Source organism: Uranotaenia lowii, chromosome 2 (assembly GCF_029784155.1).
Source record: "Uranotaenia lowii strain MFRU-FL chromosome 2, ASM2978415v1, whole genome shotgun sequence".
Lineage (NCBI taxonomy): Eukaryota > Metazoa > Arthropoda > Insecta > Diptera > Culicidae > Uranotaenia > Uranotaenia lowii.
Genome location: NC_073692.1, coordinates 410,745,379 through 411,033,736, shown reverse-complemented (window position 1 = coordinate 411,033,736; position 288,358 = coordinate 410,745,379). Strand labels below are relative to the sequence as shown.

The 288,358-nt window shown below is 34.3% G+C and overlaps 9 protein-coding genes and 2 long non-coding RNA genes across 24 annotated transcripts in view; 6 read left to right on the top strand and 5 right to left on the bottom strand.

The window, feature by feature from the left end:
• Window positions 1-430: 430 nt before the first annotated feature.
• On the top strand, window positions 431-5,857 carry LOC129747134 (uncharacterized). Its single transcript, XM_055741168.1, has one exon. The coding sequence runs from the start codon at window positions 1,208-1,210 to the stop codon at window positions 2,879-2,881; it is 1,674 nt and encodes a 557-aa protein (XP_055597143.1). The 5' UTR covers window positions 431-1,207; the 3' UTR covers window positions 2,882-5,857.
• A 57,870-nt stretch (window positions 5,858-63,727) lies between these two features.
• LOC129745552 (mediator of RNA polymerase II transcription subunit 18) lies at window positions 63,728-74,969 on the bottom strand. The gene is made up of 4 exons (XM_055738682.1): window positions 74,727-74,969; window positions 74,578-74,668; window positions 64,201-64,402; window positions 63,728-64,142 (listed from the first exon to the last, which is right to left on the bottom strand). The coding sequence occupies exons 1-4, from the start codon at window positions 74,858-74,860 to the stop codon at window positions 63,922-63,924; spliced, it is 648 nt and encodes a 215-aa protein (XP_055594657.1). The 5' UTR covers window positions 74,861-74,969; the 3' UTR covers window positions 63,728-63,921.
• A 1,616-nt stretch (window positions 74,970-76,585) lies between these two features.
• On the top strand, window positions 76,586-93,694 carry LOC129747898 (uncharacterized). Of its 9 annotated transcripts, none has more exons than XR_008737597.1 (6): window positions 76,586-77,052; window positions 84,271-84,586; window positions 91,522-91,885; window positions 92,014-92,057; window positions 92,184-92,285; window positions 92,370-93,694. XR_008737597.1 is itself a non-coding variant. In XM_055742293.1 (5 exons), exons 2-5 carry the CDS (start codon window positions 84,446-84,448, stop codon window positions 92,385-92,387), a joined length of 567 nt encoding a protein of 188 aa, XP_055598268.1. In that variant the 5' UTR covers window positions 76,587-77,052; window positions 84,271-84,445; the 3' UTR covers window positions 92,388-93,694. The 9 variants fall into 9 exon arrangements, 5 of the variants coding, with proteins under 5 accessions (XP_055598268.1, XP_055598267.1, XP_055598269.1 ...); XR_008737596.1 differs by having other exon boundaries at window positions 76,587-77,052; window positions 92,184-92,280; XR_008737598.1 differs by lacking the exon at window positions 92,014-92,057 and having other exon boundaries at window positions 76,587-77,052; window positions 92,184-92,280.
• Window positions 93,695-94,407: 713 nt separating this feature from the next.
• Window positions 94,408-113,754, top strand: LOC129743811 (delta-aminolevulinic acid dehydratase). The gene is made up of 5 exons (XM_055736012.1): window positions 94,408-94,750; window positions 94,870-95,017; window positions 111,957-112,409; window positions 113,092-113,208; window positions 113,289-113,754. Exons 1-5 carry the CDS (start codon window positions 94,641-94,643, stop codon window positions 113,445-113,447), a joined length of 987 nt encoding a protein of 328 aa, XP_055591987.1. The 5' UTR covers window positions 94,408-94,640; the 3' UTR covers window positions 113,448-113,754.
• Window positions 97,004-112,981, bottom strand: LOC129743813 (uncharacterized). Its single transcript, XR_008736686.1, has 3 exons — window positions 111,917-112,981; window positions 111,474-111,816; window positions 97,004-97,244 (listed from the first exon to the last, which is right to left on the bottom strand). It is a non-coding gene; the product is annotated as an uncharacterized LOC129743813 (long non-coding RNA).
• LOC129743812 (elongation factor 1-gamma-like) lies at window positions 100,104-100,757 on the bottom strand. Its single transcript, XM_055736013.1, has 2 exons — window positions 100,724-100,757; window positions 100,104-100,665 (listed from the first exon to the last, which is right to left on the bottom strand). Exon 2 carries the CDS (start codon window positions 100,589-100,591, stop codon window positions 100,307-100,309), a length of 285 nt encoding a protein of 94 aa, XP_055591988.1. The 5' UTR covers window positions 100,592-100,665; window positions 100,724-100,757; the 3' UTR covers window positions 100,104-100,306.
• Window positions 113,755-121,940: 8,186 nt separating the features above from the next.
• LOC129743387 (uncharacterized) lies at window positions 121,941-122,588 on the top strand. Its single transcript, XM_055735383.1, has one exon. It carries the CDS (start codon window positions 121,941-121,943, stop codon window positions 122,586-122,588), a length of 648 nt encoding a protein of 215 aa, XP_055591358.1.
• An 11,893-nt stretch (window positions 122,589-134,481) lies between these two features.
• LOC129743810 (choline transporter-like 2) lies at window positions 134,482-214,130 on the top strand. Of its 6 annotated transcripts, none has more exons than XM_055736007.1 (10): window positions 134,482-135,055; window positions 155,173-155,267; window positions 190,640-190,762; window positions 190,831-191,190; window positions 198,313-198,644; window positions 203,198-203,363; window positions 203,434-203,665; window positions 203,733-204,051; window positions 204,141-204,795; window positions 209,836-214,130. In XM_055736007.1, the coding sequence occupies exons 2-10, from the start codon at window positions 155,237-155,239 to the stop codon at window positions 209,940-209,942; spliced, it is 2,325 nt and encodes a 774-aa protein (XP_055591982.1). In that variant the 5' UTR covers window positions 134,482-135,055; window positions 155,173-155,236; the 3' UTR covers window positions 209,943-214,130. The 6 variants fall into 6 exon arrangements, with proteins under 6 accessions (XP_055591982.1, XP_055591983.1, XP_055591984.1 ...); XM_055736008.1 differs by lacking the exon at window positions 134,482-135,055 and adding an exon at window positions 154,853-154,972; XM_055736009.1 differs by lacking the exon at window positions 134,482-135,055 and adding an exon at window positions 154,874-154,976.
• A 20,487-nt stretch (window positions 214,131-234,617) lies between these two features.
• LOC129748072 (sulfate anion transporter 1-like) lies at window positions 234,618-248,278 on the bottom strand. The gene is made up of 6 exons (XM_055742542.1): window positions 247,480-248,278; window positions 236,365-236,529; window positions 236,196-236,300; window positions 235,983-236,124; window positions 235,303-235,907; window positions 234,618-235,246 (listed from the first exon to the last, which is right to left on the bottom strand). The coding sequence occupies exons 1-6, from the start codon at window positions 248,170-248,172 to the stop codon at window positions 234,797-234,799; spliced, it is 2,160 nt and encodes a 719-aa protein (XP_055598517.1). The 5' UTR covers window positions 248,173-248,278; the 3' UTR covers window positions 234,618-234,796.
• A 6,933-nt stretch (window positions 248,279-255,211) lies between these two features.
• LOC129748689 (uncharacterized) lies at window positions 255,212-257,281 on the top strand. Its single transcript, XR_008737789.1, has 3 exons — window positions 255,212-255,377; window positions 255,502-256,110; window positions 256,179-257,281. It is a non-coding gene; the product is annotated as an uncharacterized LOC129748689 (long non-coding RNA).
• The window catches only part of LOC129748687 (solute carrier family 26 member 10-like), a 52,376-nt gene continuing 19,277 nt past the window's right edge, over window positions 255,260-288,358 (bottom strand). The window contains exons 2-7 of the mRNA XM_055743368.1: window positions 285,417-286,484; window positions 273,596-273,760; window positions 273,150-273,254; window positions 272,650-272,791; window positions 256,155-256,759; window positions 255,260-256,092 (exon numbers count right to left, since the gene is read on the bottom strand). Coding sequence (XP_055599343.1) covers window positions 255,652-256,092; window positions 256,155-256,759; window positions 272,650-272,791; window positions 273,150-273,254; window positions 273,596-273,760; window positions 285,417-286,169 — 2,211 coding nt within the window. The 5' untranslated portion in view covers window positions 286,170-286,484 and the 3' untranslated portion in view covers window positions 255,260-255,651. The remainder of the gene's footprint in view (window positions 256,093-256,154; window positions 256,760-272,649; window positions 272,792-273,149; window positions 273,255-273,595; window positions 273,761-285,416; window positions 286,485-288,358) is intronic.

The following is a 288,358-nucleotide window of genomic DNA, read 5'->3' as shown; positions in this document are numbered from 1 at the left end:
CAAGAATGTGTACCGTCTCACAACCTGTCCGGCTACCACCACCTCTCTCTCCGGCCGCCACCTGTAGCAGCAGACCCTCTCGTCATGTGACTTGTCCTGCAGCGGCCGCCGCCGCCTTTGCTACAGGACAGCCAGTGAGACGACGAGTCATCACCGCGCCCTTTCTCTCTCAGTCCCTCGCACACCTGCACTCCGCTTACCCGTAGCCGCAGCAACAAAAACCCGGTTTCAACCGAGTAAAAAAAAACAGCCTGCTTGGATGTATGCGTAGCCTAGCAGGTCAGCGCCGCACCGACTACTTTTATTCGTTCTCTTTCATTCCATTCCATCGTCAGGTCTCTCGCTCAGTAAATTGACTCGCACTCGGTTCTATTCGACCAGAGGCAGCCAGCAGAGATATTTTCCGAACAGCCAACCAGCAATACCTTCACACTCGACCGTCTGTAGCGGCAGCGTTTAGTCATATCATTCATCCTCTCTCAGTTCGGTTCGGTTCGATTGGGTCGAGCCAGCCAAAGCAGAGTCAGACCAAAAGTAGAGTCGGTGGAGGGCGCGCGCGTTCAGTTTTTTTTGTCCCGCTGTGTGTCTTCAGTTCTGTTCAATTTTAAAAGTTTGTAAGTTAGTTTGATCAACTTTAAGCGTAGCAGCCGCCGCCAAGCAACAACACAGCAAAAAAGAAAAGTAAAAAAACGTTCTGCTTGTTGTTAGTGTGCTTTTCCCGTCTGATCGCAACAAGCGGACCTACGAAAAAGACTAGAATATTTTTCGGTGTTTAAATGGAAAACATTCGAAGCGCCACAACAGCACGATTCTGATTGGAGTTTTTGGTGGAAACGCGAGTTTATAGTGTTTGATTTGCCCCCGCAAGTGAATAAGAAATTGCGAAACAGAGAGATTGATTTCGGCCCATTTTTGCCAATATATTTTCGACGATACCTCAGAGTTTGGATGTGTGTATTTGTTGGAAGAAAAAATTGCGACGACGGCGAGAGACAACACCTGAGATTTTGCAGGTCGCAGTGTGCCGTGAACAATAATCATCGTCATTTATCATAGCAAGCAACGACAGACGATTGACGCAAGACGGGGAACAAGTGTGTCCGGGGACAGACTGAAAAAAATTCATAAAACAGAAGCAAATAAAAAGTGACAGTAGTGTGACAGAAGAGAAGAAAAGGGAGCGAGTGTATTCATGAATTCAGATTGAATGTGTAGAAATCACGAAAATACTTTAACTACTATAATGGCGCACGGACTACATGCGATGATCAAAAGTGAAATTGGATGCGGTGGAGCATCAGCAGCAATGGTTAAGCCACGGATGACAAACGGAGGTGCAGGCGCTGGCAAGATGGGTTCCCGGAGGATTTTCACGCCCCAGTTCAAGCTGCAGGTGCTCGATTCGTACCGGAACGACAACGACTGCAAGGGCAACCAGAGGGCTACCGCACGCAAGTACGGCATCCACCGGAGACAGATTCAAAAGTGGCTGCAGGTGGAGAACAATTTGCGGTCGGCAGCGGCCAACAGTGCCTCCGGTTCGGCAACAGGAGCCAGCGCGATGAAAATCAATCTTCTAAGTGCCACCAACAGTAGTGCCAATCACCACCATCATCATCAGCAGCAGCACCAGTCACCATTTCAACTCCATCCGCCACACCATCACCATCACAGCAGTGGCAGCATTCACCATCAGAATCTAAATTCCATCGAACTAAAAGTGCCTCTGGACTCCGCCAGACACCGCGTCGCTGGCGCTAACAGCAGCAACATCATCATCAGCAGCAACGGCAAAGAGAGCAACGGCAGTGGCGCTTGTATAATATCGCCCGTTCCCACCCATACAATGGCACGTTCGCCGCTGTTCTCACATCCACATGAAACGCCATCGTCGTCAGCAAGTCTATCGGCAGTACTTAAAACTCACGGCGGCCGCGAATCGAATGCGGCGGCTGTTTCTTCCTCAATCGTAGCACCGCGTCCGAGCTTTTCTCCAGTCGCCGGAAGCCCGGACTTCCCTGACGGCTACGATCGGCTTCATCTGCTAGATCCTTACTACCCCCACCACTATCTTCCATATCATGCCAAATTTGCCGTCGATTGCCCGATCGATTTGTCCCTGCCCCAGCCATACCGCCACAGTAATAAAGTGATGGACCAACAAGCTCTCTCGCCCTGCTCAACCACCTCATCGGCGTACTCATCACGGCCAAGATCTTCCACGCCAACTTCCTCGCTAACCGGCGCGGAAATCAAGTGCGAACCCGTTACACCCCGAGAAGAGAACTCCGGAGAAGCCGTCGACTTATCCTGCCGCAAACGGAAATCAAACAGTCCGGACGGCGCCAGCCCTCCAAAGTCCGTGAAACTGTTCAAGCCATATCTCCTGGATGAAGACGACTCGGCCGAAGACAAAGACGCTGACAAGGACTCCTCAATCGAATCACCTGGGATCGCCGAGTCCCCCCGGGACCCGGACCAGCCCGGGAGGCCCGATTATCCGATCATTTGGAACTTTCATGCCCACCAGCAGCAGCAACAGCGATCGTACTACGAGAACCTGTACGAATATGGTTACCCGTTAACAGCCCAGGGACCGCCTTGGATCCCACCGCAAGCTTCCCCGGTTTCCGGCTACGACAGCTCCACCTCGATCTCATCGGTTCACAGCAACGGAGGCGGAGGGGACGGCGATCTGCGCCAACAGGCCATCGAAAGTTTCTACCACGATGTGAGCTGCCGCGGGGACTTTCACGCCGTCGCCTCCAAGTACAATATCCAGCGGAAGTTTGTGGAGAGGTGGTTGGCTCAGGATGAGGTTGCTGGAGTGACTCCGCCCACTTTGGTGGGCGGTGGAGCTCAACCGCTGGTCGTCGGGTAAGAAGTGCCATCTAGCAGTGTATACTAATTCAGTAGGGATTTCGTTAGTGTGATAAGGCAAAGGAAAACAACATACGCAAGTATACTGTACGATTTAGTCCTGTGATTTCCGGAGATAGAGTTTTGCGGTTTAGGAGAAGGAGGATCATCTAATGATCGCTCCAGTCCAGTCCAATATAGTTAGGCCATTCGCGGGACAGGGACTCGTTTGTTGAACATAACTGAAATGTGATATTTATAACCTATATATCTATATCTATTTTTGTAATAGCGTGTAGGGACACACACAGAGAGCTAGAGAAAGTTTGTCAGGATGAGGGTGGGACTCTGGTAGGAAGATAGTTCCAAACGGATTCCTCGTTGATGGTTGTGTTGATCACTGTCGTTGTCGTTCGGAGCAGGTCTCCGAAATTTACCGGGTGTTGAAATCACTTGCGAAGGTAAATATGCTAATTTTCTCTTCTTCGGGTCTACACCCGGTGAAAATTTCAAATCCGTAATTAGCATAACAATTGGCTTTTATTAGTGTTGCCTAGATCTTTCAGTTCGGTGGTCCTTCGAACCGCTTCCTTCCACAGGTGTTGTCTGGGGGTTGTACCTTTCTCGGGAACGGGGCAATAAAATTTACGGTCAGGATCGCAGGTAGATCCTGGCCACTGTCCCTGTACCTTTCTTTAATGCAGGTGCCATATACGCACACACAAACTAATTTGTGTGTACGAGCAAAGTGCGAAACTGGGGACTGACCTGATCAGACACCAGCAAGCAAGGGGGTAGTAAAAAGCAGTAACACCTTTCACCTTGTTGATCCTCAACGCGCCACACACCGGCTGCAGTAAAATCGTTAAGGCCCTCGGGGCGAGAGAAGTACATACCTAATACAGTAAGCCGTCGGATTTTCCCATAATTCCCTCGGATCTTGGTGTTTATGGCTGGACGAACTAACACGATGCGGAGTCTTTTCGCCCGAAAAATTCTCCGCCTCGAAAAAATTCTTCCGATCTCAGCAAGCTTTTGCTGGCTGCCGCTTCGTCGATATTCTAGTGCACTACGATGTAGTGTGCTCCGAACAAAACCAACAAAACAAGATGGCCGCCAGGAGCAGGGCGCATGCTGCGTCACTTGCACCTTTTTACTTCTTTTTATCGGCGTTACATCAGTGATGATCCTCCACGATTCGCGCGTGCGAAAAATTGCACCACTTTCAAACTAAATAATATTAGGGGTGCCGACTGAACTAAACTAATGATCGCGGCAGCAATGATCATGATGATTGAACAATCGGCTCACTCACTCACTAGTTTGGCGTTTTTTTTCTGCCGCATTTTTTGTTGATCCGGTGTAACCGAGGGGGTGCAATCACAAATAAAGGTGCCACTAATTGCCCACACACAGCGACAGACAGACAGCAAGTCTCGTCGTCAACTCTTACGTGTTTCCCTAACTTTGGCACAGTCATTTTTTTTTTTCCTAGAAAATTCTTCTTGCTTTTCGAAGCGAACTAGCTGTTTTAAAAATTGCTACCTTAGCCTACTGCCACTAGAAACAAAATTAAAAAAAAAAAAACAACAGAGTCACATTACGCCAATTGCAAGTGATTTCAGCGATATTTTTGTACCACCGACAAACAACCGACATCAACGACGAATCCCTGCGGTTCACTTTTTCTTTTGATCAGGTCCGCCTCTTTCGCGGTTAAAATGAAAAACAGTTGATTAAAAGTAATAAAAAAAAACAAATCAAAAACAATTATATCATCATCGTGAGAACCAAGCGACGAAATCCTGTCAAATACTTTAAAATGATGAACGATTTTGTGAATATCAAGTGCCTAATAAGAGTAAACATAATTAGAAACCACAACAAAGGAGTAGTAAAAACTGAAAGCTAGAAGATTCGTCAGGTTAGATAAGAAAAACCATCATAATTCAAGTGCCAATACAAAACAGAAAGCAAACCGCTTTTAAGATTAATAATAACGAATAAAAAAAAGGAAACACAATATCAGCAGGCAAATTGTAAACAATAATCAAAACAAAACTCATCTCTTTACATAATTCTAAATATTAAAATTGAAAAACAAAACTCAAGGTAGACTTACGAAAAGCCTCCAAATCAGTCAAGTTTCGGATCATTTTGTAAATACCTAGTAGTTTAAAGTAGGCGTTTCGGTTTTCAAAAAAACTGAAATGAACCAAGCAAGCCATGAGTTTCAGATTTCCATTCATCGACCTTTGATTTTCCCTTCCCGCCTTCCCTTTTCCCTGTCAAGATTTCCATGTGAAATTTGTTAACGATTATCAAGAAAACAAACAAAACAAAACATCAACTGATTGTCATAATTTATCTAGTTGACTAGTGCTTAGGAATACTAGCTGTTAAGGTTAAAATATGATGAAAAAAAATCTAAAACAAAAATAAACAACAACAAGTATACCGCTTAGTTTTGCGTTTTCCGTTTCCGTAAGGCTATTTGTACTAATTAATATTATTATTATTATAAAATATTATTACTCTATATTTGATTATCGGAAAACAAATTAAAAAAAAAAAACCTTTATCGAATCAGTTTTGTGTAGCTTAGTCCCTCCCCCCGATTCTGTTGTGTAATTGTAAATATCGTATTAAGAAAAACTAAAATCACACCCCATAGGTAACTGACGCCATATTTGTTTGAGCTAAGCTTGCAGCGAAAGGATATGTATTGAATAAGTGAGATCAGGAGAATCAAAAACCCTAATTGTATTTTATAGTTATGCCTAAAAATTATATTGTATACAAACCTTTGTATAGAAGCAAGCTAACAAGCAACAGGACTGATGAGCCGCCATAACTAAAACAAAAATTAAGAACTGGTGGTTTCTTTTGTTAATCGATCAGAGAAGAACATTGGAATATTATTAATAACAATAATAAAGATGCAAAATATATCTACCTTATGATAGTTGGAAGTAAATTATCATAATAAAATCATAAATCAACCGTGTTCTTTGGAAACATAATTCAACTAAAACAACCGAACAATTCCTTTCCCTGGAAAAAAATATTTTGTCTTATCATTCGGTCACTTTCTCGGAGTTTAGACTTCAATTCGGTTCGAGTGTCTTTTTATGTTGGCTAAAATTGTTCACCTTGTTTTTAAAATTAGTTGGAATTTTATCGAAGCAAATTTTTTTTCTATATTTTCGTCTCGGAATGTGCAGTATAGTTCCGAAAAAAATCCGCAAGGAAAATAAATGGTTCCTTTTTTTTAACAGAAAATGACAGAGAAGGAGACAAAATGAAAGATACGCATCCTAAATTATTTTAAAGAGTTAAAAGTTGACGTTATTTAGAAGAAAAGAGTAGGCTGAGCTTAAAGAAGTCAGACGTAAATTTTCCGGCAGCAAATTTTTTGAAAGTGAAACAGTGGAAAAAATATTTCATATTCATTGTTCTTTAGCAATTGGAATCACAATTGCATAGCCATCCTCAGGAAACAGAACGAACCCAACTGTTTAACAAAATCGCTACATCAATATTTTGTATGGGAAGCTGAATTGTGAGGAACAAGATTGCTACCGTTGGTTCCAAATTTTTTGTGTTGGAAGATGTTATTTCTCGGTTGAGTTGGATCATTTGTGCTGTTTTATCATTGATTGGATCCAGATTAGGGGGAGGGAGCTGGGTTTCAAGAAAGTTTGAACATAAGGGTCATTCTAATGTGCATCTCGTTTACAGCGTTTTCAGAAAAACTGGAAAATATTGATTTACATTTCTTAGTTACCGAAAACATCGGACATGACCCTGTGATCTTCGGAATTTTTGCTGTTAAATTTGTTTGTCGTCCTTATTTGACTGCCGTCTCCACAACACTGCTTTTTATTTGGAAACATTGATACAAATAGGTATTTATGCAACAAATCGCAAAACGTGGATTTTTTCAGTACGAGTCGAAAGTTTTGCAACAAGTCGTTACCACACACGGTGTCTTTTTAGAACAATTTCAAGAAAAAAAATCGGCATCTCTGAAAATTTTAGAGATTTCTCGCAGTTATAAAAGCTCTAATTAAACAAATTTTAAAAAAAATTGCGACTTATTAGTAATTCAGCGATGAATTTTTTTTAGGGGGGGAGGACTGTTCCTTTGCAAGGAAATTTATTGATTGGATTGAAAGTTATCATATAATTATTTCATAGATTAGAACAAACATTTTTTTTTCGAAATTCTAGACACTTTACCACGTTTGTGGACAAAAGTCAAGATATTGACCTTACAACATCTAAAATAAAATTGGTGTTAGTCGGACCGAAATACCGAAATGCCACAACCGATTCTCATGAAAATTGTCGAATTCTGCTGAAGAATATTCTGTAGACATGAGTAGGTATAGGTTTTTATCAATTAAAAAAACACAAAGTTGATATTCACAGGCCATGGAAGCGCTGCTGAATTTGGGTTAAAGTTTTCCATTAGTGCAAATAGGATGCAGATAAAATTTAAACCCAACTTTTAACAGATCTTATGGCCTATGGGTTTTTCTTAATGAAAGAAATAATAACTCTTAGCTTCCATCGCCCATTGTCCGTAGATTAAATTTAAACTTTTTTTTTTGCCAAAATCTGAAATTGAAAAGGCATCCATTTTTCGAGTTTTTTTTCCTTTGGGGGGTTTGTTTTTTTGTCTCCTTTGGCTAGGTGTCGCGAGGAAACATCGCCGCAAGAGAATAAACAGTACCCAAAGCCTACTGTTCATTGATCGCTGGAGAAATTTTAACATTTGGGCGTCTATTTCTCACCCAAGTTACTTGTATTTTTAATGTACGTGGTGGCGATATTTTTTAAAAACGAACACACACATATAGGATCTCAGTGAAGCTTCATGTTTCTTTGAAGAGATCTAAATTCTACTTAAGACTAAAGCGTACAGCTTTCAAGGGTTTAATGGCTAGCATCGTACACTGAGGTTTTTTTTACGCAGTATTTCGTCCCGCGTAAAAAAAAACCTCGTTAATTCGAAAATCCGCGTAAAAAAACCCCGAAATTCGAAAATCCACGTAAAAAAACCATTTTAATTAAAAAATTCGCGCAATAAAGCACGTTACTAAAAAAACGCGTAAGAACCATGATTATTTAAAAATTTGCGTACAATGATAGTATATTTTTATGATAAAAAACAAAATCAATTAGATTAATAGAATAGTACACTCAGCCGAAAAAGGAACGTTAAATTTACATGGATTTTCACGTAGCCACTCGTTACGTGAATTTTGGCTTGGATTTAAAGGAGTTAATAAAACATCATTTGATCCTTACGTGAAATTCATCTAGTTGAATGCTGTCAAAATAAAGACACATTCGATTTACATGAGAATCCAGTGATCCGTCAAGTACAGAGGGATTTTGTGCATTCTATGTGATGTTCACGTAAGCCTGAATGGCTCATTCACGTAAAACCTGTGTGAAGGAATACAGTTCTCAATATGGCGCGGATCCGACAGTTGGTGCATGAAGACAAAAAAATCTGATTGATGGAAAAGCTGATATTTATTGCGTAAGTAATGATATTTTGTTGTGTGGTAGCTATTTCTATGATATTTTTTTTACAGGATTAAAAATTGAGGCAGCTGACAGGGCTAAGCACTCGTCAAAGCGGCGAAACAAATGCCAAATTTTGTGTTTAATAATTTGAATAAAGTGAATAGTGAAAAGTGACTGAAAATGGAAAATGCATATGTTACGCAAGGACAAGCGCAATTTTGCCGAACAATAAAGATGACTATCAAAATCAAAACATATTAGTTAAAATATCCGAAAAACCTCCCTACGTTAATATGACAATGAAATCCACGTGAGTTACATGTAGCAGAACGAATCGCTTACCACATTCGATCTACGTTGATTTCATATACAACTCATATGAAAATTACGTGAAATCTGCTTGCTGCGCGAGCTCTGTTTTCTACCTGAAATTCACGTAAGTTTCACGTGATTTTCATGGTGGCAAAAATCCATGTACATTTTCACGTAGCGTTCATGTGAAAAGTTTTTTCGGTGTAGAATATAGTGAGGCTTATTTGACGGTGTGGAATTCAGATCGTCTCATGTCTCATGTTCCATGTCTCAGGTCCCATGTCTCATGTCTCATGTCTCATGTCTCATGTCTCATGTCTCATGTCTTATGCCTCAGGTCTCATGTCTCATGTCTTAGGTCTCATGTCTCATGTCTCAGGTGTCATGTCTCATGTCTCATGTCTTATGTCTCATGTCTCATGTCTCATGTCTCATGTCTCATGTCTCATGTCTCATGTCTCATGTCTCATGTCTCATGTCTCATGTCTCATGTCTCATGTCTCATGTCTCATGTCTCATGTCTCATGTCTCATGTCTCATGTCTCATGTCACGTGTCTCAGATCTCGAGTCTCATATTTCAGGTCTCAAATCTCAGGTCTCATGTCTCAGGTCTCAGATCTCAGGTCTCAGATCTCAGGTCTCAAGTCTCAGGTCTCAGATCTCATGTATCACGTTCTTAGTCTCAGAGCTAAGATTTTCCTAACTACAAAAAGATTCTAAGTGTTTTCCTTTAAAAAAGTTTAAGAATATTTTCTCTCAAAAACCGCGTTAATTCGAAAATCCGCGTAAAAAAAACCTCAGTGTACTGATGCTAACACCACCAGTCCACAGAAAGAGTACTTTGTGTGCCGTGACGCTAGACTCGATCTCATGACCTCTTGCTTAGAAGACTTGAACGCTATCCTCTAGGCCACGGTCGGTGACTAATAACCTAGATGTGATTTTTTTTTATTCCTCGTTGTATGGAAGCCCCCCTTTCTTCTGCCGATCTGCAACTGCTGGAAAAAGGTAGAGATCTAATTTTTTTCGCAATCAAAAACCCTATCATATCACATTTGGTTCCATTGGTTGAATGATAAGTACTTAGGCAATATAACCCACTCCGTCCCACCCCCTTTTTACTCTGAACATTCAAAGAAACATATTTCGTATTTAAACACATTCCCATGTCAAATTTTATTCTATTTGCTTAATTACTTCTCCAGGTATACCAAAAAAATTATATTGCAGCCCCTTCTCTACTTCCTGTGTACTCCCTGAAAGAAGAGTGGTGTTTGAAATAATCATAGAACCAACTATCGTCCCAAATAATTTCCCATGTCATATTTCGTTCCATTTCTTGGTTTATGCAAAACAATCGTATTCGTACTTTATCCCCAATTGAAGAAGAAAAGATTCCCTAATAAGATCTAAAATTATGTCAAAAATTGTAAAGGAGCCCCTCTTTCCAGTTCCTATCACCCCACTGGCAGGATGTATTAGTCCTAAATATTCATAGAAAAAAATTTTATGGGAGTATCCTCTCCTCTTAAAATTTTCCCCATGGAAGAACAGAGGGTTCTCAAAATATCTTAGAAACGTCTCTCGTTTTCAAATTCTTTCCCATACCCAATTTCCATTTGCTTGATAAGTTTTCCCCTTTTGCTGAAAAAATTTAAAGCAGACCCCTTCTCCTAATCTATCTCCACACTGGAAGAAGGAAGGGATCTGACACATAATCAAAGAATCATTTCTCGTATTCAAATTTCCTCCCATGTCAAATTTGGCTCCATTAGCTTCATTAGTTCTCGAGCTCTGTAGAGAAAAAATGTAAGCTATCCCCCTCCCCTCTTCCTATCACCCCACTGGAAGGAGCGAGGGCTACAAAATATTCATAGAAACATTCTTCGTATCCTCCCATGCCAAAATTGGTTTAATTTGCTTGATCAGTTCTCGAGCTTTGCAAACATTTGTCTTTTTTTTTAGGTTCAGTAGTTCCGAGGCAACAGACTGACAGACCGAAATCCAAAATTTTCTATGTATATAGATTTTTCAAGCCATTTCGCCTAAAAGTAGAAGTTTTGATTCATATTGAAAACATAAGTATGAATAAGATGTTTTCTACAAAGGTCGAAAACATTAAGTTAAACATGTACAAATGTACTTGACTGAAGATTTATTAAGCCCCATTTAATTTATAAGAAGAACAAAGCTGCCGATTAAAATGAACAGACACATGAACTGATCAAGAGCTTTTCATTTAAAACAGATGAGATAGGACTGGCGTATGCACAAGTGAAAGGTTTCAGTGGAATAAACTGCTTTTTAATTACAAAAAGTGAAGATATTCATTTTCCGAAAAATTTTAATTTGAGGTACCCTAGAGCATGTGCAAACGCTTAACTTTTCTCTGTAACAAAAAATTGAAAAATTATTTCTTCTTCTAGAAATTGTTGTTTGAGTCTTAATACACAACTGAAATGGACTTGGAAATTAACATGGAAACTTTTTATATTAAATAATTTCGAAAAAAAACTCTGTACTAGTTTTTCACTTCCTAGAACGTACTGAACAGAAAAGTGTGTTTTTTGTTTTACATATTTTGGCAGCATAAAAAAGACTTTTGATTCGCTTAATTTTTTAAATGTAAGTTTTGAAAATTGATATTCAACTGGAAGCAAAATTTGTTTGAGAAATTTTCATTATACACTTAAAGTGTTAAAAATAATTTTCTTTCCCGTCAACTCACCCAGTGGGGCAAGTGCAAACTTCGGCCTTTTAAGAATTTCATCTTTCAAGTAATTTATTATGTTGGAAAGGTCATAAGGGATTTCCCAAGTGTTGAAGCTGAAGCAAATATTCAATATTCTTAAAAGACTTTGTAAATGAAGGTCTTTTGCACTAAACAGCATTTTGTAAAAGTGGAGGACCGAACATAATTTTATGCTGCAGGAAAACTCAAATATATCAAAGAAACTTAATAAAACAAAAAAACAAGATTAAATATCAAAATCATTTTACAGCCTTTACACTGACGCATCTGAAAAGAAGCTATGTTCTTCCATTTTCCCCAATAAACGGAGTAGGTATTGGTTTGAACATTTTTGAATATTTTACTTCAAAAGAGAGTACTTAAAAACTTTGAGAAACTTTTTTAGAAAATATTTTTATTGATCCAAGGCACATGATAATTGGTTAATAAAAAAATTTAGATTGACATTGAAAGTAGAAAATAAAATCTTCATTCAAGGTTTTGAGTGATTTTTTTATAATTCGTTTATTTGGAACGGCTCATACCGAAGGTTTTTTTGCATTTACATTTAATTGTTCAGAACTAGAATAGTATACACTCAAAAAAAAACATAGTAAAATTACTAAATCCGTGGTTTAAATCAACAACACGCAACCATATTTTTGAGTCAATAATGTTTTGTTCTTGAAAATACTTCGCTCATGGTAATTTTACTATGTGTTGAATTCGACTGTGCATAGTAAATCCGACTACGTTCATAGTAAAATTGCCTATGAATTCATGAGTTATTTTCTATCGTGCATAGTAAAATTAATATGTTTAATTATAAAATTTGTATGTTGTATGATAAAAACAAATATATATAGCATGGCATGATTTGAATAGTGAGAATACCATGCAGCATTGTATAAATATCCCGTATCATAATAGATTTTAACAATTATTGTGATGTTTCGAAACCTTTGAATAAAAATGCTTCTTTCTTTCTTTCTCATTACTCATTTATTTAATCATTCTTGGAAAATTACACTACACTTCACTATTCACAAAATTTTAATTCATATTTTGTAGAAAAACCGATTACTTTTCACCGTTATACGTTAGAAAATGTCCCGATCCGATGGGAACATATTCCGGTGCTTTTCCGTCGAACAAATGCATTCGTCATGTCGCTCGCAGCCAAGCGTCCCGTACGTTGTTCTTGTCCAAACAGGCAACGTGCTGATTTACATGGAACAGCTAGATGTACACTAAATGTTGAAGGTCTGCAAAATGAGAATTGAAATGATTAAATAATTTTAAAATTGAAATTCGAAATAAAAAAAAACTTACTGATGTTTTTTTTTGTCCAGGACCGGGGCCACCTGACAGACTTGTAGTGAATCATGGTCGTCTTGCACCGGAAGTTTGTCGTCATGATGACCTTCGGGAATCTGCCAACAAGGACGATAATTGGATTCAACGGTGCAAATTTTCAGCACCAATGTGAATCGCTTGGAGCGTTAGCTCTCCAGCGGACAAACTCGCTGCCCAGGTCTAATTAAAAAATCACTTATTGATCGATGATCGAAACACTAAACGTTCCACCTGCACAGGACGATTTTAATTCGGGCACCTCATCGTAGCCAGAAAAAAATCCGAGTTCCAAAATCGCGACCGGCAGACTCGAAAACAGAACCAAACACACTCAATCGCAGCGCATAGTGAAATTACTGTGAATCCGAGAGTAAATTGCTAGTTTACAGAGAAGCATTGATGAAATTACCATGCGCATAGTATTTTCGACAGTACAAATTATGGTGCTTCAACATAACCATGCGCATAGTAATTTCAAAAACACGAATCGTGCAAAATCTCAATATCATGCGCATGGTAATTTAGACACGAGGAAATTACTATGAGCTGTCAAAGTAGACATAGTAAAAATACTATGTCGTAGTACTTCAGCCCAGATTTCTGGTAGCAAATACTAAATCGTGGTTGAAAATACTAGATCGTGGACATAGTAAAATGATCATGACCCTGTATTTGAAAAGCCCAAGCAATTTTTTTCCGTGTAGGTTTGTTTTTAGACGGAGGTTGATAGCTTTCATGAAAAGGTAGATTTCGAACATGTAATCAAAATCTATCGCAGCTAATACATCATCTTAAATCATAAATCTTTTTTTTTTTAACATCATAAATCCTGGTTTTGAGTGATGTTTACATGTAAATTTCCCAAAACTAAAATTTATGCATAAAACCATCCTAGCCTGAACATATTATTTCTTTCCGATCTATTCAATTTTTGAAAATCTGCTTTTCAATCAAATGTTATCTAACTGATGAAGTCGTTAAGTTTAAATTTTGAAATATATCACTTAATCATGAATTAACACGCAGACCACCACCCACAAAGTTCCGAATTTGTTTAAAATCAGAACATCCAAATGCTTCAATTAGCATCTTTTTTTTTAATGGGTTTAAAATGGACATATGGAAACGAACCAGCCAAAGGCTGAAAGTCTCTCTAATAAAGACAAAAAAAATAGAGACATATACCCATATTGTGGGAGTTTCATGCGATTTTCAGTGATTAACAGCATTTTAAAATTCAGTGGAAGCAATCATATTGGATTTCAAGATGGCGTCCGATAGCGAAATTAATAAAAGCTTTGATGACCAAAATTAAAGCATAATCATTCGTCTCGTATCGCTCATAGTGAACAGTCGCGTTTCGAGATTTCGTCCAATATATCCGGGTGTTTCGTTCCGTTCGGGCGTTTAATACGGTGTTTTGTACCGCGTTATACGTTTTTCTGCCAAAGGCAGACCCCAGCTCGCCAAAGTGGTGCTATTATAGTGTTGGTCGACAAAAAAAAAAGGTTTTTTTCTGGCTAGCTGACTGCCCTCAACTGGTCACCACGAGGGCCGCCGCCATTGTTTGACTCATCATCATCATCAATCTGGTCGTTCTTGCTCGAGCCGAGACTTGACGTGGCAGCCATCTTCGAAGAAGGACCACGTGGTTGGGATCACCACTGAAGGAGCCAATCAAAACAAAAATCAAGTTTGTTATACTTTTCTTACTTTTCTCTATTTCTAATTCTATTTTTTCTCTATTATATATTTCGATCAAATTGAGCTTCGCTTTTATTTTCATGAAATATGAGCGAAGGCGGGGGGTCGGACCCGCCAGAGGTGGATGGTGAGCAAATCATCTATGAGGATGAGGAGCATCTGGAGGATTCAGCTGTAGCTGGTTCTTCAAATGCTCATCCTTCTCCGCCAGTTGATATTGCTACTCCATCTGCAGCTGCGGGAAAAACAACCCGACTCCGAGTTTATCCTGATAATTCATCCTCTTCTGGGCCGGGGGTGGTTTTCATCCGGCCCAAAACTAACGGAAAACCATTAAATTTAGTGCAGATCACGAAAGATCTGGCTAGGTGGCCCTCCGTTACCAGTGTTTCCAAAGTACGTCCGAACAAATTGCGCGTTGTTGTGGCCGACCGGAAGGCCGCAAACGGAATTCTTGCCAGTAATTTTTTTAATTTAGAGTATCAGCTCTATATTCCATCTCGAGACGTAGAGATCGAGGGTGTGATCACCGAATCGAGTTTGGAGGCTGAATACGTTAAGTCTCACGGCGTAGGTAAGTTCAAGAGCCTTGATTCGACTTCGGTCGGAATCTTGGATTGTCGCCGACTCATGACTGCCTCCGTCGTTGATGGCGTTACCAAGTATTCGCCTTCAGCCTCGATTCGGGTAACATTTGCAGGAACAGCCCTCCCTCATTACGTCTTGATTGACGGAATTTTAAGGCTTCCAGTACGCCTTTATGTGCCTCGCCCAATGCAATGCAAGAATTGCATCAAGTTGGGGCATACTGCTTCGCATTGCTGCAACAAGAAGCGATGCTTGCATTGTGGGGAGAATCATGGGGAAGGAGCATGATCAGCAGTTGAGCAAAAATGCGTCTATTGCGGGGGCTCACCCCATGATGATATCTCCTCCTGCGAGGCATTTCAGGCAAGCTGGGATAAACAGAGGCGCTCTTTAAAAGAACGCTCCAAGCGTTCTTATGCCGCCATATTAAAGAGCGCCTCTCCACCGATCCAACCTCAGACCTGTAACATTTTTTCTGTGCTGTCAGTTGACAATGAAGACACAGATACGGCTGATGAAGTTCAGCCAGTCTTCGTTGCAGGAGGCTCTCGGAAGCGAACAAAGGCGCCTTCTCCGAAAATACCAGCTAAAATAGCTACGGTTGTCTCTTCAAATAGAAACGAGAAAAAGTCGACTGCTGCTGAAAAGGAAAAACAAGTTCCTCCAGGTTTCCGCGGAAATGCACCACTGCAGAATAAACCAACAGCTGCGGGAGCTTCGCAAACCCAAACCCCAAACGTGATGCCAGAATCAACGACTCAGTCTGGGCTCTTTAAGTTGACTGACATTTTGAACGGATTTTTTTCGTGTTTTAATGTATCAGAACCCGTGAAAGACATTGTATTTGCAATGCTTCCTGTATTAAAGACATTTTTAAAGCAATTGATGCAAACTTGGCCCCTCCTTTCAGTGTTTGTATCTCTCGATGGCTAATTCACGCCGAGAGGTCGGAGATATCACTGTACTACAGTGGAATTGTCGTAGTCTTATTCCAAAATTGGATTCATTGAATTATTTACTTCATAAAACAAACTGTGATATCTTTGCATTGTCCGAAACTTGGCTATCTTCTCAATCTAACATCTCATTCCACAATTTTAATATTATCCGTCTGGATCGTGACGATTCTTATGGAGGGGTGCTTTTGGGGATCAATAAGTGCCACTCTTTTTATAGAATTCACCTTCCTTTATCAGGCGGAATTGAAGCTGTTGCATGTCATACAACAATAAGAGGTAAGGACTTATGTGTTGTCAGTTTGTACTGGCCTCAGAGAGTTGCAGTGGATCGAAATCACCTAGAGGACCTGTGCTCAGTGCTCCCTGAGCCAAGGTTGATCCTGGGTGACTTCAATTCACATGGAACTGTCTGGGGAGAACAAATTGACGATAGTCGTTCTACTCTTATCTATGACATTTGCGACAGTTTCAATTTAACAGTATTGAACACGGGTGAAAAAACACGGGTACCTAAACCTCCTGCAAGACAAAGTGCAATTGACCTCTCACTCTGCTCAAATTCACTATCATTTGATTGCCAGTGGAAGGTAGTCCATGATCCGAATGGTAGTGATCACTTACCTATCGAAATTACTATCACCAATGGGGTCAGCTCTTCGAACACAATAAATATGACATATGACCTTACAAGACACATCGACTGGAAAAAGTACTCGGACACAATTAAAACCGCCATCGACTCTATGCACGTTTTACCTCCTTTGGAGGAGTACCACTTTCTTTCTTGTCTGATACACGATAGTGCAGTTGACGCTCAAACAAAACCCATCCCAGAATCATCTATTCATCGAAGGCCTCCTAATCCATGGTGGGACCCTCAGTGTTCTAAGCTTTATAAGGACAAATCAACAGCATTTAAAGAATTTCGAAAACATGGAACTCTTGTCCATTTTGAAGCTTACGTTTCCCTTGAAAATCAGTTTAAAAAGTTAACCAAGGGGAAGAAAAAGGCGTATTGGAGGAATTTTGTTAGTGGGTTATCGCGTGAAACATCCTTAAGTACTTTGTGGAAAGTGGCACGAAGCATGCGTAATCGATCATCTACAAATGAAAGTGAGGAATATTCACATAGGTGGATATTTAAATTCGCACGGAAAGTCTGTCCAGATTCTACACCTGTGCAAAAAATAATCCGGAATGTGCCTCCTGATAGGTCTGATAGTGGTCTAGACTCAAGCTTTTCGATGGTCGAATTCTCACTTGCCCTCCTCTCTTGCAACAATTCAGCTCCGGGAATTGATGAAATCAAATTTAACTTGTTGAAAAACCTTCCGGATGCTGCAAAATTTCGCTTGTTAAATTTATTTAACCAATTCTTGGAGCATAACATTGTTCCCCAAGATTGGAGACAAGTGAGAGTCATTGCTATCCAAAAGCCCGGAAAACCAGCGTCTGATCCCAACTCTTACCGTCCAATAGCGATGTTGTCTTGTATACGCAAATTGATGGAGAAAATGATATTGTTTCGTTTGGACAAATGGGTAGAAACAAATGGTCTCCTTTCAGATACTCAATTTGGGTTTCGAAGGGGCAAAGGGACAAACGATTGCCTTGCTTTGCTGTCTTCAGAGATACAAATGGCGTACGCAAAACGTGAGCAAATGGCTTCAGTGTTTCTAGACATAAAGGGAGCTTTTGATGCAGTCTCAATAGAGGTTTTGTCAGACAAGTTGCACTCCCGGGGTCTGCCTCCTCTATTGAACAACATCTTATACAGCTTACTTTGTGAGAAACATTTGAACTTTGCTCACGGAGATTTTGCAGTTAGAAGAACATCTTACATGGGCCTCCCACAGGGTTCATGTTTGAGTCCACTTTTGTACAACTTTTATGTGAGTGACATCGACAGCTGCCTCTCTGAAGGCTGCACTCTAAGACAACTTGCAGATGACGGAGTAGTGTCTGTCACAGGATCTACTGAGTCTCATCTGCACAGGCCTTTACAAGATACTTTAGACAGATTGTCTTCCTGGGCTTTGGGGCTTGGGATTGAGTTTTCCCCTCAGAAAACGGAAATGGTTGTTTTCTCTAAGAAACGTAGACCTGCTCAACCTAAGCTTCAACTTCTAGGCAGAACGATCACTCAATCGAGGAGTTTCAAGTATCTTGGGGTTTGGTTTGATTCCAAGTGTACCTGGAGAGCCCACATTGAGTATCTGAAAGGAAAATGCCAACAAAGAATCAATTTTCTCCGATCAATTACTGGCACCTGGTGGGGAGCCCATCCAGAAGATCTTATCAAATTGTATCGAACAACTATTCTATCCGTTATGGAATATGGTAGCTTCTGTTTCCAGTCAGCTGCCAAAACTCACCTCATCAAACTAGAGCGTATCCAATACCGTTGTCTCCGTATCGCTTTGGGCTGTATGCCCTCAACACACAACATGAGTCTTGAAGTTTTGGCAGGAATACTCCCTTTGAAAGATCGATTCAATTTACTATCACTTCGGTTCCTCATCAGGTGTGAGGTCATGAACCCATTGGTGATTGTAAATTTCGAAAGGTTACTTGAGCAAAATGTTCAAACCAGATTTATGTCTATATACCATATCCTCATGTCAATGCAGGTAAACCCTTCTTCGTATTCTCCAACTCGTGTTTGTAGCCCAGACTACGATCATTCTTCTGTCCAGTTTGATTTGTCTATGCAGCAGGAAATTCGTGGAATCCCGGATCCGCATCGTCCTCTTCTGATTCCAAGAATTTTCGAAGCCAAATATAGACACGTCGATGCTGATAAAATGTACTTTACCGATGGATCACTTATAGAGGAAACAACAGGATTTGGAGTGTTCAACGAAATATCCAGCGCATCTCACAGTCTCCAGTCACCATGCTCTGTATATGTTGCAGAGTTAGCAGCTATTCACTGGGCTTTGAATAGTATCGCCACACGTCCTATTGAACACTACTATATTATAACTGATAGTCTCAGCTCTGTTGAAGCAATCCGCTCTATAAAACCAGGAAAATTCACGCCGTACTTCCTCGAAATGATACGAGATATATTGACCACTTTATCAAGACGTTGCTTTTCTATCACCTTTATCTGGGTCCCCTCACATTGCTCAATAGCAGGCAATGAGAGGGCAGATTCCCTTGCAAAAGTGGGTGCGATGGAAGGCAACATTTACCAGCGTGAAATCGTATTCAACGAATTTTACTTCTTGGCTCGAAGAAACTCTCTTGTCAACTGGCAGCGTAGATGGGACGAGGATGAGTTGGGTCGGTGGTTCCACTCGATTATCCCAAAGGTAAGCCTTAAACCCTGGTTTAATAGATTGAACCTGACTCGGGATTTTATTCGTATATTTTCCCGTCTCATGTCCAATCATTATTCCATGAATGCGGTACTCTATCGTTTAAATATTGCTGGCAGCAATTTATGCGGATGTGGTCTAGGTTACCATGACATCGAGCATATTGTTTGGTCGTGTGAGGACCACCTATTCGCCAGAGCGAACTTTATAGATTCCCTTCGGGCCCGAGGAAAACCACCCGACGTTCCAGTGAGGGATGTATTAGGTATGATGGACTTGGACTATATGTTCGAGATATACCTTTTCCTAAAAGCTATCGATCTTCGACTATAATTCTCTTTATTTTCATATTTCCCTTTCTATCTTCTTTTTCTTCAAAAAAAAAAAAGTGAACTAGATCTAAGTACACAATTGTAATCAAACAAAACGAGTTTGGCTCCTTAAAGCCTAAAGGTATGAGCCGTTTCAAATAAATAATTTACAAAAAAAAAAAAAAAAATTAAAGCATAATGATTATATGGAGATTTAAAAAAAATGTCTTGATGACGTTTCTAGGATAGGGCCAAATAGCCATATTATAGCTTTTTATGAAGATGAATACTATAGTCCTAACGAAGTTCTGCTGACCATAATAAAGCTAAAATTGTTACTTGGGATATGTCGTTTACGACAAAACAGAGAAAATTTCTGTGATTTGGTCAAATAACAAGGAAATCTAAAAAAACCCAATCGTGCCTGATTCATTGAGTTGAAGCTTATTTGAGTTTTATTCGCGCAAAGTAATTTGCTCTGTATAAAATCGTCAGTTTTCATACCGAGACAACTGCTATTTGGAAGCACTATAAATTGTAATGTCTCATGTCTACAAGTTTGGCATATGGTGGAACATTTTTTTAACATGATTGTGAATATTTATTCAAACGGCTTCGAAGGACGAGGATGGTAAAAAGCTGTTAGAAAATGGTTATTCTGATTTAATTTCTTTAGCTTATTTTTTCAGCAGTGCAACTAATGTAATTGGCCATTGCTATCTGAAGTTTTAAAAGAATGATCATATCTAAGCACTTCAAGTTCAATGATTTAAGGTGGATATGAGTCGTCAACATAAGCTAAGCTAGATAAGTGCAACTAATGTTATTGGCCAGGAGGGGTTGTAGGTGGATCCGGAAAGATGATCCGCACTTCAGATCCTTAAGATCTTGAAACCCGTAGCGGAGCTTTACAAGCCGTTTATAAAGAAGTGACAGGAAAAAATGTGCATCGGTGTAATATCCTTACACCGTTTTACGTAACCGCTAATAATATTATTGTTATTTGTGAATTCATCCCAGCCAAACTGGGTCCATCCCAAGACCAAGTTGCGCACACAGAACAACGAACACTGTCGGAACATCGTCAAAAGATCAAAAACCCGCCCGCGGAAACATTCCTGAGGGATAGCTGCTTTGAATAACGAGCTTTTCGAGCAAATAGCTGAGCGCAAATTCTTGGCCTAGCAAATTCGATAAAAACAAGTGCATAAAACAGGAGCAAAAACACACTTTCGCAATTGTCGTTTGGGTCTTATTTTTTGCTTTCTTGTTATTCCGCGAGACCACATGAGATTGACCGAAGATGAAGATGATGATGATGATGATGTTACCGGCAAGAAATGTTGTTGACCTGTTGCTGTTTTGCTGAACTTTCGGTGTTTTTTTTTATTATTTGGCTTCATATTATTGAGATCGTTTGAAAATTCATTTGACGCTGTAATTAATCACAGAGAAATGTTACTTTCCGATCGTTTGTTGTTGTTTTATTTTAATTTTACAATTTTAAATTTTTACAGTCGGTCGATACCAGGGAAGGACAATGTCAAATGGTATCAACATCACAATGACGCTTATAATATGTATGAATCAAGTCGACGCCTCCTGCGACTTCACTTTACCAATATTTCAAAGAAGACTCATATAGGACTGTTCCTATATCTGGTTGATTTCGAACCTTATACAGAAGAATATGGTTTTTAATTCTCGTGTCTTAAAAATCGAAACTACTTAGAAGCTCACTCGCTTTTATACAATCACTCACGTAACTGATTTATTTCAAATATTTCACGGACATAACCCCTGACAATGACCTAATTCTTGAGCTAGCTTGAACGATGGCCATATCGCCGCGAAGACTACACCGAGTTAGAAATGAATCCATCCAATTGACCTCTCCCGTATCATCAAAATATGTCTAAATGGTCAGCAGCATGCCCGCTGTTCTGGTTGGTGTCTGATAAAAGATTGATCGATGGGGTGGATGAATGGATATTGGAATTGATTGCCACACTCCCACCTTCTTCAACCTTTAGTGTTTTTATTTTATTCTTGTGAGTCTTCAAATCCCTCCCTCAAACAACAACTGGTCATCAGACTAAGACTCGAGTTCGTTTGACGGACTACATCTTGGGTATGCAAATTCGCATCGTGTCATCGAACGACGACGAACTACGCGTCGTGGGACAAATTGAGAGACGCGCAAAACAGCTCTCAGCAGAAATCAGAAGTCCTAGTGGATGGATGGAATTCGTAGACAGACTGACGCGCTCAGCTCGGCGATGTAGCGCAACTTTGAGCAAGGTTCCATTTTGCATGGCGACCGCCACACAAAAAAATTTGAGCGGTGATGGATCAAGCAGGCCGTTACCATTATAGATCACTAACGCAATAAATCATAGTAGGCACAGTACTTTGGAATTTGATTTTCAAATTCAAATTTTTGTTTCTTTCAAGCAGGCTTTGTAGTTCACCAAAAAGTTATGTAAGGGTGACTTCGAACAGTTCTATTGGCTCAGCTTTGAGAATGTATTGAATACTTTTTCGATGATTTTTAATAATTGTTCCGGTACAAGTCGCGTGGCGGGCCCCGTTGATAACGATGCCAATTACGTCTTGTCAAATGGATTTTTTTCCCGTGTCGTCCCGCAAACTGATGCCACACCGCTCAATCGTCGTCGTTCGTGTTAATCTTGATGAGTGCGTGCCAGCTTGCTTGAAGCTTACTTGCGTTGTGATTTCATGCGAAGCATATTTGTAGGAGTTGTCAAAACACACCTGAATAACTTACGTTTCCTCGCCTTTCCTCCTGCAGAATCTTATCTTATCTGGTCCGATTTGATGTTTTCTGCATTGCATTTTTTTCACTTACATCAACAATAGTCGCTCGCGCCAGTTAATCACTCATCGTTCCTTAATTTCCAAGTTGTGAAGTTTGTACTTTGAAATGAATGGGTAGCAAAATTGATTAAGGCTGTAAAGGTGTTTTGTTTTTTTAAAATATTTTTACAAAAAAAACATATAGCATCTCTAAGAATTCTCCATTTTATCGGGGAGACTTTCCCATAGACGCCGAACTATGTAAGAAAAACTCTAAAGGATGGTTTTTGACATTTTTCTAATTTTTGTCAGTTTTGCCATTTTTGTCATTTTTGTCATTTTTGTTATTTTTGTGATTTTTGTAGATTTCCTCATTTTTGTCATTTTTGTCATTTTTGTCATTTTTGTCATTTTTGTCATTTTTGTCATTTTTGTCATTTTTGTCATTTTTGTCATTTTTGTCATTTATGTCATTTATGTCATTTTGTCATTTATGTCATTTATGTCATTTTTGTCATTTTTGTCATTTTTGTCATTTTTGCCATTTATGTCATTTTTATCATTTTTGTCATTTTTGTCATTTTTGTCATTTTTGTCATTTTTGTCATTTTTGTCATTTTTGTCATTTTTGTCATTTTTGTCATTTTTGTCATTTTTGTCATTTTTGTCATTTTTGTCATTTTTGTCATTTTTGTCATTTTTGTCATTTTTGTCATTTTTGTCATTTTTGTCATTTTTGTCATTTTTGTCATTTTTGTCATTTTTGTCATTTTTGTCATTTTTGTCATTTTTGTCATTTTTGTCATTTTTGTCATTTTTGTCATTTTTGTCATTTTTGTCATTTTTGTCATTTTTGTCATTTTTGTCATTTTTGTCATTTTTGTCATTTTTGTCATTTTTGTCATTTTTGTCATTTTTGTCATTTTTGTCATTTTTGTCATTTTTGTCATTTTTGTCATTTTTGTCATTTTTGTCATTTTTGTCATTTTTGTCATTTTTGTCATTTTTGTCATTTTTGTCATTTATGTCATTTTTGTCATTTTTGTCATTTTTGTCATTTTTGTCATTTTTGTCATTTTTGTCATTTTTGTCAATTTTGTCAATTTTGTCATTTTTGTCATTTTTGTCATTTTTGACAATTTTGTCATTTTTGACAATTTTGTCATTTTTGTCATTTTTGTAATTTTTGTAATTTTTGTCATTTTTGTCATTTTTGTCATTCTTGTCATTTTTGTCATTTTTGTCATTTTTGTCATTTTTGTCATTTTTGTCATTTTTGTCATTTTTGTCATTTTTGTCATTTTTGTCATTTTTGTCATTTTTGTCATTTTTGTCATTTTTGTCATTTTTGTCATTTTTGTCATTTTTGTCATTTTTGTCATTTTTGTCATTTTTGTCATTTTTGTCATTTTTGTCATTTTTGTCATTTTTGTCATTTTTGTCATTTTTGTCATTTTTGTCATTTTTGTCATTTTTGTCATTTTTGTCATTTTTGTCAATTTTGTCGTTTTTGTCATTTTTGGCATTTTTGGCATTTTTGTCACTTTTGTCATTTTTGTCATTTTTGTCATTTTTGTCATTTTTGTCATTTTTGTCAATTTTTGTCATTTTTGTCATTTTTGTCATTTTTGTCATTTTTGTCATTTTTGTCATTTTTGTCATTTTTGTCATTTTTGTCATTTTTGTAATTTTTGTCATTTTTGTCATTTTTGTCATTTTTGTCATTTTTGTCATTTTTGTCATTTTTGTCATTTTTGTCATTTTTGTCATTTTTGTCATTTTTGTCATTTTTGTCATTTTTGTCATTTTGGTCATTTTGGTCATTTTTGTCATTTTGGTCATTTTTGTCATTTTTGTCATTTTTGTCATTTTTGTCATTTTTGTCATTTTTGTCATTTTTGTCATTTTTGTCATTTTTGTCATTTTTGTCATTTTTGTCATTTTTGTCATTTTTGTCATTTTTGTCATTTTTGTCATTTTTGTCATTTTTGTCATTTTTGACAATTTTGTCATTTTTGTCATTTTTGTCATTTTTGTCATTTTTGTCATTTTTGTCATTTTTGTAATTTTTGTCATTTTTGTCATTTTTGTCATTCTTGTCATTTTTGTCATTTTTGTCATTTTTGTCATTTTTGTCATTTTTGTTATTTTTGTCATTTTTGTCATTTTTGTCATTTTTGTCATTTTTGTCATTTTTGTCATTTTTGTCATTTTTGTCATTTTTGTCATTTTTGTCATTTTTGTCATTTTTGTCATTTTTGTCATTTTTGTCATTTTTGTCATTTTTGTCATTTTTGTCATTTTTGTCATTTTTGTCATTTTTGTCATTTTTGTCATTTTTGTCATTTTTGTCATTTTTGTCATTTTTGTCATTTTTGTCATTTTTGTCATTTTTGTCATTTTTGTCATTTTTGTCATTTTTGTCATTTTTGTCATTTTTGTCATTTTTGTCATTTTTGTCATTTTTGTCATTTTTGTCATTTTTGTCATTTTTGTCATTTTTGTCATTTTTGTCATTTTTGTCATTTTTGTCATTTTTGTCATTTTTGTCATTTTTGTCATTTTTGTCATTTTTGTCATTTTTGTCATTTTTGTCATTTTTGTCATTTTTGTCATTTTTGTCATTTTTGTCATTTTTGTCATTTTTGTCATTTTTGTCATTTTTGTCATTTTTGTCATTTTTGTCATTTTTGTCATTTTTGTCATTTTTGTCATTTTTGTCATTTTTGTCATTTTTGTCATTTTTGTCATTTTTGTCATTTTTGTCATTTTTGTCATTTTTGTCATTTTTGTCATTTTTGTCAATTTTGTCGTTTTTGTCATTTTTGGCATTTTTGGCATTTTTGTCACTTTTGTCATTTTTGTCATTTTTGTCATTTTTGTCATTTTTGTCATTTTTGTCAATTTTGTCGTTTTTGTCATTTTTGGCATTTTTGTCACTTTTGTCATTTTTGTCATTTTTGTCATTTTTGTCATTTTTGTCATTTTTGTCAATTTTTGTCATTTTTGTCATTTTTGTCATTTTTGTCATTTTTGTCATTTTTGTCATTTTTGTCATTTTTGTCATTTTTGTCATTTTTGTCATTTTTGTCATTTTTGTCATTTTTGTCATTTTTGTCATTTTTGTCATTTTTGTCATTTTTGTCATTTTTGTCATTTTTGTCATTTTTGTCATTTTTGTCATTTTTGTCATTTTTGTCATTTTTGTCATTTTTGTCATTTTTGTCATTTTTGTCATTTTTGTCATTTTTGTCATTTTTGTCATTTTTGTCATTTTTGTCATTTTTGTCATTTTTGTCATTTTTGTCATTTTTGTCATTTTTGTCATTTTTGTCATTTTTGTCATTTTTGTCATTTTTGTCATTTTTGTCATTTTTGTCATTTTTGTCATTTTTGTCATTTTTGTCATTTTTGTCATTTTTGTCATTTTTGTCATTTTTGTCATTTTTGTCATTTTTGTCATTTTTGTCATTTTTGTCATTTTTGTCATTTTTGTCATTTTTGTCATTTTTGTCATTTTTGTCATTTTTGTCATTTTTGTCATTTTTGTCATTTTTGTCATTTTTGTCATTTTTGTCATTTTTGTCATTTTTGTCATTTTTGTCATTTTTGTCATTTTTGTCATTTTTGTCATTTTTGTCATTTTTGTCATTTTTGTCATTTTTGTCATTTTTGTCATTTTTGTCATTTTTGTCATTTTTGTCATTTTTGTCATTTTTGTCATTTTTGTCATTTTTGTCATTTTTGTCATTTTTGTCATTTTTGTCATTTTTGTCATTTTTGTCATTTTTGTCATTTTTGTCATTTTTGTCATTTTTGTCATTTTTGTCATTTTTGTCATTTTTGTCATTTTTGTCATTTTTGTCATTTTTGTCATTTTTGTCATTTTTGTCATTTTTGTCATTTTTGTCATTTTTGTCATTTTTGTCATTTTTGTCATTTTTGTCATTTTTGTCATTTTTGTCATTTTTGTCATTTTTGTCATTTTTGTCATTTTTGTCATTTTTGTCATTTTTGTCATTTTTGTCATTTTTGTCATTTTTGTCATTTTTGTCATTTTTGTCATTTTTGTCATTTTTGTCATTTTTGTCATTTTTGTCAATTTTGTCATATTTGTCATTTTTGACAATTTTGTCATTTTTGTCATTTTTGTCATTTTTGTAATTTTTGTCAGTTTTGTAATTTTTTTCATTTTTGTCATTTTTGTCATTTTTGTCATTTTTGTCATTTTTGTCATTTTTGTCATTTTTGTCATTTTTGTCATTTTTGTCATTTTTGTCATTTTTGTCATTTTTGTCATTTTTGTCATTTTTGTCATTTTTGTCATTTTTGTCATTTTTGTCATTTTTGTCATTTTTGTCATTTTTGTCATTTTTGTCATTTTTGTCATTTTTGTCATTTTTGTCATTTTTGTCATTTTTGTCATTTTTGTCATTTTTGTCATTTTTGTCATTTTTGTCATTTTTGTCATTTTTGTCATTTTTGTCATTTTTGTCATTTTTGTCATTTTTGTCATTTTTGTCATTTTTGTCATTTTTGTCATTTTTGTCATTTTTGTCATTTTTGTCATTTTTGTCATTTTTGTCATTTTTGTCATTTTTGTCATTTTTATCATTTTTGTCATTTTTGTCATTTTTGTCATTTTTGTCATTTTTGTCATTTTTGTCATTTTTGTCATTTTTGTCATTTTTGTCATTTTTGTCATTTTTGTCATTTTTGTCATTTTTGTCATTTTTGTCATTTTTGTCATTTTTGTCATTTTTGTCATTTTTGTCATTTTTGTCATTTTTGTCATTTTTGTCATTTTTGTCATTTTTGTCATTTTTGTCATTTTTGTCATTTTTGTCATTTTTGTCATTTTTGTCATTTTTATAATTTTTGTCATTTTTGTCATTTTTGTCATTTTTGTCATTTTTGTCATTTTTGTCATTTTTGTCATTTTTGTCATTTTTGTCATTTTTGTCATTTTTGTCATTTTTGTCATTTTTGTCATTTTTGTCATTTTTGTCATTTTTGTCATTTTTTTGTTTGTTGTGTTTGTTATGTTTGTTATTTTTGTTATTATTGTCAGTTTTGTCATTTTTGTCATTTTTGTCACTTTTGTAATTTTTGTAATTTTTGTCATTTTTGTCATTTTTGTCATTTTTGTCATTTTTGTCATTTTTGTCATTTTTGTCATTTTTGTCATTTTTGTCATTTTTGTCATTTTTGTCATTTTTGTCATTTTTGTCATTTTTATCATTTTTGTCATTTTTGTCATTTTTGTCATTTTTGTTATTTTTGTCATTTTTGTCATTTTTGTCATTTTTGTCATTTTTGTCATTTTTGTCATTTTTTGTCATTTTTGTCATTTTTGTCATTTTTGTCATTTTTGTCATTTTTGTCATTTTTGTCATTTTTGTCATTTTTGTAATTTTATCATTTTTGTCATTTTTGTCATTTTTGTCATTTTTGTCATTTTTGTCATTTTTGTCATTTTTGTCATTTTTGTCATTTTTGTTATTCTTGTCATTTTTGTCATTTTTGTCATTTTTGTCATTTTTGTCATTTTTGTCATTTTTGTCATTTTTGTCATTTTTGTCATTTTTGTCATTTTTGTCATTTTTGTCATTTTTGTCATTTTTGTCATTTTTGTCATTTTTGTCATTTTTGTCATTTTTGTCATTTTTGTCATTTTTGTCATTTTTGTCATTTTTGTCATTTTTGTCATTTTTGTCATTTTTGTCATTTTTGTCATTTTTGTCATTTTTGCCATTTATGTCATTTTTATCATTTTTGTCATTTTTGTCATTTTGGTCATTTTTGTCATTTTTGTCATTTTTGTCATTTTTGTCATTCTTGTCATTTTTGTCATTTTTGTCATTTTTGTCATTTTTGTCATTTTTGTCATTTTTGTCATTTTTGACATTTTTGTCATTTTTGTCATTTTTGTCATTTTTGTCATTTTTGTCATTTTTGTCATTTTTGTCATTTTTGTCATTTTTGTCATTTTTGTCATTTTTGTCATTTTTGTCATTTTTGTCATTTTTGTCATTTTTGTCATTTTTGTCATTTTTGTCATTTTTGTCATTTTTGTCATTTTTGTCATTTTTGTCATTTTTGTCATTTTTGTCATTTTTGTCATTTTTGTCATTTTTGTCATTTTTGTCATTTTTGTCAATTTTGTCATTTTTGTCATTTTTGACATTTTTGTCATTTTTGTCATTTTTGTCAATTTTGTCATTTTTGTCATTTTTGACATTTTTGTCATTTTTGTCATTTTTGTCATTTTTGTCATTTTTGTCATTTTTGTCATTTTTGTCATTTTTGTCATTTTTGTCATTTTTGTCATTTTTGTCATTTTTGTCATTTTTGTCATTTTTGTCATTTTTGTCATTTTTGTCATTTTTGTCATTTTTGTCATTTTTGTCATTTTTGTCATTTTTGTCATTTTTGTCATTTTTGTCATTTTTGTCATTTTTGTCATTTTTGTCATTTTTGTCATTTTTGTCATTTTTGTCATTTTTGTCATTTTTGTCATTTTTGTCATTTTTGTCATTTTTGTCATTTTTGTCATTTTTGTCATTTTTGTCATTTTTGTCATTTTTGTCATTTTTGTCATTTTTGTCATTTTTATCATTTTTGTCATTTTTGTCATTTTTGTCATTTTTGTCATTTTTGTCATTTTTGTCATTTTTGTCATTTTTGCCATTTTTGTCATTTGTGCCATTTTTGTCTTTTTTGTCATTTTTGTCATTTTTGTCATTTTTGTCATTTTTGTCATTTTTGTCATTTTTGTCATTTTTGTCATTTTTGTCATTTTTGTCATTTTTGTCATTTTTGTCATTTTTGTCATTTTTGTCATTTTTGTCATTTTTGCCATTTTTGTCATTTGTGCCATTTTTGTCATTTTTGTCATTTTTGCCATTTTTGTCATTTGTGCCATTTTTGTCATTTTTGTCATTTTTGTCATTTTTGTCATTTTTGTCATTTTTGTCATTTTTGTCATTTTTGTCATTTTTGTCATTTTTGTCATTTTTGTCATTTTTGTCATTTTTGTCATTTTTGTCATTTTTGTCATTTTTGTCATTTTTGTCATTTTTGTCATTTTTGTCATTTTTGTCATTTTTGTCATTTTTGTCATTTTTGTCATTTTTGTCATTTTTGTCATTTTTGTCATTTTTGTCATTTTTGTCATTTTTGTCATTTTTGTCATTTTTGTCATTTTTGTCATTTTTATCATTTTTGTCATTTTTGTCATTTTTGTCATTTTTGTCATTTTTGTCATTTTTGTCATTTTTGTCATTTTTGTCATTTTTGTCATTTTTGTCATTTTTGTCATTTTTGTCATTTTTGTCATTTTTGTCATTTTTGTCATTTTTGTCATTTTTGTCATTTTTGTCATTTTTGTCATTTTTGTCATTTTTGTCATTTTTGTCATTTTTGTCATTTTTGTCATTTTTGTCATTTTTGTCATTTTTGTCATTTTTGTCATTTTTGTCATTTTTGTCATTTTTGTCATTTTTGTCATTTTTGTCATTTTTGTCATTTTTGTCATTTTTGTCATTTTTGTCATTTTTGTCATTTTTGTCATTTTTGTCATTTTTGTCAATTTTGTCATTTTTGTCATTTTTGACAATTTTGTCATTTTTGTCATTTTTGTCATTTTTGTCATTTTTGTCATTTTTGTCATTTTTGTCATTTTTGTCATTTTTGTCATTTTTGTCATTTTTGTCATTTTTGTCATTTTTGTCATTTTTGTCATTTTTGTCATTTTTGTCATTTTTGTCATTTTTGTCATTTTTGTCATTTTTGTCATTTTTGTCATTTTTGTCATTTTTGTCATTTTTGTCATTTTTGTCATTTTTGTCATTTTTGTCATTTTTGTCATTTTTGTCATTTTTGTCATTTTTGCCATTTTTGTCATTTGTGCCATTTTTGTCATTTTTGTCATTTTTGTCATTTTTGTCAATTTTGTCATTTTTGTCATTTTTGTCATTTTTGTCATTTTTGTCATTTTTGTCATTTTTGTCATTTTTGTCATTTTTGTCATTTTTGTCATTTTTGTCATTTTTGTCATTTTTGTCATTTTTGTCATTTTTGCCATTTTTGTCATTTGTGCCATTTTTGTCTTTTTTGTCATTTTTGTCATTTTTGTCATTTTTGTCATTTTTGTCATTTTTGTCATTTTTGTCATTTTTGTCATTTTTGTCATTTTTGTCATTTTTGTCATTTTTGTCATTTTTGTCATTTTTGTCATTTTTGTCATTTTTGTCATTTTTGTCATTTTTGTCATTTTTGTCATTTTTGTCATTTTTGTCATTTGTGCCATTTTTGTCATTTTTGTCATTTTTGTCATTTTTGTCATTTTTGTCATTTTTGTCATTTTTGTCATTTTTGTCATTTTTGTCATTTTTGTCATTTTTGTCATTTTTGTCATTTTTGTCATTTTTGTCATTTTTGTCATTTTTGTCATTTTTGTCATTTTTGTCATTTTTGTCATTTTTGTCATTTTTGTCATTTTTGTCATTTTTGTCATTTTTGTCATTTTTGTCATTTTTGTCATTTTTGTCATTTTTGTCATTTTTGTCATTTTTGTCATTTTTGTCATTTTTGTCATTTTTATCATTTTTGTCATTTTTGTCATTTTTGTCATTTTTGTCATTTTTGTCATTTTTGTCATTTTTGTCATTTTTGTCATTTTTGTCATTTTTGTCATTTTTGTCATTTTTGTCATTTTTGTCATTTTTGTCATTTTTGTCATTTTTGTCATTTTTGTCATTTTTGTCATTTTTGTCATTTTTGTCATTTTTGTCATTTTTGTCATTTTTGTCATTTTTGTCATTTTTGTCATTTTTGTCATTTTTGTCATTTTTGTCATTTTTGTCATTTTTGTCATTTTTGTCATTTTTGTCATTTTTGTCATTTTTGTCATTTTTGTCATTTTTGTCATTTTTGTCATTTTTGTCATTTTTGTCATTTTTGTCATTTTTGTCATTTTTGTCATTTTTGTCATTTTTGTCATTTTTGTCATTTTTGTCATTTTTGTCATTTTTGTCATTTTTGTCATTTTTGTCATTTTTGTCATTTTTGTCATTTTTGTCATTTTTGTCATTTTTGTCATTTTTGTCATTTTTGTCATTTTTGTCATTTTTGTCATTTTTGTCATTTTTGTCATTTTTGTCATTTTTGTCATTTTTGTCATTTTTGTCATTTTTGTCATTTTTGTCATTTTTGTCATTTTTGTCATTTTTGTCATTTTTGTCATTTTTGTCATTTTTGTCATTTTTGTCATTTTTGTCATTTTTGTCATTTTTGTCATTTTTGTCATTTTGTCATTTTTGTCATTTTTGTCATTTTTGTCATTTTTGTCATTTTTGTCATTTTTGTCATTTTTGTCATTTTTGTCATTTTTGTCATTTTTGTCATTTTTGTCATTTTTGTCATTTTTGTCATTTTTGTCATTTTTGTCATTTTTGTCATTTTTGTCATTTTTGTCATTTTTGTCATTTTTGTCATTTTTGTCATTTTTGTCATTTTTGTCATTTTTGTCATTTTTGTCATTTTTGTCATTTTTGTCATTTTTGTCATTTTTGTCATTTTTGTCATTTTTGTCATTTTTGTCATTTTTGTCATTTTTGTCATTTTTGTCATTTTTGTCATTTTTGTCATTTTTGTCATTTTTGTCATTTTTGTCATTTTTGTCATTTTTGTCATTTTTGTCATTTTTGTCATTTTTGTCATTTTTGTCATTTTTGTCATTTTTGTCATTTTTGTCATTTTTGTCATTTTTGTCATTTTTGTCATTTTTGTCATTTTTGTCATTTTTGTCATTTTTGTCATTTTTGTCATTTTTGTCATTTTTGTCATTTTTGTCATTTTTGTCATTTTTGTCATTTTTGTCATTTTTGTCATTTTTGTCATTTTTGTCATTTTTGTCATTTTTGTCATTTTTGTCATTTTTGTCATTTTTGTCATTTTTGTCATTTTTGTCATTTTTGTCATTTTTGTCATTTTTGTCATTTTTGTCATTTTTGTCATTTTTGTCATTTTTGTCATTTTTGTCATTTTTGTCATTTTTGTCATTTTTGTCATTTTTGTCATTTTTGTCATTTTTGTCATTTTTGTCATTTTTGTCATTTTTGTCATTTTTGTCATTTTTGTCATTTTTGTCATTTTTGTCATTTTTGTCATTTTTATCATTTTTGTCATTTTTGTCATTTTTGTCACTTTTGTAATTTTTGTAATTTTTGTCATTTTTGTCATTTTTGTCATTTTTGTCATTTTTGTCATTTTTGTCATTTTTGTCATTTTTGTCATTTTTGTCATTTTTGTCATTTTTGTCATTTTTGTCATTTTTGTCATTTTTGTCATTTTTGTCATTTTTGTCATTTTTGTCATTTTTGTCATTTTTGTCATTTTTGTCATTTTTGTCATTTTTGTCATTTTTGTCATTTTTGTCATTTTTGTCATTTTTGTCATTTTTGTCATTTTTGTCATTTTTGTCATTTTTGTCATTTTTGTCATTTTTGTCATTTTTGTCATTTTTGTCATTTTTGTCATTTTTGTCATTTTTGTCATTTTTGTCATTTTTGTCATTTTTGTCATTTTTATCATTTTTATCATTTTTATCATTTTTGTCATTTTTGTCATTTTTGTCATTTTTGTCATTTTTGTCATTTTTGTCATTTTTGTCATTTTTGTCATTTTTGTCACTTTTGTAATTTTTGTAATTTTTGTCATTTTTGTCATTTTTGTCATTTTTGTCATTTTTGTCATTTTTGTCATTTTTGTCATTTTTGTCATTTTTGTCATTTTTGTCATTTTTGTCATTTTTGTCATTTTTGTCATTTTTGTCATTTTTGTCATTTTTGTCATTTTTGTCATTTTTGTCATTTTTGTCATTTTTGTCATTTTTGTCATTTTTGTCATTTTTGTCATTTTTGTCATTTTTGTCATTTTTGTCATTTTTGTCATTTTTGTCATTTTTGTCATTTTTGTCATTTTTGTCATTTTTGTCATTTTTGTCATTTTTGTCATTTTTGTCATTTTTGTCATTTTTGTCATTTTTGTCATTTTTGTCATTTTTGTCATTTTTGTCATTTTTGTCATTTTTGTCATTTTTGTCATTTCTGTCATTTTTGTCATTTTTGTCATTTTTGTCATTTTTGTCATTTTTATCATTTTTATCATTTTTGTCATTTTTGTCATTTTTGTCATTTTTGTCATTTTTGTCATTTTTGTCATTTTTGTCATTTTTGTCATTTTTGTCATTTTTGTCATTTTTGTCATTTTTGTCATTCTTGTCATTTTTGTCATTTTTGTCATTTTTGTCATTTTTGTCATTTTTGTCATTTTTGTCATTTTTGACATTTTTGTCATTTTTGTCATTTTTGTCATTTTTGTCATTTTTGTCATTTATGTCATTTTTGTCTGTTTTGTCATTTTTGTCATTTTTGTCATTTTTGTCATTTTTGTCATTTTTGTCATTTTTGTCATTTTTGTCATTTTTGTCATTTTTGTCATTTTTGTCATTTTTGTCATTTTTGTCATTTTTGTCATTTTTGTCATTTTTGTCATTTTTGTCATTTTTGTCATTTTTGTCATTTTTGTCAATTTTGTCATTTTTGTAATTTTTGTCATTTTTGTCATTTTTGTCATTTTTGTCATTTTTGTCATTTTTGTCATTTTTGTCATTTTTGTCATTTTTGTCATTTTTGTCATTTTTGTCATTTTTGTCATTTTTGTCATTTTTGTCATTTTTGTCATTTTTGTCATTTTTGTCATTTTTGCCATTTTTGTCATTTGTGCCATTTTTGTCTTTTTTGTCATTTTTGTCATTTTTGTCATTTTTGTCATTTTTGTCATTTTTGTAATTTTTGTCATTTTTGTCATTTTTGTCATTTTTGTCATTTTTGTCATTTTTGTCATTTTTGTCATTTTTGCCATTTGTGCCATTTTTGTCATTTTTGTCATTTTTGTCATTTTTGTCATTTTTGTCATTTTTGTCATTTTTGTCATTTTTGTCATTTTTGTCATTTTTGTCATTTTTGTCATTTTTGTCATTTTTGTCATTTTTGTCATTTTTGCCATTTTTGTCATTTGTGCCATTTTTGTCATTTTTGTCATTTTTGCCATTTTTGTCATTTGTGCCATTTTTGTCATTTTTGTCATTTTTGTCATTTTTGTCATTTTTGTCATTTTTGTCATTTTTGTCATTTTTGTCATTTTTGTCATTTTTGTCATTTTTGTCATTTTTGTCATTTTTGTCATTTTTGTCATTTTTGTCATTTTTGTCATTTTTGTCATTTTTGTCATTTTTGTCATTTTTGTCATTTTTGTCATTTTTGTCATTTTTGTCATTTTTGTCATTTTTGTCATTTTTGTCATTTTTGTCATTTTTGTCATTTTTGTCATTTTTGTCATTTTTGTCATTTTTGTCATTTTTGTCATTTTTGTCATTTTTGTCATTTTTGTCATTTTTGTCATTTTTGTCATTTTTGTCATTTTTGTCATTTTTGTCATTTTTGTCATTTTTGTCATTTTTGTCATTTTTGTCATTTTTGTCATTTTTGTCATTTTTGTCATTTTTGTCATTTTTGTCATTTTTGTCATTTTTGTCATTTTTGTCATTTTTGTCATTTTTGTCATTTTTGTCATTTTTGTCATTTTTGTCATTTTTGTCATTTTTGTCATTTTTATCATTTTTATCATTTTTATCATTTTTGTCATTTTTGTCATTTTTGTCATTTTTGTCATTTTTGTCATTTTTGTCATTTTTGTCATTTTTGTCATTTTTGTCACTTTTGTAATTTTTGTAATTTTTGTCATTTTTGTCATTTTTGTCATTTTTGTCATTTTTGTCATTTTTGTCATTTTTGTCATTTTTGTCATTTTTGTCATTTTTGTCATTTTTGTCATTTTTGTCATTTTTGTCATTTTTGTCATTTTTGTCATTTTTGTCATTTTTGTCATTTTTGTCATTTTTGTCATTTTTGTCATTTTTGTCATTTTTGTCATTTTTGTCATTTTTGTCATTTTTGTCATTTTTGTCATTTTTGTCATTTTTGTCATTTTTGTCATTTTTGTCATTTTTGTCATTTTTGTCATTTTTGTCATTTTTGTCATTTTTGTCATTTTTGTCATTTTTGTCATTTTTGTCATTTCTGTCATTTTTGTCATTTTTGTCATTTTTGTCATTTTTGTCATTTTTATCATTTTTATCATTTTTGTCATTTTTGTCATTTTTGTCATTTTTGTCATTTTTGTCATTTTTGTCATTTTTGTCATTTTTGTCATTTTTGTCATTTTTGTCATTTTTGTCATTTTTGTCATTTTTGTCATTTTTGTCATTTTTGTCATTTTTGTCATTTTTGTCATTTTTGTCATTTTTGTCATTTTTGTCATTTTTGTCATTTTTGTCATTTTTGTCATTTTTGTCATTTTTGTCATTTTTGTCATTTTTGTCATTTTTGTCATTTTTATAATTTTTGTCATTTTTGTCATTTTTGTCATTTTTGTCATTTTTGTCATTTTTGTCATTTTTGTCATTTTTGTCATTTTTGTCATTTTTGTCATTTTTGTCATTTTTGTCATTTTTGTCATTTTTGTCATTTTTGTCATTTTTGTCATTTTTGTCATTTTTGTCATTTTTGTCATTTTTGTCATTTTTGTCATTTTTGTCATTTTTGTCATTTTTGTCATTTTTGTCATTTTTGTCATTTTTGTCATTTTTGTCATTTTTGTCATTTTTGCCATTTATGTCATTTTTATCATTTTTGTCATTTTTGTCATTTTTGTCATTTTTGTCATTTTTGTCATTTTTGTCATTTTTGTCATTTTTGTCATTTTTGTCATTCTTGTCATTTTTGTCATTTTTGTCATTTTTGTCATTTTTGTCATTTTTGTCATTTTTGTCATTTTTGACATTTTTGTCATTTTTGTCATTTTTGTCATTTTTGTCATTTTTGTCATTTATGTCATTTTTGTCTGTTTTGTCATTTTTGTCATTTTTGTCATTTTTGTCATTTTTGTCATTTTTGTCATTTTTGTCATTTTTGTCATTTTTGTCATTTTTGTCATTTTTGTCATTTTTGTCATTTTTGTCATTTTTGTCATTTTTGTCAATTTTGTCATTTTTGTAATTTTTGTCATTTTTGTCATTTTTGTCATTTTTGTCATTTTTGTCATTTTTGTCATTTTTGTCATTTTTGTCATTTTTGTCATTTTTGTCATTTTTGTCATTTTTGTCATTTTTGTCATTTTTGTCATTTTTGTCATTTTTGTCATTTTTGTCATTTTTGTCATTTTTGTCATTTTTGTCATTTTTGTCATTTTTGTCATTTTTGCCATTTTTGTCATTTGTGCCATTTTTGTCTTTTTTGTCATTTTTGTCATTTTTGTCATTTTTGTCATTTTTGTCATTTTTGTAATTTTTGTCATTTTTGTCATTTTTGTCATTTTTGTCATTTTTGTCATTTTTGTCATTTTTGTCATTTTTGCCATTTGTGCCATTTTTGTCATTTTTGTCATTTTTGTCATTTTTGTCATTTTTGTCATTTTTGTCATTTTTGTCATTTTTGTCATTTTTGTCATTTTTGTCATTTTTGTCATTTTTGTCATTTTTGTCATTTTTGTCATTTTTGTCATTTTTGCCATTTTTGTCATTTGTGCCATTTTTGTCATTTTTGTCATTTTTGCCATTTTTGTCATTTGTGCCATTTTTGTCATTTTTGTCATTTTTGTCATTTTTGTCATTTTTGTCATTTTTGTCATTTTTGTCATTTTTGTCATTTTTGTCATTTTTGTCATTTTTGTCATTTTTGTCATTTTTGTCATTTTTGTCATTTTTGTCATTTTTGTCATTTTTGTCATTTTTGTCATTTTTGTCATTTTTGTCATTTTTGTCATTTTTGTCATTTTTGTCATTTTTGTCATTTTTGTCATTTTTGTCATTTTTGTCATTTTTGTCATTTTTGTCATTTTTGTCATTTTTGTCATTTTTGTCATTTTTGTCATTTTTGTCATTTTTGTCATTTTTGTCATTTTTGTCATTTTTGTCATTTTTGTCATTTTTGTCATTTTTGTCATTTTTGTCATTTTTGTCATTTTTGTCATTTTTGTCATTTTTGTCATTTTTGTCATTTTTGTCATTTTTGTCATTTTTGTCATTTTTGTCATTTTTGTCATTTTTGTCATTTTTGTCATTTTTGTCATTTTTGTCATTTTTGTCATTTTTGTCATTTTTGTCATTTTTGTCATTTTTGTCATTTTTGTCATTTTTGTCATTTTTGTCATTTTTGTCATTTTTGTCATTTTTGTCATTTTTGTCATTTTTGTCATTTTTGTCATTTTTGTCATTTTTGTCATTTTTGTCATTTTTGTCATTTTTGTCATTTTTGTCATTTTTGTCATTTTTGTCATTTTTGTCATTTTTGTCATTTTTGTCATTTTTGTCATTTTTGTCATTTTTGTCATTTTTGTCATTTTTGTCATTTTTGTCATTTTTGTCATTTTTGTCATTTTTGTCATTTTTGTCATTTTTGTCATTTTTGTCATTTTTGTCATTTTTGTCATTTTTGTCATTTTTGTCATTTTTGTCATTTTTGTCATTTTTGTCATTTTTGTCATTTTTGTCATTTTTGTCATTTTTGTCATTTTTGTCATTTTTGTCATTTTTGTCATTTTTGTCATTTTTGTCATTTTTGTCATTTTTGTCATTTTTGTCATTTTTGTCATTTTTGTCATTTTTGTCATTTTTGTCATTTTTGTCATTTTTGTCATTTTTGTCATTTTTGTCATTTTTGTCATTTTTGTCATTTTTGTCATTTTTGTCATTTTTGTCATTTTTGTTGTTTTTGTCATTTTTGTCATTTTTGTCATTTTTGTCATTTTTGTCATTTTTGTCATTTTTGTCATTTTTGTCATTTTTGTCATTTTTGTCATTTTTGTCATTTTTGTCATTTTTGTCATTTTTGTCATTTTTGTCATTTTTGTCATTTTTGTCATTTTTGTAATTTTTGTAATTTTTGTAATTTTTTTCATTTTTTGTCATTTTTGTCATTTTTGTCATTTTTGTCATTTTTGTCATTTTTGTCATTTTTGTCATTTTTGTCATTTTTGTCATTTTTGTCATTTTTGTCATTTTTGTCATTTTTGTCATTTTTGTCATTTTTGTAATTTTTGTAATTTTTGTCATTTTTTGTCATTTTTGTCATTTTTGTCATTTTTGTCATTTTTGTCATTTTTGTCATTTTTGTCATTTTTGTCATTTTTGTCATTTTTGTCATTTTTGTCATTTTTGTCATTTTTGTCATTTTTGTCATTTTTGTCATTTTTGTCATTTTTGTCATTTTTGTCATTTTTGTCATTTTTGTCATTTTTGTCATTTTTGTCATTTTTGTCATTTTTGTCATTTTTGTCATTTTTGTCATTTTTGTCATTTTTGTCATTTTTGTCATTTTTGTCATTTTTGTCATTTTTGTCATTTTTGTCATTTTTGTCATTTTTGTCATTTTTGTCATTTTTGTCATTTTTGTCATTTTTGTCATTTTTGTCATTTTTGTCATTTTTGTCATTTTTGTCATTTTTGTCATTTTTGTCATTTTTGTCATTTTTGTCATTTTTGTCATTTTTGTCATTTTTGTCATTTTTGTCATTTTTGTCATTTTTGTCATTTTTGTCATTTTTGTCATTTTTGTCATTTTTGTCATTTTTGTCATTTTTGTCATTTTTGTCATTTTTGTCATTTTTGTCATTTTTGTCATTTTTGTCATTTTTGTCATTTTTGTCATTTTTGTCATTTTTGTCATTTTTGTCATTTTTGTCATTTTTGTCATTTTTGTCATTTTTGTCATTTTTGTCATTTTTGTCATTTTTGTCATTTTTGTCATTTTTGTCATTTTTGTCATTTTTGTCATTTTTGTCATTTTTGTCATTTTTGTCATTTTTGTCATTTTTGTCATTTTTGTCATTTTTGTCATTTTTGTCATTTTTGTCATTTTTGTCATTTTTGTCATTTTTGTCATTTTTGTCATTTTTGTCATTTTTGTCATTTTTGTCATTTTTGTAATTTTTGTAATTTTTGTCATTTTTGTCATTTTTGTCATTTTTGTCATTTTTGTCATTTTTGTCATTTTTGTCATTTTTGTCATTTTTGTCATTTTTGTCATTTTTGTCATTTTTGTCATTTTTATCATTTTTGTCATTTTTGTCATTTTTGTCATTTTTGTCATTTTTGTCATTATTGTCATTTTTGTCATTTTTGTCATTTTTGTCATTTTTGTCATTTTTGTCATTTTTGTCATTTTTGTCATTTTTGTCATTTTTGTCATTTATGTCATTTTTGTCATTTTTGTCATTTTTGTCATTTTTGTCATTTTTGTCATTTTTGTCATTTTTGTCATTTTTGTCATTTTTGTCATTTTTGTCATTTTTGTCATTTTTGTCATTTTTGTCATTTTTGTCATTTTTGTCATTTTTGTCATTTTTGTCATTTTTGTCATTTTTGTCATTTTTGTCATTTTTGTCATTTTTGTCATTTTTGTCATTTTTGTCATTTTTGTCATTTTTGTCATTTTTATCATTTTTATCATTTTTGTCATTTTTGTCAGTTTTTCCACTTCTTCTGATTCTTCTGTGACTCTTCAAGTTTATTTTTTGTTTTGATTTCTTTAAAATTCTTCCTGGCCTTTTCCAGATTAGTTCATTAAAATTTTCTTGAATACTTGTCTACTTCAGAATTAGTTCCCTGAAAGAATGAATTCGGAAGTATGGATGGTACATTACTAAGTTTATTTTTATACAAAGTTTTTCTTAACCCCCGTTGGATCTTTTCATTAATACTGCTTTGAATAGTGAAAAACTCTTACTGTAACGTGGCAAAATTTCAGAAATGCCGATATATATTTGTTTTGAAATCCGTCTAAAAAAGAAACCGTGAAGTTATTCTTTAAGTTTAAAGTATATTCTCAAAAGTAAAAAATAAACAAGGAAATTGCTCCAATCCTCAATAATTTAATTTGCAACAATTCAAAAACGAGTTAAAAATTTCGGCAATGTCGCCGGCCGCCGGGAGCCGTCCGAAAAAACTTCCGGCAGGCACCTTCAGGTGAAATTTGACTCCTTCCTTGCATAATAACCAACAACGGACGAGTAAAGCTTCTTTCCGCGTGACGTTTTAAATTTTTAAGCCTGACTGACTGACTGGAGGTCATTTTTTTTTTTTGCTAACAGCATTTTGGGAATGGTTGGTTTTTTACGTTTTAATTTGTTTCCAGAATTCGACCAAACGAAGGCGACGACGCCACAAAAGTTCGAACGAGTGTGTAATTCTAGTAGGCTGTGCCATTCTGAGGTGCACTGCGATGCGAGTGGCTTCAACAGGCAGGCCTTTGCCAATGTCAAGAGTAATTATGCCAAAGCCAACTTTGCCAAGGCTGCCAGGAGTTGTTTTTTTTTTTTGTTTGGTATTTTTCCTTGGGACCAACACTTGACTCAACGTCCTACGGTTTTTGGGGTTGGTGTGGTTTTCCCCTTTTCACCATACAGTCTTTTTTTCAGGAATCGGTCAAACCAACCTGGGAAGTTTTGCGCTGACATGGTGGAATGTGAGTCATTAATTGAATTATGCGGTCGGGATGGCTCCATGGAGTTTTTTTGTTTCCTTCAATGTTTTGGTTCAGGTGCAAGGGATGAAAGTTGGAAATTTTTCAGGATAACGTCGGTGCTTCTAATTGACTTTGTGGTGTCGGATAGTCAGATGGGATAGGGAGGAAACCGCATACGCAGACATTATAGTGAAACCTGTTGTTGGACCGAAGTTCGTTAGGCCACCGAGTGTTGTATTGTTTAACGTGGGTTTGCTGAAGCGACGCACTTTCGCGTATCACCTTACACACCGTAGCTTTACAGCTAACCGAGTTACAGTGAACCCATTATTAACTGACCTTTGGAACTCACCTAAATTTCTTACGATTATTTGCTCTAAGAAAAATGCTTATTCAAATCACACTTTTATACTGATTCTACAGGGGAATGTAATGATTATGTTTAATAAGGCTAACCTCAGGCTATCGGGTGCATTCTAAAACTCCACAAAAAATACGTTTGGCGTTGGGCCTTAACATTTGCGTGGAAAAATGTTTCTTAAAACGATCAACCATAACAAATCTCGGAGAGTTTGTATCGAGAATTTCGATATAGATAATGCAAGGGATTGCAAGTCAACGCTATTTATACTGATATGTCAAAAGCAATGTTCCGAAAATCAATCATTTTCACTGAGCCATGCTTGACTACATTCAGAGCCAAAAAATCAAAGCAGTCAAATTTTCCTTCTTCAACCAAATCATACAAACAATCATGCATGACAACGACGTTTCTGCATTTGAAAAACTTTTGCGATACATGATGTGGTAAAGAAGGGCGCCGACTATCAGCTATCGAACGTCTCTATGCTAATTTCCTCCCTTAACGACTTTCAACCTTTAGGATCATAACTGATATTTATCAGTTCTGAGCGATCTATGAGATGATGATTTTTTATTTTTCGCTTTGCGTAGAAGGACAAAATCATGACTAGGTAACCGCAATGAACAGTCCAGGATGTGCTACGGCTTTTTTGAACATGTGGTCCTGGTATTTCTTCAGATTTTTTCCTTCTGAAACATTCATGATCGTCTATCAATAACGAAAATTATCAACAATGATGCGAGGATAGACGTTCGGGAGTGATTGAGGGGGCGACGTTCAAAATGTATCACCAAGTATGTCGATCACCGTCAATGTCAATGGGTACTTTTACCACGTGCGTATCACAGCACTCGGAGATATCATCATTCTAGCTAGAAATCGATCCTGATTGCTTTTCTTGAGCGATTTTCCGAACATTGGTCAAAAGCATTTGATGTGATCGAAATCAACGCACTGCTATCCGTGCTCAGCAAAAATGGAACAGCCAATACTTGCCTTAAATGGATACATTCATACTTGATGGAAAGAATTCAATATGTAAAGCAGGGGAATGTCAGATCCGGTGCATTCTCGGTCAACAGTGGTGTGCCACAAGGGAATCACTTGGGACCCCTTCTGTTCATCACTGTTCCCCGAGGTACTGCAGGAAGTTTTTGTGCTAATATACGCAAATGATCTGAAAATGTTTCTCCCTGTCCGACACCCGAAGGATAGCTCGATTCTGCAAAACACACTGCTTGAGCTTGAGCTTGCTATCAGCTACGATCCACCTGCGGCCCCTCCTGGCCAATGGCATAATGGTTGCACTCCGTGATTGGTTCGAGATAATCTATGCTGTACAATGAACCAAATGAAAGGTGCTGGGAACAAGCATCACAATCTCACTGTACACTTTTGAGAATCTCCTACTTTGAAATGAATCAATAACGACGCCGGCCAAGTCCATGTAGTCGATAGGAGGAAAGGAAGTGCAGCACATGTGGAGATATGTTTAATGGAGACCGGCTGTACGCCATCCCTCCACAAACCTCAACGCTGAATATTTTGGGAAAGGTAGTGCGGCATGGAAAATCATCTTGGTAGACGAATAAGCCACTCGAGACCTAAGATCCTAATATCCTAAAACCCCTACGTTTCCTATTGAAACTCCTGATTGAACCTAGAGGCCTTAAACAGGTATAAGTTTACAAATTGGGAACTGTACTTAGGCCACGGTGTGTTTATAGAAGATGTTTAAAAGAAAAAATACAGTAACTCTAATTTTTCAGAAATGAAAAATTTAGCCTTTTCTGAATCATTTTCAGGCCAAATTAAAATATTTGGTCGGTGAGTCCCCATACGTTTTGGTTTTTTGAAGATTTGTAGTCCATATTTAGACATTTTTATTTGTGAAATTATTCCAGTGCAATGAAATAGTAACTCTTTTCATTGAAAATTTATTTATTTATATTAATTCAAGTTTTTGAAACTCTGAAACAATAGAAAATGTCAACGCCTGGAAAGAAGGAGTACACATTTTTGGATTTGGATTTTCTGAAAAACTTATTTTTCTATGACATTTTATTTAAAATTTTATTATTTGGAATATCCTTGTTATAATTGGTGTTATCCAAATGTAACATGAATTTATATTCATTTGTGTTTATCTTGGAGAACTAATTCTGGTTGAAAAAAAAATTTATGATAGATACATGAATAAGAACAGTCTAACACCATTTGTTTTGTTTCCAACAAAAGAAAAAAAGACTTTTAGTCTTTTCTTTTTTTTCCAAAATGGTTCATTGAAATATTTCCACAATATTTGCAGGCTCTGATGCATATGGATATGCACTTTAGAAAACATAAATCAAATCAAATCAATCAATTTAATGATACTACTCATTTATGCATTTTTGAATTTTGTTTACCTCAGGATAAAATTAAAAATATCTAAGTAAACCAGTTTTCAATAAAATTTAAAATATAAAATTAAGTTAAAAGTTAAAGTACATACTTGCACTGAAATCCGTTTATCTTCTGCTACCTAACTTTAATTTGAAATTTCTTTTCCTCATATTGAGGGTGAATAAATTTTCTGTCAATAATTTGAACTTTATTTTTGTTTAACAATTGAGGTTCTGTTGATATTTTCGAATTCATGATCAACAAATCGATGAAAAACGATTTTTTAAGAAAATTTCAATTTCATCGACAGTTTTAGACCAGATCATTGCATTTTATTTTATTTTTGTATTTATGGATGACTCTGGTTTATTCAAACCAATGATTTCTATAGTTTTTACCATAATTGGTATAAAATTGTAGAAATTATGATTGTTTTACTGTAATATTAATGCTTCATTGAGGTTCTATTTATTTATAAAGAAGTACCTAAGTGTACAGTAGAATTACTAAAATAAGTAATAAATGAACAAAATATGATAAATTATATGCGCTGCAGACTAGCATGCTATCGATCATTGGCAATTTTGCCAACAGTAGGTACTGTTAATTTTTGTAAATTTAAGAGCGACAAAAAGATTTTTATGCATTTTGTTTTGGAAAAAATTCAAATTTATAACAGTTTTGAACAAGATTCATCCATTTAATAAAATTATTGCCAAAAACTATAAAATTCAATTTAAACAAAGAATTCAAGAGATAGTTTTAACAATAAAGTGGGTTGGAACCCGTAGAAGCTAAGATTATTTAACCTTAACAGTAATGCTAGCTCTTTGAATAAAATGGAAAAAACACAGAGAACAGCAGGATTACAAAAAATCGGCTAGAAAATAATAAAAATAAAAAAGTTAAAGGAAACTACAGGCTTATAATGATCATTGTATCAAAAGACAGTAACAAGCTAAATTTAAGCTAGATTGAACTGCTGCTTCGATTTGCATTTAGTTTGAAGTGCGAATGGAATTTTGAGACATTTAACTAAGGAGCAGTTTAAATACTAATTTCTCTTCTTAGATTGTTTAGAACGTATCGATTACTTTTAAATATTCATTATCATAATATTTTTTTCTAAACTTAAATTAAGGCAAACGTTCCAACTCCAGATCGTATCACGATAAGCCTTATCATGAAAAAGTTATAGCGGTTCCTACTGTTTACGGATTATCTTAATCATTGAGCTTTTTTTTTTAAATAAAATTCCTTCCAGTGTTGCCACAATCAGAAAATCTAAAGATAATGGATTCAAATGGATTCATATTATTTCAGATAATCCTAATAATTTCAGATAATTAACCCTCTCAGACTGCTGACAGGATTTGCCAGCTAATTTTTAAATTTTAAGATTAGAATATACTTTTTAAGCATTTTCAGGTTTAAACAGCTCTGTAACTACCTAGTTCAATAAAAGTTTGAAAATTTAAAAAAAAAATTTGATGACTTTGTTGAGTTACTAGTTCAATTTTAAAGTATTGAAAGTTTAAACTAAGAAAATTAGCACCTCTGAAATTTCAAAACGCCTAAAATATATTTATTTTTTGAAGAATTTCAAAAGAAAATTTTCAAAAAAAAAAAAATTTATATGGGGGGTCACCGACAAAATATTTTAATTTTTAGTGAAAATGAACCAGAAAAAGCTCTGCTTTCTGCCCATGCAAAAATTAGCGTTACTGTATTTTTTTTTCTTTAAGTCCTTCTACGAAACACACCGTGAGGCAGTCCTGTACTAATGTGTCCCTAGCTGAACTGGGCCTCATTTAATTCAGTGTTCAGATTTGGTGTTGTTACCAAATCTATCTCTATGAAATTCATTCAAAATGGTTTTGTGATAACACCGGAGCACATTTTTCAAAATATCTACAAAAATCGTTTGTCTGTACTAAGTATTTACATTTAAAACAAAAAAAAATTAGTGTTATGCTATATAAGAGTGATTAAAATGAAATGTTATAAGTTTTTAGCTACAAATTTACAAGGAATTTAGATGTTCGGAATTTGATTAAACTAATTAACGGAAATAAAATAGATTTAAAGTAAAATGACTGTACAGCGTACCATGTTTACGGATTTCCTGTAACCTTGATATCAAACCTGAAAACTAAACTACTGAAAATATAGAAAACTAGGGTAACGGACCAATTTTGGACCGCTTTGGGAAGTGGCTATGCTATTTTTTGAAATAAAAAAGTACATGTTACAATTTTTGACTACTTTATCCGTTCATTACGAAGATCAAGGCTTTTTCTATCGAAACATATTGTCGTTTGTTGTAATATAACAAGATATAAGCCTAAAAACTCGTTTCTTGGAACATTGCTCTGGTCGGTATTTTGGACCATCAAGTTTCTATTTTGGACCACCCTTTAGACCTATTTTGGACCACCCTTAAACTAAATAAGTTTTTTTTCTAAATTTTGCTATATTTACGACAGCGATTGATGCGCAATTATGCCAATAATTCAGTTTATCTTTTCCTTTCTTATTCTTGTAGTCAAGTTTTGTTTGTTCATGTTAATTCATCCCTGAACTAGCTTTCTTCAATTTCTCCCCAGCCTCTATTTGAGTACACTTGTATGTTGAATATTTCCTACTAAAACCATCTGTTTTTTCTACAACTAATTATGCTTTAAAACAGTAATTTTCGATAAGAATTGAGTAAAACAGAAAAAGTTCTCAGTTATATAGTGTATTGAAATGTTTTGAAAATTCCGTCAGCACACTGCAATCTCGACGAAATTTGTTCTGCAGTGTTAAATACTGGCCAGTTGGCTTATTTTTAGGATCAATTTTTTAAACGCAAATCTTCTTCAGACGACCCAATGATAAGTTAATCTGACAACATCAAATTGACGCATTTTGACTTCCAAAACCTTAGTGGATTTGGTTTCGATTCAGTTCTGTAGAATTCGTAGATTCCAAAAAGATTCAAATGCGCGAGAACTATGCGATTTTTGTAACTATCTAGAAGCCAGTTTTCTTTTCGCTAAAAAATTCGCAAAAGTTCAGTTTTATCTTTGAAACAACTTTTGTGCTACGAAATAAATTATCGTTGGAGTAAATTAATCAACAGTTTTCTTTTTCAATAATTGCATAACCACAGGGGCAGAAAAACTTGAGTTTTAGTACTTTTTCGCTTGTAATTTTTACACATTTCAACAATTATTTTTCCTAAGTTTTCAACCACGTTAAGACTATCTCATAGCTATAGTTAATATATTATATAAATTAGTCTACTATTAACTGAGATATTTCAACTGTTACAAATTTCAAACTCAGTTACATATTTTTTGACGGTTCCCAACCCTTCTCTTAAACGGGGTTTATATTTCGTCTTTCTACCTAATCAACTATATTCTCGAAAATCAAGCCTGTATGTTTGTAAGTTTTAGACCAAATTGTTAAAAAAATTTCATGAAACATAACAAATAATGACTTAATAAAAAATTGGTGCATGTCCAGTTTTTCATGTTTTTGTTTAAGCTGTAGTTTTGACAACTGCTTATCAAACAGTTGCCATTAATGTAGATTGTAAGATTAACTTGGTTTAAAGCATAATGCACAAAAAGTAAGTTAAAACACTGATGAATTAAAACAATAAATGGCTTGATTATATGCCAATTGAAATGAACCCGGTCTGAGGGCGATTTTGGGCTTTAGCGAGTTGTTTCAATAAAATAAATAATACGAAAATTCCATTTTTTTTATAAAAAGCGATTGAAATAGTGTGCATAATAATTTTCATATCACCGTACAACGTTTTATTGCCTTAATGAACATTTAACAGCAAGTTTAATACGCAGGTTATGTTGGGTGGTCCAAAATAAGTCCCTAAGGAAATAAGTAGGACCTATTTTCGACATGGCTCGAATTGCGATTAAAACAAGTTTTTTTGATTCTGCGAGCTTGCAAACTAGTTTTCAAGTGTTTTCTCATAGCTGTGAACATGTTTGTAGTTGTTAAATTTATCACACCTAGGCAGAAAACTTCTTGAAAGTTGAGTCCAATAATGGCACTTCCTCCTGAAATTGGCTTGGTTTGGCCCAACTGTGAAAAATCAAAACTTTATTTTCAATTGTCTATCTCTTATCAGCTTATTTAAATGGAATATTGGATATGATTAGAATCATAAGAAGTAGCTTTAACTATATTTGTTCAAAATTTTCATGATTTACATGATATATGAGAGAAAGATTCGAAAAAAGCTGCAAGGTGGTCCAAAATATATACCCGGTCCAAAATAAGTCCGTTACCCTATATCATTTACTGTACTTTTACAATTCCAAATGCTTCTGAATGCTTGTAGTATCTCGAATACTTGGTGAAAAAAAACCGAAAAATTTTGCCTTGTTAACATATTGCTTAACAAAATATATGCTTATATGTAAGTATTTTTCGAATATTAATAATGCAAATTTATAAAATTTTAGCTTCCTGTTTTACTAGTGAACCTGCATATAAAAGAAGCGACATCTGATCCTTCTCAAATTAAAATATCTGGTCACATCTATCTCAGCGCTATTTTGTGACTCAATGTTCAAGCTCCTAATCACAAATTTATATAAGTTTTTAAAATTATTTTCTTGCAGTACAACAGCAACCACAATATTCTCCTTAGTTGAGTTTCTATTAGAAAGGTAAAAACTTCACGACAAAAGCTTGGATCGATTGGAATCGATTTTGACAGTTCTTTTGTATCGGTTGGAATTTTGTTTTTCAGACGTCGCTTCTCTTACATGTGGGTTCACTACATGTAATAGTAAAAACGCAAGGAATTATCAACGATCACAGCAGTCCATGCGCACGCAGCCGCACCAAAGGAATAAACATTGAGAATAATTCAAGGATTTTTTAAACGGCTTTTGAACTGTTGGTGAACAAAAAATCTCAGCTGATGGAACAAGCGTGAAAAAAAAATTCCGGAATCTTAGGGTTTCTGAAGATATCACTTTGAGCGCTGCATCCAAACAATCGTTATCATCAGTACTTTTTAGTACTTAGTATATATTAGGGAGAATGAGAAAGAGTTACGATATCGACCATTGCATTGGCAATGTTGTTCCACAGGAAATGGAGATAATCTACATAAGCGCAAAAAATGTAAAAAAAGCAACCCGAGCAGACTTTGATGCCTGAATCGATAGCAAACAGTAACCAAAATGAGCTATCAATGCCAAAATGATAGCATAATTTAGTATCGCATTTTTTCCGATGTCAAAATAAGGTTTCATTGAAGCATCCATATGTCGAAATATGATGCCAAATCAATACCTAAACAAGGTTTTGAGACCAAAATGAGATCACTATTTGGTTTTGTTTTTTCCATGATAACAAAACGTGGTATAACTAAGGTTTCACTTATTACGATAAAGCAGAAAAGTAAGATTATGATACCATGATTTGGTATTCAATTTTCTGTGATGAAAAATCAGATTTATTTAGGTGTTCAAAATTTTCTTTTTTTTCATGCGGCAGCTTTATGAGAAATCACACGGCCCTTTTGAGGCCAAAATTTTTCACCGCGGGGGAAAGCTAGGTAAATGAAATGGGAAGGATTGGGAGGAGACCGCAATACACCGGGCGGATTAAGAATGTGTCTCATTTAAACTCCGGTTGCTCTCTGACAAGTCAAACCCTGGCGAACCAGGGCTGGGCTTGCCAATGAGCTGTATTGCGAGCGAGGATATTTTATATCGGTTGAATAATGTGTAACACTGTGTCATGTGAAGTGAGCAACAAATAGTAGCTTTAGAGGGCTGAGGTTTGTCGTGATAGTATTATTGTGTCGCGTGAAGTGAGCCTTTGTAAGGCCGAGTTTTGTTTTCACAGTGAGTAGTATTGTGTCATGTGAAGTGAGCAACAAATAGTAGCCTTTGTAGGGCTGAGGTTTGTTGTCACAATGAATAGTATTGTATTATGTGAACAACAAATAGTAGCCTTTGTAGGGCTGAGGTTTGTTATCACAGTGAGTAGTATTGTGTTGTGTGGAGTGAGCAACAAATAGTAGCCACTGTAGGGCTGAGGTTTGTTGTCACAGTGAATAGTATTATGTTGGACCCTACCTGTCACCTAACCTTACTCGATTCAAGAACTTTGAGCCTATGATTGTTTTCGCTTGAGATTAGCATAGATTGGCTAATAAAAGATATTTCCAAATATGTAATTATATTAACAACTTGGATACCATAAAACCGAATCTCCATTAAAAGGTGTTTATCACTAGCAGCACAAAATTCTACGTTACACAAAGAATAAAAAAAAGGTTTAAAAACCGAACAGGACCATACTACTAATGACAATGCTGTTCTTCTAAAGCCTCATCGCTAACTCTGAACAACTTCTCAGAGCAACTTTCCTCAATCTGTTTCAGTTGAAATAAATTAGATTCCTATTTTTGATTCCCGATTGTTTTTCCAAATCGTACCATCTTTCTTCGACTTCCTTAATTGAATTTCAAACCTAACCGAACAATAGGCAAATCTAGCAAAAAGCGTTGAAATGAGAAAGAATTATTGTTAACAGGAAACTGTCCAAAAAGCATTCTGATCCAATGAGCCTCTAGTTCTTGTAAAATGCTTGATTTAAGAATAAGCCTTCGAAATTCATAAACCGCAAATGCACACTTACTAGAGCATTGGGGACGCGAATACTACTACCTTTACCTTGCCTAGTAACACATTGAGTTATTAATCCGTGACTCCTTGAAGCCTAGGATACGGGGACACATCTGGACTTCTTAAAAAAGTACCTGAAATATAAAACTTTATTAAACAAATTGTATGAATAATTATATCAGGTCAAACAATCAATACTGATCGGACCATATTGAACACTGGTAAGACGTTAGTTCAAAGCCGTGGGGCCAACACGTAGGTTCCGTTTCACTGGTGTTCATCAGTGATCCGTTCGTGCTCGCAAGATCTGGTGTGATATTTTCACTATTCGATATTTTAAGATCTTGCGCGACAAGGCATACCCATTTATATCAGAGTGATATAAATGAGCCTCTTACCATGCCCACGGGATTTATTTAGGTGTTCAAAATTAAACCCAAAACATTAAAATTTCACAGTGATTGCAAAAATAGGTATCATTAAGGTATCATTACAAAAAACTTGTAAAACTAAAGGAATTTTTACTTAACTACTTTTAAATAAAAAAAAAATAAGTTCTATAGCATGCAGTTGTTACTAGTATAGCGTTCGTTGTTGATTTTCCAGTCTTAGCTTATCTAGACATCATCACGTTTGTTTTGTCTTATTTTGTTCGTTTTGGGAATGCCGAAGTTAACAGTAAAAATTAATCAAACATGAAAAATTTATAATATATAAATCATTGTGATCAAATTCTATAGACTGCCGAAATGGGACTATTTTTTTTTTAAACACCAAAAAGCTCATATGAGCCTACTTGTAATGAAAGCTATCTGTTCACATGATGTCTGGCAAAAAACAAGAAAGAAAACAAAACGGTGACGAAAATTTAATCACGTTGAAAACCTTTACAATGATATATTCAACTAAATTTGAGGGAATGATACTGAACAAGTACCCTAAACTAAACTTATCCATATTTTAAATATACTCGAAACTTTTTACAATTTGCTAAAATCTTATAAATGGATACAGTTTGCAGTTTTAGAAAAGCCGTTAAATCAAAACTCCAAAGCTTCGATCATTTTTTTTTAACTCATTGCAAGGATCGAAAGTTGTATAGATGATTAGTTTTTTTTTTACTTTATCAGTTAATTGAATTTTACATTTTATAATATCTACATAACACAGTCCGTTTGATTTTATCTAAGTTCGCTCAGCTTAAAAAAAAATGCTCAAAAGAAAATAGTGAACTATATGTGATTATTTTTTTTATCTTGGATGATAAGTTTTAGTTTAGGTGAGAAATGCGTTCTAGAAAGATTGAACCGCCTTATTATTTATGTATTTTATTTAAACCTTCTATAAATTTAAATTGGCGTACAGAACCAATACGTAGAGTTTATTTAAATTTTTATCTTATTTCAGTTTTTTGTTTGTTTTGTTTTGAGTAATACAGGATTTTGATAATTTATTTAAACTAAATTTTAGCATAAAACCAAAACAAATTACTTCAACAATATTTCTCAAATCAATTATAATATTTGAAGTTATTAAGAGAAGGGTATTTAAAAGTAAAATCTATCATTTTTAATTTGGAAATCAAAAATTGATTCATAAACTAACAATTATGTCCATAAAAATTTGTTTGATTGCTATGCAGTTGAAACAAAAAAAAAAAAAAAGATTTCATTTATTCATGCGAACAACTCATATAGGGGAGAATGAGGATACTTGATCCCTGGGGATACTTGATTCCTTAGCTATATCTCGAAACTGGAATGTCTTACAAAGATCAAATGTTCTAGAAAAATCTGCCAAAATGAGCAAATTAACAATTCTTGCAGATTAAAATTTTTTAACAAAATAATTGTTTGAGTAATTGAACTTTGTTTGAAAAATTTCACAAAATGTAACTTGAAGATCTTTTTCGTCACTTTAAAATGTTCCTTACATGGGAAAATTATGAAAAAAATATTTGATCCAATGTATCAATCGTTCGAGCGTAAAATGAACTGCATAATGCCATATTTTCAAAGCAATGGAAAACTCTCAACTTTTTTCAGAAAAAGTTTTCTAAAATGTTGATTATGGGTACAATTGATCCCCTAGAATTGGGTACAATTGATCCCCCTTCCAAACGGCATATTCTTCTTCTGAATTGATCGTTATGATTGCTGATTACGAAATTACTAATATTTATCCAAAAACTAATATTTATCAAACAATTGTCTGAAGAAAAGAGCAAAAATAATTATTTTTTTCTAAATTATGAAAAATAGCGCCTTTAAGTATGCAATGTTGTTAGCGTTGAGACAAGGTTATAGAATTTTCTTTTTATGTCTGCTATAAATTGTGGAATGAGAACAAACATGACCGAAATAGTCAATTAACATTCTATCTTGGGGTTTTGTTTGATTTTTATACAAGGATTAGGGCTTCCTGAATAAAAGATCAAGTCGCCTTCAATAGGGGATCAAGTCTCCCCTAACTTCAGAAAAATCGCATTTTTTTTTACTCCCACGAAAATGCTTCTAGTTCATCAACGGGTTCAAGTATCGTTCTAATTTTTGGAGCATAGAAACTTGAAGTTACAAGCTGTCAGAAAATGTCAAAGACGGCGAGTTGCTAAATTTTTCCAAAAAGATATGGTGAAAATAAGAAAAGGGGATCAAGTATCCCCACTCTCCCCTACATATATCTGCAGTCACTGATCCAACCGACTCAATCATAACAAATAATAAAGTCAAGTCCAAAGGGGCTCGGTTGTTGTCGCGAAAGTTTCCGATTTCACTCGTTTTATTCAGTGGCCGGGAGTGATCCTGATAATTGGAGACCAAGGCGAAGATTCGGAGACCGCAAGCAACGGAACAATCACATGAACGGATCCAGGTTCACGTCACCATCATGGGTAAGAAAACATCACTAACCATCGGAAAATTCGACAGATTTAATAGGAAAGGATAAATTTTCAGTGACAACAATTTTCTTTTTTCTAACCTTTTTTTCAAGGATCTGTTACGTGTCCGCGTAAGGCAATACCACCAGATGATCAAATTCCACCGAGCTTCGAGGCCAACACGCTCGGACAAGGCTACAAGTCCAAGCAGGGCTTCTCAAGGATTCTCGGGTGCGACATGGTGACCGCAAAAGTCCGATTCACAAGGGTTGCACTTACGCCAAACCGAAGAGCTACGGTGTCAACCAACTGAGCCGTACCGCTGCCGGCAGTCAGTCGATGAGGAACGCGTGAGTCGCCGGCTCGGCACCGGAAACTGCCCGGTCTTATCTAGGCCAACAAGAGGAGCTGGATCTGAGCAAGTGCTACCAGTATACATCAACCGTCGGAGGACGCGACAGGTCTGCTTAATAGCCATTACCTTCAAGTGGTCAGCGACTCGGAATCCGTGGATCAGACAACACAGTATGCTTATTACTAGGTTTATTGTTTTACTTAGTGTGTGGTGCGCCACTGTCCAAATAATAACAGCTCCGATGAGCCGTCACACAGACTACCAGACTAGCCGCATGATTCCTGCGCAAGCGTCGATGCGTCCTCTCGTGTAGCAACGTTCGATCGGACAAGACGTGTTTACCGGTATTGTACTGCCCTCGTGTTAAGGGTGATTTCCCTCTGGTAATTCAAGCCTGCACATTGGCAACCGTGACAGTTTTGTCGTAATCGGCAAAGGAGAAGAAAAACAATGAAGGAAATCACCCTTTCACGAGGGTTTAATCGTTAATTATATTGAAAATCAGTGAATTGTGTTGTGAAAGTGTTTGTTTTTTTTTCTGAAGGCAATAAGAACAGCGAGACGAGAGTCCGCTTAAGCTAGAGAGCCGAGAGAGGCTGTTGTGCTTTTGAATATATAGCGTGCTGGGAGTCCGCTGGTTTATTTGAAAGAGGAAAAGTGATGGAAATACAAGCGCGTTGAGAGTCCGCTTGTCCATCAGTAAACAAAGCGTGTTGGGAGTCCGCTAGTAGAATTTTGAGAGAGCAGGCGCGTTGAGAGTCCGCTTGCCTCTCGTTAAAAAGCAGCGTGATGGGAGTCCGCTGGTAAACCTAATTAAAGAGCAAGCGCGCTGAGAGTCCGTTTGTTTTCGAATAAGCCTAGCATGCTGAGGCTCCACTGCTGGTTAATTTGAAAGAAAAAAAAAGCGATGGGAATACAAGCGCGTTGAGAGTCCGCTTGGCTATCAGTAATCAAAACGTGCTGGAAGTCCGTTAGTAGAATTTTGGGAAGAAGAGAAAAGGCGTGGTTCGCTTGCCTTCCTTGGAAAACAAGCATGCTGGAAGTCCGCTTGTCAGTTCGAAAAAAGCAAGAAGGGAGAACAAGCGTGTTGGGAAACTGCTTGCCTTCCAGTTAGTGAAGTGTGTTTGGATGTCGCTTTACTTATGTATGAAAGTTAACTGAGAAAGTGGGAAGATGATAAAGGACACTGAGAGTGTGCTAAGAACTTAGTGAAAGAAATGCTAGCTACAAGTCAACTTCAAAATACGTCAAAAAAAAAGGATGCTAAAATAAATTTAGTCAAATCGACAAATATTGTATGTTGAAAGAAAAAGAATAAGCATGATGGCAGAATGATGAGTTAATAATTTCAGAAAAAGGCTACAGAAACTGATACTGATACTGAGCTCATGGGAAAAAAACTATTTGAAACATTTAAACGTATTCACTTAAGGAATGAGGAGTTTTAAAATTGGACGAATCGGAAAGGAACGAATAATGCATATGTTATTAAAATGAAATATGAACCTAAAATATAGAAAACTAAATAATTATTGAGAAAAACAACATTAATCTCGAAAACGTATAAAAGTCTAGTTTAAAATCTTTTATTTAAATATCGATAAATTCTTGGGCACTTGTTCTTGTGAATGAAGGAAACAGACAGGCGCAAAATAGTTAAAACAAGAAAGGCAATATGATATGCATATCAGCCTTTGACAGAACAAACTTGAAAGGAGTCAGTGGAAAAGAGATATTCAGCAGCTCGTTTGTAAAAGATCTTAATGGGTACATGGTTTTAGGTGTTTGTGATAACTTGACGCTTCACCTTTCTCCATTGAAAAATGTGATAGAATTTTACATTTGAATGCAATTTGAACGCAAACAATTTGGATTGTGCAAATGAAGAAATTCTACAATATTAGATATAATATGAAACTGTTAATTCAAATACAATTTGAAGAAATGTGAAACATTGGAAATTGAACGGAGATGAAGTAAGTCTTGAAGGTTACCTTGGATTTATTTTCCGATTGTGATAAGCTACGTTTGATGTGGTGTGATTATTGAACAGTTATTCTTTCTACTTCCTAGGCCAGTGCAACAGTTGAATGGGACCGTACAGAAAAGCGAACGGTATTTCGTTCACTTTCAGTATTTCAGCTCTAATCGATTTCAGTGGCGAAGAGAATAAATTGAATAGTTTAGATGATTACAACCGCAGTTAAATTCGTATTCGTTTTGGTATGTCATCAGGTTTTCATTGAAAACTACGGAGAAGAAGGGCTATAATAATCGGAGTTTTATGAAAGTAATGTTGATGATCAAAGAATAGTCATAAATTGAAAAAGATTATTTTAATTTTTTTTTTAGTTTTGTTAGAAATCATTTGTTTGAAAACAATGAAGGTCAATGCTAGAATAAAAAGAGTGCCATCACATTTCCATTATCCTTGAGATTACGGCGTGGGCCAAATACGAAGTAGCGAAAAGGCTGGCGTTCCTGAACGTGACCATGCCATGCCAGACCTGATTTTATGACTAATAGCTATTTATGAAATTTATGTTTAAATTGAATTCCGAATCTTAAATTCGTATCTTACATCACTTTCGAAGTCTTCATCTAAAAAGTCAGAGAGCGGAAAACAGAATACAGGACTAAAGAGACATAAGAAAGGTGATAAGGAGACAGAACACTGGATGCAAGGGTAAGAAATAAATAAATAAATGAAGGGAGAAGTAGCCGATTGAAAGCGAACTAGCAGACTGAAGATCGAAATAAATGATTAGCAGAAAACATGATACTAGGGACACATGAGTAGAGGAAGTTGATCAAATAAGAAAAAGTGAACGAAAGATAGAGAAGGGGATAAATGAGAGAAGAGGCCATTTAGAATCTAAAGGTTAGACAGCAGCAAAGAAACTCTATTTATTCGTCTCTAATTCTGAATTGAAAATGTAGAAGTAGAAGTTCAAGTCATCTAAGCTGAGATTGAATCCCGGTCATAGTGTACATGTTCACTTTCTATGGTCTGGTGGTTTTAGCATTTTAAGATGCTAGCCTAGGGTTACCATATTCCGCAACACCAAAAAGAGTACATTGAAATCATTTAACCAAAGAGTCAGGAGAAACGATATACAGTAGAAGCCCGCTTATCCGAATTCCGGTTTCTGAGCTCCCGCATTATCCCAGCCATCATAACTTAGAAAGATGTACGCTTAAATAGAGTTAAAAAAAGATTATTTCTTCAAAGAAACATAAAGTAGTGCATGTCAAGCTTCTCTTATAAAAAAATAAATAGAGGACACGAATGAAATATTGAAAGTTAGTGCATTTGCAATAAAACCGGAAAATTATTCGTATGTTCCGGTGACTGAAAGGGGTTGATATAGATGGCTCTGAAGTTTATCGCGTTTAGAAATCATTCTGTTTGAGTTTGAGCATAATATAAGAAACTAGGAGGCATTAATCGCGCGAAGTTTTCAGACAGTTCCGAACTAGTATTCAAATTCTTAAACGAAATGCATAATTGAAAGCATTTTAACAAGTAATTAGTTTTAGTCCCGGCAGAATTAGATACCTAAGACACATTACCAAAATCAGTGCGTAGCTAAATGTCTGTTTTTTGCTCAACTTATTTCAAAATACCTCAGCCAAATGAGGAATGTCGTAAAGTTAAAATTTAAAAGTCTAAAATTGTGGATCTAAAGATATTATTCGCTTTATTTTTAGCTAAACTGTTAAAGAAATGTCTAGACCTCAAGTTTCACGAGCAGCATGCATAATACATGCACATCGTAACGCCTGATTTTATACCCGATTCATAGGACTACTATGAAAATTGATATAAATGTTTTCGAACAACATGAAAGACCTGCGACATATGTATTATAGCAAAGAATCCAACACACTCGTCGCTTTGTGGCTAGGATTAAATATCAAATTAAAAATAAAAACAATGTTACAAATATTAAAATTTTATATGCAATATTACGTTCAGATCAAAGAGGATTCAACTAATTTGATAATGCTCCAGTTCTGTTAGAATTATTCATAATAGTCATATGAATTGTATATGTTCAGGCGTAACAATGCACATGTATGTACATATGCTTATGTACTATGAATATTGCATAATAAAGACGATACTATGAACATTACAATGTACAGCGAACATGGCACTTATAGTTACATAAGTGATAGATATATTCTTGATACATTTAAGGGATAAAAAACCATACATGTTGGATATAGAATATAACATATAATTTGAATTTAATATGCAAATTAATTCAATCTGAAACTGCGTAATATACATTTACAGAATTACATACAAGTCATTTGGAAGCAATTATTTGCCGTTTTTTTAATTCATGCATACTGAAGTACATAATTTATGTTGCGTTATGTTTATCCAAAATGTTGAAAATATAGAATTTAAACCTAGCGAGTTTAAAGAAAGTCATAGAACTCCGAAACATTCAAATTTAATATGTTCTTGAATGCCTATTAAAGTAGATAAAAAGCCATGGTAAATAAAAATTTGAATTGTAACTCAAAACCTCTTACATAATTGGGAAATGTAGAGCTGAAAATTGAACATTATTAAAATAAGGCTCCAGTCTATCTTTTACATCTGTAACACATATATTCGGAAATTTAAGATCAATTTGGCTAATATTTATGTTCCATGATTTCCAATCAATTTATTTAGAGATTCGAAAAGAATAACAGATATCGTCAACACAGACATTTGATGGATACATCCAATCTACACGTATGGATTTTCGACAGTCATCTAGTTAGAAAATTTAATATTTCAATACAGATACAGAAATTTAGCCGGATGAAAATGTTCTGAAGGAAAAGTTTGAATTTCAATTGAAAATTATACTGAAAAAAACGTACTCGAACCTTATTTATAACCTTAAGAGTAAATTTTGTAAGCTGCTGAATTTGACGTTTTGAAAGGCGTTGCTTAAATTATTCACAAATGCAAAATTCAATTTTGTTTTCCTCCCTCATTTTTGGCATGTTTTGGTGTATAAATCTAGGCGTTTATTTTTTCCAATGCGGGAAGATGATGAACTTTTAAATAAATGATAATTTTTTGAACGAACACGCATATCAGAAAAATATATTTAAGCAAATTTTGCTATCGTGCCCTGTTAGAAAAATTTGGTACAGGTTTGCTCAAATGCAGTGCATATAATGCCATAAATTTGGTCCGTTTTTGCACATGAATATAGCACAATTTGGCAAAAATTAAAATAAAAGCTTGTTGATTTCTCGTTTAGGCGGCTATTTTATGCCCAGAATGTCAAATTAACCCTTCGTTTCTTTTTTTTTTTTATTTTTGTTTAAAAATCGTTTTTAACAGTTGGAAATGATGAGTACATCAAGAAACAAAATTAAAATGAAATACGATTTTTCACTTTTTTCATACATTAATTGTTGCAAATTTGTTACTTTGTGAAACGAAAGATTATAAGCTTCATTTTTTTTCGAAAAGAAAGGTGTTAAAATTTGAGTATCGTTTTCAACTGGAAGATAGCCCGATGATGACAAATTTTGCTTTAATTAAAACTGTTTAATACCTCGTTTAGGCATCCTTTCGATAAAATTTTTGAAACCACAACGATGCCAAATTTCGGCAATAAATTATACCTCAAAGTGGCATCATTGTGCCCTCAAATCTCGTTAAGAAACGTTGGCTAAACAAGGCATCATTCAGGTTTCAGTGAAACCTACACTTGGCATAATCGAAGTATCCATATATGAAAAGTGAGACCCAAATTTTGGCATTGTACCACCTTTATTCGGGCAAAATGATACCTAAATTTACTTGAAAGGCATGATAGCAAAATTAGGTATTATTTTGCCATAAAAGTCTGCTCGGGAAAGCATCAAAAGCCGTTTGCTAAAAGTCAAAGGGTCCGAAGTAAAGCAAAAAAAAAAACGACGTCGACGTCCTTGCCGACTGCCATCCTCCGTTTTATGGCATCTATGTTTGCTCGGACGTCTAACTATTCCTGCCACAAATCACTCGAATACATTCTAATTTCATTCCGCACATTAGTTCTCATGACACGACGAAAGAAATTAGAGTTTTCTTGCAAATTCCACTACAATTTATTCCAAAACCACCGAAAGTTGTACTGTTAAGGAGAAAAAAATAACCAGCAACGAAGGGACAGAAAAACGCGTGCGCACCCGGGCAAAGCCTACTTGGAACTCGGTGATAATAACTAAAACACATTAGAAGTCAATCAATCAAGTTGATTTCCATTTCAATCGGAGTTGCTCGAAATAGAAACCAAAAACACCTTTCCTACCTCAACAAAATCGTGAATCATTTTTTATGTAAAAGTCTTAAAACTGTTCGAGTTGTGCCCAAACCTATTTTGTAGGGGGCCTCCCTTCCATGAAAAATGAGATTATTGTCATAATTGTCATATTTATTTCCTTTTGTCATTTTTGTAAATTCAATCAATTGTCAATTTTACCAATCTTGTATATTTTTTATTTTTTTCAATTTCGTCAATTTTGTTCTTTTTGTCAATTTTGTCAGTCACATAAAATTTGTCAATATTTTTTTTTTTTCATTTTGTTAATATTGTCCTTTAAGTCATTTGTGTCATTTTAGTTATTTTTGTCATTTGTGCCATTTTAATGATTTTTGTCATTTTGTCATTTTGTAATTTTTGTATTTATTGTCATTTTCGGCATTTTTGTATTTTTGGAAAATCTCGTAATTTTTGTATTTTTTTTCTTTTTTACATTTCTGTGATTATTGCTATTTTTATCAATTTTGTAATATGTATCATATTTGTTATTTTTGTCAATTTGGTCCTTTTAATCATATTTGTCTTTTTTCATTTTTGTCTTTTTTTATTTTTGTCATTTTTTCATTTTTGTAGTATTTGTCATTTTTGTTATTTTTGTCATTTTTGACATTTTCGTCTTTTTTGTCATTTTTGTCATGTTTGTAATTTTGGAATATCTCGTTATTTTTGTCATTTTTGTCATGTGTGATTTTTGTTATATTCATCATTTTTGTAATTTGTTTCATTGTTGTAAATTTTATTATTTTTGTAATTTTTGTCAATTTTTTCAGTTTTGTCCTTTTTATCATTTTTGTCTTTTTTTTCATTTTTGTAATGTTTGTATTTTTTTTTGTAATTTTTGCCATTTTAGTCATTTTTGTTATTTTTGACGTTTTTTGTCAATTTTGTCAATTTTGTCATTTTTGTCATTTTTGTCATTTTTGTCATTTTTGTCATTTTTGTCATTTTTGTCATTTTTGTCAATTTTGTCATTTTTGACATTTCTGTCATTTTTGTCATTTTTGTCATTTTTGTCATTTTTGTCATTTTTGTCATTTTTGTCATTTTTGTCATTTTTGTCATTTTTGTCATTTTTGTTATTTTTGTTATTTTTGACGTTTTTTGTCATTTTTGTCATTTTTGTCATTTTTGTCATTTTTGTCATTTTTGTCATTTTTGTCATTTTTGTCATTTTTGTCATTTTTGTCATTTTTGTCATTTTTGTCATTTTTGTCATTTTTGTCATTTTTGTCATTTTTGTCATTTTTGTCATTTTTGTCATTTTTGTCATTTTTGTCATTTTTGTCATTTTTGTCATTTTTGTCATTTTTGTCATTTTTGTCATTTTTGTCATTTTTGTCATTTTTGTCATTTTTGTCATTTTTGTCATTTTTGTCATTTTTGTCATTTTTATCATTTTTGTCATTTTCGTCATTTTTGTCATTTTTGTCATTTTTGTCATTTTTGTCATTTTTGTCAATTTTGTCATTTTTGTCATTTCTGTCATTTTTGTCATTTTTGTCATTTTTGTCATTTTTGTCATTTTTGTCATTTTTGTCATTTTTGTCATTTTTGTCATTTTTGTCATTTTTGTCATTTTTGTCATTTTTGTCATTTTTGTTATTTTTGTCATTTTTGTCATTTTTGTCATTTTTGTCATTTTTGTTATTTTTGTTATTTTTGACGTTTTTTGTCATTTTTGTCATTTCTGTCATTTTTGTCATTTTTGTCATTTTTGTCATTTTTGTCATTTTTGTCATTTTGTCATTTTGTCATTTTTGTCATTTTTGTCATTTTTGTAATTTTTGTCATTTTTGTCATTTTTGTCATTTTTGTCATTTTTGTCATTTTTGTCATTTTTGTCATTTTTGTCATTTTTGTCATTTTTGTCATTTTTGTCATTTTTGTCATTTTTGTCATTTTTGTCATTTTTGTCATTTTTGTCATTTTTGTCATTTTTGTCATTTTTGTCATTTTTGTCATTTTTGTCATTTTTGTCATTTTTGTCATTTTTGTCATTTTTGTCATTTTTGTCTTTTTTTCATTTCTGCGATTTTTGTTATTTTCATCATTTTTGTAATTTGTTCCATGTTTGTAATTTTTGTCATTCTTGTCATTCTTATCATTCTTGTCATCTTTGTCAGTTTTGTTCTTTTTATCATTTTTGTCTTTTTTTCATTTTCGTCTTTTTTAATTTTTGTAATTTTTGTCAGTTTTGTATTTTTGTAGTTTTTGTGATTTTTGTAATTTTTGTCAGTTTTGTATTTTTGTAATTTTTGTGATTTATGTAATTTTTGTAATTTTTGTAATTTTTGTCATTTTTGTCATCTTGGTCATTTTTGTCATTTTGGTCATATTTCTCTTTTTTGAAACTTTTGTAATTTTGTCAGTTTTGTCATTTTTTTCGTTTTTTTTTTTCATTTTTTTCACGTTAGTCATTTTTGTCATTTTTTTCATTTTTTTCAATCTTGTTGATTTTGTCAATTTTTATCATTGGTGCCATTTCTATGATGTTTGTCATTTTGTCATTTTTGTAATTTTTGTCATTTTTGTCAATTTTGTCAATTTAGGTCAGTTTTTTTTTAAATTTGGTAAACTTTGTGAATTAAGCCAAAACGGCAAATTTGAACAATTTTGTCAGTTTCATCAATATTGTCAATATTTTTTGTCAATTTTGTCAATATGTTTTATCATTTTTGTATTTATTTTTCATTTAGCTATTTTTGTCATTTTTTTATTCATTTCGTCAATTAGGTCAATTTGGTCAATTTAGTGAATTTAGTGAATTTTGCCAATTTTGTCAGTTTTGTATTTTTTTTTTCGTCATTTTTTTTCATTTTTTGTTCTTATTTTTCATTTTTTTTTCAATTTTGTCATTTCACTCATTTTCGTTATTTTTGTATATTTTGGCAATGTTTTCAATTTAGTTAATTTTGTCAATGTTGTTATTTTGTTCATTTTTGACATTTTTGTCATTTCTGTCATTTTATTTTCAGTAAGTGAGACATTTATCATCGGAGAATGATCGAATGATTGAAAAAATTACAGTCCAGAAACATCCAGTTGCCATCGTCAGGGAGTTATACATAGTCTCTTATGATTTATTGGTTCTCAATTTCGGATAATTTCCTTTTCCAAGAATCTACATATATTTTCAACCCGTTTTTATATTTTACTAAATAGTGAGAGACAGTTTTCTTTATTGCCCGCGCACTAATTGAATCTGAGAGGGGAAATACATTAAGCTATCATCCTTCTACTTCTAGCCGGGTGGGTACCAAAGCAAAAACATCAAAAGCATTCTCAGCATAGCTGAGCGTGTGAGGAAATTGTTTTCCCGCTGAAAACATAAAAACATCCGAAACGGACACGCTCTGTGTGGTGGTGGTCCGGTCCATGTCTCTTGTCCGTCCTGCCGGGTTTGATGCAAGTGATGCGATCTTTTTTTTTCTCGAGAAAACAACCTAAAATTTGCCAACATTCCTCATGCAGTGATTCATTCCCGTAACTACACACGCACAGTACAGCAGTGTTTTATGAGCCTAAATGTGATTTTTATTCACGCCAAGTGTCACACCCTCGCCTCATTATGTCCGGCAAATCTAAACGGTCGAGTGAAGGAAAAAGACGGAGAAACGCAAAATCGAGAACGGAATGTTTTTCTTTCATCTGGGCCATAAAATCGGTTCCGATTAGTGTACAATTATATTTTGTTTGCGTTCTTAGAATCGAGAGATGTATTTTTTTTTATTATCTAACTGAGCTTATTTTAAGTCGGTTATCATCATTTAGCTCGAGTGAGGTGGTTAATAAAAAAAACGGCGAGCAAAAATAACCACCGAAACGAGAAAAGAAAGAAAGGAAAAAAACAACTCACTAACTAGGGCATCTGTGCGAACCGTTTATAGTCGATCTTGTCTAGCTGAACCAGCGGCTTGAGCTGCTCGGCAAAGATCCTCATGTCTTCGGCGATGGCGTCCTGGCCAGTGGGAGCTAGCACCGATAGCTCGACCAGGTAGCTCTGCGAGATCGGTTCCGAGCTGTTGACTTTGAAGATTTTCGACACCGTCACTTTCATGCGACCCTTGCGGAACATGTATCCTGAACAGGGAGTAAAACAATTAAAAATCAAAAAGGATTTGAAATTTTCAAAAACCACCTTTTGTGACATATTCAAAATCCACTCGGAAGCCCATCTCCGTGAGGAATTCAACCACGTGGGGAGTGCAGGCGATATCGAGGCTGCTCCGGACCAGAGTGGGTCGTGTTCGGTCTCCCAGCTCCGGTTGGCCGATGTAGCGCAGCTGAAATGGGGCATCGACATCCTGGGCTTTGCGCACTCGCAAAGTTATCACTGGGGTCTGAAAAGATGTGTAAAATAATATAGGATGAAGAAGCTGCTGGAAAATTTTGTGAAATTCGTTTTTTATAATATTAAGAGTGAATATCCGTCAAACAAGTTCTCGGAAATTGCGATAGGAAATTTTGTTGTAACAGCACTTTGAGCAACGGAAAAGAGAGACTAATTCTGTGCTTGATGGTAGAACTTGGAATACTTTATTTTATTCCACCTAACTGTCTTTCATACTAAAGAAACTATAGTAAACAAAGAGGTGCAATCTGATCCCTTTTGAAATAATGAGCATGCACCCCTGCTGTAGATCTGCCTTCAAGACTGCTTGGTTTTGCTCGATTGGAATGACACTGACAGAAAATAAAAAATTCCAATCGTGACATTTCGTCTCTTTGTTTACTATAGGCTCGTTATTTCATACAAAAACCATCTCCATGGTTACTCTACTAATAGGCGATGGAAGCGGTGCCAAATTTGGGTCATGGTTTTCAACTAGTGCAAGAGAGATGTAGCTAAAATTTCACCCAACTTTTTACAGATCTTACAGGCTTTCCTTAAGGAGTGAAAGAATAACTTTTCGCTTCCATCGCCTATTATGTGTATGTTGTTATTGTCCCATCGATTGCTCCGATGAGACAAATCTCAACACTCCTCTTCAACATAAACATTCGCAGTCTTTACTGCCTTCGGCGGCTCCTTCTAAGGATGGGGGTGCTTCTCTTCAACGCACGCACCGCACCTCATTCGTAGCCTTCACAGTATGAAGCTCTCGCTCGCCCCTGTTGCAGCTCGACTACCTTTCTTCTGGCTTCGTGCTCGACGGTCTACCCGTGGTTGCAGTACGTCGAATTTCAATGATTTCTTGCTCGAAGACCTCCAACTGATCTAGTCCGACGACCTGCCATGTTCCCTGATCCGACGACCTTCAAGCTGACTTCTGGTCTCGACTCCATTGCTGCGGCTCGAAGATTTCCCTGCACCTCTTTCCTGAGGTCCAACGACCTTGTTTGGTTCCGGCTCGACGCTCTTCTTTTGGCACGACGAATTTCCTCTGACTCCCGGCTCACCGACTTTTCTATGGATTCCGAGAGGTCTCGTAACTGGTGGTAGAGCTTGGAATACTTTAATTCACTTCATCTAACTGTCTTTTATACAAAAACCATCTCCATGGTTACTTTAGTAATTGTTTACTTTTTTTTATTTGAAACGGCTCATACCTTCAGGCTTTAAGGAGCCAAACTCGTTATGTTTTTTTACAATAGTTAGCTTACTTCTAGTTCATTTTTTTTAAAAAGAAAAGAAAATAGATAGATAGGGAAATATGAAAATAAAAAGAAATATCAATAGCTTTAAGGAAAAAATATATTTCGTGCCATCTACCAAAGCTGCGGCAACACACACGAGCTTGGAACAGCTTTTATAGTGATGGGAAAAAGCAAAAGCGCGTGATCGGGTGGTGGCCGATCAACTCACGAATGTGCCGGTTGAGAATCAAGGGCCGGTTCTTCAACATCAGCATCATCAACGTGCACAGCCCTCACCTCGGAAGTACCGGTGACGACAAAGACGAATTCTACGCGCAGCTGGAGCGTGAATACGACCGTTGCCCAAAACATGATATCAAGATCGTCATCGGGAATTTCAATGCTCAGGTCGGCCAGGAGGAGGAATTCAAACCGACAATTGGAAGGTTCAGTGCGCACCAGCTGACCAACGAAAACAGCCTCAGATTTATCGATTTCGCCGCCTCCAAACGAATGGCCGTACGTAGTACCTTTTTCCAGCACCGCCTCCCACACAAGTACACCTGGAGATCACCGTACCAAACTCAATCACAGATCGACCACGTTTTGATCGACAGCCGGCACTTCTCGGACATCATCGACGTCAGATCCTGTCGGGGCGCCAACATCGAGTAGGACCATTATCTGGTGATGGTGAAGATGCGCCCAAAACTCTCCGTAGTAAACAACACGCGAAACCGGCGCCCGCCTTGGTTAAATATCGCGCGACTGAAGCAACCTGAGGTCGCGGCAGACTACGCGCAATCAGTCGAAGCAGCGCTGCCGGCAGAGGGCGAGCTTGACGAAGCCCCTCTCGAGGACTGTTGGGATACCATCAAAACAGCCATCAACAGTGCTGCGGAGAACGTCATCGGTTATGTGGAGCGATCTCGACGGAACGACTGGTTCGACGAGGAGTGTAGGAGGGTGATGGACGAAGAGAATGCCGCGCGGGCGGCAGTAGTGCAAAGAGGCACCCGTCGAAATGTGGAAAATCACCGACAGCGGAAGAGGCAGCGAGTCCGACTTTTCCAGGAGAAAAAGCGCCGCCTGGAGGAGGAGGAGCTCGAGGAGCTGGAGCAGCTGCATCGTTCCCAAGAAACACGAAAGTTCTATCAGAAACTCAACGCATCCCGCAAAGGCTTCGTGCCGCAAGCCGAAATGTGCCGGGATAAGGACGGAGGCATCCTGACGGACAATCGTGAGGTGATCAAAAGGTGGAAGCAGCACTTCGATGAACACCTGAACGGCGCACATGCAGGAGATCAAGACGGTGCGGGAAGGTACATCGCCGGCGTAGCCAACGACGAAGAGGACCCACTCCCAACGATGAGTGAAGTTAAGGAAGCCATTCGCCAGCTGAATAGAAACAAGTCGGCTGGGAAGGATGGCATCGCAGCTGAACTCATCAAAATGGGCCCGGACAAGTTGACCGATTACCTACACCGGTTGATAGTCCGGATCTGGGACATAGAACAGAAGGAGGGGGTAATATGCCCTATCTACAAGAAGGGCGACAAATTGGACTGTGAGAACTACCGAGCGATCACTGTCCTCAATGCCGCCTACAAAGTGCTGTCCCGAATCCTACTCCGCCACCTAACGCCACAAGCAAACAGATTCGTGGGAAGTCATCAGGCCGGCTTAATGGAGGGACGGTCAACGACGGACCAGATATTCACATTACGGCAAATCCTCCAAAAATGCCGGGAACACCAAGTCCCTACGCACCATCTATTCATCGACTTCAAAGCCGCATACGACACGATCGACCGTAACGAGCTATGGAAAATCATGGACGAGAACGGCTTTTCCGGGAAGCTGATCAGACTGATCAAGGCGATGATGGGTGGAACGCAGTGCTGTGTGCGGATTTCGGGTGAATTGTCGAGTTCATTCGAATCTCGCAGGGGGCTTCGACAAGGTGATGGTCTATCCTGCATGATGTTCAACGTGGCGCTAGAAGGTGTTATTCGACGAGCGGTGGGCGAAATGCGGGGCACGATTTTCAACAGATCCAGTCATCTTATCTGCTTTGCCGATGACATTGATATAGTCGGCCGATCATCTGCGGCGGTGGAAGACACCTACCGCAAACTGAAACGCGAAGCAGGAAGGATTGGGTTGATGATTAATACGTCCAAGACGAAGTACATGCTGTCCTGCTCCGAGACCGACCGAACCCGCTTGTCCAGTAATAACAAGGTCACGATCGACGGCGACGAGCTGGAGATAGTCGAAGACTTTGTCTATCTCGGCTCACTGGTGACCGCAGACAATGACACCAGCCGTGAGATCCGGAGGCGAATTATTAGCGGAAGTCGTGCCTACTATGGACTCCACAAGCAACTGCGGTCGAGAAGACTTAGCCCTCGCACGAAGTGTAACATATATATGACGCTCATTAGACCGGTTGTTCTCTACGGGCACGAGACATGGATATTGCTCGAGGAGGATGTGCGTACACTCGGAGTATTCGAGCGACGAGTGTTAAGAACCATCTTTGGCGGCGTACAGGAGAACGGAGTGTGGAGGCGAAGGATGAACCACGAGCTCGCGCGACTCTACGGCGAACCCAGTATCCAGAAGGTGTTGAAGGCTGGCCGGATACGCTGGGCGGGACATGTTGCGAGAATGCCGGACGACTGTTCCGTAAAACAGGTGTTCGCTACAAATCCGGTAAGAACGAGACGAGCAGGGGCGTAACGAGTGAGGTGGTTAGACCAAGTGGAGCGTGATCTGGCGAACGTGGGGTGACCGAGGAATTGTGTTCGTGAAGTTATGTCTTGAGACGGAATACTATGTAAATAAATAAATATTAACTGTGTGTACTCAAACAAAGCCGACGTTGTTGGAATAATAAACCGAATGACCTCCTTCTGGTTTTCGGTTTTCACGTTCCTGCAATGACTATATACCCGAAACGACGGTCGAGGGCTGGTGTATGTATATCGTCATCGACGTTGACGACCTGCTCATTGTTGACGATCATCTGCAGCTGATAAAGCTATCCCTTTCTGAAAACCTTCAGATGACGGACCTTAGGGAAGTGAACCACTTTCTCGGAATCAAGATCTGATATGATCGTACTGCTAGTTCGATGTCTCTGAGTCAAAAAGTCGCTGGGACCGTGTGTTGGAGAAATTCGGCATGAAAGATTGCAACACTATTGGAGAAGGCCTGTTTTCTCCCACCAAATGAAGGAAATCCGGTCTGTCAGTCGTATCGTGAGCTACTTGGCAGTCTCATGTACACAATGCTGTGTGTCCGTTCCGATATTTCCTTTGCGGTTGCGGCAAGAATTCTGGTGACTAGTCGCCCCTATGGAAACGGAAGTTCTCTTCTATAAACAACCGTGAAATTTTTCTTAGTCTACATTGAGCTTTTCACCAAGCTGCTAAAAAATCTTTTCCACTGTAAATCTTGTTTAAGTTATTTTTTAACCAATTATCAAGAATTTTCAGCCAAGCGACACTTGGGACCGGTGCTTGGTGATGGTTGTATCTCGGGCTTCGGTTTGTGACCATGCTTTCTCCCAGCCAAAGCAACACCAGACGACAACACTCTCGTTTCTTGCAGCAATTTGGTCGTGATGATATCCGCAATTATCGCTGCTCCCGAATTTTCAAGCGCCACAATCATGGGACGATCCACGTTCTAGAAACTTCCATTAGGGTTCTAACCCGCCTTGACCGCTTCTCACAGATCTTCCAGCTCCAAGAATGTCTGCTCAGCGAACTTCCAGGTTGACCAGTTGTCTCGCCCCATCAGAAGTTCAATCGACGGCAGCTCGTGACCGGCGCCCGGTACGTTACCTCCGATCGGGTTGGTTTGACATCACGAACAACCAGTTTCCGGATCGCCAACGAAAAGGAACCAGAAATTTTGGCGTTTTCCATATTTTACAACTTATTCGAATGTAGACACCTGTTTGAATACTCCAGAGCCAAGCCAGTTGTTTAAGAAACGTTAAAATACACAAAACAAACAAATTCGAGGGGCCTCGCGATGGAAACTTTTCGGAATTATATTGATTTTTGAGTTGGACACTTAATTTTGCCCATTTTTAGTTTTTTTTTGATACTAACAGTTTTTTTTCTATCAGAAAAACTATCTTTTTCACCAGCGCAACATTAACAAAAATTGAAAAGAACATAATAAACAATATTTAAAAAATGACTACTATGTGATCAGAATTTATCAGAATTAATCAAAGAAATGTTAAAAAATAATTTGGACACTTTATTTTACCCCTTCTGTAACATGCTCTAACTAACATAACATGCTTGCTATAATCTTGACGTTATTGATCACCACTTGTTTACATAAAAATCCAATATCAAAACGCACGGTAGTTGAGCGAACAGCAACTACAACACACTCGCTCCCTTGAACAGGTGTATTCATTTTTCAGGATTTGTTCCTTTTTTGGATCCTGATTTTTTAAAAACTCTTGTCTGATTATTAAAAAATGGTACCTATTTTAAAATGTCCTGATTTTCAACAGAGCTTATCAATCATAATCGATTTTGTTATTCAATAATGAGAACATCGAACAAATCTGTCATTTAGTTTAATCCTAATCTCATTTAAGTACACTAAGGTTTTTTTTACGCGGTATCAATTCCGTCGTTAACGTGTAGGACTTGGAATATTTTCGCTCAGAAAACGTGTTGATTCGCGAAAGCCGTGTAGAAGAATCGTATCCATGGCAAAAAACCGCGTAAAAAGAAGCCGTGTTAGTAAAACTGAGCATAATCAGACCGCGTAAAAACGACCTTAGGGTATAGGATAGTAATCCAGTTCAGATAATTTTTAAATGATGTTTTTCGATGTAAACTGCAGGCCAGCCAAGAAGATGTTCCCATCTGTTGCATAAATTAGGGCGTTTTTTTTTTGCAATCTAAGCAGAACTGCACTGCCGCTGCAGTTCTGCTTAGATTTTTGCGGCAAGTCTGTCCCATATGCAAAAACAACGAACCGAGAAAAACGGCTTTTAAGATTTTTATAAACTTTCGTGGATTTCTCGGTTGAAACTTTACCTTTTCTATTTCTTTCTTCGCAGATATTAAGATAATCGTTGTAGAATTTCGTCCAATGTTGTTTTGCTTTGGAATTTGTTGATGCAGAGGAGAAAATAATGATGGGACAGCCTTGCGAGTATATTTTGCATGCGTATTAAATGTACCCGCAAAGCTGTCCCATATTTGGCTTTTCTTTTGAGAGTTGATCATTTGATTCTCTCTATCTGTGCTGTATTATTCACTTTACTGGTTATTTACTGATGAAAATATGTTTAAAATGATGTTTATAACATATTTAGATAAAGATAACGTAAGTTTATCGTAAGAATTGAGTAGGTCTAAAATAAAATCAATAACAACGTTCCATGAATAAAACAACCTGTACCTTCATCTTTTGGAAAGTTTTTCGGTTGATTATTTTCTTAGAAAGACTATAAATATCAACTAATTAAATTAATGCTGAATCAGAAATAGCAAAGCATCTTGGCTGCAAATATTTAATGAGAAAAATCAATTCAATATGACTTACGCGTGTGCCACCAGGTACGCGTATTTTGGTTCATAGATTTTATGGAAGTCCAAGCAGCAAGTAACAGCATGACAAAAACCTAAAAAAATATGACTTTGTAGCTGACTATTTTCCATGTTTTACAACGAAGAATTCAATGAACCTCATGCGAGATAAAAAAAACAGTTTTGTGGAATTTACCCATTGGGGTAATCATTTTTTTTTTTTTTTTTTTTTTTTATGGCGTTTAAATAGCTCGGGGAGCTGACGCTGGAAATGAAAATTAGAATAGTTTGGAGAAGAAAATTTAAAGTGTAGAGAAGGCAGCGTAGAATAGTAAGCGATCTTGAGACGTTGGTTAAACCATCAAGCACTTCATTATATCCATGGAATATGGATAAAATGCAGTTCAAGATAATAAACCAACCCCTCCCGATACCAGTTGGAGGAAGGACATGGGCGGGTTCGAGACTGGCCTCTACATACTCCCCACGCATCTAACTACATTTAATTTTTGTGTTATTAAAGGAATCATTTTAACTTATCTTATATGTTTTTCCTTCCTTCGTCGTCGTCTGTTGAACGTCTGCTTCGTGTCTCCGCCCCAATTCCACTGGTATGTGTGATGGGTTTCGTGATAGTTGTCTCGGGGTCCAGCCAGTCATCATATGACTCCGAATCGTATGCGCAGGGGTATATGAAAATAAAAGAAAGAGAAAAGGAGAGGAAAGAGAAATATAAAGGAAGGAATTAGTTCTTGCATGAAGTAATTGAAGTGTTATTTGCTGTTTTTCCCTAATTTTTTGCCTTTCATTTTCTGAATTTTGAAATTTTTGTTTTTCTTTTTAGAGTTTTTCCATTTCATTGCTAATCATACTATTTTACCAAAATATGGATGTGAGAGTTTGTTTTGCTTTTTGGAGCAAGCCTATTTCAAACTAATAAAAATTCTAGCTCAAATTAATAGTAGAAGTAAGCTACCTTATTCCTATCACAACATCACAAAATCATGAAAATTTACCAGAATATGGATATAAGAGCACATCTTACCGTACCCTACCTACCTCACATAGTTGAATGTTAAAATCCATCATAATTTACAAAAAATCTACATAGGGGTTCTATTAAAATATACCGCATGCCTATTGTAAAATGCCCGAAATCAGTAATTAGGACTACCTATTCATTGTTATTCTTCAAAACCGTACATTCTAATATATACTTCCATAGATGAATTTCAAACTAAACCGAAAAACGTAAAGATTTGCTAAAAATGAATAATTAAATAAAAAGCAAAAAAACGTCTTACCAAATGAAATATAACATTTTCCAACAACAGCATTCCCATCCAATGAGCCTCTAGTTCTTGTAAAATGCTTGATTTAAGAATAAGCCAACGAAATTCATAAACCGCAAATACACACTTACTAGAGCATTGGGGAGGCGAATACCATAACCTTTACCTAACATCGTAATACTTTTCACACGTTTTCTCTATTTTTAATTCTACAAGACTAAACCATCTAACTACCTAACCAAACGAATTATGCCCTATTGAAAGTATCAACTTTTATTATGGTAAATTGTGATACTTTCACTACCAAATGTTGCGATTGTTCTGCGGAAGGGAGGGCAAGTGTTTCAACTCCCATTCATCTTATCAACATGGATCATGAAAAAAAAAAATAGACATCTTTGAACCTACTGCTGAATTTAAACTAAATAAAGATGTCCAGCTCCTCTTCTAATTTAGGCCATATTATGACACCATGTTTAACGAGATTGTGTGTAACGACACTGTCAGGAAAATGATGGGTTGATCCATCATTTTCACAAACATACACACCGCAGCCGTTAACCCATTGCAACTTAGGGTACGGAATTTACCCATTGGGGTAATCATAGCTTGTAAAAATTATGGAAATTGTTATTTTTGACTTAACTGTACTGTTCTATCTAGTCTAACTATCGTAATTTCAATGAATGCTTATTTTGTCGCACACATTGTATGAATATTTGTAAAATTAACGTAAATTAGAGGAGCAATTTTAAAGCATTCTGTAAAAAAAGACATATGGGACAGCTTTACGGGTATATTTCATATGGGACAGACATGACTTGGTATTTTTTTCATATATGTTGAGAACAAAGTTATGAAAGTTTTTAGTCTAAATTGAAGAACTAACTGAATTCGAACGATTTTTGAGATAAACTGAAAAATGACGAAAATGCATATGGGACAGTGCGAATAGCGGCAGTGCGTATCATATCCATAAAGCTAGTGGTGCCCTGAAAAACCTTGATTTTTTCTTCAAGGTGTACTGATTTTAGAAAAAAATTTCCGCTTCATGCTGTTTTCGTATGAAATGAATTAAATTACGTCTACATTAGGAAATCCAAATTTTTAGAGCAATCGATGCATGTGCACAAAAGTCAGAACCAAAAAGGCTAATTGTGCAGTTACGCTAGACTAAACGTTGTCAAATTTCCATGCAAATTTGAGCGTCGTTGAGAAACCCCTTAAAATTAACGAAATGAGCTGAAATTTGGCATGGGGCCTTTTGGCATACCAAGAAACGGTTCCAGCCCTTAAGGTTTTAATTCCACAACATAACTCTATTTTTGGACCACCGTAATGTACCCAAGCCAAAATAAGTCCTTTACCGTAAATTTTCCTTTTTCCAAGTAATTCTTTTCAACTTCTGCTAGTGAATGCTAGTTGGCGCTGCATGTCAATTACTTTTTCGTCTACCGAGGCGCTGCCTACCCATAGGCGTTTAAAAATCGTAAGTACATCGAGGAAATCCACGATTGTAATTGTAATTGTGCTTTATTGATTTAACGTCAGCCCATCGATATAAAATCATAGTTAGGGTCAAGGAAATAACTTATAACATTAATTCGAGCGATTTCTTGACACTCTGATAAGAGGTATTTATACTTCACACCAACATGGTTTTATGGCTAGATTCTGAGTTCGAATCCGAAAGTTGTATTTAATTTATTTATTTTTAACTTTACAATGCAACAATAGAAGTTTGTGCCATGTGGAATCCATATGTGCGTTGTTATATTGAATGACCTTCGATTAATTTTCAAGAATGGAAAAATGGTTAATATGTTCTAGTAATGATCAACTACTTTTGGATACTGTTTGAATGTATACGCAGAGCAGGGACTATTTGGCTTTAATTATTACTGTAAATAGTTTATGATTATATCGTTTATAACAGATAGCTTGAATTGCTTTAAATAGAATTGTACAAGAATTATCAAAAAATTTACATAAAATGTTATTCTATTCCGAAGAATCTCTCAAATACAAATCGGAATAACAATAACCTGAGCAAATACTGAATCAGCTTACCTTTTCATTGGGCATTTTCAAGCTCAGACACATCTCATAATCGGAGAACGTTTCCGGTCCCGTATCAACGTTATCGCATAGACCTCGTAACCTAAAATAATGTGGAATATTTAAGTAAAATTATTCTATCAACATATCCAATTTCTTACCGGTGCAACAAATGCTCGGCAGCGGAATCAAGAATCGAACCCTGCAACAAGAACTCCTGATTGGGAATGATGTTGGATTGGAGCGCCTGCTGGAGCAGGTCCACCGCATTCACCGGTGCTGACGAAGCCGACATGGTTAATTGGGTTGGCTAAATCAAAGGTTTTCACTTACTTTTCTAGTGAAAAGCTTTTGTAAATTTGAATCCAAACTAAAAATCACTCGATTTGATCACAAACGAAAACAAAAACAAAACCTTCTTGACAGATGCTCGCTAAAGCCGGTAGTGTGAACGGGCCTGAATTATAGACCTTTACCGGCCACTCACACTACTTTGAAGATTCGATTGAATGAAACCATTCAATTTCAAGGTTTTTTTTGTTATTATCATGTTTAAAGACCATTAGGATTCTTTAAAATAACCATACTGTGAAAGTTTGCAGTAAAATCAACATTCGTTCAAATTTCACGTAACATTTTAGAGTTTTTTTTAGGTATAAATGTGAATTTAGCTTCCAGATTGCGTTCGTGCACAACAGAAATATTTCAGGTAAGCTCCGTTGAAACATTTCGTTCATGTTTATTCAGATTTTACGGATGCTCGACAGATTACGAAACGAACTTTTGAAGTTCAAACAAGACGACTTGTTTTAAGTTGAACTTTCTTTTGCGAAATAAGCGTCCAAATGAAAATTAAAAATAAACACAAAATATCAAACAGACTTTCTTTCTATGACTAGTAAAAGTGATCAAATATAAATCAAATTATAAAGCTCATAAAATACAATAAAAATGAGACGTAGTTTCTGGTCCCCGCAAGCCAAGACTAGGTTTGATTAAATGTCCTATCAGCAAGACTCTGAATTTCGGAGAGAGCTCTTTTTTTTTAATTCTCAAGAATCACATGCAATGAACCAAGTGCATACATTTTGATTTGATGATTTGGCAATTTTTAAATTTAAAATTTGGCTTAAAATTTTAGATAACAGATTGAGTCTTTTTTTTTTTTTGTAATTCGTTTATTTGAAACGGCTCATACCTTTAGGCTTTAAGGAGCCAAACTCGTTTTGTTTTTTACAATTGTTTGCTTAAGTCTAGATCACTTTTTTAACACTTTTTGAAGAGAATAGGAAATAGATAGGGAAATATGAAAATTAAAGGAATTATAGACGGAGATCAATAGCTTTTAGGAAAAGGTATATTTCGAACATGTAGTCCAAGTCCATCACAGCTAACACATCCCTCGCTGGAACGTCAGGTGGTTTTCCTCGGGCCCGAAGGGAGTCTATTAAATTCGTTCTAGCGACAAGATGGTCCTCACACGACCAAACAATATGCTCTATGTCATGGTAACCTAGGCCACAACCGCATAAATTGCTGCCAGCAATATTTATACGATAGAGTACCGCATTCAAGGAAGAATGATTGGACATGAGACGGGAAAATATACGAATAAAATCCCGACTCAGGTTCAATAGATTGAGTTTATAAAATCAGAATTACATTGTTAGAATTTATATTTTTAGATTTTTCAGAATACAGATTCAGATTTGAGATTCTAATTTAGATTTCAGATTCAAGATTCAGATTTCAGATTTACGAATTTATATAGTATCAGAATCTGATCCCAGATTCAGATTGTTGCTTATGATTTTAGTATTATTCTCCAATCCTACCAAATAAAAACAAACTGGTACGAAACCTGTCAATTTTCAAGGTGAACCAGTTTTCATTCAACAACATATACATCACAGATACTCAAGCGCAGACAAACAAACACCAGCAAACAAGTCCAGAACTTCGTCCAACGAACACAGACCACACATTCGCGCGAGTCTTCCACATTTGTGAAAGAAACCCCCTTTTCGAATACAACGACATCATGCCAGAACGACATCAGTCAGTCAGTCGTCTTTTTTCACTCATCAGCGACGATCTATCTGTTGTCGCGCGAATAGCGAGAGCAGCCTAACCAGCTTTTCCTCATTAATTCTATACATCTCTGTAGGAATCTAGACAGACCACTTGTGCATAACAATTCGACAAAAGTTTTGTGCTATCACTTGAGAAGATTATCAGCGTCATCCACCGCCACCGACGACAATCGGAATGCACTTGTGGCAATAAAATGAGACACAATTGCTGTTGGTGAATCGTGTTCCATAAGGTAATCATGTTAGTCCCCTCGAGAAGACAATAATAAGTGATTTACATCGATAATGATGATGACAACACCGTAAGTGGACTTGTTAAAAGTCGAATAAGACTAGCTCTCGCCAATACAAAAAAAAAAGCTGCAAGGTCGTTGCCAATTTCTATATTGTTAAGGTAAGAATTTCACCCAGTTTTTTTTCTTTTCTTATACATTTGGTTATTGCTGTTGATGGATCGATTTTTAGCATTTTGTGGTTTTGTGGTGGGCGGTCTTTGTTTTGCTCATTTTTTTTTTTGCTTAGAAGGCAAAAGACAACTTTCAATCGATTTTGTGAAAGGTTCACCACAATATACAGAGCTCGTGCCGTGGACAAGAATTTCCAGATTGTATTTTGTTGGCTTGTCATCGTGGTGTACAAGAATAAAACCATTCATTGCATCACACGTTGTAGGTAGTGGAGCAAATGAGCGCCTCAAACCTGTTGGCGTTCCAAATCTCCACACTCCATATGGAATAATTTTCCGTAGCAAAAAGGTTTACCTCCAAACCGTACTTGACCAGCTGGTGCTGGAACTTGATTTCTTAAATTGGTTATTTTATTTCATTCCTTCATCGGTTGATTTATTTTTTGTTTTTCTTCTGTTTTGCTCTCCGCCTTTCTGACTATCAACTTCTGCTGGTGGGGTGGAGTTGATATAGAAACGAGGTTTGGTTTGTTTACTTCTTACAGCGGGGAAAACTGTGCCAATGTACTTCATTAATCGATGCGGGGCGTTAGGCAACTATGCACCGATTTAAAGATTTAATTTTGAAAGGTTTTCAACTAAAAATATGAAATAACCCATGCAACCAAAAGTCGCTTACTAACTTAAACACGGGATTCCGAAGTTTACAATTGTCTGCAAATAGGTTACACGGGATTGTCAGATACCCATGATACGAAAAAGTTACTTCGAAACTTCCATCGCCTTCTGAAGGGCCAAAGCATTAAAAATGGAACTTCTATGCACTTTCTATGCGACATCTTCTAAAAGGTAATCATGTGTCAGCGAAGCTCTTTCTAATGAACTTTTAAGATCACATCCGGAACTTTAAGGAAAATTTCATGCGATATGTCAAATATTTCTTACCTTTTCGGATTATTTACATCGCAGAATGTTTAACTCAAACCGATAGTTTGAAGATTTAATTGCTGCAAAATTTTCAGCACCCGGAGGACAAAAAATTACTTTAAAGCCCTTATTTACTGTATCGAAAAATCTGAAAAATAAAAATAATGCATTGACTTTCCTTTTTTCAAATAATTCGCTCACTCATGACTTTGAACATTTCATAGTGAAGTTTAAATACTTAAAGGGTGTACACGATGAAATTGCTCCAACTTTTAAACCGTTGGGTAGAATTTAATGAAAATGTAGGTGGATTTAGTTCATACTGTTTAGAGGGATCGCAGCAAGCCGTGCTCGAGAACGGAAGTGTTTTTTTTTTCGCCGTCGCGTTTTTCTCGTTTGTTTTCTCACGAATTGAAAAATACTGTTAATTTTTTCTACTTCGGGACTTCTTTAGCGATCGATACATTTGAAAATTAATTGAAATGCATCCAAATTACTTGCATAGAAATGCAATTGGTGTTTTGTTGTGTTGGACGGATCTCGCGAGATTTCGAAATTGCAGCGCACACGTTTTTCCCCCGTCTGTACAAATCGTGTTTGTTAAATTGTTTGAAATAGTGAAATATGTGAAATAGTGAAAAATTTCAACAGAAGCTAATAAAAAGATGACTCGTGGATGGGTCGTCTTAGTTTTGGTTGGAAGTGATTCAATAGCGCATTCAAAAGTGTTTGTTAAACCGCAAGACGATACCGTGGAAAAATGAATAGCTGGTGGGATTTTCGTTTGCAGTTGAGGTTCCCAAGCAACCAAAAGTCGCGTTTTTACTTAAAGATGGAACTCCGAAGTTCACATTTGGCTGAAAAAATGTTTTACGGGAACTTCAGGTGACTCTTGTCGCGTAAAAGTTACTCAGGAACTTCCATCGCCCTTTGAAAGGTTAAACTATCGATAACGGAACTTCTAGGCGCTTTTAATGGAACTTCTTTCAAGAAGGTCGATAACGTTCGCGTAACATTCCAAAACGCACCATTATGATACTTGAAGGTGTTTTAAAGAACCTATATGGGAAATCTAAGCGACATGTCAAAAATGTTTTTCAAGAAGGCCGATAACGTTCGCGTAACATTCTAAAGCGCACCATTAAGATACTTGAAGGTGTTTTAAAGAACCTATATCGGAATTCTAAGCGACATGTCAAAAATGTTTTTCAAGAAGGTCGTTAACGTTCGCGTAACATTCTAAGGTGCACCATTAAGATACTTGAAGTTGTTTTAAAGAACCTATATGGGAATTCTAAGCGACATGTCAAAAATGTCTGTCAATTTTTTGTCATGGTATTTGTTTTGTTTATATCTGTACTGATATTTACAAATGGAATTCAAGATTTTTTCGAATTTTTCTTATAAATGTTAAATAAGATATTCGAATAAATTTTGATGATGCGAATTTTTGTTTTGATTCATATTGTGTACTGAAAGTCCTTTGAACGAAATAAGGTACCTTCTATTTACCAACCCACTCAATCATCTCAAATGACATTAAGTTTAAATACTAATCATTACAGTGGCAATTAGCTATTGCTGGATTGGTCGAGAGGCTGGTGAGTTTCATTGCAACCTAGAGAACAGCGGTTCAATTCTCTAGGCGTGTAAGCAGCTTTTGTAATCAAAACAATATAATCAAAATCAATGAGATAGACTATGATAGACCGGCAACCTAGCAATCTGACATGTGGTTGTCAGAGCAATCTGTCACTCGGATTTTTTTTTCGGCGCGTAGAAGTTTCTTGACATTCTCTTAGAAGCTGAATAGCGTTCTCTACAGCCACCTAAACGAACTTGAAAGTAACTTTAAGAACTTAAATTTTGGGCTGATTAGCATTCTCTTCAGACACAAACGAGAGCTGATTAAGCTTCTATGGAAACTTTTTAAGGGAATTCTGGTTGCTTGGGAAGTAGGCCCACAACACAGTAAAAATGTAGAGTGATGACCAAAAAAAAAAAAAAGGTCATCACGTTTAGAGGAATTTCCGTTACTTATGTAGCCTGATTTTGCCTGATTTTTATTGCACCGGTTCCCTGATTATTGAAAATATATGTTGGCAACCCTGGACACAAAGCAAAACTTGATCCTAGAATGACAAAACAGCTTAACCTCAATCAACGGGTTCGGCGAATAGTTACTTTTTTTTTTAGAAGAATTGTACCGTTTTGTTTAGCTCAATCCAGGTCAATTACACCTCGCTACGAGGTAAGTTTTACCTTATTTGGATTTACCTTTTTTTCTAGGTGAATTATACTTTTTTATCGAGCTCAATTCAGGTAAACTTCACGTCGCTACGAGGTAAGATTTACCTTTTTTGGATTCACCTTTTTTCTCGGTGAATTGTACCTTTTTTCCAACCTCGATTCAGGTAAATTTTACCTCACTGTGAGGTGATTTTCACCTCGAAGAGGTAGAAGTTACCTTTTTGGCTTTCACGAGCGTTCACCTTTGCTAACTCGGTAAATTTTACCTGTTTATTATTTTCCGTGTATGTTTCTCAGACGTTATTTACTTACAACACTTCAGCTTTCCGTTATTCGTAGTCTAAAAAAAAATAATCCAAAAACACATGCTTCGAAAAAAAGACTGTGAATCAGCTACGGAATGCTAAAAAAAATTTCACCTAGTTTCCCAGTACTTTAGCTTACTTGAACATAATGATATATTTTTTTTTATTTTTTGACCACAAAAAATGTAAAAAAGTGGTATAAAAACCATACTTTTCAATCAAGACCCTTCAAACCTCGAAATAAACTCATGACATCTATGGCTCCGCAATTTCCAGTGACTCTGTTTGTGGAACTATATCAGGTTCGCGTTAGATCTTTGAAAAAAAAAGCCCTATTTGAATCAAATTTCTAGCCACCGGTGCCCTAAATTTACATTAATTTAGCACCAATCAATGCTAATGTGCTTTGGCCTAATGCCACTGTAGTGCATAAAGAGTGCTTAAAAGCATTAAAGCAAGCTTTTATGTTATCAATTTAATGCTTAGAAAATATAGCATTGGTTATTCTGATTTAGAGCTATATTGTATTTCAAAAGCATTGTGCAAAGCTGATAAAATGCTAGTTGCATTTTAAAAGAGTGGTATAATTCTAATATGATGCCGCATAGTACTCGAAGGGCTGTTATAATGCAGAATTGCACTTGATGTGCTGGTAAAGTGTAATTTCGCACTTGAATGCTGGTTTAAAGCTATAAAGATGCAAAGCTTTAGTGCTTATGGTTACTTGGGAGCTGTTTGTTAGATCGATACGACTTGATTCCTTCCCAGAATCAAATTATCTTCAAGCACAGAGAACAGACGTACAAGCTCGAACAAAAAATCGTCAAAAAAGTGTGTAACATTTCAAATGCTATCACCCAAAAAATACGTTAGAAATTGACTACAAACAGTGCCATCTATTGTGCCGTACAAAAGTTACAAATTAACTTAAAAGTGCCCAGTTTTCCAAAAGGCGTAATCGTATTTGGGCTCACAAAAAATGAATCCAATGTCTCAGTGAAATGGACGGCTTTAATGTATTGCTAAATAAATGAAATCAGAGTATTCTTTATTTTTGCACTACTATGAATGTTAAGATAACTAACAGCTTCGGTTTAAGTTTTCGCACTTCTTGAACAGTAATTTATGTAAGAAAATACATCACCTATGTCCAGTCAAATACAAGAACATTCTTGACGATCAGTTTTACCCAGCAGTATTGATTCTAGGCATCTCAAAGCGGGATATTTTCACATATCACTTGAGCATCCAGCTGTTTAAAACTATGTATTTCAAACAAATGTGAAGGAAAAAAAATAAGATCTAACTTTTATGATTATTTTTTTCATGCAACATGATGAACGTTCGTTCATCAAGTTTCGAACGAAGCTTCAACAGCGATTTTCATGAAGTATGCTAAGCAGCACATACGACCTTTAGAAAACTGACTAAAACTTAGTCAGCTTTGTTTTGACAGTTCTCTTTGGTGTGTTTGGAGTCATCTGGTGGCCCAGCCAAAAGACAAAAATTGGTTCTAAAAGGGTGTTTGAATTTTTACACAACTTTCGTGGGCTAGCTTGTATGTCTGTTCTCTGTGCTTCAAGGTCCGACAGATTGGGATTCCTCTCAATCGTTTTCAAAATCTTACCACGCCGTTTCCGGTCGGCAGTTTCACTCCGACGATTGGCTTGAGGCTTCCGAATCGTTGTCAATGTTTCCTTATACCGTTTGATAACGCGCCAAACGGTATTTATGGGCAATTTCAGCTGTTTAGCTAGCCTAGATGCAGATCACAATGGATTTTCCAAATAGGATTGTGCACATTTTTCCCTTCTTTCGGCTTCCATGTTGATTGTTTACAAAATACAGTCGATTTGCGGAAAGTCAAAAGTACATAGATAAAGCTGACAAAATTCTCGACACGTGGGCGCCAATAATTTCCAAATTCTCCTGCAAGGAGCGCCACAATATGAGCCAAAGTTTGTTCCAATTCTAAATCAAGCCAGCTTTATGTACATACATTTAATGGGTTTTCCGGTTATCGATTGCCAAATAAAAAAAAACTTGCACAAACTTTTCGACATCCCCTTTCCCCATAATTCCACAACAGCAAACGTATTATACAGAGCTCAAAGATCAAGTTTTAGTTCAGATTTGTATATCGACAACCCAAAGTTTGAGGCTCAGCCTGACAAACTGATGAGCCATTGGGTTTTACTGATTTTTGAAAACCTGAAGCCTGATTTTGCCTGGGTTTTGCGAATGCAATGGAAAATGGGTAAGGAACTGCATTAGATATCATTGCTGTATGAAAATGTGGAGCCACGACCAAAAAAATGTCATTACTTTTAGACTTTTAGCGAAATTTCCGTTATTTGACGTATCCTGATTTTTATTTCACCAGTCCCTGATCAAAAAAAAAATTTCGAAACCCTGACAACAACCGATAAGGCATGCTGAGGGGTAATCGCAATACATTTTATGCATAACTCGATTTTTCCGAGTAAGCATAAGATTGGCTCTCTTGTGTTCCCCTGTTTTATAGAAGACTTATTAGAGTTGAATCGCAAAGCTGCATTTTTAAATAATTTTGGAGGCTCTCTGAATATTCATCCAAATTTTCCATAATACGCTTCTTCCTGCAAAACCTACCTTCTAGCTTCACTTCAATATAAGAAAACCGTGCCGCTTAGAAAGCACTAATATTTTTTAACTATAAACTTATTTTTTTGACACCTTATTACCTTTTTTGAATTTTAATAGTTTAATGTAATAACTAAAATAATAATATTTTCAAATCTTGTTTAATTTCTAATCTTAAAAAGTTGGTTTTAATTTGTTTTTTTTTTAGTTTTTACCAGTGGCATTATTTTTTTTTAGTTTTTAAAGTAGATAAAATCTAGAAATTGTCAATTTGATTTGATTAACTTTTGATAACTTCGATTGTTTCACAGTACCAGAACGGCAGTTTGTAAAAACTATCACAATTATTCTGAGTAAAGAGCTACAGTCTATTGGAAAGGTTCTTGTCATTAAGTGGGTACGTAGACGTTATTCGTGGCATGCCACTCGATAGTTTTTTCAGCGTAGATAATGTTCACAAGGAGCCAATTTTGTCAGTTACAGATCGGTGAACCTTTCCAAAATTCACAAAGTATGAGCTTTAAAGTATGAAAGCTGAATTCGAATTCAGATGCTAGAACCCTGAAACCGAAATCATACTTTTCACTGAACAGCTTAGGTCATAAATTTACACATTACTATCATTACTGACATAACTAACAGTACTAGCTATTTCCTCCTCACTCGTTTTTCTGAACTCTCTTCGATTGATAACGTGAGTCGGTGCCTTCTCAGCTTATCAGTAGGTAGGAGTGAACCGCAAACGGGAATAGCACTATCGGAGATTTCGGATAAGTATGTGGGTTGCTTTCGCTTCAACGCATACGCATCGAGAAGACAAATATTTAATCAAATCGAGGAAACGTTAGTTAGGTGCAGGTCCCTTTTGTGTGTGCGCTTCTACTTATTTTGTGCTCTTCTCAGTCTCAGTCATTGTAACCCAGCTTCAAAGCGACAATTCGTTCAAGTACCCACCGGTATTTGAGTAAATAATGCAGCGGTAAAACAGCTGTTTATTGTTGATTTTTTTTTCGTTCCGCAACTACCGCAAGTTACCGGAATGGCATACTGGAAATGTGACACCTTCAGCAGATTTTAACCATATCATTTTATTTCATTTCAGCTCGACTCTGCAACTGCCATCAAATAGGGGCCTCTAGATTTTTTGCTGAAGTTGTGTCAACCACCTGACTATTTAGTAGGAACATCGGAAACTGAAAAACAAAGCCCTAGAAAAAAAATCTAACTTGTGGATCGTCAGCTGTTAAGGTGATAAGAAGGGCGCTGTTCCTAATACGATGCACATGCACATGTCATTCTGGTGGGGTTCGGATGTGGGCGATGTGTTCTTTCCGGGACTGACGGTTAACTCGACTGGGGCAATGGTGGCCCTATGTTTATCGCTGACGGCGCTCTCAATTCTCTACGAAGGATTGAAGGTGAGTAAATCAAAATTGCTGTTAGTAATCGGTTAGAATTTGTCGAATCGTTTTTGATTGGCTGTAAAACCTAGACAAACAATCGATATCGCGGAATTCAGGTCAATAACCTTATCTGATTCTTCTTATTTTGCGTGATTTTTTTACCACTGCCGGGATGCTTCTGTCGCCTTGTTCGGTTCATTCATAGGTTCAAATTTGAGATTGGTTCTCAATCAAGTAAATTAAATTTTTTTTTCAAAATTTACAAAATTGCCGAAATTGACAAAATGTTCAATTTTGGCAGAATTGACTAAATGGACAAAATTGATAAAATTTAACAAATTGTTAGAATAAACAAAATTTCCAAAATTGACAAAACGGAAAAAAATTGACTAAAATAAAAAAAATTGCGAATTGAAAAAAAATTAACAAATTAAAAAAAAGGACAAAAATTTACATAGACGACAAAAATGACAATATGAAACAAATTCACGCCACCGACCGTGGCATAGAGCCTTCAAGTCTTCTAAGCCAATGGGATCGAGTCCCTGTCACGGCATACATATAGTACACTTTCTGTGGGTTAGTGGTGTTAGCAATTGTTAGATGCTAGACATCATACCCTCGAAAGATGTACGACTTAGTGATAATTTAATGGATGAAACATCAAGTTTCATTAAAATCCAGTAATGTGTGTGTGTGTGTTCTTTTTTTTATTGATGATATTTTATTTTAAATTAACAGCAATGACAAAATTTACTAAGTTGACGATATCAATACCAACGGCAAAACAGAAAATTAAACAGTATTGATAAAATTGACAAAAAATAGCAAACAAGACGAAAAGGCTAAATAAGAAAAAAAATATTAAAACTTCAAAAATTTTCAAAAGTAACAAAAAACAAAATACAAGAATGACAAAATATCAAACATGAAAAAAAAAGTCAAAAATAACAAAACTTGCTAAATTTGCATAAAAAACAATTGCACAAAGGTTACAAGTTTGACGAAATTTCAATTTAGTCGATTGTTGAAATTCTATAAAATTCATTTGTAATTTGAATCATTTTTATTTATCGTAATTGAGATTCTGCTCTTCAATACTGAATTTCCTTCTTCTTCTTCTTCTTTTACCAACATGGCCAAAACATGTAAGCATCCTGGAAAATGAAAGAACTTGCATCCTTCATTTTTCTTTTCAACGTAATCTCTGTTACATGTAAACATGCATTGCAGAGATTACTACGGCCAGGCCAACCATGTGGTAAACACCGCGAAAGTTACTGGAGCAAGGGAGGAATGAAGCGTGGAAATCCCTGCCAAACGCTTCATATGCAATGTTTAATTGATTACATATTAAATATTATAAAGATCATTTAGCTATAATTATAAATCACTTTTTTTTTAAATCGGACACGAATACTAAAAGGTTGGTTAAAATGTCCCAAATAAAATAAATAATAATATTAATTACTTTTTTTAAATTATGATTTGTCACACGTCCGTGATAATGATGATACTCTTAAAATTGACCTAAATTGATGAGTAAGAAAAAGTTGTAGAATGTGCGAGCTGGATCTAAATATTGGGAAAGTGAGATGCAATATACGTTTATACTGGAATAATAGAGCTACATTTACTACAATAAAATTTATTAAAAGTGATAAATTCGATAGATATTCGAAGCTGAAAATTAGATGACAAAATAAAAGATAAATGAAACCTTTTGGTTCGTTTTGTCGCTGAAATACAGCTTCTCAAATTTCCAACTTTCCGAAGCAAATTATGAATCCAAAAACATTTGTTTTATATCAATATATCGCACCTTTAATTAAAAACGTTTTTGTAAATCAACTTCAAAATAACTTTTAACTTTATAGCTATAAATTTCAAGCAAAAAGTTATTAAACTATGGTTATCGGGTATCATGAAAAAAATAATTTCTTGAAATATTTTCTTGAAATAATGTGACGTGTAACTGTTGAAAAAAAAAATTGCGCATGCTGTTCAGACTTCATAAATTGATATTGATATTCACGTCAAGAGTAAAAATACCACCTAGAAAATAAAAATTGTTCATATCAAATCATTATGAAATATTTACCTACAGAAAACCCTTCCTTAGAAACATACTTCAAGGAGCTTTACACTGAACCTCGAAAATACCCAAACTTGAGAACTTTCCCCGCCAACCCAAATGAAACTCCCTCCCTACAGGTTTGGCTATTGGAGGCATAGCCCAAAGTTAAGCTCTTAAAGGAGAACTCATCCCCCAAAATCTGATACCGCAATAAAATGGAAATCAAAATAAAAAATAACTGCAGGTACGGGAATCACACCCATACCTGCAATGGCTTTGCGATTACCATCTCAGGATGCTAACCGCTCGACCACCGGAGAGTTGTTGAGAGAGGCAGCTACATCATCGTATATGCGAGACTTTCTGCGAATGAAGCGGGAATAAAAGACATCCCTCAAAAAAAACAGTTCTTCGCTTTGAACTTACCCCCCAAACCTAAATCTGCCACGATGGAGGTAACAGAATCAGATGCGCTTACAACAAAAACCCCCCAAAAAAACAGTTCTCCGCTTGAAGGACAAGTTTGGCTTATTGGCAAGCTGTGATTTTTTCACAAACTTAAGTTGCCAATCTTGAACTTAGGTTTGGCGGGTGGCAGTTCTCAAGTTTGGGTATTTTCGATTTTCAGTGTATGCAGAAACGCCAAAATATATGCTGCTAAAATTTAATCTGCACACAAGTTTTTCATCCCTTGTGAAATATTTCGCAGCTCGTATAGAAAAATCTAACTGTCATTCTTCTAAGATTTTGGATGTAACATAACAAAAGAAATTTGTCGAAGATATGTGAAGCATATTAAATGAATATTAAACAATGAAGAACACTTATCTGAATATAAATCTGCAGTACTCTTGAAGCTCAACGCTCCTCTTGGATTCAAACTCCCGTTGAACTGTCCAAAGGGCGTAGCACCAGCCCTTTTGACTGAATGCATCAAATAAAAAAAACTCCACTGTTGCATCTTTGCACAACTTTTGCCTAAAGCCACACTATATTTTGCGAAAGCCACTTTAATTATTATCTCTGGAATTCACTTATGCACAATTTCACGTATATTTCAGCATTTAAACTATTATTTACAAAAAAAAATCTCGGGCCACGAAATAAATTCGTGCGATGTCAAAAACACATGGCCTACTTCTGCTCTTCAATACTGAATTTCCTTAAAAAAAAACACTGATATCAATTTATGGAATTATTTTAGGTTTGAAATTTTAATCAGAGCTTATTTTTTATTCGTTTTCTGAATTTAAACTAAGAGTTTCTCTCTGTTGTGTTGCGACTCGTGAGCCTTCTTGGTTAAATGATTCAACTGAATCAAGTCAATCAAAAGATTCCTTTTAATTCAACCACGGTAAATGAAAAGTTCAGATACCGGTATTTCGAATGCAACTTACTATCTTCTTCAGAGAGCGTTTTCAATTGATATCAATTGATCATTTGAATTAAAAGGAATCTTTCGATTGATTTGATTCAGTTGAGATTCTCTAATTTAAACAGCAGCAGCACACTAAACCAAATCGGGCAATAAAATTTATTGGATGGTTTTAATAGCTTTTATTTTAGGAAGGATGGATATCAAGTACTGAAAAATCCATTAAATTTTATTATAAAAGCCAATAGATTGTACAATTATTTTTTGGCGCTGATGTATCTAGAGAAAACTATTCAAAAATCCAATAAATTTTATACGTTCGCTCTGCAATACTACACCAAATAAAATATATCTCAAAATCTTATAAATTTCATAAATATGATTAGGTATAGTTTTTAGTAGATGTGGTTTACATTCAGAAACAATAATGTTCGGATCAGGCTGTAAATTTTCGAAGAACGGCTGCCCGTTCCAATTGTTCCATATTTGTACTGAAACCGGACTATCATTTAGTGAAGGACAGAAAAAGCACGGGAAATAATGATTATTGGATTGTGAAGCAGGTACGTAAGTAAAATGTTTCATTTTTTCCAACTATTCAAATCCTTCGTATCGCTTTCTCCACAGCAAGACTATATTTCGGTTGTGTAATAGAAGCGCACCAACCAGATCAATCGAGGAGATTCTTCCGGAGAAAGAACTTCACCTGAACTGGATATTCAAATTATGATCAAGATTTTCGTCGAGCATCAGGTAAGAATAAATCATATCTAACATTTTTGTTCAGTAGAAATATGTCTTTCATTTTTATTCAAGGTAATCAATTTTGGCCCCCGGAACGCCAACCCAATATCTCGGCACGCGCGATCGACTTCCGGAACGATGCTCGTGTGTATCAAGCGGCAATTTTTATCACTTACGGTGGATTAGGAGCAGGTTCCAGCATTTGAAAAAGGAACGTCGACCACTTTCAGCTGAACATGTTTGTTTAAACCATGCACACGTCCGCCATGCCTAAATAATTTGTCAATAAAAAAAATCAAAACTCAAATCGCGATAAATCATTTAAACGAAATCCGAAAAAAAACTAAAACATTTATTTCATCGCATTGAACTGTAATTTAAATCAAATCGACAAACTATAACATTCATTGGAATTTCCAATAAAGAAAATCGGTACGAAAATCTATGCATTTCATTTTGTGTATACAGTTGTAAAAAGTATTAGATTTTCTTTTAGTGCAAAATCACTAAAAAATCTGATAAAGCTTATAGCCAGATTTCGGTCAGTGCAGCAACAGATAGATGCCCAGTTAGAGCATAGATACGGCCCTAGCATGCGGAAAAATTGCTATTTTTTATGAGGATGGTCGAATAACAGTAAACTGAAACGCAAAACCAGCGATTTATTTTAAATCATCACCAAACAAAATCAACAAAAGGAACCTCGAAAAAAAATCTTTGAATTTTTAATGCTGAAGCCACTTGCTTTTTCAAATTTTTATTCTGCACAATAATTTTAGACTTTAACTCTGAATTGTATGTTTGTGGATCACAAGTATATTTTTAAAAGAGAATTTTGATTCCAATTTTGACTTCGACATTTTCAACTGAAGCTTTAATGTGATGATGAATATTTAATCAGGTTTGATCTCCCGAGCTTGAATAAACGATTTGCGGTTATATTTTGTATTTTATAAGGCAAAAATATCGCTTGGTTTTAGGATAAATAAACGAGATATTTTTTGTTTACAGACTGCTACACCTTAAATTAAAATGGAACAAAAATTTTTTTCTAGGGGCCCCTAGCAAAAAAATGCCTTGGGTTCCCCGACGGTTTATTCCGGTTCTGCAAATGACAAAACTGACAAAATTGACAAAAATTACATAGTTGGCCAAATTTGCAAATTTACCAAATGGACAAATTTGACATTATTGACTCAAAATTGGCCGAATTTACAAAATTGGTAAAATGGACAAATTTGACAAAAATGACACAATGGACAAAATTTATAAAAAAGAAAAATTGCAAATTTATAGAAATGACAATTTTGACAAAATTGACCGAATTGACGAAATTGAAAACAGCGACAAATTTTACATTAATTTCAAAGTTGACGAAATTGAAAATGTTTGAAAAAAATTGACAAATCAGTCAAATTAACGAAAAATTAACAAGATTGAAGAGATTGACAAGATTTGAAATGTCAATTTGTCCTTCTCAACTTTGACTGTCTTCTCGCTCTTCCGAAGTTCCCGCTTCGTTATTGCCCAGTATTGCTCCACCGGGCGCAGCTCCGAACACTTTGGCGGGTTCATGTTCTTTGGAACGAAACGGATAAAATTGGCCTTAACTACTCCACAACTCTTTCAGAATAGTTGCATGATGTCAAATCTGGACAAAATAGCGGAGCTTCACCGTGCTGCTGCAAGAACGGCAAAAGGCCCTTCTCGAGGCATTCAGATTTGTAGATCTCGCCATTTACTGTGCCCTTTGTCACGAAAGAGCAAGAGCAGATGGCCTGCCAAACGAGATATTTGGAAGCGAACTACGACATTTTGTTCTTCTTAAATTTGTCGTCCACATCAAACTTGCTCTTGCCGATGAAAAACTCCAACCCCTGAATTCGCTTAAAATCGGCTTTTATATACGTTTCGTCATCCATTACACAGCAGCCACATCTTGTCAACATCTTCTCGTAACGATTCCGTGCTCGAGTTTTAGCCGTCGATTGTTGCCGCTCATCGCGGTTTGGAAAGTTCTGTACCTTGTATGTATTTAGTCCAGCTATCTTCTTTGCATTTTCAACGTAGCACTGCGACATGCCGATCTTTTTAGCCAAATCATGGCTTGAGACGTTGGGATTTGCTTTAATCGTCCGCTTCACCTTTCCCTCCGTCTTTTTGTTCTACGTTTCCGGTTTTCTTCCAGCTCTTTTGCCGTGATCCAACGTCAACTGCTTCTGGAACCGCTTCAACACTCTGGAGATGGTTGAATGATGAATGTTCAACATTTTTCCTAACTGCCGATGCGACAGGTCATGAAATTCCAGGTGTTTGGAAAGAATTTGTTCTCCTTTTTCGTTGTATCGAAAAACACGACTTCGAGTTTGACAGCATGTAAACAATACACATCAATGAAAAAGTGTGCAAAATTTGGTTGATTTTTACCCAATGGTAAAAAAGTTATGCCCTGTTGAATTTTTCGCAATAATTTCGGGTTCGCCCTTACTGCTTCATGGAACCACTCTCATAGGTCTGACCTATAAGAAAACCAAATTCGCTATATACTGTAAAGAGAGTTTGTTGAATATGACTTTATTCTTCAAATGGTGATAACAGAATGAATGTGAAATCTTTTCAGTCGAATACCTAACAATCAGTGATTGCTATGATTTGACCCAATTCAAATATTGGTTTACCTGCTATGATTCAACGTGGTGACACTATTTTAAACTATATCCGATTGAACTAAAATTTTGCTTTCTCATTCCTCAGGTCCATGGTGCCAAGGTGCGCGCCAAGGCAGCCCGCGAACGGCAACGGTCCGGCTCCTGCCCGCCGAGTGAAAGTGCCACCCTGCTGTCGCTGGAATCGACGGCTTCGTCCGGAATCATCCGACCCCTCGGGCGGCGCCTATTTGCCTTCCTGGGCGAGGCGACCGTATTCCTATTCCACAACATGCTCGGCTACGCCCTGATGCTGATGGTGATGTTCTACAATGGCTATCTGTTCGTGGCCGTGGTCGGCGGAATGGCCCTGGGGTATTTCCTGTTTGGCCATTTGTCTATGAAGGTGAACATGGAAAATGTACAGGCTCGAAGGACCAACGTCATCTGTACGGCTCGATGCATGCAAACAGGTATGCGAGATGTTTCGATTGTGTTTGTGCGCGTGATTGTTTTATTTTTCTTTCGATAGATTAACATAACATTTCACCTTAGTGATAGTTACTAACATTGTTTGTCAATTTTCTCGCTCCATTTTTAGCCGAATCCTGTGCCATGAGCCACACTGCTCCTTGTCCCTCCTCTGTATGTGATGATCGTTTTTAGGTTTCATATAGTATTAATTTTATTTCCATCTGTTTTTGTCTAACAAGCACACTGTTTTATTTTCCGTTCTTTTCTTGTTTTTCAAATGTTTTTCCTCGTTGACAGCGACCGTCCCAACCGGTTCGCAACGGTTATGAAGTCCTGTGAGACCCCACGTTTCCCCACTGTCTAGCAACACATCCCAAACGCATGATTTGTATAGGTTATGTTTGTGTTTTTTTTCTTTCTGTAATTTACAATTTTTGGTGCTTCCTCCTCGAAACAACAACACACTTACTTCCTCGTTCACAGACCCGGAATCCAATCTGACGGCGAACGCTCAGCCGGAAGAACTAAACTACGATGGAAGTGCCCCGTCCACCTCATCCGTTGCGCCCCTGTGCCATTGAGCGATCCCGAGCCCAAGAGACGGAGAGGGAATCCCGCAATATTACGTAATCTCATGGAAAACCTGTGCTCTAGCATACGTATACATTTATACTGTTTCTAAAAGTTTCCGGCCTTCATCTACAAAAAAATAAAAGACAACCAGCAGCGGAACCAGGATTAACCTCAATACGCTGTTGACATTTCACCCGATTGTTTCTGAAAAATTATACTGAAACTGTTTTTTTTTGTGATTTTTCTACAAAAAAAATTACCAAGTTTAGTCAAAAAAAATTTAGTTTGTTACCAGAAATGTTTAGATTAAAAACCAAGAAGTACGTATTTCATTCGACTCAAACATTACAGCAATGTGAGAAGCAATTGAGGTTAAACAATGGGGAAGCGAAAGCGATTATCTAAGTACGAGTTTTAGTTATATTAGCAAGGTAATTTTCAAGCCCACTTTGGCAAACTTTGGGATAACTTTAACTTCAGCCGTCAAACGCCTCCAATCAGCTAGAAGGTTTCCAACTGTATTTAGTTAGATTAGCAACACACAACAAAATATGAAACAAAAAATAAGCTCAACTATGCTCTTCGTGTCGTGTCAATCAAGTAGGCGTAGAACTAAACATTAGGTATTGGAAAGGTTCACCAGAATCCAAGCATGCGCTGCTGTTTGTAGATAAAGATAGGGAAGAAAAAAACAACGGAGGGATATCCAAATAAAACCTTGAATTTGTGATCTGTGATCTAAGAAAACCTATAATGTATAAAAAAGGAAGTGCTACAAAAAAACTAAAATCATCTATTTAAATTGCAAACAAACATCAGGTTTTAATTTCAGTTTTGTACATTTTTTAAGTAAGAAAAAAAGGTGCAGGTTTGTGTGAATGTAAAGTTAGTCTAGTTTTGCCCTAAGTATGTTTATCTAGAAAGTGAACTCTTCCAATAATATGTATATTGTAATTAAAGTTGTTTTAAGTTTGAAGAAATCGATTCATTGCTGTGAGTGATAATAATTCTGAGTATGTAAAGTATAGGTGATAATTTGCAGTAATTTTGCGTTTAAGTGTAGAGAGGGAAAAAACTAGGTTAAAGATTGCCAATCACTTGGTTCTATTCGTGTAAAAGTAAAGCAGAAGGCTTTACTAGGCGAAAAACTTTAAAAAACTTTTTATTGTTATCAATTGTAAAAGAGAAAAATTCGTTTTGCAGTATCAATAAATAAAGCATGGTAAACTACAAAATGTGTTTATGTGTTAATTATTCACTCGGAATAAGTCATCAACATCGAAAAGTTTGTGGCTTTTCAATATTTATTTTTATTACATTTTCCATGTTTGAAATTTTTCTCATTTTTTGTAATTTTTATCATTTCTTGTCATTTTTGTATTAACTTAGCAAGGAGCAAACTCATGTATATTGAGTTGCCCATATTAAGTTCTGGAAATTAAGGGGCTAAAAACGATACCTCTTCGACTTGATTAAATGGAACAGTGAAATGAAATTGAAATGAAATTATTTAATATTACCCTTCGAAAAAAAATTTATGGCAAATAATGCGTTAAAAGCATTGCAGGTAGTTTTTGGGTGCTTTTCTGTTCGGAACAACAACTTGCACCCAACTGTTACTTGCGTGCAAGTTTACTGAGTGAAATATTTCAGCTGTCATGGATCCGGTAGAAATATTTCCTTCACATACATTTTCAAAGATGTTAGCAATCATGTTTCCCAAATCTATCTGAAATCAAGAAACTATTTGTTGATCAAACCAAATGCAACTGATACCCAACACTTTGTTCTACAATATTTATTTCATAAGACCCACATTTGAGCTTCGATTTGCACAAAAATCTGACTTGCAAATTCGTTGTTTATCCGGCTACTCACAAACACCATCGAAAATTGCTTCCACCCAATCCAACACTGCTTTGGCCACGCGGACTCGAATCAAAACAAGTTCAACCCCTCATGAATGCCTACATTCCACCGGGCGGCTGGCGACGACAGGCAGGCAAAAATTACACAATCATTGCACGTCGATCGGTGAAAGTGTATTGAAGTACATATTATTTTGTCGCCGCAAAAAAGAGGTGTAGCTTATCAAGCCCCCGATAGTGATAACAGTGATAATTTGAAGTGAATTTGTTGTACATTGTGTCCATTCCGGAGAGAAGCCCGTCGATTGTCAACATGGCCCAGACCAAACTCCACAGCAGCATTTTCCACCCGACCTTGCGCAAGCTCCAGTGCCAAGATGTGGATATCGCTGTGCATAATTTGATGTACCCGATCTTTTTGGTGTGAGTATGAGTTGTTTTCCGATTCTACCGTTGTTTTTGTTTCAGTTTAGCTGAAAACGTGCTGTGTGATACCTGTTGAATGGTGGATTCAAACAGTTGCAATGATGTTATGATTTTAGGGAAGACGATGAGGCCATCCAGGAGATACCCAGCATGCCCGGGGTGGCTCGGTACGGAATCAATCAACTGAGGAAGCATCTAGCTCCGCTGGTTGAGAAAGGACTTGCCTCGATTTTGGTCTTTGGTGTTGTCGATAAGTTACCTAAGGTAGGAATTAGCAGTAGGCAAAAAATTAGTGAAAAATAAGCCCATAAAACCCATAAATGTAGGGTAAAAAAAGTTACTTAAAGACTTGAAAGTGACTGAATTCAACTGTATAAAAATCATTGGGGGTTTTCAAAGCTCACATGCAAAACTTTAGCAATATCGGACGACAGGAAGAGATCAGGCAATAAACTTGGAATCTTTATAGGATTTTTAGACGAATTGTTTGGTAGAACCGCTGACCACCAATTTTCCATCATTTTTTTCCAATATCGGCTGATTTTCATTAAATATGCGCTTGAATGGCAATAAAAATTATTCCCGGAGAACATATACAGTCAATATGTTATTAGGTAGGAAAGTTAAAGTTGAGGGCTTTAACGTCTTAAAAGGTAAAAGTATGAACGAGTTTGAAGTCCTTGCGGACAAAAAAAAAGATTGTGTTACAATAGTTCAAGATGACTCATTTCATTTTCACAACAGATTTTCGTAGTTTATTGTTTTCTATTGGGTATAACAGAGAACAAAATAATTTTCAATAATTTTGATCAAATTTTGGCGCTCCACGTTACAAGAATTCATTTGAAAAAATAACATACTTGGGCTTGAGCCTGCTAAAAAGAATAAAGCTTGCTTTTTACTCTTACACAGATTTCCATAACAATGACAGCTAATCGAGTAAAGACTATTGCTTTCCCTGCTTAACTCAAGAGAAATCGTATACCAGGATTGCGAGAGCGTCCATCGCCTATTTGTTAATCCTTGGCGCATTTCTTCACAAATAGGTCTAAAGCAGAAGTAGAAGAAATGCAAGAAAAATTTACATTATCCTAAATTTGTGGTGTGAATTCACCATTACGAATAATAAGACTCTGGTAGTCTTGCAAATTAATTTAGTAACTAAGCAATCAATGTGAATGAAGACTAGTTAACTGTCAACCCATCAGTCCGTTCAAGCCCGGATTTAATCCAAAGATTTTTAAATTACAACATTGGCCACTCGAGTCTAACCCACCTGGCTAATTAAAGAGTTGTAAATTTAAATAGATGAGATGCAAGTTAAGTGTGAATATTGAAGGGTTCAAAATATGAACATGTAGACTTAAACGTGGTAACTAAAAATCTCATATCGGGACAGTTACAAAAAAGTCTCAAAGGAGACGGAAAAATGTCTCAAAGGAGACGGAATACGAGTCTCAAAGAAATGTTATAAAGTCTTAAAGGAGACGTTAAAAAAGTCTCAGAGGAGACGGAAAAAAGTATCAAAGGAGACGGAAAAATAAATCTCGAAGAAGGCCGGAAAAAGTCTCAAAGGAGACGTAAAAAAGCCTCAAAGTAGACGTAATAAAAGTCTCAAAGCAGACGTTAAAAAAGGTCTCAAAGGAGACGAAAAAGCGGTCTCAAAACAGACGAAACAGCAGTACCAAAAGCCTCAAAGGAGATCTATGAGAAAGTTAAAGGAGGTTCGAGTAGAAATCTTCTTTGAAAAGAGCAAATTAAAAAAAGTAATTATTATTATTTTCAATCAACAAGTTCTGCATCTATGGCACCTATTTATTCCATGACAGCTCGTAACCAACCTTAGCAATACGTTCTAGTGTTCGTTACTTCAATGGAATCTACTTTGGATAAGCGAAAATCTAAAAAAAATTTCTATTCTGGTTTAGGATAATGCATCTATTTAGCAAACTACGAACGTTAAAATGGATCAAGTAAAAAACCGGTCGTCAACGTAAACGATTTTAATCTACAGAAAAATATAGTGAAAAATACTGATTTGGCGGCAATCGTCTCAGACGATGCAAGGATTGGCTTCTTAATGGATTTAGCCACTTTCCTGAAGGCAAATAATTGGTAACATGTAGTCGTGTCGTAGACAATTTTTTTTTTTATTATTATTTTTTATTTCTGCTTTTTTCTTAAGGGAAAAGCCAGTTGAAGTTAAGTTATATTAAAACCTATTCTTCAATTGGCATAAAAACCCTTCAAATCAGTTTTACAATCATTTTACAATAGTTTTTCAGTTAGGCAGATACAATCCCAGTGAGATGTACTCTTTTAAGGGATTGCTTTTGGCGGTTTGTAACTGAGCTATCAGTTATCACTTTACATTGAACAAAATTTGTATAAGGAAATATGTTTCTCTTCATATGCTGCGTGATTCTGGTGCATGTTGATTTGAAGGGTGGGCGGTTGGCGGTGGAGGGTGGCTGGCGAGGTGTGGCGGTGGCTAGGGGAGGCGGAAGAGAAGAGCAAAGAAAATTTTATGTAAGACTAGCTGATCCCGTACGAACTTCGTTTCGCTTTAAATCATTGGTACGTCAAAATGAGTTAAGAAAATGAATTCGAAACATTCTTTCGACAATTTTGGGGAAAAAATTCAACAGTGTTTAAAGTCGCTACTGTTACTATTACTTGAAATTCAAATTAAACGGTTGATTGACTTTTTATTAAAATTTATGTGAGAGTGTTTTCTTCTCGATCGGTTGCAAAATCTAGACATTATGGCAGAAACATGTACTATTTGTTTATGTGCACGACTCTTTTGCTTGACCTTCACACTTAAATTGGTATCAATTAACTGCCTCCAACAAAATTATTGCACAAAACACTGAACTTTCAATGAAACCCTCCTTTTCTGTCCCATGGCCCGAAATTCGATAATTGAAACCAATTTTACGTTCCTCAAAACTCCCTTGTGCCATTTTTTCTTTTCAAATTATATGTAAAATAACGTCAGGAACTTGAAAACAGTGATCAGTGAATATAGACGCCCCTTTCGCCGACCCTTGGCACCGAACATGCTACCTGGAGTCAATTGCTCATAGTTTATAATCCTCATCTGAACATTGTCATCTCAACCCGATGCATGATCACGACAATATCACGAAAACAGTGAGCAACTAACGTGGACGGCCTTTTTTTGACCACGATTCAAAACTTGACACCTGAAATCAATTATCTTTCCTGTTAACCTCCCATGTGTCAATTTTCATTACAATTCTATGCTCAATCAAGAGAATATCGTAAAATCAGTGAACAGATAATAACCCCTTTAGCCGACCTCTGAGTCAAGATTTGAAACCTGAAAGCAAAAGAACGTCAAAACTCCTATGCGGAAATTTTCATCTCAATCCAATGTAGAATAACGTCAAAATCGCAAAACATTAAAGTTGGGTATGGACGACTCCTTCAGCCAACTTCTGATCCGCAATTCGAAACTTGAAATCGATTGCTGGACCCTCAAAACACTCATGTGCTAATTTTCATCACAATACGATCTATAATAACGCCAATATCGCAAAAACATTAATCAGTGGATATGGACGACCCCTTTGGCCGACCCCTGACCCTAAATTTGATAACTGTAACTGATTGTTCGTCTCTTAAAACACTCATGTGCAAATTTTCATCACAATCCGATCTATAATAACGCCAATATCGCAAAAACATTAATCAGTGGATATGGACGACCCCTTTGGCCGACCCCTGACCCTAAATTTGATAACTGTAACTGATTGTTCGTCTCTCAAAACACTCATGTGCAAATTTTCATCACAATCCAATGTAAAATAAAGCTAATATCGCAAAAACATTTATCAGTGGATATGGACGACCCCTTTGGCCGACCCCTGACTCTAAATTTGATAACTGTAATCGATTGCTCATCCCTCAAAACACTCATGTGCAAATGTTCATCACAATCCGATGTAAAATAAAGCTAATATCGCAAAAACATTAATCAGTGGATATGGACGACCCCTTTGGCCGACCCCTGACTCTAAATTTGATAACTGTAATCGATTGCTCGTCTCTCAAAACACTCATGTGCAAATTTTCATCACAATCCGACGGAAAACAACGTCAATAACGTGAAAACAATATTTGTCTTGTATGGACGACCCCCTTCAGAAGGGGTCGTCCAAAAATCTAAAAACATTTTTCATCATTCCTGGTCCTAATGAGCATCCATGCCAAATTTCAGATCTCTAGCTCTTAAGACGGCTGAGTCTATAGAGGACAAACAAACAAACAAACAAACAAACAAACATACAGATAATTGCTTTTTATATATATAGATATGAGTTTATCTTTCTTTTGAAGTTCAGCTTCAGGTGTTTTTTGAAATTCTCGATGGTGTGACAGTTGAGAAGCGGTGTGGGCAGGTGGTTGTACAGTTTTGCACCGATGAACGATAATTTGCGGCGTCCGAATTCGTTGCTTGTTCGCGATAGAATGAAGGTAACGGCTCTTCTTGATGATCTTGCGTTCAATGAAGTTTGTAGGGTCGAGCTCCGGTACTGACTAGGATAAGTCACAATTTTCCGAACGTGTAGTAAGATCTGGAGCTCATACAGCGCACTTATTGGAAGAAAGGAATCTGTTTCGTTTGCATAGAGGAGGCGCGTTGGATACAAGTATGGTTTGCGTAATACGGCTTTAATACAGCGATTCTGAATGACTTGAAGTTCTCGTAGAATTGATTTACTGGGGCTTATTCTGCGAGGCGAGTGACGTGAAGTGACTTAGATTTTTAGAGTCACCGTATTCTAGCAGGCGAATGCCGTGACTTGAATGAACTTTAGGTGACTCGAATGAACTTTTTTTACTGTCACCGTATTCCCAGAGGCGAATGGCGTGACTCAAGTCGGTGCCAAGTGACTTTTGAAGTCGTATCCTATTCCGCAGGTGACTTGGAAGAAATAAAAACGAAAAATTCTTAATATTTCAAAATTGTAATGATTTTATTGACAGAAACTTTAAAGTAAATGTTTTTAGATAAAAAAAAACAATTCTTAGTTTCAATCTTTAGAAGCAACTTGTTCTTTTTAATAAATCAAATTTTTGAGGCAAATATTTTATGGATGCTTAAAATATGTTGTTTAAAAAAAGAATTCTTTTTAGATAATTTTGATTAAAAAAAAACCTTTGAGAATTCCTTTTAACACAATTCATTAAAAAAAAACAGCCTGTAGTGTTTCCGAGCTACTTTTGATACGAATTTCACCTATATGCTATTTTAAAGCTGAGCTGACGAATGTTGAAAAATCTTTGCCGCTCAAAGCAAATTTTAGGAAATCCATGGCATAGTGTGAATTTTGTGAATTTAATTGTATAACAGTTTCTGTTTTAAAATAGTTTATTTTATTCTAAGAGTAAACCGTTCATTTGCTAATTTACTTGACGATTTTGCCCTGGTTGAATTTGCGACCGGCTTTATCGGCACCAGTCCAAGAGAAGTACTGCTTGACCAATTTTTTTTGTGTTCTTTGAATTGGGCACGAGTTTCTTTCAGTCGTACATCTCGTAATTGACCAGCCAGTCGGGGAGGGTGAAGGCCAGCACCTGTCCGTGCCTGACCCATATGCCGGAGATTGTGCTGTTGTTGTCCTCACCGGACAGACACATGGAAGCGAAGATCTGCTTACGTATCTTTTCCTGACGCTGAAGAAAGTAGTAAGGAATGGACTTGGCTTCATCTTCGTTGGGATAACACCGTTTGAAGTCGTCGAAATTGAAAGTTTCCTTCGGATCCTTGGAATTGGGATTTGCTAAAGATAATTTGGCGACATCCATTTCTTCGGCGGGTTCCTGTTCCTTCTTGGTCGAGGTCGGTTTCTTTTCCTTGTGTTCAGGGTAGCAGCCACATTCTGGAATAAAATCAATCAATATCAATAACACAAATTTAATTTAATTAAAAATAATTACCATCTCGAGGCCTCCCATGTTGTTTTCAGTAACGTTTTTTTTGACAGCTGGAATGAATTATTTCGTATTTACAAATGAACTCAGTGGTTAATCCAAATAAAACACAATAGAAGGTGATGCTTATTTTTATGTATAAATTTTGTGGCAACCAAAACAGACAAAAGATACATTTTTTAATGTCGGCACAAACTTTTTCCACAACTTGAAACACAAAAAAATAATCAGCAAACAAATCAAAACACGAAAGTATTTGAAATGTTTAATTTAATATACATAATTTTGCATGCAATCGATCAGATTTGCATCACCTGAGTATGTACGCATATTAGGCAAAATTCATCTCTGATGTCGTCAATCACTGTCAATCCAATAAGGTAGCCTGATTTCTAAGGTACGAGATTCTAGCGCTTGAACATGTGTTAGTTATAATTTCTAAATTGAGCTTGTGAGTAAATTTTTATAGTAATATAATTATCCAAATCTTTCGTTAACAGGTTTTATTAATTTCAATAATTGTATTAATTTAATAATTTCATATTTTCGAAAAAAAAACTAAAATTTAATGAAAACTTGCTTTGAGATATGTGAAAGATGCGTCGGGAACTGGAACGGGATCCATCACCCACATGAAACTTCATATTCTGCTGTCTTGCGAAAGCACCCGTAAACGAGAGACTTGTGGTTGCACAACTTTGAAGGCCATCGTTAACTGGGACAGGAAGAGGAAGTTGTTCAAACACCGTATTTTGACCTTCCGGCAGCGACCTGCTGTTTTTGAGCCCAACACTTTGGCCAAATATTTAGGTCGTAAACTATTTTCGGGTAAGTTAGTGTGTAATTGTTATGTAAGGAGATAAGATTGCGCTTTTGATGAATAAATGTTTGTCATTCAAATATTTTTTCAATCAACGAAGAACGAAGAAATTTGTAATATCAGAGCATGAAATAAATAAACAGAACATCACATGTCTCGAAATTTTGGATGCAAGTTGAATATTACATGTCTGGAAAATTCAACACGTCTGTCAAATTTACAGACGTGATATATTTAACTCGCACTGAAAATTCCGTCATATGTGGTGCTTCTTTTCATCATATATGATGTAGTTTTAAAGATTTGTTTGGTATATTAAGGCAGAGCTAAAACTATAGTTATTATTGTTATTAAAGTTTATAAAATTTCACTTAATGAAAATATATCGATTTTAATATTAAACACTTTTTATACACTATCCTTTTTTCAAGTTTTTCAAACTGAAATTAGATTATGTAAATCCGTCAAAAACGACACACGAGTACGAATCTACGTCTTTTTCGGAGGCATAAAAAATGGATGGCAAAAATATCAAACAATGAACATGAACGACCCCTTTTTCTATCATCTGATTTTAAATTTTTAATCAGTCCTGTAAAACCACAGGTAAAACTCCCATGTAAGAATTTTAATCTCGATCCGACACATAGTACCGCAATCGTTGCAAAAAAAAAAGATGACACCTTTTCTATCGTCAAATACAAATAAGATATATTCCATTTATAAGACAAACGTAAATATACATTAAAATTTTGGATTTGAAGTTTCAATCCGCATTTTAAATTCTCTAGCTATTTTAATTTTCGATTCAAAATGGGGAATCCGAATAGAGAAAAAAAAAACATTTCGACTTGATTTCGAATCTCATTAAAAAAATTAAAATAAATACTTTTCAGTATGCATTTTATCTAAATCTGAAATTTTGTCACGTACAAAAATACAAATCAAACTCTTATTGAAGTCCTACATTGGGTTTGGTTACATAATTGAAAACATTATTTTGAAATTCTTTATGTATGTGACGTCATCCAAGAAATTGAATATCACACTACCTGCTTTGAATGTTCCTTACATCTTTGACAGTTCGCATGGTGAACCCGATGAAACTGGTTCATTGCCTCTGGAACGTCAAAATGAACATCAAGCCACCGAGGCAATGAACTAGTCACCGTGAGTGAGTCGCCTCTCGGAATACCCCGACTAGAGTCACGTGACTACGACTAATGTGACTCCGAGTCACTTCATTCGCGTCGCAGAATAAGGCCCACTAGCAGCTCCCCAACAGGAAACAAGGTAGATCAGCCGTGAGTGTACCATGGCAAAGTATATTTTCTTCAGACAAACTACAGGAACGAAAGCCGAAATTTTCCTGAGCAGTCCACAAAACGCACTTAGTTTTCCTTTCAACGATGTGATATGGGCAGACCATGACATGGTGGACTCTAAAACCAATCCGAGAAACGGATATTCCTTGACCTCTTCAATAATGCGGTCTCCGACTTGTACGGGATCGTGGGGTGGCAATGCACACCTTGGAGATCGAATGAACATGTGTTTCGTTTTGGAAAGATTCAGGGATAGAAGATTGGATTCAAAATATTGTTTCAGCTGCAAAATGTCGTACTCCATTTTTAAACTTATTTCATTGCAGTTTGCACCACGGTAAAATACTGAGGTGTCGTCAGCAAATAAACGAAGTTTCCCGTAAAGGTGCAATTTTGCCAGGTCGTTGATGAATAATATGAAAAGTATTGGACCTAGGTTACTACCTTGAGGTACTCCGGTGGAAATGTGCCCATGGGAACTCCTCTTGTCGTCGATCGTGGTATATTGCAGTCGTTCGGATAAGTAGCTTGATATTGAGTCGTTTGCGACTCCTCTTATACCCAATAAATCTAATTTTTGTACTAGAATACCATGATCAATAGAATCGAACGCTTTTTTCAAGTCGATGAAGAGTGCACCTACAAGCTCCTTTTTGTCTAGAGAGTCGTATATGTCCTGGATCAACTCAGAAGTTGCCGTTTGTGTGCTGGAACCTTGGCGAAATCCGTATTGACAGGAATAGATAAGATCATATGTTTTTGTAAAAGCTTCCAACCGTTGAACTACCAATTTTTCAATCAATTTATCAAGGACAGATAAACATGAAATCGGTCGGTAATTGTTTACATCAGTAGAACTGCCTGATTTGAACACAGGAACCACACGAGCAGTCTTTAAACAGGATGGGTAAACTCCGGTGCGTATTATCTCATTGAAAATATCACAAATTAATGGGGCGAAAATTTGGTGCTCTTGTTTGATAAAAGCTGCTGGAATGTTGTCAGGACCTGTTGCTTTTTTGCTACTCAGATCTTTGATCAGCAAAATTATTTCGGAATTGGTGGCTGGCTGGAGGAAGATTCTACGATAATTTGGAGTGATTGTACCGAATTTACGAAAATCTCTATCGCTATCTAAACTAGCCGTTAGATTGGGACCCACGTTACAGAAGTGGTCGTTGAATATTTCACAAATTTGATTAGTATCGGTGAAAGTGGTTCCGTCCACTATAAGTTTCGTTGGATTTCCGTTGCGTTGGTTACGTCCTAAAACTTTGTTTATGTTCACCCATGTTTTGCGTGGAGAACAATTTAGGAGCAGTTTTTCGTAATAATCGCGTTTACACTCTGCATTCTTTTTTTGTAGATGTTTTGAAACGTGAGTAAGAAGCTCGGATATCGTTTGATCATTAGGGAACCTTTTTAGCCTCTTGAGAGTTTTTTCCTTTAGTCGCACCCACCACCATAGATCAAATGTCATCCAAGGACACGAGTCTTTAAGTTTGGCATTAACTTTTTTATGTTTGGTACATTGGGCTATCAATGAATTATAGGTGTTAATAACGTGAAGGAGTTTTGCATTTGCATCTAAATTGGTGGGAATTGTACTCATCGAATTACGGAACAGGTTGCTTAGTTTATTGTGATCTGTTATCTATTTAACAAGCGTTGTAGAACTTCGTTTGCAATGCAGCTCTAGTACGGAAGAAATCATACAATGATCACTCAGATCGGTGTCTATCGTTTCATTTTGAACAGTGTTTGCGATTCGTAAAGAGCAGATAACATGATCTAAATTGTTCTCGCTAGCAGGTCGTGTTGTATAAGTGTTTGTTACCACAGCATTGTATGAAGAAAGCAGTCTCAGACAACATTGTTCGAGGGCATGTTTACAGGAATATTCATATCACCAAATATTGCGAAATCCTTTTCACCTTTCAATCCAGATAAGATAGTTTCAAGTTCGGACAAAAATCTTCTAGCTTCAAACGATGGGGGTCTGTAAATCGCATGCAAGTGTAATGGTCTCGCGTGCGTATGCAGCTGCCAATGGATGTGATGAAAACCGTCCAGAACTCGATTTTGAATAATAAGTGCATCAAGATCAGTGTGAATGAAAACAGCAAGACCACCATGAGATTCATTTCGACAGGAAAAGTAACTCCGATAACCATCTAGACTGTACAGACAAGTTCTCTCAAGTTTAATCCACGTTTCAGACAGGATTACAATATCTATTCTTCTCGCATACCTTTTAAGAATATCTTTTACGCAGTCGAATTTGGGAAGATCATTCAAGCCTCGAATGTTTAATTGAAGAATTTGTAGACCCATTTTGTTATCAATATTGATTTTATTATTTATCCAATTTTGTATACAGTGATGTTGAAAATTTTGTATAGTAGTGTTAGACATAAGGGAAAAAGATTAAAATATTCGAAAAAAAATATCGATGTTGCGAAGAATCATCATTTATTAACGCTTTGCTGCCGGATAGCCATGAGGAGTTGATGGTGATCCGGATGAGCCACTAGAAATGTCCAGTTGCCGCTTGTTAGTAGAACGTTCCAATTTTGAGAGATCATTCTGGCATCGCACGACCTCAATTTTGGATCCATCGGATTTCTTAGCAAGGATGACTCCGTTTCGACCAGGCCAAATGTATTTGAAATCAACTTCAGCTTGTTTTTCACGAGCTGTCTTGAGCAGGTTGATTCCATAGGATGTTAGGTCGTCCCGCAAGATGATTTTCCTGGCAATTGTGGATTCGTAACCTATTGCCGACAACAATAATTACCCGTGAGCCTTTTTCTTCTCAAACAGTTCTTCCTTCAATTTCTCACTTGCAAAAACAACGCGGATCGGGATGGTTTTGTTTTTTCCGTTGTCTGTATTTTCCTTTGAAATCAAACGCTTACAGTCCGTAATAGCATTGGGTAAGATCGTAACCAACAGCGCTAGCAATCAGTCCAACTAATTGAATAAGATTTTCGTTTGCTTTAAAAGGAACACCCAAAATTACTGCGTTCGTCGATAATGCCAAACGATTAATCCGATCGACTTCCAGCTCCAGGTTAGACACAGTTTCTTCAATTTTTCGCTGGTCACTTTGCAGAGTAAAGACATCCTTTTTCATTTTATTTTGATTCACTTTCAGCTCCTGTATTTCAGACAGAATACCATCCAGTTTGGTAGAGACGAAATCCTGCGACTTTTCTATCTCTTTGACCGTATTTCGCACTTCGGTAAGTTCGGATTTTGTTTCGCGAATCTCAGTCAGCACAGTACGTAGCTCTTTAAGCACACGGGACTCCTCGTCGTTGCTTTTCGATGTAGCTGCATGTAAGTTCCGGCATTCCAGCGAGCAGTAAAACGGTTGTTTGCGAAGCTTACGGATGGCTTCGCCTGACAAGTTCCGACACTTGAAATGCTCAGACTTGTAGCAGTACAAACATTCGATCACTTTGCTGGGATCCTTCTCCGGTTTCGAGCAAATCGCGCACAAAACAGATTCCACTTCGGACATACTCAACTTTTGGTAGGTAGAAAACAAAACAATCAACACACATATGAGCTTGCTGCACTTCTTCGATGCTGATTCGACCGCAGCTTCTATACAGGTTATTGACAGTATAGCGCGAACGTGGAAAGAATAAGAGAAACGATAGCACCGACCTGCAATTTTTCGGCTTAGTACAACCTGATAAGGTGTTCCGTGGGTATGTAGTGGGTAAGAAAACACCCGCTCCGAGGCTTCGTGTTCCGGTATTTCCTGCAGACACCTTCAAATCTAGTATTTTAATGCTTTTCCTTATTTTTTCGATGAAATTATTAACACCAATTTTAGAACTTGTTGATAGCTAAAAGTGTTGCCAATATTTTCCCATATTTAATTGTCATAACGAAATTAGTATATTTTAACGAAAACCTCTTCCAAAGAGACCTTTTTAAAATTTTAGCTGTAAATGTTTCGATAGGAATAACGGTAACAGCATGCGCCGCATGTTATACCAACCGCGATTTTTACCCACAGAAAAGACATCGTCATCGGTGTCTGCGACCCTTGTAGATTAACTGGATCTTATTCTGTTGAAAAAGGATGTCTTCTCGTAGACCTAATAATTCGAAGCAATTCCTCAAGGTTCAACCCTTTTTTCAATCCTTTCAATCAAGGATGGCTGAAGATCTACTCTTGGAGTTGAAAAATCTGGGAAATATGCTGCGCAACAATCAGTACACCGGCAAAAAGGCAGTCGAATTCATTTTCAACATGAGCGACTTGTAGGAAGGTTTTATCGATCACTTCGGACAGGGTGATAATGAGCCATAAGCAGTGAGGAAGCCTACACAAGGACAATGATTCTATTTGGACGACACAGTGCAGGGAACAAGCTAAAATTCTGTATCAAAGAAAATTGGCGGTCTCGCTGCTGTAGATGAACTAATCGTTTTAAGGAGCAGCCACACAAGACTGTTAAATATGCTTTTATTTCAATTTTAAAATAAGTGGACGAATGGACTAATTGGTCCGTTGACTATGACGGCTGCATACTGTTGACGTCGTTGCGCTGTCGTTGCTTCGAAGGCGGATTTTCGGGGAAAAACTTCATACACCTACTTCATACTAATTACACTAGTTTACAGCATTTTTGAACTCAGTAAACTGAAGGTCATTTCCAATGTAAAATCGGGCGCTAAATCCGAAAATGAAATTCAAAAAAATCTCAGTAGAACCGTTTTTGAGTTATGCTCCAAATATGAAATTTCGAAAAAATTAAAAAAGTTCTTGTACTTAGATTAAAATATCTCGGACGGCATAACAGTAATTTGAAATCCCTCTTTTGCATATTCAAGGTGAATAAGTTATCTATCGATCATCTGAACACTATTTTTGCGTTTGACCAACAGTATTGTTGATATTAAAGACTTTATGAGAAAAAAAATTATAAAAAACGCATTTTTTTAGAGAAAATTTTGTTTCAACGAAAGCTTAAGACTCGATGGTAGCATTTAAAAAATCTGATTTTCTTTTGCGCTTGAATGTCAATTCAAAACAAGTGGTTCAAGTGGTTATTTATCAAAATCGGTTGAAAATTGAAGAAGTTATGGCTACTTTACCATAACTGAAATTTTTGGAGTTTTTAATAATTTAACGAACCGCAGTACACTTATCATAGTATAGGAAGAATGGAACATGATCAATCTCACTCGCTCTAAGTCAAAATTATTTATTAGCTTACCAGAAGGTCACATGCCAAGTTTCAGAAAGATCTGACCATAGGGAGGGGTTGCTTAAGTTTCAAACGTAAATCAAATTTTGAGGTATTTTGCCCGGGAGGAACGAAAAATACTGGTTTTTCATCAATAACTTTTTTCATCACAAGCTGATTGTTTTTTATGGTTGATTTTCTTAAAGCCTAAGTTGAGACAAATATTTCACCCGAAGACTGTAACTCGATTGGATTTGAAACAGAAAAGTTATTGCGGTTCAAAGATCGTATTTTGGTCGAAAACTGTCGTATAAAACGCAATGCGTAAAAAGTACTCATTGCGTATTTGTAACCATGTGAAAGTTACTGTTCAAGATTACTAAGATTCGTCGCGGTAACGTTAAATGTCGAGGAAGTGCTAGTGATTCAGTGGAGAGTGAAACGGACCAGCCTTTAGACCTCAGATATCCCGGACGCAGCCCAGCAGCATAAAACTGACAGGCAGGGGCTAGCATGCAACAGAGGGCAGCATGAGCGTGCTATAATGGAGCAGGGCCGCAGTAAGGATGAAAGGATCACGGAGCAAGAGGCAAGAGAAAGGGTCAGCAACGAAGGGAGGGGCGGTCATCGGTCGGGTATGAGCGGCATTGTGCTGGTCCAAAATGGCCATTTCATGGTGCAACGCTGAGAACGAAAGGTTGAAGGCTAGTCGTTTTATCTTAGCTAATATTACCATCGCTGACGCTGTTCCGAAAAGCATAGTTAAGGCGCAGTAAGCCAAACAGCAGTTCGCACCGTGAAAACCTATTTCAAGTGTGCGTGAAAAACCGGCCAGGTAACCTTATAGCCCCGTGAATACCTATATACCCGACCTGACGCCATTTTGCTTCCCTCTACTGTTCACCAGGACCCCGAGGTTTTAGTTCGAGACTTCTACCGCTCGTGTTTCTCCAAAATTCTTCAAAGGCCTACCAGAAGTGCCTCCGAGGAACCCTAGCGGCCCGCCGTAGCCACTTAGTAAGCTCCACCCGCCGTGCCGAAGTCCGGCGCCACGAACCCACCTAAGCCACGAGTGTGCCTCCTCCAACAGCTACGAGGAGACACGGGACAACCGACGGTGTGAGAAGGGGTGAACCAAAGACGAAGGGCCCGAAGCAGAAGAGTAAGGTAGGAGAGTAATTGCTCAGTCACTGGGGGATAGTTGGAAGATTGTCGACAAGTCGGAATAAAGGTTGGCGAGCGAAGCTCGAAATTGAATTTACTAGCGTTTCCTTGTAGTTTTTGATTGACGAAAAGCCGACCCTGAGGCAACAGAAGGGGAGTCTTAGTAGTGCTGGGCAGTAGCTCACCCTTGGTTACATATTGGACAAAATTTGCGGCCTTTGAACCGCAATAACTTTTCTGTTTCTAATCCAATCGAGTTACAGTCTTCGGGTGAAATATTTGTCTCAACTTAGGCTTTAAGAAAATCAACCATAAAAAACAATCAGCTAGTGATGAAAAAAGTTATTGATGAAAAACCAGTATTTTTCGTTGCTTCCGGGCAAAATACCTCAAAATTTTATTCACGTTTGAGACTTAAGCAACCCCTCTCTATGGTCAGATCTTCCTGAAATTTGGCATGTGACCTTCTGGTAAGCTAATAAATAATTTTGTATTAGAACGAGTTAGATTTATCATGTTCCATTCTTCCTATACTATGATAAGTGTACTGCGGTTCGTTAAATTATTAAAAACTCCAAAAATTTCAGTTATGGTAAAGTAGCCATAACTTCTTCAATTTTCAACCGATTTTGATAAATAACCACTTGAACCACTTGTTTTAAATTGACATTTAAGCGCAAAAGAAAATCAGATTTTTTAAATGCTATCATCGAGTCTAAAACTTTCGTTGAAACAAAATTTTCTCTAAAAAAATGCGTTTTTTATAATTTTTTTTCTCATAAAGTCACTAATATCAACAATACTGTTGGTCAAACGCAAAAATAGTGTTCAGATGATCGATAGATAACTTATTCACCTTGAATATGCAAAAGAGGGATTTCAAATTACTGTTATGCCGTCCGAGATATTTTAATCTAAGTACAAGAACTTTTTTAATTTTTTCGAAATTTCATATTTGGAGCATAACTCAAAAACGGTTCTACTGAGATTTTTTTGAATTTCATTTTCGGATTCAGCGCCCGATTTTACATTTAAAATGTTGGTCAGTTAATCAAGTTCACGATTTTTTTTAAAATTTTGTAAACTAGTGTTATCATTCCAAAAAGTGTAAGCGTCAGACACTTCCATCGAGGTGCTAGAGATTGATCGCGGTTTAACGTAGCTTTTTAAAAAATAAGTAGAATATCGCAGTAAGTGACTAGTGTGTGTGAAGTTTTTCCCCAAAAATCCGCCTTCGAAGCAACAACTGCCCAACAACGTCAACAGCATGCAGTCAGAATGCTTTGTCATCTCACAACCAGAGGGTCAACTAGGATAGTCGATGCTTCCGGGTACTCACACGTTTGGCAGCGACGCCCCGACGATACGACGAACGAACAGCGATCGTGAAGCGAGAGCAACGACCGAAACTCGCGTTTCAAGGCCGGTCAAATGCGGCTTCCTGGTGCTGGCTCACTTTGGTAAAAACTACCGCAGTGTACACATAAGCAACTACAAACTTTGGAAGTGCAAATAACAGCCAGACACCAGGACCCCTTCGTTTGGGATAAAAGACCGTCGTTGGAATAACCTTTTCCCTCCAACTACGACGGAAATAGCCGCCACCGAACATCAGTTAAACCACGATCAAGGGCCTCGGTCGATCGTCCATCCTGAACCCTACGAATCGACCGGCATAGTGGACCATACACCAGTTGAAGGCCTCTGCCAACACCAATCGGGATCGAACAGGTATCTGAGGTGCCGCCATCGATTGTCAAACGCGGAAGCTGATTCAGTTACAACGTCAGCCTTGCCGACTAGGAGTTGGCAGTATCCACAAGAGCATAGCCCTCCAGGCATCGTGCCTTTTGTAATAGACCTGTGCAGTGCAAACGTTAAATAAAAATACTATTGTCGAGAAGTGCAATTTTGGGGTTTTTTTCTGAGTACATTCTGGAAGCTCCCTGCGATTTTGTTTGTTAAGCGTGCCGCCCTGAGGTCTAGAAAGGAACTCTCTTTCACGCCGGTTGGAATGGTAGGTTTCATACTGTAACTCTCCTTCCGTTACGCCCGCTCAGTCACAAGAGATTCCCCAAGATTCCCGGGGTCAGCTCAAGCTTGCCGTTATTAGGATAGTGATAAGAGGAGGTAGAAATCACGCTTACTTAGCTACCGAATTTTATGATTTTATTCGGCATTTCAAAAACCTAACATTCCCTAACGTCCCTAGCTAAGTTTTACCATCGAGAACTTACTTTTTATGTTTGTGGTGTTAGTGTCTGGGCCCGCTGCTGCCGATGACCATCTGCATGCGAGATCCGATACACCGATCGGAAGGGTTGAGTCTGCTTGAGTTCGCCCAGATCCGGGACAAGTTCCTTCGGTTTGGAAACGAAACCACGGGGCCGTCGGGAAATCGGTTTTGCCTTCGGAGGTTTTAGATTTTATTGGTTCGGCCACCAATGGGGGATCCCACACCAGCTTTCAGTGCGTCTGACCACAGGGCTGTCGGAGCGTAGGTAGTTGTAATGCCCTTTTTGGAACTTCCGACCACAAGGTATGTTGGTTGGATCGGAGGCAGAATCAAAAATTTGTTTACTGAAATATAGAAAAAGGTATCCATATCATTTAATTGAATCATTATCGAACCTCATCTTTTTCTGTGAACCCACATATTTTGTTTAAAAAAACCACCTACTAAAATCAATTATGCTCGAAAATTTCCAAATCTTCTATAGGACTCCACGGGTTCGGCTGCCGACAGCCCAAACAATCCAGTGATCAAAGCGCTCCCACAGCTTCGCCAATGGTTTCCGGATCTGCTTATTGCTTGTGATGTTTGCCCGTGCCCCTACACCAGTCACGGCCATTGTGGCATCCTAACCGAAGACGGCACCATCGACAATGAACCGAGCATCCGGAGGATAGCAGAAATTTCTCTGGCCTATGCCAGGGCTGGTGCTCACATTGTGGCACCCTCGGACATGATGGACAATCGGATCGGTGCCATCAAACGGATTCTGCGGGACAATAAACTGGAAAATCGTGTTTCGGTTTTGTCGTATTCGGTGAAATTCGCATCTGGGTTTTACGGCCCATTCCGTGACGCGGCCAAATCTGCACCGGCTTTCGGCGATCGCAAATGCTACCAGTTGCCACCGGGCTCGAAAGGAATTGCTAAACGAGCAGCGGTAAGTTTTTAGAATGAAATATCACATTTTACTCTCTGGAGCCACAGTCAATCAATCATTGCGCAAACTCCCACCCGCTAACCATATGTTTTGGTTTAATTTTGTTTTGACCTCTGCGTTCTTTGTTTTGCCCAAAAGTTCGTACCTTTGCTTTATGTTCCACACCGGTTAAATCAAAGAGACGGAGATGGAAAAGTTTTGTTTTATGTACTTTTCGCTCTCTGGAGCCACACCACCACGTGTTTGACTATTTAAACCCGCACAAAGGCGCGGAGTCAAATGCCAATGGCTTCCCCCGCTCCATCGTTATGTATTCGGTTTCTTATATGGGAAGGTTTTTCTTTCTTTCCGGTTTTATAATTTTTGGTTGGGTGGCTTGGTGGGAGAAATGCATCCTCATTTAATGCATCCGGGTGGGTGGTTTCTCTTTGTTTGCGTTCCGCAGAACGGAAGCTGGGGATGCTTGTAATGGAATTATTTAGAATGCATTCTCGGTAGACGAGAATTTTGTTTCTTTTCCTTTTATGTTTTGTCATTGAATCCAAATTCCGTCTACGTTGGGAGGATGGAAACTTTTTAGAGGATATTGATTTGTTCTTTATGAGAGTCTTCACGAGAGTCTTTATGTGGTTTTTGTGCTACTATTTTCTCCTGTGTTTTTTTCTTTGTCGTTTTTGTTCAGAAACGAGACGTCGAGGAAGGCGCTGATATGTTGATGGTCAAACCGGGCATGGCTTACTTGGACATCGTGAAACAAGTCAAGGATGACTACCCGGAACTGCCACTCTTCATTTATCAGGTACAGATTTGCATCACTTTAAAATTTAATTCCAGGCAAATGTCTAAACATCAATTTTGTTTTCGCTCCTGTTCCTGCAGGTATCGGGCGAGTATTCGATGCTGTTGAATGCCGGTAAAATCGGTGCATTCGATCTGCGGACGGTCCTGTGGGAAGTGCTGATTGGGATGCGGCGAGCTGGAGCAGACTGCATTATTACCTATTTCACACCCACTTTGCTAGATTGGTTGCGGGAATGAATGAAGGAATCGGAAACGATCACTAACAGTTTATTGTAGTTTTATATGAAAAAGTTTTTTTTTCATTCTGGTTTTCGGATGCTTTTAGGAAAGCAATTACTAATCGTGGTGTATTTATAGTCACTCACTTAGAATCTTTCTCAAATATATGAAAAGACAGTGTCAGTATCTTAAAAAATTAAGTTTAAGAAAGAAATTCTTCAAAAACAATATATTTTTGAATCGAAAACTGTATTTTGAAAAGAAATCTTGTTTTTGGGCAAAAGTTTCTCTGTAAAATAGGGTAACGGGTCTCTTTTAGACCGCTTGGGAAAGCGGCGATGTTAAGCAGAATATTTATAATTTCTTCGGCCAAGAAAAGCTTTTGAAATAACAAAGTAAAGGGAAATAAATTTTCTGAAAATTATCAAGCTTTTATATGACATTGGCCAGTTTTTTCAAATCCTTTCCAAAATCCAGAAGTATAAGGTAAAATTCAACTAAAACTTTTGTTGCCGAAAATTTTAATCCTCAAAATTTATGCTCCTAACAAATGGTATAATTTTCAAAATTCATGACATCAAACGAACGTGTCTTCAGCGCATCTGTAAAATTCAAAAATCTCATTTTATGTCACATTGGATTCATCAGTATTGTGCCTCAAATTGAATGAACAATGAAATTCATTATGTTGTACCTATATTATTCATCAATGCTTGCTAAAGCTTAGGAAAAAAAATCTGTGGTTCGATCAGTATAAAACTGTTATAATGTGATTTGAACTGGCAAAATCCGTTCAAGGATGCTTTTAAAATTTTAATAGGGAAGATAAGGGCATAACGAGAACCCAGGCATCTTTTCTACAAAAGTACGCAATTTCTTAAATAAATTTTCATAAGGATTTGTTTCGTACTTCCTATAGCATTCATTTTTCACAAAAAACAGGAATCTCCTTATCATCTTTACAGAGATATTTTAAAAAAAGCAGCTTGGTTCTCGAGCAACGAAAATATTATAATTTTTGAGCATCACGAAATAAGCTCTTATGATCTTAAAATCACCTTGATCTATAATGTACGCACTGCAACATGATCTACACATTGTTTCTCAATTTTTACCATCAAAAAATTTTTGATTTTTCACTTTTATCAATTTTAAAACACGTTTATATTTAAATTTGTTGACTCGGGGCATATAGAGCACCATTGATCAAGGCACGATGAGCATTTTCTGCCGTAGAATCTATTTATTGATTGATTTATAGAGCCACAACTTGACTAGTTTACATCCGATGATTTAGCCTATTGGTAAGGTGTCGGAGAGGTAATCAAAAGACTAGAGTTCGATTTCTGTTCGAGGTGATTTTTTTCCATTTACAATTAATGATCGATTTTTCGATTGTTACATTATACGGCTAGTAGCATAATCCGCCAAACAACGCACCAGAAACATTATGTATGAGCGTGTGTTAATTAGTTGAATTCTACAAACAGACCTAGATTATTTTATTATTGCTACGACTCTACGACTCACCTGACTTCATCGAGTTGAATTCGCTGCTAGATTTCCCGGCAGAAAACGCCCATCGTGCCCTGATTAATGGGTGCTTATACTGCCCCAGGGGGGGTTCTCATTATGCCCCTACAGTGGCTGGTTTTCAGCTTTCGGCAAAAAATTTTAAAATGCTTTTTTCAACGTTTTCATCTAGTTTTTCAAGTTTCAGCCCGTTAGGAAATAGGCTTTTCAAGTGTCTGAACACGAAACAATAATGTAATCTCCATATTATAGCTACACACCAAAAAATTTATAAAATTAAACGTGACAGGAACGCTTAAAGACCTAAATTTTTCATGCTCTAATTTTAAATAGATCTAATATTACATCAATTTTAATTTAAACGACACATACACCACCAGTTCAAAAAATTTAACGGATCATAAAGTTCAAAAGACCTATTTTTGTAATGACTCAACCGAGAATCATCTAAATTTACACTAAATTGAATCTAATCGATTCCCTCTTTTAGATTCAGAATGTAATTTTAGATCACTTTGCATCTATTTAGAAAATTTAAGTGTGTCTGGCATCCCGGTGAGATCGAAAAGAGATACGTCAAAAGCGGCAACGATTTTGTGTTTTTATTTCTCTTTGTTTTGATTGTATGTTCTATAGAGTTGTTTTTGACATTTCTCACGCACATTAACTGGTATCCCACTGGCGTGTACGGACGAGAACGGGACAATTAACCTCCAAAAATTTCAGTGCAAAAATCGAGCAGTCGGCCGACAAACACGTTCGTTTTTTAGGTTAATGTTCCCAAAATGAAAAAGTTTCAGTGCAAAGCCCTGAACTATGACACGAATACTATTAGCGGCAAATAGGACTATAGTAGTGAAAACCCTGTGAACGTCGTCCTGATTTCGAGAATACGTCCCGCAGTCCACCCGCAGTGCCGGACATTCTGTCAACTCGCATCCAACCCTTGATCGGCGGTTATTGCCATGCCTGTAGCACGTCTCAACGGCAATTAAACGATCGATTTCGACCCCCGCACCAATTGCGCTGTCAGGGGTAAGTACTTCAAAATAAGACTTAATTTTTTTCAAGCCTCTATTCTATTTCTTACGTTCGTCGTTCTATCATAAAAAGCAGCAACAGTCAAATACGTCCTGATCAGTGATGCGCACCACAGAGACGGAACGTCCACAATTAGTATACTTCTCCTGTGCCGGGGTCCCGTGCGACATTGACTCCGTTCGGGAAAATCACGTAGTATAACCAAACACCACTGGAGAGCTCCTGCAAACTGCCAGCCAAAAAGTGGGCACCTCCGGCGCGAAAGCAACATGAACAAAGTTCGGTGAAGAAAAAATGGAACGATTCCGAATCCATCGAAGAAAGTCCCCCAGACGAACCTCACAAGGAAACGTTCGAATCGATGGGATGAATAAACGCAAGAGGCTTAAAATCCCAAATAAAACATCAACAACAACAACAACAACAACAACGTTCGAATCGATAATGAAAGGTAAACATTAGAAGTTAGTTTATAATGTTGATCAGTTTATATTTATACCAATCACCCGTATTTAGTATGTCCCAGCTTGAATAGCTCTCTAATTATTTCTAAAAAACTTCTTTCCACTTTCAGACTGCAGCAACAATGAATTAAAACGAAGGTGCAGTGCAGAAACAAATCGAAATAACGATCCAATTTGGCAGAGCACGATAGTCTGAATTTATCCGAACATGAGGAAACATTTTCATTCCTTGGATTACACATCCGGTAAGAAAATGATAAATTCAACGGTCAAATTTTGAAGGAAAAAAGTTTGTTATGTCCTGGGATAGAACACATCGAAAACAAATCACTACATTTACACACCTAGACGATTTAAGAACACGTTTCACATTGAAGATTTTATAAGCAACTAAAATCACTACGTTAGATATACTCAGTAGAGAGGTCTGGCTTATCGCTTTACTAATGAACTAAAATTTAATTCGGTGCTGAAATTTTGATATTTTTAGTTTATTTGAATCCTGTTTGAATTCTGTTATACAAACACATCACTTAAACGCCTGAAGTTATATTCAAAATGCGATTTCGAACCGAGTCGTGAATTTAAGCACCTTTGTACAAGCAACGCTATGAAACTTATACGATCTCTACACAAAGGCGTTAAAACATTGTTTGTAAACTTGCAAAAGTGCAAAAAGACTTCATAAATGATAATATCATTCATTTCACTTTTTTCATGTCATAAATTGACTCAAAAAAAAGTTATGGAAAGCCAATGATTTTGAAATAGCAATGATAAAAATAGTTTTTTTCATTTGAAACTTTCGCTTTCAGTACCTACACCTTTACAACCGGGAGCAATAGCGAAACAGTAGTATTATCAAACAGTAGCATGGACATTGTCTGATACAATCTTCAAAATTCAGTGATTTTTTTTGTATATGTACATTGAAAACATTGAAAAAAAACCATTTGTTGGTGTATTAACTTCAAAATAATCACGAAGTAGCACTTTAAGCACAGACTAGTCTGTGCTTTAAGTTTTAATATTATTTTTTTTGGTTACGTTACACTGCGACTTATGTTACAATTGTGCTATAAATTTAATTAAGAACTATCTGAGGCAAACCAATAATTCATAATTACGTAAAATAAATTATTTTGTATAATTAATTTTTAATTTACTCTCGCCGAAAACAGTTTTTTGCCACTTAAAATTGTGTATCCGAAAGCCCATAACACCCTTTTGTTTTATAACGCAATGTTATTGCTGAAAAGATCTAAATTTATGTTGGAATACATGTTTCCCTTTTATGCATCCTATTTGACAGAAATTTACATCATCGATGATGTAATATTATGTAAAATACGTCACTTAATTAATGTCTGAAAATTTATGGCTTCAAGCGTTTCTGTCTTTCGTAGTGTAATTTTATGTCAAAAGTGATGCTTCAATTTTGTGCATCCAATTTGACATAAATTTACACCAAAAAATTAATAGTGTGTATTTTCCATGGTGAAATAAGCGTTTTCCTTAAGGTGGCCATTATGCCCTTATCTCCTCTACGAAAATTAATAAAAATTAAATCGACGGTGATTAACTCTTAATCGAAATTGAAAAAAATATGCTCGTTACGGTTTTTTCAATATCCAAAAATTATTAAATGACCATAAAAATAACACTACTAAACTAAATCTAAACAAAGAAAAAAGTTGAACTTTCACATAAAACAATCCATTTGCTCCTAAATGCTTAAATTTGATCAGGAGAGATGTTTGTTTGTGAGCCTTCGAAAAACCAGATATTTTAAGATTTTAAAATTACATTTTCAGTGATATCAAAAATCTTCTAATAAAAACCAAATTTAGTTGATTTGTAGCTCAATTTATAGTCTTTTAAACAATTTTCAGATATTTTAACTTTTTACTTAGTTAATGATGATTATCTGCAAAAATTTCATGTTGATCGAAGTTACCGATGATCGAAGTTCCCCCAGTTTACGGTATCTATTCATTTTAAACCTGTTATTTATTGAGTAGGCATTCCAGATTTTATCTACACGTATCCAGGCCGGGCAAATCCTGACATTGGGTTCCTAAATTTTAAACTCAAAACCGGGAAATATCCGGGCAAATCTAGCCATAATCTACGTATTTTCCCTAAAAAGGCAAGAGAAAAGCTGAAAGATAAACACACGAAAAATGATTTGTTCCAAGGCACATCAGCGGCATTCAAATCTTATCTCACAATTTCAAAAAAAAAAGGCATGCGAATTTGTCCGCTAAAACAAGTTGAAATTTTGGAATTTCGTAAAAATTGTGTAAAATCCTGAAAAAAACTGGGCCTTTTTCCTCGATACCCGGGCAACCAGACCGGACCAGGCATTCCCAGTTTTTTCTTTGAAAATCCAGGCAAGTCCGATTAAAATCGGGCAGTCTGGAATGCTAATGAGGTATCTATAAAGGGTGATACGGTCAAAATTTGGTCAATATCAACTTGACGTATTTCTTTCAATTTTGCATTTAAAAACCTGAACAACCCTCATTTTGAAAGTGTGTGTGTGTAGAATGTTGCTCCTATTTTGATTTTGGAATTCACTCTTCAGTTGTCAAAATGCCGTCCAAGGAAGAAGATCAGCGTATCAAAGTTTTGCTCGAGCGTCGCGAAAATCCGAGCTACTCGCACGCGAAGCTAGCAAAATCGCTAAAAGTTGCCAATTCAACCGTTACAAATGTAATTAAAGTGTTTGGGGAACGTTTGTCGGCAGCCAGGAAGTCTGGATCGGGGGGAAATCGAAAACCGGAAGCCGCTGAGACGACAAAGAGAGTTGCCGGTAGTTTCAAGCGAAACCCTATCCTCTCTCTCCGAGATGCCACAAATAAGCTGGGTGTATCGTCTACAACCGTGCATCGAGCCAAAAAACGAGCCGGACTATCGACTTACAAAAAGGTAGTGACTCCAAATCGCGATGATAAACAAAAAAAATGGCCAAAGCGCGATCCCGGAGGCTGTACACGACGATGCTGACGAAGTTTGACTGCGTGGTAATGGACGACGAAACCTACGTCAAAGCCGACTACAAGCAGCTTCCGGGACAGGAGTTTTATACGGCAAAAGGAAGGGGAAAGGTAGCAGATATTTTTAACCACATGAAACTGTCAAAGTTCGCGAAGAAATATCTGGTTTGGCAAGCCATCTTTACCTTTTCATAGCCACACCCAAGGACAAGAACCCTCCCAACACGCCAGAGCTCTGCCCAATTGAGAAATACTGGGCAATTGTCAAGCGGAACCTAAAGAATACCAAAAAAAAAACTGCTAAGGACGAGCAGCAGTTCAAGGCAAACTGGCTTTCGGCGGCGAAGAAGGTGGACAAGGTGGCTGTACAAAATCTGATGGCAGGGGTTAAGCGTAAGGCCCGGCAATTCGGATTTGGAAAAGCGGAAGCCTTACTGAATATTTTTCCTGAATTTTATACTAATTAAACTTGAAAAAGAAATTTAATTTGATTTTTTAAATAAACGATTTCACCGATTTACACGCGTTTTCCCTTGACCAAATTTTGACCGTATCACCCTTTAAAAACACTAACTGACTAAGTTTTAATTTTTTGTGATATTTTTATCACATTAAGAACTGCAAAAACGTCAACGAGAGTTATCAGAAATTCGCTGAGACGTATTTCCACATAAAATGGATGTAATGTGCTGATTTTAAGTCATGATTTCATTGAAGTGTCGTATTTGATTTTGTTTTGGATTATATAACTTTTAGCTGAGCCACCCTACCGATATCAACGGGAAGTAAATTCTCTCCTAAGAACTCATTCTCCATGGCACGATCGACTATCGATCGTGTTAACAGAAACAGCTGATAAGATAGGAGTAATACACAGCAAAAAAAGTGTTGTGATATTACATCAAATACCTGCACATAACTTGAGTCGCAAATGTTACTTAATATTACATCGTCTTGATGTATCCGGATGTTTGAAATCATTTATCAATTTTTGTACCGCTCAGGCAAGTAGCCCGAAATTCCTAAAAATGAAAAATAATGTAATTATAATGAAAGCTATAGCTTTGCTTACATTTTTATTGAATTTTGGTTGTACTCACAAGCCAAACAAATACAGCTGAGGTCCGTAATCTGTTTTTTAGTTTTTGAAATGAATAAAATTTGAGCGTCAATTGAAGAAAACATTGACTACTTGATGCGATATCACATAGAAGGTTGTGATATTACACTACACGACGTATTCGCATTGTGTACATCGTTTAGATGTATCATTGCAACAGAAATCCCTAAAACTACATCATTTCCAGAAATTACATCGTTCATCCTTACATTATTTTTTGCTGTGTAAATCATTCCAATGCAAATTCCAACCGAGCAACATCGCCTCCTTATTTTAACCCCGTCGGTCGATCGATTAAGGGAATAAAAGTTAAGTTTCCCCCGGAACCATTCGAGTGTTATTAGAAGAAGAAATACCCCGTTCTAGTGAGACTATCACCGGGATCAATCCTCCAGAAAAGTGATAGTGTTGTGGCGGCCGTAATCGCCCCCTTTTTCCCCCCCAGTGTGTGGACAATTAAGTGTTCTGTTCCGATCGTCAGTGTTTAATACAGTCCACTGAACTTAGCTTGAGACGATCCGGAACATTTGGTCCATTCGAGCCAGATAGAGCTAAGACTGTTTTGTGACCGACGGGTGATCCGTGTTGTTTTTGGAGAAAAAATCATCCACATTCTTCGGACTACCCGCTAAGCCAAGGAAGCTTTCATCTTTGTAGTTTGTGGGCATCAAGCCGTTTGCAGCATCACTGGGTCGCCATCGCGCAATCCTGCGCCATTTCGCTACACCTAAGAGACCTTCTCCAAAAGGTTGGACGCAGGATTTAAGTCGGATTACAGGGAAGTAGAAGTGTGCATGGTTTACTTGAATTGAATAAAAATCGAATTGAAGTAATTGGATTTTCTGGTGGTATTTGGGGTGATTTAAATGTGCACTCCCTGTTGAATTAAGGTCCTTCTTCGCTGTTATTTTGGTTCACCTTGGCAGTCAATTTTCCGTTTGATTCCCCCAGTCAATCGAGCGCGCTAGTTTTGTGGAACGTTGAGTTGAGTAATTCAATTATGCGTATTGAATAAGGGCAACTAATAAGTGAGTACAGTGAACATAATTGCATTTCCATTCATTTTTGAGTCAGGGAATTCGTCAGATTTTGTCAGTGATCTGGGTGGTCAGTGTCAGATTTATTTTACCTATAGCTGCGAAAGCTAGTGCGTGTCGAATGAGTAAATTAATTGTCTTCAAGTAATTCACGAAGTGTTTTGAGGAAAGGTGTTTGGTGTTGGCAGCTGATGCATCACGATCAATTACACCGTGTCGATGTGAGCTTATATTGAAAATATTATTAGCAAACTTGTCCATTATTTTGAGTCAGTTTATTGTGTCAGATTTTAGTCAGTTTTTTTTGGTAAAACGTGATGGGCGGTGAAGATATTGACTACAGCGAGTTGAAGGAGCAGGACCGCCAATTGAGAAGGACCATCAAATCAATTGCCGAATTTGTGAAAGATTTCCAAAGAGGGCTACATGAAGTCGAGATTGAAGTTCGCTTGGATACCTTGGATAGTACTATGCGTAAATTCTACGAGGTGCAGAGGAAGATGAAGGTGATTCTCGATGACGAAGATTTGGAAAGAAGGCCGGATACGGAAGAGTCGGAAGCGCAACGAAAACGACGAGTTAAAACGCAAGCTGCTCATCGTGAAGCTGAGTTTGATGAAGTAGCCTCCGAAGTTGAGAAGCTGTACTACCTCTCAAAGGCTGCGTTGATCAACCTTCGGCCTAAGATTAGAGAACCAATTGAAATAGAGGGTGACCCTGGGAGCGAAAACTCGGCTATGTCTCGAGTTAAGCTTCCCGATATTCAACTACCCAGATTTGGAGGAAAGATCCGAGAGTGGGTTACCTTTCGTGATATGTTTACCAGTCTAATCAACAACCACAGCCAACTTTCTCAAATTGATAAGTTTTCCTACTTGCGATCGTCTGTTACCGATGAAGCAGATCATTCATGTTTAGATGATTCATTTAATGCTAAGCGCTGGAGCCTAGAATGTGGTTTATAAGTGAAACCAATAGGTTAGCCTGTCGCTGCAATTTGTGATTTATTTTATTACATAACTCTGAAACGCTCCATGTAAAGCCTCTGGTATTCCTAAAAAAACTGCTAAGGCTATGATCATTTAGTATCTGGGAACTTCATCTCGGTAATAGCTAGGTTATTAGAGCTCGGATATGCAAAGCTTTAGCAGCGTTGTGTTGGTTATGAAAAGGACTATCTTGCCTATTTTTTTCACATTTTTATGTTAACGTGTGTTTGAGATATTTATTTAAGAAAAGAGGGAGGAGTTGATGAGAAATATAAAACTTAACTTTATTAGCGATTTTGTTTTACGAACGCGGGATGCGTGCGCATCGGTCGAGAGTAGTGATTAGAACCAATTTTTTCTTCGGTTTCACCGAGGGGTACGCCAATCGTCCCACATTTACGGTGCAAAAAGCCATAGTAAAAATAATTTTGCACAAATTTTCTCCTTTTACGCACTTTGCGTCTCGGAAATTCATTTTTTTTTGACTTGAAAACTCATGAACTGTTTATTTTTTTTTAATTTTTTTTGGTCCAGATGGTTGAGAAGTATATGGAGCCACTCTAGGATGCTTACGAAATTCAAACCAAGCATCGGAGTGGAACTCTTGATCTCAACTATAGGAACAAATTTATGGTTATTGGGAACAACAGACCTCTTAACTATGCAGTAAATCCGTTTCCGACAGGCAAAAAGTGTTGCCTGTCAAGTGGACACCCGGGAATTAACTAAAAATTAGCAGTTCCATGGCTCGCAATCTGTGTAACCGGATTTTATGCAATGTGACAGATGTGTTGTGATGGACCAAGAAATTTATATTAAACCCGAATTTAAGAGATCATATTCTTCGAGATGCCTACTCATTAAAAGTTTCCAACCAGATTCCAATTGATTTTTACAGATGAATTTGTGTAAAATATCATGATTTTGAAAAGGTTTAGCTTCTGTGGTAAAAATAATAGATCAATACATGGCTGAAAAAAGTGTGCAAAGATAAAAGTTATATTTTTTCAAAAGTAAGAGTATTTCTTGTCATCAACGATAAATTATTTTTTTAATATTTTTACATCAAATATCATAATAACATCTTCATTTCCTCCATAGAAAGTTTTTCGATCAAATCAATAGTTTTTAAAGTACAGAGGTTTGAAACTGCCCGGATACTAAATGATCATAGCCTCATGTTCCACAAAGTCGATTTTTGGCCTAAGATTTATGTCTCATGAATTCAAGAAAACATCAGATCTCGTCGTTTTCTGCATTTTTAAGTTATTTGGCATCCACATTAAAATTTTTATTTCCCTTGCCTTCGTTAAAGTTTCAATGATTGTTAGGTATTAAATTTAAACGTAAGCAAGGGAAATCCAGGAAATCAAAAGACCCGGCCCAAATTTCCTCAACTTAAAAATATTTAAAAACTTTCACAATTTCGAAAATTAGATCAAAATATTAAATGTGAGATAAGTCTTTTTATCAAACTTTGAAACAAAATAACTTTCCCATCCAAATAAAATTTTCGTAGCGCGGTGGCTCGCCGTGCATTGGAATACAATCCGTAAAAAGGATTTACCACCTGAGTGATTAACTAATTAAAAAAACACCTCAGGTGAAAATGAAATTGAAAAATCTTATTTTGTCAATAACACAAAAAAGCTACATATATCGGCTTTGTAATATGGTAGAATCGATGGGGAAAAGCTGAATTTTGAACCGGTCTCAATGTTTAAAACTTCTGAAAAATGTTTTCATTTCGATTTCTCCAACACGATAAAATTCCCGCGCCGCCGCCGGATTAAGCCATCGGGAGGCCCGGGGCAATTTTTTTGGGGGGGCCCCAATAATTCATTTTTTTTTTCAAATGCTATCCTAGAAAATACAAAACCTTTTAAACGTGTAAAAAACTGAAGATGAGTTCAGTATAAAAACTATCTTCAAAAAACCAGTTTGTCTGCGTAGAAAATAGTTTCAGGTATCTTCAAATATAAATTGTTAAATAATCATTTGTAAACATTGCGAAAGAGTTTAGAAATTTCTTTGAAATAAAAACTATGATTTAAGCTGCAAAATGCAAAATTTAATTCTCTTTTATTTTAAGACCCTTTTCACCAACCTAAATTCTTAAATTTGAAAAATGACCGGATACATATTTTAAACGATGTTCATATCATCATTGATCGTCTGGTTTGTGCTTATTCGAGAAATATTTACCTAGTGACAATTAAGAAGTATCATGAAGATTTGAAACATAGAAAACAAAATTTAAAAAAAATCAACAAAATAATAAAATTCACATTCCATAGAGATACAGATATAAGAGCTTAAGAATTCAAAACTTTAAATCATGTTATATTTAGAACAAAAATTCAGTGGCTCAAATCTAAATCATCATTTCAAATCAAGTTATGAGAAACAAAATATGAATTAAATTAAAAAAAGAGACACAAAGTTAAAATCAGAGCAAAAACAGAAATGGCACCAAATGTTAATTTCAATTGTATGTCTTTGAAATACAAAAAATATCTTTTCATGAAAGGTTTTTGAATATGATTCACATCAGATAATTTTTTTTATCAAATTGTTATTCTAAATGTGACGAAAGTTTTTTTCGATGCCCTGAAAGCCAAAGGGGTATTAGTGCAAAAATGATCGGTTGAAAAAAAATTGAGAATAAAGATTAAATTTTTAAAACACAGATTCAGTTATCATTGAAAAAAAAAAACAGATAAGGAATCCAAATGAGTTTTGTACTTTAAACACAGATCCTGAATTTTAAAAATTCAGAAAAATTATGAAACTGAACTTCAGTAAATGAAGAAACAACACAAGACTTGAAAATCCCAATGAATTGAATCTGGAAAAAGATAAGATTAAGATCATAGAAATATTCATATTAAGAAAATCAATCAAAGATACTAGTAACTCAACTATCAGATCGTTTTTATGATAATTTGAGAATGATCATTTGGAAAATGGTATGCTGAATTCAGGAAATTCACTTCAGTAGATGATAAAATTTTGATTAAATCAGTTGAAAATGTTCCAATACAAATTTCAAGTCTGAGACAGAAATTGGGATGGAAATTCAATAAAGAAACCCCGTACTGTCGATTGGTCCAATTTAGGCAACTACAGTTTTTTTAAAGATTTTTTTTTCAAAAATTGGTAGGGAAAAGGGTTTAGAATTTATAAACCAATGAAAATTTCAATCATAAGGATTGAAAGGCGAAAAGTTATTATAATACGCGGTATTAAGCCGGTTACTGCCTGGGTAAAATTCTGAAATGTTTATCATAAAACGAAAGCTGCTATTTTAGTGCAGTAAACCATAATTTGGAATCTTAGCCTATCAACAAACATTATTGTTGTGAAAGACGATTGAATGTAATGAAAATGAGGAGATGTTTTTTTCTTTATTTTACTTGTTCTGTACAGAATATCGAAACTGTTATATTTCGATAAAAAATGAAAATTTGAGGTGTTTTGCCTCATATTCTTTTCTATTCGAATTCGGTTTTGTCGAGAAGGTTTTGATGTTCTCAGCTCGCAAAATGTGGGAGAACTTTTTAAGACAAAAACTAACCTTTAGTTTTTTTATTTCAAGTTTTCATTCCGATTTTCTAGTTTTGGTTTCTTTTCATGGATTTGCAGTGGTATGATCAAAGCAATGTTAAAACTTTTTTTATTCTCTCGGGGCCCCCCCTTTGATCCGGCCTTGTCTATATATAAAACAAACATTTTAAAGTTGTTTTGATGACTTTTGTAGCAATTTTCAGTGAATTCTTTAGATGTTTATACAACGTTTGTTTGAAGCCACCAGACATAATGGTTGACAATGCAATATAATAAAAAAATATAATAAATCAACTCCAGTTTTTTGTTTGGTTTTGCAAGTAATGTGAATAAATCTGGTGGAAACTGGGCTTTCTTCAAAGATTTTTAGCTTACTGGGCCGGACCGCAACTTTCCTAAATTTCAAAACTGAATTTTTGATCATGCCCGTATAAAACCGGATAAATGGAAATGAACTCGTTTTCAGTTTCTTCATATCTTTAAAATATTATGTTTTCTCTGAGATGACATATAAAAGAATATTCATTGGGGCCCCCCGAAAAAAAAATGCCCCGGGCCCCCCGAAAAAAAATGCCCCGGGCCCCCCGAAGGCTTAATCCGGCCCTGTCCCGCGGTAAAAATCGAGGAGACCAGTTCAAAGTTCATCTTTTAACTATTTCCCATCGATTTAACCATGTTACAAAACTAAGTTATGTAGTTTCTTAAGATTTTTTAAAATATTTTTTTCATGTTTATTTTCACCTGTGCTGTACCGCGACCTTAACCTTCATCCGTCCCTGAAATTTTTACCCGTTACAGTCCCTGAAGTGTCAATATGACACTCCATACTCAAACCAATATATGTAGATATCTTTTGTTTCTCAACCGAGTTTTACTAAATGTATAGCTTTTTGAACCTCGTATTGTATTTTGAATGTGTTTCTCGGACAATATTCAGCTACAACGCTTCAGTTCTCCGTTATTCAAAGTCTAAGAAAAAAAAAACCGAAATAGATCAGCTACGGAATGCTGAAATAAAATTTTCAATTAGTGTCCAAGAAAGCTGAAGTAAGGATTTATTTTTTTGAAGCTTTTTAAGACCATGAGCACTAATAATGTAAGATGTGTTTTTTGTTTTTCTGGGATTTTAACACTTTCGTGTTATTCATCCCCTTAAACTAATAAGGTAAGAAAGTGGTGTAAAAACCGTACTTTTCAATAAATGGAACGTCCAAATTGTATAAATCACACCAGATACATTGTGGAAAAGATTCAAAAGTTGACGTAATTTGCCACCTTTTTGCATTTTTAGATTGTCAAAATACGGAAAACAAAATTTTTGACGAATTTTCAAAGGTAGCTATTTTTTAACCTTTTGCCAATTTGCAATTTCTCAGATTTACTAAGAAATAAATTCAACTATGCACTGGATTAACAAAATTGACAAAATTGACGAAATTGTCAAAATTGACTAAATTGACAAAGTTGACAAAATTGACACAATTGACAAAATTGATAAAATTGACAAAATTGACAAAATTGACAAAATTGACAAAATTGACAAAACTGACAAAACTGACAAAATTGACAAAATTGACAAAATTGACAAAACTGACAAAATTGACAAAAAATGACAAAAAATGACAAAATTGACAAAATTGACAAAATTGACAAAATTGACAAAATTGACAAAATTGACAAAATTGACAAAATTGACAAAATTGACAAAATTGACAAAATTGACAAAATTGACAAAATTGACAAAATTGACAAAATTGACAAAATTGACAAAATTGACAAAATTGACAAAATTGACAAAATTGACAAAATTGACAAAATTGACAAAATTGACAAAATTGACAAAATTGACAACATTTACAATATTGACAAAATTGCCAAAATTGCCAAAATTGACAAAATTGATTAAATTGACAAAATTGACAAAATTGACAAAATTGACAAAATTGACAAAATTGACAAAATTGACAAAATTGACAAAATTGACAAAATTGACAAAATTGACAAAATTGACAAAATTGACAAAATTGACAAAATTGACAAAATTGACTAAATTGACAACATTTACAATATTGACAAAATTGCCAAAATTGCCAAAATTGACAAAATTGATTAAATTGACAAAATTGACAAAATTGACAAAATTGACAAAATTGACAAAATTGACAAAATTGACAAAATTGACAAAATTGACAAAATTGACAAAATTGACAAAATTGACAAAATTGACAAAATTGACAAAATTGACAAAATTGACAAAATTGACAAAATTGACAAAATTGACAAAATTGACAAAATTGACAAAATTGACAAAATTGACAAAATTGACAAAATTGACAAAATTGACAAAATTGACAAAATTGACAAAATTGACAAAATTGACAAAATTGACAAAATTGACAAAATTGACAAAATTGACAAAATTGACAAAATTGACAAAATTGACAAAATTGACAAAATTGACAAAATTGACAAAATTGACAAAATTGACAAAATTGACAAAATTGACAAAATTGACAAAATTGACAAAATTGACAAAATTGACAAAATTGACAAAATTGACAAAATTGACAAAATTGACAAAATTGACAAAATTGACAAAATTGACAAAATTGACAAAATTGACAAAATTGACAAAATTGACAAAATTGACAAAATTGACAAAATTGACAAAATTGACAAAATTGACAAAATTGACAAAATTGACAAAATTGGCAAAAGATGACAAAATTGACAAAATTGACAAAATTGACAAAATTGACAAAATTGACAAAATTGACAAAATTGACAAAATTGACAAAATTGACAAAATTGACGAAATTGTCAAAATTGACTAAATTGACAAAGTTGACAAAATTGACACAATTGACAAAATTGATAAAATTGACAAAATTGACAAAATTGACAAAATTGACAAAATTGACAAAATTGACAAAATTGACAAAATTGACAAAATTGACAAAATTGACAAAATTGACAAAATTGACAAAATTGACAAAATTGACAAAATTGACAAAATTGACAAAATTGACAAAATTGACAAAATTGACAAAATTGACAAAATTGACAAAATTGACAACATTGACAAAATTGACAAAATTGCCAAAATTGCCAAAATTGACAAAATTGATTAAATTGACAAAATTGACAAAATTGACAAAATTGACAAAATTGACAAAATTGACAAAATTGACAAAATTGACAAAATTGACAAAATTGACAAAATTGACAAAATTGACAAAATTGACAAAATTGACAAAATTGACAAAATTGACAAAATTGACAAAATTGACAAAATTGACAAAATTGACAAAATTGACAAAATTGACAAAATTGACAAAATTGACAAAATTGACAAAATTGACAAAATTGACAAAATTGACAAAATTGACAAAATTGACAAAATTGACAAAATTGACAAAATTGACAAAATTGACAAAATTGACAAAATTGACAAAATTGACAAAATTGACAAAATTGACAAAATTGACAAAATTGACAAAATTGACAAAATTGACAAAATTGACAAAATTGACAAAATTGACAAAATTGACAAAATTGACAAAATTGACAAAATTGACAAAATTGACAAAATTGACAAAATTGACAAAATTGACAAAATTGACAAAATTGACAAAATTGACAAAATTGACAAAATTGACACAAGTGACAAAATTGACAAAATTGACAAAATTGACAAAATTGACAAAATTGACAAAATTCACAAAACTGACAAAATTGACAAAACTGACAAAATAGACAAAATTGACAAAATTGACAAAATTGACAAAATTGACAAAATTGACAAAATTGATAAAATTGATAAAATTGACAAAATTGACAAAATTGACAAAATTGACAAAATTGACAAAATTGACAAAATTGACAAAATTGACAACATTTACAATATTGACAAAATTGACAAAATTGACAAAATTGACAAAATTGACAAAATTGACAAAATTGACAAAACTGACAAAATTGACAAAAAATGACAAAAAATGACAAAATTGACAAAATTGACAAAATTGACAAAATTGACAAAATTGACAAAATTGACAAAATTGACAAAATTGACAAAATTGACAAAATTGACAAAATTGACAAAATTGACAAAATTGACAAAATTGACAAAATTGACAAAATTGACAAAATTGACAAAATTGACAAAATTGACAAAATTGACAACATTTACAATATTGACAAAATTGACAAAATTGACAAAATTGACAAAATTGACAAAATTGACAAAATTGACAAAATTGACAAAATTGACAAAATTGACAAAATTGACAAAATTGACAAAATTGACTAAATTGACAACATTTACAATATTGACAAAATTGCCAAAATTGCCAAAATTGACAAAATTGATTAAATTGACAAAATTGACAAAATTGACAAAATTGACAAAATTGACAAAATTGACAAAATTGACAAAATTGACAAAATTGACAAAATTGACAAAATTGACAAAATTGACAAAATTGACAAAATTGACAAAATTGACAAAATTGACAAAATTGACAAAATTGACAAAATTGACAAAATTGACAAAATTGACAAAATTGACAAAATTGACAAAATTGACAAAATTGACAAAATTGACAAAATTGACAAAATTGACAAAATTGACAAAATTGACAAAATTGACAAAATTGACAAAATTGACAAAATTGACAAAATTGACAAAATTGACAAAATTGACAAAATTGACAAAATTGACAAAATTGACAAAATTGACAAAATTGACAAAATTGACAAAATTGACAAAATTGACAAAATTGACAAAATTGACAAAATTGACAAAATTGACAAAATTGACAAAATTGACAAAATTGACAAAATTGACAAAATTGACAAAATTGACAAAATTGACAAAATTGACAAAATTGACAAAATTGACAAAATTGACAAAATTGACAAAATTGACAAAATTGACAAAATTGACAAAATTGACAAAATTGACAAAATTGACAAAATTGACAAAATTGACAAAATTGGCAAAAGATGACAAAATTGACAAAATTGACAAAATTGACAAAATTGACAAAATTGACAAAATTGACAAAATTGACAAAATTGACAAAATTGACGAAATTGTCAAAATTGACTAAATTGACAAAGTTGACAAAATTGACACAATTGACAAAATTGATAAAATTGACAAAATTGACAAAATTGACAAAATTGACAAAATTGACAAAATTGACAAAATTGACAAAATTGACAAAATTGACAAAATTGACAAAATTGACAAAATTGACAAAATTGACAAAATTGACAAAATTGACAAAATTGACAAAATTGACAAAATTGACAAAATTGACAAAATTGACAAAATTGACAACATTGACAAAATTGACAAAATTGCCAAAATTGCCAAAATTGACAAAATTGATTAAATTGACAAAATTGACAAAATTGACAAAATTGACAAAATTGACAAAATTGACAAAATTGACAAAATTGACAAAATTGACAAAATTGACAAAATTGACAAAATTGACAAAATTGACAAAATTGACAAAATTGACAAAATTGACAAAATTGACAAAATTGACAAAATTGACAAAATTGACAAAATTGACAAAATTGACAAAATTGACAAAATTGACAAAATTGACAAAATTGACAAAATTGACAAAATTGACAAAATTGACAAAATTGACAAAATTGACAAAATTGACAAAATTGACAAAATTGACAAAATTGACAAAATTGACAAAATTGACAAAATTGACAAAATTGACAAAATTGACAAAATTGACAAAATTGACAAAATTGACAAAATTGACAAAATTGACAAAATTGACAAAATTGACAAAATTGACAAAATTGACAAAATTGACAAAATTGACAAAATTGACAAAATTGACAAAATTGACAAAATTGACAAAATTGACACAAGTGACAAAATTCACAAAATTGACAAAATTGACAAAATTGACAAAATTGACAAAATTGACAAAATTGACAAAATTGACAAAATTCACAAAACTGACAAAATTGACAAAACTGACAAAATAGACAAAATTGACAAAATTGACAAAATTGACAAAATTGACAAAATTGACAAAATTGATAAAATTGATAAAATTGACAAAATTGACAAAATTGACAAAATTGACAAAATTGACAAAATTGACAAAATTGACAAAATTGACAAAATTGACAAAATTAACAAAATTGACAAAATTGACAAAATTGAAAAAATTAACAAAATTGACAAAATTGACAAAAATGACAAAATTGACAAAATTGACAAAATTACAAGTATGACAAAAATGAGACAAATGCCGAAAACGACAAAAATTACTTTAAAGACAAAAATTACACAAAATGACAAAATATATTGTCAAAATTTACATAATATATTGACAAAATCGATGTAACAATTGATAATTTGGATGTAACTGACCAAAATTGTCCAATACGACCATTTTGGCCAAATAGACAAAATTTACAAAATTGGAAAAGAAAATCAGAAAATCAAAAACCAAATTAACTATATGTCAAATAACTAATTTGACAAAATTGCGAAATTGACCAAATTGAGTCAATTGACAAAATTGGCATAATTTTTAAAATAAACAAAATTGACAAAATTGATAAAATTGATAAAAATTCACAAAATTTACAAAATTGACAAAATGGTGAAAATTGACAAAATTGATAAAATTCTCAAAAATGGCAAAATGATAAAATTGAAATTATTGACATTTCAAAGTTGTCAAAATGTTTTATATCTATAGTTATTCGATCAATAATTGTAACCTACATGGAAGCATCGTATTTTACTCTAGCAGTTGTAATTTTACTCAATTGTTTTTTCAATATATTCGCTTCCTTCAAATGAGAGGTTGATTTATTTTTTTTAAATTGAATTCTTAATTTTAAAATCTCTTCTATTTTATAGATGTTAAATTAAATGTCATAGAACCGGGAACATACAAGATATTCCAGAATTCAGTCATTCAAAAGTTTCCAATAAGTTTTAAATTATGTTTTTCATATGAAATATAATTTTTAAATCTATCATTTGTTAATCATTTTGTGTCATGTGTATCCAAATATAATTTACAGGCTGTAAGAAAGGCTACAATCCACTGTCAAGTGTATTAAATCGTGTTTTTATCTATACATACAGCTGAGATATTTAGAGTGGTCCAAGTTTCCCCATGGCCCACGTTACCTCACTCTCCCCTATATATGTATTTCAGTGTTAGACAGAGTCTCAATCTCCAAAACCAACAAAGAAATAAATGACCAAAAACAACTTTTTTTTTAAATGATCTTCATTGAATACACAGCAAATATTGATTTTTTTGTCTTATCTTATTGATAGTTCAGTGAAAAAAATCCCTTCCAAGACCTGAGTAAGTGTGTAGGTACTATATAATTCCTTTTACAAACAGTTTAAAATTTTGAATTGCTGTCATTTTGTTCAATTAATGTTTTACTGTCTCATATTTATTGCCGACCTAAAACGGCTGCTGCCGGATGTAATCCGTAACCACCTTACCATTTTTTTCTGTCATACGTCCTACCGGTGACGAGCGGCTTCTTTCGATTGATATTTTATTGATGTTGCATAGCGATTTCGATTGTGATGATTCTCGGAATCGGATTTGAAATCGAACCAACTATAGTATCTATACTATTTTTTTTTCGACAAACGGAGGAAGAACTCACGAGTGCCATTCAAATTATCGACTCTCGGTAGCATAATACGTATGCATAGTACCTAGCAGCAGCAGCTTTTCGTTTACAGTTTCCACACCAACCATCGCCTCGGCGAATTCGAGCTTCTCAATCATTCGCCTGCATCCATTCGGGTCGGTTGGATGTGTTTCAACGATAGTTTCCCGTCAAACGTGTCGGCGCGCGTCGGGCTCTGTGATTCAAGTAGACATTGAGGTCGGCTAGGCGGTTTGTTCGATACTTTCTTCTGGGGGCTTGAGTGAGGTCGAGGTCGGGAACTAACTGTTGTTTGTTTTGCTTTTTTGGTTTTGGCAACTTGATAGCCAAAAAACCAGAATAGACAACAAAGGCGGCGGCGTGGGAAGTTTGGGAAAGTTCCACCCCCGACGATCAAAGCAGGCGTCGGGTAGCGAAGTTCAGCATCCGTGAATCGTCTTAAACAACCTACTTCGATTGGGTTCCTAAGCAAGAAGCCTGCGGATTACAAAATTCAATTGTCAATTTCCCGAAGTGCGGAAAGTGATTTGGTTGTTTTTCAGTGAATAGAGTGGCCTTGAGGAATCAACCTGCCTATTCTCAGGTTGGTGCTAAGTGTTAATTTACCTTCGTACGAAAGCATAGGTACATCCATTGTAAGAATAAGCATTGTCTACCAAACCAAAACCACGCGTCTTGGGTTCCGTAAAAAGGTTTAATATTGTTTACTTGCGTACTCCAACCGTGAACAAAGAGAGGTCGGAGAACTGGGCAGAAGTTCCGAAATAGCCACACAGAGAAGAAACTGTTCCTTGCTTCAAGTCAGGGGGCCATACCGGGGAAAGTGAGAAGTAGCGTTGTGGGTGGGTGGGAAATTGCATCGCAGCATCTCTCTCATCTGGTGGAGGTGCATCTAAGAGAATGTGAGAAAAATACGTCATCCGGTAAAGCGGAGATGCAGTTGATTTGAGCGGTCGGTGGAATCAAGTGAGCAAAACACAGAATCCGTAAGGTGGTCTCTGGCAAGACAAACATACCTTAGTGCGACCGTCGTTGCAGCAGCCAAGCCAAAGTCAGCTGTTTCTAATCGTCCGGTTTCTCTCGTACAAACTGGAAGACTTGGAGTAGCAGCGGAGTAAAAACAACATCAACCCACTTCATACTTCATACCGTCGACGACTTGCAAGGGCGAACGTGCGGTAAGGTTTACGGCCAATTACATTCCTTCCAAGATTGCTTTTTATTGCGCTCCATCCAACCAACGACGGCAACTGTCGCAATTAAACTTTGAAGTAGCTATGTAGGTAAATACGAAGTGTCTTTCAAGCATTCTAAACAAAAATTTCTGAACGTCGATTTTGTATGATTTGAAAAAAAATAATTTGAAATTTTAATTAAATCCATATTTTGAATATGTCGCAATATTAAGTTCATACAGTAAACAGTTTTTAATGTATTTTCAATTATCAGTGACTGTAAAAGAATAATATAGGATAAGAAACACATTCCAATACGCAGGATTTATGACTTTTATGATCAGAAAGTATGTCACATTTTTATTTATCATATTTTTGTAAAGTATCGCAGCGCATACGCAATCGATATGAAATTGGCTTTCTGGTGAATGTGAATGTTTTACGTAAATCTTGAGATAACAGACTCAAAATCCAGTGTAAAGTTAAATTTAAATGCAAAACTATTTAAAAAAAAAAATTGACAAACAGTTGAAAATTTGTCAAACATTCTGTGTTTCATATTTTGAAAAATCTAAAGATGCAAAAATGTGCCAAATTACGTCAACTTTTCAAACATTTTTTCAAAATTTTCTGACATGACTAAAACGATTTTGACTGTTCATTGATTTAAAAGTACGGTTTTTACACCCCTTTTAATATTTTTTGTGGTCATGATCTTAAAATATTTCAAAAAAATATATTCTTATGTGTAATGTATTATTATCATACTTCAGCTTTCTTGAACACTAAGTGATTTTTTTTTAGCATTTCGTAGCTGATCTACAGTCTTTTTTCTGAAGTATGTTTTTTTCGGATTTTTCTTCAACGGATAACTGAAGTATTGTACGTCAATATTGTCTGAAAACTTATTTGAGTTACATTATGAGGTTTCCAAAACTATAAATTATGTAAAAATCGGTTCAAATACAAGAAAAATGTATTGGTTCTAGTCAGAAGTGTCAAATAGACACTCAAGAGACCTTAACGGGTGAAAATTTCAGTGACGGATGAGGGTTAAACGAACTTTCACAGTGTGTTCGGTGAAAATTACTAAACGCTCGGTAATGAAAACAGGGAATCGGTATACATTTTACCGTTTGTTCGGCAAATATTGCGGTATGGTACATTACCGTTTTAGATTGTTCAGCGAAACATTCTTGTTGCATACGCAATTTCACGCATAATTACAGTTATAAAATAAAATACCGAAATTATTACTACACTGTTGAAAATTCGGTGAAAAAATCCGGTGTCGGCGATTTCCTTTAACTGCCTATGTACGATCCCGTAAAAACTTCGTTTCGCATTCAACCATTGATACGTAAAGGTGAATTAACGTTAGAATAATGAATCCGATACATTTTCTTGACAATATTGCGAAAAATATTCAACAGCGAAAGACGATCCTTATTCTTGTCAAAATCCAATTGGTTTAGAAAACACCCATTAAAAAGTTTTTTTTTCTTGATCGGTTGCAAAATTACGACAATATTTCAGAAACATGTACCTACTGTTTGTTCATAAAAATGACTCGTTTTCTTGACTTTCACACTGAAATAGTGTGTATCCTATCCAACAAACTCAACAGTTAATGTAAACGACCTCTTGGAAATTGGATAATCGGAATCAATGAACAATTGATTTATGGACGAATGGTCCATAAAAACTCCTATGTGCAAATTTTTCATCTTAATCTGATATACAGTATGCAAAAAAAAATTTATCCACTCCCAGTGAAAAATTAGATTTCTCTCAAAAACATCATATAACATATTTATGTAAAAACCAAGTTAATTCATTCAAGTTTAAATTGAAAAAAACATATTCTGTTACATTCGAGACCTGATGTAAAAAAATGTGGTGGGGTGTGAGGGAGGGGGGGAGGTGGGTGTTGACACTATTTTTTTTGTTCTTCTAATGTTTTTTAAAAGAGCGAGCAAAGGCGCTATATCCGAGGTCAGGACCAGAAATGATACTGCATTGAAATCCGGAACTCTCAAATTTTAATATATACTATAACTAACGCCAATAATAAACTGAAAGCGAAAATTTTAACATAATGGTTCTTGTTAAAAAATTAAAATAATTGTCAGTTTATTACTCATACATAAAACATGGATCACTACAAATCTGGACACACTCTTTATTTTTCTACCAGTGCTGAAAATTTCATTACGATTCGTTTTGTTTCGAAAAAGTTACACGTGATGGAAGCCGCGAGATGAAAATAAATTTTGAACAACCACGTCAAAAACCCGACGTGGTCGGGTTCAAAAATCACGAAATCGTTAAAAATGGTCAAATCAACCGTGTGTAGCGTTCTCAAACGTTTCCATGAGATGCGTACTATAGATCGGCAGGTTCATACCAAGCGTTATAGTGGACCTAAGAATCAGAAACTACATTTGAAGGTGTTGAGAATGATCAAGGAAAACACAGGGTAGTCGGACTATGACATTGCCAAAAAATTCAACGCCGACCGGTGCACCGTCAGCAGAATTCGTCTACGCGAAGGAATACGATCCTATCGGACCAGTAAGCAACCAAACCGGACATTGAAGCAGAATTTAGTAGCCAAAGGACGTGCCCGCAAGTTATACAAGAAGATTCCAACGAAGTTCGACGGATGCATCCTCATGGATGACGAAACGTACGTGAAGATGGATTTTGGGCAGCTTTCTGGCCAAAAATTATGTAAAGCCACTGCAGTGGTGCACTCCACTTGTCATGGTGATGTCCCCGGCAACTTCAAATTCGTTTTTGCTGATAAGTGTGCAAGAAAGTGTTTGATCTGGCAAGGTATTTGCAGCTGCGGACGAAAATTCCGGTTTTTGTGAAAAACAAGACCATGGACTCCGAAATTTACAAGGAGGAATGCCTGAACAACTTTTTTTTCGTACATTAGATCTCACAAAGGACTAGTTAAGTTTTCGCCAGATTTGGCAAGCTGCCACTACAGCTAGGAGGTTCTACAGTGGTATTGGGCCAACGGGTGGATTTTGTCGAAAAGGACATCAACCCACCCAACTGTCCTCAATTCCGCTCTATCGAAAAATTTTGGGCAATTGTCAAGCAGAAGATGAAGAAGAATGGTAGGACGACTCGGGAAGCAACAGAGATGAAGAGATTGTGGAACAAAATGGCCGCTGAGGTCAGCGAATAGGGTGTTCAAACTATAATGAGTGATACTCAATGAAAAGCTCGAAAACTCATCAAAACAACATCGGAATATTTTTTTCTTATTTTTCCTTTAAAGTGCAATAAAAACCCTACATTTCAAGTACAAAACATTTTTATTTCGTTAACATAGCTCCGAGATAGACCCGTTTTAATGCGTCCAGATTTGTAGTGATCCATGCTTTAGGGTTTTGGATTTCTGTGCAGAAAAATCATTTCCATCATTTCCATCCCCAGAAGGACGAATTCCTCGGACCACCATCAAGGAGCACAGGAAGTTTAGCATCTGTGCTCCCAACGTTAGCATCTTAGTTATAGCCATGGAAACGTATGGTACTGTTGTCCACGTTTCTTCCTCCCTGGGTTCCAGTTGTCTCTGCGTCCAATACTGCATGAGAGTAAATGTACTTTTAGTACTCACCGGAATGCTGACAAGATCTGGCTTTGTATGTATCATAAGCATAAGCGAATGTAAAGACCCTGGTTTATCATTAGAATAGATAACAGGTGTTTTTATTTGCTTTTAGTTGACGTAATTCCTTGCGAGAAAAGTTGAAAAATTGCAAGAGAAACTCCTACAATTTTTTTTTTGTTTTTCGTCAAATTTACGTGATATAAAAAACTCAGAATATCCAAAAAGATGTTTATGAACGCATAAAAGTGTAAATAGAAAAAACTGACATTTTCAGAAATGTTGAAACATGTTTGATTAGTGAAATACTGATGGTGGCGCATTTTGCCCGCTCTGCGCATTTTGGACCCAGTTCCCCTACGCGTTGCATTGGAGATTTGTCGAACTCAATAATCTGAGAATGCATGTGTGCATTACTTAGGTAGAAACTGCGGTGAATCCGTGCACCCATGGTGGATAACCAACATACATACATACATACCATCAAACCCAAATGTAGTAAATAGAAGTAATAAATGATTATAAGGAATGAAAGAAATTACATATATTGATCCGAATAAATGAAAATGATATCGAGAGAAAGAGAGAAAACACGTAAAAATCAGTTCCATCCAAGATTGTGAAAAGATATCTCTACTTCAGTTTGAACAAAGCTGAACTGGATTAAGGTTGGGAGCGCGTTACTGCTTGGAGCTGGAGTGAGGAATGTTGCGGAAATACGTGGAATTTCGATACAGCGAAAGCACCGGTTACGACACCAAATAGCATTACTTTCGATTCATCTGACCAAATCACCTTCTTCCAGTCATCACTGGTCCATGAAACGTGATCCAGGGCCCACTTCAATCTCTTTTTGATATTTTTTGCGGACAACTTATGCGGACTTATGCCGGTTTTGTGATGTGCAATGATCAAATTCCGGATGCTGATCGGAATTTGTGCTTTTTGGGCATTTTACACAATTTTAAACACGAAACTAAAAATTTGATCAGGAAATCTTCAAGAATATTAAATGACAGCTAGATACAATGTTTACGTTCAAGAACGTTGTAGAATATACACTAAAACACTTAAATTGTAGTATCCGTTTCAGGGTTGGTACAAGTTTGCTGCGTAATTTTTTACTTTTTTCCATAGTTTATCACATCACTAAGGATATTAATATAACAGTCGAGTGCAGAAATGCAGAAAAACATGAAAGGCTACTAGAGAACTATTAAAAGGTGAAAAAAAATCAAAAAAGAGAGAAAAGGAAGCATGAACATTAGACTGAGTCGATTTGGGGTCGTTTTTGAATTTTTCAAAGGGGCTTTATTAGAGCTTTCGATTTTCGCTGTATTTTGGAACAAATTAGTTCGAAAATATTTCTAAGGAAGCGTTGAGCTCTGATATTTCGAGACAGGGGGGCGGTGAGTGAAAAAGTTTGAAAACCACTGAGCTAAACGAACTTACAGTTCTGCGAATTTAAAATTCAAACTCGTGTTTCTTCGGCCGAGCACATCCAACGGACAACGCAGAGGGGCATGGCTAAAGCGGGCCATAGACTACACAATATTTGCACAAATGCGATGAAATTCTGTCACTGTGAACACGATTTGCATCATGTAAGTATGGTACTGCTCAAATGAGCGTGCAAACGGTTTGAGTAGAATCGGGCGGGATCGAAATATTTTCTACTAACAACCCTCTGCATGGAATCATCGAATTAGCACAAGCCATTTGTGTAGTCTATAGCCCCCTTAAAAGTGGTAGGGCCAAGGGAACGGGAAATAAGCGAGGGGATGGTGCGAGTTACTGTTCGTTCGGTTTGTCGGGCCACGATCGTTCCAGCGTTGCCACTTTAAAATCTGAATTTTCAAGCTAAAAAACCTATGTATTCTGTAAAGAATCTCAAAACTCTGTATTGAAATCTGTATTGCTCGATTGAATTTAGAGTGCTTCAGAGTGCAGATAGGAATAAATGATAAACTTATTGAAACATGAATTTTTAATTCAATTTCAATAAGAAAATCTTTTATTTGCGGCTATGTTTACTAAAACTGTTTACTAAAATTTTGATTTGTTTTTTTTTTTTGTTTTGCGCATTTCTAATTCTCCAAATTTAACCGGTGGTTTGAGAACTGCGCTCATAGTTCATGTATTTCGAATCCGCCAGTTCAGTCCATTTCAAAATTAAGAGTCTTCTTTTCTCAAATCAATTTTATCATCAGCTTAATTAACCGAATTTTTTACAACCGTTTTCACTAATGGCCGCAAAACAACTGACCTTTCCTTGGGAACATGCAAGCACAATCGAAGTGTTCACGCTAAAACAGAAATATACATTCCAAGATAAATGTTAAGTCAATAAAACAATAATAAATATTTTATTTTACTTCATGTATTTATTGATCTGTTTTCTTATTTCATTCCTAAATAAACGTTTTTATTTAATTCATTTACTTCATTTATCTATTGATCTCTTTTCCCTATTTCATCTATTTTCTACAATGTGGTTAGAAGGTTTCAACAGAAAGCTGACTCTATTCATTGGGTTTAAACTTGTTTGGTTTTTATAGGCCTCTAAACCATTGGTGGTCAAGATTTTAATGAAACAAGCCTCATTTTAAAGCTTGTGAACAGCAGAAAACCTACGTTTTTATTTTGGAAAACTTAGCATCCTGGATATACCTGTGAGAAGATTATTAAGAAATATGTTTCCATACATTCGGCGGTCATAAACAGTTAAAAACATTGTTGACCAGTAGCATAAGCTGTAAACGGTTTACGTGAGTTACGTGAGTAGAAAACTGACGGGGACAGGAAATCTGTATGAATTCCCAAAAATCTGTTCTCTGTATATACAGATTCTTGTTTACAAAAATTTTAAAAAATCGGTATGATTCCTGATAAATTTGTATATGTGGAAACGCTGGATCGTTCGTGCGCATTTTGTGTTCGGAAAGCTTCGTTCTGTTGTTTCGTGGTGTGATTTTATTCCTGCGATGCTTCGAAATCATCAATGCAGAACTGCTCTCTTCGTTTTGTGCGCATTGACGTAATGATTGGAACGAAGATAAAATCAATCTCCACATATTAATCTCGGAAGAAGTCAGCAGAACGATTTTTTCCGAAGCGAGTTTACGCATGTCTGTTCAAAATATGTCCTACTCTATTTTGTACTTGTAACTACACATGTCACATTGAAATAGCTACAAAAAAGGTTGGGCAAAAAAAAATATGCCAAAATTTGTGTGTTGTAAGTCAATTTTACAAAATAGCTCAAGGCTTGGAACAATGTTAAAAATAAGAAAATAAATTGATATGTGAGTATTAAACTGTAAATATGAAATAGTCTTACAAAATTTTACCGATTCAACATTGATGGTCCGCTGCTCCTCCAAGATTCCTTAATTCAAAATACCTCGTTTGTTACTGAACGGAGCTACTGAACGGGCAGCACTGAACGCACTCAAGTTGATGACAGTTTTGAATAGGGAAAAAGAGCGAGAGAAAAGAAAGCGGCTATTCGGCGGGAAAGTCGTAGGACGGATAACAAAACAACAATAAATTCGCGTTAGGTGTGAAGTTGTCATGAGGAGAAGAATCTAGTTTTCGTGAAGATTCATTATAAAAGTACGAGCTTAGGCTAAAAGTGCGAACTTAATGCAATAGTGCGAAGTGAAGTGAGATCGCTTGAGCAAAGGTAGGAGTATTATTAGTAACCTAATAAGTGCGCTTCGAGTAATTTGGAACCTCTTAATTTAGGGCAACATTGCGGGTACGCGCTTGATAAGAAGACACCTAATTAAGTTGTTTAACCTGATAAGTAGAGGTGAGAATGTTATTGAGAAATGTAAAAAAAAAGTTATTTAATTCAGCACAATTAATGATAAAGGTGGCTAGCGGAAGGCAGCAACGGCAGATACGAATCGCGACAGCAGCAAGCGAATAGGAGAAGTTACTAAACGTGAGATTGAAACATTGAATTTAGTTCTTTTCATCAAAGCTATGTTTCTATCGTAGGTTTTTAAAACTCGCCGAACTTCGAACGAATAAAGGAGTGTTAAAAATTCGGAAACAACTTTTCTTTGTTACCCGTGAACCGCAAGTAACAAAACTTACATCGTTATTCATCAATTTTGTCTTGGATGGGCAATCCAGGGCGTTGCTGATTCTTCTGCTTCTCTAATTCGGTCCTGGTATTGGTATGATATCAAAAGCGGTACAGACACTAGCGTTCTTCGATGAAACTTGATTTGATTGTTTGGGCCTCTTGATATTCATTTCCATTATTCATGAAATTTTATATTTTTATTTGAAAGATGTAAAATTTGACGAGACCAAAATTTTCACTCCGTTCTCCTTCGCACGGCTGACTTAGATCCCTCGATTTTGTTAACAAAATGTTAACAAAATATTAATTTCTTTGAAAAACATTTTTCGAGAAGAATTATAGAGGAGGGCTCCCATGTAAAATCAATGTGAATGATCCAAATTGGAGAAATCGCCAACTCTTACTATCACTTTTCGTTATCTTGAAAAAGAGTTTTTTTGTCAAGATTTTATATTGGTGTCAAAAATTCGGTTTTTGGTCTTCAACAATCGATACGTTTCACTTGTAAGAAAAAAATTTCTGTAATGCAATCATGATCGACTTAAGCGGTCGTTCTGCAACCTTTTTTTTTTCAATTGCTCAATATTCAAAAGAAGAAAATACCGAAGGTGCAGCCAGTATAGAAGGATTTTACATTACAGAAGATAAACGACAACGCCAGTAGATTGTTGCCGCGCGTCGTTCGGTTTGTTTTATTTTTATCGCATTACTGCTCTGAGGATAGAAATGAGTTCGGCAGGCTTATCGCAATCGTCTCGGGATGGATGGATGCCCGACCACACCGATCATCTTGCATGGTAATGAATGAGAAGAAAGTGTTGTGATTCACCATTCAACAAACTTAATTGCTGGGCATTGAGTTTGTAATTACATGTATGTATGTTTACAGACTGTATCGTGATGATATTTCATCACAATCAAATCATCTTCACATTTAAAATAAGTATACAGTGTCGATCCCCACAACATTATCAATCGAATAAAATCACGATCAATTCGATATTGCATCAAACTTCTGATGACCATAGAGGCTGATTTGATTGACAATAAGCTTTTGTCCAAAACAAAAACATTTCGTTGTGCACCTGCTGTTGTGAAACGGAAGAAGGGGCGTCCTCGCCGGCGATTGAGCAATTCGACTTATCATTATTATTCAAACCACAACAATCACTACAAGCCTTATTGAGGTTCAGCCAGTTGCTAATTGTTTCGTGCTTACCTTAATACGAGAAAGGTGAATTTCACCTAGCATGGGGCCCGGGGTTTTTACGTAGGCCTATTTTCTCACAATCACCTTGTGTGCGGTCAATCAATCGACTGCTAGACGAGATGTTAATGAGGTCGTTTCTTTTTCCGGAACCGACCTTGAAAATGGTACGCTGATGATGTGAAACGTATTTTTTTTCCTTAGATCGAAGTTTGTTTCGTTTCAAATCTGAAACCGGAACATTAGCAATTGCTACTCAGATAACAGAATGATAATGGGATTCAGATATCTGAGGTCTGAGTATGTGTTTCTTGATTTTCTTGATTTTCTTGATTTTCTTGATTTTCTTGATTCGCTTGAATTTTTTGACTTTATAAAATTTCTTATTATTCTTATTTTTTTGTCATTTTTGTCATTTTTGTTATTTTTTGTCATTTTTGTCATTATTGTCATTATTGGCATTTTGGTCATTTTGGTCATTTTTGTCATTTTTGTCATTTTTGTCATTTTTGTCATTTTTGTCATTTTTGTCATTTTTGTCATTTTTGTCATTTTTGTCATTTTTGTCATTTTTGTCATTTTTGTCATTTTTGTCATTTTTGTCATTTTTGTCATTTTTGTCATTTTTGTCATTTTTGTCATTTTTGTCATTTTTGTCATTTTTGTCATTTTTGTCATTTTTGTCATTTTTGTCATTTTTGTCATTTTTGTCATTTTTGTCATTTTTGTCATTTTTGTCATTTTTGTCATTTTTGTCATTTTTGTCATTTTTGTCATTTTTGTCATTTTTGTCATTTTTGTCATTTTTGTCATTTTTGTCATTTTTGTCATTTTTGTCATTTTTGTCATTTTTGTCATTTTTGTCATTTTTGTCATTTTTGTCATTTTTGTCATTTTTGTCATTTTTGTCATTTTTGTCATTTTTGTCATTTTTGTCATTTTTGTCATTTTTGTCATTTTTGTCATTTTTGTCATTTTTGTCATTTTTGTCATTTTTGTCATTTTTGTCATTTTTGTCATTTTTGTCATTTTTGTCATTTTTGTCATTTTTGTCATTTTTGTCATTTTTGTCATTTTTGTCATTTTTGTCATTTTTGTCATTTTTGTCATTTTTGTCATTTTTGTCATTTTTGTCATTTTTGTCATTTTTGTCATTTTTGTCATTTTTGTCATTTTTGTCATTTTTGTCATTTTTGTCATTTTTGTCATTTTTGTCATTTTTGTCATTTTTGTCATTTTTGTCATTTTTGTCATTTTTGTCATTTTTGTCAATCTTTAGATCTCTTTTTAAGTCTCTGACGTCACTGTTTTTTTTATCATTATTGCTTTACGATTAGATTGAGTCTAATGGCAATCGAGTATCCGGCTTGCTTCGATTGATTTTTTATGACAACTAGTCAACCGGCAAATCGATACTAACTGCGTTCATGAACTTTTTTTTGTTTTCATCGTAGAATCATAGCCTCCTTCGATCCTAACAGCCCTGTAGGCTTCAACTATTAGACGACTCAGTCAAACAGCATAGTTTTTTCCACCTGTTGATTCCGCAATCTTAACCGCTAAATTACGTCGAGACGCCAACGAACTAGCCGTCGCGTCATTCGCTATTTGAAGGTTAATGGGAAAATCAATGAACGGGCGGACGGACGCGTAAAGTATAACTTCGTTCGGTTCCCATCATCCGTCCTAAATCTACTATTCATGTTTCAGCTGAACTACTATTGATGGAGATCTATGACTGGTACCCAAGAACTTCCTCTTATAGCTTAAGAAGTAAACCTGAGGTAGAATGTTCTCAGGGAAGAACATTCCTTCAATCACTGGATTATATGTTGCATGAATTTATAGTCACTTCCTCATTATTTAGATGCTTTGAAAGATATCATGCTTTAAGTTAAGATGATATCTGTTTCCGTTCAGCTTGAAATAAAGGCAACGCAAAAATCATGTTGATCTTTTTTATTTTCTTGTTTTACATTGCCTAATTTATATGAAAAGGCCAGCTTCCCTACTAGATGGAAGTCGTTAGTATCTAACTAGTACAAACACTCTATCGGTAGTGTCAATCGGATTAAACGTCATTTGAAGGGATGCCACCAGCTGCGTGGCATTTGGTTGCACTTCTAGAGTACCATCCTCGTGATGAAAGGAATTTATTGTGAACAGCATTGGCAATGGTCTCGCAACGCAAGAAAAGTTGTGTACCGACACACTGAATTAACAAGAGACGAAAGAAAGTGCAATGAACAAACAAGTACCTACACAGTTTTAAATAATCTTTTAGTTTTACATGTTTTAACCTGCAAATAATTGGAACAAGTTATTTCTACTATTTAAGAAATTTTTGTTTCAATCATTTCGTTTAAGTTTTCAAAAGAGCATATTTCACTGATAAAATACTATCTAGCGAGATCTTGATCCATAAAGATAACTTTAATCATAAAACAGAAAGGGTCGCGCTGCCTAACGCATCCCGATCAGAAGAGAAAAACTAAATTATATCAAGATGAGATATTATGATATTCAATTTTTTCCTATCTGGATGAGTTATAATTTAGTACTCGTAGGATGTTAAAATATCTCAAATTATATCAAAAAATCTATACGATCATAGCTAAATTATATCAGTTTTTGATATGCTCCTATCAAGATTATATCTCGTTCAGATAGCATAGTTTGATATTGGACAGAACAAATTATATCAAAATTATAACTTATCAAGATATGAGTGCTTCGAGAAAATTTTCTAGTGGAAGGTCAATAAACCACATTATTTGATAAAACCATGCCACATTTTTGGTTTTCCAAAAATTTGATTTAATTTTATGAATCTGTTGAGCGAAACTCGTTAATGTAAGGTTTGAGCCGTTGACTTCGATGTCCGTGTTTCAGAAAAAGTTGAACGTATATCAAATAAGATATAATCATTTTATTTTAGCACAATCTGAAAAATTTTTTGATCAATGAATATGAGCTCAACCCCATTCAAGTTTGTCAATCAGAATAAGATATAATTCAGATTGGAGAAACTTTAAATCGAAAATTTGGAGTACTTAATTATAACTGAATCATATGTAAATATCTTGGTGAGATACGTTTGAGTTATTATTTTGATATGCTCTCCTGATCGGGATATCAAAGCTGTCTGGCAATGCTTTTAAAAGTGAAATGGATTCTTAATCGGGCTTGATTGGATGCAATCGTCCATTCTCCGTTTTCACTCTTCCGCCATAGGGATTTTTTTTTCTTTTTCTCAGAAACACAAAGCGATGACACGCTTTCAGTTTGAGTTATGGATACATTATAAATCTTCAACGCTTATTTGGACAATGATTACAATTTATCAGTGTGGCGTTTAATTGGAGACTTTGACACCCCATTTGTCGTGCAGAGTAAGGAATTGCACAAAAAGTCTCATTTGAATGTCTCTGAAAATCTGATTCGAATTCAACGATTCAAATTTAAGCACCAAGTACCTTCGGGGCTTTTTTTATTCCACAGCATGCTTTAATTGCCGCTTCAATCGCTTTGTGAATCTTTCTCGTTTGAATCCTCATTTACGTGATACGCAACCATCAAAGTAGGCTTTTACTTCCCCTGCCAACAACAACGTCGGATCAGTGATCCCATTTTTACTTTCACTAGCTCATTTGGTTACAGTGGCTGATTGTAGAGCAAAAACTTGGACAACCAGAAAACACGAGAAAGAGGGCGGGCATCCAACAACCGAAATAGATCAAATCGCGCACGTGGCCCCTCTTCTCGGGCATCATCACCGGAATTGGAAAAACCGGATCGATTTTATGCAGGCTAATATGACGATTCGTCTCTACCGCCAATATCGGCTGTGCCGTCTGCGTTCGGAAAGCAATTTGCGCCGGTCTGATCGCGTTTCAAGAGCAAGTAAAAATAAAACAAAAATTAAGTCACCTGGTGGCAGAAGCGATCGATCGGTCAGCCGGTCACTACTTTTGTTATTGCGGAAGGAAGGCAGAGAAATTTAAATATGGGGAAATAGAGACTGAAAAAACGTGCGAGCGCATTAAAGTTTTAAGAAGATCGACGTCATTTTAGCGTCAGCACGTATCGACGAAAAATCGTTCAAATGTTCATTTCTGCTTTGAGAACGACAAAAATGACAAAAATTTAAAATAACAACAAAAATAAAAGAATGACAAAAATGACAAAAATGACAAAACTGACAAAAATGACAAAAATGACAAAAATGACAAAAATGACAAAAATGACAAAAATGACAAAAATGACAAAAATGACAAAAATGACAAAAATGACAAAAATGACAAAAATGACAAAAATGACAAAAATGACATAAATGACAAAAATGACAAAAATGACAAAAATGACAAAAATGACAAAAATGACAAAAATGACAAAAATGACAAAAATGACAAAAATGACAAAAATGACAAAAATGACAAAAATGACAAAAATGACAAAAATGACAAAAATGACAAAAATGACAAAAATGACAAAAATGAATAAAATGACAAAAATGACAAAAATGACAAAAATAACAAAAATGACAAAAATGACAAAAACGACAAAAATGACAAAAATGACAAAAATGACAAAAATGACAAAAATGACAAAAATGACAAAAATGACAAAAATGACAAAAATGACAAAAATGACAAAAATGACAAAAATGACAAAAATGACAAAAATGACAAAAATGACAAAAATGACAAAAATGACAAAAATGACAAAAATGACAAAAATGACAAAAATGACAAAAATGACAAAAATGACAAAAATGACAAAAATGACAAAAATGACAAAAATGACAAAAATGACAAAAATGACAAAAATGACAAAAATGACCAAAATGACAAAAATGACCAAAATGACAAAAATGACAAAAATGACATAAATGACAAAAATGACAAAAATGACAAAAATGACAAAAATGACAAAAATGACATGAATGACAAAAATGACAAAAATGACAAAAATGACAAAAATGACAAAAATGACAAAAATGACAAAAATGACAAAAATGACAAAAATGACAAAAATGACAAAAATGACAAAAATGACAAAAATGACAAAAATGACAAAAATGACAAAAATGACAAAAATGACAAAAATGACAAAAATGACAAAAATGACAAAAATGACAAAAATGACAAAAATGACAAAAATGACAAAAATGACAAAAATGACAAAAATGACAAAAATGACAAAAATGACAAAAATGACAAAAATGACATAAATGACAAAAATGACAAAAATGACAAAAATGACAAAAATGACAAAAGTGACAAAAATGACAAAAATGACAAAAATGACAAAAATGACAAAAGTGACAAAAATGACAAAAATGACAAAAATGACAAAAATGACAAAAATGACAAAAATGACAAAAATGACAAAAATGACAAAAATGACAAAAATGACAAAAATGACATAAATGACAAAAATGACAAAAATGACAAAAATGACAAAAATGACAAAAATGACAAAAATGACAAAAATGACAAAAATGACAAAAATGACAAAAATGACAAAAATGACAAAAATGACAAAAATGACAAAAATGACAAAAATGACAAAAATGACAAAAATGACAAAAATGACAAAAATGACAAAAATGACAAAAATGACAAAAATGACAAAAATGACAAAAATGACAAAAATGACAAAAATGACAAAAATGACAAAAATGACAAAAATGACAAAAATGACAAAAATGACAAAAATGACAAAAATGACAAAAATGACAAAAATGAAAAAAATGACAAAAATGACAAAAATGACAAAAATAACAAAAATGACAAAAATGACAAAAATGACAAAAATGACAAAAATGACAAAAATGACAAAAATAACAAAAATGACAAAAATGACAAAAATGACAAAAATGACAAAAATGACAAAAATGACAAAAATGACAAAAATGACAAAAATGACAAAAATGACAAAAATGACAAAAATGACAAAAATGACCAAAATGACAAAAATGACAAAAATGACAAAAATGACAAAAATGACAAAAATGACAAAAATGACATAAATGACAAAAATGACATAAATGACCAAAATGACAAAAGTTACAAAAATGACAAAAATGACAAAAATGACAAAAATGACAAAAATGACAAAAATGACAAAAATGACAAAAATGACAAAAATGACAAAAATGACAAAAATGACAAAAATGACAAAAATGACAAAAATGACAAAAATGACAAAAATGACAAAAGTGACAAAAATGACAAAAATGACAAACATGACAAAAATGACAAAAAAGACAAAAATGACAAAAATGACAAAAATGACAAAAATGACAAAAATGACAAAAATGACAAAAATGACAAAAATGACAAAAATGACAAAAATGACAAAAATGACAAAAATGACAAAAATGACAAAAATGACAAAAATGACAAAAATGACATAAACTACAAAAATGACAATAATGACAAAAATTACAAAAATTACAAAAATTACAAAAATGACAAAAATGACAAAAATGACAAAAATGACAAAAATGACAAAAATGACAAAAATGACAAAAATGACAAAAATGACAAAAATGACAAAAATGACAAAAATGACAAAAATGACAAAAATGACAAAAATGACAAAAATGACAAAAATGACAAAAATGACAAAAATGACAAAAATGACAAAAATGACAAAACTGACAAAAATGACAAAAATGACAAAAATGACAAAAATGACAAAAATGACAAAAATGACAAAAATGACAAAAATGACAAAAATGACAAAAATGACAAAAATGACAAAAATGACAAAAATGACAAAAATGACAAAAATGACAAAAATGACAAAAATGACAAAAATGACAAAAATGACAAAAATGACAAAAATGACAAAAATGACAAAAATGACAAAAATGACAAAAATGACAAAAATGACAAAAATGACAAAAATGACAAAAATGACAAAAATGACAAAAATGACAAAAATGACAAAAATGACAAAAATGACAAAAATGACAAAAATGACAAAAATGACAAAAATGACAAAAATGACAAAAATGACAAAAATGACAAAAATGACAAAAATGACAAAAATGACAAAAATGACAAAAATGACAAAAATGACAAAAATGACAAAAATGACAAAAATGACAAAAATGACAAAAATGACAAAAATGACAAAAATGACAAAAATGACAAAAATGACAAAAATGACAAAAATGACAAAAATGACAAAAATGACAAAAATGACAAAAATGACAAAAATGACAAAAATGACAAAAATGACAAAAATGACAAAAATGACAAAAATGACAAAAATGACAAAAATGACAAAAATGACAAAAATGACAAAAATGACAAAAATGACAAAAATGACAAAAATGACAAAAATGACAAAAATGACAAAAATGACAAAAATGACAAAAATGACAAAAATGACAAAAATGACAAAAATGACAAAAATGACAAAAATGACAAAAATGACAAAAATGACAAAAATGACAAAAATGACAAAAATGACAAAAATGACAAAAATGACAAAAATGACAAAAATGACAAAAATGACAAAAATGACAAAAATGACAAAAATGACAAAAATGACAAAAATGACAAAAATGACAAAAATGACAAAAATGACAAAAATGGCAAAAATGACAAAAATGACAAAAATAACAAAAATGACAAAAATGACAAAAATGACAAAAATGACAAAAATGACAAAAATGACAAAAATGACAAAAATGACAAAAATGACAAAAATGACAAAAATTACAAAAATTACAAATATGACAAAAATGACCAAAATAACAAAAATATCAAAAAAATTACAAAAATTCGAAATTACAAAAATTAAAAAATTACAAAAATTACAAGAATAACAAAAAATAACAAAAATGACAAAAATTACAAAAAATAACAAATATTACATAAATTACAAAATTTACAAAAATACATAAATAACAAAAATTACAAAAATCTAAAAAAATAAAAAAATTACAAAAATGACAAAAATTACAAAAATGACAAAAATGACAAAAATTACAAAGAATACAAGTATTACAAAAATGACAAAAATAACTAAAATAACAAAAATTATATAAATAACAAAAGTTACAAAACTGAAAAAAGTATTAAAGTTGCAAATATTACAAAAATTACAAAAACTACAAAAATTACAAAAATTACAAAAGTTCAAAAATATCAAAAATTCAAGAATATTCTAAAATCACAAGATTTAAAAAAATACGAAAATGATATAAAATTGCACAATTATTACTCTATATCTTAAAAAAAAACATAAAAATGATACAAAAAATTCACACCTTCATATGGAAAAATTATTAAAAGGGGCACAAAATTCACTTTAAACCTTCATAAAAATTACTTAAAAGTGAAAAAAAAATTGCACAAAAATTATTCGAAAATAACATCAAAATGACATGAAAATTTTACAAAAATATGTTAAACAATGAGATTTTTTAAAAGCGGATAGATTTTGCAGTTGTTCTAAAACGGTTTCATTTAACACGATTTTTTGCAATGGGCACGAATTTTTTACACGACTTTCGTGATTCAATACGCTTTTTGAGCGAAAATATTCGAAGTCCAGTACATTAATAACGGATTTCAGACGGCGTAACCTGAAGGTAACAACGAAAAAAACACAGAATGCTGCACAAACATGACCTTATTAGATTAATCAAAATTTATACAAAAATGAAAAAAAAAACAACACTCAATTCACATAAAAAAACTTTAAAAAAAGGTCATACAAAATTTACGAAAACGACGGACACATAAGATACACATAAATTTCAACAAAATGAAGTCAATAGTACAACATTTAAATGAAGTAGTAGTACAACATTTAAGAAAAAATTACACAAACTAAAAAAATATACAAAAAATTAGACAAAAATCATTCAAAAGGTACACAAAAATGATAGTCGAATTTCTTAACTGTTACACAAAAATATAACTACACAAAAATTTGTTAGGATACCAGACTCAAATATTCAAAAAAAAAAGTTAAATACCGTCAAATGGGCCATCATCCAATAGCAGGGTTAGATGTAACATTTGTTTACCACAAACTTATTAAACAAAATGATGATAAATAACAAAGTTTCTCATTAGGGCTTGTGATATAGCTCAGTTGGCAAGTCTGTTGTCTCCTGAGCAGATGTTTGCGAGTTTGAGCCCAAGAGTAAGCATCGAACACAGTTGTACCGTATAAGTTTTTCAATGACGATCCGTCAACTGCAACGTTGATAAAGTCGCGAATGCCATAAAAATGGTAAAATGACTACAATCAAAACAAAAAAACAATAGTTTCTCACATCGTGAGATAGGTTTTTGAAGTATTTGATTCTCATAGGAAATTTAAAAAGTCATGCGATTGATTTACATATTTTTACATTTTTCGATGCCGTAAAAATTAAATATATTTTGTTTATTTTATAGTTACCAGTCTGGGCTGAAATGCATAAAAATGCAAATCAAAGATTCGCCTTTTGAATCTCGTTACCATATGCTGGAGAATGATTGTTTTGCATAACGCGTTTGTTTATTTCAAAATTTCATTCATTCAAACGTTAATTTTGATGATTTCAGCTAGTTGATTTTTTTGTAGTATTTTTTACCCCTAAATATATGAAACACCCTTACGCTTTCTCTTTAAAAATATTTCTGGCAGAAAAATGTATGATTTTATTCGAACAAAACAAAAAATTCCTGCAATCTCTTTCTACAACTTCACAATTAATAAACACCGTTGCAACATTCAGCGGAATAGTTTCAAATTATAAGTAGTTTTTTATTGGTAAGTTTAGAACTACAAACTTATATATATATATATATATATATATATATATATATATATATATATATATATATATATATATATATATATATATATATATATATATATATATATATATATATATATATATATATATATATATATATATATATATATATATATATATATATATATATATATATATATATATATATATATATATATTCTAGAAGCTTATATAACTATTAATGGGATTAAAAATTAAACCGTTTGAATTTTTTTTAGCAAAAATCCTTTTGAACATCTGGAAATAATGTTTATTAATTTTTTAAACGAAGGTTTAACAAAAGCTGACTATACTGTCGGAACGAAATTATTAATCCATCAACAGAAAATTTACCCTTTTTTTGTTTTCCCTGAAGATGAAACCAGTTGGATTATTAAAAATTTTCATGGATTTTTAAAATAAACTGAAGTTCTTATTTTGAAAAAATCAACAACACCCTGTACAAAAGTTGCTCATAAAATCTTTAAAAAAAACATCATCGAAAAGATACAAGATTCATTTATGTAAAAGTGTAAAATTTCAAATAAGAATCACAAAATAAATTATGACTTTCCGTAGCAAATTATCAAAATCAATCACATCCGCGTTGACTCATCGACGCACGGCGTGCTTTACCTGTTGCTGCAAGCTCTACTAAACTCAACATATCACAGACAAAAACATTGCCCTGAGTGCTCAATTTCCTCCATCGACAGGCAGCGGGTGGTAGATGATAAGTCATCCAAAAACCTCTCTAAAGCGGCACTTCGTTCGGATGGGTAATTCCGTCCTCTTGTAAACCATATCATCGTCGTCGTCTTCGTATGTCCTTCTTCCCCGAATAACCTGCGCGTTGTTGTCTGTTAAGTTCCGATGATAACAGCCGGTGACAACAATCTCTAACTGCTACCATCATAAATCGGAACGTTTCCCGGTGTGGAATCTTTCTCTCTGTTGACATACAACAATGAATGGCTCCGAGCTATCTAGGCTGACTCTCACTCGGTGTATCAGGGCAATTCGGCTTTGGAGACAATTTCAAGTTCTATGCCACGCCAGTACAACCATATCACTCGACACGCCGGGAGCAATTCGGTTCGAACTAGCGACTAGACAAAAAATAAACGATACCGAAACTATCCATTCGTTATTACTCGCGCCACCGGTGAAACTTTGTAGGTATTATCAGTGGGACAAGTTTTCAAACGTTTAAACGTGGCGCTTTCTGGGCCTTTGTTTACATATTCGATCATGCTGATGTTTGTTTTTGTTTATCGAAGTTTGCGATTGTGGATGCGTGAATCACTGAAGTAGTAGGCCTAAAGACCCCTCGTTCTTATGTGGGATTTTTTTTTGTTTTGGTCTACTTTTGCAGATTCGAACCAGGAACTTCGGGAGTGTCAACCTGGAGTAAACTTCGACTCGACTCGCCTTAGACTATGGCCAGGGATGGCGAGGCCAACGGGTATGGTAAGTAACAACTCTATCTTGTTAACATTAATTCTTTCTTGCGAAGTTTCGTCCAACAATCTTCTAAATCTTTTCTCGGTGATTAAAAAAAGAAAGTTTAACGTCCTTTGAAGAAGGCCTCGTTGAAGGACGAAACGTCAGACGGAAAACTAACAAAACTGGCTTTCGTTTGTATAAAATGTGCAACAAATTTCCACATTATCTCAAGTGTAGTGTCTGAATCATCGGATGTTTACCATCAGCCACTAGGATTAAGCCCTTGCAGAATTGTCGGATCTAAGTGGGCAAACTTTAGTCAACAGCATGCAGATCTTATCAGCAACATGTAAACACTTGAAAGCCCTGCTATGACAGGCTTTTTTAAGTCAATTCGAACTGCAACGTTGATTGATTTTCAGCAAAATTTTAGCAATTTGTTTATGTTATTCAAGAGACACCTTTTATTCGATATGAGAATCCAGGAATACGAAATTCTCCTAAATGAGGCAATTATTTGGTGAAAGTGATAAAATTCAATGCGGCACAACCAGTATGATTCATTTCCGCATCTTAATCAAAAATCGCCATAAACAGCAATTTTGGAATCTTACCTAATCTTGCCATCATATCTGGTTGAATTTAACAGGAATCACAGTTAAAGAAAACAATTAAACGAACTAAATGACTTTTTCCGGAACTCGGGTCCACACAATAAACTAATAAACGCCAATCCGCGAATGACTTTCCTCTGGAATCAAGCAGTCAAACACGTGTTTGACAACAGATGACCAACTGTTCCTGGATCCATTTATTTGATAAGATGTTCAATGAGAATATTGTTGCATATTTTTGCTGAACTATCGTAGGCCTGTCTTGTGAAAATTTTTATTGGCGATAACGAGTTTTCACTTTAACAAATTTTCAGATTTAAGAAAATAATTTTAAACCTTCTATTTGAAATTCTCAATTACCGTAAAACGGGTAAGATTGATCACTTTTTTCAATATTTCTCGATTATTTTTTCTGTTAAGGGGAATCTGGTATGTTTCATATTTTTTAAACCAGTACTGGACTCCTAAAAACGTAAAATATGATAAACAGATCGCGTCCTTTTACCCTTTCAATTGTTAATAGGCATTTTAAAAAAGTTTTAAATGCCTTTCAGTTAATTCTATGGAATTACGAATGAAGGGTGATACGGTAAAAATTTTGTCAAGGGAAAACGCGTGTAAATCGGTGAAATCGTTTATTTAAAAAAACAAATTAAATTTCTTTTTCAAGTTTAATTAATATAAAATTCAGGAAAAATATTCAGTAAGGCTTCCGCTTTTCCAAATCAAAATTGCCGGGCCTTACGCTTAACCCCTGCCATCAGATTTTGTACAGCCACCTTGTCCACCTTCTTCGCCGCAGAAAGCCAGTTTGCCTTGAACTGCTGCTCGTCCTTAGCAGTTTTTTTGGTCTTCTTTAGGTTCCGCTTGGCAATAGCCCAGTATTTCTCAATTGGGCGGAGCTCAGGCGTGTTGGGAGGGTTCTTGTCCTTGGGAACCACCTGCACGTTGTTGGCGGCGTACCACTCCATGACCTTTTTACCGTAATGGCAAGATGCCAAATCTGGCCAAAACAGTACGGAAAAACCGCGTTTCTTCAGGAAAGGCAGCAGACGTTTATTCAAACATTATGTCACGTAAATTTCTTGGTTGACAGTCCCGGAAGCTATGAAAATGCTGCTTTTCAAGCCACAGGTACAGATGGCTTGCCAAACCAGATATTTCTTCGCGAACTTTGACAGTTTCATGTGCTTGAAAATATCTGCTACCTTTCCCATTTCTTTTGCCGTATAAAACTCCTGTCCCGGAAGCTGCTTGTAGTCGGCTTTGACGTAGGTTTTGTCATTCATTACCACGCAGTCAAACTTCGTCAGCATCGTCGTGTACAGCCTCCGGGATCGCGCTTTGGCCGTCGTATTTTGTTTATCATCACGATTTGGAGTCACTATCTTCTTGTAAGTCGATAGTCCGGCTCGTTTTTTGGCTCGATGCACGGTTGTAGACGATACACCCAGCTTATTTGCGGCATCTCGGAGAGAGAGGTTAGGGTTTCGCTTGAAACTACCAGCAACTCTCTTTGTCGTCTCAGCGGCTCCCGGTTTTCGATTTCCCCCCGATCCAGACTTCCTGGCTGGCTGGCCCCAAACACTTTAATTGCACTTGTAACGGTTGATTTGGCAACTTTTAGCGATTTTGCCAGCTTTCGTGCAAGTAGCTCGGATTTTTGCGATGCGCGAATTCCTTGGACGGCATTTTGACAACTGAGAGTGAATTCCAAAATCAAAATAGGAGCAACATTCTACACACACACACCTTCAAAAAGAGAGGTGTTCAGGTTTCAGAAATGCAAAATTGAAAGAAATACGTCAAGTTGATATTGACCAAATTTTGACCGTATCACCCTTTAGGTTCAAGCTCTGATGTTCCCATTTTTTCTAGGTTTTGGGCTGTGTGTAACTAGAACGCACGTTAAGTCTTTGATAATGTTGTACAGTCGTACAGTCATAGGTAATAATATTTCATCTCATGCAACGTAAATCGAGAAACCATCATTCAGAATCCACTTAATCTGTAACTTATTTACAATTCCGCTCCATTGATTGATTTGACTACGTGACTCGACAAGATCTCTATATCAATGGTTCCCGCTACTGCATAAAACGAACAATCAGAACAGGTTTCAGAGACGCTTAGAAGCTAGCTCCAGAGCTCCAGTTCTAATCTTGAAACAAACTCATGCATAATTTACATGTAAATATCAAACAAGAATTTGTCATAAACTTCATAGATAAATAGTTTCAAAAATTAATGATATTCCACAAAAAAGATAGTTTTGATATATTGGTGCTAAATGACGCTCAGCACAGTTCCCATCAATCATTCGTTGGCCGTTAAACAACTTCAGATGATAAATAGGTACTACCTACTTGTTGGGGAAAGAGGGGGTGCGAGCAAACTTCTAATAAACGCCAATACTTCTTCCGTAAGTTGCCAATGCAACTTGTAAGTGTGATTGTGCAAAACACGGAGAAGTACCTAACACGTCCAATTAAATATCGCGCACGACATTGCTTGCTGCTTTGTGAGAAACTGCTCTGCTTTATTCTCCCCCCCCCCCCCCCAAGATATTGCGATAATGAAAATTAAGCCCTTCACACTCGAGAAGTTATTTTGATCTGTTTTTTAACATTAAAAAAAAAAAAGATTTTGCGATATATGAAGTTTTTATTGATCCACATATTTGTTCAAAAATAATTAAGAGCTTGATTGATCCACATATTTTTTTCGAGTTTTTCCTGTTTTTTTATAAGGAGAATAAAGGGAAAGCAATTCGCTTCGCGATTTGTGTGTTCTGTTTGATGTAACTGACTAGGTAGACAGACTCCAAGTTCAGCACTTAGGCGAACCTTATAAAGAAGATGAATGAATTTTAAAATGTTTTTACTTTGTTGCACTTGGAATAAATCAAGTGATTCATTCAAAGGCAAAAGTAGACAACATGTTTGAGAATTTTTGTGTTGGGTAAAGAAACAGAATATCAAAACTTTGTTCACTTTTTTATAGTTTTCATTGAATTATTCTCAACGAAAATGATTCACCGGATTCGAATGTGTATTCAAAACTGAAAATCATCGTGTAGTACCACAGATCTAAGGTCTAAAACTTGAAACCAGAAGCCTTAAACTTGAGCCATGAGAGAGACATGAACAAAAATGACATGAAAATGACAAAAATGTAATGAAAATGACATGAAAATGACCTTAAAAAAATGACATTAAAATGACATGAAAATGACAAAAATCACAAAAATGACAAAAATGACAAAAATGACAAAAATGACAAAAATGACAAAAATGACAAAAATGACAAAAATGACAAAAATGACAAAAATGACAAAAATGATAAAAATGACAAAAATGACAAAAATGACAAAAATGACAAAAATGACAAAAATTACAAAAATGACAAAAATGACAAAAATGACAAAAATGACAAAAATGACAAAAATGACAAAAATGACAAAAATGACAAAAATGACAAAAATGACAAAAATGACAAAAATGACAAAAATGACAAAAATGACAAAAATGACAAAAATGACAAAAATGACAAAAATGACAAAAATGACAAAATTGACAAAATTGACAAAATTGACAAAATTGACAAAATTGACAAAATTGACAAAATTGACAAAATTGACAAAATTGACAAAATTGACAAAATTGACAAAAGTGACAAAATTGACAAAAAATGACAAAATTGACAAAAAATGACAAAATTGACAAAATTGACAAAATTGACAAAATTGACAAAATTGACAAAATTGACAAAATTGACAAAATTGACAAAATTGAAAAAATAGACAAAATTGACAAAATTGACAAAATTGACAAAATTGACAAAATTGACAAAATTGACAAAATTGACAAAATTGACAAAATTGACAAAATTGACAAAATTGACAAAATTGACAAAATTGACAAAATTGACAAAATTGACAAAATTGACAAAATTGACAAAATTGACAAAATTGACAAAATTGACAAAATTGACAAAATTGACAAAATTGACAAAATTGACAAAATTGACAAAATTGACAAAATTGACAAAATTGACAAAATTGACAAAATTGACAAAATTGACAAAATTGACAAAATTGACAAAATTGACAAAATTGACAAAATTGACAAAATTGACAAAATTGACAAAATTGACAAAATTGACAAAATTGACAAAATTGACAAAATTGACAAAATTGACAAAATTGACAAAATTGACAAAATTGACAAAATTGACAAAATTGACAAAATTGACAAAATTGACAAAATTGACAAAATTGACAAAATTGACAAAATTGACAAAATTGACAAAATTGACAAAATTGACAAAATTGACAAAATTGACAAAATTGACAAAATTGACAAAATTGACAAAATTGACAAAATTGACAAAATTGACAAAATTGACAAAATTGACAAAATTGACAAAATTGACAAAATTGACAAAATTGACAAAATTGACAAAATTGACAAAATTGACAAAATTGACAAAATTGACAAAATTGACAAAATTGACAAAATTGACAAAATTGACAAAATTGACAAAATTGACAAAATTGACAAAATTGACAAAAATGACAAAATTGACAAAATTGACAAAAATGACCAAAATGACAAAAATGACAAAAATGACAAAAATGACAAAAGTGACAAAAATGACAAAAATGACAAAAATGACAAAAATGACAAAAATGACAAAAATGACAAAAATGACAAAAATGACAAAAATGACAAAAATGACAAAAATGACAAAAATGACAAAAATGACAAAAATGACAAAAATGACAAAAATGACAAAAATGACAAAAATGACAAAAATGACAAAAATGACAAAAATGACAAAAATGACAAAAATGACAAAAATGACAAAAATGACAAAAATGACAAAAATGACAAAAATGACAAAAATGACAAAAATGACAAAAATGACAAAAATGACAAAAATGACAGAAATTGTCAATTTTGCCAAATTTGTCATTTTTGTCAATTTTGTCAATTTTGTCAATTTTGTCAATTTTGTCAATTTTGTCAATTTTGTCAATTTTGTCAATTTTGTCAATTTTGTCAATTTTGTCAATTTTGTCAATTTTGTCAATTTTGTCAATTTTGTCAATTTTGTCAATTTTGTCAATTTTGTCAATTTTGTCAATTTTGTCAATTTTGTCAATTTTGTCAATTTTGTCAATTTTGTCAATTTTGTCAATTTTGTCAATTTTGTCAATTTTGTCAATTTTGTCAATTTTGTCAATTTTGTCAATTTTGTCAATTTTGTCAATTTTGTCAATTTTGTCAATTTTGTCAATTTTGTCAATTTTGTCAATTTTGTCAATTTTGTCAATTTTGTCAATTTTGTCAATTTTGTCAATTTTGCCAATTTTGTCATATTAGTCATATTTGTCAATTTTGTCAATTTTGTCAATTTTGTCATTTTTGTCAATTTTGTCAATTTTGTCAATTTTGCCAATTTTGTCAATTTTGTCAATTTTGTCAATTTTGTCAATTTTGTCAATTTTGTCAATTTTGTCAATTTTGTCAATTTTGTCAATTTTGTCAATTTTGTCAATTTTGTCAATTTTGTCAATTTTGTCAATTTTGTCAATTTTGTCAATTTTGTCAATTTTGTCAATTTTGTCAATTTTGTCAATTTTGTCAATTTTGTCAATTTTGTCAATTTTGTCAATTTTGTCAATTTTGTCAATTTTGTCAATTTTGTCAATTTTGTCAATTTTGTCAATTTTGTCAATTTTGTTCAATTTTGTCAATTTTGTCAATTTTGTCAATTTTGTCAATTTTGTCAATTTTGTCAATTTTGTCAATTTTGTCAATTTTGTCAATTTTGTCAATTTTGTCAATTTTGTCAATTTTGTCAATTTTGTCAATTTTGTCAATTTTGTCAATTTTGTCAATTTTGTCAATTTTGTCAATTTTGTCAATTTTGTCAATTTTGTCAATTTTGTCAATTTTGTCAATTTTGTCAATTTTGTCAATTTTGTCAATTTTGTCAATTTTGTCAATTTTGTCAATTTTGTCAATTTTGTCAATTTTGTCAATTTTGTCAATTTTGTCAATTTTGTCAATTTTGTCAATTTTGTCAATTTTGTCAATTTTGTCAATTTTGTCAATTTTGTCAATTTTGTCAATTTTGTCAATTTTGTCAATTTTGTCAATTTTGTCAATTTTGTCAATTTTGTCAATTTTGTCAATTTTGTCAATTTTGTCAATTTTGTCAATTTTGTCAATTTTGTCAATTTTGTCAATTTTGTCAATTTTGTCAATTTTGTCAATTTTGTCAATTTTGTCAATTTTGTCAATTTTGTCAATTTTGTCAATTTTGTCAATTTTGTCAATTTTGTCAATTTTGTCAATTTTGTCAATTTTGTCAATTTTGTGAATTTTGTCAATTTTGTCAATTTTGTCAATTATGTTAATTATGTCAAATTTGTCAATTTTGTCAATTTCGTCAGTTTTTTCATTTTTTCAATTTTGTCAGTTTTGTCAATTTTGTCAATTTTGTCAATTTTGTCAGTTTTGTCAATTTTGTCAATTTTGTCAATTTTGTCAATTTTGTCAATTTTGTCAATTTTGTCAATTTTGTCAATTTTGTCAATTTTGTCAATTTTGTCAATTTTGTCAATTTTGTCAATTTTGTCAATTTTGTCAATTTTGTCAATTTTGTCAATTTTGTCAATTTTGTCAATTTTGTCAATTTTGTCAATTTTGTCAATTTTGTCAATTTTGTCATTTTTGTCAATTTTGTCAATTTTGTCAATTTTGTCAATTTTGTCAATTTTGTCAATTTTGTCAATTTTGTCAATTTTGTCAATTTTGTCAATTTTGTCAATTTTGTCAATTTTGTCAATTTTGTCAATTTTGTCAATTTTGTCAATTTTGTCAATTTTGTCAATTTTGTCAATTTTGTCAATTTTGTCAATTTTGTCAATTTTGTCAATTTTGTCAATTTTGTCAATTTTGTCAATTTTGTCAATTTTGTCAATTTTGTCAATTTTGTCAATTTTGTCAATTTTGTCAATTTTGTCAATTTTGTCAATTTTGTCAATTTTGTCAATTTTGTCAATTTTGTCAATTTTGTCAATTTTGTCAATTTTGTCAATTTTGTCAATTTTGTCAATTTTGTCAATTTTGTCAATTTTGTCAATTTTGTCAATTTTGTCAATTTTGTCAATTTTGTCAATTTTGTCAATTTTGTCAATTTTGTCAATTTTGTCAATTTTGTCAATTTTGTCAATTTTGTCAATTTTGTCAATTTTGTCAATTTTGTCAATTTTGTCAATTTTGTCAATTTTGTCAATTTTGTCAATTTTGTCAATTTTGTCAATTTTGTCAATTTTGTCAATTTTGTCAATTTTGTCAATTTTGTCAATTTTGTCAATTTTGTCAATTTTGTCAATTTTGTCAATTTTGTCAATTTTGTCAATTTTGTCAATTTTGTCAATTTTGTCAATTTTGTCAATTTTGTCAATTTTGTCAATTTTGTCAATTTTGTCAATTTTGTCAATTTTGTCAATTTTGTCAATTTTGTCAATTTTGTCAATTTTGTCAATTTTGTCAATTTTGTCAATTTTGTCAATTTTGTCAATTTTGTCAATTTTGTCAATTTTGTCAATTTTGGCAATTTTGTCAATTTTGTCAATTTTGTCAATTTTGTCAATTTTGTCAATTTTGTCAATTTTGTCAATTTTGTCAATTTTGTCAATTTTGTCAATTTGGTCAATTTTGTCAATTTTGTCAATTTTGTCAATTTTGTCAATTTTGTCAATTTTGTCAATTTTGTCAATTTTGTCAATTTTGTCAATTTTGTCAATTTTGTCAATTTTGTCAATTTTGTCAATTTTGTCAATTTTGTCAATTTTGTCAATTTTGTCAATTTTGTCAATTTTGTCAATTTTGTCAATTTTGTCAATTTTGTCAATTTTGTCAATTTTGTCAATTTTGTCAATTTTGTCAATTTTGTCAATTTTGTCAATTTTGTCAATTTTGTCAATTTTGTCAATTTTGTCAATTTTGTCAATTTTGTCAATTTTGTCAATTTTGTCAATTTTGTCAATTTTGTCAATTTTGTCAATTTTGTCAATTTTGTCAATTTTGTCAATTTTGTCAATTTTGTCAATTTTGTCAATTTTGTCAATTTTGTCAATTTTGTCAATTTTGTCAATTTTGTCAATTTTGTCAATTTTGTCAATTTTGTCAATTTTGTCAATTTTGTCAATTTTGTCAATTTTGTCAATTTTGTCAATTTTGTCAATTTTGTCAATTTTGTCAATTTTGTCAATTTTGTCAATTTTGTCAATTTTGTCAATTTTGTCAATTTTGTCAATTTTGTCAATTTTGTCAATATTGTCAATTTTGTCAATTTTGTCAATTTTGTCAATATTGTCAATTTTGTCAATTTTGTCAATTTTGTCAATTTTGTGAATTTGGTCAATTTTGTGAATTTTGTGAATTTTGTCAATTTTGTCAATTTTGTCAATTATGTCAATTATGTCAAATTTGTCAATTTTGTCAATTTCGTCAGTTTTTTCATTTTTTCAATTTTGTCAATTTTGTCAATTTTGTCAATTTTGTCAATTTTGTCAATTTTGTCAATTTTGTCAATTTTGTCAATTTTGTCAATTTTGTCAATTTTGTCAATTTTGTCAATTTTGTCAATTCTGTCAATTTTGTCAATTTTGTCAATTTTGTCAATTTTGTCAATTTTGTCAATTTTGTCAATTTTGTCAATTTTGTCAATTTTGTCAATTTTGTCAATTTTGTCAATTTTGTCAATTTTGTCAATTTTGTCAATTTTGTCAATTTTGTCAATTTTGTCAATTTTGTCAATTTTGTCAATTTTGTCAATTTTGTCAATTTTGTCAATTTTGTCAATTTTGTCAATTTTGTCAATTTTGTCAATTTTGTCAATTTTGTCAATTTTGTCAATTTTGTCAATTTTGTCAATTTTGTCAATTTTGTCAATTTTGTCAATTTTGTCAATTTTGTCAATTTTGTCATTTTTGTCAATTTTGTCAATTTTGTCAATTTTGTCAATTTTGTCAATTTTGTCAATTTTGTCAATTTTGTCAATTTTGTCAATTTTGTCAATTTTGTCAATTTTGTCAATTTTGTCAATTTTGTCAATTTTTTCAATTTTGTCAATTTTGTCAATTTTGTCAATTTTGTCAATTTTGTCAATTTTGTCAATTTTGTCAATTTTGTCAATTTTGTCAATTTTGTCAATTTTGTCAATTTTGTCAATTTTGTCAATTTTGTCAATTTTGTCAATTTTGTCAATTTTGTCAATTTTGTCAATTTTGTCAATTTTGTCAATTTTGTCAATTTTGTCAATTTTGTCAATTTTGTCAATTTTGTCAATTTTGTCAATTTTGTCAATTTTGTCAATTTTGTGAATTTGGTCAATTTTAACAATTTTGTCAATTTTGTCAATTTTGTCAATTATGTCAATTATGTCAAATTTGTCAATTTTGTCAATTTCGTCAGTTTTTTCATTTTTTCAATTTTGTCAGTTTTGTCAATTTTGTCAATTTTGTCAATTTTGTCAATTTTGTCAATTTTGTCAATTTTGTCAATTTTGTCAATTTTGTCAATTTTGTCAATTTTGTCAATTTTGTCAATTTTGTCAATTTTGTCAATTTTGTCAATTTTGTCAATTTTGTCAATTTTGTCAATTTTGTCAATTTTGTCAATTTTGTCAATTTTGTCAATTTTGTCAATTTTGTCAATTTTGTCAATTTTGTCAATTTTGTCAATTTTGCCAATTTTGTCAATTTTGTCAATTTTGTCAATTTTGTCAATTTTGTCAATTTTGTCAATTTTGTCAATTTTGTCAATTTTGTCAATTTTGTCAATTTTGTCAATTTTGTCAATTTTGTCAATTTTGTCAATTTTGTCAATTTTGTCAATTTTGTCAATTTTGTCAATTTTTTCAATTTTGTCAATTTTGTCAATTTTTTCAATTTTGTCAATTTTGTCAATTTTGTCAATTTTGTCAATTTTGTCAATTTTGTCAATTTTGTCAATTTTGTCAATTTTGTCAATTTTGTCAATTTTGTCAATTTTGTCAATTTTGTCAATTTTGTCAATTTTGTCAATTTTGTCAATTTTGTCAATTTTGTCAATTTTGTCAATTTTGTCAATTTTGTCAGTTTTGTCAATTTTGTCAATTTTGTCAATTTTGTCAATTTTGTCAATTTTGTCAATTTTGTCAATTTTGTCAATTTTGTCAATTTTGTCAATTTTGTCAATTTTGTCAATTTTGTCAATTTTGTCAATTTTGTCAATTTTGTCAATTTTGTCAATTTTGTCTTTTTTTGTTAATTTTGTCAATTTTGTCAATTTTGTCAATTTTGTCAATTTTGTCAATTTTGTCAATTTTGTCAATTTTGTCAATTTTGTCAATTTTGTCAATTTTGTCAATTTTGTCAATTTTGTCAATTTTGTCAATTTTGTCAATTTTGTCAATTTTGTCAATTTTGTCAATTTTGTCAATTTTGTCAATTTTGTCAATTTTGTCAATTTTGTCAATTTTGTCAATTTTGTCAATTTTGTCAATTTTGTCAATTTTGTCAATTTTGTCAATTTTGTCAATTTTGTCAATTTTGTCAATTTTGTCAATTTTGTCAATTTTGTCAATTTTGTCAATTTTGTCAATTTTGTCAATTTTGTCGATTTTGTCAATTTTGTCAATTTTGTCAATTTTGTCAATTTCGTCATTTTTGTCAATTTTGTCAATTTAGTCAATTTTGTCATTTTTGTCAATTTTGTCAATTTTGTCAATTTTGTCAATTTTGTCAATTTTGTCAATTTTGTCAATTTTGTCAATTTTGTCAATTTTGTCAATTTTGTCAATTTTGTCAATTTTGTCAATTTTGTCAATTTTGTCAATTTTGTCAATTTTGTCAATTTTGTCAATTTTGTCAATTTTGTCAATTTTGTCAATTTTGTCAATTTTGTCAATTTTGTCAATTTTGTCAATTTTGTCAATTTTGTCAATTTTGTCAATTTTGTCAATTTTGTCAATTTTGTCAATTTTGTCAATTTTGTCAATTTTGTCAATTTTGTCAATTTTGTCAATTTTGTCAATTTTGTCAATTTTGTCAATTTTGTCAATTTTGTCAATTTTGTCAATTTTGTCAATTTTGTCAATTTTGTCAATTTTGTCAATTTTGTCAATTTTGTCAATTTTGTCAATTTTGTCAATTTTGTCAATTTTGTCAATTTTGTCAATTTTGTCAATTTTGTCAATTTTGTCAATTTTGTCAATTTTGTCAATTTTGTCAATTTTGTCAATTTTGTCAATTTTGTCAATTTTGTCAATTTTGTCAATTTTGTCAATTTTGTCAATTTTGTCAATTTTGTCAATTTTGTCAATTTTGTCAATTTTGTCAATTTTGTCAATTTTGTCAATTTTGTCAATTTTGTCAATTTTGTCAATTTTGTCAATTTTGTCAATTTTGTCAATTTTGTCAATTTTGTCAATTTTGTCAATTTTGTCAATTTTGTCAATTTTGTCAATTTTGTCAATTTTGTCAATTTTGTCAATTTTGTCAATTTTGTCAATTTTGTCAATTTTGTCAATTTTGTCAATTTTGTCAATTTTGTCAATTTTGTCAATTTTGTCAATTTTGTCAATTTTGTCAATTTTGTCAATTTTGTCAATTTTGTCAATTTTATCAATTTTGTCAATTTTGTCAATTTTGTCAATTTTGTCAATTTTGTCAATTTTGTCAATTTTGTCAATTTTGTCAATTTTGTCAATTTTGTCAATTTTGTCAATTTTGTCAATTTTGTCAATTTTGTCAATTTTGTCAATTTTGTCAATTTTGTCAATTTTGTCAATTTTGTCAATTTTGTCAATTTTGTCAATTTTGTCAATTTTGTCAATTTTGTCAATTTTGTCAATTTTGTCAATTTTGTCAATTTTGTCAATTTTGTCAATTTTGTCAATTTTGTCAATTTTGTCAATTTTGTCAATTTTGTCAATTTTGTCAATTTTGTCAATTTTGTCAATTTTGTCAATTTTGTCAATTTTGTCAATTTTGTCAATTTTGTCAATTTTGTCAATTTTGTCAATTTTGTCAATTTTGTCAATTTTGTCAATTTTGTCAATTTTGTCAATTTTGTCAATTTTGTCAATTTTGTCAATTTTGTCAATTTTGTCAATTTTGTCAATTTTGTCAATTTTGTCAATTTTGTCAATTTTGTCAATTTTGTCAATTTTGTCAATTTTGTCAATTTTGTCAATTTTGTCAATTTTGTCAATTTTGTCAATTTTGTCAATTTTGTCAATTTTGTCAATTTTGTCAATTTTGTCAATTTTGTCAATTTTGTCAATTTTGTCAATTTTGTCAATTTTGTCAATTTTGTCAATTTTGTCAATTTTGTCATTTTGTCAATTTTGTCAATTTTGTCAATTATGCCAATTTTGTCAATTTTATCAATTTTGTCAATTTTGTCAATTTTGTAAATTTTGTTAATTTTGTCAATTTTGTCAATTTTGTCAATTTTGTCAATTTTGTCAATTTTGTCAATTTTGTCAATTTTGTCAATTTTGTCAATTTTGTCAATTTTGTCAATTTTGTCAATTTTGTCAATTTTGTCAATTTTGTCAATTTTGTCAATTTTGTCAATTTTGTCAATTTTGTCAATTTTGTCAATTTTGTCAATTTTGTCAATTTTGTCATTTTTGTCAATTTTGTCAATTTTGTCAATTTTGTCAATTTTGTCAATTTTGTCAATTTTGTCAATTTTGTCAATTTTGTCAATTTTGTCAATTTTGTCAATTTTGTCAATTTTGTCAATTTTGTCAATTTTGTCAATTTTGTCAATTTTGTCAATTTTGTCAATTTTGTCAATTTTGTCAATTTTGTCAATTTTGTCAATTTTGTCAATTTTGTCAATTTTGTCAATTTTGTCAATTTTGTCAATTTTGTCAATTTTGTCAATTTTGTCAATTTTGTCAATTTTGTCAATTTTGTCAATTTTGTCAATTTTGTCAATTTTGTCAATTTTGTCAATTTTGTCAATTTTGTCAATTTTGTCAATTTTGTCAATTTTGTCAATTTTGTCAATTTTGTCAATTTTGTTAATTTTGTCAATTTTGTCAATTTTGCCATATTTGTCAATTTTGTCAATTTTGTCAATTTTGTCAATTTTGTCAATTTTGTCAATTTTGTCAATTTTGTCAATTTTGTCAATTTTGTCAATTTTGTCAATTTTGTCAATTTTGTCAATTTTGTCAATTTTGTCAATTTTGTCAATTTTGTCAATTTTGTCAATTTTGTCAATTTTGTCAATTTTGTCAATTTTGTCAATTTTGTCAATTTTGTCAATTTTGTTAATTTTGTCAATTTTGTCAATTTTGCCATTTTTGTCAATTTTGTCAATTTTGTCAATTTTGTCAATTTTGTCAATTTTGTCAATTTTGTCAATTTTGTCAATTTTGTCAATTTTGTCAATTTTGTCAATTTTGTCAATTTTGTCAATTTTGTCAATTTTGTCAATTTTGTCAATTTTGTCAATTTTGTCAATTTTGTCAATTTTGTCAATTTTGTCAATTTTGTCAATTTTGTCAATTTTGTCAATTTTGTCAATTTTGTCAATTTTGTCAATTTTGTCAATTTTGTCAATTTTGTCAATTTTGTCAATTTTGTCAATTTTGTCAATTTTGTCAATTTTGTCAATTTTGTCAATTTTGTTAATTTTGTCAATTTTGTCAATTTTGCCATATTTGTCAATTTTGTCAATTTTGTCAATTTTGTCAATTTTGTCAATTTTGTCAATTTTGTCAATTTTGTCAATTTTGTCAATTTTGTCAATTTTGTCAATTTTGTCAATTTTGTCAATTTTGTCAATTTTGTCAATTTTGTCAATTTTGTCAATTTTGTCAATTTTGTCAATTTTGTCAATTTTGTCAATTTTGTTAATTTTGTCAATTTTGTCAATTTTGCCATTTTTGTCAATTTTGTCAATTTTGTCAATTTTGTCAATTTTGTCAATTTTGTCAATTTTGTCAATTTTGTCAATTTTGTCAATTTTGTCAATTTTGTCAATTTTGTCAATTTTGTCAATTTTGTCAATTTTGTCAATTTTGTCAATTTTGTCAATTTTGTCAATTTTGTCAATTTTGTCAATTTTGTCAATTTTGTCAATTTTGTCAATTTTGTCATTTTTGTCATTTTTGTCATTTTTGTCATTTTTGTCATTTTGTCATTTTTGTCATTTTTGTCATTTTTGTCATTTTGTCATTTTTGTCATTTTTGTCATTTTTGTCATTTTTGTCATTTTTGTCATTTTTGTCATTTTTGTCATTTTTGTCATTTTTGTCATTTTTGTCATTTTTGTCATTTTTGTCATTTTTGTCAATTTTGTCAATTTTGTCAATTTTGTCAATTTTGTCAATTTTGTCAATTTTGTCAATTTTGTCAATTTTGTCAATTTTGTCAATTTTGTCAATTTTGTCAATTTTGTCAATTTTGTCAATTTTGTCAATTTTGTCAATTTTGTCAATTTTGTCAATTTGGTCAATTTTGTCAATTTTATCAATTTTGTCAATTTTGTCAATTTTGTCAATTTTGTCAATTTTGTCAATTTTGTCAATTTTGTCAATTTTGTTAATTTTGTCAATTTTGTCAATTTTGCCATATTTGTCAATTTTGTCAATTTTGTCAATTTTGTCAATTTTGTCAATTTTGTCAATTTTGTCAATTTTGTCAATTTTGTCAATTTTGTCAATTTTGTCAATTTTGTCAATTTTGTCAATTTTGTCAATTTTGTCAATTTTGTCAATTTTGTCAATTTTGTCAATTTTGTCAATTTTGTCAATTTTGTTAATTTTGTCAATTTTGTCAATTTTGCCATTTTTGTCAATTTTGTCAATTTTGTCAATTTTGTCAATTTTGTCAATTTTGTCAATTTTGTCAATTTTGTCAATTTTGTCAATTTTGTCAATTTTGTCAATTTTGTCAATTTTGTCAATTTTGTCAATTTTGTCAATTTTGTCAATTTTGTCAATTTTGTCAATTTTGTCAATTTTGTCAATTTTGTCAATTTTGTCAATTTTGTCAATTTTGTCAATTTTGTCAATTTTGTCAATTTTGTCAATTTTGTCAATTTTGTCAATTTTGTCAATTTTGTCAATTTTGTCAATTTTGTCAATTTTGTCAATTTTGTCAATTTTGTCAATTTTGTCAATTTTGTCAATTTTGTCAATTTTGTCAATTTTGTTAATTTTGTCAATTTTGTCAATTTTGCCATATTTGTCAATTTTGTCAATTTTGTCAATTTTGTCAATTTTGTCAATTTTGTCAATTTTGTCAATTTTGTCAATTTTGTCAATTTTGTCAATTTTGTCAATTTTGTCAATTTTGTCAATTTTGTCAATTTTGTCAATTTTGTCAATTTTGTCAATTTTGTCAATTTTGTCAATTTTGTCAATTTTGTTAATTTTGTCAATTTTGTCAATTTTGCCATTTTTGTCAATTTTGTCAATTTTGTCAATTTTGTCAATTTTGTCAATTTTGTCAATTTTGTCAATTTTGTCAATTTTGTCAATTTTGTCAATTTTGTCAATTTTGTCAATTTTGTCAATTTTGTCAATTTTGTCAATTTTGTCAATTTTGTCAATTTTGTCAATTTTGTCAATTTTGTCAATTTTGTCAATTTTGTCAATTTTGTTAATTTTGTCAATTTAGTCAATTTTGTCAATTTTGTCAATTTTGTTAATTCCGTCAATTTTGTCATTTTTGTCATTTTTGTCATTTTTGTCATTTTTGTCATTTTTGTCATTTTGTCATTTTTGTCATTTTTGTCATTTTTGTCATTTTGTCATTTTTGTCATTTTTGTCATTTTTGTCATTTTTGTCATTTTTGTCATTTTTGTCATTTTTGTCATTTTTGTCATTTTTGTCATTTTTGTCATTTTTGTCATTTTTGTCATTTTTGTCATTTTTGTCATTTTTGTCATTTTTGTCATTTTTGTCATTTTTGTCATTTTTGTCATTTTTGTCATTTTTGTCATTTTTGTCATTTTTGTCATTTTTGTCATTTTTGTCATTTTTGTCATTTTTGTCATTTTTGTCATTTTTGTCATTTTTGTCATTTTTGTCATTTTTGTCATTTTTGTCATTTTTGTCATTTTTGTCATTTTTGTCATTTTTGTCATTTTTGTCATTTTTGTCATTTTTGTCATTTTTGTCATTTTTGTCATTTTTGTCATTTTTGTCATTTTTGTCATTTTTGTCATTTTTGTCATTTTTGTCATTTTTGTCATTTTTGTCATTTTTGTCATTTTTGTTATTTTTGTCATTTTTGTCGGTTTTGTCATTTTTGTTCAGTTTTCAAATTCCGTAAATGATGTTATTATTTTTATAATTTTGCTTATTCTGTCAGTATTGTAAATTTTTCTTATTCTTAGGCTTGTTGAAAACTATCCACTACCAAGTGTATTGAACTGGTTTTTTTCTCTATCAATCTCCTAAGTTTGCAAGAAAGAACTGCCACACAATGTATCCATTACCCTTTGTATTGTAAAACAACTATCAAGCGAATTCATTGAATTTCCAATTTTCAAAAAAAAAATCATTTTATGCCGTCTGATAAGGTGCAAATCTTTCGTCAGCCCTCGCACTTTTCTATATCGATGTGTACTTGCGGCTGCTGCAATGAACTATGTCCTAGCATAGCGAGATACATTTGATATTAGCGGCTGCCTACTAACTAAAATGACAGCAAAACGTCTGCCACAGCAGATGTGATCGGTCAGCAGCGGCTCGGCGGCACGACATCGCTCAACAAAGACCGCATATATTTATAGGACCGTGCGAACGGAAAAAAGCGAAATCGCCTACCAATCAAATGTGAACCGATTGTGAAGATCATCATCATCGCATATATCTACATTACATTCGTACATGCGGCAAACGTTACGTACCGTTGTGATTTGTTTGAGAAGGTGGACCGGGTGCTCGATCGTCCGATCAAATCAACCGACGCTGGTCGTTCCGGATATCAGTTCACATCGAACTACTGCGTGTTGTTGTCAGTGGAATTAGCGCGGTTCGTCACCAGAAAATTTCGTAGGCTGATTGCTCACAACAAGTGAAATCGGGCAGTGAATATCTCCAGATTACAAACAAAATCAAACTATCGTGAATCCCGAATTTTGTTTACCTCCTCCGATTCGTACTTGTGCTGTCCATTTCGCGTCCAGTGAACCGTGGTTAAAGTTGTCTATCGTCTATCGATCTAGTTTACACAGCCGTGCAGAGCACAATAGGCCCGGTAATGGATCGCAGCATGCCACTTTCGTGTACCTATTAGCTGGCTGCGGTAGTTTTTCCTAACGAACAAAGTAAACCTTGGCCGTCTGCTGCTCACTGTGATCTGCTTTGTGTTGTTTTGGACCGCTTTTGTCGTCATCGGTATCATCATGTATAGTCCATGTCCAGTAGACTGTTCCAATTAGCATACAAGTGACCCGCCGTTGTCGTCGTCGTCGAACCAAATCACTACATACATACCTACGAAGAATTCTCTCAAACCGGACTGCACCATTTGCATAATAACAGCATGAATGGGGAAAACCCACCCTATAAACCGCGATCAGGCTAAGCGCCGAACCCAACAGAGCACACACCGGGTTTGATACCTTTCCGAATGATTCATCGAAGAAAGTTGTATTTCTGTCCATAAAATTTTACCATATTGAGTGTGCATTTTCGATCTAAAGTTTCTATAAAAAAAAGACCCATGAAATCAAGGAAAAACTTTCTGCATGAACCTTCTATGTGGATAAGTTTAACGTAATATTTCTGTAAATTAGCCAAATGCATTCAAAAGGCAACTGCTAGAACTCCTACTGAACCTTACTAAAATCGTTATGATCACGCAGCTCATGTCAATTGTACTCGGCACAATGCTACAGTGAGCGAAATAAGAATAGCACCACTATGTGTTTTGCATGTTACAATATAAATGTTTGAAATTTACGAAAATTTTCTTCCACAGTTTGTTCTGTATTGCTTAACGGATAAATCAAGCATAAGTTTACTTTTTTTGGAGGTAGCAATAGGCGTTAAGGACCAAAAATGTGAAAAAGGGTGCGAAATAAGAATAGCACCACTTGAGTTTTTCAACAAAAAACATGATCATTTTTTAAAAATTACTGAGTCAAAGTGAATAATAATGCTTCTACGAATTACTTGAATAGATAACTGCATTTTAAGGAGTTTTCCAGAATTCCAAAGGTTTTCAAAGGTATTAAAAGGGGTTTTAAAAGATGCTCCTCTAGTGTTAAGGAATTTAATATTAGAGCTATAAAACTTTATCAAACTGCTTGATTTCTTCATTAACATTCATAAGTATGATGCAAAATGATGAAACATAGATTTGAGGCTGAGTTTGAATCCAAAAAGCAGGTTGGAATTCAAAAATACTAATATTTTTTAATAATCAAACACAATTTCTCTAGTTTTAAGTCATAGATGGCAGCACTATTCTGCCATTTAATCAAATTCACGACCATTTTCGAATATCCGAGATTAATTAGGGAGTGCTGGATGATTTTGGTCAAGAAATAAATTCATGTACCGTGTAAACGCTTTGGAAATTCTAAGATCACTAAATCCAAAAAAAGTTTGAATTGCATCCAGGTCACTAAAAGTGAATTTTTTGGACCGATTATCAGAATAAAGATCTACTTTGCGATGGAGCTTGATGAACCAGACGGCTAGCAGCATTATTGGTATGATTTGCAATTGAATCGCAAGTTGAAATGAGCAGGAATTTTGGCGGTTGTACATTTTTGTGCAGGTGATTCTTTTGCAAATCCGGAAAAGCTTTCTGCAGCGTGAACTTCCACAAAGTTGTGATGGGAAGATACCTCAAAATGATGAATATGGGCCTAAATAAACCTGGAAAATCAATATTGAGACTAAATTTGGTTTTAACTGCAAAATAGTGCTGCCATCTACGACTTGAAACTGGAAAAAGTGTGGTTTACTGAACAAAATCCAAGTTTTTGATTTCAAACATATTTTTTTTCTGATTCAAAATTAATCTCGAAAGTTTGTTTCATCATTTCACGTCATTTTAATGAAGAAAGTAAGAAGTTTGGTAAAGAATTACAGCTCAAATATCAAATTCCTTAACGCTAGACGAGCATCTCTTAAAACCCTCTTTTAAAACCTTTGAAAACCTTTGAAATTCTGAAAAACTCCTTAAAATGCAGCTATCTATTCAAATAATTCGTTGAAGCATTATTATTCACTTTTATACGGTACATTTTTAAAAATTATCATGTTTTTGTTGAAAAACTCAAGTGGTGCTATTCTTATTTCGCACCCTTTTTTCACATTTTTGGTCCTCAACGCCTATTGCTACGTCCAAAAAAAGTCAACTTATGCTTGATTTATCCATTAAGTAATTCAGAACAAACTGTGGAAGAAAATTTTCGTAATTTTCAATCATTCATATTGTAACAAGCAAAACACATAGTGGTGCTATTCTTATTTCGCTCACTGTATTAGAAGATGCTTGCCAACTGCTTGGGCGGCAAATTATCAACTTCTGATGTTAAGCTAAACGATAACATTTGAATCGAGTTAAACATCTCCGATGCGCGTTGGGAGGTTTTGTTTGTGGGTAGCTTGGGGTAAAAGAATGAATTGGACTATTAACGGGTGGCAACTTGAATTTTAGAATTTCTCTTCCAAGCTGTGAAAAAAAGTAAAGTGTACTTGCAGAAGATTTGATTTATTGGAATTAAAGATACATTGCCCATTGTTGAAAAAAAAAAGTGTTGAAATGGTGAAAACGGTCTATAATCGGATGTTCGTGAATTCTTGATTCTACCAACCAATTGTTTGCAATCCTTGGCTCTCCAATTATTTTTATAAATCAATAAATTGAATGAGCTTGTGGTATAGCTCAGTTGGCAAGTCTGTTGTCTCCTGAGCCGATGTCCGCGAGTTCAAGCCCAAGAGCAATAATCGAACACAGTTGTACCGGATAAGTTTTTCAATAACGATCCGCCAACTGCAACGTTGATAAAGTCGCGAATGCCATAAAGATGGTAAAACGACTATAATCGAAACAAAAAAAAATAAATAAATTGAAAGTATCGAAAAAAAATCTTCGATTGGGCGACACTGAAGCAGATTTGTCGGGTAGTGGTTGTTGGGTACAAATGGGATCGAATGGATATTCAGGAAGGATTGTGTGTTTTGATGATGTTCTGCATGATGTTTATGTAGAAAGAACGGCATCAAAATTTTCTTCACTAATTCATTCTGGTACACATATTGATTGATAGCCAAACCAGACAATTTGAACCATGGCTTAGAAGTACAGCATCACTTTCTTTTCAAACTTATGTTTGAATCTGGGAAATTGTATTTAATGTTCGGAAATGTAGTAGAACTATCCTTGGAATAGTATCGATCGTTTCCGGGGAAGTATCATTCGTCGTCCCAAACAAAAAATATTCCGGAATAATTTTTAATCATCCAGCGGCGTTTGGATTAAAGAGTCGAAATCTGATCCTCAGGCCGATGACAAAGTGAGAGCGATGCGATGCGAATTTACGGACGGATTAATGCTTACTAACTTTAGTATGGTCATTTTATGAATAATTTGTAATGGTTTTACGAGAGTCATATAAAAAGATAAAATCTGACGTTATTCTCACAAGCCAACCAATTGCACGCTTACTATGAGTTCCTCATTTCTGAGTTGTTAATCCTTAGTAAAGTAAATGAGAACTGAGTTTTTAAAAGAAAAGGGAATGGCCCGTGGAATAAACCATGAGTTGAAGACGAATTTCGTTGTCTTATGCCACCATAAAATGCATTTCGCTGAGGTTTAATATGTTGTAAATGACTTAAAATCGCATGAAACCCCAACAATATTGGTATTGGGTGAAAGGCTAAACGAGTAGTAGAAGTCGAACTTGAAAATCAAGATAGTGGCTTTCGCCAGGCGCTATCGGCTTCTACGGAATTCTAGCGACAAAACACTAGCGCCAAATGAAGGTTGACGAGTTGAGATCCAAGCTCGAGTTTGAACTTTTTTCACGCACACACATGCACCAGCGCAAATTACATTGTTGTAAACCAGGGATGAGCAACGCGCGGCCCGCGGGCCGCATGCGGCCCTCGAGACATGTTTGTGCGGCCCGCGAAGCTTTTTTCAAATTAAATTTACTTCTCGATTTTTTACAATTGTTAAACCAAAAATATTATGTTTTCAAAACTTTATCATACATATATGCACGTCACTTGTTTGCAGTTGCATTTGTCCCATAATCATACAGGGGGCCGTCCACATACCACGTGGACAACTTAGGGGGGGGAAGGGGGTATGGAAATGTCCACGCTAGTCCACGGAGAGGGGGGTAGGGGTTTGGGTCATGTCCACGTGGACATATTTACTTTCAAAATATTTTCTAAAGGTGAATAAATATTAAGATGTTTAAATCAAAACCTTAAAATTGCAAAGCTTTCCAGTTTAAGTTTGAACAATTAGTAGCTACAAGTGATAAATATGATAAATTAGAAATTTAAAATTTTTAAAATTATTTTATATCAGGAAATTATTATTCAGTTTTTTCAAAATCACCCATGTCAATAACAAAAGGCAAAAAGTGGTGTTTTCTAACTGTCAAATTATAGGCATAAACAAAAAATGTTCAAATCTGTCCACGTGGACATCCGGGGAGGGGGGTAGGGGTTTGCCAGATGTCCACGCTTGTCCACGGAGGGGGAGGAGGGGGTCAAAAATCTCATTTATCTGTCCACGTGGTATCTGAACGGCCCCCAGATTGTTGATTTTATTTGTAGGATTTAAGCTTTTTATTAAGTTCTTATGAAGGAATAGATGCAATATTATTTTTTGTTATCTTATTTTGATCGCCGCTGGGATATATTCTTATCTAAGTTTATGGCATTTCGGCAAATTGAAATTCTAGTTAGAGAGCAATTAAGACAGAAATGAAAATTGATAGGTGGAAAGGTCAAAGCTAGAGCGCTTTGGGTAGAAGAAACGAATAGATGGTGAAAAATGTGAGCAGGGCATTGTGTTATCGACAGCTTTACTGCTTGTGTGATTCTTTACCCAGCAATCACACAAGCAGTAAAGCTGTCGATAACACAATGCCCTGCTCACATTTTTCACCATCTATTCGTTTCTTCTACCCAAAACGCTCTAGCTTTGACCTTTCCACCTATCAATTTTCATTTCTGTCTTAATTGCTCTCTAACTAGAATTTCAATTTGCCGAAATGCCATAAACTTAGATAAGAATATTATTTTTTGGGAAAACGTGATATAGGAGTTTGGTAAGTCATTGTTTTTCGTTTCGAACACAGTTAAAATTTTATGATCAAGTGAAATATTTTTGTTCTTAATTAATGACGGAAATAAGGAAAGTTTTATAATAAAGACTGGGTGAACGCTTATAGACTTCTTCTGATTCAAAAAAATTATAATTTCTTGACTAAAACAATATATGCAATTCTGAGATTCAACCCAAAAAGTTTGTAGCGATTACACAGGGGAACAGCATTTTGGGTGCCTATGATTCAATAACTGATTTTGTAAGATTTTGGCCTCCTGAACTCAAAACATTAACAGATTTTGTCTATCACTTGCGTGTGTGAATTTTTAAATTGATCATTTTTAGGTGAAATCGATCTGTCATACATAACCGATAATCCAATAACTACCCTTCATTCAATCAAGGACTCAGATATTGCCCAGATATTCTAGTATCTTGTGATTTCTACAATTTAAAGAAACTCAAAAAAAAAGACTACAACTTCTTCTGAAATCTGTTAAAAAAAGTCATTGAATATTGGATATTAAGAATTTAAATTCAATAATTCATTCAACAACTTTGTTGAAGACCGCGAAATGATTTGACTTAAGGCTATATCAAAGATTAAATTTAGTTTTATTTTCTTTAAATTTTCGTCAAACAAATTGAATAACTAATTTTCTACCCATTTTTTAAAGTTATCTTGAAAAAATTGAATATTTGGATTCAGCGCCCCCCAATAAGTCATCATTCTAAGATTCCTTGCACCTCGGAAAAATATGAATTTTGTTGTCTTTTGTTATGCTATTTTCAGAAATTTCATGGGCAAATCTTCTCAAACATTGATTAAATTAAAGTGATTGAATCGAGTCATTTTACTTAAAAATAAGAAATCAAAATTATCAAAGTCATAAGATTTTCTTGATTCAGACTTCGAAAGCCTATTGCAGAGGTATCTAAATTGAATCAAGAAAATTTATGAAATCTGTAAAAAAATTCTAGAATTAAAAAATGTGAACTGTAACATTGACAAATCTGGTTGAAAATTTGTGAAATTTCATGATTTTAAAACCAAATTCACCATCTCAATGCAATGATTGCATACGAAACTTCAAATTAAAAAAAAGGCCGTTTGAAGGAAAAAAAGAAACTTAACGACAAAAATTAAATAAATTGAGAAATTTTTTTTCGAAAAAAAGCACATAAAATTGCTATGGTTAAGCTCTACGATGACGAAAAATACTATCGTGTTGGTTCATACAATAAAAGTGTTTTTCTCAAAAAAAAAAAAACGGTTCAAATCTTTTTACGAACCATAGAAAAACTTTCGAAATTTTTCGTTTTTAATAAATAAAAGGCAAGCAAATGATGTTTCCTTTTTGTATAAAATATGTTCGCTAATTATTTAACTTTAATTAAAACATTTTAGTTATTGAAATCAGATCAGTGATGAACCTATTCTATTTCGGCTGGTTTATTAAGCTTTTATAAAAAAAAGTTTAAGCAAGTACATGAATTAGTTTTATCTATTCTTTTTCAGTTTTGTCATTGTCAAAAAATTTTCTTCACAAAAAAATTACGTACAGCTCTGCAAACTATTATTACCTAAATTTTATTTTTAATGCGGCCCGCCGAAAGTATTTCAAATTTAAAGTGGCCCGTTGCTTCAAAAGGTTGCTCACCCCTGTTGTAAACAATATAAACATAATCATTGTGTGAGTGAAGTTACGCTTGATTTATTAGTATTAGTGTGATGATGTGCTTCCACTCAAAGCTTGAATGCAAAGCTGCAATGCTTGAGTGGAAAGCTGCAAAGCTTGGATTCCAACTCGCAGGGCGGCAGCACCATAAACATTGTGTAGGTGGCTAAAACGATTTGTTCGAAAAAACAACAGCCCGACTATCTTAATACTTTGCTTTCGCTTTACTTTAAATACTGTAAATGACAAAAAATTGCATTGAACCGCCACTTTATGGGTGTTGGGTGAAATGGCTAAACTAGAAGAAGTTAAATTTCGCTATCGGACGCCATCTTGAAACCCAAGGCTTTCACTGAACTTTAAAATGCTGTTAATCACTGAAAATCGCAAGAAACTCCCACAATATGGGTATTTGTTGAAAGGGATCAACGAGTAGAAGTCGAATTTCTCTATCAGACGCCATCATGAAATTCAAGATGGCGGCTTTCTCTGATCTTTAAAATGCTATATCTGACTAAAAATCGCATGAAACCCCCACAAACTGGGTTATGAATAAAAGGGCTAAACTAGAAGAAGTCGCTTTTCGCTATCAGACGCAATCATGAAATCCAAGATGGCGACATTTGCTGAACTTTGAAATGTCGTGAATGACTAAAAACACCTAAAATTCTTACGATATGGGTATTAGCTAAAGGCAGGCGCTATCGGCTTCCACGGAATTCTGGCGTCAAAACACTAGCGCCAAATGAGGGTTGACGGGTTGAGATCCAAGCTCGAGTTTGAACTTTTTTCACGCACACACATGCACCAGTGCAAATTGGATTGTTGTAAACTATATAAACATAAACATTGTGTGAGTGAAGTTACGCTTGATGTTCAAAGTATTAGTGTGATGATGTGCTTCCACTCAAAGTTCGAATGCAAAGCTGCAATACTTTTGTGGAAAGCTGCAAAGCTTGGATCCCATCTCGCAGGGCGGCAGCACCATAAAAATTGTGTAGGTGACGCCAACGATTTCTTCGAAAAAACAACAGCCCGACTATCTTGATACTTGGAGATCTTTGCTAAAGGTATAAAGTAAACATTATTTTTTTTAAATACCTTAGAAAACACCACTTTTTGCCTTTTTGTTATTGAAATGGCTGATTTCTAAATTATCATATTTATCACTTGCTTTCAAGTAGCTACTTATTGTTTAAACTTTAACTGGAAAGCTTTGCAATTCAAAGATTGTGATTTAAACATCTTAATATTTATTCACCTTTAGATTTCCATCCCAAAATACTACCGGTGTGAATGCTGAGTATTGGCGGAACATCGATCAACAACACCGAGTACAAATATCCACCGTACACCGAACAACAACAATAATCTGAATACTTCGGGGGGTCACACAATCGACAAAATTTTCAAATCTCTTTAAATTTTTAAATTTGAAAATAATTTCTTGGAATAAAACGTTTCTGCAAAATAAATATGTCTCAGAATATTTTTTTTTTGATTTTACTGAACAAAAATTCAATTTTTTCGTATACTCACATTTTAATTAGCTTCCATTACAATATGACGACCCCTCGTAACGACTCTAGCTTATGCAAGCAAAGTAATAGCAAAATTGTCACCCCAAGAACGCACTCTGGGCCGAGGTACCTATAGTGTATGGAGTGTTTGGTAGCAGCAAATCCGCCTCCACCAGACAGAACGGTAGAAAACTTTCAACGGTGAAGTTCGGCTCCTCCTGCTCGAAGGGAGGAATTCGAAGCCATACCGCGGGCCGAGAATTTGTTAAGTTGCCGGAATGTTAGCTGCCGGGTGTGTTTAGTGCATTTTTGTGTATGTTTGTGTTTAATTTTTTGTTGCCAAACAGTTCGTAAAGCCCAATCAGCTGGCTCAGGTTTGACCCAACACTGAGGAAAGAAGCAGAAAAGTTGTCGTCTCGCAGTTCATACATTTGTGTACACATTTGGCTAGGGTTTGTTTAATCCAGTAAGGCAAGTTCGAAGTCTTACTTAGTAGTTTCACGGTAGTTCTCTCTTAATTGTTGGCTCAATTGAGTGCAATAAATTGACCGAACAGGCTGTTCTCCAGAAAGTTCACAACGGGTTAAACGACGACGACAACGGCGACTGTTGGTGACGAAAATAGATGTGTGCTAATCGTGAAAAGTTCTCGATAAACGATAGACAACTTTTTCTTTCTCATCTCAAAAGTTTCTCACAAATTACTATGATTGATATTTCCTTAGCTTCTTTTTCTTGTTTCTTTATCAAAAATATCACTTTTGTATTTGTTTTTTTTCTCTGATTTTTTGTAACATGGTTGAAGCTTTCAGAAATTTATCCAAATGACTTGTCTGAGGTTTACAGTCAACATAACTTCTAAGCGTTACCATTGTCTTCGTAAAACTATTTTTACTTCCGTAACCTCGGTCGAAACCTTTCTTAAGCCTTTTCCAGGTGTCTTCTTTCTTCAAAACTACTAGACACCTATAAGACCACAGTATATATACCTATTTGCGGAACGCGCACAAATTGTTGCTCGCTTTTGCTATGGCAAATATTTACCTACAATCTTCTACATATGATTGTTTTTTTTTGCTGGAAACATATGATAGCCAACTTGTTGGGTTCGGTTAGTCATTTCATTTCTTTTCAACCTTTCCTACCATTTGTCCCGAACTAGCTTTTTGTATACCTTCGTGTATGCAAATGCATGGTGTAATGTTTGTTATGTCCCCACACAACACAACAGAGTGGATCTTTTGCTTCCTTTTTTTGCTTCCAGTTCGTTTTGATTGCTTCATATTTTCACTTACTTGGAGGTTCAAAATCAGATTAAGTTCTGAATTCCCTAACAAAAAAAAAACTAATTTTTTTTGTTGAAATTCTTACTTCAGTAATTCCTCTGGAATTGAAAATTAACTCGACAGAATAACACGCCAACGCCAATCAATAAGACACTTTGAAAAAGTTCGATTGAGATGTTTGCTATCGAATCTCTGAACGTCGGAGACCCAAATTGCCGGTGGGTGTCTAGAATACAAACAATATCGATGCAGCTGCGAATTTCTTTTTTTTTTTGCGTTTTTGTTTGCTAAATCTGACATGATGTCATTTGAATAGTGCTGCTTTGTACGAGGATGGATTTATTCGCAGGTTGTTGGGTAAAATGGTTCTTTGTTAGAACGACAAAGTGACGACAAAATCAAACAAACTTCTTGATTTTTTTTTGGATTTTGTCGTCACTTCGTCGTAATTTATACCAAATTATTAAGACTTATGTTTAAGGGAGTATAATTTAAAGTCTTAATTATCGTAAGAATTGCACTGAGAATTTAGATAGATACATAGCTCAGAGTAAGATCTATCAACCAAAAAATTCCGAATCATAGAATTTTTCATATCAGGTCATATTCTAAATTCTAAATTTTCAACTGAAGGGTTGATTGAAAAATTCCGCTGTAATATTTTGAATTTGAACAAAAAATATTTAATCACGATTTGAAATGTAAACTTTCGGTTAGACAAAAAAAATCCATTTTGAATTCAGGATAATTTATTCAATAGTTGATGGTTTAATTTCATTTGATGAAAATACAGCCAGAGCCAAAAATTTGTAAGCTCACTTCCCTACTTCAACCTTAAAGCAAGTTTACTGGTGTTGGGAAAAAGTGGTAGAAATTTTTACATTTTGAAATTTTTACCATGCAAAAATGTTTTGCGAATGCGAAACTACAACACGTGTTTTTAAAAAACTTGAAGGCCACAGATCTTAAAATGTTTTTGCATGGAAATATTTTCAAAATGTGCTGAAAGTGACAAAATTTCTAAAACTTTTTCCCAACACCAGTGAACTTGCTCTTACTGATAAATGCAATAAGTGCGTTTGCCCTTCTATCGCAGATTTTTTTTTCCAATCGCAGCACTCCGAAAAGTTTTCACACACGCGCACGTGGGTCACAAAAAAGTGATAAACATATAATTAACGAAAAGCCATTAGAAATAGATCCAGTTCTGGAAGAATTAAAAAAATTTCTGAGCCAGATAATGCTGGAACGTACAACTTTTTTTCAGCAAACTATTGTTTTAAATATGTGATGCTCATATGCATTGAAAACTTGGAGATTTTCATGAGAAATTTCCCGTGAAACATTAAATATCTTAATAAATATTATGGAACGAACTCACCCAATAATATTTGGGCCCTGATACCTAGTCATTGATCGATTCAACTTTGCAGTCAGCTCTTGATGGATTCCTGCTCCACACAGAAACTAAGGAAAACGATGCTCAAAGCCTTTATTTCGCCGAGGGAGACTGTTACTGTCATACTGATCACTTTAAACGATTGACACATTTCAAAATTGTTTTTCAAGTTTCCTCGGATTGATTTAACCAAAATAATATTCTTCTTCTTCTTCTTGTTCTATCGTTGATTGCTCTTTTGAGCCATCAACTGGTTCATGGGGCCGGTAGCGGTGACCATATACCAAAATAATATTAAAAATAAAATTTTCCCCGAAGCAGTGAAAATAAAACGCGCTGTTGCTAACGGATCATGGCCTCCTCCTGTAAAGGAAAATTGAACGATTTATTTAAAAAAAAAATGAAAAGATATCATTACAAGTATTTTTAGCATTACTGCAGAAGGTTTAATCAAAACTTGATTTAATTTAACAAATTTATTGAAATATAAAAACGATTAAGTTTATGCTCTAAAATATTTAAGTTAAATTTGTTTTCAAACTTCTTTAAATATTCAAAATGACAAAAATGGCAAAAATTACAAAAATGACAAAAATGAGAAAAATAACTAAAATGACAAAAATGACAAAAATCACAAAAATGAAAAAATTACAAAAGTTACAAAAAACACAAAAATAACAAAAATTACAAAAATTACAAAAAATACAAAAATTACAAAAATTACAAAAATTACAAAAATTACAAAAATTACAAAAATTACAAAAATTACAAAAATTACAAAAATTACAAAAATTACAAAAATTACAAAAATTACAAAAATTACAAAAATTACAAAAATTACAAAAATTACAAAAATTACAAAAATTACAAAAATTACAAAAATTACAAAAATTACAAAAATTACAAAAATGACAAAAATTACAAAAATTACAAAAATTACAAAAATTAAAAAATTACAAAAATTACAAAAATTACAAAAATTACAAAAATTACAAAGATTAAAAAATTATAAAAAATTACAAAAATTACAAAAATTACAAAAATGACAAAAATATCAAAAATTACAAAAATTACAAAAATAACAAAAATTACAAAAATTACAAAAATAACAAAAATGACAAAAATGACAAAAATGACAAAAATAACAAAAATTACAGAAAATACAAAAAATACAAAAATAACAAAAATTACAAAAATTACAAAGATAACAAAAATTACAAAAATAACAAAAATTACAAAAATTAAAAAATAACAAAATAACAGAACTTACAAAAATGACAAAAATGACAAAAATGACAAAAATGGCATAAATAACAAAAATTTCAAATATTATTAAAATTACAAAAATAAGAAAAATTTGAAAAAATTGAAAAATTTGAAAAATTTGAAAAATTACAAAAATGACAAAAATTACAAAAATTACAAAACTTACAAAAATAACAAAAATTACAAAAATTACAAAAATTACAAAAATTAAAAAATTACAAAAATTACAAAAATAACAAAAATTACAAAAATGACAAAAATTACAAAAATTACAAAAATTACAAAAATGACAAAAATTACAAAAATTACAAAAATTACAAAAATTACAAAAATTACAAAAATTACAAAAATTACAAAAATTACAAAAATTACAAAAATTACAAAAATTACAAAAATTACAAAAATTACAAAAATTACAAAAATGACAAAAATGACAAAAATTACAAAAATTACAAAAAATACAAAAATAACAAAAATAACAAAAATTACAAAAATAACAAAAATTACAACAATTACAAAAATTACAAAAATTACGAAAATTACAAAAATTACAAAAATTACAAAAATTACAAAAATTACAAAAATTACAAAAATTACAAAAATTACAAAAATTACAAAAATGACAAAAATTACATAAATTACAAAAATGACAAAAATTACAAAGATTACAAAAATTACAAAAATGACAAAAATGACAAAAATAACTAAAAATACAAATATTACAAAAATAACAAAAATTTCAAAAATTACAAATATTACAATAATTACAAAAATTAAAAAAATTACAAAAATTAAAAAATTACAAAAATTACAAAAATTACAAAAATTACAAAAATTACAAAAATTACAAAAATTACAAAAATTACAAAAATTACAAAAATTACAAAAATTACAAAAATTACAAAAATTAAAAATTACAAATATTACAAAAATTACAAAAATTACAAAAATTACAAAAATTACAAAAATTACAAAAATTACAAAAATTACAAAAATAAGAAAAATGACAAAAATTACAAAAATTACCAAAATTACAAAAATTACAAAAATTACAAAAATTACAAAAATTACAAAAATTACAAAAATTATAAAATCAGCAAAAATGACAAAAATTACAAAAATTACAAAAATTACAAAAATTACAAAAATTACAAAAATTACAAAAATTACAAAAATTACAAAAATTACAAAAATTACAAAAATTACAAAAATTACAAAAATTACAAAAATTACAAAAATTAGAAAAATTACAAAAATTACAAAAATTACAAAAATTACAAAAATTACAAAAATTACAAAAATTACAAAAATTACAAAAATTACAAAAATTACAAAAATTACAAAAATTACAAAAATTACAAAAATTACAAAAATTACAAAAATTACAAAAATTTCAAAAATTACAAAAATTACAAAAATTACAAAAATTACAAAAATTACAAAAATTACAAAAATGACAAATATTACAAGAATTACAAAAATGACAAAAATGACAAAAATGACAAAAATGACAAAAATGACAAAAATGACAAAAATGACAAAAATGACAAAAATGACAAAAATGACAAAAATGACAAAAATGACAAAAATGACAAAAATGACAAAAATGACAAAAATGACAAAAATGACAAAAATGACAAAAATGACAAAAATGACAAAAATGACAAAAATGACAAAAATGACAAAAATGACAAAAATGACAAAAATGACAAAAATGACAAAAATGACAAAAATGACAAAAATGACAAAAATGACAAAAATGACAAAAATGACAAAAATGACAAAAATGACAAAAATGACAAAAATTACAAAAATGACAAAAATGACAAAAATGACAAAAATGACACAAATGACAAAAATGACAAAAATGACAAAAATTACAAAAATGACAAAAATGACAAAAATGACAAAAATGACACAAATGACAAAAATGACAAAAATGACAAAAATGACAAAAATGACAAAAATGACAAAAATGACAAAAATGACAAAAATGACAAAAATGACAAAAATGACAAAAATGACAAAAATGACAAAAATGACAAAAATGACAAAAATGACAAAAATGACAAAAATGACAAAAATGACAAAAATGACAAAAATGACAAAAATGACAAAAATGACAAAAATGACAAAAATGACAAAAATGACAAAAATGACAAAAATGACAAAAATGACAAAAATGACAAAAATGACAAAAATGACAAAAATGACAAAAATGACAAAAATGACAAAAATGACAAAAATGACAAAAATGACAAAAATGACAAAAATGACAAAAATGACAAAAATGACAAAAATGACAAAAATGACAAAAATGACAAAAATGACAAAAATGACAAAAATGACAAAAATGACAAAAATGACAAAAATGACAAAAATGACAAAAATGACAAAAATGACAAAAATGACAAAAATGACAAAAATGACAAAAATGACAAAAATGACAAAAATGACAAAAATGACAAAAATGACAAAAATGACAAAAATGACAAAAATGACAAAAATGACAAAAATGACAAAAATGACAAAAATGACAAAAATGACAAAAATGACAAAAATGACAAAAATGACAAAAATGACAAAAATGACAAAAATGACAAAAATGACAAAAATGACAAAAATGACAAAAATGACAAAAATGACAAAAATGACAAAAATGACAAAAATGACAAAAATGACAAAAATGACAAAAATGACAAAAATGACAAAAATGACAAAAATGACAAAAATGACAAAAATGACAAAAATGACAAAAATGACAAAAATGACAAAAATGACAAAAATGACAAAAATGACAGAAATGACAAAAATGACAAAAATGACAAAAATGACAAAAATGACAAAAATGACAAAAATGACAAAAATGACAAAAATGACAAAAATGACAAAAATGACAAAAATGACAAAAATGACAAAAATGACAAAAATGACAAAAATGACAAAAATGACAAAAATGACAAAAATGACAAAAATGACAAAAATGACAAAAATGACAAAAATGACAAAAATGACAAAAATGACAAAAATGACAAAAATGACAAAAATGACAAAAATGACAAAAATGACAAAAATGACAAAAATGACAAAAATGACAAAAATGACAAAAATGACAAAAATGACAAAAATGACAAAAATGACAAAAATGACAAAAATGACAAAAATGACAAAAATGACAAAAATGACAAAAATGACAAAAATGACAAAAATGACAAAAATGACAAAAATGACAAAAATGACAAAAATTACAAAAATGACAAAAATGACAAAAATGACAAAAATGACAAAAATGACAAAAATGACAAAAATGACAAAAATGACAAAAATGACAAAAATGACAAAAATGACAAAAATGACAAAAATGACAAAAATGACAAAAATGACAAAAATGACAAAAATGACAAAAATGACAAAAATGGCAAAAATGGCAAAAATGGCAAAAATGACAAAAAAAATGACAAAAATGACAAAAATGGCAAAAATGACAAAAATGACAAAAATGACAAATATGACAGTCAAATGACAAAAATTTTAAAAAATGACAAGAATGTTATTTTTTGTCAATTTTTCAAATTTAGTCAACTTTGCTCATTTTTCAATCTTCTCAATTTAGTCAGGTTCATTCATACTTATTTTGTCAGTACATATTGACATTTTAGTGATTTTTTTCAACTCTGTCGTTTTGCCAATTATTATGTTTCCGTCATTTCGTCATTTTTGTCATACCGGCCAGTTGAATCATTCTTGTCATTTTTGTCAATTTTGTAATTTTTGACAATTTGGTCATAATTTGCTAATTTTGTTGTTGTTTTTTTATTTTGTCATTTTAATCAATTCTGTTAGTTTTGTCAATTGTCAATTGTGTGGATTATGCCAATTTCGTCATTGCATTGCTTAACTTACAAAAATGTTAAAAATTAACAAATATAAACATTTTGAAAACACAACACAAATATAAACATTTTTTATAAAAATCAACGATCATTAGACTCTACATGTCATAATCTGTGTAATTTCTCGCTTTCTTCATTCTGTAGGTTACCAGAGCAACCATTGATTGATTTGAAACATCTACCAGCACGCATTAGTAGGCCAAGCGTGGTAGATGCAACTCTATCAATCTGTATTCACCACTTCATAGAAGTTGGCCTTTCATGTCTTCTGACTTTCTATCCGTTTATAAAATTTCAAATTCTTAAGATGTTCTTTCTAAAAATGACATCTCTTCTCACCGATATGGCCGATAAATCAAGTAACAAACATAAATTTTGGTGAAAAATCTCTTCTTAAAAAATATAAATGATTTCGAAATTTTATGTGTAGAAGAAAACATCTCGTGAGGTGTTCACGAACCTTCGAGGAGATGGGGCTTAAACCTTTTGTTCTCCAAAATCATCCTTCCGTAACATTTTTTCAAACATACTGGTAAAATAGACTTTGTCTCATATAGTAGAGTTTTGCCATGAGCTGCACAGAAACCAATGAACAGTTTCCCAGTGTTCTTATCAACGAGCATAACATAGTTTTCCGTTCGTGGAGTCACGTTTCTAGATTGAAAACAACAAAAAACGGCTCTCGATATTTGGGTTATGATAATTTTCGAAAGCATCCCCTTTCTTTCTCACATTCTAGCGAAAATCGTCTCGAATCATGAGTTCTAGTTTATCAGTCGAACCACTTGTTGTCGGTTCATATTCGTTGCCGTATAAAATTTAGTACAGTGACAAAGACATTTGAACTTGTAATTTTTGTTTAAAAAAAGTTGATACTTACAACAATTTAGAAGAAAAAATTCTTCAAACTAAGCTGACTAATAGAAAAAAGATACTTTATGATACGGAAGTACTGCGATACGCGATATCGCGGTGAATAATTCTTCAAATACTTACAAACACCTAATAAGATACCTAGCTGGGGCTCTTCGGTTGTTATCAGTTATCGTTACATTCAAAAGACCAGTGAATGGAGCAGCATCGGGGCCGATTATTTATTTACAAACTGAAGCCGTCGGAAATATTTTCATGAGTGGGAGCTGAGCAACGCAGAAGATCTGACTAGAATTATAAGTGTTAAGTTTAGAGCTGTTTATTAGTTTAAAAGTGAGAAATATTCTCAAAAATGGGTCTCTGCTGTGGATCAGATGGACCTGAGCGGGTCGTCAGACATTCCGTCCAAGATGTTTTGGATCCGTCCGAAAGTAAGAACTCATGTTTATTGGATAACCCTATTTTTTGTCAGTTTATCATTTGTAGACTAATTTCGTTTTTTTTATCTCATTTCTTACAGGTCAACCTCTCAAATTCGATCCGGACTTCAAGGGTCCTCTGTCAAAACGGTCCTGTACGGACATCCCATGCCTGTTTCTTTTTGTTGTGTTCCTAGGATGTTGGGGAGCCGTCGCCTATTACGGTAAATCAAAGTAACCAGCTTTTTTAGGTAAAAACAACCCAAAACATCTCCCTCTTAAAAAATTTCAGCCATAAACCATGGCAACCTGGATCGGTTGCTGGTGCCAACGAATTCGGTAGGGCTGAAGTGTGGAATCGACAGCGAGGTGCAGCATGAGCCCTATCTGGTGTTCTTCGACATCAGCAAGTGCGCCCAGTACGATGTGCCGCTGTATGGGTGCAAAACGCCGCAGGTTTGCGTGGCCGAGTGTCCGAAGGAAAATTTCGGCTTCTCGATGGCAGCCTGTAGCAGCGCAACGCTGGAAGAAATCAAGAAGCGGTTGATCTGTGAGCATACCGTGCGAAAGGATCAGATCAGCACCTGTCAGCAGATCGAGACCTACGTCAATGGGGAGCGCTGTGCGAAAGCCTATCTGAAGTCCGTCCCACGTGAGTAGACTGATCTCTTTGAATACTATTTGTCGTATCCCGTCGTTGTGAATTTCTCAATTCGAATCAGCTATACCACTAACCTCGACTATTTCCGGCAAAAGTCGCTAATAGAATGACGAATATTTCGTACCTCGTCAAGTTCCTCACATGTTTGTATTATCTGTCCCTTTTCTCCTTAAGACTTTTCTAACATTCCTACTCTACTTCTAGTCCCGTTGTTGTCTGAGTGTGAACAGGATCGATGTTTATTGCTTTTTACAGATTTCTACAGTTGATTTCAACTCATATTTCACCTTCGACACTGAATCAAATTCATTTCAGTTTTCTTCATACATAATCCTTATATTTCTCATTCACTACACTATTGTCATTGAATGGTTCTGGTGTATTTACTGTTAAATGTTTTCGCATCCGGATGTCAACGAATGACTGTTATTATCGATGTCATGCTTAATTGTCCTGAATTGATGGAATCGGAACAACAGTAGCGCAGCTGTAATTAAATTTGGTTTAGTAAATTATGAACCTCTTGGTATGATAAAACCAGAATCTGAAACTGTGAAAAAACGTGATTCCCTATGGCACTATTTTTTTGAAGCCGAAAAAATGGAAAAATTATAGGAAATTTCATTCATACGAATGCTCGCACGTGATTCACTGCGTTTTGTGTTCATGAAAATTCGCTGAAGACTTCCCACGGTTCATCATAGCAAAGAAACTTACAAGTGGTCCTTCGAACCGGATCGAATAGCTGATCTTCCGTAAGAATATCTACCGATTTATGTTGTTGTTGTAGAAAATGAAAGCCATAGTTTTGGATTCAAAACGACACAAGATGAAGCAAAAGTTAAACACTAAACCTAAGAAACTTGAGTTGCTGTTACACAACCGTAGAATTCGTAAGTACCAAGGCAATATCCAAGACTTTTGATCCTCCTGCCGTTCGGAAGGCTCTCGGAGATTCAATCGATTGTGATGATTGAATCTCCGAGAGCATTCCGAACGGGTCGGATTTCGAGATTCCTCAAGCCTGGGTCTCCAAGTTCAGTCCAAGTATTTAGTCCAAGAATTGAATATTACCAGGTGCTGTCAAATCTCAAAACCAGAGGCTGGCAGGCGCACCGCACCAAAATATTGTATTCCATGCTCATGATGAGTAAAGAAAATTTTCGAAGGTCTGATCCACGTTCCGTCGTAAAATCCTCGATCTCCGAGTTTTTAGTTAACTTCGTATAAATATACCGCATTGTCCGCATATTTAATAACTGTTAGTAGACTAAATTCCTTCTTGGCGGCTCATCTTGGGGGCTTCGTTGAAGTTCCGACTTTGATTGATAACGGGCTCAAAGCTTTTTTCTTGAGGAGCGTCAATCACAACTTGGATCACAACTACCACATGTGTGACACTAACTCGCTAGATCGATTGTCGTTAGGCAATCAGATAGACCCTGACAGTCCCTAGAACACCAACAACGAACACACTTACTTCGTTACGCATAACGGATATGATATGAGGGACTATTCACTGTCCATTCTAAAACTCCTCCTCAGTGATAGTCTCTTAGGTACTACGGCGACGATAATCCAAGCATTTATGCAAATTTGGTCTGCTTCGTTGCTCCCAGAGGTTTGGTTTAAATGTCTGCAGTCATTTCTTCAGTTAAACAGTAGATAAGCTGGACGTCTTTCTTCTTGCAGAATTTTTTTTTATTGAGTGTTCCCTGGTATAAGTGTGCTTGACTCTTATCACTTTTCCGATCGAACAAAGGCAATACAGCTTTAGTTGTCTTCATCAAATACCGTTGCACTCTTCTGCACACAGCCCCAATCTCTCAGCAGTCTCCGTAACCATATTGCTTCTCGGCACGCACTTAGAGTTGTGTATTCGGCTTCCATTGATGACAAAATTAATTGATGACTGCCGACGACTGTTCCATAAAATGGCCACGCCTTTGAACAGGAAGCAGAACCCCGTGGTAGATTTATGAGATTCGTGGTCGCCTACCCAATCCGCGTCACAGTATCCGATCATTTGCTCTCCTTGACCAGTGAACTTCAGTGTCCATTGCTTAGCTCCGATCAGGTACCGGAAGATCCTTTTTGCGGCTATCCAGTCGGATTCGAAGGAGTTCTGCTGCTGTGCGATGTACTGACAGATATGTTTTACCGATCATGTACGACTATGTACAACAATGCGCCTACCAAGCTCCGATATTTCGTAGAATCAGCTTAGGGTCTGCGGTGGCCTTCTAGTTGAAGATCGATGTAGCTGCTAAGACTTATACTGTAAGTCCCATTTTTCCTTTCAATCTGCATACCCAAGAAGAAAGTGAGATCTCCGAAGCAAGTGATGTCAAAATTTTTCTTAAGTTCGTTGTACATCTTCAAGGTATCGGCCTCTTACTTGCGCTCCACGACAATGTCATCAACGTATATTAAAACAAAGACAAGGCTGCCCTCGACGACTTTTGTATACAGACACAAATCAACAAGACTTTGTTCGAATCCCATTTTAACAAGGGACTCGAGTAGCTTGCGGTTCCAGCATCTTGCCGACTGCTTCGGTCCATAGAATTTACTAATATCGTCGATCATAATCATTAAAAAACGATATCCTCGGGGGGTCGACACATCCAATGGCCCAGCAAGATCAGTGTGAACTAACTCCAGAAAAGCTCCAGCCCCCTTAGGTAGGTAAATGCTGTTTTACTCAACATTTATACGATCATATTATAATGTATGAGGAACGTTTATCAAAACAGAATAAGAAAATAGATAAAAAATGTTTCCTGGGACGCCTCCTTCCAGGCGCTGGAGAGTTACCAGATTCTATTGCTCCCTTAAAAGTCCTTGGCTCTGGTCCGGTCAAGGTTTAGGCGACGTTTACTCGATCTTCAAAACGTACTGGAGGCACACTTTTGGTTGTCCGGTTTGAACAGTGGATATATTCTTCTGGAGCAAAACCTTCGAGTATCAATTCACTATCAGACGCACCCAGCATCTGGGAAGCACTATCATATAAACTGTCATTTCATCAGCCGAACGACCTCTTCCATTGGATCCTCCTGAATTTTCGGACTGTTCAAATATACGACCATCTCCGATTCAGTGCAGTTCAGCTTTTCAATACCGCGTGTCGATTCTTGGACTTCCAATTCCATCTCCAAAAATTTCGCATCTCGGCTTATTATGATGAGGTTCGCTGCCGTACTCCACACCCTCCACCATCAGAGCGAATGGTTTTCGGTTTCCGATAAAACTGATTTTCTTCGTAAGCCACGTATTCTCGAACCTTTTCATATACCTCAGATTTGTTTTTCAAAACATAAATAACGATTAACTTACTAATATCGTTGATCATGATCATTACAAAACGATATCCTCGGGGGTCGGTACATCCAATGGTCCAGCAAGATCAGTGTGAACTAACTCCAGAATAGCTGAAGATTTCAATTCTAAAGCCGGATACTGATTCCGTACGATTTTTCATTTGCAGAATACTGTACACACCGTTTTAACACCGCAATCCAACAGCTTCAATCCGTTGCCCAGCTCCTCCCAGGACATGACACAGTTGATCATTCTGATTGATGCCGCTCAGGGAGTCACAGATCTCGAGCCTGATCCATTCGATTTCAAAGAAAGATAGAAGTCATACAAATCTGCAAATCCTAAGATAGCTAAGTGAAATGCGAGTACTTATCAATCTTTTAGATAACCGGAAGATTGACAAAGCAGGCGTACATCTAAATACTATGGCATTTTCCTTTTTTTTTTTTTCATAATGTCCTAACAGGATCCCGAGATTTGGCTTCAAAAACTGTTCATTAAACAACACTCCGACACGCAAATCGAGTTGTCAACCGCACTTCCTCCGGTCGCACCCACAATTCGAGGTCCTGACCAAACGAAACTTGTGTCGAACCCTGACACCTCAATACTACAATACTTCTTCTGCGCAGATTTGATGAACATTTGTCGAAGGCCTCTCGGGGATTTAGTGGTAGTTCCCTAAGACGTACGTCTGCAATCGGTTGGTATTGTAGGCACGTTTCCACTCTGGACGCAGGGAGGAACTAGATCCCAGCGCGACTTTTGACTCATAATTTCAGGTTTATCTCTTACTCTCTTAAGTCCACCTAGGACCTATGTTATTGGGTTTCACTGTCGTTAAACAATCCCGTAATGATGAGAGATTCTCTCTCTTCCAAAACTCGAGATCAAACATACCTCTCCTTTGCATAACCCAAGACTTGATCTCTCCTCTGACAACTCGATATTTGACCTTTCCTCGTAATGACCAGATTCCGCGGGGTGGTTACGATATCCTACTCACGCACGCGGCGCGGCATTCCAAGGCCTCCAAAGGTGAAGTTTTATCCTTCTCGTTCCTCACATCCAGGGTAGCTACCGCGCTGAAGTGGTCACCTCTCCTCTTGGTCAACCTGGTCCCTACGAAAACGTCATCCTACACCGAGTCAAATGGCTCACTCGGCCCAACGATTTCCACTGCGAAGAAGGTAAAGTCTTATCCCCGCAGCTTCGACTGTTGGGAACGCAGAAGATGTTGGCTTATCTTTGTAGCTTCGAACCATGAAGTCGGACGCACTCTACTGACAGCCTCCCGTCGATTGGGTCAATCATCTCCAAACGACTTTTTTTTATTAGTTGATCACCCAGGTGGTAAATCCTTTTTACGGATTGCAATCCAAGGCGCGGCGAGCCACCGCGTCTCCCCAGTTTGCTACTCTGGGTCCATGGGTGCAATTGGTGACTCAAGATACTATGTACCCCTACACCATAAAGTCCACCTGGGGCCTCTGGCCATATTTCCCAACAAAGGCTATACCCGTGATGGGAAGACCATACTCGCGCAAAGCGCTCCACGGCAATTCTCGTTTATACGTACTACACCAGCAATCGTCATCCACTTTGCTGTCACGATTCACGACTCACGGGTTGACAGTCCGTTCGCCGCTACTCGTGACACGAGTCCTACATTCCACCTCTTGCCAAAATTCGAGACGTCATGACCCGCCTCTCCTCGTGACTCGAGACCCTCTAACACTTATGCTCTTGACACAATTTGAGACGTCTTGACCCGCCTTTCTTCGTGTCTTGAGGTCCCTCTCTCAATCCGTCTCTTAACCCAATTCGAGACGAGAACAACTCGCCTCTCCTCGGGTCTGAAGATGTCACAACATCCAACTAGTTCTCCGTCACGACTCTTCGAGACTCATCCTGAGGCCCATCCACTGGGCGCCACATGTTACGGCACAAGGCCCTCTGTCCGTCGTGAGTCGATCGTATCCGCGAATCGGGGCCAGGAACCTCCCCAAAAGGCGGATCGATCAAAACCCGCTCGAACACCCGCTCCCTCTTGCAACTGAGCAGTGGTACCAAGGTTCCGAGTCGCACCACACTTGGCACGCAGCTCGTCGGCGGGTTGGCTGCTCCAAGTGTGACGTGTAGTTCTCTTGGCCGTACGCCTACAGGTGACAAGTCTGTAGACACGTTTCCACTCTGCACCACGGGGAGGTGGAACTACGTCGCAAAACAACCCCCAAGCGACTTATGATGCATACTTCACGTAAACCTGTTTCTCCCGAAAGTTCACCTGAGGCCTCTTATCTTGCGTCTCACCTAAAACTATCGTTAAACTACCCTCCAATTGAGGAAGGTCACCCCACTTGTAGTAAAACCTCTCTCTTTTACAACTTAAAATCACGCATACTCTCCTCTACTTGACTCAAGGCCTGATCTCTCTTCTGACAACGTCACGACTCGGATGTTTATCGACGAAAACGTCATCGTCACCGACTCGAATGATTCGTCTGGCGTCGCGAGCCATCCTATTCCATGGATATTCCCTGCCAATGAAACAACGTTATTCCCTACGATATCCACTACGAGGAAGGGACCTTCACATCCAGAAGCATAAATGATCACCTCTTCTCTGGGCCAACCTGGTTCTGTTCAACGTCTCGATGACAGAGCGAATGTGATCTACAGTGCTACGACCGTCTCTGGATCACCATCTCCGTGATCATAGAGCTCTCTGAAAAGTGTCAAAACGTTTATTTCTGCCACTTTTTGGGGAGTTTTATGAGGGCGGAAGTATGCCAATGCCAAACCTTAGGCTTGAAAGCGAGCAGGGTTTTTGTTCAGGCGAGTAGAGTAGTCTGGGAAACCGTTGACTTCACGACAGTCTTCATGAAGAATGAGAATACAATGTCACCGGATAGTTAGACCCTAATTTCTAATGGGCCTAGGTCCAACAAGGCTCGTATAGTCCATAAGGACCATGGCCCTTCAGGTCATCTCTTGTTCAGCAGTTTGCATCGTACTCTACCTACTGGTATCCATTTTAAATATTTTTTCATTGCATACCTGATTAAAACCTAATGACAGCCACTTCTAATTAATTGAGTTTCCAGAGACCTTTAATATAATAACAGTCAGCTGTAAAGGCTTTTCTCTACAATTCGGTCAAGAAATTTTAGATAAGCGCCGATGTGGTCTAGCGGCTAGGTATATACACGGCTACCGGAATACCTGTAAGTAAATTAGCCACCCTGATTGCCTCGTTCTTCCAAACTATACTCATATTAACACACACAATACATTCACTCAATAACAGTTCATATGAAGCTATGGGGTCCAAGTATGATGTACACGCTGCATTGGAGATTTGTCGAACTTAATAATCTAAGAATTCATGTGAGCACATGCTTAGACAGGAACTGCGGTGAATCCGTGCACCCATGGCGGATAACCAACATACATAGGAACAAGGAATTGTAGTGATAAAGATTGTGCTGACCCACTCTACCATTAGCACGAGAATTTTTGCAACAAAAACGTATGTGTATCACATGATGGTTTTCATGAGCTTATGACAATGCCGTTTGGGCTAAACTTTATCTTGGCAGTTTTCCAGCGTGAGATGAAGGATGTCAGGAAACGGAATTCTGAGTTTTTTTCAGCTGCGCTACTGTCCTTGTTATATTCAATAAAAAAATCTAAAAAAAACAAAGTTCACATAACATTGATTTTAACAATCCTAAAGAAGGTTTCATGTCCCCGTTCCCCCGGCTAACCTACTCCCATTACTTCCAGTCGCGAAGCGTTGTATTTCTGATCTCCCGGACACGGAGTGTCCCTACTATCCACCGAAAGTACTTGCACATTACCAACTGCCGCCACCAGCACCACCATCAGCCTGGGCGGAACCATCTTACAACCTCACATCGTCATCATCGGAACGTTCCGGACGACAGCTAACGGCCTACCCAGTCCGAACCCAAGCTCAAGCCTCGAAAGACTGCGCCAACCAGCGCAGACTTGGTCGACAATTGTTGGTCGAACGGGCTAGCAAATTGCAGTCCTACTTTGCCCGCTACGTTGACAATGTCCTCTCGCATCTGACGAACGATTCCCGTATCCATCAGGTTGGTTTATGGCCGGAATCAGGAAGATTTTCCTCTTTTTGAAGCGAGTGCCTTAGCTAGTTTGAAACTAACCCGAATTTGAAACCATCACTATCGAAGATTGAAGGAAGTTTGTGTTCCGTAACGACTAATCGCTTGCAGTAATTTAGCCGTCTTTTTGGTGTTTTGTCGACTGTCAATTTGTGCCGTGTCTTGTAGTGTCTTGACTAACCCAATAACCCAATTAAAAACTAATCGATCTATAACGATTTTTTACACCATTTTACAGCTAGATTAGCCTATCTTTAAAAAAACACTTCTCTCTATTGTTCTCTTATTTTTTCCGATTTGCACAACTACGAACCACAAATCATCGTAACCAATTGTTTGCGTGTGTAATGTTTTGATGCTTACCCAATCGAAAAACAAAAACCAAAAAAAATACACCCGTATTGCTAAACTTTGCCGCAACATACTGCTAATACTGCTAATCCTGAACAATGCACTTCATCGACGACGATAACATCGAAAAAAAAACGTCGCAGTCTCGAAACGCTGCCTGCCGGATCTTGATTCAGTGAAAGACATCCCGAAGGAGATCGTCGATGCCATTTTCAATATCAAGCTGTTTGCCGGGGTAAGATTGAACAATGAAAAAAAAATCGGAAAAGTGTACGAAGGACAGTCGATTTTTTTTCAAATCAATACAACAATCAAACAAATTTCGTAACTTTTACTTGCTTTAGCTTTAAATTACTTGATTTCCAACAAGCCGAATGATCAATTCGTTTCAACTCTCCGACTGCTCAACTTTTTTAAGTTGTAACCTTTTGTCCTCATCGAGTTTTTGACTTTTCGTGTTTTCGTCTTTTCGACTTTTGAACTTGATTTTTTCAAACTATCGACTTTAAGAATCTTCAATATCGACTTTTCATCTTATGGACTATGCAACTTTTGAGCGTTCAACTTTGCGACTTTTTGACTTTTTAACTTTTCAACTGGTCGATCTATCGACATATAAATTTATCAACTTTTTGATTTTTCGATTTGTTTCTTCTTTTTTAATTTTACTTTTTCACGTTTTGACTTTCGGATGTTTAGCTTCTCGACTTTTCGATTTGTCGACTTTCAAATGTTCGGCTTATTGATTTTTCGCTTTTTTAACTTTCTGTTTTTCGTTTTTTTGACTTTTAAACTTTTTAATGACTCTTTGACGACTTTTTCAAAACTTGTTCATAACTTTTTGGCAAATATTTGAAGATTTTTAATGACGTTGCTGACATTTCGAAGATTTTTCGACAAATTTTTGAAATCCTTGTGACAAATTTTTGATGATTTTTTGAAGACAATTTTTGGACCAGTTTTTTACGACTTTTCGAACAATTTTTGAAGACCTTTTTTCATATTTTTGAAAGCTTTTTGACGACGTTATAATGATTTTTGAACGACTTTTTGCAGACTTTATGACGACTTTTGGAAACGTCTAAACGATTTTTTTACTTTGTTGGAATATTTTTGAGGACTTTTGACAACGACGCTTTTTTGACGACTTTATACCAATTTTCGATGGGTTTTTCACAATTTGAAGAATTTGATAATTAGTGTAATGACTTCTTGATGATTATTTATGGACTTTTTGACTGTTATCGACTGTTCTAGTTTTTTTTAATTTTTCCTAATTTTTTTTCAGTTTTTTCAGACTTTTTACTTTGTTAATTTTTGAAACTTTTGTTTTCGTATTATTCCACTTCTTTTTCTTTTATTGTCTTTTTCTTAGTTGTTTTACTTTTATGGCCTATTTAAACATTTTTCACTATTTCTACTTCTTAACTTAATTGCAAATTATTAAAAAAAAAACAAAGAAGGCAGAAAGATAAAAAAAAGTCAAAAACTTCGACTCTTTCTGATTTTTTCGACTCTTTTTGACTCTTTTTGACTCTTTTGACTCTTTTTGACTCTTTTTGACTCTTTTTGACTCTTTTTGACTCTTTTTGACTCTTTTTGACTCTTTTTGACTCTTTTTGACTCTTTTTGACTCTTTTTGACTCTTTTTGACTCTTTTTGACTCTTTTTGACTCTTTTTGACTCTTTTTGACTCTTTTTGACTCTTTTTGACTCTTTTTGACTCTTTTTGGCTCTTTTTGACTCTTTTTGACTCTTTTTGACTCTTGTTGACACTTTTTGAATCTTTTTGACACCTTTTGACTCTTTTTGATTATTTTTGACTCTTTTTGACTCTATTTGTGTCTTTTTGGACTAATTAATTTTTTTGACTATTTTGGTTTTTTGACTTTTTTTTTATTTTTTTTTAATTTTCTTACCTTTTTGACTTCTTTGAATTTTAAAACTTTTTTTTTTGACTTTTTTGACTTTTTTTAACTTTTTTTGACTTTTTTGACTTTTTGACTTATTTGACTTTTTTGACTATTTTGACTTTTTTGACTTTTTTTGACTTATTTGATTTTTTTTAATTTTTTTGACTTCTTTGACTTTCTTGACTGTTTTGGCATTTTTGACTTTTTTGACTTTTTTTACTTTTTTGAAATTTTTGACTTTTTTAATTATTTTTGTCTTTTTTGACTTTTTTGTCTTTTTTATTTTTTTTTTTGTCTTTTTTGACTTTTTTGACTTTTTTGACTTTTTTGATATTTTTGACATTTTTGACATTTTTTGACATTTTTGACATTTTTGAAATTTTTGAAATCTTTGACATTTTTGACATCTTTGACATTTTTAACATTTTTAACATTTTTGACATTTTTGATAATTTTGACTTTTTTGACATTTTTGACATTTTAGACATTTTTGAGATTTTTGACATTTTTGAGATTTTTGAGATTTTTGACATTTTTGACATTTTTGACATTTTTGACATTTTTGACATTTTTGACATTTTTGACATTTTTGACATTTTTGACATTTTTGACATTTTTGACATTTTTGACATTTTTGACATTTTTGACATTTTTGACATTTTTGACATTTTTGACATTTTTGACATTTTTGACATTTTTGACATTTTTGACATTTTTAATATTTTTGACATTTTTGACATTTTTGATATTTTTGACATTTTTGACATTTTTGACATTTTTGACATTTTTGACATTTTTGACATTTTTGACATTTTTGACATTTTTGACATTTTTGACATTTTTGTCATTTTTGACATTTTTGTCACTTTTGACATTTTTGACATTTTTGATAGTTTTGACTTTTTTGACTTTTATGACATTTTTGTCATTTTAGACTTTTTTGACTTTTTTGACTTTTTTGATTTTTTTTTGACTTTTTTGACTTTTTTTATTATTTTGACCATTTGGACTTTTTTTTCTTTTTTGTCATTTTTGTCATTTTTGTAATTTTTGTCATTTTTGACATTTTTGATATTTTTGACATTTTTGATATTTTTGGCATTTTTGTTATCTTTGTTATTTTTGTCATTCATGACATTTTTGTCTTTTTTGATAGTTTTGCTTTTTTTTATTTTTTTGACTTTAATGACTTTTTTTAATTTGTTGACTTTTTTGTCATTTTTGTCTTTTGACATTTTTGACTTTTTGGACTTTTTCGACATTTTTGACTTTTTGGACTTTTTTTACTTTTTTGAATTTTTTGCGTTTTTCGACTTTTTTGACATTTTTGACTTTTTTGACTTTTTTGACTTTTTTGACTATTTTGACTTTTTTGACTTTTTTGACTTTTTTGACGTTTTTGACTTTTTTGACTTTTTTGACTTTTTTTGACTTTTTTGACTTTTTTTGACTTTTTTTGACTTTTTTGACTTTTTTGACTTTTTTTACTTTTTTTACTTTTTTGACTTTTTTGAATTTTTTGACTTTTTTGACTTTTTTGACTTTTTTGACTTTTTTGACTTTTTTGACTTTTTTGACTTTTTTGACTTTTTTGACTTTTTTGACTTTTTTGACTTTTTTTGACTTTTTTGACTTTTTTGACTTTTTTGACTTTTTTGACTTTTTTGACTTTATTGACTTTATTGACTTTTTTGACTTTTTTGACTTTATTGTCTTTTTTGTCTTTTTTTTCCTTTTTTGAATTTTTTGACTTTTTAAACTTTTTTGATTTTTTTACCCTTTTGATTTTTCTGACTTTTTTTGACTTGATTGGCTTTTTTATCTTTTTACTATTCGAACTTTTTTTATTTCTTGGCTTTTTTGACCTTTTAAATTTGATGACTTTTTTTTAATTTCGGACTTTTAGACTTTTTGGAGTTTTTTAACATTTTTATATGAAATTTATTGAGTCTATATGGTTTGAAAAGCAAATTTCCGGTATTTTGATTCCATTATGTAGTACATATACCCTATGAATATTTTTATTATGTAGGTTCACGTATTTTTCTCAACAATTTTTCACTAACAAAACTCTTTCTATTGAGAATCGTAAGAAAATTAATATAGTTTTGGTGATTTGGACGTTTGTTACTTTTGGACTTTGAGTTTTCTCACTTCACAATCATCTTTTAGCTAGAAATAGGTCTATTTTTATTAAATTCGAACTGATAAGGTTTTCAGAATTAAAAATTTATAAACAGATTCCTTTTTACCCCCCAGAGCGGCCAAATGGTCGTCGAAGACATTCTTGAAACCTGGCGCCTTGTGCTGGTGATCTTGTTCCTGTCGCTACTGGTTAGCTTGATCTTCATAACGATGCTGCGCTGGATTGCCAAACCCATGGTGTGGATCTCAATTCTCGGGGTGATCGCTGCCCTGAGCTACGGTAAGTTTGATCTTGTTGAAATATCTTGTTTTGAGAGATTAAAGTCATTAAACCTTTTCGTATTTCACAGGAGTTTACTACAGCTTCAAGCAGTACGACTACATCAGCAAACATCCGGTCGAAAGTCACGTGAATGTGTCGCCTAATCTAAGTTCGCTGTTCGAGTCCTGGTTCAAATCGGATCAAACCTGGCTGGCGATCTTGATCATTCTCTCCATTCTTCTAGTTATACTGTTGCTAGTAATTCTGGTCCTCCGCAAACGGATCGTGATTGCCATTGCCGTCGTCAAGGAAGGAAGCAAGTGAGTTTCGAATCAATTGATCCCGACTTTAGAACAATTAATACCAACTTTAACTTCCCTTCAACAGAGCGGTGAGTGCGATCTTCTCGACCGTATTCTTCCCGGTCATCCCTTGGTGTCTGCACATCTTGATCATTTCGTTTGCGGTGGTGATCGGGCTGCACCTAGCCTCGATTGGAGATCCTGTGCATCGAGTTTACGGCCTGAATGCCTCGCAGTCCTGTGTTTGTGACAACGGCTACAAAGATGGGGACATCTGTGATCCGAAAACGTTCAACGATCATTGCCGGAATCCAGTCAGTCGACAGTCGGATGGAACTCGCTGTATCGAGGCTGCGTGTCACTTCCAAAACATCAACAGTCCCAAAGAAGTGGGCTATTTTCATGTAAGTGACTGTCAAAAATGTCAAAATTGTCAAAACTGTCCAAATTTTCAAAATTGTCGAAACTCTCAAATATTTTCTTGTTTTTTCAGGCTGTCAACGTTGTCGGATTCTTCTGGGGCATCTGCTTTGTGTCGGCCTTCGGAGAAATGGTCTTGGCATTCACCTTCGCCACCTGGTACTGGACCTTCCGCAAGAAGGATCTTCGCTTCTTCGTCCTAACAACCGGTGTTCTGCGGACCGTTCGCTATCATTTGGGAACCCTAGCCTTCGGTTCGCTGATCATTGCCATTTGTAAGATCATTCGAGCGGCACTTGAATACGTGGATCATAAGCTGCGCAAGTTTGACAACGGTGTCGTTAAAGCGATCCTCTGCTGCTGCAAGTGCTTCTTCTGGTGTCTGGAGAGCTTCCTTAAGTTCCTGAACACCAACGCGTACATCATGTGTGCCATCCACGGGAAGAGTTTCTGCACCAGTGCCAAGGATGCGTTCAGTCTGCTGGCCAGAAACGTACTCCGGGTGATCGCGCTAGACAAGGTCACGGGATTCCTGTTTTTCCTATCGAAGTTGCTCATTGCCTGTGGAATGGCCGCCGTTACCTATACGTTCTTCGACAGTGGAGCCGTCAAGCAGCTGAACTATCCCTTCATTCCGGCCATCCTGGTGTTTATTGGGACGTTTGTGATTGCGTCGGTGTTCTTCAGTGTGTACTCGGTGGCAGTCGATACGCTGTTTTTATGCTTCTGTGAGTATGCTTGAACATTGTTTTATTTTTCTTGATTCTTCAAATTTTTTATCTTTTTTTTTCAATTTTCATAATTTTTAATATTTATTTGATCAGCTTTATATTTTCTTTTAGATTTTCATGATTTTCATGATTTTCTAAATTTTCTTGATTTTCTTGATTTTCTTGATTTTCTTGATTTTCTTGATTTTCTTGATTTTCTTGATTTTCTTTTTTTTCTTGGTTATCTTGATTTTCTTGATTTTCTTGATTTTCTTGATTTTCTTGATTTATATTTTATTTTTTTATTTTCTTGATTTTCTTGATTTTCTTGATTTTCTTGATTTCCATGATTTTCTTGATTTTCTCGATTTCCTTGATTTTCTTGATTTTCTTGATTTTCTAGATTATCTTGATTTTCTGGATTTTCTTGATTTTCTTGATTTTCTTGATTTTCTTGATTTTCTTGATTTTCTTGATTTTCTTGATTTTCTTGATTTTCTTGATTTTCTTGATTTTCTTGATTTTCTTGATTTTCTTGATTTTCTCGATTTTCTTGATTTTCTTGATTTTCTTGATTTTTTTTATTTTTTTGATTTTATTGATAATTTTTATTTTCTTAATTTTCTTGATTATCTTGATTTTCTTGGTTTTCTTGATTTTCTTGATTTTCTTGATTTTCTTGATTTTCTTGATTTTCTTGATTTTCTTGATTTTATTGATTTTCTTGATTTTCTTGATTTTCTTGATTTTCTTGATTTTCTTGATTTTCTTTATTTTTTTGATCTTCTTGATTTTCTTGATTTTCTTGATTTTCTTGATTTTCTTGATTTTCTTAATTTTTTGGAATTTCTTAATCTTCTTGTTTTTTGATTTTCTTGATTTTCTTGATTTCCGTGATTTTATTGATTTTCTTGATTTTCTTGATTTCCTTGATTGTTTTGATTTTCTTGTTTTTCTTGATTTTCTTGATTTTATTGATTTTATTGATCTTCTTATTTTTTTTTATTTTCATGATTTTCTTGATTTTCTTGACTTTCTTGATTTTCTTGATTTTCTTGATTTTCTTGGTATTTTTATATTTTTAATATTCATAATTTTCTTGATTTTCTTAATTTTCTTGATTTTTTTGAGTTTTTCGAGATTCTAGAATTTCTTAAGTTTTTGATTTTCTTGATTTTTTTGATTACATATTATAATTTTGTTAAATTTTTTGATTTTCGTGATTTTCTTGATGTTTTTGATTTTCTTTATTCTCTTATTTTTCTTCAATAACTTTGTTATCTTAATTTAATCGATTTTCTTGATTTTCGTAATTTTTTTGATTAATTTGGTTTTCTTTTTTTTCTTGAATCACTTAATTTTCTTGATTTTCCTAATTTCCTTGATTTTTTAGTTTTTTTGACTTTCTTGATTTTTTCTGAATTTTCTAAATTTTCTTGATTTTCTTGATTTTCTTAATTTTCTTGATTTTCTTAATTGACTTGATTTACATGATTTATTGATACATATTCCTGAAATTCCTGATTTCGGGATTTCCTCGATTTTCTAGATTGTTCTGTGTTTTCTTGATTTTTTCCTTGATTTCCTTTATTTCCTTGATTTTCTTGATGTTCATGATGTTCATGATTTTCTTGATTTATTTGATTTTCTTGATTTTCTTGATTTTTTTATTTTCTTGATTTTCTTGAATTTCTTGATATTCTTGATTTATTTGATTTTCTAGATTTTCGCTTGATTTTCGTGATTTTCTTGATTTTCAAGATTTTCTTGTTTTTTAAAATTTCTTGATTTTATTGATTTTCTACATTTTCTTGATTTACTTTATTTTCTTGATTTTCTTGATTTTTCTGATTTTTTTAAAATTTTCTTGATTTTTTTTGATTTTATTGATTTTCTAGATTTTCTTGATTTTCTTGATTCTCTTGATTTTCTTGATTTTCTTGATTTTCTTGATTTTTTTTTATTTTATTGATTTTCTTGGTTTTCTTGATTTTCTTGATTTTCTTGACTTTCTTGATTTTCTTGATTTTCTTGATTTTCTTGATTTTCTTGATTTTCTTGATTTTCTTGATTTTCTTGACTTTCTTGATTTTCTTGATTTTCTTGATTTTCTTGATTTTCTTGATTTTCTTGATTTTCTTGATTTTCTTGATTTTCTTGATTTTCTTGATTTTCTTGATTTTCTTGATTTTCTTGATTTTCTTGACTTTCTTGATTTTCTTGATTTTCTTGATTTTCTTGATTTTCTTGATTTTCTTGATTTTCTTGATTTTCTTGATTTTCTTGATTTTCTTGATTTTCTTGATTTTCTTGATTTTCTGGATTTGCTTGATTTTCTTGATTTTCTTGATTTTCTTGATTTTCTTGATTTTCTTGATTTTCTTGACTTTCTTGATTTTCTTGATTTTCTTGATTTTCTTGATTTGCTTGATTTTCTTGACTTTCTTGATTTTCTTAATTTTCTTGATTTTCTTGATTTTCTTCATTTTCTTGATTTTCTTGATTTTCTTGATTTTCTTGATTTTCTTGATTTTCTTGACTTTCTTGATTTTCTTAATTTTCTTGATTTTCTTGATTTTCTTGATTTTCTTGATTTGCTTGATTTTCTTGATTTTCTTGATTTTCTTGATTTTCTTGATTTTCTTGATTTTCTTGATTTTCTTGATTTTCTTGATTTTCTTGATTTTCTTGATTTTCTTGATTTTCTTGATTTTCTTGATTTTCTTGATTTTCTTGATTTTCTTGATTTTCTTGATTTTCTTGATTTTCTTGATTTTCTTGATTTTCTTGATTTTCTGGATTTGCTTGATTTTCTTGATTTTCTTGATTTTCTTGATTTTCTTGATTTTCTTGATTTTCTTGACTTTCTTGATTTTCTTGATTTTCTTGATTTTCTTGATTTGCTTGATTTTCTTGACTTTCTTGATTTTCTTAATTTTCTTGATTTTCTTGATTTTCTTCATTTTCTTGATTTTCTTGATTTTCTTGATTTTCTTGATTTTCTTGATTTTCTTGACTTTCTTGATTTTCTTAATTTTCTTGATTTTCTTGATTTTCTTGATTTTCTTGATTTGCTTGATTTTCTTGATTTTCTTGATTTTCTTGATTTTCTTGATTTTCTTGATTTTCTTGATTTTCTTGATTTTCTTGATTTTCTTGATTTTCTTGATTTTCTTGATTTTCTTGATTTTCTTGATTTTCTTGATTTTCTTGATTTTCTTGATTTTCTTGATTTTCTTGATTTTCTTGATTTTCTTGATTTTCTTGATTTTCTTGATTTTCTTGATTTTCTTGATTTTCTTGATTTTCTTGATTTTCTTGATTTTCTTGATTTTATTGATCTTCTTGATTTTCTTGATTTTCTTCATTTTCTTGATTTTCTTGATTTTCCAGATTTTCGAGATTTTCTTAATTTTCTTGATTTTCTTGATTTTTTTGATTTTCTTGATTCTCTTGATTTTCTTGATTTTCTTGATTTTTTTGATTTTCTTGATTTTCTTGATTTTCTTGATTTTCTTGATTTTCTTGATTTTCTTGATTTTCTTGATTTTTTGATTTTCTTGATTTTCTTGAATTTCTTGAATTTCTTGATTTTCTTGATTCATTTGATTTTCGCTTGATTCTCATGATTTTCTTGTTTTTCAGGATTTTCTTGTTTTTTTAAATTTTCTTGATTTTCTTGAATTTCTACATTTTCTTGATTTACTTTTTTTTCTTGATTTTCTTGATTTTTCTGATTTTTTTTAAATTTTCTTGATTTTTTTAATTTTAATGATTTTCTAGATTTTCTTTATTTTCTTTATTTGCTTGATTTTCTTGATTTTCTTGATTTTCTTTATTTTCTTGATATTCTTGATTTTCTTGATTTTCTTGATTTTCTTGATTTTCTTGATTTTCTTGATTTTCTTGATTTTCTTGGTTTTCTTGATTTTCTTGATTTTCTTGATTTTCTTGGTTTTCTTTATTTTCTTGATATTCTTGATTTTCTTGATTTTCTTGATTTTCTTGATTTTCTTGATTTTCTTGATTTTCTTGATTTTCTTGATTTCTTGATTTTCTAGATTTTCTTGATTTTCTTGATTTTCTTGATTTTCTTGATTTTCTTGATTTTCTTGATTTTCTTGATTTTCTTGATTTTCTTGATTTTCTTGGTTTTCTTGATTTTCTTGATTTTCTTGATTTTCTTGATTTTCTTGATTTTCTCGATTTTCTTGATTTTCTTGATTTTCTTGATTTGCTTGATTTTCTTGATTTTCTTGATTTTCTTGATTTTCTTGATTTTCTTGATTTTCTTGATTTTCTTGATTTTCTTGATTTTCTTGATTTTCTTGATTTTCTAGATTTTCTAGATTTTCTAGATTTTCTTGATTTTTTTGATTTTTTTGATTTTCTTGATTTTCTTGATTTTCTTGATTTGCTTGATTTTCTCGATTTTCTTGGTTTTCTTGATTTTCTTGATTTTCTTGATTTTCTTGGTTTTCTTGATTTTCTTGATTTTCTTGATTTTTTTGATTTTTTTGATTTTCTTGATTTGCTTGATTTTCTTGATTTTCTAGATTTTCTTGATTTTCTTGACTTTCTTGATTTTCTTGATTTTCTTGATTTTCTTGATTTTCTTGATTTTCTTGATTTTCTTGATTTTCTTGACTTTCTTGATTTTCTTGATTTTCTTGATTTTCTAGATTTTCTTGATTTTCTTGATTTTCTTGATTTTCTTGATTTTCTTGATTTTCTTGATTTTCTTGATTATCTCGCTTTTCTTGATTTTCTTTATTTTCTTGTCTTTTAGATTTTCTTGATTTTCTTGAATTTCTTTATTTTTTGTTGGATTTTTGTAATTTTGTTGATTGGCCAAATTTCTTAAATGTATTGATTTTTTCGATTTTGTCAATTTTCTCGAACTTTTCGATTTTTTATATTATCGCTATTTTCTTGATTCGCTTTCTTGCCTTTCTTGATTTGCTTTATTTTCTTGTTTATCTTGATTTATTTTTTAAATCACGTTACTAAATTCTCGAATGCTGATTAAATCTTTTCTCATTTTCCGTCTATTTCTAGTGGAGGACTGCGAGCGCAACGACGGCAGCCAGGAGCGTCCCTTCTACATGTCCAAAAGTCTGATGAAGGTCCTGGGCAAGAAGCAAAAATTTACTCCACAAACTTAGAGAACGGAAACTCTCCATGCCTTCAAACAAGATGGCAAAGCAATTTTCAGTCAAATGAGTGAAGAATCACGGATCACAGGATTAGTTTGTAAGCCTATCCAAGCCAAATGTATTGATCAAATAAGTTAAAAATTCAAACCTAAGTTAGTAAGATGAAGATGAATTCAAAAATCACAGAGGCCAAAGTCAAGACATATTGTGGAACAGAATGGTGATCAAAAGTTGTGAAGATAACAAAAAAAAAGAAATTAAAAATGGATTCACAGATCCAAACACAATTAAGGAATAGTGCAATCAAAGTTTAACAACACACGTAGAGCTTTCCGTTTCCCTTCCTCCAATTTGAATGGAGGAGAAGAAACAGTTTGATAAACAAAAAGACTTACCCTTAAGTAACAAAACAAGTACTATACACATCTATTAAGTAAACAAGAAAAAAAAACCAAACGTATTCATTCACCACCATTATAGCATAGCAGCTATCGAAAGTTCTTAACTTTTGTAAACAAGAAAGTCTCCACGTATTTTTGTATGAAAATATTCATGTACTACGTAAAAGTTTGTAATTTAAACTTACGTACATATGTAGAAAGTTAAGTGAGAGAAAAAAATCACTGTAAGTAGGGTTGTACAGCAATAGGAAAGAGGGAAAATGGACAGGGTTCTAAGAGATTGTTACTAAATGAGGACTGTTATCGAAGGTTTGTTAAGGATTGTTAAAGGTTTTGTACTTGCGAACAAGAAACGGTGTAACAGATAAGTAAGTAGCTATCGATGTAAAGATTTTTGTGAGCGAATTTGAAACGATTGTGATCGATTGCGATAAGTGAATGCAAAAACCGTATATTCGTAACGTAACAACGTATGTTTAAGTGATAAAGTGTTGTTGCGCCCACTGCTAAAAAACTGCTCCTGCGGTGTAATTCCATGGTAGAACTAGGTAGCCGAACCCCATCAACTGACAGTTGCGAATATCACTTGCACTACACTCTAATTCTCCTTGACTCAAATTTGAAGGAAAACAATTCAAAATGCGCCAAAACTGGGAAAACTCAAATTTTGATTAGAACAGCAAAACTCAGAAATGAATAGTAGGGGTTTTCGCGAATTTTGAGTTGTTTTCAATCAGGCATTTTTAAGACGCGTTTGAACGGTCTGAGCCAAAACAACTCAAAATTTCTAAAATTTTGACACGGAAGGAAATTATTATTTTTTTTTTGTTTTGAATAAATTGAAATTTTGAATCAAATAAAATAAATAGAAAAATGTCTGAAAAAAAGTTTATTTTTCGTCGCTTTTTTCCACCCGGGATGGTGTGTGGCAATAAGTATATTCTGCTGTTGACGATTAGCATATTGCCCTTCTGCCAACAGACGAATTTTCCGATGGTGTACTGGAGAGCGTCAAGTATGTATGGTTTGCTGCTCTGCCGAGACTTCCACCGGTCCCAGCAGCGAAAACTAACGCCGCATCCGGTGGAATTTAACCTTAAAAACTAGAAGGCGTGTTCATTCTGGCCAGCATGAAAACACCGATTCTACGCCATCTATTTCACAATCGGTGCGCTCGGCGTTGGCATGAGATCCTTAAAATATGACATAACATCATCCATCTTCATCGCCGTAGCCTTCTGAGCGATCCAGTTTCTTGATCATGAGCAAATCGGCATTTTGCCCGCTACCTTTACGCGATTCACCGATAAACTTCTACCGCTGGTGCAACTTTTTAATGATGTTCGAACACTTCTGGTTGGTTACTGTAAGTTAAGGAAAAACGGAGTATTAATGTTCTGTTTGTTTTAAGTTCTTATTTTCAAACAAGGACTGCATGACAATGTACAAATAGCCCAGTTGGTAAGCTCACCTTCAGAAGCAACCTTCAATTTCTAAATGACTCAAGCTAGCATTGACCCGGGCTATCCATTTGTGGTTTTCCAAGGCGATGCTGCAGGGATGCATTCACGCTGGTGCTTGTGGGAGGTTCTTCTGAGCTAGACTCATTTTGACCAGTCGAAGTGGTTCACTCGAAAGATAAAATCTATTAAGGGAAGAATTCTTTGAGTTATTCGAGGGATAATAAATACTACTACTGTATGCACTCTGGATACCTTTCCGCCGGTTAATGATTCCTGCCGTACTGCATGGCATTCGTTTTCTGATTTTGTTTTGTGAACTGATGGTTGCTTTCAGAACACCTCCGCGGTTAGCCAGTAGAGGTTCCGTTTAGAGTGAATCTGCAACGAGAGATCAATTTCAATTATTTTTTTAACGAAGATAGTTGAAAAAAAAACTCACCGCCTGATTCAAGGTGCCAACGGACACAGTAAGAATTCCCATTCTGGATGACAGTGAATCTCCGCCTTTGCCAACCGAGGAAGCGCTTTTCTTCGAGACATTTCAAGGCTGTGGCGAACTTCGCCTGCTAGGATCGGTTTGTAATATGTTTCTGGGGAATCAAAACTACCTTTGCTGAAAGCAAACAAATAACAAACTGGCTTGTAATCCACATAAATATGAGCCAACTGAGAAGAGAACGGTTTTTGTCAATAAAAACGTTAATTAATTAACAGCTGTGTGTTGTTTTTGGTTTTGGTATTTCGATAACTTAAAATGCCGGATTTTCCTCAGCCTTCGTATTGCTGATGAACTTGAGTTCTTAACAAGATTACAAGGTTTGAGGTAGCATCGAACCTCATTAGTAGTTTGAAGCTTCGAAAGACATTTTTCAAAAAAAAAAAAACTAAACTGAGTATACTAAACTGATAGTAACATCAAATTATGGAGGGTAATGCTACAAAAATCAAGCAACTGGTCTCAGTGGTTTCTTCCTAACAAAAAAAACCTTTCAATACCAACCTTGCTCACGGAAATCAATGCCTTGATATAGTCGCATATTCGTCATCATCTCCATCCGAATCTTTGCTCGTTTTTTATGCAGAGATGGCGCGATTCCTCAGTCAATTCATTGGTATGACACTTAGCGATAGCACGCGTCAGCCCATGAGAATAACCATGAGAACAGTCAGAAAGGACGAGAAACTCATCCTACGGTTTAGAACAAAACAAATAAAAAATATTGTATTATATGGTAGCAATTTGAAATCGTACCTTGATAACAATGTAAGATGTGTTTTGGTTTTCCATTTTCGAACACGACGCGGATGATCCGGATCGAGAGCTGTAAGTTACGGTGTGTTCGTGAATTGATTTTTTCTTATTTGGTTCACTTCTTTTTGCTCCAGTTTGACATGCATCTTGCTATCCGATCCCAACGATACGGTGTGGGCAATGATAAATTTTGCTGGCTTGTTCCAGGGAAATATTTATCCGGCTACCATAACGATTCCTATAAGAAAAGATTGATTAGTTAAATTTTCATTTAAAATCACATTATTATTATTTGAATTCTAAATATATTGTACTTATTTTTTCGTCAACCACTCCGAGCGTCGCATCCAAACAATCATTTTGTGTTTTGAATCTCTCTGAGTTGTTTTTATCTATTTTGCTCGAAAAAGTGTGAGTCTTTGCTAAGTCCCAGGATTTGGAACTCGCTAGATGAAAACAACTCAGAATTTTGAAGGTTTTCTACTCAGTCGTTTTCATCTTCATACATGATGCGACTCTTGAATCGAAACAAATCAGTCTCTGAATAATTTAAAATTACCGTGTAACACAAGTGCGCACTGTCTGTCAATGAGGGTCGGCGGGTAGGAACGAGCTCATCTAGCAGTTTCCGTTTTGTCAGTCTGTACCGTGAGGTCTGTGAGAATAAATCGAGTCCGCAATGTAGAACATAATTTGCTATTTGTTCGAATAAAATTAGAAGTCCCTTGCGTAAGCCGTTAGTTTTTTGAAACTGAGTGGATCCGGAAAGAAAAGCTTAAAATTAAAACACAACGTAGGGTCCGGTTATCGCTCGACGGTACAAGTGTATTAAACTTTTAAATTTTTTTCGAAGAAAAAAAAAACAAACAGTAAACTAAATCAGGACAAGTTAAATGAAGATGAGTAAACGGAAATACCTCCAGAAATGAATGTTCTTAAATAAAAGTTCGATTCCACACACAACACGTAAATATTATTCTCTCACCAACACGTGGAAATGACACATGAAATGGAAATCAAATTTTAACGAGTGAACTTACTTATCCACCAATATGAAATAAACTCATATAAGCATTCTTAATAGTTGTCGATATGACTTAATATCACATGACAATTCTACTGTACACTACTAAATCGTTTCACCTCGGACTTGATCTTGAATCCTGGTTCGATACCTCAAATCAAAATTTTCGTGAGCAATTTTCTTCATGGAATCACGTCATACGGCACCAATGCATAAAAATTTCCGTAAACATTCCTCGCCACGAAAGTTGTTCGCTTTAAAAGACATCCTAATCAAAAGATATACCATGGTATTTTCAAGCCTGTCCTCAAAAGCATAGCCCGCCTTTTTGTAGTAAAATAAAAACGAGTGCTGAACAATATCTAGATTTTTTTTTCCAATCTCTAAACATCTAATTGCTCGAAATAGATTTCGCAAAATCCTTTTCTAATAAATTCCCTAACTTGGGCATCTGTTTCAACGCATTTATCTACGTATATGCGCCTCGTAGATTATTCTGGTTGAAAATAAAAGAGTTGAAAATCTTGGAACGGTTCAGCAGTTTTCACTGCTGTCACCGAATATAATAAAAATAAGGAAAACGAATAAGTATCAGGTATCAGTTCGAAAGAATTAATCCTTGTCTAGTATCTGGATTAGAAACCTATAACTTGAGACGGTTTTAAGGTTTAGGCTCCAGTGTCAGCCATCGAAAGCAGAATGCAAAATCAGGCCTAAAGTCTCATAATCACGATAAAGATAAGTTTTGACGATCAGAATCAAGGTTTTGGAATCAACATCAGAATCAGGATTCGGGATCAAAGTGCAGGATCAGCAGTGATCCTAAATCACGAGGATTAAGATTTAGATTCGGGGTCTACATCCTCAACAAGATTCAGGATGAAGGATCAGAATCCAAAATGCAGGATCGAGATTGAGTTTTGAACCCGTGATCAAGACTAAGATCAGAGTCCAGAATGTGAGATCAAGCTCTAGGATCAGGATTGGAATCAAAGATAAGATTCCAGGTTTATCGTCCTTTATTAAGTTTTATCGGCCCTTTCGGTGAAAGTGGTGTCCTTTTTAGTAAGCACATCATAAGATTTTGAAATTTTAGACGTATAGAAAATTAGAAGAAATGAAAAATGGCAAAAATAAGCGTGTAGAATTTATTTAGAAGCATTTTTGTTCAACATTGTTTATTGTCCAGAATCAGGGTTAGAGATCCGCTACAGGATTCAGGACCAGGATCAAAATCTAAAAATCAATATTGTTGTTCATGGTCCGGTATAAGGATCCAACATCAGAATCAAGATAATTCATTCAGGATTCTGGATCAGGTATCATGATCTTCATCCCGAGCCGTTTCAAATAAACGGAATTGTAAAAAAATAATCTTCATCAAAATCAGAATCAAAATCATGATCTAAGTTAGATTCAATTTAAAAATTGGATCATGTATCGCGCTAAGAGGTTAGGTTTAATATTGGAGACAGTTACGGGATCAGAAACATGACGAGGGTTCAAGATCTTAGATCGTCATTGGAATTCGAAAAAAAGATCCAGGCTCTAGGATCAAGAATTAGGATCACCTAACAAAAACAGAATGCGGGATCAGGATTCAAATCTAGCATAAAGATAGATAGTAAGAATCTAAGAAAAAAATCCAGAATTTGAATCCGGAATCAGGGTTTTCGATCAAGTTTCTAGAATCAGGATCCAAGTTCACGATAGGATCAGGATTTGAATACGTTGTAAGATTAAAATCAGGAACTACAAACCTAACTGAGGATAAGGATCCGGATGAGGATCAGATTAGAGTCCAGAATTCTGAATCAAAATATTGGAGCCAGAATTCGAAATAATGAGAGATCCGAGATCAGGGTTCAGAATCTGTAATCAGCATAACCTGTACTGCCCAGTTCAGTAGGGATCTTTGTTAAAAGCGCGTACCATGCAAGGAAGCGCCTTAGTGAGCAACGAAGGAGGAACACCTGACATACCCTAGCGCACCACCAACTAGCGCGATTAGGTCAACCAGAGCGTATTTGGCGGATAGATGGTGCTGTACGTCTTGGTAGCACCATTATCAAGAATGACAAGAGGGCATGATGGGAGGAATCCATGGATGTACCACAAAGCCTTCGACCTGGATCGGGGTCATAGACCGCATGCAAGATCCGCTTCATTTGGATGGAAGATCTCGACGAAGCCACACAATCCTGTGAACGCCATCAACCAGCTGTGAAAAGCGTTCGAACATCCAGGTAGCAGAATATAACGCTGGTGCAACCCTTTCTCCCATCATCCCCCCGATATTTGGCTTTGGAAAACCATCCCGCCGTGCCAGCGTCCGTCAACCAGTGCTGTCCGTTTAGGGTTCTTTCCATCGCGCCACCTTGGCAGCATCCGTTTACCCGTGCTGGCCATTCTAGGGCTTGAACCCATTTGGCCGGTGGGATTTCTTTAACGCGCATTTAAGGTGTTTCCTTATTCCGAATTACTTATCGAGTGTGCCGACCCTGAGGCTTAGAGGGGGATTCTTTCTCGGCTGAGCAGTCTGGAGAACCGTTGGTTACAAATCATTACACGGGATTGTGTTCAAAAAGTATTGTTCAGGATCCGGATCCATAGCTGAGAGTCAGGAATCATGATCCTGTTCCGAGATCACTATTCAAACTCGAATTCAGGATAAGATATCAAAACCTTGACTGGGAATTAGGATTTAAGTTCCTGATCGCAATCAAAAACAGAATGAGAAATGAAACCAAGATCATGTTTATGCGTAGGTTACAAATTGTGCGAATTAATAACCAGGGTCCAAGATAAGAATCAGGATTCCGGAATAGGATTCAGGATCCTAATTCAAGATCCACGACCATACACATACACCCTTATTCTTGTTTACGGCGTATCTGGCTTTCGTTTGAACGGATACTTTCGATCGAATTCGAAAATGGTATTCTTGTTTTCGTTCGAACGCGATACGTTCGATGTTGGTGTTACCAGATGAGCTTCGAAATTTCTAAGTAGCTCTGCTGTATCAAAATGACATTTCTCGTGTGCCTGTCAAATGAAAACAATGTTCAAATGTTCTTAATGTGAATTTTTTTTTATCGGACTGGAGTACGGCAAGGAAACAGAAACCTCCTAAACCACCCAGGGACAAGGGAGAAACGAACGGATCAGGCCCATCAACAAAACCTCCAACAGCAGCAAGAAGTGATTTCAAGAAGGCAGAAAAATCGGAAACCATACTATCCAGTGGATGTGGTGCTATCGCTGTTGCTGTTGGAAAGCTGTCCCGCTGGCCGTAGGAGATCGGAACTCGAGGGAAAATTTGTATAATAAATTCGGAATTATTTTAAGAAAAACGGAGTTTTTGTATTATAGAAAATTTTGTTATCTTCGAATAAAAAATACCATTTTGTTACATTGATCCCGAAAAAAATTAAATTTTAAACACCTTTGGACTCTACAACCGGTCTTATACATTGGCAGAGGTTTCCATGTGTTACCATCCGGCGGTAAACTGGAAATATTGAGGAACTCCCCTAAACAATGCCTCAGGGTCGGCTTAAGCTCGAACGATAAGGCTAGCCAAGAAAACACTTTGCTCACGCATAAACCTCTCACGTTTATTACTTGCTGGTTGTGTACACTGGTTGAACCCACCACTTAGCTATCTCCTACCTCTTGTTCTGCTGCACTTTTGGGGGAAACCTTCCGTCGTTCTGATGATCAGCCGTGGGCACGATGGTTGTTGGATGGCGACGACACCCACACCGGATTAGGACGGAGAGGAATCTCGATGCTTTGATTCAGCACAAAGTTGCAGTAGTTGCGCAAAAGGTGGGCGATAGGCTAGGCGAACCTTCAATACGGTTGGCCGACGTACCAATGACGACGACGATTATGACTCGGCGATGGTGATGACCTTGGAACTTCTCCCTGCGTCGGTTGCAGTTTACAGGCTCTTTGCAGTGGCAACCGAGCAACTTCGCTGGTTGGATTGGTTGACCCACTCGCAATGGCGGTCTCGTGCTTTGGCTAAACACTCTGGCGGACTACCGAAGGTGGACAATGGTTTGGTAAGTCCAAGACGATTGATGAACCGGAGTGTCCGCGTGTAGGTTCCAACCACACCCTGGGGTACGCTGTAGCGTGGTGGCCGTCCAAATGCGAGTGAGAATAGATAAACTAAAGGGGCCCTGGAATTCAGGATAGGGGGTTTTTAACTCACGGCGATACTTGAAGTTCAATGTTGCTACAGGGAGTGGGATGAAGTTTACCTGGAAATGCCTGGGAATCTTTGGCACTTCCGGATTTCACAAACTTCACCACTGGGCACAGATTTTGTTTTGCGGCGCGCTTTTTTGTGCTGTTGCCTTAGGCTTTCAGTGATGAAATGGCCGATCACTGACCCCGTAGCTGCCCTGTTCTTTCGCCTCCCCATCCTGTGCCACATTTCGCCTCGCCTCACAACTTCGCTTCGCCTCGCCTTACATCTTCGCCTCGCCTCGCCTTACATTTTCGCCTCTTCTCTTCGCCGCGCCTTTTCGCCCCGCCTTCTCGCTCTCGTTAAACGCTGCCATCTGGTGGTGGGGATATCGTACTCGGCCCTCGAGGTTGACGCGTAGAGGTTTTGGGTTGGGTGAACATAGGGTGATTTTTCGCTACGCAACGCACTTTCTCGGCACATTTAAACTTCCACGGACAAAATATCAACGATATTGACAGAGAACCTACCCGTTGGTACACATGTCAGTTGGCTCAATTTGGTCTGGTTCGATTTTTTCACCTTTATTTATTTATTTACTAGCTGATCCCGTACGAACTTCGTTTCGCTTTAAATCATTGGTACGTCAAAATGAATTCGAAACATTCTTTCGACAATTTTGGGGAAAAAATTCACCAGTGTTTAAAGTCGCTACTATAACTATTACTTGAAATTCAAATTAAACAGTTGATTGGTTTTTTCTTAAAATTTATGTGAGAGTGTTTTCTTCTCGATCGGTTGCAAAATCTAGACATTATGGCAGAAACATGTACTATTTGATTATGTGCACGACTCTTTTGCTTGACCTTCACACTTAAATTGGTATCAATAAACGGCCTCCAACAAAATTATTGCACAAAACACTGAACTTTCAATGAAACCCTCTTTTTCTGTCCCATGGCCCGAAATTTGATAATTGAAACCAATTTTATGTTCCTCAAAACTCCCTTGTGCCATTTTTTCTTTTCAAATTATATGTAAAATATCGTCAGGAAGTTTAAAAAAGTGAACAGTGAATAAAGACGCCCCTTTCGCCGACCCTTGACACGGAACATGCTACCTGGAGTCAATTGCTCATAGTTTATAACCCTCATCTGAACATTTTCATCTCAATCCGATGCATGATCACGACAATATCGCGAAAACAGTGAGCAACTAACGTGGACGGCCTTTTTTTACCACGATTCAAAACTTGACATCTGATATCAATTATCTTTTCTGTTAAACTCCCATGTGCCAATTTTCATTACAATTCTATGCTCAATCAAGAGAATATCGAAAAAACAGTGAACAGATAATAACCCCTTTTTGCCGAGCCCTGAGTCAAGATTTGAAACCTGAAAGCAAAAGAACGTCCCTCAAAACTCCTATGCGGAAATTTTCATCTCAATCCAATGTAGAATAACGTTAAAATCGCAAAAACATTAAAGTTGGGTATGGACGACTCCTTCAGCCGACTTCTGATCTGCAATTCGAAACTTGAAATCGATTGCTCGTCCCTTAAAACACTCATCTGCTAATTTTCATCACAATACGATCTATAATAACGCCAATATCGCAAAAACATTAATCAGTGGATATGGAGGACCCCTTTTGCCATCCCCTGACCCTAAATTTGATAACTGCAATCGATTGTTCGTCTTTCAAAACACTCATGTGCAAATTTTCATCACAATCCGACGGAAAATAACGTCAATAACGTGAAAACAATGTTTGTCTTGTATGGACGACCCCCTTCAGAAGGGGTCGTCCAAAAATCTAAAAACATTTTTCATCATTCCTGGTCCTAATGAGTATCCATGCCAAATTTCAGACCTCTAGCTCTTAAGACAGCTGAGTCTATAGAGGACAAACAAACAAACAAACAAACAAACAAACAAACATACAGATAATTGCTTTTTATATATATAGATTTATTTCCAACATGTAGTATAAGGTAATTCAATGCCTTTCCAAATCACTACACTTAGTATTTAGAAGTTAAAGAAACAGATCTATCTTAATCTATAATTCTCTTATGTTACTTTGTGAAAAAAAAAATTACTGGTCCCCCCCATTGAAAAAGATATGAAACTCCCGTCTAAACACATTTAATGAGTTTGAATTTTTAATACTGTTTGGAAGATGATTCCAAACAGCAATGCCCCTGACAATAATAGTTTTGCTATAGCTTTCAGTGTAGTGTCGCGGAATTCTATAATGGAATATACGATTACTTCTGAGGCGGATAAGTTTATGAAAAATATAAGAAGGACATCTCGGACCTTTTTCCATAAGATTTGTACAAAATATGTTATTTTGAACCACTTTTGTGTTTTATAATCTGAATTAAATTTCACCAATTGCTTTAAACGGTCATCATTCGCAGTATTAGACTCGCGTATGTCAGTCCATAGAAAAAATACTTTCGATCGAAAACGGGAATGCAATTTTTTGTTCGTACGAAAGATCGAACTGTTCTCATTCGTTCGATCGAAAACAAGAATAAGTAAATGGCTAACCTTTCGAACGAATGTCGTTCGATCGAAAACAAGAATAAGGGTGATTGATTCAAGATTAATATCGGGATCAGGGTCCTAAATCAGAATACAAAATCAGCATAAAGCTATAATCTTGAAACTGAATACGGTTTCAGGATCTGGATTAGGTTCCAAGTAGGGGAGATAAGGGCATAATGGCTACCTTCGGAAGGACGCTTAATTAATGATAGAAAACAGCTATGAATTGTGAGTTACTTCATTGTTTCGTGTCAAGAAACTAAAAAAATCTATATCCTAACGAGCTAAAACTTTAAAAAGTAGATAAAAGCGTTAAAAAATGGATTTTTTTTTTTTGCCAAAAGCTGAAAATCAGTCTCTGTCAGGGAATGAAATACTGTTGATCAATGCTCATGCGGTTGAGCATCAAAGCTCTTGAAGCTCGAAAGCGAAGAAAGCTGAGAGCCAGTTTTCGCTCACCAATAAATGCTCAAGTTAAGCTCATGCCTAAAGAGACTGTAAACAAAGAGGCGTCATCTGATCCCTTTCCAAATAATGAGCTTGCAACCCTGGCTGCCTTTGAGACTGCTTGTGTTACGTAAACTCTTCGGATCTATTTTATAAACACTGTTTCTTATAGCAGTTTTAGACAGCTCAAGCTGAAATATATTCAACATTTTATAAACATATGATCTTAAAAAAAATATAATGAAGGACTTACAAATTTTTAGTATTTCAATAACTCCTGATCCTGATCTCGGTACTAGATGAACCTTTTTCCCCTTTCTTTGTTTTACCCTTTATCAATTCCGGGTATAGATATTGACTTTTGATTTAATAATCAATCGTGCACTTAGTCGGTTGAGCACTTGATGTCCTGCACTCGAATGAATAGGTACCTCTCATACGATCCTATTTCGATAGGTTCAGATGAGGTGTTGATCGTCCTAACGATTCCGATTGAGTATCTGAGGTAACCTCAATTTTATCACCACAACTTTGCGGTATACAACCTTCTACTTCTGGATTCCCTATCTAATTCCTTTTAAATAACTGGCTTATCGAGCTCACTGACTGACCACGTTTCTGTCTTAATTTCACTTATCTATTCTAAACCTTTTCGTCGCCTCGTTTAACCGCCACTTGTCAAACGTTGCCTTTCCAATCACCGTGTTTGTTTTGATTCCCCTACGACAGAGTTGGGAGATGGCTCACGTAGCTCTGGCCGTGTCAACACCCCCGCCTGTAATTCCGGTAGAGCCTCGGGAATACCGGACTTACTTCCAATGTCTAATTCAAAGACGGCCAGGTTCACGACCGCTCGGCGATTGATCCCCTTTGCTGTTCGTACCAAGACTTGTCGAGTGCGACCGTCAAGTCCTTCAAATAGTTCTTCGACGACACCTCTCACCCATTGTTTCCGATCTTTACTATTAACGACCCATACTAGGTCACCTTTGCGGATTCGTAGATGGTCCTCGTACCATTTTGTCCGCTGGTTAATCGTTGGCAGGTATTCCTTGTACCAACGCTGCCACATTTTATCTGCCAAATATTGAGAACGTTTGTAAATGTTCCTGAGCGCCTCTGCAAGCTGTGTTTCCTCGACGGGATTTCCGTCGGCTCTTTTTACGATGCGCAAAAAGTGATTAGGGGTAAGTGCCTCCTCCTCTGTCACTCCTTGGGGCATGTATGTGAGTGGACGCATGTTGATCATATCTTGTGCCTCAGCTAATGTAGTTATTAAAATTTCGTCCGTGAGTTTACGCCCATCGTCAAAGGCTTTTAATGCTTCCTTTACAGAGCGCACCATTCTCTCCCATATACCACCCATGTGGGGGGTGCCAGGTGGGTTAAAATTCCATTTGATTGTAGAATCTACGATGGTTTCGGCACATTCATAGGCAATTTTCTTACGGAGTTCATTCCAAGACCCAACGAAATTGGTCCCGTTATCTGAAAAAAATTCAGTTGGAGTTCCTTGTTTACACATGAACCTGCGCAGAGCCATGAGACAGGATTCAGTTGTTAAACTGTAAACTAGCTCTAAGTGGACGGCACGTATTGCCATACAGGTAAAAACTGCGATCCATCGTTTTTCTCTGCGTCTTCCAATGGCCACTTCTAGTGGACCTAAGTAGTCTACTCCTACTGCACTAAACGGACCAAGCTGTTGAGTAACCCTTTGTATTGGAAGGGGAGCCATCTGGGGAACTTCTGCGTTACACCTATACACCTTGCACCACATACATGTTTTTGTCACATTTTGAATAGCCGTGCGCATACCCGGAATATAAAACTTTTGCCGCAGCTCGTTGAACACTGTTTCTCGGTTGGCGTGTCCATATCGCTCATGGTAACTTCGAATGAGTAGAGTTGTAACAGCATGTTTTTTAGGTAAAATAATCGGGAAGCGTTTATCAAAAGGAATGTCTTCTGCGTATGCCAGGCGACCACCCACACGGATGATCCCATCGGTGTCCATAATAGGAGTCAATTTATAAAGCAGACTGGATTTGGTAATTGTGGGTTTAGCGTGGTCGTTTTTACTATTTTTTAATTCAGACAGGATGTGTGATTCGTCGGGAAATGCTTCCAACTGAACATGTTTCCAAAGAAAAGTTTCCGCCTTCAGCAACTCCTCCTGTTGAATCGGAAGGAGAACTGTCGAAAGTTCTTTAAGAATTAATTTGATTTGCTCCTTATCAGCCTTTGCGCACCATATGGGCTTCCGTTCGTGTTTTCGTCGTAGATTACATATAAACCTGTAAACAGTTGCCATGACACGTAATAAGCGTCTTAAGTTCGAAAACTGTTCCACGTTGATAGCGAATTTACATGTAATATCGTCATGAAAATTCACGAGCACTGATTTCATTTCTTCTTGTGTACTATGCGATTGTTGATTTCCAGAAAGCCATGAACATTCTGATTCGTATAAAAACTGGGGACCTTTAAACCACGAACTATTGGAATTTAAAGGGGGACCCATTCCCCATTTCGTCAAAACGTCTGCGATGTTATGTTTGCTTGCAATCCAGCGCCAATCGGCTATGTTTGTAAGTTCTTGTATCTCAGATATTCGAAAAGAAACGAATTGTTGGTATTTATGAGGGTCAGACTGAATCCAGCTTAACGCAGTCTGAGAGTCTGTCCAGAAAATACAGCGCTCAACCTTTAGGCTATGATTTTGACGAACTACTTTAACTAACTTAGCACCTAGCAAGGCGGCCATGAGCTCCAGACGAGGAATCGAAATTCGTTTCAGTGGTGCGACTTTAGTTCGCGACATCACCAAAGAGCATTTGACTCCATCAGACGTCGCAACTCTAAAGTAGACAGCGCACCCGTAAGCCTGCTCGCTTGCGTCCGAAAAGGCGTGAATTTCAATTGATTCCACCTTTTTTGAATGAAAATTTCCTAAGTAACATCTATTAATTTGGATTTGCTCTACGAGAGGCAGGAGCGAAATCCATCGTTTCCATTTTGTGAAAGATTCATCATTTATACTTTCGTCCCACTCGCATCCTGTTCGCCAGAGGTCCTGAATCAATATTTTCCCGTGTACAGTAAAAGGAGTTAACAGACCCAATGGATCGAAAAATCCCATGACGCAACTCATTACGATTCGTTTCGTCGGTCTTGATTCTCCAGTGAGATACATTTGGACGTCTTGACGATGAGCCGTTGAAAATGAGAAGACGTCATCTTTAGGATTCCATATGATGCCCAATACACGTTCATGTTCTGTTTGCTTGTCCTGGTTGAAGTGGATCTTTTGGTCTGTTTTCACTTCGTCAATGCTATCGAGGACCTCCTGACAGTTCGAGACCCAATTCCTTATATCGAACCCACCTTTACTGTGGATATAGCGCACTTGTGCAACTCGTTCGACGGCTTCGTCGGATGAATCTACACTATCGTAGTAATCATCTACATAGTGGTTTTCTATGATTGCACATGCAGCTTCCGGATATCGTTTGGCGAATTCGTTGGCGTTCAGATTTTTAACGTATTGGGCAGAGCAAGGGGAGCAGGTTGCCCCAAACGTTGCGACATCCATAACATAAGTCTGAACCGGTTCGGAGGGATGTTTCCTAAAGAGGAATCGTTGGGCCTGTTTATCTTGGTTTCTTATTTGTAGTTGGTGATACATTTCTTTAATGTCTGCACCGAAAGCTATTCGACGTTCGCGGAATCGGTTAATGACTGCCGGCAAAGATACGAGCATGTCAGGACCCTTTAAGAGTTGCGAATTTAGTGATACTCCTTGGACCTTAGCGGCCGCATCCCACACTAGTCGGATTTTACCAGGTTTAGTTTTGCTAGACACTGCATTTAGAGGTAAATACCAAACCTTATGGGGATCCGTATTCGATATTTCATCTTCTGTAGCAACGTGGGCATAACCCTTTTGCAAATAATCTACTATTTGCTTGCAGACATTGAGATGTAGTTCCGGGTTTGAAGTGAAACGAGATTCTAGTTGTCTCAGTCGCCTCAAAGCCATCCAATAGCTGTCAGGAAACTGTGGATCATCCGTTTTCCAGATCAGGCCCGTTTCAAATCTTTCGCCGATCCTAACTGTGGTCGATTCGAGAATTTCCCGAGCCCTCTCGTCTTCTAGCGATTCTCGGGGATTTTTGAAGACAGATTCTTCTAAAGTATATTGGAATTTAAGGAGATCATGAAGTGCTTGGTTTGTCGGTTCTACATGAACGTGAAGATGACCATCATCTTTGGCTGATGAGTAACCTTTGACAGGCCCGTAGACTGTCCATCCGAGCTTGGATCGTACTGCGATTGGTTCACCCGCTTTACCAACTTTAGTTTCAATCGGGGCAATCAGATCGAGGTTGTTAAGACCGATAAGAATACCAGGGCGTTTCCCTCCATACGATTTCGCGGATAGCCCGCGCAAAAAGCTGTATTGATTGATTAAATCTGCAACTTCAAGGTTCTGTTCTGGTAGAAGAAGCTCTGTGACGGTTCGCACATTTTGTAGTAACCATTTTTCTCCATCTAAAGTGGAAGATACCTCCACATTTGCTCGCATCGATTCTTTTTCTATCCGCGATATGTCTGCTGTCCATTTTATGGTGAGCTGCTCCATTTCCCCTTTCAAGGATAATTTATCAGCAAGAGATTTTTCCATTAAAGTGACTGAAGCACCTTCGTCCAAAAATGCAATTGTTTCGACTGATTTGTTCCCAAATGTCAGTATTACGGGGACCATACGGAACATAATGTTAGCGACTTTTGGAAAATGAGTATTCAGTGCTACAGTCTCTCCTGACGGATGGAGTAGTGAATGATGTCGTTCCCGGCATTGACCAACGTCGCATCGAATTTTGTTAAACCGGCAGGGTAATCGACCATGGTCATTTAAGCAAATATGGCACAACTTCCATTTATTTACTATCTCGAATCGTTCGACTTCCGATAGCTTCTTAAAGTCCTCACAGAAGCGTAGTCTGTGATCAGTACGGTTGCATACTTTACAGGGTTTTTGTGAACCAAAACTCTGGCTTGTTGGTCTTTCGCTGTCGAAGTGATCGTGATTGAATAGATAACCCCTTTCGTCCCCCTTAGATCTAGAGGTGGTTTTAGTTTCTCCGGAGATTTCTACTTCAACGTTGGCTTCACAAGCTTCATCAACGATTTTTGAAAGAAATTTGGTTAGTGTGCGCAGGTTAACATTCGACTTCCGTTTCTTATATCGAACCCACTCTCGCTTATCACCGGCGGGCAGTTTTCCGACTAGGTCCTGGATTAACGTTGGATTATTCATATGGTCATGTAATTCTGCCGCTTCTAGGTGATTGCATAATTGTTCGACCGCATTGCCAAAGGGGATGTAGCTAGAAAATTTATCAGCTTTCGGAGGTTGAAGTTTCCGTACTTTATCCGTGAAACAATGTAGCAGCAATTCAGGACGTCCGTACAACTTCCGCAATTTTTTAATGATTTTTGGAACCAACTTAGGGTACAGAAGTTGACCGCGGACGCTCTCCAGGGCTGTTCCTCTTAGACTTTCTTGTAACCTGACAAGATTTTCAACGTTGTTGTATCCACATGCTTCCGTCGAAGAGGTATAGCTACTGAAGAACAGTGGCCATTCTTCAGCTTTTCCCGAGAAGCATGGAAGTTTTCGGGTGATACCGTTCCTCGCAGTCAGTTGAGCTCTGGTTGGTCTACAAAGATGTGATGTACTTGTTGAAGCTACGTTGTCACTCTCGGCATCAGACTCGCTGGTTGTCGACAATTCATCCGAGGCACCACTATCAGATTCACTAGTGGTGTCAGGTTCATGAGTGTGAATCTTCCTAGGTGGTGAGATTACCGATTTTATCGTTGCCAGGCTGTCATTTCTAGACAACGGCGTAGAAGTTTTCTTACTCCGTTGGTTTGTGGGTGTAGTTTGTTTAGCTTCGATCGTTAATTGAGCGAGTTCTTCATCGACAGCATCCATTTGCTCTTGAAAGGAACTGCGCATTTTCCGTAAACGTTCAACATCCGTTTTTTTGTCTAGTAAAACTTTTTCCAACATTTTTCTTTCTAGTTCACGTTCCCTTTCTCGGAGTTCCGCCTCAATGGCGTATTGCCGAGCCTTGAATGCAATTTCATAATCCTGCCGTTCCATTTCTAGGATCCGATCTTCCTCCTGCTTTTTGGTTCTCTCCTTCTGTTCTTCCGTCTGGGACTTCCGTTTACCTTCGTCGGAGGAACTAGATTGTTGTTCGGATCCAACATTGGACTTTTCAGATCCTTCCACCTTTTTCGCAGACGCTGCTTTACGGGCTGCCGATGCTGATTCCTGTTTTCTCAACAGTTTAGAATACATCTGTTGGCACAATTCAGCTGGGCAGAACCACTTCTTTTGTCGCTTGACAGATTCGGTCACCCCAACACACCGAAAGTGGAACCATCCTTCGCATCCATTGCAGCAAACCATACCTTCGTTTTGGGTCGAGGCGCTACCACAAGTCACGCAAGGGGTGAGGGTGAAATCTTGTCCACTAGCACCTTCCATTTTGGAGGTTGATCCGATAAAAATTTCTTGAGTTTGTTACGTAAACTCTTCGGATCTATTTTATAAACACTGTTTCTTATAGCAGTTTTAGACAGCTCAAGCTGAAATATATTCAACATTTTATAAACATATGATCTTAAAAAAAATATAATGAAGGACTTACAAATTTTTAGTATTTCAATAACTCCTGATCCTGATCTCGGTACTAGATGAACCTTTTTCCCCTTTCTTTGTTTTACCCTTTATCAATTCCGGGTATAGATATTGACTTTTGATTTAATAATCAATCGTGCACTTAGTCGGTTGAGCACTTGATGTCCTGCACTCGAATGAATAGGTACCTCTCATACGATCCTATTTCGATAGGTTCAGATGAGGTGTTGATCGTCCTAACGATTCCGATTGAGTATCTGAGGTAACCTCAATTTTATCACCACAACTTTGCGGTATACAACCTTCTACTTCTGGATTCCCTATCTAATTCCTTTTAAATAACTGGCTTATCGAGCTCACTGACTGACCACGTTTCTGTCTTAATTTCACTTATCTATTCTAAACCTTTTCGTCGCCTCGTTTAACCGCCACTTGTCAAACGTTGCCTTTCCAATCACCGTGTTTGTTTTGATTCCTCTACGACAGAGTTGGGAGATGGCTCACGTAGCTCTGGCCGTGTCAACAGCTTGGTTCTGCTCGATTGGAATGACACTGACAGAAAAGGAAAAATTCCAATCGTGACATTTCGTCTCTTTGTTTACTATAGGCTCGTTACTCATACCTCTTCTGGCTCTAAGCAGAGATGTTAATGTGCCTGATTTTCCAGGGATTGCCTGATTTTTCGAGGCTCTGCCTGACGACCTGATAAGCCATTGAATTTCCCTATTTTTTGAAAATATCGCCTGATCTTGCCTGATTTTTGCGAATGTGATGAAAATGGGAGTAAAGAACTGGATAGGTACCATTGCTGAAGTTAAAAACTGAAAATGATGCTGAATCAGAGCAATCGAAAGATTCTTAAATTGTTATTTAAAAAGGGAATTAAAGGGAATCTTTCTATTGCTTTGATTGAGTAGAATTATTGAAAAGTAGGCTCATAACAAATATTGAAGTGAAAATGTAAATGATGACCAAAATAAAGGTCATAACTTTAAGCGAAATTTCCGTTACTTCCGTAGCCTGATTTCTTCTGGTTTTTATTTCACCAGTTCCTAATTTTTGAAAATAATGTTGGAAACCCTGGCTTTAAGAGACAAGGGTTTGCATTTTGCTATGAGTATGTTAAATAACTCAACGAGCCAAAATTTCTTGAGCTTGCTGACTCATCAAAATTTTAACACTTGAGCCAAATGATGTGTATTGATTTTGCTATTGTGGTGCTGTTCGAGCCAACGCCTGCTTTCTTTGTGTACTAGTAATTATATTAAAGGGAGTGATGCGAGGATTATTGAAATCAATGTATGACGATTCTCGTAACTACCTATTAAAAGTAAATTTTACTTTTGACAGTAACTAGCGCTGGTAAATTTCACTAGTTACTAGAACCATCGAAAAATGTTTTTAATAATCCTCACGAAAAGCCCTTTCATTTGAAGTGACAAGCCTCTCATATGGCGTTTTTCCAGAAAATTCGAAATTTTACTATTTCATACTTACTAGTGCTAACACTGATTTAATAATACTCGCTACAAGCCCTTTAATAGTTACTAGTGCACAAAGCAAGCGAGTGTTGACTCAAACGGCACCAAAGGAAACGAGCTTAACAAATTTGAATCGATTGAGCCAACAAGCTCAATCTACTCCGGAGGCATAAGCTAACGTGTTCTCGAGCCAAAAAAAGAGCTAGATTTCTTCCAAAGAAGAGCTTAGCAATACAAAGCTCCGGCGACAAAAACGATAGAAGCCTCGTCGATTGCTTTGTAAGCAGAGATATGAAATAATGAGCACTGAAGCTCGCTGAAATGAGCTTGATTTTCAATCCCTGGTCACTGTAGGGGCATAATGAGAAACCCTCCCTGGGGCAGTATAGGCACCATTAATCGGGGCACGATGAGCGTTTTCTGTCGTAGAATCTAGCAGCGAGTTCAACTCGATAAGTCAACTGAATAATAGAGCTACAGCTTGGCTTGATTCATGTGACGATTTGGCCTATTGCTTAGGTGTCGAAGAATTTTTTAATACAAACAAATTCACACACACTCATGCAGTCCACGTTGTGCCCTCAACGGGCGCGGTTCGTTTTTGCATGCACTTGATTTGAACTGAAAATTGTGTAGTGATGAGAATTCTACGAGCAGCTATATTAAGATGAATTTATTTTACAGGGAGTAGATATTAAATGTTTTTAATAAATAATACTAGGAACAGTCGAATTAATTCAAAAATCTGTGAGATGATTTGGTGCGAGGAAGCAATGAGAAGACTCTTTATTGAACAGTTTATTTTTACCGCTGGGAGAAGACGAGGTGTTTTGTGATACCGAAACAAGAGGCTTGATTTCTAGTCGAAGATTGATTATTTCCTTAGTTTCCTATGAGTGTGAAGTTTGAAGAAAAATTCGTTGATTATGAGATAGTGAAAATTTTTTGAATACGTTCATTCAAGCTTGTTGTGACGCGTGTGCAAATTGGTTGCCTTGGTGTCCTGCGGCATGGTCATGGATTTTTCGGAGATTCGAAATGAAATCGGCGCTTGCTTCGATGGCTTTGTCGTTAAAGTGGGTAGAATTGTGTGGTGCGGGTGGGTAGTTTGCGAAAGTGAATCAAAAAGAAATGGAACAGGAAATCAAAGGGAATTGTCAGAAAGTGAATCGGAGCTAAGGAAAAAAATGCAGTGTCGCATGAGACAAAATGCATACTGAAATCAGATTTCAGGGTCAAGAATGCTGGAGGTTTATTTTTGAGAAGCCATGCTGTTGGGTATGTGGTGATTTGCATTAAAAATTTGCCGAACTATAGGATGCAAGTTAGCACATGCGTTGGCGAGACTGCGGTGAATCTGTACACCCAAGATGAATTATCTACATTCAAAAAATTCCCTCACACATTGGCCCTTATTCTGCGCCGCGCGTGACGTGATGATTGTCACCTCACCTCGGAGTCACCGTGAGATTTGTCACCTTATTCCCGGAGTCGATGTGGATAAAGTGACAGGAGCTCATTCTCTGGTGAGTGACTGAATGAATCCATGTGTCAAATTTGCTCGGTTTGCTTTTATTTTGTTCGCGTTTTCGAAATTTGATATTTAAAATCTAATAAACTAGTGCGAATTTCGGTTCAAAAAAGGCATCCGTCGAATTAACCGGTGTAAGCAAGCTGCACTTGGAGCTGAGGACCAAAGCGGATGTGAAAAAAAAGGAAAAACGATACGGAAAGATACGAAAAATTGACAAATCCGGAAGTCTACGGCAGCGGTCAGGCTAGTCAGCGCAAAAGTGGATTGATTCAACTTGGAACATCGGTGCCAACATTTGAAGCTTTTCAGGTTAGTATAGAAGCATTAATGATTTGATTGCAGATGGCAAAAATATCTTACTGCATTTGAATTGGTTTTGTTTCAGCACTTTATTTGGTGGTTCTGACAAGAGGAAAAGCGTCACGCTGCTGGGAGGAACCAATTATTTCTCCAGTCTGCTGGGTCCTACCAACATTGCCGCAACAGATTCCAACTGGAAGCGCATCAACCGTACCAACATCGGCATTTGTCATTCCGGAAAGATATGAAGAATTATTTCAATACAAAACACATAAATTCGGAATTTTTATGTTGTTTTTTTTTTATTAAAATTTAGATTTAGTTGGACAGTTCTTTAACAAAAAAAATTGTTATCAAACCACTAATTAATAGGAGAAAATAAATTCAAAATTAAAATATTGGATTCATAGGAAAAAATTAAATTTCAATTGCCACCAGAATTAAAGATTGAAATACAAAACTCTGGTTACATGGGAAAATTTCACGTCTTTTTCACATTTATTTGTTATAGAAATGCCTTGTATTAGAATTTGAAGTGAATCATACATGTAATTGGGTTCACATTCAAATGTATCGTATTTAATGCATATTTGAAGCCATTTTTCGACTAATTTTCTAACTCGTCGCTACCTGAAAAGGTACCGACAATTTGTAATTCAGATTAAAATTAAAGATTTTCGACTACCATCATGTCACCATCTACCGCCCAGTTAAGCGGTTTTTCAATTTCAAACATGTGTAATAAAAAAACGATGGCAGATTTTTTTTCGCTTTCTTTTCCAATACATCTCAAAACTGCTCTACTATCAATAAAAAATCTAGTGGAATGCGAAAAATGTACGCTTTTCAAAATAATTAACTAAATTTGGGGGAGTTCAACTGGCCCTATTACCGCCCACTCGACTTTTTCCGTTACCGATACTGTTTTCTTAAGGAAAAACTATCGTAACAACACGGAAATGGTTCTTTTTAGTATTTTTCATGTAAGGAACTGTCAAAACCATATTTTGGATCTTGAGAGAATACATTTTGTGAAAAATTTTCCGTAAATTTTGTACAAATTTAACAAAGTACGTTGACTGACAAAATGATGATTACCGGCAAACAGCCTCAACTAACGGTTTACTTTCAGCGATAAAACATCATTTTCTAACATAATCAAACTAAATGCTACTTAAAGTTTACACATTTGACACAATATATGCGTTAAAAACAAAGAAATTGTGCGTGACCGGTCATTAGGAGCAAACACTTTTGTTTACATACCAATTACCGCCCAACACTAAACGCTCCAAAAAACAACAACTATTGAAAAAATCGAGAATTTTCCAATGCAAATCTATTCTACGAAAATGAAACTATCGTTTCAAGTCGCTTTTAGATCAAATGTGTACTTTTTAGGCAACAAAAACCCTTTTTGCATCAGGAGCACATGAATGCTCAGTTCGCTAACAGGCGTCGATTTTAATAATTTGACCGGAAACGAAAAACCAAATATTTTATTTCTGGCTAGCGTTAGCATAATTAAGTGATGTTTTTTCAGTGAAATGGTCGAAAACTGATGCCAACACAGAATAGAAGTCTTATTTTTGGGAAAAACATTCCACTTTTTTCGAAATACACATAAAAGGGTGATTTTGGGCGGTATATGGTGACTGGGCGGTAAATGGCTACTTGATGGTAGATATGCGAATTTTTTTTTCTGATTTTTAGAAGAAAAAAAGTGGTTTTAAATGGAGAAAAAACAATTTTAACAAACTATTTTTGTTTATTTATATCTATTGTGTTACAATTTATTGTTAAAATGCCGCTTTGTTCACGATTTTGCTTAGATTTGTTCTTCGTCGTCACCTGAAAAGGTACCGACAATTGTCACCTAAAATCGTCACCCGAATGCGACGATTCTCACCCACGGTGACTACGAGAATAGGGTAAGAACTCACAAAGTTCACCCGAAGTGACGTTCGTCACCTAAACCGACTGCTGGAATAGAGTGACTTGGGTGACTCTACTATCGTCACGTCACTCGAGGCGCAGAATAAGGGCCATTATGTTTCTGGTGCTTTATTTGGCGAATGATGCTACTATCCGGATTTTAGAACAATCATAAAAAATCTATCATGAATGGTAAAAGAAAAAAAATCACCTCGTCCAGGAATCGAACTCGAGTCTTTTGATTACCTCTCCGACATCTTACCAATAGGCTAAATCGTCAGATGTAAACAAGACAAGCTGTAGCTCTATAATTTAGTTGACTCCATGATTAGGTAACGAGAGCAGGAATACGGGAAAAGTATTCAAGATCCAAGATCAGTATATGTATGAGAGAAGTAAGGAATCGAAGTCCAGAATAAGGATTAAGAATTCTTAATAAATTTTTAAGAGGAGAAATCACCGTGAATTTGTTTTTTATGAAATTAATTTGCGGCTTTATCGGTGAGGGTTAAAGAGTTGAAATGAAAGACGGATAGAAGATCAGAAGAAAATTTTAAGGTGGTGAAAAGAGCGAAGAACATTTGAAATAGAAGCTTGACCACATACTGAATTCTTTGTCCCACATCGTTTTAAATAATCGAAAATAGTTAGGCCAAGATTTCTGATCGTTGTCCGTATCCGACAACTCAATCCAGTTGGAACATACGCACAAAACGAAAATAAGAAATCTACCTAGCCATCGATGGAACGATATCGCACAATAGAAGACTTAACAGAGCAACCACATGCTAAATTTTTTGTCCGTTCGGCACACTCACATGGCGGTCGAACCATCCATAATTAACTGTATTGAAAAACGTAGTGCCTTCTCTATTGGGTACTACTTCTTCAATACAGTTAATTGATGCGGGACAAAGAATTTAGTATGTGGTCAAGCTTCTATTTAAAATGCTCTTCGCTCTTTTTACCACCTTAGAATTTTCTTCTGATCTTCTATTCGTCTTTCATTTCAACCTTTAACGCTCACCGATAAAGCCACAAATTAATTTCTTAAAAAATGCTTAATAAAGATGAAAGATATGAAATAATTAGGATCCATGATCAAAGCTTAGGGTCAAATATTAGCATCACGATTCAGAAAAGAACATTATTCAAGAACAGGTTCCTGTATCGGTATCAGTATTCGGTATCAGGATAAAGATTCACGATCCAGTTCAAGTTTCAGGATTTTAAAACTTCCTTCTATGGATTCTCAACATGCGATTGATTCAAAATTCTGGAGATAGAATACGCTTGAATAGTTTATGAGCCGTTTGATAAATGTTCAGATCAATGTATAGATAATTTCAATGACAAAAAAACTACAAACCATAGAACTAATTTTAAAAGAATTTCGAATCAATCAAATATTGCTACTTCTTACGATGACGATTGAATAACTTTATTACTTAAACCTAACAAACTAGCTAACGTTTCAATTATCTTAAATATATCGACAGTTACTGTCTATAATAGTTCGGAGTCGCAACACATTCGCTAAAACATTTTTTTCCTAGAAATAAGTTGAAACCCTCTTGGAATCCATCGCCAGTCCTTCCTTGGTCCAGAGCACGGCATCGTGTACGGTGGGAAACAGGGCACAGTATTCCTGATCGCCACCAACGAGTCCACACTTCACCATCACCTCATAGATCGGGGAAGCCATTCCGGCTATGGCCACCGAAACGGAAAGCCTTTCTAGATCAGCAATCAGTGATTTGATCATCGAACAGGCCGATGAGTCGATGTTGCTTACGGCACTGAAATCCAGCACCAGATATCGCAGGTTTTGGTTGGATCGCTTGGCCTCTTCCGGATCCTGTTTGCCCTGGTTGAGCTGCTTGATCTCCTCCAGGATGTTGAGTTTGAGTGCCTTGCACAGGTTATACTTGAATCCGGCTCGTGTGGCGAAATTCAAACTACCGCAGAAGTGGAAAATCTTCACGTTGAAGATTTCAACCGTCTGTTAGAGAGAAAATGTAAGTGTTGATTAAGACGTTTATCAAAATTTGTACTCACTCCATTGTATCGGTTGACATCCAGATAGAGATCGGTGTTGGGAACATTTTGCAGCAAACATGTATACGGCATCATTCCTTTGAAGAATATGCAGAAAACGCTGAGGCCCATGCCGACTAACAGTCCGATGTCGATGTTGACCAAGACCACAGTCAAAAAGGTGACCATCCAAAGCATGGCGTCCATGTAGCTCATCTTGAGGAAAACGAAAAACTCTTTGACCTGCATAAGTAATCCCTTCAGAGCAACCACAATAATGGCCGATAGAATGCACCGTGGCAGAGGTTCAAAGTACGGTCCAATCCAAAGCAAAACTACGGCCAGAATACTGCAGGAGATAACAGCCGACAGCTGCGTTTTGGCACCGACCAGATAGTTAACCATGGATCGAGACAACGAAGCCGACAGCGGCATACACGAGAAGAAAGAGCCGAAGATGTTACTCGCTCCCATGGCCAAAAGCTCCTGGTTGAAGCTGATCTCATAGTTTTCCTTCTGCGAGAAGATCATACCCATCGAGACGGAGATGGCATACGAAACGACCGCTATCGAGAAGCAGTCCAGCAGAATTGCGTTGAAGAGCGATGAATCGGGCATTGCGGGAGCTGAAACAGTTGTTTACAAATTAGATTCAGACCTCAGAATGACAAATTAGAAACGGTTGATTGTATAAGACTCACCTGGAAAACCGGTCGGAATGTGCCCGACAGTCTTGATCGAGTACGTTTCACCGATGCCGCAGTTGAAGGAAATGACTCGGCCAACAATCACCACAATCAGTTGAATCGGAATCGGAACGATAGTGTATTTCGCTACTATTGGCTGTTGGAGACAAATGAAATTTTGGAAGTTGAAATAAATTTTTCCGAGACTTTAAAAAAATTAAAATCTACCTTCAGATACTCATTGTTGATAACCAAAACTGTGATTGCGATTCCTGACATCAGTAAAACAGCGAGATTCACTTCAGTGATTTGAGCGATTGCGTGGTAATATGTCTAAAAAACGATAAAGCCATTTAGAAATTGTGTCTATAGATTTCAGGATTTTAATGAAACTTACTCTAACGATTTTGAAGTTACCAACTATGGGAGGCATGGTGAGGCCGAGGATTTCCTTGACCTGGGAAGTGAACACGTGGAGTGCCGCACCCGTTGTGAAGCCGGAAATGAGGGTGTCCGACAGCAGGTACGACATAACACCCATCCGGCAGCTGTACATGAGGATCTGTTGAAAAAATATATTATGTGAGAATTGAAAATCATCGTATCCCGTTGGCATATTTTCGATAGTACATTGAAACCTTTATAAAACGTTTTTTAAATCATTATTCTTCACATTTCATAAATTCATGAAGTTAAGCAATTGTTTAAAGTTTATACTCTTCAAATTGTTATTGTCAATCCTAGATTTGTTAGAGCACAGAGAAGGTAAAGCTTCAAAACGAGCAATCTGATCATAGCAACCCAGAGTGCATTTATACTAATCGCAGCAACTCAGAAACTTATGTCAAACATTATATAAGGTAAAATGATTGTAATAAAGATTCATTCCTTGTCTAGCAGTCATTAAATAAAGATTAACTTCAAGAGTTAACAACCTTTATAAGAGATTTTTCAAATTTTAAGCGGGTTAATACCACCTGATATTTCCAGAAGTCATAATATAATGACAAAATCTTCACAGCAAATTTTTTATTGCTGGAAACCAGCAAAATTTTGTTGCTTTTTGTCCTGCTGGTTTTCCAACAGAATTTCCAGCCATAAAAATTGCTGGAAACGCAACAGCAAACTCAGTTGCTGGAAAATCAGCAATCGTAAAGTGCTGGAAATCAGCAATTGTTTTCAAAAAGAACCGAAAATATTTAGATTCTAATTTAATTTCAAATTTCAATGGTTCTCAAACTATGTATAAATCGAAATTGTGTGAGTTCATGAGTCGAAGGTGTAATTTATTAGCATATTTAAATTAAAATAAATCAATATCCATCAATATCAATATTTTACCTTGCAACTCCGTCACCGTCATTGTTGAAACGACAAACAGTCTTCAAACGCAGCGAAAAAACTAACAAAACGTCAAAAAATCAAAGTTTGACAGGTCAATCGCTGGTTTTTCAGCAATGCAGGTCAAGTGCTGGAAAAATCAGCAAGACGGAGAATGTTTGCTGGTTTCCAGTAAAAATTTGGATTGATGGACATTTTTTTGCAATTTTTTTGCTGGAAATCGAGGCTAAAATTTACAGCGTTGGGATAACACTCAAGCAAAGCATAGTTTCTAATGGTATTATTTTAAAAAGGATCAGATAGCGCCTCTTTCTTGTGCTTTAATATCAACCTATAAATCCCAAATTTGTAATTGCTGGAAACAAGCAAATAAAAATTCTGAATTATTTCCCGCTGTATAAATTACAGGAAACGATCAGTCCTCAACTCAATTGCTGGAAAATCATCAATTATAAGTGCTTAAAATCAGCGATCAGAATTTCTGGATACAGCACTTTTTTTCAAAAAGACCGGAAATTTATTTATAAATATTTATAAATGAAAATTGTGTGAGCTATTTCTACTGCGGTGTAATTGATTTCAATACAGTCGAACATTGATAAGCGAGATGAGTAGGCCTTGGCCAATTCGGAGAGCAGGCGTTTTTTCCTCTCGTCGCAATAAATTTCGAAAATTGAAATTTTTATTTGTGAAAAGTGAATATAATCTTTGAAAAATAGCACTGGTTCATAAGTCAAAGTAAACACTAGATGCGCCGAAGTGAAGAAAAGTGGAATTCCAGGTAAAGAAAGTTGTTTCCGGAGATTCAGACCCTTAGTATTCAGATTGCCTTATCAGTTTGAATTTGCTTTCTTGTTCACATTTTGTTGAATTTTCTCAAATTAATTTTCATAAGGAACAGTTTTGAACAGCGTGGTTGAGAGAATTTCGAAGGGTGATTCAAATCCACTTAGGCGACTTCAACGCAAAGATTGGCTCCGATAATCAGGACCTTGAGCGCATCATGGGGCGCCATGGCCTAGGACAGATGAGCGAAAACGGAGAGCTGTTTGTAGAATTTTGTGGCAACAACAACATGGTGATCGGTGGATCGCTCTTCCCCCATCGACCAGCACATAAGGTCACTTGGGTATCCCGAAATGGCCGAACAGAAAATCAAATTGACCACATCTGCATCAGCCGAAAATGGAGAAGGAGCCTTCTTGATGTCCGCAACAAACGAAGCGCAGACATTGCATCTGACCATCACCTCGTCCTTGGCGAGATACGACTGAGAGTTGCGCGTGTCCAACGGCGCAAGGAGACAGTCGGGTGTCGATACGACGTCCGCCGGTTGGAGAATCCAGAAGTAAAAAGGGCATACGTTGAACAGCTAGAATCCCGAGCCCCGGAGCTGCCGACAGACGGAACAGTCGAAGAACAGTGGTGTGGAATCAAGAATGCCTTAACCACGACGAGCCATGGTACTCTCGGTAAAGTTTGTGGAAGACGAAGTGAATGGATGTCGGATGAAACCTGGAGGATGATCGATGATCGGAGAAAGGCGAAAGTCGGAATTGAGCAGGCATGTACCGGGTCAGCCAAAGCAGTCGCCCACTTACGATATGCGGAGCTGGAAAAGACAGTTAAACGAGCTTGTAGACGAGACAAGAGAGCCTGGACAAACTCCCTAGCCGAAGAGGGAGAAAGAGCCGCCGCCATTGGAGATTATTATATGATATTTCTCGCCGCCTTAGTGGTGCAAGGACTAATGCAAGAATGCCGATGAAAAACCGAGCAGGTCAGCTGCTGACAGATCGAACAGATCAGCTCAAGCGTTGGACTGAGCATTTTGAACAACTTTTCCGAGTTACAAATAGCAATGGCCAACAGAACCCGCAGCTCGAGGCGGCCACAGTAAGTCGCATTAACGGCGTCAACTCGGAAGCGCCCTCGCTGGCTGAAATAGAAGCGGCAATCAAAAACATGAAATCCAACAAAGCGCCTGGAATCGATTGCATTCCTGCTGAAATGCTGAAAGCCGACCCTGCCCTGTCAGCACAAATGTTGCACCGTCTTTTCGCTGACATCTGGGATACTGCAACATTCCCGGCCGATTGGATGCAGGGTATCCTCGTAAAGGTCCCGAAGAAAGGAGACCTGACAGAGTGCGGTAACTGGCGAGGCATAACGTTGATCTGTACAACCCTCAAAGTACTCTGCAAAGTGATCCTGAACAGGATCCAGGAGAAAATCGACGCTACACTCCGACGGCAACAAGCTGGATTCCGATCCGGACGATCATGTGTGGACCGCATCACAACGCTACGAATAATACTGGAACAAATCAACGAATTCCAGGACTCTCTTCTGCTGGTGTTCGTTGATTTCGAAAAAGCATTCGACCGACTTAACCATGAAAACATCTGGGCGGCTCTAAGGCGACGAGGGGTCCCAAAGAAACTAGTCCATCTCATCGAAGCACAATACGAGGCATTTTCGTGCAAGGCCTTGCACGACAGTGTCTTGTCCGAACCAATCCCGGTAACTGCTGGAGTGAGACAAGGATGTATCTTATCACCGCTAGTTTTTCTAATCGTAATGGATGAGATTCTGACTGGATCGATCGACTGTGCACCGAATCGAGGATTGCCGAGGAATCCTTCAACAATGGAGCAAGTGAACGACCTTGACCTGGCTGACGATATTGTTTTGCTCGCCCAAACACAACCGGACATGCAGAGCAAACTCGACGACCTCACCGAATGTTCCAAGGCAGCAGGTCTCAAAGTCAATGTCGGAAAGACCAAGTCGATGGAGATCAACACAGGAAATCCCTCCAGTTTCATGGTAGCTGGGCAACAAGTTGAGAAAGTAGCCAGATAACGCCTGATGGTGGTACCAGGAAAGACATCGAAACCCGGATCAGAAAGGCCCGTTTTGCATTTGCGAGTCTTCGAAACATCTGGCGGTCACGCCAGATCTCTCTACGAACGAAAATTCGAATCTTCAACTCAAACGTCAAATCCGTATTGCTGTACGGGTGCGAAACTTGGTGCACATAATATGCGATGACGACGCGAAAACTGCAAGTTTTTGTAAACCGCTGCCTGCGGAATATCATCCGCGCTTGGTGGCCTGGCAACTGGATCTCGAATGGGGAACTGCATCGCCGGTGTCATCAAAGGGCACTAGAAATCGAGATTCGGGAACGTAAATGGAGATGGATTGGGCACACGCTGCGAAAAGATGAAAACGAGATTTGCAGAGAGGCGCTAGATTGGAATCCAGAAGGACATCGAAGAAGAGGCAGACCCAGAAACTCGTGGCGGCGAAGCCTAGCCGCTGAAATCCGAACTGTCGACGAGAATCTTGACTGGGACCAGGTGAAGACGCTGGCTCCGGATCATCAACAGTGGAGGTCTTTTACCACGGCCCTATGCACCGGAGGATCGGCGCAGGACCATTAAGTAAGTAAGTAAGTAAGTGTAGCTCTAGAATTCGGTTGACTTCATCGAGTTGAATTCGCTGCTAGGTTATACGGCAGAAAATGCTCATCGTGCCCCGATTAATGCTGATTATACTCCCCCAGTAGGGGTTCTCATTATGCCCCGACAGTGACTAATTTTAAGCTTTGGAGAAAAAAAAATAAAATGCATTTCTAAACGTTTTTATCTACTATTTCAAGTTTAGCCAGTCAGGATATCGATATAGACTTTTTAAGTGCCTGAACACGAAACAGTGCAGTAACTCACAAATTGTAGATGCTTTCTATGATAAAATTAGCGCCCTTCTTAAGGGAGCCATTATGCCCTTATCTCCCCTACACTGAAGATTTCTATGCGGTTTTTTTACACGGCATTCTAGGTACTAGCATGGTTTTTTTACGTGGTTTACGCAATTAATACGGTTTCTTAGGGGAAGTTTTTTTTCAAACGAAAACACTAAGATTTTTTTTGAAGCTAGAAACATCTTACACAGTAAACGAAAATCGCCGAGTTCGGTAATTTTATTTTCTACCGGACCAGTTAATTCATTTTGAAAAGACGTAATTGATGTTTTTTACGTGATCATTCATCCTAACTTCGTCAATCTATTCTTGAATTACCGAAGTTCGTTTACTTCCAAGCCTTTCAAGCTGTCACTTTTCAGTGAAAAATGCTGAATAGACTGTGAAATAGGTTTCAGACAACATAAACCTCAAAATTTCGCGTGCTGTTGTATGAGTAGGATAAAAGCTTTCTGGATTTTGAAAAATGGTGAGGAATCGTGGGCAACCAAATCCAAATCGACCAAATAACATGCAAGGTTTCTGAGTTGACCCAAACTGTTATTTCATCATTCATTTCGTTATTTTAAAGTAATTTCAGATGAGGAGATTTAAAAAAGAGTTGTGTATGATCCAAAAGTTTCAAAAATCTGGTTCGTGAACTTTTTGGCAAAATTCCTTATATAAGATGGACAAAATATTTTTCATAACTCGTCATTTAACATAAAAAAAAAACTTTACAGATTGGAAAAACGTATTTTAAGTTCTGAATGCGTTTAAAAACATGAAAATTTTGGTGACCCAAGATACCCTACAAAATGTGGCCCACGATTCCCCACAAGCTATGATTTGCAAATTGGTTGCGTTTGTGTGACTTATTGATTTTTCATCAAAAATTCCTTTTCCACGTGAAAGAACATGGCAAAACTAAGATCATGAGTGTATGAGCATATTTTTGTTATAAACTTTAGATTCCCCATCGATGCAATTAGCGGGTGCATGTTTAATTATGTAAGTATTTTTTTAATTTTCATAAAGGTTGATAAATAAAAGAAGAATGTGATGCGTATTTAAGTCAACGACATATAGAATAATATGCTTACGCAAAGCGACGGCGATGATTGTTGGATTGAGATTTTAATCTCAACACACATCACATGGTTTTTCGGTAATCGTTACAGATATTTCGGTAATAATTACATGTATTTCGGTGAAAATTTGGAGTATTTCGGTCAACTCTACCAGTTATTTATTTTGCAAAAAGTATCGAGCTTTTATAGTTTTCAGTTACCAGCTTTTCGGTAATGAACCGGGTTGTTTTCTAATACAACAAGCTATCACGTTGTGACTGTCAAAATTTCGACAGATGATTAGGAATTCGGTAAAATAATTACTGAAAACGGTAATTTTTCTTTACTGTGTAGCTCTGAAACTTGGAAAATGAGTCCTGAGACCTTAGACCTAAGACATGGGACATGAAACGTGAGACCTGAGACTTGAGACCTGGAACATTAGACCTGAACCAGAAGATTGTAACTTTCAACTCACGCTGGACGCCTTTTTTATTTTATTTCTTTGAATATTTTGTCCCTTTATGTTTGCACAAACGTCAATATTTCTTCAATTACTTTGTTTTACTGCCAACTCCAAGAGTTGCCTTCCGACTTTAAAATCATGACTTCGAAGCGTGGATCGTAACTTTTGTTGGCTTCCATTTTTTTTCTTTGACTTGCAAATTTGATGATTGGCTCTTGATTATTGACTTCAGACTATCGTTTTTGACTGTTATCTCTGTTTCTGTGAACTCATGTTTTAGCCATTTTAGCCTCTAAAATATTGACTCCAGACCCTGTATGTGCCTGAATTATTTACGCTTTGCTCTTGATTATTTCTGTTTAAAGTTTTCCATAAAAACAGGCTCGTGCGAAGGATTCGTCCAAGGGGGGCGGCTATTCGAATTTCAAATTTAGCTAAAAATAATAGAAATACCAAAACTTAACAACGAAAAAGGAATTTCTAACACTTTTTTCACTCATGATTACCCCACAAACTAAAAATAAATTGGACTAACAAAAAAAAATTAACTTTCACATCATATCACAATGAAAGTTTAAAGTTTTCGGTAAATCATCGATAATTATTTTTCAAAATGATGTTCTTTATTCTGAACTAGAAATTTGTTGCAAGAGAATTTCTAAGCTCATTTAAAATAAACGTTTCAAAAACACAGAGCTTAAAAGAAATCTGGATTCTAAAATAAATGTCCAATCAGATAAAAAACTAACCATGATTAGTTTTTAGGCAAATGATAGTAATTGTTAATTTATATTTATCTTAGTTAAAATTCTTTTCTCATTTTCAACTGAAAGGTGATTGAAAAATTCCATTGTAGTATTGAGAATTTGAACAAAAAATATTTAATCGCGATTAAAAATGTGAATTTTTGATAACTGAAAACCCAATTTCAACTTTGAAGTATTTATTAAATGATTGATGGTTTAATTTACTGATAAAAAGAAGAATAGATATCTATATTTATTTTTATTTAGAAAGTGCCAGAGAAAGAAATCAGAAAAAAACCTATTTATTGAAAAATAAACGTCTTGAATAGTTCATTTTTGAAGTTCAATATAATAACGTCAAAATGGTTTATTTCGTGAATGATTAATGGAAACTGATAAAAATTAGAAGATAAAGAGTTCCAAGTTACAACAAATTTTGGTAGAACAAATCTATGTATATATATAAAAATGGATTTCTGTCTGTCTGTCTGTCTGTCTGTCTGTCTGTTCCTTATAGACTCGGAAACTACTGAACCGATTTGCGTGAAACTTGGGGCAGGTGGGGGTATTGGAGGCAGGGGAAGGTTCCTATTGTGGTTTGAGACCCCTCCCTCTCTCATGAAGGGGGGGAGGGGCCTCCCAAACAAAAGACAATTTTTTGCATAACTCGAGAACCAATCAAGCAAATGGTATCAAATTTGGCATGGAGTGGTATTTGGGAACCAGGAATATTTCTATGAATATAAGGTACCCCTCTCTCCTCTCAGTGAGGTGATAGGAAGGGGCGAGGGGAGCTACCTTACAATTTTTCATATAACTCGAAAACTAATCAAGATATTGGAACCAAATTTGGCATAATAAGGTATTTGGATACGACAAATATTTCAATAATTATTTGAGACCTTTCCAGAATGGATACATAAAGAGAGAAGAGGGCCTCTTTTATATTTTTTTTACATAATTCAATAACTTACTATGCAAATAAAACCAAATTGGGCATGGAATGGTATTTTAAAACGAGGAATATTTCTATGTGAAACAATTCCTTTCTTGCAGTACCCAAGTAACCATAAGCACTAAAATCTAGCACCAATTCTGCTCTAGCGTCAGCTATATAGCTTGATTCTGTGCATCATTTTAGCACTGTGAGCCAGGTTTGGCGAAATTAACTGCTGCTTTAGTGCAGAAACTGGTATAACCATATAAAAGCACTGTTATAGCATTGGTTGATGCTATAGCGTTGGCGGGCAAAATGCTGGGAAAATGCAAATGGCGTTCAAATGAGGTTCGACCATGCGGAAAAAAATATTTTTCGGATTTTTGGTTCCATTTTTCTGCCATGATACTTAATTTGTAATTATTTTTATATTCGCTTATGCATATTGAGAAGATCTCTCGGATTGAATTTTCTACATGATATTTTTTTTTTATTTTTCAGCTGATAATCTGGAATCGAACTCATGACATATATGGCTCTGACATTTGACATTGACTTTGCCTGTGAACCTATCAGGTCCGCGTTTAATCTATGAAAAAAAAGACCTATTTGAATCAAATTTCTAGCAACCGGTGCCCTAAATTTGCATTGATTCAGCATCAATCAATGCTTATGTGCTTTGGCCTAATGCCACTGTAGTGCTTACATAGTGCTTAAAAGCATTAAAACAAGCTTGTGTGATGCCAATTTAATGCTTAGAAAATATAGCATTTGTTATTCTGATTTAGAGCAATGTTGCATTTCAAAAGCATTGTGCAAAGCTGATAAAATGCTAGTTGCATTTTAAAACGGTGGTATAATTCTAAAATGATGCAGCATAGCACTCGAAGGGCTGTTGTAATGCAAAATTGCACTTGACGTGCTGATATAGTGTAATTTAGCCTTTGAATGCTGGTGTAAAGCTATAAAAATGCAAAGCTTTAGTGCTTATGGTTACTTGGGTAGAAGGATAGAATTGGGAATATAGGAAGGGAAGAGGTAAGCTTACATTTATTTTTTTTTTTTACAAAACCCGAGAAATGAACAAAACTTAACATGGAAAATCATTTTGGTATGATTCTATGATTATATGACACAGCATCCTCCTTCCAGTGAGTAGGTACATAGGGGGAGGGAGTGGGTCCATATGGCATGGAAAGCTATTTGGTTACGAGATATATTTCTACGATTGTTATAGACCCTTACGCTTTACAGTGTAGAGAGGGGAAGAAAGGGGAGGGGGGTCTCCATATAAGTTTGGTTGTAAAGCTTGAAAACTTATCAAGCAATGGAACTATAGTTGATATAAGAGGATTTTTAGGTACGAAAAAATTAGGTAAAATTATTAAAGATCACGACCCCCATTTAGCAGGGGGTGATGGGAAGGACAGCAGGGGCTTTCTTATCAGTTTCTTAGCATAAAATCAGATCATATTAAGCATAAAAATAACCATATTTTATAAGGTAGATTGTTTGCGTATGATTATTTTGAGACCCTCCGAGCTCAGGGCGAAGCTTAAAGAGACAGATTAGAATTATTAGATCTTTAACACAAATTTTAGATCAAGATTCAAAAAATTAGTTTCAGTCAGCTGCAGCCCTCATTTTATAGCGGCTGCTTTTGAATTATGCCACACAAACAATAAAAACTTGAATATTTTCTGAAAATACCATTTGTTTTTGAAAGGTGAGCAAAGCACACCGGGTCAGCTAGTCAAATATAAAGTTAAAATTTCGCATTAAAATTAAGTTCAAAGTTGCTACATACTTAAAATCATGTTTTAAACTTTTAAAGATTAATTTAAAAATCATGATCGATTCTAAAAGACGATGTTATCTAAAGAAAATTAATGAAAGGTTTTTTTAAATTTTCAGTCACATGTTTTAAAGTTCAAAATTACAAGCTCTGAGAATTTTGTCACTTTCGATTGAAATATTGGGTCCTGGAAAGAACAGAAGGTTGAAACTTAGTTTTTCTTATTAAAAATTAAGGGCTTATGTGTCAAGTACACAAAAATTTAGAATTCAAAAAAACAAATTTGTTCCTAAAATTTAAATATTTCTACTAAAAAAAATCGGCAAGTAATATTGGAAAAAAATTGTACTTTAAAATTCGGTAAATTTATTTGAAAATTTAAACAAAATATGAAAATGAAAAAGATAAGTTTTTAAAAACATTTCAGGAGGTTTTTTTTTAATGAACACGTTTCAGCGTAAGAATTTACATAATTTCATTGATGACTCAAGTCATTCATTCTGGTGCTTATTTTTTTAATGATTGATTTGGTTGATTTTAGCGTTCTGATCTAGAATCTTTTGTCAAATTTGGTCGAACACTTTGAGTTTTGGTGATAAGGAGTTTTAAAATGTATCAGTTTTAAGTAAAATCAAACATTGATAACTGATTAACTAACCTACATAAACGAAAAAATCTGATTCTGATTCTGTTTATCCATCCATCTTCATCCAATTAGATAAAAATGATGCACGATCTAAAAAATGTAAAATTTATCAATAAAAAAAATGGAAAGATATCATTACAAGTACTTTTGACTTAACTGTAGAAAGTGTAAAAAACTTGATCTAATTTAACACATTTGTTGAAACCTGCAAAAAGATTACATGTTTGCTAAAAATATATAAAATTCAGTTTAGTTTAAAACTTCTCAAAAAAATTTTAAATGAAAAAAGTAAAAAAAAAAACATGAAACTTCTATAACTTTTTTCGCGGAACTCAAAATTACTTGAATTCTTGAAGAAAGTTGATAATTCATTTGAAACTTTTATTTTTGAATGATATGTTTTTGATTTGAGTTTTTGTATAAACAATGCAGGAATTTCTCAAATACTTTTTACTTATTTTCAAAAGCCATTTTAATAACAAAAACTGATATGAATATTGCATATTCAGATACAGGGCACCCAAATTAGTCGAAATTACCTTTTTGATTCATTGCACCTTAGTTAATTATGTGTTGTGTTGAGCATGCAATTAGAACCAAAATAAGTTTAAATTCGTAAACGTCAAATAGTATCGTAGATCGAAATGTCTCAAGCCAAGGGTGATTTAAGACTAAATTCCGCCGGAGGCAAGAAAAATTTCTGACTGGCTTGTTAAATTTGAACCTTTTGAATTTATCCTAAGATTTGCTTTCAATTACTAACCTGCATAACTCCAACGACGAAACAGACGGCCGTGGCCACCTGCACCGGATCCCTGGTTGGAAGCCCGGCCATCGCGGCTCCTGCAGCTCCCGCCGTGGCATTGGCCGCCCCTGTCACAAAAGCATTGCCAGCAGTCGAATGTGTCAGCACCACTTTTCCCACCATGATCGAGATAACCGCAAATGTACCCATCGAATTGTGCCTCGAAGTTCCCAACATAAAGTAGATCAACACCGGGAAGAAAGCCATGTAAATCCCGACGATCGGAGGAACCGTGGCCAGCAAGGCGTAACCCATACCCTGAGGGATGTGCATGACCCCTACGGTGCAACCAGCTATGAGATCAGCAACGAAGTCTCTCTTCCAGGAATATTCTCTTAGCCAAACGAGAATAGGAAAAACACTCTTGACAAAGCCTAAACAGCTGAACTTGTCCGCTTTTCGGGATATTTTCTCACACATATGCCGTTTGGGAACATGATAGTCCAACTTCCGGTTCAGTTCTTCTTGCTGGAATCGGGGCCTCGAAACGATCATCGGCGGGATTCCAACACTCTGTTTCGGTGAACCCGGTTCACTGGCATCTCCATAGTACTTTGTTTTACTGTTGTTGCTGCCTCCATTTAGATTCGGGGACCCACTCTGGCCGTTGGGCATCTGGAAGCCAATGCTGGTACGCGATGGGCGACCCATTTTTTCAACACCCTTAAGTTAAATCACTCACAAATTTCGAAATCACAAACTTTTGCTACAGTTTAAAAAACGAAGAAGAGCTTAAACTCCGATCGGATCAGACGACGATTCGCGAATGGTCAGAAAATGCCGCGATCAGTTGCCATTAAAGGACACCATTTTCCGAAAACCACACTCATTACTGAATCGCGATTCGCTAATTGGACCACCTTCTCCCTCAAGCCTTCCCCGTTCATAAGAGAAGATTCCGGTGGAAGATGGTCAACAATGCATTAGCACCCGGTCACAAAATTTTAGACACCAACAACCGGGTGGTGGACGAATTTCGCTAATTCGGTCGCGAGTTTCGGATATGTGTGAGACCAACTAGTGAGAATTGGGGCTAATCGATTTTCTGGAGTTTGTCCGGTGCTTTGAGGAAAGTTCTGGAGCAGAAGTGTTCTAACTATGTACTATCTGGGAAGTGATCCTTCGTTAGTTGTCTTGTCTTGATGATGAGTCAAGGTAGAACAAAGGACAGGTCAGTCACGATCCTCTTTTTGGGACGAGGTTTTCGAGAATCAAGGGTAGAACAACACGGTTGATGAATCTTTATTGTAAAAATCTACTTTAAAAAATTGTTAAAATTTGTGCCTTAAGGAGTATTTCAAGTATGTTTAACCTTTGTGGTTAAGCACATGATGATCACCCATGTCTGCTGTTCTGTTGTACCAAAGTTTGAAGTTTAAAATTTGATACAATATCCTGAGATTTAACTATCCAAACGAATCTCTGAGCTAGCTTAAATTTTCTAGTGGTGGTGAAAATATTGAACATATATAAACGAGTTAGATCTACAAAAGTGTTTAAAAAAAATACTCAGAAACAACACCATTGCACAGTGGTCCAGAAATGAAATTTGGCAGGAAACAATTATTAGCGTCTTGCTCTTAAGCTTGATGCATTTGATGTCTTAAACAAACTTTTACAACTGAAGGCGATCATTTTGACTGGAAAATTTTAGGGCGATTTACATACTTACAAAGTGCTCGGCTGGCTGATTGTTTTCATCCTGCTTTGTCTTGTGATGGATGTTGTACGAGCGATTAACAGAGAGAGAATTTATTTTCCGATTTTTTAACAGCCTTTATTAAAAACTATTTTGTCTTTTGTGACGGCGGCGGCGTTAATAAATTCCTTTAAGGAAAAGCAAGCACGCCTCGTTAGTCTATTTTATAATTTGTTTCACATGATTTGAGAGATTTATAGGAAGTAAAAGAATCATGCAACTTACGTTTAGTATCTCTATCTCCCTGCTATACTTGCACTCCAATAACGTTCCTTACCACGTGAGCTGGCGAATTGATATTGAAGCTATATAGAGACTGATTGGTCTTCCTGGCACTGTCTATTATATCTATACATTTTAAACAAATTTTACATTCATTGAGATTACTTTTATGATTTTCATTTTACCTACACTTTTGCACAACTAGCACTAGCTTTCCTCACAGACTTATGAATCCAAAAACTATCAGATTGCTATGATTAGTTCAAATCCTACAGACTTTTGATTTCAAAAACTATAAGATTGCTATGATAAGTTTAAATCCTACAGACTTATCTAACGGCAAGAAACAAGATATATGCTACGGAAGGTGTTTCGCTCCGTAGGTTGTGGCAATGGGATTTGGGATATGTTTCTTTCGGGAAAGCTATTCCAGTCCGGCATTGAATCTTATGCCGATAATTTCATTTCCAAGGAAGGTTATTATTGGAGCAGAGTCTGATTTGTGGGTGTTTAAAAATTACTTTGAAATTCTGCAAAAAATCCTGAATGACCAAAACGAAGCTTTTAATACCCCAGGGTTTGAGAAATTCAAAGAACACCCAAAATAAATTCAGTCTATTCATCTAATCCTGATTTGGCGTAACGAGTTTGAATTATTTAAGGAATGCATAGCCTATCACAATTTTTCATTCAAGAATCACAAAAATGAACTGAAAGTCAAAAAAATATAACACGAACCTAACTTGTTTCTCAAATCGGAGAAATTCAAAATTGTCACAAAACTAACTTGTTTCTCAAAAAGTCAAAATTGTCAAAATTGTCAAAATTGTCAAAATTGTCAAAATTGTCAAAATTGTCAAAATTGTCAAAATTGTCAAAATTGTCAAAATTGTCAAAATTGTCAAAATTGTCAAAATTGTCAAAATTGTCAAAATTGTCAAAATTGTCAAAATTGTCAAAATTGTCAAAATTGTCAAAATTGTCAAAATTGTCAAAATTGTCAAAATTGTCAAAATTGTCAAAATTGTCAAAATTGCCACAATTGTCAAAATTGTCAAAATTGTCTGAATTGTCAAAATTGTCTGAATTGTCAAAATTGTCGATATTGTCAAAATTGTCACAATTGTCAAAATTGTCAAAATTGTCAAAATTGTCAACATTGTCAAAATTGTCAAAATTGTCGAAATTTTCAAAATTGTCAAAATTGTCAAAATTGTCAAAATTGTCAAAATTGTCAAAATTGTCAAAATTGTCAAAATTGTCAAAATTGTCAAAATTGTCAAAATTGTCAAAATTGTCAAAATTGTCAAAATTGTCAAAATTGTCAAAATTGTCAAAATTGTCAAAATTGTCAAAATTGTCAAAATTGTCAAATGTCAAAATTGTCAAAATTGTCAAAATTGTCAAAATTGTCAAAATTGTCAAAATTGTCAAAATTGTCAAAATTGTCAAAATTGTCAAAATTGTCAAAATTGTCAAAATTGTCAAAATTGTCAAAATTGTCAAAATTGTCAAAATTGTCAAAATTGTCAAAATTGTCAAAATTGTCAAAATTGTCAAAATTGTCAAAATTGTCAAAATTGTCAAAATTGTCCAAAATTGTCAAAATTGTCAAAATTGTCAAAATTGTCAAAATTGTCAAAATTGTCAAAATTGTCAAAATTGTCAAAATTGTCAAAATTGTCAAAATTGTCAAAATTGTCAAAATTGTCAAAATTGTCAAAATTGTCAAAATTGTCAAAATTGTCAAAATTGTCAAAATTGTCAAAATTGTCAAAATTGTCAAAATTGTCAAAATTGTCAAAATTGTCAAAATTGTCAAAATTGTCAAAATTGTCAAAATTGTCAAAATTGTCAAAATTGTCAAAATTGTCAAAATTGTCAAAATTGTCAAAATTGTCAAAATTGTCAAAATTGTCAAAATTGTCAAAATTGTCAAAATTGTCAAAATTGTCAAAATTGTCAAAATTGTCAAAATTGTCAAAATTGTCAAAATTGTCAAAATTGTCAAAATTGTCAAAATTGTCAAAATTGTCAAAATTGTCAAAATTGTCAAAATTGTCAAAATTGTCAAAATTGTCAAAATTGTCAAAATTGTCAAAATTGTCAAAATTGTCAAAATTGTCAAAATTGTCAAAATTGTCAAAATTGTCAAAATTGTCAAAATTGTCAAAATTGTCAAAATTGTCAAAATTGTCAAAATTGTCAAAATTGTCAAAATTGTCAAAATTGTCAAAATTGTCAAAATTTAAAAAATTGTCAAAATTGTCAAAATTGTCAAAATTGTCAAAATTGTCAAAATTGTCAAAATTGTCAAAATTGTCAAAATTGTCAAAATTGTCAAAATTGTCAAAATTGTCAAAATTGTCAAAATTGTCAAAATTGTCAAAATTGTCAAAATTGTCAAAATTGTCAAAATTGTCAAAATTGTCAAAATTGTCAAAATTGTCAAAATTGTCAAAATTGTCAAAATTGTCAAAATTGTCAAAATTGTCAAAATTAACAAAATTGTCAAAATTGTCAAAATTGTCAAAATTGTCAAAATTGTCAAAATTGTCAAAATTGTCAAAATTGTCAAAATTGTCAAAATTGTCAAAATTGTCAAAATTGTCAAAATTGTCAAAATTGTCAAAATTGTCAAAATTGTCAAAATTGTCAAAATTGTCAAAATTGTCAAAATTGTCAAAATTGTCAAAATTGTCAAAATTGTCAAAATTGTCAAAATTGTCAAAATTGTCAAAATTGTCAAAATTGTCAAAATTGTCAAAATTGTCAAAATTGTCAAAATTGTCAAAATTGTCAAAATTGTCAAAATTGTCAAAATTGTCAAAATTGTCAAAATTGTCAAAATTGTCAAAATTGTCAAAATTGTCAAAATTGTCAAAATTGTCAAAATTGTCAAGATTGTCAAAATTGTCAAAATTGTCAAAATTGTCAAAATTGTCAAAATTGTCAAAATTGTCAAAATTGTCAAAATTGTCAAAATTGTCAAAATTGTCAAAATTGTCAAAATTGTCAAAATTGTCAAAATTGTCAAAATTGTCAAAATTGTCAAAATTGTCAAAATTGTCAAAATTGTCAAAATTGTCAAAATTGTCAAAATTGTCAAAATTGTCAAAATTGTCAAAATTGTCAAAATTGTCAAAATTGTCAAAATTGTCAAAATTGTCAAAATTGTCAAAATTGTCAAAATTGTCAGAATTGTCAGAATTGTCAAAATTGTCAAAATTGTCAAAATTGTCAAAATTGTCAAAATTGTCAAAATTGTCAAAATTGTCAAAATTGTCAAAATTGTCAAAATTGTCAAAATTGTCAAAATTGTCAAAATTGTCAAAATTGTCAAAATTGTCAAAATTGTCAAAATTGTCAAAATTGTCAAAATTGTCAAAATTGTCAAAATTGTCAAAATTGTCAAAATTGTCAAAATTGTCAAAATTGTCAAAATTGTCAAAATTGTCAAAATTGTCAAAATTGTCAAAATTGTCAAAATTGTCAAAATTGTCAAAATTGTCAAAATTGTCAAAATTGTCAAAATTGTCAAAATTGTCAAAATTGTCAAAATTGTCAAAATTGTCAAAATTGTCAAAATTGTCAAAATTGTCAAAATTGTCAAAATTGTCAAAATTGTCAAAATTGTCAAAATTGTCAAAATTGTCAAAATTGTCAAAATTGTCAAAATTGTCAAAATTGTCAAAATTGTCAAAATTGTCAAAATTGTCAAAATTGTCAAAATTGTCAAAATTGTCAAAATTGTCAAAATTGTCAAAATTGTCAAAATTGTCAAAATTGTCAAAATTGTCAAAATTGTCAAAATTGTCAAAATTGTCAAAATTGTCAAAATTGTCAAAATTGTCAAAATTGTCAAAATTGTCAAAATTGTCAAAATTGTCAAAATTGTCAAAATTGTCAAAATTGTCAAAATTGTCAAAATTGTCAAAATTGTCAAAATTGTCAAAATTGTCAAAATTGTCAAAATTGTCAAAATTGTCAAAATTGTCAAAATTGTCAAAATTGTCAAAATTGTCAAAATTGTCAAAATTGTCAAAATTGTCAAAATTGTCAAAATTGTCAAAATTGTCAAAATTGTCAAAATTGTCAAAATTGTCAAAATTGTCAAAATTGTCAAAATTGTCAAAATTGTCAAAATTGTCAAAATTGTCAAAATTGTCAAAATTGTCAAAATTGTCAAAATTGTCAAAATTGTCAAAATTGTCAAAATTGTCAAAATTGTCAAAATTGTCAAAATTGTCAAAATTGTCAAAATTGTCAAAATTGTCAAAATTGTCAAAATTGTCAAAATTGTCAAAATTGTCAAAATTGTCAAAATTGTCAAAATTGTCAAAATTGTCAAAATTGTCAAAATTGTCAAAATTGTCAAAATTGTCAAAATTGTCAAAATTGTCAAAATTGTCAAAATTGTCAAAATTGTCAAAATTGTCAAAATTGTCAAAATTGTCAAAATTGTCAAAATTGTCAAAATTGTCAAAATTGTCAAAATTGTCAAAATTGTCAGAATTGCCAGAATTGTCAAAATTGTCAAAATTGTCAAAATTGTCAAAATTGTCAAAATTGTCAAAATTGTCAAAATTGTCAAAATTGTCAAAATTGTCAAAATTGTCAAAATTGTCAAAATTGTCAAAATTGTCAAAATTGCCAAAATTGTCAAAATTGTCAAAATTGTCAAAATTGTCAAAATTGTCAAAATTGTCAAAATTTTCAAAATTTTCAAAATTGTCAAAATTGTCAAAATTGTCAAAATTGTCAAAATTGTCAAAATTGTCAAAATTGTCAAAATTGTCAAAATTGTCAAAATTGTCAAAATTGTCAAAATTGTCAAAATTGTCAAAATTGTCAAAATTGTCAAAATTGTCAAAATTGTCGAAATTGTCAAAATTGTCAAAATTGTCAAAATTGTCAAAATTGTCAAAATTGTCAAAATTGTCAAAATTGTCAAAGTTGTCAAAATTGTCAAAATTGTTAAAATTGTTAAAATTGTCAAAATTGTCAAAATTGTCAAAATTGTCAAAATTGTCAAAATTGTCACCCTTTAGAACTATGCGTAACAATTTTTTTTTCGGTATTTTGAGTCCAATATGGGTTTGTTTATTCTTATACGCGTAATAATACGCATCACAGACTCTAATTGACGCCTACTATTTTGTTTTTTGTTTGGAAAATAAATTCATAATTCGAAAATACCAAATGTGATTTTGCTGTTTTCAAATAGAAAATCGCTGACTCAGAAAAACAATTCAATTAGTTCGGTCGCGTGATCTTCTACACGCATCATTGAAACGATTGACAAATGACGTCCTGTGGGTGATGTTTTCGATCGCCAATTTTTCTTCCCAATCCAACAGTTGTGTCTCCTTTTGGCGTGGGGGTGCTCCAGAGCCATGCTCAAATTAACAAATAAATATTTACGAGCTGTCAATCGGTCAACAACAACAACAACGAATGGGCGCCGATCAACAAGCGTGCGTACCTTCACAGAAGAAGTCTCGTTTGGTGCGAATTTGCTAAAATATATTGTCCAGGTAGGAGGTTAAAATTCGTAAGTCACGCGAGGATGCCAATCGTGCCTCGACAACACACATGCTCCAGTGGAAGCGTTAAGTCGGCTGTTTGGTTGCTTCCGATTTTTTTTTTTTTTTTTTGTAGATCTTGGGGGGTCGATGAAACGTGATTAGATGCTATCAATCTGCAAAGAACTAACAACTTTCCTTCACGCCGTTCGAGGTTTCCGTTTGCCAAAAGCTTTCTGCCTGCGACTGATAAAGGATTGTGATACTTTTTACAGGAGTATATCAAAAAAACTTCGAATCGACACTGTTTTATTTGTTTCAATAAATACTCTTACGATTCAGTTCGTTCAGTCTACCGGTAAACTTAAAGTGATATCTAAGTCTAAGTGTAAAATTTTTAGGCACAAAAGGTAAACAACAATTGAAAATGTTTGTATCTCATAAGCGTATACTGCTAAAATCGATCCATGGCTAAAACCTCACTTATAATCAATGTATTTCAACCTACATCATGGTTTTTCTATTGTTTTTCAGGAAAACACTATCGCAACAAAGAAATTGGATAGCTCATCGCTGACTAAATTCTATGAATTCTTGATCTGTATTGAGATTCGACGTTTGTTTCTTGTTATTTCATTGAAATCCCTGACATTCTACTTAATACTGCGAAAAGGACAGATTGCCTTACGCCAGACTAATCCGGCCGGAATCCTGTCCCAAACTCTCCCGGGCCCAGTGAACGGCATCGTGAACCGTTGGGAACAATTTACAAAACTCCCGTTCGCCACCTACCAAACCACACTTAAACATCATTTCGTACACCGGCGGAACCACCCCGGCAATCAGCATCGTAATGGACAATTTTTCGAATTCCCCGATCAAGGCCTTCATCGAAGAGATGGCCGATGAATCGATACAACTTAGCGCCCCAAAGTCCAGAACCAAATATCGTAGATTCTGTTGCCGTTTGTAATCGTTATCGCTGCTCGATACGTTCAGAAGCTTTATTTCCTCAGTCAGATTCAGCTTAAGAGCATCGCAAAGCGCCGATTTGAATCCGGCTCGAGTGGCGAAGTTCAAACTTCCACAATAGTGGAAGATTTTCACCCCCGGGATGTCGATCGTCTAAAATAGAAATTCAATGTAAGTATTCATCACATTTTTTTACAAATATCATCGATACTTACTCCCTTGTATCGATTGATGTCCAGGTACAGATCTGTATTCGGTACATTCTCCATCAGACAAGTGTAAGGTTTCATGCCCTTGAAGAAGATGCAGCAGATGCTCAAAACGATCCCCACCAACAACCCGATGTCGATCGCTACCAGAACCACCGTCAGGAAAGTGATGATCCAAATACCAGCATCCACGCAGCTCAGTTTCCAAAAGTCCAAAAACTGTGTCACCTGCATCAGCAACCCCTTCAGGGACACCACAATGATCCCAGCCAAAACGCACCGAGGCAAGGGCTCGAAAAAAGGCCCCACCCACAACAAAACCACCGCCAATATACCGCATGATATGATCGAAGCGATTTGCGTCTTCCCACCCACCGTGTACTGGATCATCGATCGTGAAAGTGAGGCCGAGAAGGGCATGCACGAAAAGAACGACCCGAAAATATTACTAGCGCCCATAGCCAGCAGTTCCTGGTTGAAGTCGATCTCGTAATTTTGCTTCTGGGCGAAGATCAGACCCATCGAGACGGAAACGGCATACGCAACCATCGCTATCGGGAAACAGTCCAGCAGAATGGCTTTGAAGAGGGTACTGTCCGGCATGTTGGGAGCTGTTGGGGAGAGAAAAATTCTAGTGAGCTTGATTTTAATCAGTTTAAAACATAAAAATGTTTAAAGATGGTTATTTATCACAAAAACAAATTTAGCCTTAACTCAAAACCGTCATGTTAGTTTCTAGCTACGAGAGGGCTGGTTTTAAAAGGATTGAATAGAGCCACTTGTTCAATTTTTTTTTTTAAATACATAGGCAGGATATGATGTTTTTACACATCACATTAGGATAAGTATGAAATATGGGTAAAAAAAATCAAGGAAATATATAAAAATATATATTTCTCTGAAAACGATAATCCTTAGTAATGGCCAAGGACCGTCAGAATGCAATTGTAGTTCCTATTAGTAGACCGAACGGTATTTTAATCATGAAACTGATGAATGTCTCATGGTCAATTCTAAATAATAAAAATTAAATCAAATGTTTTAAAGAACCAAAGTGACGGAGTAAAATTTCACACGAGTTACCGTCGAACGGAGCATCATGCAACAGCAGGGTTAGATGCAACATTTGTATACCACAGCACTGATATAGTAAGGCTATGATCATTTAGTATCCGGGCACATTATTTCGATGATAGCTACGTTAATGGAGCTCGGACATGCAAAACTTTAGTATCGTTGTGTTGGTTATGAAAAGGACTATCTTGCCTATTTTTGATAGATTTTTAAGTTAACGTGTGTTTGAGATATATACGATGCAAAAAGACATGTTAAAAAAAATGTTGCACAAATTTGCTCCTTTTACGCATTTTGCGCCTCGAAAATTCTTCATTGTTTACTTGAAAGGTCATGAAATGTAGATTTTTTCTGATTTTTTTTTCGGACCAAATGGTTAAGAAGTATAAGGAGCCACTCTAGGATCCATAAGAAGTTCAAACCAACCATCGGAGTGCAACCCTTGATCTTAAATATGGTAAAAAGTCTATGGTTATTGGGGATAACTGAATGCAGACTCCTAAAATAATGCGAAACATCCATTTCCTGCAGGCAAAAAGTGTTGCCTGACTAGTAGACTCCAAGTAAATAACTAATAATGATCAATTTCAAAGATCGCCATCTGTGCTTCCGGTTTTTACGCAATATGACAGATGTATTCTGATGGACAAACAAAATTATGTTAAAACCGGATTTCAGATATCAAATTCTTCGAGATGCCTTCTCATAAAACGGTTCCAACCTGATTCCAATTGCTTTTTCTAGGTGATTTTGTGTAAAATATCATGATTTTGCAAAGGTTTTGCTTCTGTGGTTAAAAAAATAAATCAATACATGACTGAAAAAAGTGTGCAAAGATAAAAAAGAGATTTTATGAAAAAGTTAGATTATTTCTTGAAATCATTAATACATATTTTTTTTATATTTTTACATTAAATGTCATATTAACACCTTCATTTCCTCCATATAAAGTTTTTCGATCAAATGAATAGTTTTTAAAATACACACGTTTGTAACTGCCCGGATACTAAATGATCATAGCCTTAATTAGTTATCTTTTAATGAATACAAAATGATGTATGTATGTATGGTTCCCCCATCGGTAGCAAGGTCCAGCCTATGTCTGTGTGGCTTGGCCTTCGAATTGCTTCTCAGGCTTCTACGGCCGATGGTTCGTCGAGAGAAGGCATCCAACCCTTTAGAGACCTACAATGGTTGCCAATCCACTCCGCTTGCTATAGTCTCTTCAGATTAACCCCAGATGCAATATATAATAATTTATACATGAAACACATCTTACCTGTCGGCAACTTATGGGATTCGAACCCAAAAGTTTTTCTTGCCGATACCGGGAATCGAACCCAGTACGCCTGGGTTACCAGAATCGCGCTAGCCTATCCACTAGACCACGTCAGCGCTATTGATGATGATGATAATGGTGATGACATATTTTTTTTTTCATTTTAAGCTAGTATTTTTAAAGTTTAAAAAAAAACCATCAATAAATATACAAATTTTAACATTTTTCGATGTCGTAAAAAACTTTAACCAGTATGACAGATTGGCTTACAAACTTACTAGTTTGATCATTTTATTCCAACACTGTTGGCGATAAAATATATTTCGAACAATCACCAATTTTTTTTAAATAAATATTTCTATAATTCAGTTACCTGCCTGGGGTAAGATGCAACAAAATGCAAATCAAAGAGACACCTTGTAAATCTTGTTTCCATAACTGTTCATTAACAATCGATTGAAAATCAGATTTTCAAAAATTGAACTGGATCGAAAAAAAAATCTGTTCATGCTTCTTCGGTGGTATGGATATTTTCTAAATTTTTTAATGGCAACATCACACAAAACCATAATATGATGGTTTTTGCGCAGAGAAGGGTTACAGTCAATAAAGTGTTTTTACTTCTTTTTTTTTATTTCAATTTTAATTTGAATTCAGATACACCGGGGCAATTTCAAATGGATTTTTCCATAGTTGAACTTTGATAAATCTAAGAAAAATATGTAAATCTTCAAAACCAACAATTAATTTTCGTTTGTTGCATAACTAAATCAGTTTTCTACAAACTCTTGTTAAAAGTAAAATATGCAAAAATGCAAAAAATATTGACAAAAAGATATTTCTAAGTTAACATTTATCCCGTTGATTGAGGCAAGTGTAAACACAATGCTTTTTTTTTTTTTTATTTTTTTTTAAATATGTCTTTATCTGTATCAAATCATCATTACACTTATATTACATTATTGCATTAAACTAGGTGTTCAGCTCAATAATGAACTGTTCATAGCCCTATAGTTAACTAGATTATAAAAATTTATTTATAAGATTTAAATTTGCTGAGCGCAATCAAGTTTTTAATGTAGGAGAACATCCTGTAATAGCAAAAATATTTTATACTTAAAACTAAACACTATCCTAAATTAAACTAAACATAAAGAGAACGAATCTCTGCGATGGAAGACTGCATCGATTTGCCTCTGAAGTTGGAGATAATTTTGTTGGCCATCTCTCCGATCGATTCAATGCCCGCAATCCGATGAAGATCTTCGGTGCTGTGCCAAGGTGGAAGCCGCAAAATCATTTTCAGAACTTTGTTCTGAATCCTCTGGATGGCTTTCTTCCTCGTCGCGCAGCAGCTAGACCAAATCGGAACTGCATACATGATCGCTGGTCGGAAAACTTGTTTGTAGATGAGCATCTTATTTCGCAGACACAACCGGGATTTCCTGTTGATGAGAGAATAAAGAGATTTAGTGTATTTATTACATTTAGATTGAATATCTTCAATGTGATTCTTGAAAGAAAGATTCCGATCAAGTGTGAGTCCCAAGTACTTCACGTGATCAGACCATTCTAGAGAAACCCCATTAAAAGTTATGGAATGATTTTCATTAGGTTTTAAAAAATTTGCTCTTGGCTTATGGGGAAATAAAATAAGTTGAGTTTTGGAAGCGTTAGGAGAAATTTTCCACATTTTCAAGTAATTCAAAAAGGAATTTAAATTTTGTTGCAATCTACTGCGTACCACCAGTAAATTTCGACCTTTGGCTGAAAGCAAAGTGTCGTCAGCAAATAATCTTCTACCTTTTCCTTCTGGGACATCAGGAAGATCAGAAGTAAAAATATTGTATAAAATAGGCCCAAGTATACTACCCTGAGGGACACCAGCTCTAATGGGTATCCTTTCAGAGCATGAATTTTGATAGCTTACTTGCAAAGTTCGGCTAGTCAAATAATTTTGAATAATTTTGGTGAGATATACAGGAAAATCAAATCGAGCTAATTTAGCTACTAAACCTTTGTGCCAAACACTGTCAAAAGCTTTTTCAATATCAAGAAGAGCAACACCAGTTGAATAACCCTCAGATTTGCTAGCGTTAATCATATTAGTTACACTCAAAAGTTGATGTGTAGTAGAATGTCCATGACGAAAACCAAATTGTTCATCAGGGAAAATAGAATTCTGATTAATGTGAATCATCATTCTATTCAAAATAACTCTCTCAAATAGTTTACTTAAAGAGGGAAGCAAACTAATTGGTCGATAACTTGAAGGCTCTGAAGCACTTTTTCCAGGTTTCAAAATTGGAGTTACTTTGGCATTTTTCCATTTATTGGGAAAATAAGCCAAGTGAAAACATTTATTGAAGATTTTAACTAAACAATTTAAAGTGCTTTCAGGCAACTTTTTAATAAGAATATAGAAAATCCCATCTTCCCCCGGGGCTTTCATATTTTTAAATTTTTTGAAAATCAATTTAAGTTCATCAATATTTGTCTCACAAGAACTTTCAAACACAATTTGCTTAGAAAGAATATCATCAAATTCTAGGGAAATTTCAGCATCAATTGGACTTACAACGTTTAAATTAAAATCATGAGCAGACTCAAATTGTTGGGCTAATTTTTGAGCTTTTTCTGAATTAGTTAAAAGAAGTTTATCCCCATCTTTCAAAGTAGGAATTGGCTTCTGGGGCTTTTTTAGAATTTTAGTTAATTTCCAAAATGGCTTTGAGTAGGGTTTTATGTCCTCTACTGCTTTAGCAAAATTTTCATTACGAATGAAATTTAAACGACGTTTGATCTCTTTTTGAAGGTCGCAATAAATTAATTTCAAATAAGGATCCCTAGTACGTTGATATTGGCGTCGACGAATGTTTTTCAGTCGTATCAAAAACTGAAGATCATCATCAATTAAAGGTTGATTAAATTTATGTTTAACTTTAGGTATTGAAGCGGCTCTAGCATTGACTATTGAAGTTGTCAAATTTTCTACAGCCAAATCAATATCTTCTATTGAATTCAATGGAACGTTTACATCTAAATTACGTTCAATAAAATTCATATATCGCTCCCAGTTAGCCTTTTGAAAATTAAAAGTTGATTTGAAAGGGTTTTCAATGGGACTTTGGGATAAAGAAAATGTTACTGGAAGGTGGTCTGAATCGAGGTCCGCATGAGTAACTAATTGACTACAATGCTCGCCTAAATCCGTTAGAACCAAATCAATTGTGGAGGGATTTCTAATTGAAGAAAAACAAGTATGCCCATTAGGATATTCAACAGTATAATAACCTGCAGAGCAGTCATTAAACAAAATATTCCCATTTGAATTTGATGAAATATTATTCCAAGATCGGTGTTTTGCATTAAAGTCACCAATAATAAAAAATTTAGATTTATTTCTGGTGAGTTTTTGTAAATCTCCCTTCAAAAAATTTTTCTGTTCACCGCTACATTGAAAAGGCAAATATGCGGCAACAATTATTATTTTCCCCATAGAAGTTTCTAATTCAATTCCAATTGTTTCTAAGACTTTTGTATTGAAAGAAGGAAGAAGTCTAAATTTGAGACGACTATTGATGACAATAGCTACACCCCCACCTTGTCGATCAAGTCGATCATTTCGCAAAATTTTAAAGAAAGCATTGCTTTTCAAGTTATTGTCTGGCTTAAAAAAAGTTTCAGTGATGGCAGCAATATGTATGTTTTGAGTTTTCAAAAATAAAAAGAACTCGTCTTGGTTAGCCAGCAAAGATCTAGCGTTCCAATTCATAATATTTAAACATCTATTTGGATCCATGAGGGAATCGTAAAGTCATAATAATTTTGTTAGCATAATTAAAAGAAGTTTGGAAAGCTTCAAACATTGAATTTGCTTTCAACATAAGTTGCATCATTTCCATTAAATTTTGATGCAAAAATTTTAATTTTTCCTCAGTAATCTCACCCAAATCAACAAAATTGTTAGAATCAGAAGAGGAAGGAGAAGAAAAAGTATTTGAATTTCGGGGATTTTCCCAAGCCTTCGCATGAACGTTGAGACTTGGTTTTTTCCCATTTTTATTATTTATGCCTGGAGAAGGCAACCCATTTTCAACCACCTCTGAGAACGATAAACAACGAGTCTGTGGCGCAGAATCAGCCCAGGTAACATTAATATCACTTCGGGTATTACTCAGCCGTGATTCCAATGTAGGCCGAGGCTGACTGCGAACAGGCAGGTTGTTTGCCGGTCTGACGTGTGTAGACGAAAAAGAGGAAGGAGGAGAAGAAACTTTTCTGGAAACTTTGGGGTTTTTCCTAGAAGCAACAATTTTTGCCCTAACGGGACAATCTAGAGAATTCGAGGAATGATTACCTGCGCAATTCGCACACTTAAAAAATTCTGTTTTTGGCTTATCACCACCAAAAAGGCATTTAGATTTTTCATGATCGAATGAGCCGCAAAACATGCATCTGGCATTCATTCTACAATTTTTAGTGCCATGACAAAAAGCTTGACAACGACGACATTGCGTAATATTTTGTAAAAAATTGGTATGGGATTTACGAAAAGGTTCAAATTTTACTCGACAATGAAACATAAGACGAGCCTTTTCCAAAATTTTCAAATTATTGACCTGATCCTTTTTAAAATGGATCAAATAAAGTTCAGGAGCAAAACCAACACTACTGGTATTATTCGTGTTGGTTCTTTTCCTCATTTGAATTACTTGAATTGGAGAAAAACCTAACAAAGAATTTAATTCATTTGTGATCTCATCCGGTGTCTGATCGCCGGTGAGACCACGAAGTACAACTTTAAAAGGACGATCACCTCTAGTGTCGTACGTAAAAAATTGGTGTTTTTTATTATTCAAATAATTTGAAATTTTTTGAAAATCATTAAAAGATTCCGCCAATATACGAGCAGTTCCCCTTCGACCGATCTGAAAAGAAATCTTCACATCCTTGACGGAAGTGACGATTTCTTTTCGAAAGGCATTGAAGTCAGGAATCGTGACCGTTATTGGTGGAATCTTTTCGTTTTTAAGAGTATAAGAAGAAGAAGAAGGTTTCTTAGTACTCTTATCAGAATTAAATATGAATATTTCCTCATCACCAATGTTATGAAGGACATCGAATGAATTGGAAATTTCAACTTTTTTGGCAGATGGCCCTGGATTAGGTTCAGCAATCCGTTTTCTTCCGGCCCTTGAGCCGGCCGAAGACTTCCCCATGCTGGAAAGAAAAGAGAAAATATGAATAAAAGAAAATGAAAATAATTTTAGCACTGAAAAGTGCTGATTGAAATACAGGTAAGGAAAAAATAAATAATGTAAAATGTTCCTGCAGGTACACAGCAACGATACGATGCTCCGGCGTACGTGTTGACGGCTCAACGGTACAGATGGAAGTGAAACACAATGCTTTTTCAGAACTTATCCTTAACCGATCGATAACAGAAATATCGTTTCCCAATGCATGGAAAGTTGCGGCTATTTCTCCGATACACAAGTCTGGAAATGCTCACAGCGTGGAAACCTACCGGCCAATATCGACTTTAAATGCAATATCTAAGATCTTCGAAATTCTGATTCTGGCTTCTGCAAGCCATCTTTTATTTAACCTCATTCAAAACAATGAGGACTTGTTCTCTTGCAAGCCATCTTTTATTGAATTTTATTTAAAACAATGGGGACTTGTCTTCTTGCAAGCCTTCTTTAATTTAAATTCGTTCAAAATCAATGGGGACTTGTCCTCTTGCAAGCCATCTTTTATCTTATTTTATTCAAACCATTGGGGACTTGTTCTCTTGCAAGCCTTTTTTTTATTTAATTTCATTCAAAAACAATGGGGACTTGTCCTCTTGTAAGCCATCTTTTATCTGATTTTATTTAAAAATAATGGGAACTTGTCCTCTTGTAAGCCATCTTTTATCTAATTTCATTCAAAAACAATGGGACTTGTCCTCTTGCAAGCCATCTTTTATCTAACTTTTTTCAAAACAATGGTGACTTATCCTCTTGCAAGCCATCTTTTATTTATCTTCATTCATAAACAATAGGGACTTGTCCTCTTGCAAGCCATCTTTTATTTAATTTCTTTCAAAAAATAATGGGGACTTGTCCTCTTGCAAGCCATCTTTTATCTTATTTTATTCAAAACAATGGGGACTTGTCCTCTTGCAAGCCATATTTTTATTTTACTTCATTCAAAACAACAGGGACTTGTCCTCTTGCAAGCCATCTTTTATTTAACTTCACGAGCGACTGTATTCCGTGTTAAACCTTTGATCTCGGAAAATCAATATGGATTCGTCAAGAAAAGGTCAGCAGTTACTTATTTGATGAGCTACGTACGTAAGTTCACTGAATAAAAGTATGGAGAAAGGCTGCCAGATGGATTCAGTTTATATTGACTTTGCCAAAGCTTTGGATTGTGTGCCGCACAAAATACTGGTTGCAAAGTTGAATCGACTAGGATTCCAGGCTTGGGCACTACTCGAGTGGATTGTCGAGAATACGAAACACGCGCTCACGAATGTTTGCCACACAGTCTGGAGTTCCTCAAAAGCCATCTCGGACCCTTGCTGTTTATAATCTTCGTGAATGACCTGTGCTCAACACTTCAGTCCAATACACTTCTCTACGCCGATGATCTGAAGATTTTCCGAAAGATCCATAACACTGTTGACCGTCTGGCCCTTCAAACTGACCTCGCTAGACTAGATGAGTGGTGCCACTTAAACGGAATGCTAGCAAACGTAAAAAACCCGGTTTAATACACTTAACAGTGGATTGGAGGCTTTCTTACAGAAGGTAAATTATCTTTAAAAACATATGACACAATAAAGGATTCCTTATTTCTTAATTATGTATATACTAGCTGATTTTACCCGGCCTTGCGCGGGTTCACAAAAGATATTAATCAAAATGAGTCGTTTGATTTTTCGAAATATTGGAAGCCTTATATTCATCATTTAAAAATTGGGCCCATTTTTGGTCACGTAAGTTTTGAAAGTCTTTTAAAAGTTTTTTTTGAGATTATTCACTGTGTTTATCGATTTAATTTTTTTAGAAGAAGCTTATAGTTTTAAGGATTATGAATTGAATTTCAAAATAATTTCCTTCTTCTCTATCACAAAAAACTTTAATCTCTTTTGGAGGCTATCCCACTTTTCAAGATTGATGATCTCCCTGTACAATGGTATATTAAAGTTTTATTTAATTAAAAATTTATAAAACACTTCCGAACCTTGTTGAACCATGATTAAGACTCATTTGGCATGTTTTCAATTGTATGTTTGCTTTATTCGCTTTATTAATTTAACACTGTTTTTCTTAAATGTTGAAAGTTGCACTAAAAGTTTCTTGGAGTTCAGTTGTTCTTGGAGAGTCAAAATTGGATGGTAGAATTGAACACATCGTTGACCAAAAATAAATCAAAAAGTATAAATAAATTGGCCAATGAAAAAGGATTGTATAAAAATGAAAACCTCAGATTGTATCATCTAATCAATTTTCTAATCCCCATTTAGATTCCCCGGCGGCTATCAAAGCGTTGAAATTGCAGCCTTCAACATATACAGTTGCGTTCAAAAAAGAATGAAATCGCGCGAAGCTGCGCAACCACTTCCAACTTTGATGAGCTGCCATTTGTCTCTCGGTTGATATTTTATCATGAAAATTTCACACAATTTAGTTCAACTATCCAACTAACACTCAACAAAATTTGAAGTCTTTACAATGCTGGGAAACAAAGATACAGCTATTCCCGTGAAAAAGGGAAATTTGGAATTGCTTCACTAAACTTGCTGTGTCTTTGACAATTTCCTTTGAAAAACCTTGAATTTAAGTTCAAAGATATAAAAATGTTTGATCTGATATCAGGCCAAGTTTCGTCAAAATCGACGAACGTGATCAAATATGGTGCCGGGTAGAAAATCAGCTTCATTATCGCCCAACATACGAATTCATTCTTTTTTGGACGGATGTTTGTATGGAAAATATCGTTATCCATGTATTCTTGGTTTTTTTCTTTCAGAAAATCAAAATTTATTATAAAGAATATTGTAAATTGAAAAAACTTAATTCGTGCTTTGTTTAGGAAGAGAAAATGTTTCAACGGAGTTCAAACTAAGAATAACAGAGTTTTAGAAATGACCTGCTAATTATACCAATAAACAAATTTGATACACAATTACATCGAGTGTTCAATTCGTTCTTGTGTTTCAATACCAGCTCTGTTGGAACAATTTCTATTTCTAAACAAAGCACGAATGAAGTTTGTATCAATTTACAACATTCTTTATGAAACATTTTGATTTATTGAAAGAAAAAATCAAGAATACATGGATTACGATGTTTTCCTTACAAACATCCGTCCAAAAAAGAATGAAATCGTCTGCTGGGCGATAATGAACCTCCTTGTCTACTCAGCACCATTTTTGACCACGTTAATCGATTTTGACGAAATTTGGCCTGATATTAGATCAAACATTTTTTAATCTTTGTACTAAATTACAGGGTTTTTCAATGGAAATTGTCAAAGACACAGCAAATTTAGTGAAGCAATTCCAAATTTCCCTTGTTTCACGGGAATAGCTGTATCTTTGTTTCCCAGCATTGTAAAGACTTCAAATTTTGTAAAGTGTTAGTTGGATAGTTGAACTAAATTGTGTGAAATTTTCATGAAAAAATTTCAACCGAGAGAGAAATGGCAGCTTATCAAAGTTGAAAGTGGGTGCGCAGCTTCACGCAATTTTGTTCTTTTTTGAACGCAACTGTATGTAGCTCTGAATCTAATGATTTTTTCTTTCTCTATAAGGAATCCTAAAAATTTGAAAATGGTTGGTTCAAAGCTGGAGTTTATGAAAATCGGTTCATTAGTTTTTCAGCATTCAGTTCAAATAGTTATTCAGCTGAAGAAGCCAATTCACTGTTGACTGTTCAGTTCACTGTATATCCTTGTAAACTCTCAAAGCCCCCCAGCGGGGCGGTAGGCAGCACATTGAAAATCACTACAATTTTAGTTAATATATTCTTTACAGGATAGTTGTATTTTTCAATACAAAATATAGGCTCATTATTGCATCCAAATATCTCGTACCGGTACCACGTGTTTTGAACAGTAGAAGGAAAAAACACCCGCCAAAATTTTACTTTTCAAATCTTTGATGCTTAGCAAGCTTTGATTTGCTTTCCAGTTCACGTGAACTCTTTATGGTCGTTTCTAAAGAAACTATAGTAAACAAAGAAGCGCAATCTGATCCCTTTCGAAATAATGTGCTTGCAACCCTGCTGTAGGTCTGTCTTAAAGACTGCTTGGTTTTGCTCGATTGGAATGACACTGACAGAAAATCCAAAAATTCCAATCGTGGCATTTCGTCTCTTTGTTTACTATAGGCTCGTTAGTCGTTTCTAATGCCCGGCCCATGGTGATGGTGAAAACAACCCTGCCAAAGGGAAAAAATTGGTTCTGAAAAATGGGTGCCATGACTTTTGGTTTGTGGGAAAAAAACGAAAGTTCTATGGGAGGGTCCCTTTTCTCAGGTGGGATGGGCTCGAAACTATTACTAAAACCTTCCCATGGTCCAAACACATAACTGTACCAAATTTCAGGCTGATCGGTTAAGCGGTGTGGATTTGTATAAGGTGCATACAAACATATATAGTCCAACTCATCTTTATATATTAGATGATGTGTGTTCAATGGAAGTTGGTCGAAACAGGTTGAAATAGGTCGAAACAAGTAGGAATGGATTTTGACAGTTGATAATCTGTCTCTTTCCAATTGACTTCGATCGATTTCCACCAGGTCGTCCGTTGAACATACGTTCACCAATACTAATGCGTGTTTTGTGTGTTTTACACACGAATTTCTAGACAGACCGAAACAGATCACGGAAAAATTTAATTTAGGTTAACAAATTCTTAAAACAAGCCCTTTACACACAAAATTTTCGAGTCCGAAAATTAGCAAAATTTTGCTCAAATTTGACCAGCTAGAATTTTAGCAATCAATTAAGCAATATTTTTGAACTAAAATTTGAGCAAACAAGAAAAAAGTTAGCCGCTGCAATTTTTACTAATATTTCTAGCAAAGCCCGGAGGAAAAGATAGCTCCAGATCTGAAATTTCAAAATTTATTGTTTTTTATTTTTAATGGGGGAATGTTTGATATATCATTAAAATACACAAATAACTTCATTTTGATTTTATTTTATATTTTTTTAAACATCATTTGAAACACTTTTTGTTGATAAGTTCCATTCCTGGAAACAAACCTTCCAGCGAGTGAACTGCCAAACTGCAAAAAAAAACCCGTCGTTTTTACCATCGGTTAAAACCTGGAAAGAAAAGAAAAAATAATTCATTCGATTATAACTCGGAAAATCTGTACACTTTTGAATCGGACCTTACCTGTAAGCATCCGGTGTTGATTTAGCTACCATTTCGTCATGGAGTTGGCGGCCACCACTAGCACCACCAGCAACGAACATCAAGAACCGCACTTAATCGCCACCGACCGCCGACTGAATCCAAACATCCAAAGTACTTGACGAAAATGAAATGGCGAAAACGAAACAAAAACGTGCTCTCTGTCTGACACACACGCTGCATGTGTGTTAGTGTGGTAGAAATGAATCCTGCTTTCGAGCTGGATCGGTTTCGACTAGTTTCGACCGATTTCAACTTGCTCCGTTGAACAACGACCAGACCTGTTTCGACCAAAACATGAGCCCGTTGAACAACGACCACTTGACAGAAACTAGTCGAAACCAATCGCTACTTACGATTGAACGAAGCTATGATTAATCTGTAGAAAAGATTATGATTAAAGAAAGCAAAAATTACTGAACTCAATATATAAAAAAGATGGCCAGTACGTTTTTTGAAAGATAAGCGAACTGATTTTCAACGAGTTCATTTACTATCAAAATATTTCAAACTGTTTAGATTTGAGAACCACATTTCTCGACGCTCATAAGGGGTCAAGGGGTTAGCCTCCTAAACTCTCATGATAGAAGGCGTGGGATCATTTCTCGGCTGTTTGATGAACTTTTTGTCAAATTGAAGAACGACATGTCGCGCTTTCTTCTGCTAAAGGATTTGCTGCTCTCTGACAGCCATATCATGGAATACGCCATCCAGGTGTGGGCTCCAACTCAGAGCACACAATGCCACCGTCTTGAACGAGTTCAACGATGTTTCCTAAGATACGCTCTACGGCGTCTTCCCTGGAATGACCCGATCCAATTCCCACCGTATGAGGAAAGGTGCGCTCTGATATGCCTAACCTCACTCGAAAAGCGTCGCGTCGAACTGCAGCAAGGTTTTATATTTTACACATTAACCAACCGTATTGACTGTGCTTACATTCTACAACGTGTTAACAGTTTCTTAAAACAAGTTATATCCTAACCTAGAAGTCTGGAATTGTCTGGAAGAAAAGTCAAAAATCTGGAAGTCTGGAAACCTGAAAAAATGTCTGACAAAAGTACGAAAAGTCTGGAAGATCTAGACAAACTCTGGAAGGTTGACACCACTGTGTGCAATAGATTTGTCCGGAGAAGGAAATTCTCTTCATCGGCGGATGTGAATGCTATCGCTCACTCTTATGTGTTAACAATCTCACTCTTGATTTCAGTGCGATTTATCTTTCCCCGTACAGCTTGGAGGAGCAGACGAAAAAAAATAGCACTGACCTGAGGAGTTTTGCCATCCATCGACCACATACGCGATAAAAAATAACAACTTTTAGTCTCCACGCTAGAGTTGAGTCAAAAAGCAACATAAGAAAAGAATCAATTAAATTTTAACTTCTGATGACTCGGAGGTATCTGGCTCGAAAAGCCTTCTAGAAAAAAAAATAATTATTTTAAAGTACAATAATTAAAGTTCCGTTGCAGCTCTGGATGAGATCAAGGCGTAGGAGATAAACGCGGCGTTAGTTAACTCATAGTCGAACTAAGGGCACACGCACGACCGTGTTTCATGTTTTGGAATACAACGCGCATAAAGAGGGAACAATCAATATCCCAAAACAGGGTCCCCAATATGCCCCAGTGGGAATGCTCAGTCCACCTTAAGATGGCCATTACGTCAATTGTAATTTTCACAAAGAAAGAATAGTTTGAGAACTTCAACTCCAGATCGATGAATACGGGAATAAGATTTTCCTTTTCGTGAATTCATACCCAAAATTCTTAAACACTATGTAAAACGTGGTATAGATAATTAGGAATGTTTACATGAGGGTGGCAGCCAAATGGGTCATGTCGAATTTGTAGATTTGCCCCAAAAACAGAGCTATGCAAAATTTTAGCTCTATCGGACTTGATTAAGAGGTGCCTCGAAAAAAAATTGTTGTAAAAAAATGACTTCAACACTCTAAAAATTCAAGTAAGGGGGTTCAAAGGAAAAACGGAATTTTAATTTTGAGGCCAGATGACTTAAAAATACGAGATCTGACGATATCTCGGATTTTTTTTTTGCCAAAAATGGAGTTTCTGGGACTTAGTCGGTTTTCCAAAAAACGACAAAGTTCCAAAAAGTCGATTTTTGAGCAATTTGGGGTACCAGGTTTTGATGTCTTATGCATTCTTAAGTCATTTGGCATTAAAATTTCGATTTATCCGATTTCCTTCGGTGGTCCCCACTTTGCTGATTTTTTAGGGTAAAAATATCGAAACTTTAAGCGCTTTGAATCATTTTTAAATCATGTCCGATTGAGCTGAAATTTGCCACAGGTCAGTTTATTGGGCCAATCTACAAAACAGGTTAGGGTTGGTTTTCAAAATTAGACCTTGGTAACGCAATTTTCGAGGATTTTCAACCCCCCCCCCCCCTCTCCCCTACGTTACCCATTCGTCTCAAAATTTCTAAGCAAAATCCACAAAGCGTAACGAACTGCTATACCCCCTTCCACCCCCCCCCCCTATAAGCGTTACGTAATATTGGAATGGTCCCCCAGCTTATTTGCGGCATCTCGAAGAGAGAGAGGTTAGGGTTTCGCTTGAAACTACCGGCAACTCTCTTTGTCGTCTCAGCGGCTTACGGTTTCCGATTTCCTACCGATCCACACATCCTGGCTGTCGACAAACGTTCCCCAAACACTTTAATTACATTTGTAACGGTTGATTTGGCAACTTTTAGCATTTTTGCCAGCTTTGCGTGCGAGTAGCTCGGATGCGCGAGCAAAATTTTGATACACTGCTGTTCTTCCTTGGACGGCATTTTGACAACTGAAGAGTGAATTCCAAAATCAAAATAGGAACAACATTCTCACACACACACACACACACACACACACACACACACACACACACACACACACACACACACACACACACACACACACACACACACACACACACACACACACACACACACACACACACACACACACACACACACACACACACACACACACACACACACACACACACACACACCTTCAAAATGAGGGGTGTTCAGGTTTTTTAAATGCATAATTGAAAGAAATACGTCAAGTTGATATTGACCAAGTTTTGACCGCATCACCCTTTATTGGAATTTTAGTGGCTTGTTACTTTATCCGGGTGCATCCAAATAGAACAATTTCTTCGGGACCCACAATAAATTCTTGAAATCTTTAATTTTGCATCATTACTTTTCCTATGGACGCACCCTGAAAGCCTAGGATAAAAACCCCCAAATCAGACCCTCAGTGTCAATTTGACACTCCTCGTTTAAAACCGCTATAGCTCTCTTGTTTCTCAAGCGATTTTTACAAAATTTATTGTTTTGAAAACCCAACTTACGAGGTACATTACGAGGTTCTCAAAACTATATATTTCGTAAAAATTGGTTGGGAAACAAGAGAGATATATGTATTGGTTCCAGTCAGCATTGTCGAGTTGGCACTCCAGGGACTGTATGGGTAAAAATGAGGGAATGAGGGAATGAGGGTTCAAGGATTTACTTTACAGAATTTTAAAAAAAAGGAACCAAAATGTTAGTTTTCATAAGGAATTTAGAATTGAAATTTGGGATACAATCAAAATTTTGGGTCACAAGTCCAGATTTTAAACTTTACAATGGAAATTAAATTCAACAAACGATTCTATAATCAGAATTAGAAAATATTATTCTTTTTCTTATATAAATGATGAATACTCACTCGGAAATCCGGTCGGGATGTGTCCGATTGTTTTGATCGCATAGCTCTCGTTGAGGCCGCAGTACTGCGACAGCAGGGTCCCACTGATGACCGCTATCAGTTCGATCGGAATCGGGATCGTGCTCCGTTTGGCAACCTTCGGCTGTACAGTTGCATCACGTTGATTATATGGGAAACGTGATCCGTTTTTTTTTTGTAAAGAAGAGATTACAAAAAAGGAAACTTCGTTAATGCCCTTATTCCTACCTGGTCCATGGTTGGTTAACAAGATCAGCCCAATAATGGTCATACATAGTAATAGTTAACGTTCTAGTTTCGTAATGACAGCACAGGTTCTTGTCAATCCTGTTACCGGTCCTGTTGTAAACAAAGCGACACGTTTAACTTGCTGCTGGCATCGTACAACATACAAGTTTTCAGAAGCAACGGTTTCAAAATGTCGAGGGAATAATGTGGACAATTATTTGAAGATGGTTATATTTCGCAGCATCTGTACATACCTTCAGGTACTCGTTGTTAATCACCAGCAACACGATTGTGACAGCAGATATCAACACTGCCGCCTGGTTTACGTTCGCTATATCTGAGAAGATGGCGATGTAGGTCTGGAAAAAAAAACGAAATGAGATTAAATTTCCTAAAACATGTGCTCGTAAACGGTTAATCCGTGCATGTGCACATGCTGTGTGGCTTGATGTCGTCGTTGTCATCGTCAGATGAATTTACGATCGTCAAACTAATCCAAAAAATCACACCAGGCTACCGTTTGAATGAGGCAACAAAAACAACATATTTGACTTTACTGGACCGTGCAAACAATTGGTGCTTAGCAACACTAATGGCTATCTCGAGAGGAATGACCCAATAAGGCTGCGTTTCCATAGAAAAACTCAAAACCGGTGGCCTGCTGTGATTTCGTGTAACTTTTGGGGTTCCCAATTCTTACCTTGACAATTTTGAAATGCCCTGTAATGGGTGGCAGCGAAAGCCCTAAGAGATCCTTGATTTGCGATGTGAGCACGTGGATGGCTGCACCGGTGGTGAAACCGGATACGAGGGTGTCTGATAGCAGGAACGAGATGACTCCGAGCCGGCCGAAGTACATCAACACCTGGTGAGAGAAAATTAATATAATTGGTTTGGCATATTTTTTTATTCTGTTATATATTTTGAACAATTCAGTCGAAAAACATTGGTGTATAATATAATGCAATTTAATTAAGATTCCGATGAAAAATTAATCTCTATATTTCTATAATGTTAAATTGTTTGGAGGCAACTCAAACAATATTTTCTATATACATTAGTTGAGCGTGCTCCAAGAACGCTTAACTGAATCTTGTAATGCTCAGAGTATTACAGTATTGTCTTATATAAACTATGAAAAATGCTGCTTATTCTGAGAAAAAGACGTCTTGGAAAGACGATTTTCTGTGTTGAACCAATGAATTGAAATTAAGACTAAAGTTTGATTTTTTCTAGGACATTTTGAGGAAAAAGCGGAACAAGTCCCGCTTTTGCAGAACGGATGACAACCCTAAATTAGTACCTTCTACCTTTTTTTATCCTTACCTGATGCTTAATTTTATCACAAACCTTAAAATTTAAAATTTTCTTGAGCTTCTAGCTTCAGGAAATTTTTTTTTAAAAACTGTAACATTTTAACACCATCTCTTCAAATATATTATTCAACTCAATAAAGTACGCTCAAACACTTTGTAGAGAAATTTAACACACCACAGCAATCTTATACCTATAGGCATAGACTGATTTGGAATTGGGTGTGGATTTGCAGGAGGAAATCGAAGGTAGCTTGGATCTTGCAAATAACTATCGATTTTCGTTGCATAGCGACCTTCACAAATTAGGGTTGTCACGTGCTCCAGCGTAAGTTTTTCGTGGCGTATTTATCGCTCTGTGAAACATTTTCGAAAATTTGCAAAGGGTTCAACGGTTAGAGAACCAAAGAGCAGATTGTACCAAATTTGGTAAGGGAGGGTTTTGTGATACGATTAATGGTTCTATGCTTATTTGGTGTCCCACCCATCTTCCAGTGGGGGTATAGGGAGTGGGGAGAGGGGCTTCCATTTTTTATTACACAGCTCGAGAAATAATCGAGCAAATGGAACCGAATTAGGCTTTTAAGGGGAATTTGAGTAGATCCAATATTTTTAAGGTTGACCAGTCAACCGTCGACCAATGGAGCTGGACATGTAGACATGCTGGAGCCTGCCACCCACTATTGACAAACAGCATTCGAAAAATTCCCTCCAATAGACTATGGGGCTTGAGGCGGAAAAAGTAAAAAAACTGAACCTTTTCGGATCGCTTATTTATGTTTACTTATTCATAGCTTAATATCGGACTAAGATATTCCCAGTTTTTGAGCTGTACCTAACAGGAAAATCAAAGTTTATCATTCACAAAAAGTAGTTCTTAGATGGCCTCTGTTTTATTATTAAAAAACGTAATCCTCATCAAATTTCATATTTTTAGCATTCGCATGCCGCAATGTTCATTTGAAATTTCCAAAACCGTATTTGAATTACAAACGATTCTCGACAAATATTTAAAACTCAGAAGCGTAACAACATATAAATATATTTTCAAAAAATCCCTCAATCTAGTTCTATTTATTTGAATAGAAAACGATAATTTTGATTTATCTAAATATATATTAGCATTTCAGATTGCTCGGTTTCATCCTGACTTGCCAGGATTTTCAAAGAAAAAAAATGGGAAATGTCCACTCCGGTTCGGTTGCCCTTGGTAAATAGGCCCGGTTTTCTCCCAGATTTTTAACAAACTCGAAATTTTTTACTTGTTTTAGTTAAACAAATTCGCATACAATTTTTTTCGAATTTGGAGATAAGATTTTAACGCCGCTGATGTGCCTTGGTAAAAACTATTTTTCGTGTGTTTATATTAAGGCTTTTTCTTGCCTTTTTATGGAAAATACACAGTTTTTGGCTGAATTTGTCTGAATATTACTTGGTTTTAAGTTCAAAAATTTCATAAGTATTAATGTAAGTGTTAATGAATAATCTAAGTACAATGTATTGAATTTCATTCTTCATTCAATCGAACACGTGACATAAAATGATGTTTTTTAAATTTGCCAGATGCATAAAAATTCTGAAGACATGTTTGCTTGATGTCATGAATTTTGAAAATTCAAAATTTTGAATGACGTTTGTAAAGATATATATTATCAGAAGGATAACTTTTGAAGATTAAAATTTTCGGCTACATTAATTTCACTTGACCCTTATACTTTTGGATTTAGGAAAGGATTAGCTAAATCTGGGGAAATGTCATTGAAAAGCTTGATAATTTTAAGAAAATTTATTTCTGTTTACTTTGTTACTTTAAAAGCTTTTCTATGCCGAAGAAATGATAAATATTCTCTCATCCAAATTGATATTTAATCAAACCATGTTAGAAAAAATGGCGATCAAGAATACAATCCCTGTACTAAATGGTGATCAGAAACAGATTTTAAAAAAATATCCAAGAGTGAAATAAAAATCTAATGATATTAATTATTGATTTTTTTGTAAAACTTATGTTTACTGATCATTCAGATTTTTTTTTCTTATAAAAAAAACCATTAAATATTGAATGTGGCTCTTTAAGACTCTGGAATTTTGAAAATTTAAAGTTTTTGGCTCTTCTGACTAAAAAGGTTGCCGACCACTGTCCTAGGGCAGCGGTCGGCAACCTTTTGAGACAAAAGAGCCAAAAATGGCAAGTTAAGGAAATTTCCAAGTTTCCAAGAGCCGCACTTCATTTTATCCTCAATTCAAATAATGGTGATCGCTAAAATACATTATTACACATCCTGTTGTGAACTCAGTTTTGTTATCCTTTTTCACATCGCCACAGATTTTCGTTGTTTTATTGGCAAACGGGAACGATTATCTTTCTTCTGAATCATACATTTTCAAAACTAGTACAGCTTAGTAACGTTAAAAAACACCTATTCAAAAATAAAAAAAAGACTTTCGATGTGTTCTGTTGAAATATTAAAAAGAAGCATTGTAAATTTTATATAACAAAAAAATGCATACCACAAGAGGTAAATTAATATACAAAAAAAAAAATAAAACGAGTGTTTGTCACTATTATTTTTTTCTTCTAATTCTACAAATAAGCCAACAAAATTTTCGTGTTGAGCATCCGTTAAAAGTCATTGAGGTTCATTTAGTTGTTATGCGCCTAAAACTTTTATTTTAAATAGATAAATATTTTTCGGGCCTTAGAATATGTAAAAATTTCAAATTTCAATTCATAAATGCTCATTTTACGGATAGAAAAAAATTAGTCAAAATTTGACAAAATTTAACGGTCGATCGCGAGATGTGGTCTGATAATAATACGGTTATAAAATTTCTTATAATTTTTTTTATTACAAGCATTCCGATTTAGCTCTCTAGTTCTCACTTTGATGTCTGGTAAAATAAAAAAGGGTTCAAAAATTATATTCTATGATAACGAAAATTTAAGTTTAAGTTTTCAATTCTGTTCAAAATCGTAACCTTTTTAAGTTGTTTTCTCTCCATACTAATGAAATCTTAAAAATAATCTGAGTCTCAAATATATCATGGATTCAGCAGATTGATCCTTTTGTCAAAGTTTCTATGAATTTTAATCACAAATTCATATTTTAAATGTAAAAAAATGTGATTTGAGATTTAATCTATTTGTTTTTTTTTTCATACAAATATTTCAATTAGTTGAATGATTTCTCAGTTTTCGCTTGCGAATTTGAAATGGTAATCATTCTAGTAGTTTGTTGGCGGTTACCCGGCCGAAAATTTATAATATTCGTTGTGTGAATAATTTATTTTTATTTTTCAATATTTCAAAACAAAACAATTTTAAACATTTCAAATAGTCAAGAAAAATATTTTTAAAAAACATTTAATTCTTGACTGATTTGCTGTATTTCAGTGTATCTTGGATTTTTGGAATCGTCACGAATAGATTCATTCGATGATTTTAGAAATATGCTGGGGTTCAAAGGAAAATTTTGATTGTTATCTCGGATCTTCCGGTACACTATTAAATCTTACATAATAATAGACATCTAACATTGGTTTACCTTCTCTGTATTTCATTTTTCAACAAACCGAATTTTTAAACTCAAATTTTAGTTTTTTGAAGTTATTTTTAACATCACTTCATAGAACAAACCAAAACCACAATTCTGATAAAGACTTAGAAATCAAAATCAACTTTTAAAAAAACCATGACGTTTCGAAAATAATTGCAGAAACATGATAAAGGAATAAAGTTTAGAATCAAAAAAGGATGTTAAATGTTAAAAAAATATATTAAAGTTTATGGCTTTTTCACCAAATAAAGTTGTTCCTTCGAATAATTACTTAATAATATTCATATTATTTATGAAATTCTAAAATTTGATCCAGCACTCAGCTCCCGGTTTTATTTTTAAACAAACTTGAAAATTTTGTTCACTTGAACTCATGTTCAAAATTCGAACGAAATGCTTTCATGGATTTGAGAGATGGATTCAAATTTTAAAAAATTTAGAAAAAAAAGTTTAGAAAAAAAAATTATAATGCACATAATAATTCAGTATTCAAAGCATTATAAAATCATCATTTAACGTTCATTTTTGATCAGAACGATGGTAAAGCAAATTTATTTTTAAAATATTCAATTCAAGAAAAACAAACTAAATTTCATAATCTCAATAGTGAGGACTGTATTTGACGATAAAAAAAAAGCTCGGTTTTCATCCGATCAAATCAGAACAACAAGGAAAACAAATTCAACGGATAACTGCCCGTACCACCGAAGAAAAATTTCTCCAGGCTTCCAAATGCTATATCTTCTGATATTATTTTTAAGGTTTTATTAATGACACTTTACCATCCTTCTGGATCAGACTTTTATGATGAACGTTAACTGATTTTTAAATCTCAACCTGGTTGCAAACTGACAAGATGCAGTTAATTTGTTCTATAGTAGATTTTTTGGTATTTACTCTTGAAAATTCCGATTACTCTCGAAAATTTCGAGTATTTTCAAAATTTTCACACTTTGAGCTAAAGAGCCGCAATCATACATCCAAAGAGCCACATGCGGCTCGCGAGCCGCAGGTTGCCGACCTATGTCCTAGGGGGTTAAATGCACCTACACGGCCGTTTGACGAAATGGCTAACAAGACCACATTTCTAATCAATACATTTTGAGAGTGATACGCTATGAACATAAGGCAAGAAAGAATTTTATGAATTTACCTATTCAAAAAAAAATTTACAATGTTTTGATACCTTTTGATGTAATATTTTGACTTATAAAAACTATACGTAAAGAAGCTCAAAACGAAAACATGGGTGGTTTTTGTTTCTTATTCAAATGAACTTAAAAAATAAAATAAGTTTTATCTTTCATGAAGGTTTTATAATGATTAGAAAGTGAAATGAGAGATTCCCCTCATATTGGTGAAACGCCTCAAATCAAAATACAGAGCACAGGTATAAAAGTTAAACAGAATGAATATATGATTTTCATCATTAAAACTTCAAATCTAAGCTCTAATTAACATCTTAAGAGAGGACTGAAGACCTCAAAACAGATTTCATAATTTTTTTCTTATCTATGAACTACCTCCACAATATGGTAACCCTACCTTTAGTTTCGATCCATAAAATTCTAAAAGACATAGATTTTTATAAAACTTCAGCTTTGTCGTATATAAGTTATCAGTTTCTAGCACTTTCAATGAAATAATACTTTTTTCCAAAAAAAAAACCAGAAATTTTGCCTAAAACGTAAATTGGTGAATTTAGCCCGCACGGTTGATGTTCGGCAATTTAGACCACAGTTATAATAAAATCGTTTTCTCGAAAACTGAAGGAGATTTCAACATAAAAATTATTCCAATGTATGGAAAACAGAAGGTTGTTCATGTCAGGCCCGTGCGAAGGACCCGTCCATTGGGGGGGGGGTTCGAAATTAAAAGTCAGCTAGGAATAAAACCAATACCAAAAATGCACAACAAATAAGCAAATTGATTTCTAAAACCATATTTTTTTAAGGATTTTTAACAACTATCAGTCTCAGATTTTTTAAGTAAAAACGACTGTAGTAGAAACAGTCGTTTTTACTTAAAAAAAATCCGAGACTGATAGCCGTAAAAAATCTTTAAAAAAAACTTAACCAGTCGCTCCATTCATAAATAAAACTGTTTTCTTACTCATGTATGACTCGAAAAAATAATAAATTTAACTGATACGATTCAAATCAATCAATAAATCAATATTTTCAATAATTGTGATTTATGATAAATTATTGACAAATTATTCAAAATGATGATCCTTATTCTTAACCAGAAATTTGCTAGAAAATAAATTTTAAATAGTCTAGTTTACAAATTTGTAAACAATAGTTCAGAAACAGCAGAAATAAAGTGATTTAAAAGATTTAAAAAGAAATCGAAACCCAATTGTGAAATAAATTCGAGACTTCATTTCATCATTCAAGCTTAAACTGACAATAAACGACTGTTAAAAATAAAAATAAGGAATTGTTTTGTTGTAAATTTTGAAAGGACGAAGCATATACTAATTTTCTTAAAATTGCACATTAAAATTCAGCTTTACAGCTGCTATTCCGAATTATTTTTCGAACTATGCATAAATTATTTAAAAAATATGATCGATTCAAGAAAGTTAATTTAAAATAATAAAAAATCGTTAAATGTTTCTAATATTAGAGCGCAAGTTTTGTAATTTATAATTTTTAAGCACTAAATATTTTGTCTTCGTCTTTTTCAATATTGAGTCATAGGACAAAATAAGAAAAAATATGTTCTTTTATCAAAAATTAAGATTGTTAAACTTCCAAGAAGATTTTTTTCGAAACTCAGGATTTAAAAACAAAAAAAAATATTAAAAATATTACAAAAATTTAAAAAGTCTGACTTAAAAAAAATCGATTAACTAAAAAGCTGATTCTATAAAATTCGGATGATTTATTTGGAAAGCAAAACAAAATATAAAAATGAAAAAGATAAGGTTTTTAACAATCCAGAAAGAAATTTTTCAATAAATACATCTTGTCATTTAAAAAACTTATTCTATTGATTTCTCAAGGAAACAGCCTTTTGGAGCCTATGAGTTAAAAAAAATTTGGTTCATTTAAACGTTCTGAACTCTAATCTTTTATCAGGTTTGGTCTGTCACCTCTAGTCTTGGTGATATGATGTTTATGAGTTTTAAAATGAAGTTGGGTTGAATTTTGAGTGAATTCAATCATTGATTACTCATGAACTAACAAATGTATATGAAATAAAATCCTGATCCTGAATTTGTTTATTATACTTTTTAAATCAGGGAATGATATTTTGATGATTATAATGAAAACTGAGCTTGAAATTTTAAATTCAATAATTTTGAAAAATTCGACAACAATCATTACTCGTATCACTGATATTAGTGAAGAAAGTTTGAAAAAAAGATGTCATTACATTCTACAAATTTGTTAAATCTTAACGATTTGATGTTTTCTTTAAAATACTTGAACACCTTTCGAAAAAGCGTTAAAACTCCCGTATTTTCCAAAATGGGGTAAAGGAAAGAAATAGTTCAATATGAAAATACTTGCGGTCTTGAGAAAAGTTGATAATTAGTTTAAAACCTTGATTATAAATAATAATTATGATTATAATAATATAAGGTTTTGCCAGAAAATGCTTAAATTTCTTAAGTGATTTTAGTTTCTAGTTTCAAAAGTAAATTCAAAAATAAAAGCTGATAGAAAAAAAAAACTAGTTGAATATTTGGAATGAATGCACCCAGATTAATCATAATAAGTTCTTAAATTCTTTGCACCTTCGAAAAATGTGAATTTTGTGATCTTGTGTAATTTATCATAACCCTTTTGAATATGAAGTTGAGCATTAAGAGTAAAGGAAAAAGATATTCAAATGAGTCTGAAATTTGTTATAAAAAATATTTCAAATTGACATTAAACTTGCAATGGCATAAACGATTTTTTAATAATCAAAGAAATAAGTATTAAAGTAATGGATGCTTTAATTTAGATTTTGTAGTATTGAACACATGTCACATGGCTTATAACTTGATGATGTGTAAAATTATTATTCGATGCATGAAATTTGAAATTCAATTGGTTGGTTTCAAATTCTTAATAAAATCCAATCTGAAGGTAGGATTTTTTTGTGTCAAGGTTTGAGTTTTAATACATACGGTTTATTGAATAGCGACTCAAAACTTACAATAAAAAATGTAGTAAAACGAAATGTCTTTTGCCTAGAGTGATTTAGGAAAAACTTCCGCCGGAGGCGAAACAATTTTCTGACATGTTTGTTTGAACTTATTTTTGAACACCTTTGGGATCAAAAAATTTCCGGATACCCCCGTTCGCACGGCCTTGGTTCATGTGTATATAGTTTTTGTACACATATTCGATGTAATATTTTATTAAATCAGTATTCTGCTTAAGGTTATTTTATTTCGTTAAAAAATTGAAGGCTTTCCTTCTAAACTTATTTTAGACTCGAATCAAACAACGCTTATCTAACAGAGTCTTGAACATACATATAAAAAGATTTTAATCATCGTCGAAAGCGAATTCCAAATTTTGTAACTTAAAGTTTCATTATACAAATTTAATTTTCATATTTTAGGACGTATTTTCTAAAGTAAGGATAGTTGAATTTAAAAGTATTCAAAAAAGAAAAATCAAGAAACTTCAAATTTTTGTGAGATAATGGTGTAGAAGTAATCTATCGTAAGTCGAAAAATTTAAACAATACATATCATCAGATTAGACATTAGGCGGCATCCATAAATTACGTAACGCAAAAATGCATTTTTTTGACCCCCTTCCCCTCGTATGTCACAAATCGTAACGCTTTGACATACCCCCCTATGAAAATTACGTAATGCTGACAATTACACCCCCTCCGCCATCATCTCATGATTTTAAACACTGATTTTCGAAGGTAAAAAAAATATAACATATTTTTTTAACGATCTTTAAAACAGAATTATTATCCATCCAAATCGCTTCTTAGTACTCATTGATGATAACTCTCTGATAAAATAAATTAAATATCTTATTACGAGTTGCTCTGTGCTTGTTAACTGGTGATCTACCTTGTTTACTTTATTTTGTTCAAGCAGCATAACTTGTTATGAAAAATATACTTTACTTAGTAATATTTGTCGGAATAATCAAAATGGCTGATCGGAATAATCAAAATCAATTGAGAAAAAATAGTAAAATTTCCGTCTAAAGATTGGATTGAGTTCTTGGGGGTAAATGTATCTAATATTCTGTTTTCCAACGGTTATTTCACGGATATCCAATACACGTTTAGTCTATCTTAGAATCTTTAAATAGGAATGGTTATAAACCAGTTTCAATTTTGTTAGAGCTTACAAATTTTAAGCTGATTTTGGTTTGCTTATCATTCAGCAAAAATAGCATGATATTAAAAAAGCTGCGATTAAACGGAAGTTTTTTAAGAAAAAAAATCGTTACGTAACGATGAGCATATCTCCCCCCCTCCCCTTTTTTTCCTGTAGGGGAGAGCCCACTGCGACCAGTAGTTGATCTATTGTGGTGTTTACCCCGCGTTACTATATGCTGTCAGGTTCACCTGCACTATTGATTGGAGTGACAGTTGATTGCTGACTAAGCATTTTATCCCAATCGGGTATGATATCAAAGATGTATGATATAACCTTCTTAGGGCTGATATGCAACCATATGTCTTGTGCGCTTATTAACTTTGCCCCAAGTACACGCTCTCTCCTATTTCGGAGGGCGCAGCAGTTGCATAGAAGATGCTCTGCAGTTTCTTTTTCGAACCCGCAGAACCGACAGTCATCGTTCAGAATTATGTTTATCCTTTTGAGATGCTGTTTTGTTGGACAATGTCCGGTCAAGATACCTGTGTAAGTACTTAATTCGTGCTTACTTAAGTTCAACATGTTTTTTGAGAGTCGTGCGCTTGGTTCAATGAATCTTTTTGCCTGAGTTGCTCCCTCCGCTGTTTTCCAGTTGGAAACAATAGTGGTGCTTTCCCAGTTCTTGAGCTCCATAGTCAAGGCACTTCTCGATACTCCGCAGAAAGGTTCAGGTCCAATTAACAGTCCCTGAGATCCTTCCCTAGCTAGTTGGTCTGCTTCTTCGTTCCCTAGGATACCGCAGTGGCCTGGTACCCAGAATAAAGATACTCTGTTCCTTATGGCCAGGTTTCTTAGTGCAACTATACACTCCCAAACTAGTTTGGAGTAACATGTGAACGTACTTAGTGCTCGGAGAGCAGCCTGACTGTCAGAGAACATGCAGATACTTGTGTACCTGTATCCCCTTTTCAAACAGGCTAAAGTGCATTCTAGAATTGCTTGAATTTCAGCTTGGAATACTGTTGGCCAGTTTCCCATAGGAATTGAGATCCTGAGTCTAGGTCCGAAAACCCCTGCCCCAGTTCTTTTATCCATTTTTGACCCATCAGTGAAGAATAGGATCAATCTGGGAGGAACCGCAGGTCTACCTGACTCCCACACGTCCCTATCATTGATAGTTACATTGTATGGTATGTCTAGGTTGAAAATGGGCTCCATCCAGTCATCATTTTTCACAATAAGTGAGTTTAATTTAAATTTCTTTAGGATTTTGAGGTGTCCTGTAAGATCTCCTTCATAGAGAGTTTTGTGTTTGGAGAGTCTCAAGGCACTTCGTTCCGCCTCTAACTCAATGAATTGATGTAGAGGCAGAATATTTAGTAGTGCATTTAGAGCCTCATTCGGTGTGCTTCGCTTTGCGCCAGTTATAGCAAGCGTTGCTAGTCTTTGGAGCTTCGCTAGTTTTTTCTGGGCCGTAATTTGCATAGTTTTGGTCCACCATACTAAGGAGGCATAAGAGATTTTGAGTCTTATAATAGCTGCAAATATCCAGTAGATAATTTTCGGCTGTAGTCCCCATTTTTTCCCTACTCCTTTGAGGCAGACCCATAGAGCTGTTGTAGCCTTAACGATTACATGCTCTATCTGTGGGTTCCATGATAGCTTTGAGTCTAGTACTATGCCTAAATATTTCACTTGTGATTCGAGGTTTAACACTTCCCCATCTAATGTTAGAGGTTTTAGTGTAATTTTTCGTCTCCTAGTGAAGGCTTTCACAGTAGTTTTGGAAGGGTTTATGTTTAGTCCCTCTTCTCTGCACCAAAATAGTGCGTAGTTGAGTGCAGCTTGCATTCTATTAGACAGCACATTCTCATGTTTTCCCCGAACTATAATAACTACGTCGTCTGCAAAGCCAATAACTTCGAATCCCATGGATACAAGTTTGTTTAGGAGGTCGTCCACTATCAAGGACCACAACAACGGTGATAGAACCCCGCCTTGGGGACATCCCTTCGTTGGTGTGGCCTTGATTGTAAGTCCTCCCAAGCTTGCATAAATGGTTCTGTTTATTAGCATCGCACTAGTCCAGTTAACAGTCCCCTCCCCTAAGTCACAATTCGTAACGCTAGAGCTTACTCCCTCCCCCCCTTCCCCTAGGAGGGTTACGTAATTTATGGATGCCCCCTTAATGGAATTTCTAATTTGAAGTGCATCCCCAAAGTAACACCAATTGTTTTGTAAGGCCTCATTTCTATAAAATTTCGAGCGGTTCTGCATTTTCGTAACGATTTAAGCCTTCGTGTATTTAACATACCTCACAGGATTAAATCTTTTTATAAATATTCCTTAACATACCTGAAAAACTCCAACAACGAAACAAACAGCTGCTGCCACTTCGATTGGTCCCCGTACAATTCCATCAGTATTTCCACCGGAAGTCAGTGTTGCTGCCAAAGTTTCATTCCCAACTGTTGCACTTGACCCTCCAGAATTTCCACCAACACTAGAATAACTCAAGACCACTTTCCCCACCATAATCGAGATCACCGCAAAAGTACCCATCGAATTGTGCCTCGATGTTCCAAGAATGAAGTAAACCAACACTGGGAAAAACGCCATATAGATCCCCACAATTGGCGGAACACTTGCCAACAGAGCATAACCCATACCCTGAGGAATATGCATCACAGCCACCGTACATCCACTTATCAAATCCGGAACGAAATCCTGCGCCCACGAGTACTCCGACAGCCACCCAAAAATGGGGAAAACACTTCTCGCACACCCTTTAGCACTGACCCCCCTAATGCTTTTGATCATCTCCTTACAAACACGCGTTTCCGGCACCCGATAGTTCATTTCCTGATTGAGCTCTTCTTGCTGGTATCGGGGCCGGATCACGGTTAGCGGGGAAAGGCCGGGACCCGCTTTGCCGTGGCCTGAAGAGGTCCCATTTGGACCACCACCAACTCCTCCTCCTCCTCCTCGATCATGATCCTCCGCTAGGTCAGCGTAAAAGCCCCGATTCGTGATGCCATCGTTGTCGTCCACGTTGAGGCTCAGCCTCGAGATGAACTTACTATCGCCGCCTCCGCCGCTGTGAGCCATCTGATGGTTGTGCGAATACGACCTGGCCTGGGGATTATCGGTCGCCACCCGCGGCGTTCGTTTCCGTGGCTGGCTGGCTGCAAACAATTTCAGGTTTCCAGGTAGAAGGGACTGCCCGGGCCATAAACACAGTTTGCATTGGGGTACCTACTGCTCGCTGTCGCTAAAACCAAGTGGCTTAAGAGATGATTACAACAACAACAACAACAACAACAACAAACGGGTCTTGGAAACCGGCCGACGATCAAACCGTTCAGGTTATTTTTGTCCCCAAGGGATCCAAGAGAAGGGGAACCTTTCGCGAGAGGCGCCAATCTGTGAATGAAACCAAAAGCAACGAGCCATGTAGCATATGTAGTGTTAACTAACTAGGAGGTATTAGGTAGTAGGTATGAGGTGCTATAAACTCTCACTCGAGGAAATTGCGGCAGTACCTTAGTCGCTGTACTGATGCGTTTCAGCTCAGCTCAGCAGAAGGTCTTCTGGCTAGATTGCGCTGCATCCGATGTGTATCTTCCCCGATGGGGAGAGGAAAACAAGATGATAGCAATTTCAGATATTTTTGCCTACCAACATGATAATTAAATTGGTTTTAGGAGAGTCTATCCAGAGCCATTTGAGTTCTCCAAAATAACTTGTAACGGTCCGTTGTAGACAATGTTGTAATTTCCGTAGACCTCCAAAACATAGTTGGTTCATGTAGTATGTTAGACTTAATGGGAGTTGATCCCTGGGTGAGTGAACTGGAAATCGCCGGTAAAATGTAAAAAAAACACCCGGTGGACCACAGAATAGCTTATCGTTATTCTTACAGTCGTCATGAGTAGCCAATGGTGACTTTCCTAACTGGCGGTGAAAATGGATGTTGAGAAGAAAAACTGAGTCCGTAGCCATTTGAGAATTGAGTCGTTCGGTTGGCATTTTTAAGAAGTAAGTCTCGGATTGTGATTTCATTAGGTGGTTATCATTACAGTCTTCGATCATCCATATGTTCGTTCATTTTAGTACGAGCGAGTAGTTTTGCTCTGTGGTGTACCCGGAAGTTGACCCTGGACCGATTCCAGTCAAACCCCGAACTGTGGAAGTTATCCGGCGGTGGCTTAGTGCGCAAGTGGAAGGACGATTCTATCGGTAAGTTGACCGTTTTAGCTACTCGGTTTTACTCCATTTACCCGAAAACCATTGCCCAGAATGAAAAATCCTCAGAATTTCAATCGCCAGAAAGAACCATTCCCCAGAATTTTTTTCCCCAGACGAACCATTCCCCAGAAAAATTTTCGCCAGAATGTACCATTTCCCAGAAATTTTTTCTCCAGAATGATCCATCTACCAGCAATTTTTTCGCCAGAAGAACCATTTCCCAGAAAATTGAAAACATTTATCCTTACTAGAAATTAATAAAAAAAAAGGAATTGTTACAAAAAAATGGGGTTTCACAACTTAATTCTTTTGCGGCAAAGCCGCAACCAACGAGGATGAAGGGGCTGAGGCGGCACAAAGCCGCCGAAGCTCCCAAATCCGAGGTGGCCGCCGACCCGCCGTCGGAAGCGGCGGCCCCATTACATTGGTCTAGGTCTGTCGGGGCTTTCTAGGTCTGCGTGAAAGCTAGGGGTGATCCCTTAGCCCCGTCCGCCACGCGACAGCGTGAAGGACAAAATTTCTTTCAAGTTCGAACGCGCAGCGTGAGGAGTCGGATACCAAAACGGTTTTTTTAAAGGACCATGGTAAGCATTGAATCAATTAAAGTAAAGTACCATAAACCATAAACAAAGCACAATATTGGTTCTAAAATAAATTTAGTTGGAAAATTTCAAAGTTGTAGTTTCATTTAGAAAATCATTTTGAAAAAATGAATTTCGAATCATATGAAATTCACAAAAATTCATTAGAAAAAAAAAACAAATAAAAATATAAGAGGAAAAAATCTGGGATTTATGCCATTCTGGGAAATGTTGCATTCTGGGGAAAAAAATTCTGGGAAATGGTTTATTCTGGGAAAAAAAATTCTGGTAAATGGTGCATTCTGGGGAATTTTTTTCTGGGAAATGGTTCATTCTGGGGTTTGATTTCGGGTATTTGTCATTCTGGGAAAAACTCATTCTGGGCAGTGGTTTTCGGGTAAATGGGATACAATCAGCTACTCAGAGTGTTACAAACTTTAAGCATTGTGTTTGCACATTTTATGCAGC

What these genes read in the sequence shown, in the direction of transcription:
- LOC129743387 (XM_055735383.1), top strand. Translation starts at nt 121,941, where the DNA reads ATGGGCGGTGAAGATATTGACTACAGCGAGTTGAAGGAGCAGGACCGC.
- LOC129743810 (XM_055736005.1), top strand. Translation starts at nt 190,472, where the DNA reads ATGGGTCTCTGCTGTGGATCAGATGGACCTGAGCGGGTCGTCAGACAT. An exon ending in CTATCTGAAGTCCGTCCCAC is followed by an intron (nt 191,191 to 198,312) that starts GTGAGTAGACTG and finishes CATTACTTCCAG; the next exon opens with TCGCGAAGCGTTGTATTTCT. An exon ending in AAGAAGTGGGCTATTTTCAT is followed by an intron (nt 204,052 to 204,140) that starts GTAAGTGACTGT and finishes TTGTTTTTTCAG; the next exon opens with GCTGTCAACGTTGTCGGATT.
- LOC129745552 (XM_055738682.1), bottom strand. Translation starts at nt 74,860, where the DNA reads ATGTCGGCTTCGTCAGCACCGGTGAATGCGGTGGACCTGCTCCAGCAG. An exon ending in GCCGAGCATTTGTTGCACCG is followed by an intron (nt 74,669 to 74,726) that starts GTAAGAAATTGG and finishes ACATTATTTTAG; the next exon opens with GTTACGAGGTCTATGCGATA. An exon ending in TTTTGAATATGTCACAAAAG is followed by an intron (nt 64,143 to 64,200) that starts GTGGTTTTTGAA and finishes CTCCCTGTTCAG; the next exon opens with GATACATGTTCCGCAAGGGT.
- LOC129743811 (XM_055736012.1), top strand. Translation starts at nt 94,641, where the DNA reads ATGGCCCAGACCAAACTCCACAGCAGCATTTTCCACCCGACCTTGCGC. An exon ending in GAATTGCTAAACGAGCAGCG is followed by an intron (nt 112,410 to 113,091) that starts GTAAGTTTTTAG and finishes GTTTTTGTTCAG; the next exon opens with AAACGAGACGTCGAGGAAGG. An exon ending in TGCCACTCTTCATTTATCAG is followed by an intron (nt 113,209 to 113,288) that starts GTACAGATTTGC and finishes CTGTTCCTGCAG; the next exon opens with GTATCGGGCGAGTATTCGAT.
- LOC129747898 (XM_055742291.1), top strand. Translation starts at nt 84,446, where the DNA reads ATGCACATGCACATGTCATTCTGGTGGGGTTCGGATGTGGGCGATGTG. An exon ending in TTCTCTACGAAGGATTGAAG is followed by an intron (nt 84,587 to 91,521) that starts GTGAGTAAATCA and finishes CTCATTCCTCAG; the next exon opens with GTCCATGGTGCCAAGGTGCG. An exon ending in GGCTCGATGCATGCAAACAG is followed by an intron (nt 91,886 to 92,369) that starts GTATGCGAGATG and finishes CCTCGTTCACAG; the next exon opens with ACCCGGAATCCAATCTGACG.
- LOC129748072 (XM_055742542.1), bottom strand. Translation starts at nt 248,172, where the DNA reads ATGGGTCGCCCATCGCGTACCAGCATTGGCTTCCAGATGCCCAACGGC. An exon ending in GTAACTTCAAAATCGTTAGA is followed by an intron (nt 236,301 to 236,364) that starts GTAAGTTTCATT and finishes ATCGTTTTTTAG; the next exon opens with ACATATTACCACGCAATCGC. An exon ending in CATTCCGACCGGTTTTCCAG is followed by an intron (nt 235,908 to 235,982) that starts GTGAGTCTTATA and finishes CAACTGTTTCAG; the next exon opens with CTCCCGCAATGCCCGATTCA.
- LOC129743812 (XM_055736013.1), bottom strand. Translation starts at nt 100,591, where the DNA reads ATGGATGTCGCCAAATTATCTTTAGCAAATCCCAATTCCAAGGATCCG.
- LOC129747134 (XM_055741168.1), top strand. Translation starts at nt 1,208, where the DNA reads ATGTGTAGAAATCACGAAAATACTTTAACTACTATAATGGCGCACGGA.